This window comes from Lacerta agilis, chromosome 16 (genome assembly GCF_009819535.1).
Source record: "Lacerta agilis isolate rLacAgi1 chromosome 16, rLacAgi1.pri, whole genome shotgun sequence".
NCBI classification, from domain to species: Eukaryota; Metazoa; Chordata; class Lepidosauria; order Squamata; family Lacertidae; genus Lacerta; species Lacerta agilis.
The window spans coordinates 37,546,023-37,787,735 of record NC_046327.1 but is presented as its reverse complement, the minus strand read 5'-3'; the positions used below and the strand labels follow the sequence as shown (position 1 = coordinate 37,787,735).

Genomic DNA, 241,713 nt, shown 5'->3' with positions numbered 1-241,713 from the left:
AGAAGTGGGGGAGAAAATGGCTTTGTGATAACTAAAAAAAAACCCCAGCAACTTCTCAAAGGGCTTTTCTTTGATATTTTTTTTAAAAGGCACAAATATAATGGGGTGGGTGGGTGGGAAATGAACAAGTATTCACCAGGCTATGTGAAACCTGGGGTGGAGAAAATAGAGTTCCCTTTGGTCTCAAGTTGTTTGGGGAGGTTTTTTTCACCTGAGGCTGCATCTGACAGGTCCAGGATGAATTACTGTCCAGGCTCCAACCTCCAAGTATGCATGAGAAACCCTCCCTCATTTACTAATTCTTTTGAGTTATGAAGGGTTTTTAGTAAATAGAGAGCAGAACTTTGCACTTCATTCCACTCTGGGACTGCCACTGGTTGGACATGTTTCGAATCTGCAGTGCACTGCCCCTGGAAATGAATAATTGCAGCTAAGGTTTCCACAGAAGTATCATGGATGAAGCAGCTAGGCATTGCCGTCCTGAAAAAACAGGGCAACCTTGGGACTAAAGAATGGGAAGAATAAAATAGTGGTGGCAGCAACCCTTCCTTTCTCAGAATGGGCCTTCTCTGAAATTCCACTCAGTCCAGCTGATGACTGAGAGTAAGACTAGATGGCAGCAAATCTGTATTTGTTAAAATGATTGTGTAAGCAGGGGAGAGATAACATGTGGGCACATGTGTGCGCCTCTTGCTTTCTCCTTGCACACCCTGTCTCTGGCACATACACTTCTCTTCTTCTCAGCTAAGATCTGATTACATGTTGGATCATATGGGATGGGAGAACAGTGCCTGTGGAGAGGTGGCTAGGGGTTGGTAAGCAGGCCCAGGGTGGGTTCAGGTTCCTTCACCTGCTTCATGTGTGCTGTTTTTGCTCTGAAAATTAGACCCACACCTCCTTGTTCTATGCACTGCTGGGGACAGAAGTGTTTAAACAAGAAGGTCTGCCACTACCATGTCAGTTTAGCCCTGAGAGTGCCCTTGGTCTAAACTTCCTTCAGGTGCAGGGCATTGTTGCATTCCAGTACCTTTCTGGGATTCCTAACAGTCTCTCCTATGCTGCAAAAGTGAAGATCTAGCTTTGCAGGAAACACACCCAGCATTTGGAGCTATTGGGCGGTATGATTTGCTACCATACCTATGTCTCCTGTAGACAGCCACTGGGAATCAATGTTGTCAACTTTAGGCTTTGAGGTCTCCTCAGGCTTTCCTCACTATTTGGCAGAGACCATTTAGAAAATGTGGCTCTTTCTGTCACAGATAGATGTGACTTCACCTCTGTGTTCCAAAATTATCCCGGCTTCAAAAACATGTACAGGTGGCAGACCTCCCAGCTGCTTCTTAATGCCCAAAAGCAAATTGATTTGTTGAGGCAGGCAATTGCCCTCATGGGAGAAATATTTCTTTTCTTTTTAGTTGTTGTTTTTTCATGGAGAGATTGATGCACTTTAAAGTCAAGAGAGAAAAATAGTCTGTCTTCAATGAGGCACAAGCCCATTGCAGACCACATGGTACTGGCAGTGAGGGTTGAAGGGGTTTATGAGCCATATGTAGCCAGCTGGGGAGACTAAACAAAAGCTACAAATAGAGATCCATATATTTTTAAAAAGAAAGCCTCCATGTACAACTTAATTGAAGTTACCGTAGATGTTTTTGGATAGAAAATGTGTCTAGGAGCAAGTGTACATGTTGGAAGATACCAAGCTAGAACAGCAATACCCAGTTCCACACTAGAACCACCCCAATGCCTAATCACATACCACTATCTGGGTTTAAAGAGCTTGCAAAACCATGGAGTATCCTGATCCCATGTGTCTACATTCCAGACAAGTGAAAGGATGGCATCTTCATGCCATTATCCTCCTTCTTGGCGTGATGTAGTATTGGAAAAAGAAGAGGAATAGATTTTTGTCAGTGATGTCAGGCCAAACTTGATGTTGGTGGCAGACCTGGGTTTCTTCCAGACAACTACAAAGTGGCCAGAGCAGGGAGTTTCTTTGCACTGGAGAAACAACAACCAGGAAGAAGGCTTTAATCCTGCGTGCCTTTTTCCCTTCTCTCCCCCCCCCCCAACTGCTGCAATTGGCATCCTTTCTGCTGCTCCACTTTGCAGTTGTTTCCACATCTGGGTCTTCCACCAAAAATTTAGTTCAGCCCAAAGAAGAAAAGATCCTCAAAGTGCAATGAAAAGTTAATAGTGGGGTGTGAAGTAAGTCCTGGCCTCTCCCCATCCCCCACTAACCTAATGATGCTATTGCTGCTGGCTGCTTCTCTCAGAGTGAGTTACACCAGTTAAAGTCTGGCAATCTAGGTCCTCTTATTTACAGGGATAGAGAGTTGTGAGCTCCACCTCTGCTCCCTGCTCTGCCCACTTCCACCCAGCTCAGCCTCAAAGACGAATGTGGATAGTGCCTGGCGTTTGAGAGACTGCGCAAGAGGTTTCTACCTTGTTAGCATTGTGAACCACCCAATGTTTCTGTGTCAAGTGAAAATAAACTTTGCGTCGGTTTCAATTATTATCCAATAATGTGTAGAGTTTAACATTAGGCCTAACTCTTTTGTTTGGGGATTTACTTTCTGTTTGTTTGTTTGTTTGTTTGTGTGTGTGTGTGTGTGTTGTTTTTTTTAAGGCACCCAAGTAGACACAGAAAAAATGTCTAATTTTATATATCTGTATATTGCATTATAAATGAGGGGTTGCTTTTTCCGCTTATTGCACCACTATCAAACAAAAGGACAACAGACTAACAAGCAAGGAATGATACGGTCTGTTGAGAATTTATTATATGTTGCTTCTTGACCATTTTTCCTGGTATTTGATATCATAGGACAAGGGGAAATAAAACTGACCCATCAAACCTGCCTGCCAGTAATTTTTCTCCATTACAGAGTTGAACTGCCTTTTAACCCTGGCTGTTTTCCATTTCTGAAAGGGGGTTTCCTCTCTTGTCTCAAGAGGGAAAAACCAACAAGGTGGTTGAGTATAGCCAACATTTTAATTTTTTTGCACTCCGTCAACTTCTAGGGCAGGGCAGTCATTTAGGAAAGGAGGGGGGACATAAGGAGGGACTCCAATTGACCATACAAACCAATATCCAGTTGGACTTGAATCTTAACAAGCACCATTAGCATGATTCATCTGTGTCAGTTAATGGCCACTTCAGTAGCAAAATAATTTTGCATGATAGCATTGTTGTTTGAAAACTCCTTTTGGTTCTCAGCTGAACCTCCAAGTACTGTTCCTCTAGAGCAGGCATGTCCAACAGGTAGATCGTGATCTACCGGTAGATCACTGGACGTCTGCGGTAGATCACTGGTAGATCATTGGCTCCCCCCAAAGAAGCTGAATAACTGTGGCCCCCCTAAAAAAGCTCAACAACTTTGACCTGAACCCCCAAAAGGGGGGTAGATCACTGCCAGTTAACTCTGTGAGTAGATTGCAGTCTCTTGGGAGTTGGCCACCCCTGCTCTAGAGCATATCTCTTCCTCCTTACAGAAAACAAAATTCTTGTTAAATTCCACACACAGAGAGGGAGAGCACTCCTCTGGCATCAGGCATGAATTGGCAACACTCCACATACCTCTCCCCTCCCACCAACTGAAAACATGTCACACACTCCTTTCCCCCCTCAGTTTAGCAGAAGTCCAGATCTCATTTCCAAAGGCCTTTGGGCCTGCACAAGTGCTACGTAATTCTCATCTTGCTTGCATGCAGAGGCGGCTCCAGAAAAGGGAGCAAAGAAGGAATGTCTGGAGGTTGAGCTTTCTTTCTCATACTACAGTCTTTCCAAACAGAAACAAGTCATTTCACAATCTATGTTTTTTAATTCAGACAGCGTGGACAGGCAATTATTCGAGTAGGAATTTGCGCTTCCCGTCTTCCTGGCGCTGCCTATGCTTGCATGACTGATAATCTGGGGGCATTAGATTTGCTTTCTAATAAATAATTGTATATAAAGTCTAAAATGTCCAAGTGCTGGTAGCACCAATAATAACGGGACCCTACTGGCATATATCAGGTCAAAGGCTGAGTCATTTGAAAGCTTGCTAGCACTTCCCTACCCAGATCTCACCACATCCCACAAGGGACCCTTAGGAAGAGGGCTGGGTAGGACAGTTTGCTCTCTGCCAACTTCCACCCGCAAGTTGCCAAAATCAGCAATATTCTGAAGTAGTAGCTTAAATCTGCTGTTCTTCCAAAACAAATATAACTAGACAAGTGCAGATGACACTTATGGTGGGGTGGGGAATGAAGACTTCTTCTGAATTGAAGTAGGAAGAGGGGATTTCTCACTCCGTAGATCAACTTGCATAAGGCTTTCTTCCAATCAAGGGCCCAGAGTTCCTTTTCCAAGCTCTGCAGGTTGGCCGTGTTTGCTGCAGTTGTGTGTAGCTGCACGAGGAGTAGGTGAACAACTTGGAAATATGTCTCACTTGGGAGGGGGGGGTTCTTTGTGAGTGCAAAAAAACAAACCTGGCAAACTCCCTCCTCAATCGTACTGGGGCAGGGGGAAGGATGGGGGCATTCTCTTCTCCTGCTTCCGTCAATTGACATGCCGCTAACAACAAACCAACTTCCTTCTGCTTCACAACTCAGTAGTGATCACCATATGACCAAATAGTACAAGGACTGTTATTAAATGTATGCTGAGTGCTTGCTACCCTGTACAGCTCTTAATCCTCATGTAGCTGACTCTCTCTCTCTCTCACTAGCCAGTGGTGTTTCTTTCTCTTTCTGACTCCTTATTATTTTTTAATTCCGGAGACACAATTTTTTGTTGTGGGGGGCGGGAGGTTGTATTTCCCTCCTCCCCCACACCTTTTTTGTGGGGGGAGGTTACAAAAAAAAACCAACTGTGGTGTTTGGGACTCTAATTGTGTGTAGGGTTTTATCTCCCCACCCTCACTCCCCCCAACCTTGCAGGGGGGGAGTGTCAAAAAAGGAATGTCGGTGAAAATCTCTGTGTGTTTTTTTCCCCCTTTATGGTCCACGAGTGTGTATCGTGAACATTTCTGTAAAGTAATTGTTCCAGGCACAAACGCTTTTGAGTGTTTCAGACGTATGTATATAATATATATATATATATTTTAAGGGAGGAAGAGCGTATACTTTACTTTTGTCTTGTCTGTTGGCAGTAAAAAAGGGGGAGGTTAACTGGGAATGTGACAAGAAGAGCGTTTTTAAACAGGCATTCCCAGTGTATTTTGTACAGCTTCTTCTAACAGTCCACCACCACGTGGGCCATGTAGCAAGAGGTGGCTTGATTCCTTCACATGAATATTCATTTGGCTGGGGGTAAATAAACCAGAAGGACCTGGCACCTCGAGGGCAATAAAGGGGAATGCTATGAACCTTTCTGCTAGATGCAGAGGTGCATTTAACATCTTGTCAGAGGGGCTGTATCTAAAGGAGACCCATTGATTTGTTTTTAACACCAAATGTTACTAATTCCTATTTCTAGGACAGCAAATATCTAGCCTTAGGGGAATAAAAAATGTACAAAGAATCCTCCAGATAGAACTGGGTAGGTGTGGGGATTAACTATTTTAGAAATCAAGTTTAAAATGTTTCATTGTTCACTCCTGTGCTCCCACCCCCATACTTCTGGATCGCACCTTGCATTTGGTTGATGTGTTTTTGGGACAATTACTTTTAAGAACTATTGAGTAGATTGTTTAATAAATCTTTAAAACGGATTGCTCTTTTTGTAGGTTTTGTGTACAGCCAAAAAAAAAAAAAAAAGACTGAAAGCACTGACTATATTTAAAAAAGGAAAAAAAGAAATTTATTAAATGAAAATTTGTATTATTTCAGTAAGAAAATAACAAAATCCGTCTGAATGTACATGTATATGTTTAAAGAAATCCACCAACTCCCTCCCTACCCTTGTATCCTATTTATTATATAAAACGTTTGCCTTACAAGAAAGCAGTCCTTTCTTTGTGGGTGTTTCTATCTTATTTTGGTTGTTAAAACAAGCAACTTGATTTATCCCCCCTTCCAATAAAGATACAGTGACAACTGCATTTTTATATATGTAAGGTCATTTAAAAGAAACAAATTCTATTTTTTATGTTAAAAAGAAAGGTTCAGGCCCAGTCTTAGCACTCAGCATGCATTCTACACAGTAATCTAGTTGCATCTCATGTTGGTAAGTACTGTATTCTGTGCTAGAATTGGATTATAAACCTATGTAAATGTTACAGATTTGTTTGAGCCTTTCATTACCAAGGTAGAACTGTTCTGCCCTGCCATTAAAATATAATATTTTTTTCTCTGTTGTGGATGAGGATGTCTTTTAGTTGGTTGCAAAGTGGCCTCTTGTTTGTGCCAGTTTATACTGATGCAGGAGTACATTGTTTCAGGGATTTTTATTCTGCCTTTCAAAACATTGTTCCCAAGTTTGAGTTACATAGAACTTTGGACTGAGCAGAAAGGCAATCTTGACCAGAGAACACACCAGAATACGTATAAACACAGAATTTGTCATTTTCAGGAAGATCTCTTTCAAATGGCACAAAATGATGACTACTTCCACACACAAAACAATACACTGACACAAAGAGGGATTGTACTGTTAATTATATTATATTCCTTTGCAAAGGCATAGCAACCAGTGTCTATTTCTTGTCATAGGAAGTCTCTCTTACAGGGAAATGGTTCTCAGACTCAGGTTAGTCTCTAAGCTGTGATAGCAGATGGAGCCATAAAACAATTGCGGTGATTGTAGCCAAGTGTGTCAGTGGAGTCCTTGCTGCACTATCAAATGTTCATGGGTGGCTATATTTGAGGAACCATGCCCTAGGGTTTGTTAGTTCAGTTAGACTGCTTTACAGGACCACCCCAATGCATTTTGCTGCCTTAGGCAAAGGATGTTCCCCCTCCCCAAATCCCGCCCCCCAAGCCAACTGAACCGAAAGTTGAATCTTACTTCAACAGCCTTAACACCTGAGAACAGCAGACCATTTCCTGGAAAATTGCCAAATCCACCACCATCCATTTTGCTACTCACAAAGAGGGTGGCAAAATAAATTTAATTCAGTTCAGCTCTAGCATTGTCCTTCAGGGAAGCTTGTCTTGTACTCTTGATTAAAATACCTGGATAAGAAACCTTAGGAATCCATTGAACATAGTTTGGAAAACCACTACCTTAGACCAATGGCACAGCCCAATCAGAATACCAGGTATGAAAAACAATTTTCATTTTTTAAAATATGCAATGTTTTTCATATTTCCCACATCCATTAGGATTACCCACCAGCTGTTACATTCCAGAATTTATCTACCTTGGCCTACCATGGTGGGTGGCGGTGGGGCACCACAGAACAGCTGCTTACCCAACAAAATGTTAACTGTGAGTGTGTGTGAGAGGGAGAGAGAAATTGTAAACATGGAAGCACCCAGTAGTGGGAGCAAGAGGTGGTTTTGCACCACCATCCCAGCAATAGTGCCACTCCCACCCCCCATGTGCAGGCCTGTTTTATTTTTATTTTTTGCTAAATAATATATAGGTGAAATTAAAGGGGTCATCTCAGGTACTCCACCAGAGTGGTGACTAACATACCTCCCTTATGATGTCTCCCCCACTTTTTTAACCCCTCAACTGATTATCAGATTCAGAATTATCTGTGGGTTTAGTAAAATGGGAATACACTTGAATGCATGGATGGCCAACATGATGCCCTCTAGCTGTTGCTGGACTACAGCTCCAATAATCCCTGACAGAGGCCATGGTGGTTGGGGGCTGCTGGAGGTTGGAGTCCAACAGCATATGGAGAGCATCATGTTGGCATCCCTACTTTAGGAAATACTAGTATTCATAACCTGACTGAGGGTTAGAAGTCCCCATGGTCTATGGATGGATAACAGCTCTAAAATAAAATTATTACAATCAAACCTCGGTTGTGGAACATAATCCATTCCTGGAAACCTGTTTGGTTTCCAAAATGTTCAACAGCCAAGGCGCAGCTTCCAATTAGTTGCAGGAGCTTCCTGCACTCAAGCAGAAGCTACGTCAGACATTCAGCTTCTGAAAAATGTTCAAAAATGAGATGAGCATTTCTGGGTTTTTGGTGTGCAGGAGCCGAAACGTTCCAAAATGGAGGCATTCAGGAACCAAGGTTTGACTGTATACTAATACAGTGGTGCCCCGCTAGACGAATGCCTCGCTAGACGAACGGCATTCGTCTAGCGGAAGCTGCCCCGCAAGACGAAAAAGTCAATGGGGCTGCTTCGCAAGACGAAAAATTTTCGTCTTTTTTTTTTCGTTTAGCGGAGCGCGGCTATCATTGCCGCTTCGCTAGACGGAAAAAATCGTAGAACGAATTATTTTCGTCTAGCGGGGCACCACTGTACAGGGGTTGCCAACCTTTTTTGACTAGTGAACACATTTTGGATTTTGGGAGAGTGCTTGGGTGCCAGTCACAAAATGGCTCCCATGGAGAGCACAGCATAACACAAAAAGAGAGACCACACCAGACAACCTTATGTTTGTCATAGGAAGTCAGCTGTGTCCTGATTGTGGTGATCACACAACACTGATTACACACAGAGATGGCGTTGCTGCAACATTCCTCAGTTTCAGTAAAAATAAATGAAGTGGCCATATTATACTTACTCTTATTTCACATAAAATGTTTAGAAGGTACCTAAATACTTTGTCCCATAATTTCCTTTCTAGGAGGGATAGAGGCTGTCTTTTTAAAAATGAAAGATGATGATTATTTATACCCCTCCTTTTTCCTTGACTCAAGGCAACTTACAGAAAAATAATAATAATTAAAAAACAATTAAACATTGATAGAATTAAAGCTATATACATATATAAAATCTACTAACACCATACCAGTAATTACAACATAAACAAAAGCCTGTTGGTGAAAGGACAGCAAGGAGGGAGCTAGTCTGGCTTCTCTCGGGAGAGAGCTCCAAAGCTGTCTGGGAGCAGCCGCTGCCAAGAAGGCCCTCTCCCAAATCCCCACCAAGCTGCCTGTGAGGGTGGCAGGACCAAGGGAAGGGCCTTCCCCAAAGATCTCAAATCCTGGGCAGGTTTGCACGAGGGAATAGAGTATTTCCGATAGCTTGGACCTAAGCCATATAGGGCTGTGTAGGTCATAACCAGAACTTTGTTTTTTTTTTTATAAGAATTTATTGACCTTTTTCTTATAACAACATATACCCACACCCACACCTACAATTAAACAAATACAAAACGAATACACTAATAAAACAAATACAAACAGTGTCAAGTTTTCTTGTTGCATCTTTTCTTTAAAAAGAAAATTTCTATTTCCATATCTTGACCATTGACTTCCCCTGCCCTTTCTCCTTCGAGTTCATATCCTTAATCTATTTTATAACCATTTCTCCTGAAATTCAAATTCAATTATATAATTACACACAATTATATATTCAACATTTAACTAACAATGCATCCTCGTAGTAATATCTCATCATAATTCTTCTTCCATTGAAATCTTCACCAATCATTTATATCATATCTATCTCTTCTATCCTTTAAACTGCTGCTAATAACATAGTAACTCAAAATATCTCCTTTCATATTCAAACAAAAAATAAAACAGAAAGATTGTTGACAGTATTCACCCTCCGATTTCAAAATTCCATGACAGGCTACTTCAAATTTTACTTAGTATTTCACCCCACACCCCCTCTGTCCATTATTCTTCTCCTGGTGGCATCAACACTGAATTTCCCTGTGGCTTCCCTCTCCAAGCGTCCACAGATCCGGGCACAGTCCATAACTCTCCTTGCCACGAGCTCCAGGATGTCCATCTCGTCGTCTCTCAGCTTCTCCGGTTCTTTGTAGCATATCTTTTCTTCTTGTAAAAACCATAATTCTCTGTCCCTGGCCCCCGAGCTCACACCTCGGGGACTGGATATAACAAATCTTACCGTCGCCTTGGGACTGCCACCCCCAAAAGGCGAGTTTCTTCTCCGAAGTAGCTCACTCATTTCTCTCCATCTTCCCAGACATCCTCTCAGCTCTTTGGCAAGACTTTCTTCCAAAGTGTTAAAAGTTTTAAAAGCCTCCTCTGTGGGCAATTGGTTCTCTTTCAGACCCCCACACAAGACTTTGACTTTCCTGTACAGCAGTTCCACCTTCAAAGCAGTGAGCCTCTGTTCGTCCGTTAGTCCAGAGTTCAGTACCAGTTCAAGGACGAAGCCCAGCATACTGGTAGAGGGGGAGGAAGTGGGTATCAAATTTCTACTCCTGCCTCTCTGTTCATCGCCATTTTCCTAAACTGGAGCGCAGATACCGCAACTTTAAATGGAGATATTTTCCACTAATTTACTTCCCAAGAAAAAAGTTTGCCAGTCTCATGTATCAATTTTAAGCACATTGTAGCAATCCTGTAGCAGCAGTTGCTCAAATTGGTTAGCTTCTTTAACTCGAAGGGAAGAAGGCAGGCTGCCTTTCTCCTTCCCCCCGGATCGTTCCAAAAACTCGATTTCTGGTCAAATTAGTTACTCACGACCACCGGGTTCCTTTGGCTCCATTCTTCAAAGGTAGAACTAAGACGCTCACCGCGGGCTTTGTCGCCGCATTTGCATCCCGGTTGGGGCATTTCCCCGTAAGCCCGGCTCCGTTGTCCCTTCACCCCCACTCCCCCTTTACAGGGGGGGCAAGGGAAGGGTTCGGAGCCTCCGTGGGCGCAGCCGGGGAGCCCAGGGTGCGGGACGCTCTTCCCGCACCCCAACCGGAGCCCCGCTTTGCGGTTGCGGGGCTCCTAACCCCCGGGATGGATCGGGCGCCTCGCAGCCGAAGCAGCCCCGACCACCCGCTATGGCGTCGCCAGCCGGAACATAACCAGAACTTTGAATTGTGCCTGGAAACAGACCGGAAGACACTGGGGCTGTTGTGACAAGGGACTGGCAGTTGTCTGCTCCCTATAATCAACCCAGTCAGCAATCTGGCTGCAGCTGTCAGAGCCAGTTGAATTTTCTGAGCACTTTTCAAAGGCAGCTCTACATAGAGCATGTTATAGTAATCCAAATGGGATGTATCTAAGGCGTGTGTCACAGTGGCAAGGAACTGGCACAGGTGGCACACTAGCTTTGACTCTGCAAATGCAAATGGCTACCACAGAGACCTGGGCTTCCATGCTCGGGGCTGAGTCCAGAAGCACACTCAAACTACAAACCTGTGTTTTCAGGGGGAGTGTTGCCCCATCCAGCACAGGCAGAACCCCTATTCCCTGTGTTGCCTTCCAACTGCCTTGGAAGTCAAATGAAATCTGTTCCGTAAGTCCGTTCGACTTCCAAAACATTCGCAAACCAAATCGCAGCTCCTGCAGCCAATCAGAAGCCACGGAAGCCCCATCGGACGTTCGGGTGCCAAAAGAACATTCGCAATCCAGAACAATCACTTCCAAGTTTGCGGCGTTTGGGAGCCAAAACATCCAAGTTCCAGTGCATTCAAAAACCAAGGTACGACTGTACTGTGAAGTTCCTTCTACTGCCCTGCCCTTGTTGGCCAATTAGATTGCATGCCTTCTCGAGTCTTTTTTTGCCACCTGTCCTAGATACTTCAGTCCACTGTCAACCCTACACCCTTCTTGTCTCTGCCCTCCAAATCCCTTAGCCTTTATATTGCGTCCTCAGCTAAACTTGACACTTCTCTCTTCCCTCACAGAATTTGGACTTAAAACTATACAGTTCCTTGAGCAATTGAGCATTCTCTGCCATCGCATCAAGTAGTCTCAACAATCATACATGGCAACAAAAATGAAGACTTGATACTTGGAGAGTATAAGAGGATGGAATCTTTGATGAAGGCTAATTCTTTTGTATAGTTACTCTGAAGTAAGTCTCACTATGTTTGTTAGGGCTTTAAATACAAGTCTCGGCTGTATATTTCACCCAAATGGTTGATATCAGACTGAGGACTTAGCTATATAGCTGCACTAAAACGTTTTACAATGTATTGTAAAGTGCAATATGCAAATGTGACACTAGATGGCGACAGTGAGCTATGCCAAATTCAATGTATTTTTCAAAACTTAAAAAAAAAACATTTTCACAGTGTAGTGTGTAGATTTCACCTAAGTCATACTATGAGAGTTGAAATCTGTGGACTTAGGTTGTTGTGACTAACTTACTTCTCACAGTTTGACTTAGTCAGCTATCACCCAATGTGTTGAAGTACGTGTATGCATAACTCCATAGAGTCTAGACCAGCCTGTCAAAACCTTCAACCCCCAGATGTTGGACTACCACTCCCATCATCCCTAGCTGGTCAGGGATGATGGGAGTTGTAGTCCCACAACATCTGAAGACTCAAGGTTGGTAAAGGTTGGGAAGACTCATCTAGACAGAGGCTGGCTGTAAGTTCTGCGTGCTTATTTGCGCATCTGCCTGCTATTACACTCTGAGGTGTGAATCCTATGGAACTAAACAAACCCACATATTCTTACATAAGGTCCTTTTAATGCACAAGATAACAAAATATGTTAACTTGCTCCAGCAGTTTTATGTTGTAACATACTTAAAAGACTGTATAAGTATCATGCTACACAGCCTTTGCCAGCCCTGTGCCCTCCAGATGTTTTGGACTACCTTTCATGCTCCCATCAGTCTCAACATAATATACCCAAGATGGTAGCCGTCCTATATTTCATATTTACTCAGAAGCAACTACCGCTGTGTACAATTGAACTTACTCCCAAGCAAGTACATCTTTCGGTTTACATCCATAAGCTCAGGGCTGTGCCGTCCATGAGGCGACAGAAGCAGCTGCCTGCCTCCAAGGGGCGCCTCCGCACGTGTCCTTCTCTCTGCTGCCAGAGAAGCAGCTTTGGCGGCTCCTGGGTCCTCCTCCAGCCAGGAGATTTGGCAGGGCTCTCGCCCGCAGCTGCACGACCCCAGGAAGGGAGGCTTCGGCGCGGGTGGCGGGCGCGGGGAGCAGCAGCGCGTGGTGGCAGCACCTTCCCGTTTTGCCTCAGGCGCAGACTAGGACGGGGCTTCCCCTTTAAATGCCCGCCCGCCTCGTGGATGCCAGCAGCAGGCGCAGCGCACCCCGCCGCCCTCCCTCCGTGGGGGCTGCTGTGACATCGCCGGCGCCGCCTCCTAAGGCTGCGCAGCTCCTCCTTGGGCCGCTAGGCGGAGCCGGAGCAGCACACGGCGCCGCAACACAGAGCGCGGGGGGAGGCGGAAATGGCCGGGTCCGTTGCTATAGAGACGGCCGCTTTGGTCGCGCTCGACATGGCTGCGTCGCGCGCACGCACGTAGCCGCCTCCTCCTCCGAGAGTCCTGCGAAAGGAGCACTTTTCTCCGGGGCCTCTGGCGCACGCGCAGAGCGGCGTGGGAGGCGCGGCGGAGGGACCTTTCCCTCCCCCACCCGGAGCGGCATTTAAAGGGGAAGTGGCCCCTTTCCCGCGGCCAGCCCCCTCCTCCTCCTCCTCCTCCGTCCCTGCCTGGCCCCGGCTCTCCTATGGCCTGGCCCGGGGCGCAGAGGGCGAGAGTCGCAGTCGGGGCCGGGGGGCCATGGCTGCTCCCTGGGCGTCCCGCTTCCTCTACGAGGTGCCCGCCGCCGTCATGTGCAAGTTCCACGAAGTCATGGACGCGCTGGGGAGAGCCGAGTGGGCGCGCTTCGGTGAGCGGGCGCGGAGGGGAGGCTGGGCGGGCAGGGGAGGGAGCCCACCCCCGGCCTTCATGCGGACTAGCTGCCTGACGGCGGCGCTTCCCGGGGGCTTTCGCGCGAGGCGGCGGCCGCTCCTCCTACGAAGCGCGCTTCAGGAGTGGATCGGTGGGTGGAGGAGGAGGAGGAGGTGGCGGGTTGCTTCCGTCGCCACCGCGAGAGGGATCCTCCCTGGTCAGGGGCAGCGCTCCTTCCGCGGCCGCGGGCGGAGAAGGTGGGCTGCCCCTGGGGGCAACTGGCTCACCGCCTTGGGAACTGCTTGCCGGTCTAGATGCACTTGTCGTTGCTATTGCAATTGTTGTTGTTGTTTATTAAACTATCACACTTCTGTACTGCCCTTAGTCTGATCGAACACAGCACCGTTTTCATGGGTGTTTTTGTTGAGATTCCTGAATGGCAGTGGGTTGGACTAGATGACCCTCAGGGTCTCTACCAACTGCAGTCCTATAATTCTGTGAAACTCTGCCAGCTGGCAGGCATCGAAGAACATGCAGCTCAAAATGGGCACCTTGCTTTGCACAAACTGAAGATCAACATTTAAAGGTCCTGGGGGAAATCTGTCCTCCAGGTGGCAAATCCACCCCACCCCAAGGACAGCAAGGATGTGTGGAAGGAGCAGCAGCTGTGGCCATGGTACCTTCAGGCAACCCATTTTGAGATGTTGAAGGTGACCGGCCTATCATCCTCCAACCCCCTCTTCAAAGTGGCCCTCTCTCTAGGAAAATAATTTGCTGATGATCTGCACAAAACCTTCTCACTTCTCTACAGCTGGAAGGTCTCTGTTTCGCAGGACAGAAATTGCTCTGGATCAATTAATGCAGGAATCAAGTTTGCAGTCCATGCCAGCATTGATGGCGGTAGGAGGATGGAGGGAGCTGTGGAGGTGAAGGGAGGATCTTGTGTAAGGTTAGGAGTTCATCCCCACCTTCACCAGCGAGGAATACAAAAAGCAGCTGCTTGAGAAGCTACTGACTGGGAAGGCGGATCTGGTGTGGCATAGTAAGGGGTCGCAGGATGGAGGAGCCTTTGGCTAGAATGGCCACAAGCAAACACCAGAGTTTTTGCTTACATGAAGTTTGTACAGTGGTACCTCGGGTTACAGACGCTTCAGGTTACAGAGATCCAAGCAAGGCAGACATGCCTGCATCCTCGGTTAATGAAGTGCTCTTGTGCAGCTCCTCCTGTGTTTTTTAGTTAGGCTTACCCAGGAGACTCTCATGGGTCAGATTTGCCTGCTCCCCATGATGCCTTTAATAGCACTCCATGGATGTGCCATTTGAATCGGCTGCCTCAACTTGCCTTTTTGTATTAAGGCTCTGTTCACATATTGCCTGTAAAAAGCAACACCGTGGTGTGGGTGACCCCTTTATAGGCTACTGACTTACTGAGGCCCAAACTTGTGGGCAACAGCCTGCTTCACTGGCTGCGTGCGCTTCAAGTGGGTTGAAAAAATTGTAACAGGTCTGGTTTGGCATTATGTGGGAGAGCTGCTAATATTATTGATAATAATAATAATTGACAGCTTTCTAGATATCTTTTAATAAGAGAACCAAATGTGACTTTTCACAGGAAACTGCTTAAAAACAACCACCCTTTGAGGCCAGGCATATTTGCAGCCCTTTGGCGTGTGGGCTGAAGCACCCCTTGAATGAGCCAGGGTTTCCATGTGGTGACTGTCCAGGCCACCACCGTTATTTGCAGGATCTCAACTGCAGAAGCAGGAGTTAGAATCATAGAATTGTAACGTTGGGAGGTAATGAAGCGCCATCTAGTCCAACCCCCTGCAGTGCATCAACAGCTCACCCCACCCTCCCTGTGGAAGTGCTGGTTCACACAACTGGTGTTTCTCCACAGGTGGTCACATGGTTTTGGTGTTTTAATAGTGCAGACCAGGGCTCTGTCTGCATTTACATTGAATGGAGGCAGGGTGGATTTGATTTAAATCACTAGTCAGTAAGGCTTGATTTAAATCACAGTTTTCTACATAAAGACTAATTCTTGCTGGTATAACTTTAATATGCAAGTAGATGAAGATTTTTAGAATAACAACTTTTCATATTAGTTTTTTTATCCCCAGTTTAATAGGTTAATCATTCATATTTGGACAACTTTTCTGTTGTACTTAGGAAGGAGAAAAATAATCATTACCTTAATAATAGCAATTTAAATAGATTTATTAGATCCATTCCACTCCAAACAATCAGAAAAATATTGTTTCTATTCAATTCACTGAACCTCTTGAAACTTAACACGGAAGGGGTTGATTCTGTATTCATAGGTTTGTAGAACAATAGGATTAAGGTCTTTTTCTCAACTCTGTTCATGTTATAACATTTTTGCTCTGAAGAAGAGGCATGTGATCTCTGCTGAGTCAAATTCAGTTTTGAGAACTGCAAAAGTAAACCAAGCATCTGTGATAATATCTTGTAGGCAGAGAAACTGCCCAATAATTTTACAAAAACCTCTGGAAGAGCATAAATGACATTGTGAATGGATTAATGGAATTTATTTACCAAAAAAATAAACATATACAGCCTTATTTTTTCAGCTGGAACGCTCTGGAACTCAGTTCCGGCACCTCTCAGTTGAGTTCTGGCACCTCTCAGGCGGCGCCATTGCCATTCTAAGAGAACAAGGGAGATGTTGAAGGTGCGTTCTAGCACCTCTTTTTCCAGAAAAATAGCACTGAGTGCAGCTGAAATTGTGACCACACACACATGGGAGCTGAGATCAATGTGGCATAGCTTCCAGTTTCAGGCTGGACACTTCTTTACTGTTTGGACCCTGCCTGGGAATAAGAGTATTTTTTCTTACTGTTTGGAAACTCTGCTTGACAAAATGGTGGTGGCAACCAATATAAATGTAGAAAGTGGGTGTGGGAGAGCAGAACCACATGCGAAATTGATTTGGCTCTTCTACCTGGCCTACTGTGCTTGGGTTAGCCTTGGTCAAACATGATTACTCAGAGCCCTTGGTGAGTCTGCAATCTGCAAAACCAGCAGTATCAAGCACATCCCAGCTTTATAGCCAAAACCCCAAGAGGTAGAGTAAGCAGCCAAATCCAAGGTGTGGGTAAATTGGGAAGTGTTTTGTTAAACCTGGGTGAGCAGGCAGGGATTACCGGTAATTTCCCTGTTTCACAACGATTTGGACATTTGTTTAGTTCTTAAGGGCTGAAGACCAGCAATGTTGACTTTTTTTCCACTCGAGTAAAATTTAAGCAAAGGGCTACTTTACTCAGCTTTTACTTTTACAAATAGCAACAGAGGTTTTGGCAGAACCTCTTGGGCACCTCAGCTGTTCATTCTCAGTTGCCTGTGTTTCTTGGCTCCAGAAGAGTGCTACCAGCTAAAGTCCATGGAGGGAGAAGAGAAGACTGACCGAGCATATGCTTTTTGTAAGATGCCCTAGCTTAGTGGTACAACATAGGCTTTGCACGCAAAGAAGTTCTAGGATTAATCCCTGTCTCTTTTTCTTTTTTTTTAAGAACAGGCAAATAGGTTAAAAAATAAAAAATAAAAAAATCCTTCCAGTAGCAACATGAAAGCTCATACCAAGAGCAAACTTAGTTGGTCTCTAAGGTTCTACTGGAAGGATTTTTTTATTTTTTATTTTGTTTCGACTATGGCAGACCAACACGGCTACCTACCTGTAACAGGCAAATAGGTTGTGAGAGAGACCTCTGCATGAGCCCAATAGATTGCTGCTGAAAGTCAAATGATTCTGTGCCCCATAGTCTGACCCTTTGCATAAAGCAACTTCCTGTGCTGTTGATACCTGGGGTGGGGGTGGGGAAAGAAAAAACATTTCCCCTAAAGATAAACTGCTAAAGTTCATAAGGGAATTGGGGGTGGGCTTGAGGCTAAATTTTCAAAGCTCCTGAGATTGGATTTGGTCATGTTACCTATCCTTAGCTTGAATCAAAAGGCAGTATCCAGGTATAGATGTTTTAAGAGTATAGGTTTGAGGAGTTGCTTATGACAGGGAAAGAAGGTTAAGTGGATGCAAAATGCAGACAAATATTGCTGTGCCTTGTTGAAATCTGAGTAGAACAGAATTGTAATATAGCACATGGATAATAAGCTTGTTCTCCTGCCAGAAAATCTTGGTATTGCCTCCTGACAGCAGATGCTTCAACCATAACTGGCATTTCTTCCTTGCTCTCTTGTACCTCAGCTTCCAGGATTGTGCGAGATCAAGTGGAGCTGCGCCTGTATGAGAAGATGGATGGGCGGACGCAGCATCTTATGTGGGCCTGGATGAACCGCAATGCCTCTGTCGGTGACTTAGTGCAGATCCTTGAGGACTTGGAGCTTTATCTGCCACGTGATGTCATCACTTCATGTGAGCCCATCATGAGCCTTACCTGCCTTCCCTCTTCTAGTTCAGTTTATTGGTTGGTATATCTGGAGCAATTAAGCCATGAGAACAAGCAACACTTTTCCAGCCTGTTTACTATGAAGGAACGGGGTGGAACATCCCCTCTTCTTTCCCCCCGCCCCTGTCCACCCCTGCTGTAGTGCCTGCAGCCCCAGTCCCAGAATCCTGCTGTTTACATTCTCAGGTCATGGCCATTCTTGCCCATCAAACTCCTTTCCATCATGACACCTAGCAATTGCCCTACATGCTTAGAATTTTTAAAAAGGAATTGTTCTCACCCAGGTGCATTTGGATGGGCATTTAAAACTTTTTACGGCTCAAATACTTGTCTAAAAAGGCTCGAAATTATATATCTTGTTTCTCCTGCTGCATTTGTTGTGCAAGTGTGTGTTATGACTTTACTGTATCCTTTGTCTTGAAAAGTGGATTATAAAACTTTTTAAATTATTAGTTGCTTTTCTAAAGAGGAACTGTATACAACGCAACTTATAAAGTGCAACATAAACTAAGCTAAAAACTTGAAATATTGCTCTTTGAAGTGTAAAGAGTGAAATGTGAAAACTCACATTTAAAAAAAAAAACCCAAGAAAATCCCAACAGCCAATAGTTGGTACCTGTAAATCTTGTAAGAAATAATAGGGTTCCACCTACTGGTGAAAGGAGGTACATTGTATTTCCTACAGAACTTTTGGACCAGAAGGACATTTTGTTGCAGTAAAAGCCCCAACTGGAGGCTTTTATAGATCTTGGTTCATCATCATACAGCTTTTGAAGTGCTACATTTTAAAAAATACAAAAAGATACAGAAAAGTAATGTAATTTTTTTAAAAAAACCACTACCCAAAATACTAATACAGTGGTGCCCCGCTAGATGAAAAACTCGCTAGACGAAGGCATTTGTCTAGCGGAAGGCTGCCCCGCAAGACGAATTTGTCAATGGGGCTGCCTCGCAAGGCGAAAAAAAAATTTTTTGTCTAGCAAAAACCATGGTTTGCATTGGTGCTTCGCTAGACGAAAAAACCGCTAGACGAAAATACTCGCAGAACGAATTATTTTCGTCTAGCGGGGCACCACTGTAAATAAATAGAATATGGAGCCCTCTCTTAAAGGTGGTCCTTAGCCCTTACCACCCACAGAAGGTAGTAGCCCCTCCTGGCTCTCACCTGGGATCTTTCTCCTCCCAGCCTCTCGTCCTGGGAGACCAGCATTTCACTACCTCCCACCCAGAGTCCTCCATCAATCCTCTTCCACCACCATGAGTAAACAATCCCTGGAGCTTAATAAAGACTCTTGAGTAGAGGATGCGAAATAAAAAAGAGAAGAAAACAAAGAAGAGACAGCTTTTGAAGTGCTACATTTTGAAAACCTGTCCTGCAACATCTTTGGGATACAGGGCACCAGTTGCCATTTGAAGCTGAGGGAGTGTGATTTGCCAGGGGTCACCAGAATATCTGTACCTGGGCTGGGTTTAGTTTAGACTTCCAGGTCCAGTGTCCTAGCCAACAGTTAACAACTACATCTTTAAACATAGCTTTTGCCTTATCCTTCGTGTGGATAAGTCTGGGAGGCTTTCTAAGTAGTGACTGATGCTAAGCTGCAACTCCCATTACCCAAACCATTGACCAGGGGTGTGTTGTCAGTACTTGTCAAGATGTTCCTGCATGGATTGCTTGTGTGTTGATATTAATTCTGCGTGCTGCAGGACACTTTTTCTCTTCCCACTGTTGCACCGAGTGTTGGGACGTGAGGAGGCAGACAGGACACTCAGGCTGAGAAATCAAAGGAAGGCAATGCGAGGACACCTCCTGTTTTTGGAGGCTGTCTAACATCTTTTCTCACTTCTTCTTTTTCTAGGGCATCCACCACCACAACCTGCAATGCCCAGTGCACTGTCTCCTCATTTCCCCCATGCCTCCCCTGAGCCACCACCTTCCCTACCTGAGCCCCCACGTGCTGCACCTGCCCCAGATCCTGGTAGCCATGGCAGCAGCAGGGTCAGGGAATCGATTTGGGAGCCCCACAAACAAGCTTCCTTACCTGCACCAGGTAAAAATGCATGTCATGGCTAGGGGAAGCCTTTATTTATTGATGATAGTAAAGGTGTATAATCTCTGGTGCAGGCATCTTCAACCTTTTCAGACCCAGGGCCCACTTTTAACCCAAACATGCATTTCTTAATCTTTCACAATATATTTACATGGTGGCAGTACTCCTGTTGCGACCCACCTTGGATCAGGCCATGACCCACCCCTATTGTCTGAAATGCTAACTGTGTTCCAGACTGCAAGTAAGTGGTAGCCAATATGGTCTCCTCCAGGTGTTGTGCCACCACCCCTGACTTTGCACCATGCTGGCTGAGACTAATGGGACGTGGGCTGCAGCTCCCATCTGGAGGTTAGCACATTAGTTGCCTCTCATTTAAAGCTTCTTCTTTCCCAACATAGCTTCTCATTATGGGACTTCTGGGCAATGAAAGGGGGTGGGGCATATTGGAAATGGTTTGTGCTTTTTTAATTTCCTTGCCAGAAGTGTGTGCGTTCTACAGTTCTGTGATGATGCCTTTCAAGTACAGGAACTGTACTTGTGGGGTGGAGGGTCTATTTCTTGGCTCCTTCCTTGGCCACCAGAAGCAAGATTACGCAGAAAGAAAAGAATGTGCACACATGCTTAATATGCACAATTTACGTAGGCTGCAGAATTTGGCTTCCTTGGTGTGCATCCTCTTTTGCAAGAGAGCATATGTATCCCCACTGCTGGGGCTGGGCTATTCAGAACAGCATCAAGTTCAATTCCCTGCTCTCAGGTGGGAATCCCAGAGACATAAAGGGACTTCAGGTTCTAGCAGTGTATGAGAAGCGATGGAATTCCCTTTCCATGGTTCTTAATGTTACACTTTGCATTGTAGTAGAAGGGGGCTCCTGCTTTGTAGTTTACAGGGGTGGGGAAAATTGGGCCTTTAGCCTTTTATCCTGGGGGCTTTACAGTCCCCTGATTATTCTCGTTGCTCATTTTTGTAATTTTTCTCATTTAGTAAGATTTTCTTATTGAAATAGGCCAGCCAGAACTATGCAAAATATGAAAACTACCCTGTCCAGGAGTCATCTGTGGCACTACAGAGAAGTATCTTCAATTTTGTAGTGCCACAATTATGCCAGAGGGGAGGAAGGGTCAAAGTGGAAACTTAAAATTTTCCTCAGCCCTTCAGCTTGATCTCTCCATACATCACATCAAACAAAGGGGTGACTTGATGTCCTGAGTATTATTGTAAGCCACCTGTAGTGTTTTTACTGGAAGGGGAAGTAAAAACATGTTCAAAATGCTACTTTCCCTTCAAATCAAAATCATAGGTCCTGGCGGGAACAAAACTGGGGAGTTCAGATAGAAGAATAAGATTGGATAAAGCACAGCTCAAATCAATTAACTAACCCTGGAAAATAGTATATTGCTGGTGTACAACACCACAATTCGTTTCTTTTGCACACAGGGCAGCTTCCCCCTTATGTTGGAGGGGGTGCCAGGATACTGGAACCTACTGGGATATGTGGTGGGCCTTCCCCAAGGCAAAAGAGTTCTGGATAAAAGTATTTTCTGAGATCTCATTCATAAGCAGACCATTCTTTCCTCCCCTTTTTTGGCTCTTTTGAATTTGTTTGTAGGTTCGGATCAAGACCTAAATAATAAGAAACTGGTTTTGCTTAAGTGCCAAGTCTTAGAAGACTTTGATTTCAATAATCTAGATTATTGGTATTCCAAGCCTTGTTGAAAATGTCCCATTTATTTATTTATTTAATAAGTTAGAAGTGTCCAGGGCCCAAAGTGCTCAAGATTGAGTTAATTTTGGTTCAGCACTCAGGAGCAACAGCTACTACAGGTTTATGTGATGATCTTCTTTCTTGCACTTGGCCCTGTGATGATAATGCACTTCATTGCTTTCATTATTTTTATTTCTGACTCTGGCATTGGCAAGCAGAGCGCTAATGCCTAACAGCCAGTACCTTATTTTCCTACACAGCAACTTCAGTTTTCAGAGTAGGGAGGCAACCTGACTTTTATCGGTTGATTATTTTTTAAAAAATGCATGCTTATCTCTATTTGCTGCCTCTTTCCTTTTCCTTTCCCCTGCCTTCCCCATTTTTGTAATATGAAAGTACTGTATATTCTGGCGTATAAGACTACTTTTTAATCCAGGAAAATATTCTCAAAAGTCGGGGGTCGTCTTATACGCCGGGTGGAGAATCTGCGGTCGAGTATATCTCAAACTCTGTATTTTAACTGGAAAAGTTGGGGGTCGTCTTATACGCCGGAAAATACGGTAACCTACTGAAGTAGAGGCACACAGTTCTGTCTTTACCAAAAGAATGTGGACCAGTTCTGCCTGTGATGCATTTGCTCCTTAAGGTGGGGCATGCAGGTGTGTCTGAAGGCCAAGCCATTCATACAGAAATAACATCCTGAAGGTTCTGGGTGGATTATGAGTTGGAAATACTAAAATATGAGCTCCTCCTTGTAACCACCACCATCCATAACAAAACTGAAATTCTCCCCAACCAGCTCAAAGAAATAGGTAACAAAAGCTGTAAGAGAGTTAAATTTTGATTTGGACTAGTGTATATGTATTAGATGTACAGTATATATTACATATATTGCATGTATTTGACTTCTCCCTTTCTTTTTCAAGAGGAAAAGCATTCATGGATGGCTGGAATCATGGGGGGGATACTAGCCCAGTGCAGGAGAGCAGCAGGCAGAGGAGAAAGAGGCAGCTTAACCTATTCTTCTCTGGCTAGTGCTGTGTTCACATTTCCCAGTTTGCTCTTTTGTTCCCTGTGGAGAAAAGAGGTGGGGAGATTTCACTAAAAAAACAACACACGCACTTTTGCAAGGGACAGAATCATGCAACTGTGAATAACCACAGACCCCGTTTCCATTGAGAGGCTGAAATGAAATGCCTGGAAGACTTGGGGCAGTGTTAAGCCAGATCAGACCCATGGGGCATAATCCACTGAGAATTTTCCCTATGTAGCTGCAGAATAGAACAGGGACCATGGAAGAAACATCTTTTCAGAGGAGGCCATTTGGATTTGTTTAGGTTGAAGCACCAAAATGCTCCAGGCTGACCCTGTTGGGAGCCAGAAATCATGGAAAGGTTGTTTTTGCAAGCCGTGTATGAATGTGGTGCAGAGTTAGGGTAGTGAGTTGATCTTTTGTGACTGATAGAGGAGATAATTATTTCCGTGCCCTATTTTTAAAGGTATACAGGACCCACTTGGATACGTGTTCAGCATGAGCTGCTTCTTACACAAGTAAGATACCAGGGCTCTGTGAACCGTGTGCTAAAGGAAAATTCAAATTCTATGCCAAGACTGCCCAAAATTATGCACCAAGGAAAGCTGATTTCTGCATCTGGAATAAACTCTGAACATTTTGCCTCTCTCCCTCCAATTCTGCTTCTACCAGTCACAGGAAACACCAAGGACCATACACAAAGGGCATTGAAGGCACTGGAGATTCTGTGTGCACCCACACATAAACTAGCTTTTGAAATGTCATCAAGCATTGCCTGCACACTTTTCAAGTCTTCCTTTAATGTTGTGAAGGCTAGAAACGTAATTTTAAAGTGAAAGGAGAGGTTCTTGGGATGTTGAATTCTCTGCCCACCCAGTTGCCTGTCACTTCCTTCTGCAGGCTCTGTGCCATCTAGAGCAGACTAGATGTCTGTCGGAACCCGCAACTCTGTCACTAATTTCAATTTATTCAGGTGGTAGAATTTCCTTTCATGTAACTTCTTAAGCACCGCTGAAGAAAAGTGGTGATTCTCCCTGTCTTTCCTGTATCTCCTGCAGCTTTTCAAAACGTTCTGTTTTTCCAACTCTTGCTTCCACCACCTTGAGCAAACATCATTGAGGGGGCTGAAAATTGGAGGAGGGCCTATTTTTGTACCCTAGCTATAACGGCATTCATTCCCACTTCTTCCCCATGCAAACAGAGCCCTCCTGTCCTCCGCTATCTCTGCCAGGGCCCCCTCCCAGCAGCCACCTTAACAGTGTCGGCCAGAGAAACCCACCTTTGCCTCCCACCCGCCTTGATGAACAGGTATGGACCTAATTCTGCTGCCTGATGGAACAGTTGGGCTCTGACTGTGTATGTGATGGTGGGGGTGGAAATTAGATGTGCAGGAAAACATAAGGAAAGCTGCTTGGTGACCAGGGTGGTGTAGGCTGGGCTACTGAATGATGGAACTAAGTATCTAGTCCTTGAGAATCTCGGCCTTGAGCATTTGTCTACTGTTAATACTTCTAGTCCTCGTGGTTTGTAACACTCATATTCTTTTACTAGATATGTAAAAGCAGGTAGTGTCTGTCACAGTTATGGGGCTACCTTTGCTCCTTTGGTAAGTCAAGATACAAATTTAATAAATAAATACCTGTTTCTTCCTCAGTCATATTTTTTTACCGCTTAGTTCCCCATTGTGTACCTGCCGTCCTTCCTGCCATTTTTGGATGGTGGCTTTTTCTTTCTCCTTGTTGTTTAAGCCTGCTAGTGGCCCTCTTCTGATCCCCCTCGTGTTTCTACTCTGCACCCTTTCTTTCTCTTTCTGCATCCTTTCAGTATTATCACTTCTGGGCTGATGCTGGATAATTGCTTCTTTCCAGCAACTCCCTGCCAGCAACAAGAGCTCAAGGAGCTGAAATCTGAAACCCTCCTTCCATGCAGTTAGTGGGAGCTAGACTGTATTGAGGAGCACATGTTGAGGTGGGATGTTGCCCTTTTCAAGCTCATTCCTCTCTGTCTTCCCAATTCTAGAGCCTTGACTCTCTGTCCCCTACCTGCCCCTTTGAGTGGCAGCTGAAGGAGCTGCGCGAAGCCACAGGAGACTTCTCAGAGACCTTGAAAATTGGAGAAGGTGGCTTTGGCTGCGTGTACCAAGCCCGACTGCGCAACACTGTCTATGCTGTCAAACGGCTCAAAGAGGTATAGCCCAAGAGTACTGGGCTTTGCATTCCCTTCCACCATCCTGGTACCCTCCTGATGTTTTGAACTCCCATGACTCCTGCCCACATTGGATGGGGCGGGTGGAAGTTGTAGCCCAAGAGCATATGGAGGACACCAAGTTGGGAGGGCCTGCCTTCCACACCCTTCCTGCCTCTCTTCCATCTGGTCCATGGAAGGATGAATCCGTTAGCATTTGCTTTGCTCATATAAGGTCTCAGCTCAAATTCCCAGCATTTCTGACTGAAGCGCCTTCTAGCAGCTTGAGTCTTTGGAGTGCCCTGGCAGCAGGGCCAGTGGGACCCTTGGTGACTCATGATCTCCTTGTGTCCTCCAGTGTCCTTTGTGCTTGGTTGTGTGGGGCTGGAAGGGAACCAACTCAGTCCTTCTCTTTCATTCCCACCCCACATCCTTTGATTTCAGCCTCCCAGTGTGGCCTTGCCACTTCTTCTGAAGGAAGGTGGGCTCCTAGTGTGATACTGATCATCTTTATCTATTCTCTCTCCCCCCCCCCCCTCTAATCTGGCTGACAGGAAGCAGAATTGGATTGGACTGTAATCAAGAACAGCTTTGTCACAGAGGTGGAAAAACTTTCCCGGTGAGACCTGAAAACTATGAATTGGAAGGTTATTGGGTTGGTTTTTCAGGAACAGGGATTGTGCATGAGGCTTGCTGTTTGTTTTTTTAAAACTGTGGTGGGACATAGGGAGGAGCTTGAGCTGCTTCTCCTTAACGCTGCCCCTTGTGTATCCCAGGTTCCGCCATCCCAACATTGTAGAGTTTGCTGGTTACTGTGCTGAGCAGGGGCATTTCTGCCTTGTCTACGTCTTCCTACCTCAGGGCTCCTTGGAGGACCACTTGCGTAGACAGGTACTCACCTGAACTTCTGTTCTTCTTCTCAATACTTTTATCCAGGGGTTCTTCAGAAGGTGGCACCAAAGACTGTTTCTGTTTTGATTTTTGTTTTTCAGAGTGGTCCCTGCCTCTCCTGGGCCCAGCGGCTGCATATAGCAGTGGGCACTGCCAGAGCCATTCAGTTCCTGCACAGCGATTCTCCTAGCCTTATTCATGGTGATGTCAAGAGGTGAGAAAGGAGGAGAGCTTGTCTCCCAGGCTGGGAACGGAGGAAAATGGGGCATGATTTTAAACCAAACTGGAGGATTGTTGCTTTGTGCACGAGAAGGAAGAGTTCTGCTTTTCACGTCTTCTGCTTTGACTTGTGGAGGAGGGAATTGTCACAAGACGTGTGTTGGCACACATGCTGTGATTCCACAAGGAAATTCATTGCAGAACTTTGCTTTCTAAAAACCCCATATTTTTTATTTATTTTTTGAAAAGTGTGAGCCGAGTGCTGAAATGGAAGAAGCCAGAAGGGTTTATGTATGAGATTTCCCAGTGGTGGGGTTTGGGTGCTCTGCTTCGCTAGTTGTCCCTCTCCGTGATTAACAAAGCCAGAATAAATTACTCAGAGTTAAAGAAATTAGGCAACTTGCTAAATCTGCATAATTCAAGCAGGTTGCAGAATTTGGGTTGCCTGAGTGCAGAATTCCAGTTTTCTTGTTTTTAGTATATAAAAGTTTTTTAAAACTCTGGACACATCCTTGCAAAGGATAGGTCTGTTATTGAATGGGAAAGGCACTAAGTGGAAATTCTTCCATATAGGTAGTGCTGTTGTGTGCTATTGTGATGGGCCTTTAATAGTTAGCAGGGTGCAGACAGTAGAAGCAGGTCAGGGTCATTTCGATGGGTAGAATAGCCAAGCTTCTGAAATCTGTAGCTTTTGTAATCAAAAATGATCTGCTCATCATCCACAAATCTTCATGCATTTCCCGACACTGCAGTTTCCTGTCTTCAGCAAGCACAAGAGAGTTTGGAACTCTGCTGTTTTTTGGAACATACCTGCCTCAGTAAAAAAAAAAAACCAAAAAGCTGTATCTCTTGAAGTTCTATTTTTTGGGTGTGTGTGGAAATGTTACAAATCTCCATTAAAAGCAGAGTTGGAGCTATGATTCCAGAAAAAGCACAGAATGTGATATTGAGCATTCTCATCTTTTGTTTTTCATAAAGCAAGCTTCTAGTCCTTTTAGGATTGTAAATATATACTTAGAGGTGTGTGCAGTGCCTGGTGACAGCCAGAGGAGTTGCTGGATTAAAGTATAAGTGGTCAGAGAGCAGGACTTGGGTGCTTTTGTCTTTCCCCGGATGAGTAACTGGAGCAGAATGGGCAATGCAAAATAGACTGAACTGGGATTGATTTCTTTTTTTCTGGGCTCACAATGTGGATGACTGGAACAAAATGCATAGCAACAAAATGAAGAATGTATGCTGCTCAAAATGTGATTGGTACACACAGAAGATTTTGATGAAGCTTGTTTTGGAGAATGGAATGTGAGAGGCTGCTTGCAAACCCTTTATTTCTCCCTGCCACTTGCAGCTCTAACATCTTGTTGGATGCGGCACTTACCCCCCGACTGGCTGACTTTGGGTTGGCACGTTTTAGCCGCCGACCAAAGCAGGGAGGATTGAGCAGCTCTCTGGGCCGGACGCAGACTGTGCGGGGCACGCTGGCTTACCTGCCCCCTGAGTACATCCGGACGGGGATGCTGTCTACTGCTATTGATGTTTTCAGCTTTGGTGTGGTGAGTAACATGGGGAGAGGAGAGGAGGGGCTTGGCAAAGACTGCGCCATGAAGGCAGGACACTTTCCTTCCTGTCCATTCCGTCTACTTCTAAAATGAGATTTATATTATTTAAAAAACTGATATATCACTTTTCATTTATAAAGGGATTGCTCTCAAAGCGGTGTGTGTGTGTGTGTGTGTGTGTGTGAGAGAGAGAGAGAGAGAGAGAGAGAGAGAATATTGTACAGTTGGGACCCCAAGGGTCACCTAGTCCAACCCCCTGAAGTGCAAGAGTATCTCTCTCTCTCTCTCTCTCTCTCTCTCTCTCTCTCACACACACACACACACACACACACACACACGTATTTCATATGGGCCTGCAGCTTTGCCTTTTGAGCACCCATCCCAGGACTTCAGTAGTGTGGGGAGGTTGACGCAGGGAGAACAAGACAAGTTAGGAAAATTCCCTCTTTTGGGATCTTGGAAAGAATATGCTTTGTTTGGAAAGCTGTTCTTTCCAAGAATTCAGTGCTAGGTGAAAATTCTGGCACTTTGAAGGCTTGTTATCTTGCAGCAACACTTACTAGGACTAACTGTCATAGGATGTGTTGGAGCTATGCCCTTGTTCGCCTGTCTAGCTCATTCAGAGACAGAAAGTACAAACTAGGAATTGGCAACTTGGGGGTGGGGTTGCCCCTTGACCACTTGATTGTCTTAACACACTCCAGCCCAGCAAGAGCGCATCCTTTGGGGAAGACTCCTTCCCTGCTATGCACTTTGTCTGTCCTGTGTGAGAGACAAAGCAAAATGGAAGTGAGCTACTAAGGTGTGTTAAGGGGAGAACCCTGCCAGTGTCTCAGTGCCATAACTAAATCAGGCCATGAACGTTTTTCTTTAATTTTCAAATATCAGTTGGTATGTTTTAATAGTACCCCTTGACCTTTCTAAGGGTTACTATATTTACATATCGGACAAGGGAGTGTGTGTTGCTGATTATATTTTAGGCTCTTCTTCAAATGCAGCATATCCATTCAAGAGCCTTGACAGAGTCTGAAATGGCCGGCCACTCCCAGGCTGAGAGAAGGCTGCAATGGACCCATCAAATTGATTGTAATATCAGACAGATGATGACCACAGACAAACTTCAAAAGCTACATCAGCAAACTCTAGAAGGGACTTGGAATGTTTGTGCGCTACATCAGGATATAACCAGGAAATGTAGACCATTTCTGATTCCCACTTCCCACCCTAAAACATGGAGTTGGTTTGATAGGGACTGTAAGTCCAAGAAAAAAGAACTGTCCTAATCAGACAAGTTCAGTTCCCCCATTCAGGTGAGGCTATTTCTCTTCTACAACAGCAACGGTGAGAATATAAACATTGTTAAGGGAGGAAAAAAGTGTACATTATGAAAATCGTTGAAAATCTTTGGGTCTCGCTCCTATTGAGAGGAACAGTTTCCAAATTTTGGAACCTATTCAAGGAGGTTCTGTGGATAAACTTTTTGAGTCTTTACTCCCATAATACCTGAAATGTGAGTTGCCCATTCTAGTGCCATCTTTGGAAGTAAAATGAATATAAACCCTCCAAGACAGAGAACCCTTTAACTCTCCCTAACTGGCCACCTGTTTCCGCCACAGAGATTGGAGAGTTGGTTCTGACACTTTGGCTTGGAAAAGCACCAGGAGAATATATGATTCCTCTGGAGGTTTTCTCTTTGGACGTAAATTGCTGCTCTCCAATTTTGGCAAAACTATTTACATGCATAAACACGACTGGAAGCATCTCTTATGGGTGGCTGGCGTACCAGTATAGTCCTTCCCATTTTCAAGAAAGAAGACCTTTCATACCCCCACAACTATAGACCTATTAGACTGCTAGATGTGGCTTCCAAATTATAATCAGGTTATTTATTAAATAAATTCCAAGAATGGGACAGTAATCAAGCCATCATTCACGACGAACAAGCAGGATTTAGGAAGGATAGATCAAGTTTATGTATTGCATAAGCTAATTTGTAAATTTATCAGAAGTCCATATAAGACCCTCTATGCAGCTTTTAAGGGACGTGGGTGGTGCTGTGGGTTAAACCACAGAGCCTAGGGTTTGCCGCTCAGAAGGTTGGCAGTTCAAATCCCCATGATGGGGTGAGCTTCCGTTGCTCAGTCCCTGCTCCTGCCAACCTAGCAGTTTGAAAGCACAAAGTGCAAGTAGATAAATAGGTACCACTCCGGTGGGAAGGTACACGGCGTTTCCATGCGCTGCTCTGGTTCGCCAGAAGCGGCTTAGTCATGCTGGTCACATGACCCGGAAGCTGTACACTGGCTCCCTTGGCCAATAAAGCAAGATGAGCACCGCAACCCCAGAGTCGTCCGTGACTGGACCTAACGGTCAGGGTTCCCTTTACCTTTATGCAGCTTTTAAATCCTGCCCTCAATATCTGTGTGTCAAAGAATACTGCACCAATGCTTTATGAGGCTGAAATTTGAGGATGATGTCAAATCTGAATGAGAAGTCCAACAAAATAAATTTATGAGGCAGATATTGGGGCGTCCTCCTGGGACTCTGTTGGCTCATCTTAGAGCTGAGTTGGGTCTCCCCTCAATAGCGGCCAAAATTGGTCCAGCCTATCTTAGCTACTGGCATAGACTTGATGCCTTTGAGGACCATATTCTCACCAAGCTCAGCTGGTTGGAGCAGCTAAGGGCAGGAGGCTGGGTACAAAAGTGTCAAGACAAGCTCAGGGCTTGAAATCTCCAAGAGGGGAAATATTTATCCCTTAATTCACGTGAACTTAGAAATTGGATATTTGACCATGACGCCAAGCAAGCCAGAGCATCCACGATCACTTTGGGACCCTCAAATTAAGGACAACCATTCAAGGCCTCACTTCCTTGAGATGCTGACTTGCCCACAGTTGCACAGGGCCTTTGTTGAGCTTCGGTTTCAGCAGATGCCCTCAGCATCCTTAGGGGGGAGATACCTTGGAATACCTCCGATGGCATGGAAATGCATTTATGGATGCAAACAGGTTGAGGATGTCTTGCACCATTTGTTAATTGCCCATAATTTTTTAAATATTCTGTTCTTTATCGGTACTCTGATAGATTCCCCCCCCAGGAAGTGATAGTTGAACTCCTAGCTGATAAATATCTACAAATTATACATCTGGTAACCAAATTAGCTCTGGCAGCTAAGAAGCTTTATTCCAGTTATGTTAATGCATTGTAATTTTAAATTTTATGTTGCAGACTTTTATGCTGTAGAGTTTTATAGATTTGTGTTGTGTGGTTTTAGAGAAATGCCTTGCTTTTGCCCTCTGTCGTTCATTGTGAAGGCCTTAGGCTATACAGGCAGTGACCATTTTGTGTGGGGGTTCCGTTCCTGGCCCCCACATGCATCAGAGGAGTGCACACAAGCTTGTTCCACTTCCATTCTGCCCTCTTCGGGGTGCAAAAGGACCCACGCGTCAGTGGTCGCGCTTCCATTGGCCTTGCACAAAATTGTCGCCGACTGTATACAGTAATTTGAATTGATTGACCATGTCTCAGTTGCCTGCTCATAATACTGGGGAGGATGGGGGGGGGGGCTTGAGAGGGTCAAGTCAGTGTGCAGAGTTGATGCTACTGGCCCTGCAGCCCAACCCATGTTGACAACTAGCTGCTGGCTTTCAATTTTAATACACAAATTGAGCATTGGAAGTGAGCCCAAAGGGATGCGATCCTCAGATTGCCTGATCATGTCTGGCTGGCTAAACTAGATTGTGGAAAAAGAAGGGAAACCATCTCCACCCCCATTTCTCTTTCCCCTCCTTGCTATGCATTCCAGTTTATTTTAAGTGCAGCTCCTTTTCCTCCCACCAACCCACCCCTACCAGGTCCTGTTGGAAATCTTGACAGGTAGACGATCTATGGAGCTGGATTCACGTGGACACAGCAAGTACTTGGTGAGAAGTTATTCTGTCCGTCCCCGTCCCCCCCCTTCCCCCCGCTGCTCATTTATTAATGTGCAGCTTATTTTCTTTCTGACACCGAACGGTCAGTGTTGATGCTGCTCCATCCTTGCTGACTTTCCCACCTCCTCTTTTTCCAATGGATTATCCCTCTCTGCCTTCAGAAAGATCTTCTGAATGAGGAGGAAGAGGAGCAGGAAGCCCGGCTGTCCTCTGCCACAACTTCTTCCAGCCTCTCCCAAGTTGCTCAGCTTGGCACTCATCTATACCAGAAGCACGCAGACCCGCGGGCCGGGCCCTGTCCAGAGCAACTGGGCACAGCACTTGGCAGCCTGGCTTGCCGGTGCCTCCACCAAAGGGCCAAGCACCGCCCCCCAATGACGGAGGTAGGTGGCATGAAGGTGAGAGCTGGAGCATTTTGGCCAAGGATGGGGAACCTATGGCCCTCTGGTTGTTGCTGGACTAAAGATCCCAGGAATGATAGAAGTCGTCCACCAACAACTGGAGAGCCAAATGTTCCCCAGTCCTGATATAGGCCTCTTCTCTGTGAGCTCCAGTAACTAATGCTGGGTTTGGCTTGGATAAATCTCCGCCTTGGACCCATCTGTGAAATGGGACACCAGGGTAAATCTGTGATTTTGGTTTTGTGTGTGTCTGTGTTTAACTTCCAAGTTCATTCCCCATTCAGGTACATCTATTCACATTACTCTTGCATACTATTTGCTATTCTCTCTGTAGTGTTTGGTTTCACACAGATGCTGCAACATTTACATACTGTTGTTCCACTGCTTCCTTTTTTTCTAAACCCTTCCCTCCAACAGCACACAACTCCATCTTTCCGTACACCTTTTATGCTCGTTTTTTAAACCTTCTTAGCAGTTGGGATGTTTTTAACAGTCCACAACAGAGGAGCTTTCATTAGAAAGGACTTAAGTCAATCGGTTGCAGCCAGATCTCTTACAGCCAAGAGCTATATAAGCACCAAAGAGTGCAGCCTGCAGTTACATATGTTTTTCTGTCTCTTATGGTGAAGAATTTGCAAAACCATTCGGTGTCTGCAAGTTTTTAATGTGATACTTCATCTGCCTATTTTGGACCACAATAAATATCCTAAAAGATGGATATGCAAAGCTTCCTTTGACATTACAAATAGGTCCTCAATAATACTTAGCCATGTTTCATGTTTGCTGTGAGGAAAACTGACACCGGTGGTGGTCACCCTCTTACCAAAGCCATTTGGGCAAGCAAGGGTGTATTTGTATTATTAGTGCCCCCACAATTACAGAATCCCACTCTCAAAAATCAAAGCCTGGGTGTTGTTCATACTTGTTGCGAGTCCTCTCTGTGCCAACTACTGGTGAGCTTGGAGCCGAGCCAGTAAAGAGCTGTGGGTTTTAAGATACTTTCCAGTCCTGGCTGAATTTTAGTCTGTGAATTGGAATATATGTGTTTTTTCCTTACCTGTGCATTTCTGTGGGCAGAGCCATAACATTTTAAATAGGTGGGGAACCACAAGCATGAATGGTGGGGAGGAGACACATACTCATTCCACAGGGCAAGGCTAGGGAACCTGTCGCCTTCCAGAGGTTAGTGGATTCCCATTCCCTTCATCCCCAGCTTGCCTGTTGGAGGGGGGGTGCCACAGAGGAGCTTCAGCCCCAGGAAGCCGTTCTGGACAAGTCCTCCTGTCCATCAGTCCTGACTGGTCTACACATCCACTGTAATGGGGAGTGCAGGCGGCAGCCAGTGGCCTAGGAACAGCGAATAAGTGTGTGGGGCTCCTGCTTCACCTGCTGTCATATTTACCTTGCATTTTCTTTTATACCCACAGCTGTTGGTTCTATACTGGTACTGTGGTTTCTGCTGACTCTAGGCCAGTTATGTTGCATGCTTACATATAGGGTGGCTGTGTAAAGAACAGCACATTGACTGTTTCCCAGCTGGATGCTCTCCAGATATGGTTGCACTCCAGTTCCCAACATCTCTGATCATTGCTTATGCTGGCTGGGGCTGATGGGAGCTGGAGTCTAAAACCATTTGGAGGGTCCCGGCTGGGGAAGGCTGCACTGTATATGCTGCCTTCTGTCCTTTGGGCATTAGCAGTGCCCTGAGTGTTAAGGCCAACAATGGGGTAGGAACAAATAGATCCAAGGAAAGAATGTGACTTTATGTCTGCAAGGGGGTTGCCCCTAACTTTTTTTTTTTACCTTGCTGGGTATTCTGGGAAATTACTGTGCTTTCTTATTTGAGCCCCCCACCCTGCCAACGATAGCCAATCCTTACTCCTCCTCCTGTCTTTAAGGTGTACCAAGAGCTAGAGAGGCTCCAGCTACTGCTGTGCAAAGAGTCTTTCCCCACTTTGCAACCCCTAAGACAGCTGCACACTCCGCAAGAGGATTCGTACACCTCCAGGCCTCTCAACCAGCCTGAAGAGAGTGATGAAAGCCTGGAGGGCAGCCTGAGGCTGCTGAGCCACAGAAGTGTGCCCAGAGGGAATATCTCTGTAGGCCAACTAGGTAAGGCACTGCAGGCCGCTTCAGTCGTCCCCCCCCCCACCTCCCCTCTTCAGGGAGGTTTGGCCAACTGACTGGACACATAATGGGCAAATAATAAGCATTTTTCAAGCATTGTACTTAATTGAACCAAATATTAAGTAACTGTTATAGAACAGTGGCATTCCAATTCTAAATTTTCTATGTTTTTAGCAGTTCTTATTTTTATCTGTAAGCTGCCGTGATAAATGACATCAGTTCATAACCTTGTGCAAACTGAGCAGTTCTTCTTTACCATTTTATTTTGAGCCCTAGGGTGTGTCCCAAGAATTACAAATTTGCCTAAAAGGGAAATGGGATGAATAAAGCGCACACAGCAATGCTAAGACAAGAGTTTAAATGGGGTTGTGACCATAGTACAGGATAGGGGACACTTGATTCTAAAGCAGGTGTGCAGATAAGTGTATTAAACCCAGTTCTGCAAGACTGGAAGGCCCTTCCTCCTCTTTCTTTCTTTCTTTCTTTCTTTCTTTCTTTCTTTCTTTCTTTCTTTCATAAAATTAAACAGATGGGCCACTACCTAGAAAAGTGCATTTTTGACTTGATAGAATGTTTGAGGAAACCTGTTTTGCATGCAGGAGGTTGCAGGTGCAATCTCTGGCATCTCCAGGTAGGCCTGACAGGGGCTCCTATTTGAAACCCTGGAGCGCCGTTTCCCATCAATGAAGATGTGATAAAAAGCAGATTCTAATGTAGTCACGGGACAACTATCTGAACCCTGAAGAGTGTTCCTCTTAGTTGCATCTGAAGAACTATGACATGTTTGGCTACCCTTATGAAACCTGTTAACATGCTTCTTTTTTGACACCCTTCCACATTTCAGGCCAGATTGTTCTGTGGTATCACCACCAACTAGAATTTGACAATTCCTGCCCTGTTATTGATTTTAACTTCATTGGTCTATTTCTCTCCCTTTAAAAAAAATAACTTTGTCTTTCCATGCAAGATTCTTAAGACAGCTTCCACCACCAAGTTAAAAGCCCTCCTGTATGACTAACAAAATAACAGTAAAATAGCAGACACACCTAACAAAAAAGAATCATAGAGTTGCAGCATCATCTAGTCCAACCCTCTGCAATGTAGGAATCTCAACTGAAGCATCCATGACAGATGGCCATCCAACTTCTGCCTAAAAACTTACGAGGAAGGAGAGTCCACTACCTCCCGAGGGAGTCCGTTCCACTGTCAGAAAGGGAGTCCGTTGAACAGTGTCAGAAAGTTCTTCCTGATATTAAGCCAAAATCTTCTTTCTTGTAACTTGAAGCCATTGGATCAAGTCCTACCCTTCAGAGCAGGAGAAAACAAGCTTGCTCCATCTTCCATGTGACAGCCCTTGAGATATTTGAAGATGGCTATCATATCTCTTCCGCCCCCCCCCCCCCCAGGTTAAACCAACCCAGCATCTTCAACCATTCCTGGTTTCCAGACCCTTGATCATCTTGGTTGCCCTCCTCTGCACACATTCCAGCTTGTCAACATCCTTCTTGAATTGTGTCACCCAGAACTGGACACAGTATTCCAGGTGTGGTCTGACCAGGGCAGAATATAGTGGTACCATGACTTTACTTGATCTGGACATTATACTTCTGTTGATGCAGCCCAGCATAGCATTTGCTTTTTTGCTGCTGCATCACAGTGTTTACTCTTGTTAAGCTTGTGGTCCACTAAGACCCCTAGATCCTTTTCACATGTACTACTAGTAAGCCATGTGCCCCTCACCTTACATTTGTGCAGCTGGTTCTTTCTGCATAAGTGCAGAACATTATATTTATCCATATTGAAATTCATTTTGTTAGTTTTGGTCCTGTTACCCAATCCGTTAAGGTAATCTTGAACTCTTGATTCTGTCTTCTGCAGCATTAGCTACCCCTCCCAATTTGGTGTCATCTGCAAATTTGATGAACATCCCTTCAATTCCTTCATCCAAGTCATTTATAAAGATGTTGAATAACAATGGGCCCAGGATAGAACCCCACTTGTAACTTTTTTCCAGGATGACAAGGAATATCATGGGGGATTTTGTCAAAAGCCTTATTGAAATCAAGGTACACTATGTCTGTAGCATTCCCCTGATCCACCATGCTTGTAACTCTTATCAGTAAGAGAAAGAAGACTTGTCTGGCATGACTTGTTTTTGATAAACCCATGCTGGGTCTAATTAATCACAGCATACTTATCTAAATGCTCACAGACCAGCCATTTAGTTAATCTATTATAGGACCTTTCCTGGTATTGATGTCATGCTCACTGGTCAGTAGTTACTTGGATCTTTTTTCTCTTTTTTGAAGATGGCGTCAACATTTTCCCAGACTGCAGGGACCTCGCCTGCTCTCCAATAATTCTCAAAGATTATAGACAGAGGCTCGACATCCGCAAGCTCCTTTAGTATCCTTGCGTGCAGCTCATTCATTTAATGAAGCTAGGCGTTCTCTTACCACTTCTTTGTCTGCAATTCCCTCCTTACATCACTTACTATGTTATCACCAGGTTGGGCACTGCTTTCCTTTTGGGTGAAGACGGAGACAAAGTAGGTGTTGAGTAGGTCTGTCTTCTCTCTGTCACCCAATGGCACCCGATAGAGGACTCCATGCAGAGGACCTGTTACTTGCTTGCTCTTCCTCTTGCTTCAAGGACAGCCAAAGAAACATTTTTATTATTATTATTATTATTATTATTATTATTATTATTATTAGCCTCTCTTGCAAGCCTAAGCTCATTCTGAGCTTTAGCTCATCTGACCTTCTCCCTTCTGTTGGCTGCTTTTGTATACTTCTCCTTTGTGATTTCCCCTTTCTTCCATTTCTTATACATACCCTGCTTAACTCTCAGCTCATGTCCCTTATGCAGCCACACTGGTTTCTATAGATGCCTCCCACTTTTCTTTCTTGTTGGAACTGTCTGGATTTGGGCCTTCAATATTTCACCTTTAAGAAACTGCCATCCATCATGGACTCCCATCTCTTGACTTGAGTTTAAAAGCAGCAGTAAAACCCTAGGCATTAGTCAGCACCAGCTAAACAGATAAGTAAGGGAGTCCCATAAATGTGGTAACACTACTTAGAAGACCTTTGCCTTGGCAAGAACTGCCTCCCATCAGGAGGTAGAGGCACCCAGAGTTGGGCCTCTGATGACGGTCTTAACATCTGGGCCAGTTGTCACTCAGTGCTTGGCTCCTTTCTCTCTGCAGGCGACTCTGCCCCTCAGATCGTCATCAACCCAGCAAGGAGGCGTATGATGGAGCGGCTGGCACTCTACCATGACGGAGAGCTTAGCAGCCTGGATGTGCTTGCTTCTGCAGCGTCAGGGGAAGGTAACCTCCCCGCTGCTGCTTCTGTGGATGGAGGGTGGCACTAGTCAGTCCCCCAGGCGACCCTGTTGGGTTACGTAGAGGCTTGTTCAAAAAGGGCAGATCAATTCCTCATCACCCCTCAATCTCATCCCACCCACCAGTACTCTGTGTGCATATTTTTGCACCTCCCTAATGGAATGAAAAGCCTTAAGCAGGTGTTGAGCTCTCTTGGTTGAACATATGTGCGGTGCAAGGGCACTCTTGCCTGAGCCTTGTGCACTGGGTGTCATGTGTGCATAGAATCTGAAACACACAGGATCATAGCTGTCAACTTCTCCCTTTTCTTGCGAGGAATCCTATTCGGAATAAGGGAATTTCCCTTTTTTTAAAAAAAGGGAAAAGTTGACAGCTATGCCCAGGATTGAATCCAGACACAATCCTACATAGAAGAGACCCATTGAAATCTAGCGCTCATGAGAGTAGAAGTTACCAAACCCACCTTGTTCAAAGTCTGCTATTTGTATCCAGGATGGCTTGGTGCCCCTTTCTCAAGGCCTCCAGTCATACCTGCCCCCCCCCCTTAGCTGCCTCTGCTCTTCATTATCTCTTTTCTTCTCCCTCCCCCGTCCCCGCCTGCAGCTGAACTCTGCCTTGTCAAAAATGCCAACCTTCAAAATCTCAGATACTTCAAACCAATCTCTCAGATGCCAAGCAGTATTTTTTTTTACTATTGACATATTTTTTCTGTGTAGAATTTAGGTTCCCCACAGAAGCTAGGATAGGTGAGTAACAAGGCTAGGCGGCTAATATTAATATAGCCAACTGCACTTGAGAGTGGAGTGGAGCAAATCACAAGAGGGCTTCAGGGTGAAATTGCATTTTTCTGAGGGCGGAGGGGGCGTGTAGCCGAAATGGCGCCAAAAAAGAACATCTTCTGGGTCAAGTACCCTCAGGCTGTACGCATGACTTCTCTTTTCTCACAGAAACAGATCAAGAACTGCATCCTTCTTTGATAGAGGGGACACACACTCACTCACACACTTCTTCCCAGACCGTAGTTTTGGGTCACACAAAGCCTCAGCCACCCTAGACTTTGCCCTGCCTTCCTGTTGTGGACCAGGAAGTTTCTTTTTTATTTTAAAAGGGTTGGGGGTCTGCATCTCGACCTGCATTTCATATGAAGGTGGGAAGAGTTAATGTGGCCAAGGAGGGCAGGAAGGGGGTGTCTGCCACCCACCAAATCACCTCCTCCACTACCTGGTGCTGGGAAGCGTATTGCGTAGTGAGGTTCTATACAGTTTAGTCATTGTAACTAACGGTTACTAAAATAGTGTTCCTTCATAAATTTGTTTAATCCCCCTTTAAAAGCCATCGTCACATCTTGTGGCAGAGACTTCTATAAAACATGTATTATGTAGAAAAAGTACTTTTTGATCGTTGGTATCTCTAACCTAGCCTAGTGCTGTTTGCTATGCCTGGCAGTGTTCCTGCCCTTCTCCCTCAGGTCCTGTAATCCAGAGGTGCCGGGATGGCTCTTCAGGTGGGGCGGGACTATATAACTTTCATCATCCCTGGCTACTGGCACTGCTTGCTGGGACTGATGGGAGTTGTAGTCAACAACATACGATCTTATTTTATCTGGAAACTGCCCATAATAATAATAATGGGTGGTGAACTGGAGATACTGGAGATTGAATGTGAGAATTCATACATGCAAAGCAATATTACTCTACCACTGAATGGGGGGCTCCAATTTTTTTCTAAGGGTGTGGGCCCTTTTGCCTCCCATAGCATGAGGTCTGAGAAATCAGCCCAGAACTCGTTGGCACTTATAGCAAGAATCATACATGTAAGGCAATTCCATGGAGCATGGCCAAGGCCAGGCAAATTCCTCCCACCCCGTTATGATTTCTGTGTTCTAGTTTAGAGGGTAGGTGCCATATGCACTGTGCTAGCAGTGACCTGAGGGATCATGTACACTATAAAGGATCTCTAATGAATTCTATTCCCTCCTCCAGGTCACCTTGCAGAACCCCCTCGTGAGCCCGAAGAGAGTGATGAATTTGAGTGATGAACTTGAGTGACATGGAAGGATGAAAGTTCTCACAGCGCTGATGGCACTTTGCATTTTACAGGGTCCCACTATCCCGGGGGGGGGGGTCACGTTCCTTAGCTGGTACCACCAACCCTGTGGCACTCAGGGGTTCCTGGTGGAATCTGGCATCAGGTTAACAACACAGCTCAAGCGGGTGGCAGGGGAAATGGAGTCTATTTGAATCGGAGAAGTAGGAGGAGGGGATTGTGTAGATTACTACCCCTATGGCCCTCCCTGCAAACGTCTCCTCACTACATACTCCTTTTTCTTGAAGACAGTAAATAAAACATTTTATATATTTGTAACCTGTCTGTATCCGTTTGGCTTACAAATTGTACTTGCTACTGACTGAGATCTGTTTTTTGTTTTGCTAGATTAATGTGGTATTTGGCTGAACAGCCGGCCTCTTAGGATATGGCAGTTTGTGACAATGGTGAAGGAGAAGAACGGTTTTATTTTCAGTGTTTCCAGTATGCTGTGAATTCTGCCTTCCTTCCTCTTCCTACTTTTCCAGGATGAGAAGATGAGACAGTCACAAAGGAAGAAGATGGAAGCCAAAATCCCAAATAGGATGATGCAAACAGTTGCTACTTCTCTCTAAAACTAACCAGCGTTCCTTAAAACCATGGTTTAAAGTAGGCTCACACAGCATGGTTTTGAGCAGGGGTCGGCAACCTAAGGCCCATGGGCCACAAGCAGCCTACGGGGGTCGTTTAACCGACCCACGAGCTGCCCCCAAACCAAGCCGCCTGCTTAGTGAGTCCCCACACGCTGCATTAAACCGGCACAGCGTGGGGACTTGCTTCCGCAGCACCAGAAATCACATCTGGGCAGATGCCGGAAATTGCAGGCACGATCCGGCCCATGGAGGGATCTCCCCTGGAGTGAACTGGCCCAGGCGAGGTGAACCTTGCAGACCCCTGGTTTTGAGGGTGCCTGGTATATGTGCTTAATCTTAAAAGCGTTAAATGCTTAACTGTGGCTGGCACTAAGGAGGAAGTAGTTGTGCTGGAGGGGGGAATTAGAATAAAACTATTCAAAACTAAAATTCCATAGGAAAAAGGAAGATGTGAAATCTCTCAGTCCACACTGGCAGGAGTCTTTCCCAGCCAAGAATTGAACTTGGGAGTTTATGCATGCAGAGTATGTGCTGTACCACTAAGGTAAAGGACCCCTGGACAGTTAAGTCCAGTCAAAGGCGACTATGGGGTTACGGCGCTCCTCTCGCTTTCAGGCCGAGGGAGCTGGCGTTTGTCCACAGACCGCTTTCTGGGTCATGTGGCTGGTCTAAACCACTGGGCTTCTTGGGCTTGCCAATTGGAAGGTTGGTGGTTCGAATCCCTGCAACAGTGAGCTCCCGTTGCTCTGTCCCAGCTCCAGCCAACCTAGCAGTTCAAAAGCACACCAGTGCAAGTAGATAAATAGGTACCACTGTGGCAGGAAGGTAAACAGCGTTTCTGTGCGCTCAGGTTTCCGTCACGGTGTTCTGAAGTGGTTTAGTCCTGCTGGCCACATGATCCAGAAATCTGTCTGTGGACAAACGGCTGGCTCCCTCGGCCTGAAAGCGAGATGAGCGCCACAACCCCATAGTCACCTTTGACTGGACTTAACTGTCCAGGGGTCCTTTACCTTTTTTACCTACCACTAAGCTATGTTGTTTTTATTGGGTTAGCTGCAAAAATTGTAAGGGTAGATTAGACTGGAGGCCTTTGCTTCCCTCACTCGCTAGACAAATTTCTAATGATCTTATTTATCCCATTTGATTTTTCTGTATAGTCTGATTTATGAGGCATCAGTTGCAGGCCATAGTGGGAATTCACGGGGCGGCTCCAGTGCCATTCTGATTTGTTAGTGGCAGGGGAGCCCAGATACCGGTGAACTGCTTTATATGTGAGTTCCTGAATAGTTTGAATCTAATCACTTCACATAAAATCTAACTCTTGCAGTCATACGCTATCTGCTGCTTATACGTCGTGGGGGACGGTGCAAGTGACACGATTAGAGGATGAATCCAGACAAGTTTGAAGTAATTTATTTTGACTTTGGAGAGGACAAGGAGGACAGGAAAACCAGGATCTTGCTGGTGTCTCACAGCAATAAAACGTCTATGTGCCCTTTTTTGAAACTTTTCCAAATACTACTGCATGTGGCAGTAGTGAAAAGGGCAGGTGCTAAGGTTGGGATTATTGGAAACAGGATTGGAAATAAAATAATAAAGGGTAGCTGTAAAAGAGTATACAATAATAATTTAGGCCCAGAGTTACAGAGGTGTGAATGGCAATTGCTATATCTCAACCCAAGGGAGCCTTAGAGGTGAGAAGATGACTAGCAACCAATAAACTCCATTGCCCAGAGGTACCCATAGTTGTCTAGGCCAGGGATATGGGACAATCATTATAGCACTGGCTTGGTACTATTTTCAAAGCTCGAAAGTGCTGCTTTGGACTTACAGGGCCTGGACCCTCCTTTCTATGGAAATTGGGAGTACAAAGATGAAGACTGTTGGGGAGATAACAGATCCTAGCAGCACTTGGTAAGAAAGAAAAAGAAAAGCCTCTCATTAAATAAACTCCAGAGCAGGAATACTGACCTCTTTCCCATCTTATTTCCCAAAATTATTTATGATGGCTTTATTGGTGTCCAGCTTTCTATCTTCTACAGCACAGGAAAAGGAAAAATGCATCATCCGGGGGGGGGGGACTTATTCTGTTGAGGGGTGCATTTTCTGGGAGATTATCCCTTGAAAGCCATATGCCAACACTGAACTAAAGCCACACACACACACAGATTGCCACCAGTATTGTTCATGGAGAATATCAAGTGAGAGAAAAATAATGTGGAGCAGTGATCTTTTAATCCCCCCTCGTTCACCTGTGTGAAAGCAGGCTGAGGGCAGCACAAAATTAGGCCAAGGGTTAAATTCTGGTGCCTGGCAGCCCTTTGAGACCATCACCTCCCTGATACTACATCACAGCTTTTCAAATCAACAGCACACCTTCCCGATGGTATTCTGTGTGTGTGTGTGTGTGCGCGCACACACACACACCTCTCTCTGTGTATATATGTGTATAAATATATATAGAGAGGGGGGTGTTTTCTCCTGTGTTTTTTAGTAAGTGCCTCATTGCCTGCCCTGAGACTATGGGAGCAAATAGGGCTCTGGTCTAGCAACTTCAGTCTTGATTCCTCCAAGCCCACCTGCCTTTACTTGCAACCAGTCTAGAGGGTGTTTCTGGCTGCCACCTTCCTCCTTGGTTTCAGTGTTGCCCTTGTAGAACTAGCAGGCTGGCACTAGAATTAATGGGCTCTGACTCTACCTACTGCTTATCTCCCTGTCTTCTGCCCTGCCAGTCCCAGTGGACACCAGCCACCGCAGCTGAGACCTTTCTACTTGGGCAGGAAATAAACAGAACAAGCAACACTTTAGAAAGAGGTGTCCTTACCAACACCCCTGCGGACCATCTTGCACATGGAGAGAGGCTGGAGCAGTTTGTGTGTGCAGCTTTTTATTGCAGATCCAGCAATTAAAAACCCCTCTGCCATTGCAGCCATGGCTAATGTTATGTCCTTTGACTGTTAAGTTTATAAAAAAAAATTGGCATGTGAAGATTGTGGACTAATTCACCAAGACCAGAGCTTGCGCCTGCTCAGCTGGGTAAAAAAGAGGAAGGCAAAATGGAACTGCAGCACATCGCAGATCTTGGACCAAAAGTGGCCAGTAAGCCGGCGGAAAGGTGCCCATTGTGCCAGCTCCTGGTCCCACAGCTTGAGGCTTACAAAGCCCAGGCAAGAGACCAATCCGAGCACCAGGATCCAAGCCGACGTGGCATTACCCAAATGCCTCTGCACCTTCAGTGCTCTCCAAACAATTATAAATATATGTCCACTCAATGCCAGCTCAAAGCCTTGTGGGTGAAGCAATGCCAGAACATAGCTCGTCAGTGAAACTGCTTCCATGGCCAGGAAGGTGCCTGGTTGCCACCCGTGCTCCAGAAAGTGACACCAGACAACACCCCAAGCAAAAATTGGCAATGTCAACCACTGATCTAAGACAGCTGCCCAGTGGTGCTGTGTCCAGAGTCGCACCCACTGTACAGGCCCGTATGCAAGTGCCATAAGGGCAAAGACCTCCTGGAGGTAGCATGCCTCACCTCTCTCGTCACCTGGAGGCAGCCAGTGCCAGCCCAGAAATAGGTAGGCCAAATTGACTAAACAATTGGCAGGCATAGCCAGTGCAGCAGGCAATCCTGACACAGTTGGTTCAGCATAGTACTCGTACCCAACTTCCGTGTGAACACCATCAAAGACTCCTGAAGCCACAAGTCCAACACACAGCAGGAGACCTCCAGACACCAGCAAGAGTGGTTCTCTGCCTCCTGGTTTCCTCACAGTCCTTTTCGAAGTTCTGGAGGGTTCTTCTTGAACGACGGCCGAACTGCTACTGCAGCAACTGTTCCGCTGTGCCATGTTGCTTGCTTTGCCGAAAGCCCCCCAAATGCAATTCACAGGTGGTGAGAGGCAGGCTTCCGAGCTTGGTGTTTTCCTATCCCAGTGTGGACTTTGATTCTCCTTCCCCTACTAACAGCACAAAAAAGGTGGAGTGAATGGGCATTCATGACCAAGAGGGACAGCTGTGCTCTTATCTGGCAAGTTTAATGTATTATTGGCCTTTTCTCTTCTTCACTCTACCCCTCCCTTTCCCCCCCCCCAGAGCAAAGATTGGTGCCTGTGTAGAACTACTTACATGCATAGGCCCTGTCTGTTTCCTTGGCAGCCAGTCCAGTCACGCTGCTTCTAGTGAATGTGGTTATGAAACAGCTGCAGCGGCAGGATTGGCTGCTGGTGACATCACTGCGCAGCGGGGGTAAGGTTGCTTCCTTCCCAAGGTCTTGTGTTTTGTAACCATGGGGACAGCAGCTGCCAGCCTCTAGGTGGTCCCTTGGGTTAGGCCTGCAAGACACCCTGTAGCACAAACTACAGGATCTTTATTGCAGAGGCATTGCTCCCAGCGCCTTTAAAAGAAGCTCTACAGCACACGTGCCAGTTCTCCAAAAACGAAAACAACCCACCACACAAGTACTGAGTATAAAGATCATTCAGGAAGTGTTTGGGTATCAAGTTCCTTTGGATCTGTAGGCAGTATCAATGAGGGATGTTACCGTATTTATTATATTTATAGCTTACCTTTCCGCTAAGAAGCTAAAGGCAGTTTGCATTTTATCCTTGCAGCAGCCCCATGAAGCAGATTAGGCACAGGAAGAAGGTGGCTGGCCTAGAGTCGCCCAAGGAGTTTCATGGCTGAGAGCAGCAATTTGAACCAGGGCAAGTGGCTCCCTAACATTTTCTCCCCTGGGCCTCTCACAAACTGCTAAGGGTCTTAATGATTTTTCTGTAGCAGCTGTAATGCGCTTCGCTAGACGCTGCATGGTTTTTTATTCTCTTTTCATTGCTTCTTTTACTTCTTAAGTATAGAGTTCTATTTATTCTATTGTAGTGCAATAAAATAAGAAATAAAAGCAATAAAAATGCAATTTAAACTCATTATGAACATTTAACACAATGGATGTGCAGTCTTCCAATTCCACTCACAAATCTAGAGACATGCAGTGGACCACCTGAATGAAGCTTGTGGGCAACAGTTTGGAAACCTCTGAACTAGGGTCTTTCTAGGTCCAATGTGTGACACACTGGCTCTCTTAGTTTAGGACTTGTCCCTTAAAGGGTCCTTTAAATGAGAGAGGAGTGAATTTTTAAGGCTTTTAAACAAATACATTCATATTTTAATTCATCATTAACAAAAAGGGAAGGGAGAAGCAAGAAGCATCAGACTCTGGCTGAAATCCTGTACCCAGTTTCCTGGAAGTAAGCCCTATGCAGCTAAATGGGACATAGTTACATGTATAAGATGATGATCATATAAATATTATAACATATTCTTCAACATCTGTCATGACTCTTTTAACCAATGAAGATGTCCAAAATATCACCAAAATCTGTTTCTCACTAGCCCTAGTTTTAAGATAGCCAGCCTTTCCCCCCATTAAATCTACATCCCAACCAGCTCTGGATTATTGGAATAGTCACAACTTTCCCTATGCTTTTGTTAGACAGATCTTCGTTGCTAATTAGAAAATTATATTGTTCACAAGTTAAATATTTTGAAAGGCGTCCTTCGGCTGCAGAAGTAAAGCCCATGCACCACAAAACCATTGTCAATGCACTTTCGGGGGAGGGGCACCTTGAGTGAACAGGATGCAATAGAACTGGAAAGTATTGCATTGTGTGTAGGGCACACGACAAAAGTGTGTTCACACCATGACAAATATGAATAAAATACTACATGTGTATAAAGCCCCAAGGATGGTAACATACAGACACTTGTAACTTTCTGATTAATGTTCATTATTCAGCCCCGAACATCTTGAATGTTTACTTTAAAAATGAAAGACAGTGGGGGGACTTTAGTGTTGTGCTATTATGATTGTTTTGTCAGCGCAAGCATTTCTGTTTGTCAGATGGAATAACCACCCCTCTCCTCCCCTGCTCGCCCTTCTGGGGGTTCTCTTGACCCTCCAGAGCAGATCTGTGGGAGGCAGGGGAAAGTCCACTTGCATTAACCAATGCTCTTGCGCTGGCTTCCACTAGTGAACCGGGTATATATAAGCCCCAGGTTTTTTTCAACTTTGTTGAAAATGATTTCACTTTCCCTCTAAAATAGAATGGGGATCCTGTAGCCCTCCAGATCCTCTTGGACCCCAACTCCCATCACCCCAGATAGCATGGCCAGCGCTCAAGGTTGATGGGAGTTGTAGTCCAGCAATGCCTGGAAAGTTGCAGGCTCCCCATCCCTGCTACAAAAAATAATTCAAGGGACTGGCCCATGACATTTAAGAAAATTCCAATTAACACTTGCTCCCCTCCCTAGCAAGTGGAAAGATCAACATAGAAAGTGTCTTCTGCAATCCCCACTGAAATGAGTAGCATAGAACAGTGCACAACCTCTTGTGTGAGCCTGTTCCACTGTTGAACAGCTCTTACTGTCAGAAAGTTCTTCCTGATGTTTAGTTGGAATCTCCTTTCTTGTAACTTGAATCCATTGGTTCGCGTTGTACCCTCCAGAGTGGGTAAAAACAAGCTTGCTCCATCTTCCATGTGACAGCTCTTGAGATATTTGAAGATGGCTACCACATCTCCTCTTTGCCAGGTTAAACCTACTCAGCTCTTTCAAACATTCCTCATCAGGCTTGGTTTCCAGACCCTTGATCATCTTGGTCACCCTCTTCTGCACACATTCCAACTTGTCAATATCCTCCTTAAATTGTGGCACCCAGAACTCCAAATGTAGTCTGACCAAGGCAGAATAGAGGACTATTACTTCCCTTGATCAGGACACTAGACTTTTTTGCTGTTGCATCACACTGTTGACTCATGTTCAGCTTCTGGTCCACTAAGACCCCTAGATCCCTTTCACATGTACTACTGACAAGCCGGGTGTCCCCCATCTTGTATTGGTGCAGCAGCTTCTTCCTACCTAAGTGTAGAACCTTACATTTGTCCCTCTTGAAATTTAGTTAGTTAGTGGACTTCTGGGGAGGAATCATGGTGGATTAAATGTCTCCTGTTGAAATTCCATCAACAGAGATAGTTATGTATGTAGTGATTGATGAGAGCCAAGCCATAAATCTAGATTATTGAATTATCTCCGAAGAATAGACACAACAGGGATTAACTTCCAATGCTCTGAAAAGGCTGCTTTCTCGCGGAGGGACAAAGAAACTTTCAAGAAACTCAGATGGGTGAGTGACTGAGAATGGAAGAACCATAATCTTGCCCAACCACCACATAATAGCCCTAGGAGTCAATCCTTAGGGCAAAGATCGGCTAAACCTCTCTTTCTTCAATTACAATGTATTTCTGAGAAGCAAGGAATGTGCGGATCTTACAGAAAGCACTCAGTATGATGAAATACTGGGGGGGGGGGGCTCTACTTACTGTTGGTTTCATGCAGCAACTACTGAATGAGCAATTGAAAGAGCTCAGAGCGGAGATGCATAAAATGGTGAATAAAAATGGAATGTAACTGAAGAAGCTACAGAGTGTTTTTTTTTTGGGGGGGGGGAATACTGATGGAGGATTGCCAGAACAGAAGAATGGAATGGCAAAGCTGGAGGTAGTAGATGATGAAATGGAGAGGACCACCACACAGGTGCCTGGATGAGTGAAACAGCCAAATGATGAAGTTATGATGTTGGAGGAGTAGAATGAAACTATGGACAGAGAGATTAAGAAATACCCAGAGCTGGCAGAGACATTGATGAGAAAGAAAAGACTCTGCATACAATTTGGAGTGAAATGAAGAGGAAAACCTCCTAAGCCTCTGGCAGCACTTTTGGAAAAAGAATGGAAGAAGAGGAAATGGAGCCATTAAAAAAAAAAGATGCAAAACCAAAGCCAATGGAAAATGGGATTGGAAGATATGGATCTGGGTGTGAATTGGGGAACCTATATATTTAAAATCGTAAAAGGTGGGTGTTTGTGTTGTACCACCTTTCTCCACAACTGCTTGACCGATTCTGTTCAAATTTGGACACAATGTTCCATGGGCATATGGGAAGGATCTTACGTAGTTAGATTGCAAAAATAATATACCTAACCTGGGTAAATATTGGGTTTTGTGCGAAAAAACACAGCGCCCTCCAGTGGACGGAACGCAGCATAACACACTAAAAATTCTCAAACCCCTCCTCCTCCTGTTACTACGTCACTACCTCCAGCCAATAGAGGGGCACGCCGCTCCCAAACACCGCTGCTGTCTCCAGCGGCAGCTGTAAACCCACGCAGGCAGGAACAACCGTTTGTGCGGTTGGTGGCCATGGCTCCATTGGATGGGGAGGAAAAGCGAGACGAAACGTCGCTTCCGCCATCTGCGGTGTTACCTCGGCCACCTACAGAGCCAGGACAGGCGGAAACGGCACTCTCAAACCTGTCAAGTTTCCGACGCCACCTCCACTTACAAAACAGCCAGGGCGGGCGGAAATGAAACTTACCGTCATTTGTGGCAGCGGCAGTAGCAGCTGTAGAGCCAGCCAGATAAGCAGTTTCCGACGCTGCCTCCACTAACAAGACGGCCGTAGCGCCTGTGGAGTCAGCAGCAAAAAAAACTTTGGTCATTTCCAGGACTCCATCTCCACTGAGAGGAGAGTCTGGACACCTGGAAACAAAATGACCGCCATTTATGGCGGCGCCCAAAGCATCTGCAGAGCCAGTAAGGAAACCACGCATCCTCAACTTCAACAAGAAAAAGTGTCGGTAAGCATACACTTCCACTTTTGCACTGCACCTCCCTTTCCCATTTCACCAAATCAGCCACAGCAACGCATGGCCGGGCCAGCTAGTATACAATAAGTAAATAACTATGGATTACTGTCTCAATATATGACTGCAGAGAAGAGACTTCTGAGGGAATAAAAATCAAGGATTTACTGTTTCTCAATATTGGATGTAAAGTCGTTATGTTGGATTGGAGAAACAATATTGTTGACTTTTATCGATAATAGTACCGGTAATTGGAAAACCTCTTTTAAACTTTTCGTGTGGAAGGAAAAATGAATGAGCTTGAGATACCTGGACTACAGCTGAACAGTTTTTTTTTTAATGTTCTCTGATCCGGGTCAATGAGGGGACTGCACGCAGATGGAGGTGATGTGTGGTTGGTGAAGACCCTGTGTGAGAGGCAGGGAAAGGAAGATTTCCCAAGATGTGGGGCTGGGAGAAGAAACAGAAGCTCCCAGGTAACAGCTGGGAGGGTTCACCTCTTTCTGTGTGGGACAAGAGCTAAGATCTACCTGTGAGAGAGGATTTTGTATTCAAAAAAAGAAATGAGATTCATCTGGCCTGACTTGCTGTAGGATGCAGTGCCATGAGTAGAATTTCCCCAGATGAGCAAAGTGATCTTGCAGTCTTCCAGGCAACCTGGTCCCAAGTTGTACAGGGTTTTATTTGTTAACAAGACCCTGAATATATCCTGGTAGCTGATCGGCAACCAGTGCAGTTCCCTCAGTGCACATGTATGTGTGTGCAGGTATTCCACTCAACAGCCTGACTGCAGCATTGTGCACCAATCCCACGGAAAGACCGAAATAGAGCGCATTACAGTAGTCCAGTTGTGAGGACTACAACATGAATCACAGTGACTACGCTATCCCTGTTGAAGAAACGGTACAACTGGCATACCAGCCTAAGCTGATAATAGGCATTCCATGTCACAGAGGTCCCCTGAGCATGGCAGATCAATTTAGTAACACTATCATATTGTGGGCCTGTTCCTCCAGAGGGCTGCATGCAACTCCATCCAGAACAAGTGAACTCCTTGGCATGGGAAACGCTCACCCACAGTGTCTCTATCCCACCAGGATTCAGCCTCAGTTTGTTGGCCCTCACAGTGTCTCACTGCATCCAGGCACTGCTTTAAAACTGTCACAGCCTCTCCTGATTCAGATGTTATGGAGAAACAGAGGTGGGTGTCATCAGCATACACTGCACCCCAAATCTCCTAATGACTGCTTCCAACAGCTTCAAATAGATATTAAACGTATCAAGCATGTTCAGGTGGGGGAACAAGAGATAATCTCTTAATGCTACTGGGGTGCTTCTCCCTGTATCTGTTCTCATGCCCAATTGCCACCTGCTACCCAGGAAACTGCCACAGCTGCAGGGTTGGATGATATGCCTCAGCATCCACTCCCCACCCCACAAACTAGGGCAGGAAACCCGCAGCTGATGTTGCAGCTGCAGAGATGGGTTAGCAAAACTGGAGGTAGGTCAAGGAGGCCTCACCCCACCACTACCTGAGGCCCAGCTTAACCTTTTCTCTAGCTTTGCTCCTGTGTTTTTAACTGCAGTCTGACATTTAAAAGATGAGACTTTTTTTCCTAGCATGCATAGAGATAATTGGACAGGAAAGCTTTGCCTATTGAAGCACTTGTGTACCAGGTGCAGTAAAACAAAAATACAAAATTTAGCAACCTTTGAGGGCAATATCCAGAAATGCTGTGTGGGTATGCACTGGGCAGCTGGACATGGATTCCTAATCTCTCTATAAGACTCAGTGCCCAGCATTTTGTCACACCATGACTATGAACCTTGAACCTCCACATGGGCCTATGCAGACACAAGAACCCCAATGGTCCAGTGTGCCTTTAGTTTTCTCCTATATAAAGGAACAATTGCCAATTTCTGCTATGAGGAAAGAGTAAGATACCCAAGGATACGATTGTTGTGATAGCAAACACCTGCCCTCTAGCTCTGGCTCTTGGCGGCTTTGCTCTCATTTAGAGACCTGCAGGAGTTACTGTACCCTCTCATGATTTTGCAGCAAACAAGCTCTCCTATCATCCTCACATTTAATGCTCATACTGACATTTTGCTAGCCATCTAATAAAACTAAGTACTGTGGTTTTTTTAGTATCTGAAACTAGCAGGTGTTGAAAATGATTGAACTCCCCTTCTGCTTTTCTTGCTATTTCTTTTGTAATGGTTTTTAAACATATACATATCAGCAATTTTTTGTTGTTGTAGATTAGGAAGAACACTACAGAACCCATTGTGTATCACATTGGTCTTGCTTTATTTGTAGCAATGATTGGATTTGGACTGCATTCCTATGTCTGCTAAGAATAAGCGCAACTGCACTCAAAGGGACCTATTTCTGAGCAGACATATATCGAACTGTGCTATGAATCAGATGCAACTTCTTGCCATGCACTTTCATTCTTCAAAATGCTCTGATCCCCACTTGTTCAACGATGGATCCAAATCTACGTTTATTGGGGGGCCGGGACGAAAGCAAGTGCTGCTTATTTGCATGAAATGCTCCACACCGCTACCTTCCTAAAATAGCATACTACAGCCGCAAAACATATGCTCCCCCCCCCATATAATGAGCGTCGTGTTTGCTACAGAAACACATAAGCAAACCCGGCAGCTCCCTGCCTCAGCAAGCAAATGCAGGAGGGAAGGATAGTCACAAATGCTGCTAATTGTGGACACTACATTTCCCGCTCCACCTCCCCCCCCCCCGCCAAAAAAAACCCCCAAAACCTCCCGGCGACTTTACATATAGGAGACAGCATCGCTGGACCCTTTATCAGTAGTACTGTATTATTTAAACCGAAAAACAACGCTTGCAGTCCTGGCCACACCTACCTGGGATTAAGCTTCATTGAACGGGACTTACTTGTAAGGTTTTGGGGGGGGGGCGGTGTCGGGAACTGAACTTTTATTTAGGATAGATCTAAGAGGCTGCAGCGCACCCCCTCTGCCTATTTACACGGAAGCAAATCCGTTCAACGGGGCTTGTTCTCACATACGCACGCAGGCACCGAACCACCGCCCACAGGCCACGAGAGCAACGAAACAGTAAAAAGGGTAGACTATATTTGGGGATGGAAGTTCAATTCCTTGTACCAAATGGCGAGGCTGCCGATAAGAAGGAGGGGCTGCCGGGTGGGAAGTATCTTGAGCCTGCGCGCCGAGAGACGCGGTTGCTGGTAATAATTTTTTTAAAAAATACATCTTCGGCGCGCAGGCTCCGGAACACCTGCCTAAGAGCTCCTGTCAGCTGTTCGTGCGCCCAAACATTCGCCTCTCGTTGTGCGTCTTCCACAAACTGGGCCGCGTGTTACAAGCGCACGGATCTCGCGGTGCTCTGTATCCTAGCAACCGGAGGTGCCTCAGCGCCATCTTGAGTAGGCACATCCGGACGGCGGCCATCTTGAGGGACGGTCGCCCTCCCTCGAGAGGTTTAGGACGCCATCTTGAAAAGCCAGTGTTATAAGCCGCCAAAGGGAAGATTAGTAACACGCCATATTTGTTCCCGCCTTCAGCATCCGAGCAATTTAGTACGTCAGCGCCATCTTGTTTGGCTTCTGATTCGAATGGTTCTCGCCATCTTGGATCCATTTTGAGAAGTGCCAGAGCTATCGCCATTTTGGGAGGAAACTCCCCCCCCCTCGCGCGTCATTGTTCAGAGCAACTCCCAAGGAGCGGGAGCTCAGCACTTCCGAACATCATGTAATTCAGCGCTGTGCCATGTTTATTGTTAACTCGACTACATCCGGAAACGTAGTACGGAGGCTTATTGGAATTAGGGTGAAGCCATTTTTGGACAGTGTTCCGCCCATCCGGGTATCCAAAAAGCAGCCATCTTGGATGCGTATATGTCTGCAGAAGGCACATACGGGTATACTGCAGCGCCATATTGAATCACAGAACGCGGGGAGAGCTGTATACGGGCATTTGAAAAAGACGCCATTTTGGTCTTGTGTTTGAAAGGCGGAGGCACATCCGGGCAATTTGTGGCGCCATATGTGTTTTCTGTTTTGTGACAGAATAGCAAAGGGGTGGAACCAAGATGGCAGCTTCCAGGAAAGCATGAAACCTAAAGTTTTGATAATGTTTACTCAGTACATAAGCACCGCCGGATCGGGGGTCGAATAATTAAACCCAGAATGGGGTTTTAGAAACGGGGAAGATGCAGCGAAAGCAAGAGAAGCATGTTTAAAGCAAAAGGCAGTGTGCCGGGACGCGACTAATGGTGGGTGGGTGGGTGCAGCAGGTGGTTGAGGGGACTGACATGGACCATTAGGCCTCAAAAGGGCAGAGCCACACCGTGTATTTAAAGCACGCGACCTCCCCCCAAAGGACTCCTGGGAGCTGTAGTTTTCCCGTCACAGGGCGGATATCCTCGGCCCCCTTAAACTATGAAGTACTTGGGAGTTGGGAGTGCCATGCGCTTTATTTGTGCACTGGACGTGCTTTAAACGTCTGGCGCGGATCCGCTGCATCCGCCATTGGCACTGCGAGCAGAAATTTCTTTTTCCATGGAGCGTTCACGTGCTCATGCAAGATAAGCCCTTCATCTTTATCGAAGATGGCGGCGCCCACAGGGTTGCTATAGGAGAGGGAAGCGTATGGAGCCTCCCTGCAGCATTCGTGGCCGGCGTTAGCAAGGAGGCCAATTGCAGGCAGGAGGAGGGGCAGTTGTTGTTTTCGCCCCAAAAAAGCAAAGAGGGCGGGGGTTCCTGTTCAAAATGGCGACGCCCACACAAACGTTTTATCTAGTTACACAATTTATTGTTAGAAGTGGCTCCGGCGACTCGCGCTAAATTCACAAATTAACATTTTTTTTTAAGTGAGTAAGCGCGGTGAAAATGCGGAGCCGCACAAACGAAGCCCGCAAAAGAAAAGAGGCGGAGCCCGAATGCCCACAAACATGGCGGTGTCCAGGCTGCCCCGCCCACTCAAAATGGCGGCGCCCTGGTGGGAGGGGTTCCGTACGGAGTCCTCGCCGTGGCCCCGCCCATCGCCGCTGCCGAGGAAGAGAGACTCCTCACAGGCGCAAGATGGCGGCTCCCAGGGCGGCGTGAAGGCGCCTGGAGCCCGCAGCTTGCCCATCGGTGCCGTACAGCGGGGGTGGATCGAGCGGCCCGTTGCGCCTGGAAGCCGGAGGGAGGGAGGCCTGGCTTAGGGCTCCGGGTCGCGGGGGCAGGCAGGGTCGGAGGGGGAGACGCGGCGGGTGGGGGGGACGAGGGGGAGGCGGCTTCTCCCTCCCTGCGGCCGCCATTTTCCGTCCGGGCAACACAAGATGGCGGCTCCCAGGGCCGGGCTCTGAGCGGGGGCCGGAGGGGGGCGGCAGAGGGGCCCTGCTGCGGGCGGGGTGGAGTAACTGCCCCGCGCGGGGTAGTTCCCTCGGAAGGGAAATTGGTAATAGTTTTTCGAAAGTGGGAAGGCAACTAGGAGGCAGTTTTTGTTTCGGCCCCCACCCCTCTTCCTGCCACACGGGGAGGGCGTTTGCCCCATAGGGAGGCTGCATTCCGGGGGGGCTGCACAAGGCGATCCGAACTCGAGGAGCGGAGGGTTAGCAACTCCTTCGCAAAGGGGCGCCTTCGCTCGCTCTCTGGGCAGCAACCTCCCTCCTTCCCCCACATAAGAAAGAAAAGAATAGGCAGGTATTTGCTTTTCCAATAGTTTCTTTTTTTGTGGGGGTATACATTTCTCAGCATCTCATTTTCACAACTACTCCGAAGTAGTTTGTTGCAGCAAGGAAGTGACTCCGGCTTAGTTCCCGCGGTGAGGGTTGTTGTAGCAGTAGTAGTAGGAGTCAAGAGAGGACTTGGGGGGTGTTGTGCCCCATTTAAGGCGGGTGTTTTGACCAATCACCCTGGGAAAAAAGTGAAGCAGCTGTGTCTCCTACTCCCACTCTTACCTCGAAAGAGGTAGAGTGCATGTGGGTTGGAAGAGTGCCCCCCCCCGCTTCTTTTTTTAAACCACCTCTAGATAAAAACTGATAGGATTGCCCCTTTGTTGCGCGCTTTTAGAGGACTGATCGCTAGGAAGGAGACTTACTTGGGAAGTGCTTTCCATGGCTGCCGCCTCTGCTATTGTCCCTAGTGGGGGCTCCCCAACAGGTGGCGGGACCACCCCAGGGCTGCTCCAGCCCCGCTGGAAGCGGGTGGTTGGGTGGTCAGGCCCCGTGCCTCGGCCCCGACATGGGCACAGAGCTGTGGCCATCAAAGAGCTGATTGTGGTCTTCGGAGGGGGCAACGAGGGCATCGTGGATGAGTTGCATGTCTATAACACAGGTAAGGGGGGTGAATGGGCAACGGTGTCTAGGGTGTTCATAGGGTGAGGGCATTACCCCCATTTGTAGCCAGATCATGAAAAAGCTTGCCTATAATAGATCCCAGAAAGACTTGTTATTCTCCATGAAAGCACGAAGTAAAAACTGATATCTTGTGTAAATGTATATATGTATGTATAACTCCCACTTTTGTTTTAGGTTTAGGCTGCTAAGATGTGCTATATTGTTTAACTCTTGCTCCCCCAAAGCTGCAAGTTGATATAGTAGGATGTGTGGTAATAGAGGGGGGAGAGCTAGAAGGGTGAAGTAGTTGTAAAGTCCCTCTTGTTCCTTCGTGGTTAAATTTCTTCCGGCCCTTTGGCTGTGATAATTGGCATGTGCTTGAGTCTTCTCGTTGTAGCAGTCTTCCGTTAGGTGGATATCAAGGGACTTTACATTAGGAACTTTTCTTCCTCTGTGTTGGTGTCCGGAGAGGAGCAATTGAACATGCCAGTCTTTGGGGGTGCAGGAGGGCGTATCAGGGTATGTTGGCAGGGGAGCTCATCTCCCACTGGCAACATATCTTAAATGGATTATCTTGTTGCAGCCACATGAGCCCCAGTCATCAGTCTCAGTGGCACTGGGGAGACTGTGCGTGGTCTGGCAAAAACAGAGATGTGCCCCAGCTTGATTGAAAAAGACAAATTCCCGAGAATTGTCTATCCATGAAGCCAGTGCACCCAGCTTAGAATGCAGCACAGGGTACCCTGAGGACTCAAGTGCTTTCTTACTTTCAAGTTAACCCTAGTGTGTTGGAGGTAGCTGTGAGATGTTTTCTGCCTCCTCCCAATGTCAACACCCTGGTTCCCACATGCATTCATGGGGGGGGGGCACTGGCAGAGAAGCTTTTCTTCCCCCAAGGGCTTGGCGGGAAAAATTCAACTTTCAAATGCTGCAGCTTTTAACTCCTTGTTGTCTGGTATCTTTGCTCAAATATAGAGCACGCAGCAGTACAGTGCCTCTGAAAGTTGTGGGTTCAGAGCAAATGCTGGAACATTCCACCCTGTAGCCATTTGGGAGGGGTCAAAGACCCTTATCTCCAGTGTCAAGAGTTGGAAACATTTATGCCTCATAGTGTCAGTTGTAGATTGAAGTTTGCTGAAACCCTTGCTGGCTTTAATTCCCGCCCGCCCCCCAGTGAGTGCTAACAGAAAAAGTCACTTTTTGCAAGCAGATTCCCACCCATGATCTACTGTTCCCTTTCTTTATTGGGAGTCTGGGCTCAGGGTGGAGTCTGTTGGCTTCTTCAAACTAAGCTGCATATGAGCGCATTGTGATGTGGGTTCTGTTTTCCTGCCAAAATGTAGGGATGGGGCAGGTGGGCCTCTGTTGTTCAGAAGCTCCTACTACTCAGCTAGGGCATTATGTACGCATTCTCAGAAGACACAATTGGTGTTCACTCTTTTTTCCTTTTTGCGTGGCAGCAAGGTGGGGGGGTGTTGTGAAGTCATTTTCCCAGACCCATTGTTCCAGCAGGCTTTCAGCCCAGGTGATATGCCAGGATTAGTTTAGGGGCTTCTAGCCTGCCAGTGTAAGCTTGCAGCGTGATCTGAGTTCATTAAATTACAAAAATAACAGTAGATTAAGAGGTTAGCTCTAAAGATTACTAAATTGAGCATTAATTGGAAGGGTTTTCTAGAAGTAGTCTTCACCAATGTTTTGATTCTGAACAGTATTAAAGGCTATTTCCTTTTCTGGATCGGAAGGTCCCTATTTAGTCTGAAATGGTTACCATACCATCATTGCGTCTTCAGCCTAGTTGTTTCCTGCACTGTATGGCGATTCTTCTGTCCCTTTTCTATGGGTTACGTGGACTTCCTAGCTTAGAATGCACAATTTGGGATTAGTGTGAACAGTGAAGCAGATTTTGACACTTCATTTTTGTTACTCATATGAAATAGAGAAGAGTCCTCATTTTAAACAAAAAGCAACTTTGGATATTTTGAAACACAGAGATCTGAGTGGAATCTATAATAAGTCTTAAGACAATTTTTTCCTCCTGAAGGAATAATTCTACAAGAAGCTAAGGAAATACAAAGTGTTAAATTTAATTTCAAACTTGTTTCAATCCTAGTCATCCCATGCTACTGCTTCTTGTACTGCAAAATCAGTCTTTGCAGTCAAACAAAATGAAAGTGATGTTCGGACACCTTCCTGGAAGCATTGGCTAGTTGTAAAAGCGAGGTGTTGGGAGTGGCGAAGGTGCTGGGTTGGTGTTACCTTCTTTGGGTGGTTCTGGCAGGCCTTCCAGCATAATAAGGTTCTGGTTATTGAGACTAGTTAAGTAGGGTTGCAGCTTAAATTCACTGCAGGAATAAATGTGTGGCCTGAAACCGCATTGGGTTTGCAAGTGCATGTGGAAGGGACTATGTCTCTTCCTCCGTGTCTTCTAGAGCTGCTGTGACTGGAGTCTTGCAGTGTAAGGAGAGCTGGGCAGGAGGGGTGGGGGCAGCTTCCTGATTGGCAGTTGCCTCTTCTCTCTGATTTCCCTGATAGGCTGCTTCCTCCCGCTCTGCTCATTGTAAACAGTTCCTCTGGCTGGCAGAAGCCTTGTGCTGCTGAGTGCTGCATCCACCAGGAGCACTTGGAAGGAATGCCTCTTCCCTCATTTTGACTTCTTTGCTCTTGTGGCCAAGATGTTTAGCTAGTAGAATACTTCCTTTATTTCATTCTCTCCAGACAGAGGTGTAGCCTCTTCGTTGAGAGGTTTTCCTGTTTCTGGGGTGTTTAGTGTAGGGCTAAATGCCAGTTGAGAGGGCAAGGAAAAGGGTTCTGTTACAGATCATGGCATCCTCAGTCTGGGGACAAGGGAAGCCACTGCTGCAGTGAGTGCATGAAGGCAGCTTAGGTCTTCAAACCAAGTGGTAATAGATACCTCATTGCATGGTGGATTGGCAGCCAAGAGAGCGGAGAGATGAACCAGATTTGCACATCTGTGCCTCAGCGGCTCAAGATCTGAGCCCTGCTTGCATTTGAGCAGAGTTTAAGGCAGCCCTTCTGACTCCCCTCTGCTTCTCTTATAGCTACAAACCAGTGGTTCATCCCAGCTGTGCGGGGAGACATCCCTCCTGGTTGTGCGGCCTATGGCTTCGTTTGTGACGGAACCCGTCTGCTGGTATTTGGGGGGATGGTGGAGTATGGCAAGTACAGCAACGATCTCTATGAACTGCAGGTGAGTGGCTGCAGGACACAAGACTGTTCTCAGTTCAGGAAGGGGTGGTGGTTTGAAAGTTAAGCAAGGGGCATTCACAGTACTACTGACACAGTGCTAAGGTGTGGAAGTCAGACCCAGGTCTATCTTGTTGATTCACCTACATTATTTCCTGTAGCTACTGTATTGGGCCACTAGTCTCAGAAGCAGCAGAGGACTGCCAATTTTTAACTTCTAGAAGTCTCTGTCTGTGCTCCTTTCCTTCCCAGCAACTCTCCCTGCTGCTTAGATGTTCTGCTGCACTTTTAAAATAAATCCTGCACTGCTCACTTATTTTAACTACATGGCGCTTTGTTTTAGGCCAGCCGTTGGGAGTGGAAGAGGTTGAAAGCCAAGACTCCTAAGAATGGGCCCCCACCCTGCCCACGACTTGGCCATAGCTTCTCATTGGTGGGCAACAAATGCTACCTGTTTGGGGGCTTGGCCAATGACAGCGAAGACCCTAAGAATAACATTCCCAGGTATAGTGTTTGTGTCTTGCCCTGTGTCATGTAGTGCTCCAGGTGCAATGCCTTTTTTTGCCAATTTGGACCGGAGCTTCTCACTTGTATTTCCATAACTGGGACCTATGGAAGGGAACCACTGGTCTTGGGGGTGTTATTGAATTTGAACGAACTATTCATTCCCACCTCACTTTTCTTTAATCCTTGAGAAAATATTGCTTGTGCTGTCTACAAGGAGGGGGTTGTAAAGGCCTGGGTAGTGTCTGTGGGTACACAGCTGCGAAGCAAAGAAGAGCCTGGCCTGGCTTTTGATTTCTGTTTTTCTATCTCCACCCCCACCCCAATTACAGGTACCTGAATGACCTCTATATCTTGGAGCTACGACCAGGCTCTGGTGTGGTAGCCTGGGACATCCCCATCACCTATGGTGTACTGCCTCCGCCACGGGAGTCCCACACTGCTGTGGTGTACACAGAAAAGGACAACAAGAAGTCCAAACTAGTTATATACGGTGGCATGAGTGGTTGTCGTCTTGGTGACCTCTGGACCCTTGACATTGGTAACAGCATCAGGAATGATTTATTTGTTTTGTTTTAGATTGAGGTGGTGTTTGTGGTACAGACTTATAAGAGAGTGGGTCTTTTGAGCCCTGACAGGGATGCTAGTTCCAGCCTCAGCATCTTGAAAGGCTGGGAGGCAGGATCAAGCACTGCAGGTGGAGTGATCTCTTTACTGTGTTTTTCTCCCCTCAGAATCTCTAACGTGGAACAAGCCCACCCTGAGTGGGGTGGCCCCCCTCCCACGCAGTCTGCATTCAGCCACAACTATTGGGAACAAGTAAGACCTGTGTCTGACGTTCTTTAGCCTGATTTCCCCCTGCTTTTGAAAGCCCAATTCCTAGTCCTGTTGCAACTTGTGTTCACCATTCCTTCTCTTTTGGACAGGATGTATGTATTTGGAGGCTGGGTACCCCTTGTCATGGATGATGTCAAAGTGGCAACACATGAGAAGGAATGGAAATGCACAAATACCCTGGCCTGCCTCAACCTCGGTATGTGGGAGGGTGTCCTACACATTCTTTCATTTCCCTCCACCCCCGCCTGTCTCCAATCCTTTCCTGTCTGATTGGCTCTGTGTGTATTTCTGTCTTTGCACAGACTCTATGGCTTGGGAGCCCATTCTGATGGACACACTAGAGGACAATATTCCACGGGCCAGAGCTGGGCACTGTGCTGTGGCTATCAATACCCGCTTGTACATCTGGAGTGGCCGTGATGGGTACCGCAAAGCTTGGAATAACCAGGTTTGCTGCAAGGATCTATGGTACCTTGAGACAGGTAAGAGGGTTCAACATAGGGGCAGGGGCATTATAGAACAGATGGAGATTTTGAGACTGAAGATCTATTCAAATTGGCAGAAGTAGACACTGTTGGGGGAATTGCATGTTTGAGTGCTCTCTCCCTCTGCATATTTACTGTGGGGAGTAGGATTTAATCTTGCCTTGTCCCCAAGAAGCTAACTTTCAATATGCAAGGTTAATAAACAAACAGTAATTCATCTGCTTGAATTCCCTCCACATGAGAGGTTCTTTGCCTGTGAACAGCTAGCTTTTTAGGGGAAGGTGACTAAATTTTGACAAGCTAGTTTTCTGGCTGGGGGGTGGGAATCATTCAAGCATGCTCTTCCTCCATTTGCAGCTGGGCGTGATCTACAATGTTTTCTGAACATGTAGGTGTTGCCTTACTATCAGCATCTCTCTTGATGGTTTACCCTGGTTCCTTCTTGTACTGCTTTGCAGGGAGTTGTTTAGTCTGCAATATATTTAGTTTGTAGTCGACTGAAAAGACAATCTGAATTTGACTTCTTGCTCCAGCAAACTACATTTAATTTGTACCTAGCACCCAAACAGTGGGCATAGTGACTCCACTCTGTCACTCTATTTTCCAGACCCACTGGTAGGTGGGATGAAGGAAGCTTCTGGCAACCCCCCCCCCCCGGGCAAAAGTAGGAATGGAACTCCTTCACTTCCTCTTCCTCCGCTGTATGGCATTCTGTTCAATATGCACATGTCAGGGTTCAGATGTTCTCTTACACTGATGCCACACCTTCCCATGCCATATCCTTTCCCCTGTAATCACTTTCCAAAGCGCCCCTCTAGCTTTCCCTCCTCTGTCCCTCAAAATCCCTACAGCAATTAAGAAGGCAACAGCCCCTACACACCCACGCCCTGCACTTTCCAGAGTTTTTGCATGTCCCCTCCACCAGTGGATGCTCTGCGACTCGAGAGAGAAGAGAGAATGTGCCATTCCCTTCAGGCATTACTCCTGCTATGGGGAAAGATTCAAATTACCACATCCCAGCCACTTCTGTCTAGGGGAGAGAGCGTTTTTTCCTCTGCTCTTAAACTAAATCCAGGATTTGCCTGGCACTATGTCAGATGTTGTCAACAAATTGCCACCAATTGCTGCAGAAATGGGAAGGAGAGCTCCATTTCACTCAAAGGAACATTTTCCTGTATCCATAACTATCAACACAATAGGAGAGATACCGCTGGCTGGCATTGTTTTCTTCCAGCCTCCTGGTATATGCACTGTTCTTCTCCCCCAGCCTCCAATTATGTTCACCTGAAAAGGGTCTTGGAATGGGAAAAGGTGAACAAGGTTTAGACCATTGAGAGAAACAAGCTGAGGTGATAATGCTGCTTACATGCTGATGGCTTTTTTTCACCAGCACCTATGCTGCTGCAAAATGGTCTGGGAAGCTAAAAAGAACATGTAGAGGGGGCAGGACTGGTTTGCCCTTGCTTTTAGAGTAGTGTCCAGGAATAAGTGTGTGAAATGGTATGGAATAGCTTTAGAGGAAAGGTTCTCTAAGGAATGTGATGGGATCGAGTTTCCTTTGCAGGGTACCTGCAGTGTCCTCTTCCTAATGCCATCTGTTCTTCTGTTCCAGAGAAACCTCCCTCGCCTTCACGGGTGCAGCTGGTTCGTGCCAACACCAATTCCCTGGAAGTGAGCTGGGGCTCTGTCCCAACAGCTGACACTTATCTGTTGCAGCTCCAGAAGTATGACATCCCAGCTGCCACCTCGCCAGCTGCCAATCCTGTGCCCTCAGTGCCTGTCAACCCCCCCAAGAGCCCCGCTCCAGCTGCAGCTGCCCCTGTCCCTACAGTGCAGCCCCTGGCGCAAATGGGCATTACCCTGCTGCCCCAGACCACAGCTGTTGCAGCTGCTGCTGGTGCCGTGGCTGCTGCTGCTGCCGCCCCACCTACCACAACCACCATCCAGGTGCTGCCTACTGTGCCTAGCAGCCCAATGCCTGTGCCTGCTGCTGCTGCTGCTGCCGCCACTGCCACTCCTCGCCCTCAAGGTAAACGGGGAAATCCTAGAGGGCAGTAGGGAGTACAGGACTCCTTATATTTTCAACTAAAACCCTTGCCAGGAATTGACATTTTTTATGATGAAAGCAGGCATCTTTGTGAGCACACACTTTCTTCCCACTAACATCTGGTGAAAGAGCCATGCAGCTCCACCCGCAGGGCTCTCTTTACAGTAGCCCCAGGTTTTAGAAAGACCTCCCAAAGGAGGAACAGCAGAACACCTTCAACAAAATTAAAATAACATTTACAGTGGTACCTCGGGTTAAGTACTTAATTCGTTTTGGAGGTCCGTTCTTAACCTGAAGCATACTTAACCTGAAGCACCACTTTAGCTAATGGGACCTCCTGCTGCCGCTGCGCCACCAGAGCACAATTTCTGTTCTTAAGCAGAGTTCTTAACCTTAAGCGTACTTAACCCGAGGTACCACTGTATTTCTTAAGATTATTTGCACGTACATCTTTGAGCGTAGGGTGTTTTGGTCTAAATATTTTAAATGAAATACATAAGAGCCAAATCCTAGTCTGTATTTGGAGTTTCTAAGTCAGTGTCTACCCCCCACCCCCCAATGGGAGCCCTCAGAAAAATATCTGAGTCTGTTTGCCTAACAATGAATCACATAAGGGGACATAAGTTGGAAACAGGAAGGAGCGGAGCTGTGTTGAACAGTGTGCTTTTAAGGCCCTCATTTTTGTTTGTTTTTAAAATAAGCTTCCAGTCTGACATTCTCCATTGACACGTATATATTTGCTCATCAGTTCAAGGGGGAGGATGCTGTTTTTGGGATTTTACTTACTGCACTTGGGGCAAGTGATCAAGGGAAAATGTACACTTTCCATGCCAACTGTCTGCCTTTTGCAAGGGCAGCCAGCTTGAGAACCATCATAGTAACTAGGAATCTAGGACACAAACATGTGTCTTACTTGGTTATTGTCCTCTTCCTTGGCAGCTGTCCCAGCTGTGCTGAAGGTCACAGGCCCACAAGCTACTACGGGGACTCCATTGGTGACGGTGCGTTCAGCCGGGCAGGCTGGGAAGGGCCCTGTGACAGTTACTTCACTGCCGGCCGGGGTTCGTATGGTGGTACCCACGCAGAACACTCAAGGGACAGTGAGTATCGCTTAAAAGAATGGGGGTCTGTGCTGGAAGGAACTAATCCTCTGTCCTAAGACAAGAACTTGAGTACATTAACTCCCTGACACTCTTCTCTATCCTTCCAGGTGATTGGCAGTAGCCCCCAGATGAGTGGCATGGCTGCTCTGGCAGCTGCTGCTGCTGCCACTCAAAAAATTCCACCATCTTCAGCCCCTACAATGCTGAGTGTGCCTGCTGGCACAACCCTAGTTAAGACTGTTGCTGTTTCGCCAGGCACCACCACGCTACCCACCACAGTTAAAGTTGCCTCTTCTCCCGTCATGGTGAGTATCTGCACCATACTCTGTTAATAGGCTGTTTGGCTCATTAGCCTGCAACCAGTTTTGCACACAGCAGGTGGCAAGAGGGCAACACCTGCTTGTGCTTTGTGAATGAAACCCTAGATTTCTGCCTCCTGGTTGCCTTTGGTTCCTCCTGCTGTTACCAGATCATCCCTGTCCATTGACCATGCTGACTGGAGCTGATGGGAGTTGTAGTCCAACAGCATTGGGAGGGCCACAAGTTTCCCACCCCTGCTCTTAGGGATCTTTGCTTTTCTCATGTTGGCCATGTTGATGCAGGTGAGCAACCCAGCAACCCGCATGCTGAAGACAGCCGCCGCTCAAGTTGGCACCTCAGTATCTTCATCCACCACCAATACGCCTACTCGGCCCATCATCACCGTGCACAAGTCTGGCACTGTCACTGTAGCACAGCAGGCCCAGGTGATGACCACTGTGGTGGGAGGGGTGACCAAGACCATCACATTGGTGAAAAGTCCCATCTCAGTGCCTGGAGGCAGTGCATTGGTAAGTATCCAAGTAGCATGATGGGGGGGGGGTCAAAAAAGGAGCTGAGAGCAGATATATCTTTCAGCCTACTAAACACCCCACTGTAGATGAAGTAGGCCAGGGGTGGCCAGCTCCCAAGAGACTGCGGTCTACTTACAGAGTTAAAAGCTGGCAGTGATCTACCCCCTTTTTGGGGGTTCAGGTCAAAGTTGTTGAGCTTTTTGGGGGAGGAGGAAGGCCCGTTCTTTAGGCATTCAGATCAAAGTTGTTGTTGAGCTTTTTGTAGGGAGAAGGAAAGCCCCATTTTTGGGGGTGCAGGGCAACAAGAGATGAGGTTTTTTTTTTAGGGGAGCCAAAGTTGTTGAGCTGCTTGGGGGGGGGGGAGCCAGTGATCTACCTGTTGGATGTGCCTGAAGTAGGCAATTGTGCAGGAGGTTTGGGCTCAGGATAGTTCCTTTTAGCATTTGTGAGCTGCTACTCTCCCTCAGTATTCTCTACTGATGAAGGATTACTAGCTACTTTATTAGCCCAGTTTCTCCCCAATAAGGATGAGAAGAGTGGTAAGAGAAAGTCTCTTCATTTTTGGACATGTCAGGGGCAAACCAATCTTGTTTTCTCCTGACAGATTTCCAATTTGGGTAAAATGATGTCAGTTGTTCAGACTAAACCTGTTCAGACATCAGCTGTGACAGGCCAGGCATCAAGTGGCCCTGTGACCCAGATAATACAGGTAAGAACTTAAAACATGGGATTGGTTGCCATATACCGTATATCCCCAGCCCAAGAGCACTTTGCAGTACTGTTGATGCTACTTCCAACCACACTTTTAGATGTGTAAACTGAGGTTCACTCATTAATTATCAAAACACTTCTAGGCATATACTTGTAGGGACCGAAAGCAATATTAAGTTTTTCTGATCATCACAATTTGTTCCATGGTGGCCTGTGTTACTTGCTTCTTGTGAACAATTTAGGTTCCTGCTCTTCTAAAGCTTCAGTTTTTTTGTATGGCCTCCCTATTTGTTGAGTGTAAGAATACTGAGACGCTTGTTCTGTGCATCGTTTATTCTCTGTGTTTTCTCTGTTTCTCCAGACCAAAGGGCCCCTGCCTGCTGGCACTATCCTCAAGCTGGTGACCTCAGCAGATGGCAAGCCCACCACAATCATCACCAGCTCCCAGGCAGGCGGTACAGGCACCAAGCCCACCATTCTGGGCATCAGCAGTGTCTCTCCAAATACAACGAAGCCTGGCACCACAACCATCATCAAGACCATCCCCATGTCTGCTATTATTACCCAGTCAGGTGCCACAGGTAGGGAGTTGAGTGTGATTATAAGCAGTACTACCATGGCACTGGCTGGGTGGTGGATAGCAGAACTAGAAGATGCTGGGAAGTGCAGCAGCCATTGGGATCACTCTTAGGATGGCTTCAAAAGCACTTCAGTGTGTCTGTATGCCAAGGGGTTAAAGCTCCCTTCCTGTTACAGCTCTGCCTCTTTTTTTCCAGGTGTCACCAGTAGCCCTGGGATCAAGTCTCCCATCACCATCATCACCACAAAAGTGATGACTTCTGGCACTGGGACACCTGCCAAGATCATCACGGCTGTACCCAAGCTGACCACAAGCCACGGGCAGCAGGGTGTAACACAGGTGAATCGGCTGGTAGATGAGAGGGCACAAAGTGCTGCGTTGTCCTAAGCTGCAACACGAGTTCTTAACATGTCAAACGTGTGCCTTTCCAGGTGGTACTTAAAGGAGCCCCAGGTCAACCTGGCACTATCCTGCGAACAGTCCCTATGGGTGGAGTGCGGCTTGTCACCCCTGTCACGGTGTCTGCTGTCAAGCCTACTGTCACCACTTTGGTGGTGAAAGGAACTACAGGTGAGTGTGCTGGCCTGGGGGCAGGAGTAATAGGCTGGACACTTAGGCTAATGCATTTGCTTTTCATTATGAAGCCCCAGCATCTGTGAGGGTAAGTTGCCTGTTAGGTAGAATGCTGGCTTGTGCTTGCTGTAAATTTGATTGCCAGCTGTGTTTTCTTGCTGCTATGCTTTCTATGTGTCCCTAGACAAGCAGCCTCATGGGACACTGACCAGAACCCTTGAAACCCATGTTTACTGTTAGGGGTACAGAATGGGTTTCTGACCCATTGAAGCCAGCACACTGTGGAGGATACCAATCACAACCTTTCCATCTTCTTCTAGGTGTCACAACCTTGGGCACTGTAACTGGCACAGTCTCAACCAGCCTAGCTGGGACTGGGGGACACAATACCAATGCCTCCTTGGCGACACCCATTACCACCTTGGGCACCATCGCCACACTTTCTAGCCAGGTCATCAACCCAGCTGCCATCACAGTCTCAGCAGCACAGACTACCCTGACAGCAGCAGGAGGGCTGAGCACTCCCACCATCACCATGCAGGTATGGAGGGTCAGGGGGAGTTGTTTCCTGATAAATGTGAAGTCCTTATGGCCTCCCAGTAAAATTGATGAGCCAAGGATCCAGGATGGGCAAAGTACTTCACATAACACATAATTAACTTGTGGAGCTTACTATTGTAACAAGATGGTTGCTGGCTAAGGTGGCTTCAAAAGGGGAATAGACGGATTCATAGATTCTTTTGTTGGTTATTAGCTGTGATAGCCAAATAGAACCTTTGGGTGTCACTCAGCTGGTGTTAAGGCTTCTGTCCGCAAAATGCAGAGGGAAGCAATTATCAGTCCCTCAACTCTCTGGAGCATATTTATGGAGGTTGGAGAGGCGGGAGGGGGAGTTACTGGAAATTATTTTCTTCCCCATTGTGCTGACAGAAGACTTCCCTTCAGCTGAACAACACAGTAAGATACAGCCCACTGTGTTCAGTGCAGTGTAGTTCTGTAAACCAGTTCCTGGGAACTAAGCAGGGGGGAAATGGTTCTCTTCATGCCCTGATTATAAACTTCCTAGAGGAATTGGGCTGGTGGATGTTGAAAACAGGATGCTGGACAAGATGCATCCATGGCCTGATCCAGCAGTCTTATGCCTTAGCAGATGGTTGGAACAAAGGAGCCAAAAATCTAGGATTGTCTAGAGGGTACACACTGCAACATAGGCTTAGGTGGCAGAGAGAAAGAGTGCTTCTAGGGCAGGGATAGTCAACAGGAAGCCCTCCAGATGTTGGACTCCAGCAAGCATGGCCAGCCGTCAGGAGTGATGGAAATTCTGGTCCAGGTTATTTCTGTTCTAGAGTTTAGATCTTCCCTTTCTAGATTTGGCATTATCCCTTGATTCTGGGGCTTGTCCAGTCATTCCAACTATTGCATTATGCATCAAATAGCAATTCCTCTAGCAACCCTTAGGGGTTCTGAGAATTGTAGGTTTGGAGACAATTTTATGCTAGACAATGCCTTATAGGTACAGCAAAAATACCAGCCACAAAATAACTTGTTTGTCCACCTGCATGTATTGATTTGTTAGAGAGGCAACTTGCATGTTGTGTATAGGAAAATACTTGCCCTTAAGCATTTCTTCACGTTGGGTGAGAGTAGCTGATGGCTCAGGAAACAGAAGATAATTGGTTTAGTGGCCCTGGGATGAAAGTTTCCTCTGTCCTCATGGCCCCAGTATTTTAATTTACAGCAGCTGTGGTCTAGCAAATACATGTTGTCCAAGACCTGAAACCCCAAGGTGAGCTTTGTGTCAAGTGAGTGTGTGTGTGTGTGTGTGTGTGTGAGAGAGAGAGAGAGAGAGAGAGAGAGAGAGAGAGAGAGAGAGACATTATTCTTGTTTATAAAACCCGGGGGGGGGGGGGAGAAATCTGTTATCTCTAGCCCTGTTGCAGAATTCATTGTCCTTGGGTTATTATAGCCTCCCTGAACACTAGCCTGCTATTATATCTGTAAGGCCAAGCAAGAAGGAAGGCAGACCTTAAGCTCTGCAGCACCTTAACTTGCTTATTTGTGCTGCTGCAGGAAAGATTTGCAGTCTGTCTTCTCCTGGTGGAGGCTTGCAGACCATTGGTCACCTTAACATGTCTCATGTCCACTTTCCCTATGAGCAAGATCAAGGCTGTTATACAGGTCACACAAAATGAGGTGATAGAACTATGGACTGTAGTGCTTCAGATTCAAAGTGAGTTGGGGAGGTTACATTTTTGACAACTCCCCACAAACTAATTATTTCCGTCTGTAGAGAAGAGTACTATGTTAAATAGTTCTCCATTATATACTGAGAAGCATTCAAAAACATAATTGTCAGCTGTATCCTGAGCTGATGTGGTTCCACCATCTCATTCTGAGTAATTTGTAAAATTGTTCTAAGACTTATTTTTTAATGGTGCAGAAAAAGTCCCTGGCAGAGGTGTTTATGCTAATGTGTGTGTATTGGTCTCTGCTTATTGTCTCTAGCCTGTGTCCCAGCCTACTCAAGTCACCCTGATTACGACACCCAGCGGCGTAGAGGCCCAGCCAGTGCATGACTTGCCCGTCTCTATCTTGGCCTCACCTACCACAGAGCAGCCCACAGCTACTGTTGCAATTGCTGAATCAGGGCAGGGAGACGCACAGCCAGGCACCGTCACTTTGGTGTGCTCCAATCCACCATGCGAGACACACGAAACGGGCACCACCAACACAGCCACGACGACTGTAGTGGGCACTTTGGGTGGGCCGACCCAGGTGCAGTTTGTGTGTGAGGGGCAAGAGGGTGGTGGGCTTCAGCCCAACGGGAGAGTGGTGCGGGTATGTTCAAATCCTCCTTGTGAGACCCACGAAACAGGCACCACCAACACAGCCACCACTGTGCGGAGTGCTGGGCAAAAGGTGTGCTCCAACCCACCCTGCGAAACGCACGAGACTGGAACTACCAATACAGCCACCACCTCCAGGATTGAGAAAGCTACTGCAGATCCACCATGCCAAACTTTCCAGACTAGTGCCACTAGCACTACCATGACAGTGAAGCCCATTGTGGGCACAGGTCAGCTAGTGTGCTCCAACCCACCCTGTGAAACCCATGAGACGGGAACCACCAACACAGCCACCACTGCCACCTCTAACATGGGCCGGGGGCAACCTGATGGTGAGCAGAAAGAACCAACCAATCCGCCATGCCAGACAAAGCAGACTAATACAACCAACACCACCATGTCTGCAAAAGCAGATGTGCCCACTGAGCAACCATGTGCAGTCCGGATGGTGAGCTTTACTTCAGCTTCTGGAGTGCCCAGCGCTGCCTCTGGCACCACCACCACAGCACAGGCCAGCGAAAGACTACCAGCCCCCAAAAGCCTACAGTGTGAATCCCATCACACCCACACCACCAATACTGCCACTACGGCTCGGTCTCTGATGGGCCGAGGGCAGCCTGACGGTGAGTGGGTGGGATCCGCCAACCCTCCGTGCCAAACGCAGCAGACCTGTTCCACCAGCACCACCATGTCTGCCAAAGCAGATGTGCCTACAAAGCAGCCGTGCACAGTGCAGATGGCATTGCCCGATTCAGGTTCAGTGCTGCCCCCCTCAAGCACACCTTGCGAGACCAGCAAAACAGGCGCCAAGGATTCAGGCCCCCAGGTGTGCTCCAATCCACCTTGTGAGACTCACGAAACGGGCACCACTAACACAGCTACTGTATCCACGTCAAACCAGGGTACATCCCAGCCACTTTGCTCCAATCCACCTTGTGAGACTCATGAAACGGGCACCACCAACACATCTACAACAGCCACTTCCAGCATGGGCATAGGGCAGCAAGTGTGCTCCAACCCACCTTGTGAAACTCATGAGACTGGCACCACCAACACAGCAACCACCACAACATCAAACATGGGCACAGGACAGGGCGAAGGTGCTGGGCAAACTCCTGCTGCTCCACCCTGTGAAACACAGCAGACAAGTGCCACCAGTACTACTATGACGTCCAGCACCGGAGGTGATGGCACCCACATTTCCAGCTCAACCTCTTTGCCGGTTGGGGGCTCTGAATCAGGAAAAGCCCCTGAGGGAGAAAGTCCAGGTACTGAAGGATTACCACTTCAGAACCCAACCGCCAGAGTGTGCTCAAATCCTCCTTGTGAGACCCACGAGACTGGAACGACCCACACAGCCACCACTGTCACCTCCTCCATGGGGTCCAATCAAGGTAAGATCAGGCAGGAGAGGGACTCTGGAGAGGCATCGGCTTCCATCTTGCATTTGGATGCCTTGGGCCAGTGGCTTTCAGGTGGGGGGGACCCTGAGGATCTCTGGAAGCTTTGGATCCCTGTGTCATTTGTCCTAACTTTATACATTCAGTTTTCCTCAATCGAGTACCTCTTCCTGCTTGAGCAGGACTGGGCTTCTTGCATCTTCTTTGGCATCCTTGTTTTCTTGCAGTCAGTGAAATAAGTCCTGCATCTCTAAAGAGCAGCTGTTTTGAAAACCTTTGTCAGGGACTCTGGGGAAATAGTAATGGCGGGCTTCTCTTCTTCAGAAGAGTGTTGGGCTTACTCCAGGTCACATTCTCTGCTCACAGAATAATGCTGAGGGTCCACAGACCTGCTCAGTGCCTTGGAGAAACAGCATATGTATTTTACTAACTGCCCTGAAATCCATTGCAACACACATAGAAATCATCGGCAGGCAAGTTCATGGAAACTGTGTTTTCAGAATTCAGAGGTCTGCGAAAAATGCTCTGGGGGACACCAGCTTTGATGCAAGTTTGGCTGCCTTATAGATTGTTCTTCTATAGGACCCTAGGTCTGGGTTTACTGCTGTCTGGAGAACATGAACAGGCAAATGGAATCTAAAGTTGTGGCTTTGTTCTCATTGCATAACCATTTCCTCTTTGCAGACCAGCCACCTGCCACCAATGGCCAGCAGGGGGAACCTGAGTCAACTGTGACTGAGAGCCCAGCTGCCAGTAGCCCCAGTACTGTTACAACCACCGTTGCCTCCACACTGCCCAGGGCTGTCACCACCGTGACACAGTCAACCCCCCCGCCAGGACCCTCTGTGCCGGTAAGAACCACGGAACGAGAACTGGGCTTGAAATAAAACTTGTTCTTCCACCCTCGACTATTCCGTGGGATATGCCAGAAGTTGAGGGTCTAAGGGCCACAGTGGGCTTTGAGGGATGGAGGAACTTCCAACGCTGACCAAAGAGCCATCCTTGTTCTGGCTCTAAACTAGCTGGGCTCACAAGAGAGTAGTCACTAGGGCAGGGCATGAAGGAGAGAATCGCCTTTTTATTCGTGCTTCTTTCCCCATGCCCCATTGTTCATATGCTCCCCTGCTAATACTTTATACACAGCAATACAAATGGAGTTTAGAGAAACGTTTGTTTATTCGGCCTGTTGGCGATGGCCGTTGAGAAGCGCAGCAGCAGCACAGTTCTTCCTGCATCCCCAGCACCCAGGCTACTAATACCATCTCCTACTTGTTGCAGAACATTTCTTCTTTGGCTGATACTCCTGCGGAGGAGGCCAGTCCCCCTGCTGAGACACCAGCTGCCACCAGTGCAGATTCCCTTACAGGAGCCTCTGAACCACTGCAAACTCCTGCGGAGATACAGGCAGCAGCATCTGAGCCTCAGGAGCAAATCCACGCTGCACCGACAGCAGGCACCCCACCAGCGGAAGCTGCTCCCCAGCCAGAGCTCCCAGCTCCTGTGGTGGAGGCCCCACCAGCACCAGCAGCTCCTGCCCGGGAGCCTGTCACCATGGTGGTGGTGCCCCAGGTAACCCCTGCTGCTGCTGCTCCACCTCCACCTCCAGCACCAGCACCACCTTCAGAAGTAGAACAGTTGGCACTGCCCCAGGAGTTGATGGCCGAGAGCCAGGCAGGCACCACCACACTCATGGTGACAGGGTTGACGCCAGAGGAGCTGGCAGTGACTGCAGCTGCAGAGGCGGCTGCCCAAGCTGCTGCTACCGAAGAGGCCCAAGCCCTGGCCATACAAGCAGTTTTGCAAGCTGCCCAGCAGGCTGTAATGGGTGAGTGATCTCATCTCTCTTCAGATTGGCCCTGGGGCTATTGGGCAGGGAGTGTCCTGCTTGCAGTCATCCCTGCATATTTATTCACCCAGCTGCATATTTATTCGCACAGCCCCCTCCCACCCCCGCTTTGCGTTAGTGGAGCATATATGTTTCCTGCAACCTTGTTCTGCCTCCAATTCCATCCTTTGGCATTTTTGTAGGTTCTGGAGAGGCCATGGATACATCTGAAGCTGCATCAACACAAGCGGAGCTCGGTCACTTGGCCTCGGAAAGCCCTGAGGGCCAGGCCACGGCCATCCCCATTGTGCTCACCCAGCAAGAACTGGCTGCCCTCGTGCAGCAGCAGCACCAGCTTCAGGAAGCTCAGGCGGCGGCCGTAGCGGCAGCCGCGGCGGCGGCAGCTCAGCAACAGCCACCTCAGCACCCGCTGCCTTCCCACTTGCCCACGGAAGCCCTGGCCCCTGCTGACAGCCTCAACGACCCTGCCAGTGAGAGTAACGGCCTCAACGAGTTGGCTAGTGCAGTTACAAGTACAGTTGGGCTACTACCCCCTACGCCTACAGAGAGTAAGTAGTGCCATATGTGTCCTGTAGAGTTGGGGCTATCCGCCTTCTGGTGGCAGGAGGCTATGGACTGCTGCTTGGTGTGGGGGGTGGTCTCACACCCAACCTTTCCCTAACCTGATGGCCTCCAGATGTTGTCAAAGTACAACTCCCATCATGCCTCACCCTTGGCTGCAGTGGCTGGGGCTGGTGGGAATCCAGCTTCCTCTGGAGGGCACCAGGTGGGCGGAGACGAGTGCTTAGGATATCTTCTGCCCTGTTTAAATCTCTGTGCTTGGGCTTTACTCTCTAGCTCTAATGGTGGAGAGATGCTTTGGAGGACAAATGATCAAGGTCTGAAATTTTCATGATTGTCTTCTTTGAACATAATTTTCCTCTTCCAGGCCTTGCTCCATCTAATACTTTTGTGGCCCCACAGCCAGTGGTGGCGGCGGCCAGCCCAGCAAAGCTGCAGGCGGCAGCTGCTCTGACTGAGGTTGCCAATGGGATTGAAGCAGCACCAGTGGTAAGCTCAGGAGGGTCTCGAGGGGGAGAGATTGGGGGGGGGGTAGAGAGATATTGGTTTCTCCATCTCAGAGTGACCAAGGCATCCAGTAGGATAGGATGGTTTATGTCCCCCATTGCCTGGGAAGGCTGGGAAGATGTGTGAAAGGCTTTGGGCTCAGCTGGTCCTGCAGTCACTACATCAGTTCTTTTCCTGCCTTTGGCCAGCGCAGTAGGGTTTCTGAGCATCTCCTTCTCTGTTGTTGCTTTTTTCTCTCCTCCTGCTTTCACAAAATACAATGCTGTATGCTCCTAGTGGCATTTTGCAGCCTCAGCTTGCATTCAGCATTTATTAACAGGTGGTGGCCCAACAACCTGTCGGATGTGGCCTGCAAATAATTGGCAACTTTTTCATCTGGCCCACTGGACAAAAGTGGTTCCCTACCCATGCATTTTATTTTATTTTATTTTTTTATTAAAGATTTTCTTGGTTTACAAAAGTGTGTGCAATGTCTCTCGTATTTTTCTATGTAACATTTTGAATATTGAGACATTAGGGAGAAAAGGGGGAAAGGGATGGGGGGAGGGTGGGGTGGGGAGACGATGTTTCTATTTTCCTTAATATATGTAGGATTTGGTGTCAGCGTCGTTTGTGTTGGTTCTCTGTTGTTCGCTTGTGTTTCTTTGGCGGTGAGACGTCGGGATTGGCGTAGGGTGTGATTGTTCATTTGTGGTTGGCTGTGGTGATCTTTGGTTTTCTGTGTGAGTGGGGTGGGTGGGTGTTTTGGATCAGGTTAGCCATATTGATTTGCATGCTGTCGGTAGATTTTTGTCATTATCTTGTTGGGCTGTGTGTGTGATGAAGGGGGACCATACGTGGGTGAAGGTGTCTTCTGTTTGTCCCCGTGTCCTACCCATGCATTTGCAAGATGGACTCCTTTGCCTTCACAGATGCATGTTTTGGCACAAGCATGTTATAAGTTCTACTGCAGTAGATGCCATCCACAGCTCAAATTTCTCCCTGATTCCCTCCTAGAACAGGATAGCTTAGACCAGACATCGGCAACCTGCGGCCCATGAAGGTCGTTTTACTAGCCCATGAGCCGCCCACTTGCCGAGCGGTGCCGGAAATCACGTCTGCGCATGTCCGTGGTGCCGGACATGCACAGCCAGATGCTGGAAATAACGTCTGTGTGTGTCCAGACACCGAAAATCGCATCTGCGCAGGCACGATTTTTGGTGTCTGGGCATGCGCAGGCGCGATTTCCAGCATCGCGCTGTGCATGTCCGGCCCAAGGACACTCTCTGTGGGCTTGATCCGGCCCATGGCCGGATAACCTTGCCGACGCCTGGCTTAGACAATCCCATTTTATTGGATGCCTTTGTCATCCCAGGAAGAAAAGGGAACTTTTGAGTGCTCACTGTGAAGTTTCTAGTCAGATTAATAAGGCATCCAAGCCATAGTCTATATGAAATGCACTATACGTTTTCAAACTCACAAGTCAATGTACCTTAGTCCTTCAGCTAGAGCCAGGGCCTTCCAGAATTCCCTTTGCCCTTTTTTTGCTTTTTCTCTGTGGTTTTTGCCTCAAAAGGGAGAGTTTCAGCATTCTGCCTGTCTAAAGCTTGTCAGCAGATGGGAGGAGGAGCCTTCAGGATTGGTACTAAATTGTGCAGCTTCGCTGCTTTCCAAGGCAATTGGGAGATACAACCCAGTCCTTACCTCAGTCACCCCAGACAAGAAAGAAGCCTCACAGAGAGTATTGAAAGTTCTTTTTCAGCTTCCCAGAACTCACCCTCTGTTCTCCCACCCTGTTTAGAAACCAGAACCTCCCACTCAGCCTCCAAAGGTAGTTGTGAAGAAGGAGAATCAGTGGTTTGATGTGGGTGTTGTTAAAGCAACAAACATGATGGTGACACACTACTTCCTGCCTCCTGATGATGCGCCTGCCACAGAAGTGAGTGAGCTTCACCTATCTTTTGCTTTCTTCTAATGGTGCATATACTTTGAAGATCCAAATCTTTGCTGCCATCATGTCTCTCATCCTTTGTTCCTACAACCATCAAGATGGTCCTCAAGTCCCCTTCTCGCTGTTCTCTGCTCCCTGCAGGATGACTCGGGCACCATACCCGATTATTCTCAACTCAAGAAGCAGGAACTGCAGCCTGGTACTGCTTATAAATTCCGTGTGGCAGGAATCAACGCCTGCGGCCGGGGTCCTTTTAGTGAAATTTCAGCATTCAAGACGTGTCTGCCTGGCTTCCCTGGAGCTCCATGCGCCATTAAAATCAGCAAGGTCAGTGCTCTTTCATTCTGCCAGTCACCGGTTTCAACTTCTTGTTCTGGGGTAGCTGGGGCAACCTTTGTTGCTTCTCCTGTTTAGCTAATGCCTCTGCCCCAACGTGGCTGCTGGGAGCCAACTGTCCCAATGCTCAATCTTATCTGTTGTGTGTGTGTGTCTTTCTCAGAGTCCAGATGGAGCCCATTTGACTTGGGAGCCCCCTTCTGTCACCTCTGGGAAGATCACAGAGTACTCTGTGTACCTGGCCATTCAGAGTGCCCAGGCAGGCGAACCGAAGAGTGCAGCCCCTGCTCAACTGGCCTTCATGCGAGTTTATTGTGGGCCCAGCCCCTCATGCCTGGTGCAATCAGCTAGTCTCTCCAATGCCCACATAGACTACACAACCAAGCCTGCCATCATCTTCCGCATTGCTGCCCGCAACGAGAAGGGCTACGGCCCTGCCACACAAGTCCGGTGGCTGCAAGGTGAGTGGTTGCTGTGATAGGAATTTGGGGAAGGGCTTCAGAAAGCATCTAGCCTGTTATCTTGTTTCTTCATGGAGAGGTGGTAAGGCAGTTTCTCTTAAGTGTATCCCCATCTACAGAAGAAGGGACAATGAATTACCAGGACCCATTGGTCTCTTTAAGTGCTGTATACAGTTGTACCTTGGAAGTCAAACAGAATCCGTTCTGGAAGACGGTTCGACTTGAAACGTTCGACTTCCAAAGCACGGCTTCTGATTGGCTGCAGGAAGCTCCTGCAGCCAACCGGAAGCTGCGGAAGCCCCGCCAGATGTTCAGCTTCCAAAAGAACATTCAAAAATTGGAACACTTGCTTCCAGTTTTCAATCATTTGGGAGTTGAAACGTTTGACTCCCAAGGCATTTGGGAGCCAAGGTATGACTATATATGTACCATTGCATTTAAAATATTGAGCCCATTATGCAAATGAAATATATCTGCATAATTTAATCTCAGGTTGAGTATTTTTGTTGAGATGTTAGGGGACATGAGAGTTGAGTGGTTAGTTTAAAAGGGACAGGGTGGTTCTGCAAAATTCCCCCCCACCACCACGCTGTATTGGCTTCAATTGATTACTACCAGTGTGGCTGAGAGATATTCCTAAGGCTGGGTGGGTGGGTGTTAAAAAAAGATCCCAAATTTCTCAGGAATATAGTTCTCAGGTATACGGCCTATGTTCCACATTCGGTTGTAAATGCATGACATATATAACCCAACAGCTAGTGGGCAGTTTGCTCCTAGCTTGGGAGTCTTAAGGGCAGCTCAAGAAGTGCCACTTCAGACAGGGAAATCTAGATTGTAAACTGCTTGAGGCAGGGCCTGTTGTTTTGCCACTTACTGTGTGAAAGAGCTAGGTTCAGTGCTTGGCATCACCAGTTAAAAACAGGGTTTTGGGTAGCAGGTGGCATGAAAGGCCTCTGCCTGAGACACTGGAAAGCCACTGCCAGCCAAAATAGACAATACAGTGGAACCCTGGGTTACGCACACCCCGGGTTGTGGACATTCGAGTTAAGAACGCCCACAACCCGGAAGCATTTCCGGAATATATGCGACCCCCAGATGCGCAGAACGTTTCTGTGCACTTTGCGCATGTGCAGAAGCACTCAAATCACGCTACTTCTGGTTTTTCAGGGTTTTTTCGTGCATTTGGGATACACACGCCTGTGTTACACACGGCGACCCGGAATGGATTGCGTGCGTAACCCGGGGTTCCACTGTACTGGCCTGGGTGGGCAAACAGTCTGACATGTGGGATATGTACAAAGTTAGACCCTATATAAAACATTACCTTGTGGAACACGTTCCACTACATTTGTTGAACTGAGGTCAAGAATACTCATCAGTTGAGAGGATGAGGGAAAAAAATCAGTTGGTGCCCGTAATGAAAAGGATTACTCACCATTGCATATTTCTGCCTATTGGGCTGTCAAATTGGAGCTTTCTCAGGCTAGGTGATTCTTGGGGTTGGCCAACTAAAGGGTTGCAGACCAACTCCAGCCTGCAGTCTAACCTTATTGGACCGTACTCCCCCCCCCCCAAAAAAAATAGATTGCCAACCCATGAATTGAGGTTTGGGCAGACATTTTTATCCCCCATTTATCTTGTAATTCATCACATATTTTGAGAATGGTTAAGCACATTGGTTGGCATGTCACACTGGGTGGTGTTCATAGTACTGGCCAGGACAGCTCACGCTTTATAACTGTATCAAGTCCTTTCTTCTTTGGTATGCTGCAACATGGCTATGGATCATGGTCAGTTGTGAGGAGGTCTACTGATGGCATAGCTAACCTCTGGCTTGTCTCAGGAGAATAGGGCTGCCCTCTGGACTATTAATCTCTGGCTATTTCATGTGTGCAAGTACCTGAGCTGGAATCTGGTACCAAGTTTGCTGTGTGCTCTGGCTCACTTGCACCTCCAGTATATGCAGCACATTCTTTTCTTCACAGAATCCAGTAAGGATGGCTCCATGATAAAACCAGCCAACAAGCGACCGCTTTCCTCTCCCGACCTGTGAGTATTTCCTAGTGGAAAGCTGGAGCACAAAGTCATGCAGTGTTTGTGTTTCAGGTCAGAGTGGGAGAGGGGAAGGAATGCGTACATTTGGAGTCTGTGGGCCAAATCAAGTTCCTATTTTTGTGTCCAAGTTCCTTTTCTGTGTGCTGTGAATGGGCAGAGCCTGGGTGTATGGGGTGCTGGGGAGGGGTCGTACCTCTGATAGTTGCCACATCATGCTCCTTCCAGGGTAGTTTGTTCACCTTAGGTCCCCACTCTGCACTCGGCTCTCACCTGTGGCTCCTAGAAGCTGTCAGCATGAGACAGTGGCCACACCCCAGGAAATGCTTCGACTGGCCAACTAAATCAGGTGAGGGTAGCCGATGGGTCTCAAACCCTCAGTGAGTCAGGGACTTTGCCTGCTTGCGAAGACAGGCTCTGGTGGATTGAGCAGACAAGCAATAGTGGGTCCAACAGTCAAGAAGGCGGTTTCTGCACGTGGTGTAGAGGGATGTGAGAGGTAGATGTGGCTTGTCCACCCGGGAAGGGAGCCCATCTAGGAGAAAGAAAACTGGTCCTAAACCTCTGCTGCTTTGTGGAATATATTTGGGAGAAGAAAAGGCTAAGGAGCAAACCCTATACAAATCTGGAGTAGAGTCCCTAAGACGGCTGGGTGGTGCTTGTACACTTCCTTCTGGCAATTCCTGCAGCCAAACTGGTGCTCTGCTTTCCTTTGGACCATATCAGTGAGGCCAAGAGGGTAGTCTTGTCCTCTGGGCAGCCAGGCTTGCACCCTGAGGAGGTCACGTTAGTGCTGCTAGTGCAGCGGCGTGGCTTCACCCCTGGAGGCACACTCCATTGTCTCTCAAGACAGATGGACACCAACTGCAACAAATGGACAGAGCCTGTCATGAAGGATATTTTTAGGTGGGAGGGCACCACAAGATGGGATCCCTGCCAAGTGGAAATGCTTCTTCCTGGAACGGTTCTGCATAGGCACTCAAAGGTGAGAGAGATTCACTTTTGAGTGAGAGCGAGCACACATACCTATGCAGATGTGGATTTAGGAATTGATCTCTGAATCTGTGCATCAGGCCTAGCCTAGTATTTGGCTCATGAGCACAACACGTTTCTTTTCCTCTTTCAGGAAAACCGCTCCAAAGAAGCCCAAAGCAGATGGGCAGTGAAGGGCATCCCCTGCTGTCCCCTCTTCCTGCCTGCTCCACAGCCTCCACCTGAACCCCCAGCCAGTCAGCCGCCCCTTTGTGTGGAGGAAGATGGAACCGCTGAAAGCACATTTCATACACCACGGGGCTGGACTCTTGGGGCGGAGGACACAGAGGCTCAAGTGAGGGAGCCCCAAGCAGGGGCCATCGCTGTGCCATGCCATGCCATGCCATGCCATGCCCCAGCCTAGGAAGGGGGAAGAAGGACTGGAGTTCCTCCCCTGCCCCCTGCTGCTGCCCCGTTTAACATGGACGCTGATGTTAGGGGTGGGTTTGGAGGGGGGAATTGTTATGGGGGGAGGGGGGCTGTTGGGTTTTTTACAAGTTGCAGTTACAGGAATGAAGTTCTTTTTGTATACCCCAGCATCCTGTGTCTTGGGGGTGGGAGGCTTATTCTCCCTGCCTCCATTTCTTGCCTCTGTACAGACCCTCTCCCTCAGTTTAGTTTTTAGTGTCTGCGTTGGTAATAGAGAGAGAGGAGTCTCTGCTGTTTGGGGAGGGAGGGAGGGGAGGTGGTTGGACCACCGATGCAGCTACTTTTGGGGGTGGGTGGGGGGATGCAGCTGTTCAAATGCTCAGCCCATGGTGCTTGTGGCTTCAACGCACCCCCTCTTCTCTACACATGCAGCAATCCCTCTAACAGCACAAGCTGATTTTTTCCTCTGCTCTTCCCTCTCCAGACCACAAGGTGGCATGTCTAGGCAAAAGAGCCTTGCCATTCCTCTCCATTGTTTTATATAAAACCTTTTTTAGGGGGGGAGGCATTTTGGAGGGATGAAGCCTGACCCCACAAGGTCAGGGTGATAAGCTAGGAACAAGACTGCAGGACAATACTTTTGCCTGTTGAAGTACAGCTTTCCATCTGGCTGGGGCAGGGATCTCGGTTCCCTCCCACTCCAGAGGAATATGTACACCCCCCTCCATTCGTTGCCTCTCTGGACATTCCACAGAGGGGAAGGGAGAAGAGCAGTCGGGGCTTATTCTTCAGAGATGGTGGGGAATAGGCTATAAAATGAAATGAAAAGCAAACAACTGCACTGGCTGCTATGTCCTACCTCTCCATTGTCAAAGAGATTTGGCAGGTGAAGCCGGCCCCCTCCAAAAAAAGCAAACAAACCCAGGAGCAGACCCCCTTCCCCACCAACTTGCTCTGTGCCCTGGTCTTTTGTATTATAATGTATTTCGCTGTGTCCCCTTCCTGTTCAGACCCTAAGATCCTTCCTACCATGCTCTCCTTCCCCATTTATTTTCCTTTGAGACAGGAACAGTCCTCCGCGGAGTTTCCCATGGCTGTCCACCCCTCCGCTCCCCCTCACCCCTAGTGCTGCGTATCTGTCGTTTTTGTGCTATTTTGAACAATTAAAGACCTCCTTTTTTGGAAACCAGGTTCTGTCTGTGAAACTAGATCTTTCCCTCATCCTCTTCTAGTACTAAGGAGTTTGTGGCTACCTTTTGGGAGAAGAGCCCCTTTACCCTCATGGGAGGGCTAGGACGTAAGTGTTTTCACCATTGAAAAGCACAATATTGGCATTCAGCTTTATTTCCATGTGCTTGGGGGAAGAGTAGCCTGGGGTATGATCCAGCTCTCCCAAGTGCTAGACTGTGTCATCCAGAGAACAAAGGTCTACCTTGGGATCCAGCTCCAGAAGCTGTATGCTGCAGCCTTGCCAAATGTCTTTGGGGCTGTTCTGTGGGGTTGCACTTTCACCCTTTGGGATTGCAAAGCATGAAGAGCCCACCCCCTTAGGCATATTCAGACAGACGGAACCTTCCCATCTGTATTTGGTCTGATCAGCAGCTACACTTCTCTCTGGCTGCCCCTTCTGGTGGCCTGGTCTCCAGGTGAACGGAGTCCCCTTGTGGTTCTTCAGGTACCCTCTGCTGAGGTGAAACAAAAAGAAAAGTGGTGAGGGGGCAAAGTTGTTGATGCAGATGGGCAAAGGGCATAAGATGCAGGCTCTTGGGAAGGACTTCATCTTGTAAGAAAGTTGAAAGCAGGGGGAGAGGCGTTTTTGTTTTTAGGGATAAAAGCAATCTCAAATGTATGTGGTCTGTCTGGGGCCTTATAAGGGCAGGGCTGAAAATGAGGTTTCTTACATTCTTTAGTACGGCCCGAATGGCCCACTCAAACACCTCCTGCACGTTGGTGGCTTCCTTGGCGCTGGTTTCAAAGTATTTGGCTTCATGAAGCTTGCTCCACATTTCTGCTTCCTCAGAAGACACCTGGACAAAAACAGGGCTGCAGCTCTTAAGAATCAAAAAGCTTGTGGTCTTTTTAGTGTACATAATGAGAGCAAATCTTTAAGATAATATAATTCTTCCCCAGATACCAAATTCTACATCTCTGCTCGACAATTATGCCCAAGTCTTCTGGTGAAGCTGGTCATTAGGATGCAATATTCCCTGAACTTTCTGTCCACTCCCCGCCTCTTTGAGTTGTTGCAAAGAGTTCTTACAGCCCCCTAACAGAACCCCTAAAGAGTATTGACCCACTAACTACTCCAACCCAGTACGTCTGAGAGCCATACAGGATGTGGCCTTGTGCCCTGCACCTGACTTCATATGTAGCCCTACCCAGTGGCAGACTTTGGGCTTTAAAATTTCAGCAGTGCACTGTGCAATGCCAAAATTCAGGGGTGGTGGTGGCGCCTCTCGCCTTCCGCTGTTTGCCATTGTTGCAGCGCCCCCTTAGCTTGGCAGCCAGTGTGGACGAACCGGTCGCACTCCCCTAAATCCACCTCTGCCCCACCTCACGGTTCTCCAGGTCCATCTTGTTCCCAATGACAGCAGTGGGGAAAGTGGGCTCATCCTTTGGCTCAATCTGCAACAGAAGCTGCTTGTGCCACTTCTCCAGGGCTTGGAAAGAGCTGACAGATGTGACATCGAAGACGAGAAGGCAGCAGTCTGACCCCCGGTAGAGGGCAGTCCCCAGTGCTTGGAACCTTTCTGTACCAGCTGTGTCCCAAATCTAGGTGCAAGAAGAAGGGATCAAGAAGAAGGCTGAGACCTTGATTCCAAGACATCACTGGGTCCTTAGTGACTTGCCTCCATTAATGTTGGTTCTCACAAAGGTTAGCAAGTGTGGGTTTTGTTGTCCCCTTTTGGTGGGGGCATCAGGGGATACCATCCCAAATGATGGTGTGAACTAGTCTCCAGTTTCTTTATTCAATTGATGATGTGGGTTCTTCCACCAGGGTTGAGTGGCTGTCACAACTCTGCCAACAGCAAACTAATTACACATCAGAATCGAAACAAAATAGGAAATTCTTTCCAGTAGCACCTTAGAGACCAACTGAGTTTGTTCTTGGTATGAGCTCTTGGTATGCATGCACACGAAAGCTCATACCAAGAACAAACTCAGTTAGTCTCTAAGGCGCTACTGGAAAGAATTTCCTATTTTGTTTCGACTATGGCAGACCAACACGGCTACCCACCTGTAACTACACATCAGAATGTATATCATGCCAAATGGCTATAAGGGATGGAGAGCTGAAATGGAGCAGCTTTCTTGAACCCCCATCTCCCCAGCTGCATTGCTGGGAGTGCGGTAGAATGATCCATACTTCTACATTTCAGGTGCCAGCTGTCCATTGTGACTGGCACCCAGAAAACGAGTGCTGTGATGTGCTGTTTTGCCATAAAAGTTGGCAATCTTGGATTAAACCAGCAGCCAGAAAAAGTACTGAACAAGATGGGGGCTGCAGCCCTGTAATGTTGAATGTTGCTTCCTGTGATTAGTGGAAACTGGCAATTGTGCAAAATGAGAAATGACAGGAATATGCTTACCACAAGCTGCTGAATTCAGCTTTCTCACAGAACTTGGGTCTGCGTGGTGCAGAACAAAGTACATGGACACAACTAGTTTGCTATATGGGTTGGAAGCCTTTCCTCAAAACAAATTGGCTGCTAGCATTGTAAAGCAGTGTTTTTCAACCACTGTTCCGTGGCACACTAGTGTGCCGCGAGATGTTGCCTGGTGTGCCGTGGGAAAATTACTTTATATATAGTCAATATAGGCACAGAGTTAATTTTTTTAACATTTTCTAATGGTGGTGTGCCTCGTGATTTTTTTCATGAAACAAGTGTGCCTTTGCCCAAAAAAGGTTGAAAAACACTGTTGTAAAGGATCTTGGGTGGGGGTGGCGGCTACCTTGGTTCATGCACTTGGATCAGGAGTGTTTGCTGTGCTTTTTCTGCCATGCTCTTGATTTTTTTTTTCCTTTTGGTTTTTTGGATGGATGGTGTTTACTTGTAATTTTGGCCATCATAATTGTCTATGAATGATCTGAACACATGTGATGTAAATTCTGCTCTGCTTTAGGCCAACCTGGTCTGGCTTTGTAAGCTTTTGCATAGATAGGAGGTCACTTTGAAAGCCATATGGTAAGCTCCTTCCAGGAATGACCAAGTGTAGGTGTGTTACGTAAACCTTGCAGCTCAAGGGAGAATTGTGTTGTTCGTAAGAGACCTGGAGTAGGGAGCCTGTGGCCTCCAAATGGTGTTAAGGATCCCTCCAGTCTCAGCCAGCATGGCCAATGGTTTAGGGATTATGGGAGCCGGAAATGGAGCATGTTACTAAAATTGCCCTAGGCTGGAGCACAGGTTTTTTAAAATGGGTAACATGGAATGAGCTTAGGGGGCGATCTTTGCCCAACAATGAGCCTCTGCTGAGCCTACCTGCACAGTCAGTTTGCGTCCATCAATGTTTACTTCCTTGCTGAGGAAATCTGCTCCAATGGTGGCTCTGTAGCGACTGCTGAAGCGATTGTTAACATACTGGTTCATCAGGGCAGATTTGCCCGCCCTGCGGGGAACGGAGAAGGGTTGACATTTTAAAATATGGAGGTCTAGTCAGTAACCTTCCCCCCTCCCCCGCCTCATCAACCAGCACATGGCTGCAGAGGTGGAGCTGGTTCTCTGCTCCTGAATGCCTCTTGCGCACATGCACACAGTCTTTTTGGAGGCATCAGTGGGGAATCCCATGGTAAGATGGCGAAGGCCTTTTGAGTAGCAGTCACTGGGGCACTGCAGCAGGGAAGGTCTGATGATTTGCTTGTGGCCTTCTGAGGAATATCTAGTTGGCTACTGTAGGAAACATGCTACATGAGGCTCAATTGGCCTTTTGAGTACAAAGGTTTGAAAAAGGCATAAGGAATGCCTGATACAACTCCAAAGGCAGAATAAGTCATCTTGGTAAAGTATTCTTAAAATCAAACAATGGCAAAAGCATATCTTGCATCAAAATGCTTTGGCATTGCATGTACAAAGTCTCCAGAAGCCTTGTACAAAGCTTTGTGTTTGAAATGATATAAGACAAAAATCAGTCAAACCCAACTGACACGGTTTCAACATCATATTCAGTGCTTTGCATGCACTGTGTCTAGCAGTGTTTGAGCCCTACTCTTGTATGTTTTTCTTCACATTTGGTAGATAAAGGTTAACCTAACTATCTTACTTTTTGGCATAAAAGGTAAATGAGAAATCTTAAATCCTCATTGCATTGGACGGTTGTATGCATTTACAATATCTTAAACACATACTAAGGCCCCTTTTGAGTTTAGAAACATATAATGGAAATAACCACATTATTTTACTCAATACATAAAAACTACACTATAATGGCTATAAAAAGTTGAAGGTGGTTGTTGATTATAATTATACAGTAAAGGATTATTACTACACTGCCATAAAGATGTGGTTACTTAATAAATTAGTTGCAACAACAGCTGCTACCAGGCTCGTCAGAGTCAGGTTGATGGGGGAAGGTGGGAGTTAAACAAGCACATTTTACTGAGTATTGTGATGTAGAGGTGTTTTTGTTAACACTTGTGAAGTTACACTAATTTTTCAAGCATGCTTGACTAGTCTAGAGGAGAAGCTGAATAAAAATGCAATATGTTCTCATGTCCATTTAGCTCCCCATGACTAGCAAATGCAGACTTTTCTACTCAGAGGTAAATCCCACTGAGTTCAATAGGGTTTTACTCCTGCAGTCTAAATTATGCAACATATTTAAAATGGAAGCATAATGTGAAAAGAACAAAACAGCTGTGCATAATACATACAGGTTGCAGGTTTTTCTTTTCTTAAAAGCACCCTTTTATTGCATTGATGCTCTCCTGGTTCAGGCAATGGTAATACCATTGCATCCATAGGATAATAGTTCCAGATACAGGTGGGTAGCCGTGTTGGTCTGCCATAGTCGAAACAAAATAGAAAATTATTTCCAGTAGCACCTTAGAGACCAACTGAAAGCTCATACCAAGAACAAACTCAGTTGGTCTCTAAGGTGCTACTGGAAATAATTTTCTATTTTGTTTCGACATAGGACAATAGTCATTTGACTTGGCCTTTAGTTATTTAGTGTTGCCTCTTCCATCTGCTTTAATTCTGGGAACAAACAGCTGGTCTAGTTCAGCTGCACCCCACAAAATTGTCCTATTATCAGCTGCCTGTGGTATACACACACCTGTCAGCTGCAACGTAGTCCCACTTGTTGCATGGACTTTAAAGGACTTTGAAGGAGGTAGAAGAGCAGCGTAGGAGGATCTCGCTGCCCGTGTGAAGCGAAGACACACCAGGCAGCCAAGTTCCTTGCTAAGGCGCTCGGGGAGCGAATAAAGAATACTATTGTACTTCAAGTGGGTGGCTCACTGCAGGTCGTGGGGGCCGAATGCTCCCCAGCCTAGGCTGCAGATAATACGGGGAGAATGGCTGTGGAGGCTCGGAGCTGAACTTCAGCAGGAGAGCCTCGCTGAAGTTTCTCCCCCCGCCGCGCGGGGCTGCCGCTCCCTGCCTCCGCTCCCAGCGCGCGTTTACCGGGCTGCACCGGACGGGCTGCACCTGCCTCTGCGCGGCGCCGCCCCCTCCGCCAATGCCACCTGCCGCCTTAACCCCTTGGCTGCCAAACGGGGACAGGATCCCGGGAATCCTTCCCCTCTCGCCAGTGGCTCTCCTCTTCCCACCCCGACACCAGGCGGGGGATTCCCGCCAGACTGGAGCCCCCGACACCCGCTTAGCCATCGGAGCCCGGCTGGGGGGCGAGGAGGCGGGCCAGCTCTCTCGGCGCTCCTGCTTCCCCCATCCAGGCGCCCCTTTTGCTTACCCGGAATTGCCGATCAGCAGGATCTTGAGGTGGGAACGTCTGAACATGGGGCGTCTGCGCCAGAACCTGCGGAGAGACGGGCGGGTCAGGGCGGCGGCGGCGGCGGAGCAGCCCTACTGGCAGCCTGGGGAACTGGAGCCTCCGTCGAGACCCTTACGGAGCCCTCGCCCGCCCCACCCGCGGCCAGGCGTGGATTCCTGCACCATGCGACTGGCCGGCCCCGCGACGTTTGTGTGGGTCCCCCTCCTCAGTCTGCGAGGCGGGCGCCCGGACCTCTGCCCCAAAGTCCGTCCCCGGCCGTGCGCTCCCCCGAGCCACCTCGGGGCGGCACAGCCTTCCTTCGTTGGCTGCCTCGGGGTTGCTCAAACTCCCTCTGAAGAAGAGAGGGCGCTGCTTGGAGCTCCTCGTCGCCCGCCTCCCCGTCGGCCTCGCCGACGCGCATTCCTGCCGGGCTTATCGGCACAGCCGCCCTTGCTTTGCCGGGTGAAGGGGCAGGCGAGGGAGGAGGAAGGGCGGGGGGCTGCGCCTTCCGGACACGTTTTCAGATGAGGCTGGTGCGATCCGGCTTGTGCAAGGATCATGATGGAGAATCTCATGTCATATTTAAGTCAATCTTAATGCTTATTAAGATCTACAGAGATAAAGCATAGAAGTGGTGGGAGAAATAAAAGGCACGCTGCACATGCTCAGATACAAGCACACGCGTGTTTTAACAAATCATTCCGAAAGTGCCACAATCAGCCTCTGGTGCTGTGAGCGGGTTCAGGGTCTGAGCCCTGGCACAAACTAAGTCTTCTCTGAAAGCCCTTGGCGGGTGCGTGCTAGCTCTCTTGTTGGGGCAGTCCTTTCCCTTCCTGTCCGATTCTGAAACTGCATTCGTATATTCTGTCATTTTCATTTCATATAATAAACCAAACTTTCTTTGTTAATGTGTCTCTCAAGACTCTTAATGTACATCTATTTGTTCACCTGGCATTTAAGAGGTCTTTACGATCACCAGCTCAGGATAAAATTAAATATTAGGTGTCAGGAGTTTTATTTAAGCAGGGATAGAGGCAAACACATATTCTACATATTCCAAGAGGTCAATTATTATCCTTGTATTATATTTTATGTGTCTGCCCAGCAAAAATCCGGCCTGATCACTATTAATTATTCTATTCAGAAAAAGTTTTAACCTATTTGCTAGTACTCCAGTAAATATCTTATAATCTGTATTCAATAGTGATATTGGCCTATAATTTTTGATATTTTCTAAATCTGATCCCTGCTTAGGTATGAGTCTCTCTACATAAACTCTCTCTACATAAGTGTATTTTCTTTTTCTTTTTTGTTTAAGTTTGTGCATTTTGATTTATGTATATGTGCAATACAATCAATTAAAAATATAATGATGATGATGATGATTAAGAGGCAAACACATATTCGTAAATGGGTACACATTATAACTCTAGCAAAAGATTCCAAACCTCGTGGTGTGTGTGTGTGAGAGAGAGAGAGAGAGAGAGAATACAGGTGAGTGCTGGACATGCATGTGAGTTCAGACATATACTGCAACACAGTCTAGAATGTCGTATTAATACCTGTTTTAGATGTGTGAGAAATGTCTTGAGAAGCACTGACCCTTGGCTCAGTTCTGGAACAATCCGAGGTTGTACCGCCCCCCACCCCACCCACTTCTGCCAATGCTGTGTATGCTTCTCACTACTAGGTAGCTAAATGTGCTTCTGTACATCTGGAATATGGGGGAAAGGTTGAATCTTACAAGAACAATATGTGCATTGTTACATAATTAAAGTTAGGTGTAGAAAGGCAATGGAGCTTTAGAAAGCATTACATATGGGAAAACCCAGGGACCAGGTAGGCCCTGCCTCACAGAATTTGCAAACTATATTTTGATAGTAGGGGAGACCACAGAGGAACAGTCAAGGATGCTCTCACTACTTTCAATGTGTCCTACACACAAGAACTTCCCGGATAATTTTGCACCATATCAGTTAGTATGTGATGGTTATTTGGTGCTGTTTAAGGCACACAAGTGTGTCTTGTGTGCACCTTCATGTGTGAAAAGTGTGCATGGATCTATTTTGCCACATGTGCACATTCACCCAGTGAATGGGGCAGAAGATAGTGAGTGACCTCCCTTGCACCATAGCATATGTGCAAGCCTGCATGGGAATATAGACAGGGAGGGGATCTCTTGGTAGACCACCTGCCTTTCCTTGGATGTCCAGATGCAAAGGAAGTAGGGTGAACAGAACAGAAAGAAGAGGAGGATGGCTATTCCTGCACCTTTAAGCGTTGTGTAGGTAATTTCAGCCAGAGTAGCTTGTTGTGTAAGCTACATCTGCTGCATTTCCCTTTTCTGCACTGCTGTTAAAAGAAGCAGGAGCCACAAGCGCCAGGTTCCACCCACGTTTGGGGGTGCCCAGAGCAAGCAGGATATCATGTGCACATGTGATGTCACATGGCGGGCGGAGGCCACAAGGTCCAGCGCAGCTGCAGATAGGCTGGGTGAGGCCCTTTGCAGGCCACAGAATATTGAGGGAGTCTGGCCCCTCTTTGGAAATGGGGGGGCCTTCAGCCCCCCCCCATGGTGCCCCTGGCAGGAGCCCAGTCCTCTTTTTCACCTGGCCTCCTCGTGGGAAGACAAGCCTCTTGCATCTTTAACAGTTGCATAAAAGAAGATGGGTGGGGGTGGGGCAGCAGTTTGCCATGCTGTGGGGCTGAGAAAAACTCAATCTGCATTCTTTTTAGTTGCATAATTGCCTTACCTGACACATGTCCAGTAGACAACTTTGATTTGCAGAACTGGCACTGTGGCAGGTGCTGCATAATACTCATTCCACAGTGGAAAGAAAAATCAGTATTTTAGTGTGGCACCAACTACACTTTGGAACTCCCTGCCTGTTGCCTATTGATAACAGGCGGGTGCCTTCACTGTACTTTTTTTCAGTACCTGCTTAAAACATTTTTGCTTTGGGAAAGCCTATCTAGACATGTAGAAGTTACATGTTTTGATATTTTATTGCTGTTAATTTTAATCCACTACTTATCCTTGTTTGTTTTTATTGATACTTTTAATGTTTTTAAAACTGCTTAGAGAGGTTTGACTGCAACCAAGTGGTATATAAATGCTGTTAAGTAAAATAACAACAACTAAATTCCTGCTTTCATCCAATTGTTAGACACGCGAGGCCTCCTGGATGCCCTGGGCACCTTGCGATGGTATATATTTGAAACGAACCATGTGATCCTAGAGGGAAAACACACGCACCGCCCTCTCCCTCTCCAGAGTTCGCCTGGGATGGGGGCAGCAGGTGCTGCGCTTTTGCTGCCAAGGGGGATTCCTCCCCTGACGTACGAGCGGGGCATCCCAATAGCGGTGACGTCATGCAGCCGCGTTTGGGGTCGTCCCTGCTCCCAATCGCCCCTCGCGCCTTCAGCTCAATAGTCCCTCAGGATGCAGGGGGGAGGGGAAGTACCCGAGTTAGGAAGCATTACTCGGGCGCTTTTAAATGCTTTGTGCCTTATTGTTGCCCTTTTGTTCACTGTTCTGGGATTCCTGCTGCCGATCTCTGGACCGGATCACGGCAGTTGTAGGGTTAATAAATGGAAACGGAGGAAAACGAATAAATCAGGGTCTTCGCTCCCCCACGTGGGAGAAAGGGTGGGGCTAGTGTCAGGTGACTTGGGCAAATCATATGACCAGCAGTTCCCTACTTAGATCTAAAACTTCTGTAATTTTTTAAGTTTTTGGGGGGTTGGGCTGGGGGCGGTGGCGTTGAACGTGGTTTTATGCTAGTTTCCCGTGGGTCCCGGCAGTGCATCTCGGGGCTCTTTCCCCCCCCCCCCCACTCTGGGTCATATCCTGGGATGTGCTGACTCTGCTGATACAGAAACACCTTTACGCCCCTACAGGGATCACCGCTGGAAAAAGCATCGAGGATGGATTTGCCGTCGCTGTTGAGCTGGCATGGACGCATCTCCCGAGAGCTGGACGCCGTGGTGGATTTCTGGCTTCACCATTCGCATGACGAAGAATACGGGTGATGGATCGATGCCTGTCTATTCATCTATGGGTCGCCCCTGTTGCCCCTGGGCCAGCCAGTGAGGGACGGGTTGTGGTTGAGGGGGGATTTGAACACGGGTCTCCCGCAGTCCAGTCCTGTACGCTACCACACTGACTCCCTCTCGTGACATGTGGGGGAGGTTATGTTTATAGTGATGCTGCTATACACGCCATTAATGGGGGGGGGGGGAAGAGGGTATGTGAAACAGGGGAGCCCTTCCCAGAAAGGGGGTGGGGGTGGAACATACCACTGAGATGCGAGGAGATACTTCCCCCTCCCTCCCCTAACATGGCCTTGCTCGATCCTGAGGCAGACAAATCTACCTCTGGCTTGGCAGCCCTTTTCATTTAGCCCGCCAGGCTATTTCTGGGAGGCTGTGCCCACCTGACTCACGCTTGATGTCATGCATGACTTGAAAGGAACCACCCAGAGCTTAGGGCTCCCTGTTGCTCCTTGGACCCACCACAGATGACATTCCACTGGGAAATGCTCCTCTGCAAGCTTCATGGAAGCAAATGTGGGCTGTGGGCAAGATGCTGCTGCCCCTAGATATGCTCGCCTTCCATTTCCGTGGGGCTTGCGTGAGTCAGGTGGGCACTGCCCCTACCTTGGCTCTAACTCCTGGCACTGCCAGAGGCAGCCTCCTGTCTTACTTCTCCCAGGCCAGGGCTGGGGGAAACTCCAAAACTCCTTGTACTCCAGCTCCCATCCTCCCTGGCTGAGGGGCTATGGGGAGTGGGGAGCCCCACGGCTTTCTGGAGGGCCACAGGCTCCCCCACTCAGCCACACCCTACGACAAGTTCCTCTTTAGTCAGTAGTTCTCTGCCCTGCCTGCTCTCATCCTTTCCTCTAAGGAAATTGTGGGCCCCACCCCTCCTGGTTCTCACCCCTGCCTCTCCTTTCTCTCCAGGGGGTTCTTTACATGTCTGGGCCAGGATGGGAAAGTTTATGATGACTTGAAATATGTTTGGCTGCAAGGCCGGCAGGTAGGTGTCCTCAGGGGCCGTGGATTTTGGAAAAAGCTTTTTAGATTTTCTGTTGAGATCCCCTTTGTGTGGTTGGGGCTGGGGTGGGAAATGAGGCTGGGGAGGGCCAGCAGACATCAGAGGGGCTTCTCCGAAGCCGGTCAAGGCTTAATTGGAACCTGGCTTGCCTGGAATTGGCCTCAATCTGGTTTCAGGGCTAGGTCTTAAAGCTTGGAATGAACAGGTAAAGCAAATTTAATAAATAAACGGCACAAGTCTCTCCGAGCATGTGCAGAATGCCTCAACACTGCAGATCCCGTCAGTCCCCCATATTGGGAAGGTTTTTGTATGAGGAATTTCCAAGCAAATCTGAGGTCCAGCACCTGTTAAGCTTAGGCCAGGATTGTGCATCACTATGGAGAGCCATGCTCACAGCTCATACCCTGAATGGCAGACATCAGTGCCGGGGCTTAAGCCAGGGAAAGGAAAGCTGTGGCCCTCCAGGAACGGATGGAGTCCAGTTCCCATCATCCCTGACCTTGCTGGCTGGAGCCGATGAGTGCTGGAGTTGAGCAAGTGTCCTCATCCCTGGCTTAAGCCAAGGCAGATGTCTGCCATGAGACTAGAGGGCCCAGTTTACCCCTCCATCCCTTCTCAAACAGGTGTGGATGTACAGTCGGCTGTATCGAAAAGTACCGAGATTCCGGCGCCCTGAAATCCTGCAGGCAGCCCGAGCAGGTAATTTCTTCCATTTGTGTACAGAAGGGATGGGATTTGGGAATGAAGGCAAAGAAAGGGCAATATTAGGTGGGCAGACAGAGGTCTGTGGTGTGTAGACTGGGACAGGGAGTTGAGATGCGGGCTGAGAGGCTCTTGAAAGTTCTGATACTTTGCAATGTTGGTGGAATTGTAGGGGTTGTCCCCCCCACAATTAATCATCATCATAATCTAACCAGTTAGCCTTTCCTGTTAACTGAGTACTCCTTGTAACAGCCTTGTATGGTAAGCCTGAGGCAGAGAGACCTACTGTGTCTGTGGGAGAGGGGCAATCTGTACTGGGGCCTCCCAATTTGTAGCTCAATCCCTGGTGTCATCAGTTGGAGAAAGTGTAAAAAGTTGGTGGGGGGAGGTCTTGGCCCAAGTGCTCTGAGCATTTGGTTGCCAGTAGTAGAGGGGGTGGAACTGCCTTCCTCCAAATCTACTTCTTTCCCTGAGGTGGGGAGTTCCTGTTAGAGCATGCGCGAGTGGCCCCACCTTCACAGAAGTGTGCCTTTGTCCTGACTCGTGATGGGCGCCCTGTGAAAATCCAGCGCACCATTTTCAGCGAGTGTTTCTATGTCCTTGGGCTGGACGAACTTGGACGAGCAACTGGGGAACCTCGTTACCAGGTGAGGTCAGGAGAGCTGGATACAGATGTCCTGATCGCCTGCCTGCCTCCTTATATGAAACAGTGAGAATCTAAACCTGTTTATCCTCCCTCTCTGCTCCCTCCGATTATTACCTCAGCAAAAATACCCTTTCCCCAAAGCTATGGTACAGCTCCTAGCACTTGGCTGATAAAACCACAGCCGTAGGGTTGGGCCCAGAGTGGAGAGACCAGCTCATTTTACCTCATGGTGCTGTGGTTCAGGGACGCCTTCCTGTCTCTATGGATACTGGCGTTCCGTTGATAGAACTAGAAGAAGAACAGCCACCATCTACATAGGGGAAGAGGCTGGGTCTGCTCTTGTGTAGGGTTGACCCTTGCCTGAAGTCCATGGGAGGTGCTATGGGGCCTGCTGTGAAGCTCTGCTCCCCCAGGAGGCAGTGATGGCCACCAACATAGATGGCTTGACAAATTTGTGGAGGAGGAGTGGGCTATCAATACCCACTAACCCTGATGGCTCTGCTCTGCCTCCGTAGTTGGAGGCTGTAATGCTTCTGAACACCAGTTGCTGGAAACCACAGGAAGGGAGAGCACTCAGGTTGGCCACGGGGAGAACAGGATCCTGGACTAGATGTGCCACTGCCCTGATCTGCCAGGGCTCCTTCTTACATTCATATGTTATTGGCCAGTAGACTGCAGAATCCTATCACGGGAGGCAAAAGAGTGCTTAAGTACGGAAGAGGAGCCCTTCTGGATCAGACCAACGGCCTACTTCGTCCCATACCCTCTTTCCCACACTAGCCAACCAGATGCCTTCAAGCAGCACATGAGAGCGACAGCTCTTTCTCCCCCTTTTCTCTTGGGTAGTGGAACTGTACTACAACACATATCTCTGTTGGTTGGAGGAGTGCTGAGTGGTTGGTTCTGGGGCAGCCGCCTGGCTTATTCACTTGCTCTCTCTCACCCTCCATGCCGATCAGCCCTGATGAAGCCTGAGCAGTGAGCAAATAAGTTTGGCCAAGGCTTGCTGAGTCCTTCAGCCAGAACCCTTGGAGAAGTGGGAAACCTGACTCCAGGCATGGATGTTGTGGGAGTGGGACCAGCCCTAACCTCAGGTCTCCACTTGGCTAATGGGTATTTTCGTAGGTTGTAACGATGTTCCTGTTGGCAGAGGGAAGCCCTGGCAATGATGGAGGCCATTGTACACTGGGTGAGGGAGGATCCCTCTGAGCTGGGACGCCCACTGCTGGCGGGGGCAATCCCACACGACTCCATGGCTGTTCCCATGATGCTCCTCAACCTGGTGGACCAGTTGTCAGAAGGAGATGCAGACGCTGCGAGCCAGTTCAGTGAGCTGGGAGACTGGTCTGCTCAGCGAATCCTCATGCATGTGCAGGTAAATGGCCAGCCTCCCCACTGCCCCTTAGTCTTGCTTTTGTCTATGTTTGATATGTTTTGGAATAGAATTCTTATTTTGCTACAGAGGGATGGTGCTGCTGTGTTGGAGAACGTTTCTGAAGAGGGCAAGGAGTTGCCAGGGTGTTTGGGAAGACAACAGAATCCTGGTAAGAAGGGACCAAGAGCCAGGATGCTTTGGGAGTCAAGTGCAGCCACGTATATTTTGCTGAGGAATTTCATGTTGGCCAGAACCCCAGGAATCTAAATTTTTAGCAAACAAATTTCTAGCCTGTTTAGCAGTAGAACAAAGTTTCAAAATATATCTGTCAGACCCACAGGTTAGGGTCCTGAATGAAGAGTTGGGCTGGTGTATGCATTGCACTCAATTGCTGGGAGATTTGTAGCCCTCCAGATGTTGGATATCAACTCCCATCAGCCCCAGGCAGCAGGGCCAACAGTCAGGAACAATGGGAACTGTACTCCCAGCAACACCTCAAGGTCCACACATTCTCCAGCCCTGTATTGCATAGGATCAGGTGGTGGAACTGCAGTTGCACCGCTGTAGATTGCAGGGGCCATATTTTTAATGTAACTAGTCATGGGCTTAGCCAAGAGGGGACAGGGAGGGGCAGCTGCCCCCAAAATCAATAAAAAATAAAAATACATCGCTAACTGAGGTTCTGCCCCTCCTAACAAAAGGCATGCCCCTCCCAACAAAAATCCTGGCTACGCCCAACTAGTTCAGACTTTGCCAGCCTGGTATGTCCTGCCCCCCACCATAAGATAGGTGGCGACTCCTAGGGGCCGAGGCAATTTTGACATCCCCCCAAAGTCAGCCCCCTCAATTTTCAGAGGGTGTTTGGCTCTGCTCCCTGGCTTCTTGCAATGTTGCACAAAGTTGCATCCGGTCCCGTCAATCCTCTGGGGAAGCTGGCGCCTCTGCACCAGAGTGTTTTGGACTACAATTCCCATCAGCCCCAACCAGTATAGTTGTGCTGGCTGGGGCTGGGGGCTGTTGGATATTCCAAAGTATTTGGAGGTTGCCAGGTCGGTGAGGGTTGGCATGTCAGGGCTACCGTTAGTTGTGCTCGCTTGCTACCTGCGGGGAGTCTTTACGTGGAGCCTTCAAAAGTACTACACCGTCCTCTCACCCCTGCAGTCTGAAGTGGTGCAGCCTAGATAGCTACCATCTCATACTGCAGAGATTGGCGCCTAGACCTTGGCACAGCTCCTTACTAGCATCCCTGCCTCCACAGCCCCCTGGCCCCTTGTGACAGTTTTCTTTCTCCCATCCCCAATTTATGCAAGAGAGAGAGAGAGAGGCTGCTGAGCTGGGAAGCGGGAACAGTTTCACAGAGTCCCCATCCTGTCACCAGCTGGCGCAAGGCTCCTTAAAACTGCTTGGCTGAAGCAATGGCAGACGTATGCTTCTCAGCCAAGCAGCTTAAAGAAGCGGAGGGAGGAACAAGCTGTACTGGCGCCTCTCCGATGCAGCTTGTTTCTCCCTGGGTGTGCTGGGCACTGGTGGCGAAGGAACTCGGGAGGAGGCTGTTTCACCTGCAATATACCACTGGGTGGAGCTGCCATTGCTGTCTGCCCCTCATACCGGTCCTCCTGGGCGATGAAATGATACATTACGGTACCCAGGCCCTACTGGAGACGGAGAGGAAGGGTGTATCAAACGGAAAATGAATTGATACTGATTTATATATATTAGTAACTTTGTATTACTGTAACATTTCTGTGTGTTTTTGTAATGTTTTGTGTAAGTTGTCTGTTGTTATGTCAGTTTTCTGTACCTTACTAGAGATGTTTTTAATATATTAAGTGATATAGAAGTAAAATAATGAATCTGCCGTGGGATGGGGCGGGAGCCATTTTTTCCTGTCAAGAGCTGCATTTCCTCAGCATTCTCTGTCGGGAGCTGCATGCCAGTGCTGAGCGGATGGGTCACCCCTCCCTCCTTCCCTTCCTCCGCCACCTGCATGGAACTAGGCTGAGGGCAGCAGGTTGCCTTCCCCAGAACTACAAGCTGGCACTGGGGGGTTTCTTCTCCATTTTTTTGTTTTGTTTCTAAGGCCATGCAATTGAAGCGGGCTGGTTCCTGCTCCGCTATGCGCAGCGCCAGCAGGACTCGGGCCTCGTGGCCCAGGCTGTGGAGAAGTTCATGAAGGAGCCATTCCGTTTGGGCTGGGACCCTGAACATGGTGGACTCTTTGCCTTCCAGGATGTGGACGGCCTCTGCCCAACACAGGTACAGAAGCTAAAGCCTACATTCACCATGTATTTGACAACCCCCCTCCTCCTGGGATCTCTTGGGTTGTTTCCCCCACCACCACCAACTTTCCCTCTCTCTCTCCTTCAGTTAGAGTGGAAAATGAAGCTTTGGTGGCCACACACAGAAGCCATAATTGCATTCCTGATGGGCTTTGCTGAGACTCGAGACCAAGAGCTCCTGGAACACTTTGTCCAAGTGGCTAAATATGCCTTTGCCAAGGTAAGGTTGAAGGCTGGCCATGGAGTCTGTTTGAATTTGGGAGGGGCAGGGGGTGCCATTAAGTTAGAACAGAGGTGGTGAGATGAGGTTTGAAGAAAGTACATTGCTCAGGCAGATGGTCCCAAGCTCAGTCTTTGGCATCTCCTGGTCAAAGGCTCTGGGGGCTGGGAAAGAAGCGGTGCCCGAGACCTTGCAGAGATGGCTACTGCTTGGATGCAGCATAAGGCAGCTTCCACTGGTCAATATGGTGACCGTCAGCTTCCTAACCTATGGGAGTAGCACCAGGAACCTAAAAACTCCATACCTCACATCTCACACTTATATCATCTTATAATCTGATATGCATATTTTTTTCACCACCTTTGCTTGTTCTTTTCTTAGTTCAGTGACCCACAGGCAGGTGAATGGTTTGGCTACCTGACCCAGGAGGGCAAGGTGGCTCTCACAATCAAAGGAGGGCCATTCAAAGGTAAAGAGGCTGTGTTGGCTTAATTGTGATGGTTGGGGACGGGGGGCAGTAATAAGATTTAATCTGAGCAAGAATGTCAGCTAGGCAAACCTGCAAGGCCTTTTTCCAGTATTGAAGCTCAGTGGCAGAATGCAGACTGCAGTGTAACAAGAGTGGCTCTAGACCAGCAAACTTTTTCAGTCCACTGTCCCTCAGACCTTGTGGGGGACCGGACTATATTTTTTGGGGGAAATGAACGGATTCCTATGCCCCACAAATAACCCAGAGATGCATTTTAAACAAAAACACACATTCTACTCATGTAAAAACACCAGGCAGGTCCCACAAATAACCCAGAGATGCATTTTAAATAAAAGGGCACATTCTACTCATGTAAAAACACGCTGATTCCCGGACCGTCTGTGGGCCAGATTTAGAAGGCGATTGGGCTGCATCCGGCCCACAGGCCTTAGGTTGCCTACCCCTGGTCTACTAGACCATATGCAGAACGTGTGTTCACCCTGCTATTGATAACCATCACCCACTCACAGCTACCTAGAATTAGCAGTGTGGGGTAGAAAGAGACAGCAGCATATACCTACCTCAAGTAAATGCTCTCTTGGGATCACCTGCTGCTTTTGGAGTAAAATGACCAGTCTGCCCCTATGCATCCGTAGGGCTTTGAGGGGGAAACCACTACTGCCCTGTTTGAAGTGATAATGCTTCTATAGCACTATCAGCATGCAAAACTTGTCAAAGACATTGAGGGAGAATAGCAATATCCCCATTAGGACTGCAACTTTTTCAGGTTTTACAACTATTACTCTGTTTTCATAGGCAACCAACGTGCTCTTGATTTAATTGCTATTTGTTTATAACACATATAGATTATTTATAAAAGCTGAAGATAGCAGGCCCCATGTAAGGCGCCAGGGCTCAACCCCTTGCACAGGAAGGAAGGAATGCCTCTTTTTTAAATTAACTTCATCATCATCATCATCATCATCATTCTTTATTCGACCATCAGAAAAGATACATTTATCCATACAGAATTAAAACATCTAAAACATCTAAAGGAACTTTAGAATAAAACATAGCCAGCACTAACATGAAGCTATACAGATAAACCCATGTTAATTAACTTATTTATTGATATTTATTCATAGATATACAAAAATACATACCCATTACAAAGCACTTTTTATAATATAAAAATAGAGAGCCAGTGTGGTGTAGTGGTTAAGAGCGGTAGACTCGTTATCTGGGGAACCGGGTTTGCGTCTCCGCTCCTCCACATGCAGCTGCTGGGTGACCTTGGGCTAGTCACACTTCTTTGAAATCTCTCAGCCCCACTCACCTCACAGAGTGTTTGTTGTGGGGGAGGAAGGGAAAGGAGAATGTTAGCCGCTTTGAGACTCCTTCGGGTAGTGAAAAGCGGGATATCAAATCCAAACTCTCCTTCTTCTTCTCTTCTACTAAGATAAGACAGCTACTTAGTCTAAAAAAGAACAAAGTCAGAAAGGAGAGACCTGTAAAACGAAAAAGGGAGAGAAAAGGGGAAGAAAGGAAAAACTACAGAACTATGGAAAAGAGTAAGAGGACTTCTGACTCTCTGTCCTGCAGCTACATATATTTATTCTTTAAAATCCAACCATCCTATCTTCTATAAACCAGTATTTTTTCAGTCTTCAGATTCTGATAAGTTCATTTTCTCTTTCATGCAAAAAGTCCATAAGAAATTTCCAGTCCTTAACAAATGTCAGTAATGATTTTTCTCTAATTAAAACATGTTAACTTTGCCATAGGGAAGCGGGTAGTGCTGTGGTGTAAACCACTGAGCCTCTGGGCTTGCTGATCGGAAGGTCAGCGGTTCAAATCCCCGTAACGGGGTGAGCTCGGTCCCTGCTCCTGCCAACCTAGCAGTTCGAAAGAACGTCAAAGTGTGAGTAGATCAATAGGTACCGCTCCGGCGGGAAGGTAAACGGTGTTTCCGTGCACTGCTCTGGTTCGCCAGAAGCGGCTTTGTCATGCTGGCCACATGAACCAGAAGCTGTCTGCGGACAAACACCGGCTCCCTCAGCCAGTAAAGTTGAGGGAAGAATATATTTCTGCAGGAACAAAGAAAAGAAATGGAGTTTTATTGTATATATGCATTCCCAGTTTTGTCCAAAATTGATTCTTTTGGATGAACAAGGTAGATATATTGGGATGGAAATTAACATTTGTGGAAAAATGACTTTGGATGTAGGTATATATGCTCCGAATGACAACAAATCAGCTTTTTATAAAGGAGTTATGGATAGACTGAGGGATTATCGATATGAGAACTGGTGCCTTATGGCAGATTGGAATGCTCTCCCCTAGACAAGACAGGAGTCCAGAGAACTGTATTTTGCAGCCTGTCATGTCTAATGTGGATGAAGGAGTGGTTGACATGGAGAAGGGAGAGGACTTTAGAAATAGGACATGACCTAAGGTTTGGATGGCATGGATATCTGTGGTATAATAAAGTTAATGTAGATTTTAAAAATCACTGTATTAGAAGTGCCATATTAAGAATTTGGAATAAATACAAACCTAGGTTGCACCAAAAGACACCAGTATGGATTTCACCACAAGAAGTTTTTCACAGAAAAGAGATGACAGGCAAAGGGAAATGGATAACATACCACAAAATAATAGAAACACATCAATGAGATTACAAAATCAAATCAAGGGAACATGTAAAAACAGACGGTTACAATCCTCATTGGTTCCCATATATGCAGTTAGTAGACAGGTTTAAGTTGGACAAAAAGAACTTTGGTATATAACAAGACAAGACAGACTTTGCAATCCAATTGTGTACCTGAACATGCTATTGCAAAAATGTATAAACTGAAATTTGAAACTGAAGAACAGGTTAAAAAATGCATGATTAAATGAGCAAATAATAGTAATAATAATTGTTATAATATACAGATAAAACAGTGGGAACATATGTGGATAAGGGGTTAAAATTTACATTATGTTATGATCTTAAAGAGATTTTTTTATAAAATGGAGTATCATAGGTATTATAACTCCTGAGAAACTAATCAGAATGTATAAAGATGTTTCAAAACTTTGCTGGAAATGCTAAAAACATGAAGGGACTTTTCATCAGGACATGTAAAAGGGCTACAAAAGTTAGATACCAAGACTGTACATACATTGATACAGCAGATTTTAAAGGTTACTATTAAATTGCAGCCAAAACTTATTCTCTTAGGGCTAAAGGGCACACTCTAATGGGGGAGCCTCTTGAAGCAAAGCAAATATGCTTCCCCCCAAAAAATATTTATGTTGTTCATGCACAAATTACGCAGTCCTAACCATGTCTACACAGAAATAGCTTATATTTAGTTCAGTGAGGCTTACTCCCAGGTCAATAGGGTTAGGCTTGCATTTTAAGATTTGCCACACTGGAATCCTCTTAGCCTTGGTGGTACTTTTTCTGATCTGTAATTTACATTCTGCTAGCTAAACTTCAATTGTTGTGATTTTTTAGTAAGCTGCAGGCATTTTGGAGAGATTAGACCAGGCTTCCTCAACCTCGGCCCTCCAGATGTTTTTGGCCTACAACTCCCATGATCCCTAGCTAGCAGGACCAGTGGTCAGGGATGCTGGGAATTGTAGTCTCAAAACATCTGAGGGCTGAGGTTGAGGAAGCCTGGATTAGACAAATGACTGCTTGACTTCCCTTTCAACCTTCTTTTTACCATTTCCCTCATTTTTATGAAGTTTCTCCACAGCTGTTCAAATGAGCCAAGAGCTGCCCTTGATGGTTCCAAATCTACTTCCACCAGCTCACCTGTTTAAGATACACGACTTGCAATACTTCAAAGCCCCCAGACCAAGCTGTGGTTAGGGAAATGCAGTAAAAAAGGGTGTTTGGGAGACAGGATCCCTGTCTTGTTTCATTTATTTAAAGCATTTTTATCCTGCCACCTTTTATTCCTCCCCATGTCTATTTTTGCAGGCTGTTTCCATGTCCCCCGCGCACTCTATATCTGTGAAGAAATTCTGGAATCGCTCATAAGGGAGACTGAATTGACCAGCCAGGGATGAAACACTCCACTAACTCTTGTATTAAGTGAAGGGATGGGTGCGCTCTGTTTTCTGCCTGGGACAAATCTTAATTCCAGCCACATTCTTCTCCACCCATGGTAGAAACGGAAGAACCCCTTTTCAGCCACTTCTCACTCCCAGTTCCAATGGCTATTTTACACTCCTGGGCGACCTTGATTTTGCAGAACACCATCGTGAACAAACTTGCTACGGATCCCAGGCTGTGCTCTCTTACAGGAGGAGATAGACTGTTAACCGCTGGTCACATCCAGACCATACCTTTAAAACATTTTAAAGGACTCATACCACTTTTAACAGTCAGTTTCCCCCAAACAATCCTAGGAACTGTAGTTTCTGTGCGATGAACCCAACAAACCTATAATTCCCAGCACTGTTGACAAACCATAGTTCCCTGGATTCTCCATGACTGTTAAAGTAGCATAAGAGTGCTTTAATGTATACTGTGAAGGTGACCAATATTTTGGCTCTTAACCATTTTCATGGTGGGAGAATTTTGGGTTTTTTTTTTTTTTTTTAATGCTTTCCTTCTCTCCCTGGTTAGGGAGCCTTTGCAATTTCCTTGCCAGATGTTCACCACTTGCCTTTTTTTCTTTGAGGGTCCAAATGAATCTGTGCAATTGAGAATCAATAAAAAAGATACGCACTGAATGGAAAACGGGAGTGTGTTAGGCCTACCCTGTTGTGCTTTTTTCCTATTCATGGGGAGAGAAACTACTGGGGGATGGAGCGTGAGGGTTTGCCAGAAACCTAGTTTCACTGAAGTGACTGGGCTATACAGGTATACCGTATCTGACTGAGTGGTGGTGGAGGCCTCACAAAAATTGCCTCGACATATAAGCATGTTGGAGTGACAGGTTCTAGCCTAGCCTTCTCCCTGACATGCCTGTTTTCTGTGTGGATTGATTTATTTGTTTTTAATGGAGCATTCTGTCATGTGAAGCCCAACCAACAGCCTAGACTCAGAAGAAATTCTAGAGAGACAGAGAGAGCAATCCTTGTCAGGGAGTCACAGGGGCTACTTGGATGGTGCAGTGGCGGGGGAGCATGCCACATTCTATATTCTAGGATCATGTCCTCCCACTTAGATATGTCTGGGAGGACTCTGTCCCAGCTTCTGCCAACCTAGCAGTTCGAAAGCATACCAGTGCAAGTAGATAAATAGGTACCGCTGCGGCGGGAAGGTAAATGGTGTTTCCGTGCGCTGGTCACATGACACAGAATGCTATCTGTGAACAAGCACCAGCTCCCTCGGCCTAAAGCAAGATGAGTGCCGCACTCCATAGTCACCTTTGATTGGACTTAACCATCCAGGGGTCCTTTACTTTTATGTCTGGGATGGCCCACAGGCCCACCTGCGAGAGTGCTGCTGAGGAGTACAGCCGCCGCCAATAGGCTCTGGTGTGTACCAAACATCCCTTGGGGGCCATGATGCAATGGCACCCCCTTACTACTTTGCCTGATAGACCAACCTAGTGAAGATGGCCCATTCTCCACCCTGCTAACACAGCAGCAGCAGCAGTGATCCCTGGTAGGCCTAAGTGCCTTAGTGGGCAGAGTGTGACTATCCTGGAGCCCTAGGAGCAGCTAGATCAGGGAGGTCCAAAGCATGGCCCAAGGACCGCACGTGGCTGTTGGCAGTCCTCAGCTACATTTGCCACCTCCCTCAGCCCTCACACTGCCTTTCCAAAGCCTGGTAAGCGAGGCGCTGGGCTTTGGGAAGGAGGTGTGAGGGCTTTGACAGGGTCCTTGAGTCCTCCTGCGTCCTTCCTGAAGCCTAGTTAGCACTTTGCCAGCTTTAGGAAGGAGTTGGGAGGGCTCTCGGACACCGGCAGAGGCTTGCAACTCCTCCCCAAAGCCTGGCTCCTCGCTGAGCCAGCTTTGGGAAGGCTGGGCGGGGTCTCAAATTTTGGCCTCGCTTCCCCCCACATGACAGGTTGGTGTGCAGCCCACAGGTTCTGTGTCAAAAGTACTATTGTGGCCCACTTGGTATGAAAAGTTAGACCGGCCTGAGCTAGATCCTTGTCCACCACTGTAGAGTCTCATGCTGAGGCCAGCTGGAAATAGGGTGAAGCCCAGGATGTGGAAAGAATCCTTCCCAGCTAACCCTGGCAACACATGAGGCACAGTTATACCTGTCTCTTTTTAAAGAGTATTCAGAATGGAGTGAGTTTTGAGAGTAAAAGATGGTGTTCATGGGGTGGCCCCTGCTCAGCCCAGCGAGGCTCATGTGGCGAGTCCCAGTTGTTCTGTCCGTTGTAGCTTCATCCCCACACTAGGGAAGCCATTACCTGTTGCATAACACTTTGTCACAAAGCTTGCAGAGGTTTAAGGACCCTTTCTTGAACAAGTAGGTTGGCAGCTCCCCAAGGGATCAGGGAGCATTGCTGTCAGACAGACAATGGTGACCTCTCTGGTGTAGGGCTGGGTGTCAGGTGGGTGTTGTCTGCATTGTTGTTGTGGGGAGCAAAGGGGGAGGCGGGGAGAGAGAAACATTCAATGGGCAGCAACTGGCAGGTACAACATCTGAACCTGGTTGCACAATGGATGCTTGGAAAGAAAGGAGAGTGGTACCATGTGACAGCTCTGCCAGTAAATTCCCCTCAGCTGCCCCCTTTCTCCCCAGCCCACCCTGGCATGATTGTGAGGGGCAGTCTGCAGTGACTGAGGCTTTCCCTGTAGTGAGTTTGTTCTGCTCCATACATTTAGGCTGTGATCCTGCAAGGCTTGCTGTAATCTTGTGCTTTGGGGGGCTCTGTGGGGCAGGAAGAACTGGCGGCTTTCTCAAAGTAAAGCTCATGCTGCTAAGTGGCCTGAGAGGAGCTAGACTGTAGCCCATCTCAGATCAGAGGGCTGAAGCTTAAAAGCAAAGTGAAGCTTGTTTGCACCACTTTGGGAATCGACAAGACTCATTTGGGACCTGCAGCATGTGATACAGTCAGCAGTCCTATTGAGCAACTTCCGATCTTAGTCCCAGGAGTATGACATGCAGATTTATCATCATGGCCCTGCTTGAGTCTTCCAGCCCACTTCCTCTTTTTTTGGAAAGAAGAAATCTGCAGACAACACATTTTTTTAAAAAAAGCAGGCACTTTAATCATGTATGTAGTTGTTCACTCCGCCATGATCAATTTGACTGTGTGTACATTTTTAGTTATTTTGTCTAAATCTATACTGTATATTATCTCATTTACTATATGAGTCTAAAAGCCATTGTCAGGATTGATGTATTGTGATGGTCAATACATCAAGTTTTGTTATGGGCGCTGCTTTTTTTCTGGGGGGAAGCAGGGATACGCATACCGCTAAACATTTTGTGAATCTAAATTTGGCCTCACTGAGGGGCAGTATCTCAATATGAGTAGGAAAATGAGATTACCCCTAAACATTTTTTTGAGAAAAAAAACCACTGGTTATGGGTAACAGACTGCACTGTACTCAGGCCAGCTCCAGCCAAGTCCCATGCATGTTTATTTGGAAGAAAGTCTTCGTGTGCATAGGATTCTAGCCTGATTCTGCATATATAAAGGCTAGCTGGTGCTGAGTTTGCTCCTATTTGGCAAAACAATGCTTTCCAAGTACAGCGGTACCTCCGGTTGCGGATGGGATCCGTTCCGGAGGTCCAGCCAGATTCGAGGTTTTCGCAACCAGAAAGACCGCTTCTGTGCACACACATACAGCGGTTGAGCACTTCTGCACATGCGCAGAAGTGGCCTACTGCTTCTGCGCGTGCGGCAAAAGCCCGGAAATACACTTCTGGGTTTGCCGCTTACGTATCCTGAAGTTTACATAACCGAAGGGATACATAAGCAGAGGTTTTCCGTGCATGCAGAGCAGGTCAGATGAGCACTGCAATGATCCCCGGTGGAGACCACCCACTTTGATTCCCAGATAAACAATCATTTGCTATCCAGCAAATAATGGGTAAATTCAGGTAGTCCCATCAGGACAAAGGCAAACCTAATCTACAGCCACCGCACTCTCACTGAGCTCAGTTCATGGTACAAAACAATGTGTGCCTGTATTTCTGCATAGCCTAGCAGAGCCTAAGTTCTAAGGCTGCCATCTGCTGCACTGGACAAGGACTTCATCCCCTCCAAAATCATCCTCAGAGAACCTCTGCACCTCTCTCCTTGGGTGGGTTCACCTGGCGCCTTTCTTGCTAACTTTTATACAGCAAAGCCCATCCCATTCTCACATACCTTCTGGTGGCACTTAAGGTTGTTTTGCTGGCTTAAGCGCCTGCTTTGAACTTGGTACTTTGAAATGTAGGATCCTCTCAGGAAAGCTATCCTCAGACCATTTCAGGCTTCAAGGGCCAAAACCAGCATTTTAAACTGGGCCCAGAAGCAATCCAGACAGGGGCGTAGGAAGGGGGCGGTCCACCCCGGGAGTCATCCCTAAGGGGTGTGTGACAACCCCCCCCACCCGAGCGCCAATCGCCCCCCTGGGCTCCAATCGCCACAGTGATCTCCCCCAATGGGTGCCAATCACCGCGCCAATCGCCCCTTGGGTGCGAATTGCCCCCCTTAACACCAATCTCACCCTTGGGTGCCAATCGCCGCACCAATTCCCCCAATGGGCACCAATCACCCTGCCCCCCTGGGCGGCTCACCCTGCTCCCCGGGTGCACGGCTTGTGCACTGCTCTGGGTGCCCGAGCGGCTACCTCCGCCACTGAATCCAGATATGCATCTTCCACACAGCTTGCTCTGTAAAACCTGATTTCATCAGATCCCTTCCTATATTGACAGAGATTTTGGTGCAAATCACATCCTAAGTAAAGCTTTTTCATTTACTTCTCCCAGCTGCCCAAAGAACAAAATTCTACAACATTTGGATAGCATCCATAACCTATACTCTTAAGAATTATAAATCATTATTATTATAACAATACCTGGCTTTTGACACTTGAGGTGCATATTTTTAGGACCAGCCTTATTTCTGTGTTTGTAAATCGTTTAAAACTGTTTTTAACATTGTGTTTAATTACTGTAACCTGCTCTGGGACCTTTAGGGTGAAGGGCAAGTAACAACAAGAGTAATAGCCCTCCTTGTTCCATTTTTTCCCCTAGAACTGTTGCTATCAGTATTTTAAATGTATGTTTATTCCAAATGCAGCTCCATTGTACTGCTCTGCATGCAACTTTTCCCCTGACTGCTGTATAGGCTTTCATTACTCTCAAAATCCCAGTGCTAGCTTAAAAAATAAAAGTACTGAAAGGTCATCAGAATGTGTTGGTTTTCTTGGAACAGTCATATTGGAAGCCATTAAAAAAAGTCCTGACCACATACTCAAAATTTATTTTAATTTGTTTTACACTATACTATTTTCCAACCACAATACACATACAAGACAATACAGTAATAATATACTGTAGTATGATATTGCTATAAAAAAAAATCAGGGTGCACACACATAGCGGAAACACTCCACAGAATACCAATCCTTCACCCTTCAAAATTTAGGAGATATTCCCTGTGAAATTTACACTTAATTTTAGTACACAGAGCAATCCCAAAGCTGCTTGGGCTCATCTTGGGAAATGTTTCCCAATAGTTATTTCACTTGCAAATCCTTCAAATCCCGTGAATAGATAAACTTCTGGAAATAACGGGCCACCCCCTCTAAAAAAAGGTCTGGTAAATATTTGTTAAGGGCAAAGCAGACCTGTCAAAAGAGCATCTTCTGTGTATCAATAGGTATTTACCATTTCAAACGAATGGCCCAGACTAGCCAGGAGATAATCAGCAAAAATTATTAGGTATCTTGACAGACAGGACACAAGCTACTCTCTCATATTTCTGTTATAGACCACCTCTTTCTGTGACACTTGTGTGATGCTTTTGGAGAGCCAGTGTGGTGTAGTGGTTAAGAGTGGCAGACTGGTAATCTGGTGAACCGGGTTCGCGTCTCGGCTCCTCCAGATGCAGCTGATGGCTGACCTTGGGCTGGTCACACTTCTCTGAAGTCTCTCAGCCCCACTCACCTCACAGAGTGTTTGTTGTGGGGGAGGAAGGGAAAGGAGAATGTGAGCCGCTTTGAGACTCCTTCGAGTAGTGATAAAGCGGGATATCAAATCCAAACTCCTCTTCTTCTCTTCTTTGGCTATGGGGTTGTGCAATTTCTAAAGTCTTTAAAAGTTCTTAAACACTTTTTTCTGGGTCCTCACCTGCTTGCAAAGTGGGGATGGGTGCGGACTCTCTTCTGATAGAAAACATAAAGCTTTCCTTTGCTTTCCTTCCACCAGTTCCTGCCTCCACTCATTTTTCCCCTCACAATTAACTGACTTAGGAGACGCTGAATCCTTTGATGTGGAGTTTGGCTGTAAATTATTTCCTACAATAAACACCCACACACATACAAAATATATGCATAACATGATCTCCTACTGCCTCAGATCTACCTGGGGAGTGGCTGGGTACAAAGAAATTATTATTATTATTATTATTATTATTATTATTATTATTATTATTATTATTGCCACATCTGCATCCTCTTTGCCAAATCTCATTTGAATAAACACCCCACCCTTGTGATGCCAAAGCATAAAAACAGCCTAGAATAGCTCACAACAGACACCTGGTAGGTGAAGATGCTCATGGTATGTGCAGGTCAGGATAATATCCTAGTTACTGGAGCCTGAACTGTTCTTAAAAAGGCACAGGCTGAAGGACCAGCACAAAACATACCCCGGCTATTTGGGCAGGCTCCTCTGAGCTCCACCATCTCCAAGCAACCATGGGCCTTCCTATGCAAAAGTGTTTCCTGCACCCCTTTAGGAGGGGGCTGCTGCTGCTGCTGTTTTTAGCTGTTCCTATTTTATCTGCAATCCGCCTTGAGTCCCCGTCAGTGAGAGCTGTACCATAAAGAAGGCTGATCGCCAAAGAATTGATGCTTTTGAATTATGGTGCTGGAGGAGACTCCTGAGTGTCTCATGGACTGCAAGAAGATCAAACCTCTCCATTCTGAAGGAAATCAGCCCTGCAAGGACAGATCCTGAAGCCGAGGCTCCAGTACTTTGGCCACCTCATGAGAAGAGAAGACTCCCTGGAAAAGACCTTGATGTTGGGAAAGATGGAGGGCACAAGGAGAAGGGGAAGACAGAGGATGAGATGGTTGGACAGTGTTCTCGACATGAGTCTGGCCAAACTGCGGGAGGCAGTGGAAGACAGGAGTGCCTGGCATGCTCTGGTCCACGGGGTCACGAAGAGTCCCCGTCAGGGATCAAGGCGGGGCACCCCCCACCCCCCCAATTACAGGGGAGGCTGAGGGGGGTTTGCCAAAGGGCGCCTTCTTCTTCGTTCAAGGCTGAGGCGTCACTGGAACCGAGAATTCCTGGCTAGGCAGGTGAAACGCTGAATACAAAACCAGCGCGTTCCCCCCCAGGGAATTAATCTCATTCCACTACTATCTCCTCCCGCTACGAAACACTACCATCGTTTTTTTAAAGATATATTTTTACCGGGTTATAAAGTTTAGAGCGAATCCTTTGAAGCCCGAGTTTGTCTAAACTTCAACAGTCGTTCCTCCCTGCTCTTAGTTGCTTATTGGTCCCTCAACATGTCCCTCAACACCATGGTGATAAACGATTGACTTACCGGGTCATCAATTAGGGTTCTTCCGAGCGGGAAGGCGTCGCCCCGACAGATCGTAAGCCCTCGAGGGGCGGGGACTAACGTCACTTTCTCCCTTAACTGGTCGCGGGCGGAAGAACCGAAACAAGCAGGATTCCGCGCATGACCAAAACATGATGGAGGAAGCGGCATCGTAATTGGTCGGAATGACTACTTTCTAGGCGCAGTCTGATTGGGTGCCGAGGAGGGCTTGGGTGGTTGCCTGGTAGGGGCGGGACCACGGTGCAAAGCTGTGTGCTGCGATTGGCCAAGCAGATTCCCCCTCTTCTCTTCCCAGGCATTGGCTGCGGGGCGGAGATGGACGCGTGCTTTCCGGCGCCGCTCCGGGACCAGCCTGTGTTCCGGCTCTAGAGAGGGCTCTGGGGGTTCCGGCCGCATCGTGGGCTGAAGGAAGAGCGTCGCCGCCGCCGCCGCCGCCATGAACATCCGGAATGCGAGGGTTCGAGCCCCGGGGTCGCCCGACGGGGGGGGGGGAGAAGCGTGGGCGGCGCAGCGGTTGGGCTTTGAGGCCTGAGGCTGCGGCTAAAGGCCTTTCCTTGAATGAGTTAGAAGGGATCCCCAGAGGTCATCTAGGCCAGCCCACTGCTTTGAACTGCTTTGTCCAAACAAAACCGACCTTGCTGCCAGGATTGGGTGGAGCCTCCAAGGACAGGAGCAGCGCCCTGCTCGGCACCTGGGGAACAAGATGGGGTAGCCGCCACCCCCTTACAGCCCTTTGCTCTGTGAGCTTCAGGAGGCACCCGGGTGGTTGCTGCTGGAAACAAGATGAGATCAGCTTAGCACAGCCTTTGGCATTGGGAAGTATAGACTGCTCCAGACAGCTCTGTTTGAAATGGCTACTGGTAGTCGGGTTTGCGGGTCAGATTGATTCGGCAAGACAGCCCTTATTAAATCAGGGAGACTTGTTTCCAGTAGGTGAACAGCCAGGTGCTGCTGAGCATGAGGTACTGGAGAGAATAGCTGTCATGTCCTCTTTTTGTTAGTTTTCCAGATTTGTATCTCTTATTTCAAGATACAGTGCCTCTGAATGAGGAGGTTCAATTTTGCTATTATGCACAGCAAATGTCAGTCCTACTGGGGAGGGGAGGAGCGCATCTCTCTCTGCTCTTTTTCAGTTTTTATTCCTTTTCTCTCCACCAGCCTGAGGACCTGATGAACATGCAACACTGCAACCTCCTTTGCTTGCCAGAGAACTATCAAATGAAATATTACTTCTATCATGGACTCTCCTGGCCCCAGGTAACTCTGTCTACATACTAGTGACTTGAAAGTTGTGTAGGATAATGGGCAACCTCAATCCTTCAAAGAGACCTTGACTGCAAATCTGCTACTCCCTTTACCACCACCCTTTACAGGATGTAAAACTTTTTCATTATGCCACTGCCGCGGCCAGAACTTTAATAGCTCAATATTGGAAAAAGAAAGAACTGCCGGGGATTAAAGAATGGCAAGAAAAGTTATTTAATTATATTGATTTGGCTAAATTAACAGATAAAATCAGAGGATATAATGATCAAAAATTCCAACAAGACTGGGGAAAATTTGGAGAATATATCAAAAAGCAATGCCCCACCGTGAAATGCTGGCTCCATTTTTAGACATTCTGTATCGGGAACAAAAGGAAAAAGTGTCAATGGAATGGCAAGGAAATGAAAGATTACAATGAACATTAGTGTAGTATAAAGAAGTGACAAATGGAATCTGGGAGGAGGACAAGTGGAAGTCGCAAGGGAGAAGGATAGAATAGTAATTGAATGGATGAATGGACAGAAGGAATAAAGGAAGATATGCGTAAAAGGCTAGATAAAAAGTGATCGATATGATTAATGTATTCTGAACAGGATGTCATCAGTTTGAGAGGTATCTTAGTACTTTTTTTGTAATGATGTAAGGATTAGGTCATGGCATGTATAATGAGGTTTTTATTTAAGCAAAGAGCCATACGCTGGCTTTTTAACTCAAATTTTCTTTTCTTTGTATATGTCTTGTTTATTTTGAGACGATGTTATCATTTGAATTCATTCTTTCTGTATTAAATAATAAAGTCAAAAAAAAATTTTTAAATATATTTTTCAGCCAAGCGCATAAAGCTGAATTCATGCAAATTAAATGTGCATAAGTTGCGAGTCAACTGTATTTCCGTCCTGCCACTTTCCTTCTCCAGCACATGCCTGTTACAGGTGGCAGGTGGCAGGTGGCAAGGAGGAGGACAACATGGAGGTAGTGATGAAATGACTAAGCCCAGTGCCTGCCGCTTTGGGGACTGACATACATATTCTCAACGTTTCAGCCTGTTAAAGTGGCAACTTTCTGTCTCAACATCCACACTCACTCCCATATGGGGATTATGAAAATGCTGACTTGTCTGACAGGGTTGTTGTAAAGAATAACATAAAATTCTATGCCCTCCCCAACCAATTAAATAATATATTTGAAGTGCTTTGATTACCCAAAGCACTGATCTATAAATGCTAAGTAGTATTTAGGGATGGGCTCAAACTTTGTGGTGGCTAGATGGATGGGATAATCTGTCTTTCATTGGCTTTGCCTGTGGAACAGGCTGCTCTCTAATCCTGCTTGGACAAGGGCCACGTTTCCTCTCAGGGCACTGCTGCCTTCTGCCATGCCTGTGGGTGGCTGTGCTGCTTCTTCCCCGTGAGAGCCCACTATGTCGCTCTAACTGCCTCCTTGCTCTCCCCCAGCTCTCCTACATTGCTGAGGATGAGAACGGTAAGATTGTGGGCTACGTGCTGGCTAAAATGTGAGTAGAATCGTTTATTTGCATGGCTTTGGTATGCCTCTGTCTGTATATTTGCACTGTAACTCTTGCACTGCAGCTTCACAGGAGGCTCCAGCATATGTTAGCAATACACATATTTTAAGGGGTATATGCCTAAATGCTGTTGGTGCAGACTCTCACTTCTTCCCCTTTGCTGACTAGTCCTGGCAGTTAGGGGAAGAGGGAATTCAGTGGCATAAAGGTGGGCAGTGAAGCACTCTAAATTCCTCTCTTGTGGATATCTTGAAGATCCTCCAGGTGAAGATGCTTCAGCTCCAGGATGGCGACTGACCATCTGGCTGGGTGTTCCACAGCAGCATATTTTTGTTGCTGCCACATAATGGTGTGAGTCACCTGGCTTGCATTGTAGCTCTTCAGCAAAAGAGCAAAGTCTTCTGCTGCCACGAGCCAGATGACTTGTTCAGTAGCGCAGCAGCAGAAGACTCCGCATCTTTTGTAGAGTGTTATATACCACTGTACATCTTTTGTCTCTCTGAGGCTGGGCTGGGGTCCTGTGGCAAGCAGCTGTGCTGAGGTCAGATTGGATAGATATCAATGCAATGAATGAATGAATTGGACGTGTGGCTGCTATTGCAGCTATTAGGGAAACAAAAAAGTTATTTTAAGTTTATATTAGGAAATAGTGTCCAGCTACACAGTATTGTAAAATATCATGTTAGCTAAAGCAGAGTTGAATGGATTTTACAATATTTTTAAAAAAATTAAGACTGGTGTAGGATATTTGATAGGACCAGCAAGCAGGTAGCTCAGCTTTTTGCATATTTCTGCTCTTGGTGTTTGGACAGGAGTAGCTACTTTTGCTAAAGTTTCCCTGAAGTGTGTGGTATAATTTTATTTTGAAACTGGTATAGCTGAGACCTAAACCTAATGCTGAACTAAACTTTTAGAAGTATTTCTTCTCATTCTGTTTAGTTCTGATTCAGACACTAATTTAAAATGATTTAATAACTGGCTCAGTTACTTTGAACTTATGCAGATACATATTGTGCAGATTGATATTATCATCTATTATTCCTGCAAAGCAAGCCTGATTGAATACAGTGATGAATCAAGTACTTAACTAGAAAAGTACGCTGTAAGAAATAAGCTGTTGGGGAAGAACCTTTAAGTCGCATGGGGCAGAGGTGGCGTGGTGGGCATCCCAAGGGAAAGCCCCTCATGCTCCCTAATTCCATTCGGCTGGCTCCTTCCTTCCTTCCCAGTGGGCTTCTGAGTGTGCTGGAAGTGGGCAGGCTAGTCCAAGCTCCAGGCTCCCTCCCAGCTCTGGGCAAGATGGCTGGTCTTGGCACTGCCAGGTAGCTGCTGCAGAACGTCTTCTGTCTGGTGCCTGCCTGGAACAACTGGTTTGGTGAGCTGCAAGCAGGCCAAGTGGTTTGTCATGTTCACACTGCAACCTTGTGCCTCCCTTGGCTAACTAGTTGGTGTACAGGGATGAGACAGCATGGCCACGGCAATGACTTCAGGCTTTGCTTCTGTCCTCTGCCTCCCTTATTCTAAGCTTCCTGTAGCCATGTGCACCTTTGGAGCGTGTTTACATGGCTCCACCGAGGGGGCAGTCTGGTGGGGGCTGTCTGGGCACCAGTTATCAGTGGTAGCTTGTGGGCCTTGGTAGGTGCCCAACCAAGCTGGGCCACTGTGTAATAAGGCAGTCTGAGCTAGGCTGACTGGTGAAGGCTTGGCATTCTAAATTTTCAGATTTGTCAAATAGCCATAAAAATTACGGAAATACTTGTACGTTGATTTACAGTGCCACCACACTAAAAAATGTTTTGTATCAGGTCTGGAAGAAGCTGCAAGAAAACACTTAATTGTCTGATAGCAGGACACAAAACTATATTCTTTGTGCAGTAAGTAGACCAAAGGAAGCTGCTTTTAGCTGTATTGGTAGTCGAAGGTGACACACAATTGATTTGCTGAGGAAATGGCTGAAATGGTGGAAGTGCTCTTGTGAAAACTCTGGCAAGAAATCTTGGGAAAAACAAAAGCTCCGACGTGAGATTCTGCATTCCACTTTAGCTATATTTCTGCTTCCGCCATTTATTTTCCAAGAGAGCAGGAGTTCTTCTGCATATTTCTGCCAGGTTCCTTTTCTGTATTCTGAGGTGCGTGTTGTTATTGTTTTAGTAAAAATTGAAAAAGGAAAGAAGGAAGGGTACTATATTCCAGGTGTTTGGTTTGTGTGATAAAGAGACTGGCATGGTGGAGAAAGTAGTGTTGCAGTCATGTTGGTCTTGATGCTTAGCTTGTTACGTTTGGGGGTGTGCAAGATTGGAGCTGAACTGACACACCCAGTTTCTTTTTTCTCCAGGGAAGAAGACCCTGATGATGTTCCCCATGGTCATATCACATCTTTGGTAATATTTTCAGTTTCTATTGTTACAACCCCCTGGGCATGTTTGACAGTTGAGATGTGGCAAGTAGAAAGCAGTGGCTTGGAAGGCTGGCCGTGTCTCCTCTCAACAGGACTCAATCTTTTGTTAGGACCCCCCTAGGCACTCAAGCTGTACGGATGATGAAATACAAGGGGCAGGGGGGGGTTGTGAGAACTGCTGAGTGCCTAGGGATCGTTCTGTGAGCAGTAATTCTGGAAGCAGAAGATGGAGGGCAGAATTACTTGGTTCCTGCCATTCAGGTCAATGCTCAGAAGAGCCAGTTGTGCCCCCCTTGCCAGACAAAATAGTGGCCATGTGAGGAAGCGGGTTGCCACTTTGTTAAAACTTCCTTTACTGTCAATTCACTGTGATCTACAGACACTTGTGTCCATCACTGGAATTTGTACCACTGCACCAAACAGATGTTTGGCATAACGTTAGTGTGGGGCATCCCAGAACTTGTAAGTTCAGAAAGTGGCTCTGTTTGTGTGAGGGGAGGGGTGTCTTAAGGTAGAAAGGTTTATGGAATGCCTCTTCCTTCTGATGGCTTTTTGTCCTTCCCTAGGCAGTCAAGCGTTCCCACCGACGCCTTGGCCTGGCCCAAAAGCTGATGGACCAGGCTTCACGGGCCATGATTGAGAACTTCAACGCCAAGTATGTCTCCCTGCACGTACGCAAGAGGTGTGTCTCTCCCGCTCCCTGTCCATCTCCACTTATTTCAGCTTCCAAAGAATGTGCTGTTCTTGTTACACAATGGTTACTGTGGACATGCTGCTAAGGGCGGGGTTGCCACATGCTTACCACCACCACTGTTCCAAACACTTCATGGTTATGCGCAGAGGAAGCACCTGCCCTCCTGTGCAACTCGTCACGGATGTGTGGTTGTCAAGCCCGTGCTGCTTCCTCTTGCCGCCTGTGTCAGAAGCAGGCACCCAGTGGTTTTTGTCCTTCCTTGCCTTGGATTCCTTATTCCTAGAGAGGAAGCACTGGCTTCCTGCCCAAGCCCCCACACCTGCCTTCTCTTGAGCCCAAGTGAAATCGCCCTCCGCACAATCCCTTCCCAGGCTCTACCCCAGAGGTAGATGCAGTTTGCAGTAACCCTGTCCTGCTTGAGGGTGAGGGAGGGAGGGATTGATTGACCTTCTTGCAGCCCCAAGTCTAGCCCCATGTTCTCTGCTGTCTTGGTTTACCAAAACCACTTTTCTTCTCTTGCTTTGCAGTAACCGAGCAGCGCTGCACCTCTACTCCAACACTCTCAATTTCCAGTGAGTACCAAGAGGGCAAGGTGGTCAGATTGGATGTTTGGTCAGAGTGAGAAGGAGGTTTGGACCCCTGCATGGTTGGCGGAGGTGACTGGGCAGCTTTGAGCAAGTCATTCTGTCCCAGCAGAGCTCGCCTCACCAACTTGTGTGGCTAAGGCTCTCTTCTGAGCTCTGTGAAGCTCTTCCGCTGGCAGGAGTGTGAAGGTTGGACCCAACAAGTAACCTGAAGGCTCCAGTGACAACCAGAGATGACTTGTGTTCCCCAAAGGTTCAGCTTGCTGTTAACTAGAGGAGGGAAACGCAAGGTTTGCTCCTCTCGGCTTCAGCTGCGTTCGTGGAAGGAGCAAAGGAAATGGCCATGCAGAGTCAGACCATAATTCATCTAGCTCCGGACTGTCCACGTCAACCTCTTTCAGCCAATAGCCTGCATTTTCTTCTGGACATCTATCCAGGGGCCACATGCCTATGATAAGAGGGGCCAGAGGCAAAGTGGGCGGAGCAACACATGTAAACGTTGCCTTTGCACCACAGGCTAGTTTCTGCACACATTCACCTCCCTCCCCCCCCCTGCTCCAAGCAGGCAGCCAAGGGGTGTTGTCAGAGTTCAAGGGTGCACCCCAGCCAGGCCAAAATGCTTGTGGCAAGTGTGAAGCAGAGCCGGAGAGGGAGTACAGCCTGGGGACAGTGGGTGTGACTAGGGAAGAGGTATAGCCTGGAGAGAGACCCCAGCTAGAGAAGGGCCTTTGGGGTGCGCTTGGCACTCAGCCCTAAGTTGCACCGGCTTGGTTTCCACCGTGTGGCCGTGGCTTTCCAGGCTTCCAGCCAGGAGGCTTCCCAGCCCTTCCTGGAGATGCAAGTTGTATGCAAAACATGTGCTCTGCCTCCGAGATGCAACTCCTCCGTGTAAACCTGAATGCACAGCTTCGGTTGCTGGAAATGGGGTTAAACGATGTTTAAAAACACATCTGGTTGAAATAGTTGAATCTCCTTTAGGGAAATTGAACAAATTTCTAAGGCACCGGGGAAATCTCAGTGCTAGATATGAAAAGCAGGTTAGAAAAAACATGGATCTTTGAAAGGTGTTTTTATGATCCCATGAAGGCTTTTCATCACCATTCTAACCTGCAAATCTTCTCAAAGTCTTATTACCTAAGCATTTATTCTGAGGAAGGGAATGCATTCATCTCCAGCCAGTGGCCAGCCGTGGGATGGTGGGAGCCCAATCTATATAGTACTTTTTATTTTTTTAAGTGTTCAGAGCACTTCATGTGCAACTCTCTTGGTAATATTTACAACAACCCTGTGAGGTAGGCCAGTATTGTTATCCTTATATTACAGGTCGGGGGTCTGAGGCTGAGAGAATAGTGCCCTGCCTACAGCTGCCTAGTGAATTCATGGCTGAGGAGATTTGAACTGGGACTTCCCAGCTTGCACACCTGCCTCTTCTGCATTAAGACCAACTGTGAGCGTGCTTGGGGCAGGCTTCTGGGACTTGACTGTGGTGGTTTTTCCAGTGAGGCCAGCATGCTTGCTCTTCCCACTAGGATCAGTGAAGTGGAGCCCAAATACTACGCCGATGGGGAAGATGCGTACGCTATGAAGCGCGACTTGACACAGATGGCGGAGGAGGTGAGCACGACCCTTCTGGTGTCCTCAGTGCTGGAGTGTGTGAGTCTTTGATACCCCATCTCCGAGGCGGCTGCGCCACTGACTGCCCTTAAAAGGCAGTACAGATTCTTCCACTGGTGTGGACGTTGGGACCCAGCCTGCCTCCTATTGTCTATTGGCCCCTTAATGCTATCAAGCACTTCTCTCTAGAGTTTAATTTTCCCCTGCTCTTTATTTTTAAGATTGGTAGGGAGCAAAGGAAAATCGCCCTATACACATACAACAAGATAACATCAGAGGGGTCTGAATGCAGGTATCCTGTGAATCAACCGTGTTTGGCTGATCCAAGATGCTCATATTTTGACATTTGGATGAAGGGACGTACCTGCCATGTCTTTTCCCCTTCCTCCATTGAGGCCATTTTTGTGCACATCTTTTACTAATTAATTTTATACAGTTCACTGGTCTTCCTTTTTCATTTCTGTTGCACAGATGTATTTTTTTAGACTGTGCGCCATATTTAGCATCTAGGAAAATGAAGCAGTTGCTCTGAATCTTTTGGCATATTCCATTGCTGTGGGGCCTGCTGTCAGTTATTAGTAAGATGATGCTTGTATATTTTTGTGTTGAGCAACACAGCTCTTGGTCCCACGCACTGGCCAGGTTTGTTTAATTCCTTTTTTTAAAAAAAAAAAGTGTGCCCACACCTATTTTTGGAGGCTGTGTTCCTCCTCTGCTGTTCTACACCTACGCAAGAGTTCTCAACCAGATACACCGAGACAGACAAGTGGAAAACTGCAGCAAAGCTAACCCCTGCTTGCAGTTCCTCTCCATTTTGCCAGATTATTCTTTGTATGTTTCAAGTTCTTTGGAGGCTGTGTGCCTCCGTTTCCCCTGTGCTCATGTAGCTAAACGGAAAGGGTGGAGGAGTTCAGTATCAATAACCGTATACATACATACTCTCAGGTTGAGCTGATGGGGTTTCATGCTACTTGGGTTGACGAGGGTCTCACGGGAGTTTTCTGGATGTGCTTGGCAGATTGTTTAGAGTGGATGTTAGAAACGTGGACAGCAGCAAACAACATCGAAAACATTTCCCCCCATAGCTGCTTTGCAGATTTTGAGGCTCATTTTTTTTTGGAAGGTGGGGCGGTGTCTGATGTGACTGGGCTGTCTGCTGGAAGGAATGCATAAGACCTTTGTAATTCAGCCAAGGGTTTTGTGGATGGAAACTGCTTATCATCCCAACACACACATTCCAGCTAAAACGAGCACCTGTTCCCTCGCAGCTGCGGAGGCAGGTGGACCTGAAAGAGAAGAGCAAGCACTCTGTCCTGGGCTCCATTGAGAACAAGAGTGGCGACCACAAGGCCAACCACGTTGGCGAATGCTGCCGGGATGAGAAATGCCCTGGGGCCGTGGTGGGCACCGGGCCTGGGGCCGAAGACAGTGGCGACAGCAAAGATGTCAGCGAGGTTAGTGAGGCCACAGAGAGCACAGATGTCAAGGACAGCTCAGAGGCCTCTGACTCTGCCTCCTAGCGAGGGCTTTCGCCAGGTCACTCACGGTCCAGCCCTTGAAGGATCGGTGTCTTTGCTTGCAGGTGTAAGGTCCCTACAGGTGGTTTGGAAATAAAAGTTTATGGAACCAGAGGGGTGCGTGTGCTGGTATGTCTTGTGTGTCCTTTCAGTGAAGCTTGCATAGAGAGGGAGCATGGAGGAGGCCCACAGCTCCTCCTTGTGTAGCCTAGTTATCCAGCCCATCTCCTTTCCCTCTCTGTTTCAGTTACTTACGTTCTGCATCTCTTAGTCTAGGTTTGCCCCCCCCCCCTTTTCTGAGAGACACCACGCTTTCAGTTTCCAGTGGAAGTGGGAGAAAGGTGGTGAATCACATTTTAGGGTAACACTTTTTATCTGTTGGTTATTGCCATGACATTTCTGGGTTAGCAATGTCAGTGTCTGACATCTTCCCTCATTTGGCATAGTGCAGTGACGGTACACTTTGGGGGGCGGGGTGGGGAGGAGAAGCGATGCAACACCAACCCCACACAGCCCCTTTGGCAGAAGGCCTGCAGAGAGTGCACAGAGAGCCCTTCTGGGTTCAAGGACCCATAGAGGAAAAGACTGGACAAAGCACCCCAACTGGCCAGAACATGCAGCAAAGCAAGTCAACCTCTAGTGGCTTACTCTAAAGGGGATAGGATTGGGAAGCAGGGGGAAGGAAAGCGAAATGGATGATAGGCAGATTCCTACGTCCCCAGGAAGTTGTCCTGTGTGAGCCTCACAGGAGGTTTGTAGAAACACACATCCAAATGCAGGTCTTGCTCAGCACACCACTTTATTTTACTTGCACCCCACTCTTCCTCCAAGTTATGCTCAAAACAACCCTGCAGGGTAGGTCAGGCCAAGAAGCAGACTCATTCCAAAGGGTTCAGCTCCAAGGGCCTTCTGGCGGTTCCCTCCTGTGAGAAATGAGGTTACAGAGAATCAGGCAGAGGGCCTCCTCAGTGGTGGCACCCGCCCTGTGGAACGTCCTCCCATCAGATGTCAAGGAAATAAATAACTATACAACTTTTAGAAGATATCTAAAATCAGCCCTGTATAGGGAAGTTTTAAATGTTTTATATTTTTATATCTATTGGAAGCTGCCCAGAGTGGCTGAGGCAACCTGGTCAGATGGGCGGGGAACAAATAATAAAATTGTTGTTTAAACCCTGGTTCAAGTCCAACATTACGGTGCCACCTTGTCTCTTGTGCAGGAGACCTTCCAGCAGGCTGCAGCCAGGACTCAGAGCCCACCATCTCCCCCGACTGCCGCCACACCTTGCCTCTTGTAGAAGGGGGTGCCAGAACAATACTCACACATGCAAGATGTCCTCCGTCACGCCCAGTTCCTTGCTGATCCCTTCTTTGCGGGGCTCAGGGTCAGGGGCCAGGGAGCCCAGCGCAATCTCAGCCAATGATGATGATGGGAAAGGGATCCTCAGCTCACAGGTGTTGGGGGTAGCGATAAGGAGCATAAAATGTACAAGAATGTTTGTATATTGGTTACTGCCTAAACAAACAATGCAAAATTAAGAGGCAGTCCTGTATATATAAAAGAAGTAAGTTTTTTGTTCCCTGTGGCAAGGAGTGCTAGGATGGGAAGCATCCATGTAATCCACCTTGTCTTAGAGACACACCAGTGACCTTGCTTCATTTAGCTCTTAAGGGAGAGAGAGAGAGAAGTTGCATTGGAAGTAAGCAGGGACACCGCAGGGGCTTGAACCCCGTCCTGGAAACCAGGAGCGCCGACCACCAGCGTCTTTTGCTTTTTTTTGGCCAATGCAACAAGGTGAAAAGCAAAACCTGAGAGAACACTCTGAATACAGAATGTTCTCTCAGGAAAAAAGAAAACCCTTAAGAGTTATGAAGTTGCAGACAGAACACAATCGAGGTTGTATCCCTTGCCAAGCAAGGGATATTCACCTAGATGTGTTCAAGTCACAGAGTGCCATGTTGACTGCCATTAATTTGCAGGGCAGAACAGAGAGACTGGTCCCAGTCTTCAAACTCTGTCTTTATGCTCACCTTTTTGTTTGTCCCTCTGAAGTGTGAATCCATGGGCCTGGAAGTTCCTTCTGCTGGTCTGTGAAAAGCAATCTGGACTCATTAGTTTGTCCCCGGCCCTTTCCCGACAATTCCAGAGAAATGTTTTTTTGAACACAGCTGTTCTTACTGACCTGACTTCTGCAGGAAGAGCTGGCTTCACCTGAGGGTGGTGGGCTCTTGGGCACAACTGTGAAGAGATCAAGCGGGGGGAAATGGAGAGGCCAGCACAAAAGGATTGTACTGAAAAAGATGTCTGAATTGTGGAGTGTGAAGTTCACTTGCCGTCAAGTTTCCTGAAGGCTTACAAAATTCTATTTCTCGTGTCCCTGAGATGCACCTGGAAGAGACTAGGGTCTTCAGCAGCCCTCCCCTCCAGACACAGGAGCAAAAACAGCCGGTTACCTAAAGTGGCGCAGTGAAGATGCAGGTGTCTCTCAATCCTACACTGTGGATGTTCACTTGATGTATCAAGAGCTCTGACACTGCCTCTTACTTGGCAATGGAGCAGATCTGCTTCCGGCACAGATAGCTCTGTGAGGTCTGTAAAAAAAAAAAAAAAAAAAAGAGCTGCAACAAAACAAGGATGGCTGTCCCACCAAAAGATGTACCTTATTGTGTGGTGATGGCGGCACAGGATAGGGCCTCCCCTGCAGTGGTGTCCCGACAAGAGAAGTCCCTCCAGGTAGAAGCACGGAGAGCGACTGCATTAGGCTTTCGAGTTTGCAGCTCTTCTGAAAAAATTGATTGAAGAACCAACATGGCTCAATACATGCTCTTGGGAATATTTAGTTTGCATATTTGATGTATTATTCCATTTAGAGCCTACCTTTTCTCCAACAGGTGCTTGAATGGTCCCCCTCACTGTGACCTGAAAGAATCTTTGTACAAAGAGTTGCAGCCAGAACACAACAGAGATTTTCTCCTCAGCCAAGCACAAGATACTCACCTAGTGGACCTTCAGCCAGAATACACACAACTGTATTGCTGCTATAATTATGATAGAGTATTTAGAGATTACTTGTTCGTTATTAGTGCCTATCGCCACCTCTGATAATACATTGCAGTTGAAGGTATGTAAATATATTGCCTTAGGAACAGAAGCACTGGCGAGGATCCACATTTTAGTATTTGTTGGAAACCCAGCGACTATCAACCCTATCATGAAAGTTTTCACCAAAAAGCCAATTTGGGTCAAATGAAATTTCTAATAAAGTCTCAGCATTTATGGACCATGTTCCCTGCATTAAACAGACATAACTGTACCCCAGGCAAAGAAAATTGGGAGCTACATGCCTCCTTTATCTACAGGATTTAAGGGTACAGACCTCTATTCCAAAATGTTTCACAAATGTGGGTTGTTATCATTATTTTGTGTGCCCCGCTCTGGTCATTAGTGGAACAATAAGCCACCCCCTTATGTATGAGTAAAAATGGCCAGAGAGTTGGGATTCATTAGATTTCAAATATTTTCTCAGTCATTTCAGCCTTACCATTAGCAGACAAAATCTTCTGCCCTTTATGTACAGGAAAAAATGGTCAAGGCTCATCTTTCCTAATTCTGAATATGTTTGTGCTTAAACGTTTGCTGGACTTTTTCCCCTTAAAAATGGCCGGCAAAATGGTGAAAACCTCTACTCACTCCAATGCCATCAGTATACGGACCTTCCAAATGCCCTATTTGCTTTTTCACACGGAAATCAGCAAGGCAGCTGTTGCAGACAAAGGAAGCAGTCTGATGCATCAGCTTTTAAAATGGGTATTCTAAATACCAAAATACCCTTAGGAACAGAATTACTTCTGAGGATCCAAAATGCTGGCATGTTTGGAACCTTCTGGATTTATACATATCGGAAGGAACAAAAACTCAACAATATTTTGGTGACCCTCTTCTAGTGAAGGAGCTTATCTCTAGTCCCCAAGAAGCTATCACAAAATGGCTGCAAAGCATTTTTGTTAACAAGGCAACCGGAGCTAACATGGAATTAAATGGAACTCTGTTGTCTTCTGCCCCTCTGCTCTGCTCTTTATCACATGCACAGCTTTTCCCCACCTGGATCCCGCTACCCTTCTCGCTTCTAAGACTTACCTGTGTTAAAATCTTACCAGTCTTGGTTTTACCAGCTTCTGGAGTGAGGTTCTGGAGCGAGTGGTTGCAGACCAGATCCAGGTGCTCTTTTCTGGATCCATTTCAATCAGGGTTGAGGCCTGCTTTTGGCACAGAAACTGCCTTGGTCGCCCTGTACAATGACCTCTGTCGTGAGACAAGGGAAGCTGCTCAGTGACCCGGAGTGCCTTCCATCAGCTTCGGCTGGTGCCCCTATCTGGATACGCCTATCTCTGGACAGGGATTGCCTGACTACCATTGCCTATGCTCTGGTAACCCGTTATTGGGTTGTTCTTTTTGTTTTGATTTTGTGTATTGGATATTTTATGTGAACCACCCTTAGACCTTTGGGTATAAGGCGGTATAGAAATTAAATAAATAAATATTAACTTTGGCAACAGAAATGCCAGCCTTCTTTTTATGAAACGGCTTCTCTAGTTGCCTTTTAAAATAAAAACCTTCTATTTTCTGAAATTATTCTTCACTCTGCTTGAAGCAGACTTCATATCCACCTACCCTTTCCTCTGCTCCTTCGTACCTCCAAAAACTTGTTGGTTGAAAGGTAAATAAACTTGCTTTCTCCCCTCACGTTCCTTCATTTGTCTTAGTTTTCCCTTGGCTTTTCTAGTCATCAGGTGTATCTGCTTTTCTTGATTCTCTTTAAAATCTTCATCTTGGTATTTTCATGAGATTTCAGTTTAAATTTGGCTAAGCTTTCTTTTGGGGGCTTTCTCAAAGTCCATCATCTGTCCACAATCTACTGTCCCTGTTTTATTATGATTAATTCTTTGTTGGACTTCTATTTTCTTTCCGTTTCCTTTTAATTTAAAATGTATTGCCTCTCCTAACAGTTTTTAGGGAGTTACTGAATTAAGCTATCTATCTATCTCTTTATCTATCTATCTATCTCTCTATCTATCTATCTATCTATATCTACAAGCAACATTTACAATTGCCAACTGTGGAGATGACAAGTGAACATTTGTTGTATCTCTTTTTAAAGTTGTAAATAACAACTTCAGCTCTGACCAGTGAGAGGCTAAAACCAATATTACAGCCAGGGACAGTCTCACTCACTAGACTCTGGCTCGCTCCTTCCACCACCTGTCAGTCATAATGACACATAAAAAAGTCCCTTGGCGCATTGATACAGTGGATACAAATGTGTTTGTTTTCAACATAGGATCATTGCGCATGGGTGAGAAATTAGTACCGGCACCACTCCCTAATAACAGGGTAGGTTTGCTGCGGTGCCAACTTTAGTGAAATATGGGCAGGGGGGGCAGTAAGCCCTGTCCTACATAGTCACATGACACGGCACACACCATTAAATGGCAATGCCCATCAACTTGGGGGGGTGTGCTCCCTGGCCCCCTCATATGTATTGGGGGGGGGGCTTAAGAGGAGTTCGCTCCTAAGCTGGGCTATATGTCATTCCTGGATCCATGTCTTTGCTTGCTTGGCTATGTGTAGCACCTGCCGTGCCTTTTAATGGCATTTTGCCCATGTATCGCACTGATCGGAGCATTAAAGATTTTGGTAGACACTGCAGCCTGAGTTTGAATTCTTTGAGAGGGAGCCAGGAAACTCTCCTCCACAGTGTGCTTTTTTGGAGGTTCTCCTTGTAGGAGGGGCCCCAGGGCCCCAAAATGGATAGCCTATCGCTTTAAGAAAATGCTAAGAAACTGTTAAAGCTATCTATCTATTTATCTATCTATCTATCTACATACAAGCAACATTTGTCTACTATGGATCAGGCCCTTGCAGAGCCAGGCAGAGGCCCGGGTCAGGTAGATAATGTGCCCCCCCCACTTTTTTTACCCTGGGGATCTCCGAAGTCTTATAAATAAGTAAGTATATAAATAATAGTGCTTTTTAAAAATACATAGGGAAAAGGATTATTTTAAGTATTTACATTTAAATAATGGTGAGCGATTGTGAATATGCTGACCGAGGCCCCCTTTGGAATCGGAGGCCCAGGACAAGTGGCCCATATGACACCCCCCCTCTGTTTGGGCCTGCATAGGGCATTTGTACCCTGCAATTTGAAAACCCACTCAAAGATGCTTGGAGCATAGGGGCTTCAAGAGAAGTCTTTCCCTGAAGGGTGGAATAGCCTGTGTCTGGAGTTTGAAATCAGGTACAGCCTCATATTAGAGAAGAGGGAGAGGACGCCCCCTCCCCATGTCCACCTAAACTAATTGGGAGGACTTCTGTATAGACCCAGTTACAGGTAGGTAGCCGTGTTGGTCTGCCATAGTCAAAACAAAATAAAAAATAAAAATTCCTTCCAGTAGCACCTTAGAGACCAACTAAGTTTGTTCTTGGTATGAGCTTTCGTGTGCATGAGGGGTTGTTCCTAGGAAGCAGGTGAGGAAAGGCAACGGGCACCTGCATCGCATCGCAAGGTTTCGCAGGAGCAATGCAAGAAAGCGCCCTCGCGCGGCCACCGCCGCTGAGCTGCATGAATGGGGAGACCCCGCGCGCCTGCACGTTGTACGCTTTCCTCCTCCAGAGCCTCTGATTGGCCGCAAAGAAAGTTCGGTGCGCGCTGATTGGAGGCGCGGTGCCTCTGATCTATATTTGTCTGTTTTCCTCTGCGGGAGCGGCGGCCGCACAGCTGGTGGAAATCGGAAGCTGAGGGGTTCTAAGTTAGGGGTCGTCGGTAACAGGCTCGGCCGATGGGCGAGTACCGGGCTCTGAGCAGGGCCGAAGCGCTGCAGCTCGCGCCGCCCGACTGGCAGCACGCTTGCCATGCCCTCCTGTACGCACCTTGCCCCGGACGCCTCTTCGGGAAGTTCCCGCTGCGGTTCGCAGCGCTGGTGAGAAATGAGCGGGGGGGGGGAAGAGGTGGAGATCTGCCGGTTAGCAGGAAGAGTAACCCCCCCCCCCACGCATTAAGAAATGGGCGTTTGCATACCACGGTTGGCTTGCTCAAAGCTCAGCAGTCCCGCGACCCGTTTTTAACGTCAGGGCTGCTTGCCTTGAACGAAAACCCAGGTGTCCCTGGATGTGGCCTTTCGTTCACGCCACGGGCTGCTTTGGAAGGGAGGGCGGGATAGAAATTAAATCGTGAATGGTTCCTGCGCTTGTTAGGCCTATTTGTCAGAGGAGCAGCGTTGTGAATCTGTTGCCGCAGGAAGCGACGAAGAGGCTTGAAGAGTAACGCATTTATTGTGCCACGACAAATTTGTTAGATTTTAGCGTGCCCATTGTTCTGGCTTACAATGGCTTATGGCTGCAACCAATATTTATTGAGGCTGCAGTTTGAGGCAGGTGTGATTGAATCACTGGTGCTGCACTTAGGTAATTTTAGATTCCGGACTTCCGTCCTTGCTTCTTAGATGGCAACGTGTATTATTTACCGGTAACTTAAACCTGTGGTAAGGCAGTCGTGTTGCTTTTGAGGGCCCTCCTGTTCCTGGAGCTGAGCTGGGGTCCTGGACCTTTGCTCCCAGGCCACAGGACTGAATGCTCATCTGCTAAAAAAAACCCCACTTAGAATAGTGACCTGGCAGGGGAGGTGACTAGCCTAGCCTTCTTTTTGATAGCCCCCTCCCCCCAAGTTTAACAACAGTGATAATTAAGCTTTAGGGGGCAAAAGTTATGTGCCAGAAGATGTGATTTTGAGGCATGTATTTTAGAAATTAAACAGTGCTGTCTCAGAACTCCTGGTATAAACAGTGGGATTGATTTTGATGAGTTTGAAGTGGGTGGGGAGGTGGGCTGTTATCTCATTAAGACAGATGAGCCATCAATAAAATGACGGTTATTGTCTGTTGAGAAGAAACCAGTTTGCACTTGACCTCTGTCAACCTGTGGGCTGCATTAGGGATCCAAGTGAGATTGGCAAGAAAAACTAACAGTTGCCAATACAGTAATTTCCTTTCTCAGCCTTTTCTAGCAAGTCTAACTATAAAGCAGGACATGAGGGCAACCCCTCGAGAGCACTTCTGTGTCAAAGGGAAGGGCAAGCAACCTTGCCAAAGGGGGGGGGCAATACATAGAATCATAGGGACCCTGAGGATCATCTAGTCCAACCCCCTGCAATGCAGGAATATGCACCTGTCCCATGTACTGGGAATGGAGGAGAAAAGTAAAGAGTGTGGAGTTAGTTACCTTTGTAACAAATGACCTTTGCTGGAGCACACCAGTAAATACAGTTCCAACAATTTCAGTGAGTAGGGATGTTGAAAGCCTTCTGCAAAAGGCGGAACTGTACTAGAGAAATTTGCAGGTGATGATGAAGAACAGGAGACCCAGAAATTGAAAAAGGTGAAGGTTAAGTGTTACTGAATGGCAGATGGAACTGGGTATGTTTTAGAGCTATCTTAGGGCACGTCCAGACAACCTACCTCACAGCATTGTTGTAAGGATAAAATGAGGGTTTGGAGGATGATGTATGCAAACTTGAGCTCCTTGGAGGAAAGATGAGCTATAAATGCAGTAATTAAATAATAAGGGCAGGACCCCAAATCCAGCCCACCATTTCATAAATCCAAAGTCCTATCCAGCTGCTTTAAGAGACCCAAAGCACTGCTTTGTCTGTTCCCTTTGCAGATGCAGATGCGGTTCGATGGGCGCCTGGGATTTCCCGGTGGATTTGTGGACCCGCAGGATGTGTCTCTGGAGGAGGGTCTGAATAGGGAGCTGCATGAAGAGTTGGGCCCTGGCGCTGCCTCGCTGCGCATGGCCGAGGACCACTACTTGAGCTCCCATGCGCCCCAGGGGCCACGGCAAGTAGTGACGCACTTTTACGCCAAGCAGCTTAGCCTGGAGGAGCTCCGGACCCTAGAAGACGGGGCCACTCAGGCAAAGGAACACGGCTTAGAGGTGTGGAAAATACAGGGTAGGGCGGGGTCAGCAACCTTTTTCAGCTGTCTGGCTGGTCCACCATCCCTCAGACCATGTGGTGGGCCAGACTATATTTTTTTGGTGGGGGGGGGGGAATGAAGGAATTCCTATGCCCCACAAATAACCCAGAGATGCATTTTAAATAAAAGCACACATTCTACTCATGTAAAAACATGCTGATTCCCAGACTGTCCGTGGGCCGGATTGAGAAGGCGATTGGGCCGCATCCAGCCCATGGGCCTTAGGTTGCCTACCCAATAGGGTAGGGTGTGGCTGGTCTTGTCTGGTTTGGGGACTGCCACACACTGGGCTGGTGTATGTATCCTGCATTAAGTATTTATGAATTTCTGGGCCAAGATAATGCCAGTTTCCCCCCAGAATCGTTCAAATTCTGCAGCTTGCCTGAATTACGTGAATTAAGAAGAATTATGCTGATTTTCTTAATTTGAACAATTTTCTCATCTATTTTCCCCCTTCCCAGTTTTGCATAATTTATTCTGGCCTTAATAGTCATGGAGTGGAAGAAAGAGCTATGCAGGGAGCTGAAGCCCCATCTCTGATCACTCAGCACCTTCTTTGGTTCCTGAGATTTGACCAGGTTTTGCCCCAAAATATTTGGAAACCACGGGGATTAGAAACTGATGTTGTTATTTAAAGGAAGTTGAAATCTTCAGGCAGCTGAATTGTGTGGCCAAATATGATATTCTGTACTCTTGCTGAACTCACATACTCCTGGTTCCTCCTGGGGGAGGAGAGGAGGGAAGGGTTCAGAAGGACATTTTTGACCTGATTTCCCTTCCTCTGTGGCTTCAGGTGATGGGGCTCATCCGTGTCCCCCTCTATACCCTGCACAATGGCGTTGGGGGGCTCCCAGCTTTCCTTAGCAACACTTTCATTGGCAATTCCCGGGAGCAGCTGATTCACGCCCTGGATACTCTTCAGCTCGTGCCAGGAGAGCAACTTCAGAAGGCTGTTACCATGATTCAGAAGAGACCCTGAGTGTCATTGGTTGTGGCTGCCACATTCCAGCCTCTGACGGTTCTGTAACCGAATTCCCCCATGAACTTTGGACTCTTGAATGGAGCAGACGTAGCGGAGAAATCCAAGAATGTGGGAAGAGAGTGGAAATGGACCTTTCCCTCCCCCTACCTGAGGAGAATGACTCAGTTCTGGTGAATCTAGCCCTGAAAAGGATTTAAGCATCCAGATAGTTGTGCGTTTAAAATACTGAAGATGGCTGCCTCACTTGGATCAAGGGTTAAGAGAGTGAAGCATCTGATCTTCTCTGTGTGTGTAGATATATAAGACACACACACACGGATTCTTGCATTTGGAGAATGGCACTACAAATAACACACTGATTCATCTGTGGTTTCTATTTTTCCATCTGTAATTTCAAACCTTCTGCCTCTGAGTTCTAGTATTTGTATATCATGGAAGTCGGGGTTTCCCTCCCCACAAAAGCCCATTGCACTTCCCTATTGGTGTATTATTACTTTATCATTTCACAGCCGGAGTTTGCCTTTCTAATCTTTTACTAGTGCTTGAAGAATGGCTTAAGACATTTTGTGGCTCTTGACTCCTATAATATTTTTTATTAGCTCATATGGAAGTGGTAAATGGCCACTAGAGACAGTCATTATGTGTCTCCCTCCCACTGGTTTCTCTTTTTCCAATTTTGATGTTGAGGATTGGAGTGGAGTGGAAAAGGAATGGAAGAGCACATAGAGATAAGTGCTGTATGTATCCCATAATAATATCCATGCAAGTGTAGAATATGGCAGTGGGACAGAACTCAGCCTCTGGAAGGTCTCTGCTATCACTAGTTTTCAAAAACAAGTTTGTAACTTGTACTGATGAGAAGGGGCTTACAAGTTTTCTTTTTAAAAAATTATTTTTATTAAAGATTTTCTTGGTTTACAAAAGTGCCTTGTCTCTTTTTTTCAGGCTCTACAGTCTTTTCTACAGATCAGCTACATTCGTTATGAGACATTACAGTATAAGGCCAGGAAGAAGCTTGGGGGAAAGGAGGGGTGGTGGTGAAATTTATATTTTTTTACAGTGTACATGTGGGGTTTTGTGTTAGCGTCAACTGGGTAGGTTCTCTTTCTATTTGCTTATTACATTTCCTTGGTAGTGAGAGGGATTGGGGGAGCCCAGGGTGTGGATGGTTGTCTGTGGTTGACTGCAGTGAGATTCATTTGCATTTGTGAAGTGTGGGGAGGGCTTGTTGGGTCAGATTAGACAAATTGATATGTATGCTGTTGGTGGATTCTTGTTGTCGTCTTGTTGTGCTGTGTATGTGATAAAGGGAAGCCATACTGGGGTGAAAGAGTCCTCTTCTATTTGTCCCCGTATCAGTTTCAGTCTGTTGGTTAGCTTTTCCAGTAAGGCTGTTTCCCATTTGGGACCAGTGGTCCATGTTTACTTCTGACAGGTCTCTCCAGTGAGGCTTCAGGCTGCTGAGAGCAGGTGGGTTATAAACTCTGTATAATGTGAGCTGTCATTATGGTCTTGGAAGATGTTCAGTAGGGCCGGTTCTAATACCTGTTTAGTTATTTTCCATATCTTTTGTAGTCAATAAGGGTTGGATTTTGAGGCATTCCCACCACATGTAGAGGTATGTGCCTGTGGAGGTCCAGCCTCTCCAACATTTTGGTGAGGTTCTTGAGCATATCAGCAGCAGTTTCCGTGGTGTTAGGTACCATCTGTAGGTGAGTTTCAGAGTGAGTTCCCGTCTTTTGGCTAGATGGATTTAAAGGGAGGTTTAGATCACATTCTAGTAGGCTTGAGAGTTTTCTGAGTAGTTTTTGATGAAATCTCACAGTTCAGAAAGGATTAGGAGCAGGTGAAGAGGCAAGAAAAATTCCCGGTGGTCAGATTGCTTGGCCTTTTCCAATCTTAAAATTAACAATTAATCTTAAACACAATCTTAAAATTGCATAAATGGTGGGACCTCTCTAAATTAAATTGTGCAGAATTGTATTGGTATAGTGTCATTTTAAAAAAATGGCACAGGATTTTCTGTAAACTCTGTCTCATTTTCAACTTCTCTGCAGCTCGAAAAGAGTTGTGCAATTGTACTCTAACCCAAATTCTAAATTAGCATCTTATTTCAATCTGTTCTCCACTGAAATCCCCATTAGTCAGGAGTCAGGACTATAATGGGCCTTAAGTAGAAAGGAGGTTCTGACCACATCGTGTGTGTCTGCTTCTTTTCAATTAGCAACCCAGAATCTTTGTAGCAAATTATTGACTGCATGCAGGTAGGGTCACTAAGCACCCTTAAGCCCAAATACTGTTGAAAGGGTCTGGCTAGTCAGCTACTTCATGCGGCAATAATGTTTCACCTGGCTGCACGCGTTGTCCCACTGGTGTTCACTGTGTCCCCAAACATGCAGTGGGCATGCTGTGTCAATGGTGGCTTATGGCTGGCCCAAAACATTTTGGCCCTTGATGCGAACCATGAAATGGTGCCTCCCTCCCACCAGGGAAGCGGGGGAGTGAAGATGTACATCAGGAACTAGAGAGGAATAAAGATCTACCACAGGATCTGCAGCCCCTGTGGATCCTGCCATCTGAGGCAGTTGCCTCACTTTGCCTCATGGGTGGGCCGGCCCTGGCTGTGGCTCACCAGCACATGTTTCAGTGTGCCTGGTGACTAATGACTCCCTGTCACAGCTTTCCAGGTGTACTGCAACCAAACCAGTTAAGTGTAGTTGCTGTGTGTTGATGGCACTCCCTTTCAGAAGCACCCAAAAGCTGCAACCGCTTAGTAGCTGTGTTTGCTATTAATTGATCGTATGTCTCCCCACTTGCGTGTGACCACATATATGTGCGGCACTAGGAAATAAATAAATAAATTGATTTGATCTGCAAAAAGACATAAAAAGGACAAAAATGGCCCGAAAAGAGGGGGAATACAGCAAGGTATCCCAGGAGCCTTTGCAACAGCAATCCCATGAATTTTTGGAGGTTTTTTTTTTTGTTTTTTTTTTTTTGAGAAGGCACCTAAATGGAAGGCATCAACATCTTCCTCTGGTGCTGAGAAACCCAAGAAGCAGTGTGTGGCTTAGAGGATGTTTGCAGGCCTTTTAGATGGTGTTCCCTCCCCACAATGCATGATTTCATGTATATGAGCGATACCTGGGAACGTAAGCCCTGTGTAAGGAGGGAGATGTCCGTAGTGTTGCTTTTCTAGAGCTCAGATCAGTGCTCATAAATAGATTTTTAAATGTATAAAACTTTTTAAAGAAGCCTACTGCCTCACGGTAGAAACAGCAGCTTGAATAGAAAGAGGAAGACCTATTTCCCCTCCACAATTTCCCCTTCTGCTGAACCCCAGCTGCCCTATACATGTAGGTCTCTTTCTGCCTAATTATGCATGTAAGGGAGGGGCTGGACTGGTCCTTAATGTGAATGCAGCATCTAAAATTTGATATAATAAGCACATCTTTGCTTGGTGAAAGCTCTGCAAGGAGGTTGTCAGACACAGGACCTTGGTGATGCGGCAGAGAGCCCTGCTCCCCAGCCCCCACTTCATCAAGCCTCCACAGCTCCTAACTACCTTTTGATTTGCTGCTGCTGAGAGCTCCAAACACCACTTTGTTATGAAAAGCATCTGTTAAGTGTGAACCCTGTGTTTACATAGTCATTCCCCAGTGGCTCTCCATGTGCCCCCATTGACTGGATTATACAAAGTGCTAGCAGGGGTGCTTTAAGTGTGTGTGATGGGCAAGAGAGGATGGGGTGGATGACCAGGGACAGGAAAGCCTGTGGTTTGGGGGAGGTTGTCACCATCCCCCCTGTCCCTGGCTCCTGAGCTGCAGACATTTTGCTGTTGCAGCTCTTGCCAGTGCAGCCCCCTCGCCACTGCCACTGCCCCGCCACCCTGCTGCATCCCTCCAATCCCTTTTGCCTGTGAGAGGAGTGTGAAAATACTCTCTGAATAGATCTTCTTTGTGTATGTGTTTACCTCATATATATAATTTGAGATGTGTGGTTTTGCAGGCAGAGGGTAGATAATCTTAACTCTGAGAGTGCCTGTTCAGCTGCTCTGGGGTGGGTGTGGATGCAAGAAGACATATTCTGAACTCTGCTGAGACAGCGCAGGGTGTGGAATTGTAAGCAAATCAGCTTCCTGTGCTGGGAAGTCCCACTTGCAGTGGACAGCAGAGTGTGGAAGCTCCAGTTGCAGCTTGTGGGCGTTAACTATGGAGAGCTACAGTTATTTTGGATCACACAGCTATGGGTCATAGAGGGCACAAAATCAGGGACATTAAACTTTTAGTTGAACTGTCTTCCGTTTGTCTTTTCCAAAGAGCAGTGCAAAGTTGTGCATTCTACAATTTAAAGACTTACATAATGTATTGGAAACAAAATAGAAAATTATTTTCAGTAGCACCTTAGAGACCAACTGTGTTTGTTCTTGGTATGAGCTTTCGTGTGCATGCACACTTCTTCAGATACTTCAGAAGTGTGCATGCACACGAAAGCTCATACCAAGAACAAACACAGTTGGTCTCTAAGGTGCTACTGAAAATAATTTTCTATTTTGTTTCGACTATGGCAGATCAACACGGCTACCCACCTGTAACTGGAATAATGTATTGGTTTATTTATTGCATTCTGCCTTTCTGCTATAACCAATCCTCAGGGTGACAATTTTATGTTCAATCATAACGGTTCAAGTAATTAATATAATAGCTGATTAGTATCTGTACATTTGCATGTTGCTGAAATACTAGATAGAAATATTGAAGGGTAGTGCCAAACACTTAGCTATATATATTGCTGTTAGCGATGTCCTGTGAACCCAGGTCTAAAGATGATGGATGCAACACCACTGGCAAATAACCAAGCATTTGATGGATAAATGAAATGCTGTGCAAGGGGCCCAAAGCAAAGAATTCATCCCAGGATAAAGGACCATATAAACAAGAGCATCCTAGTTCCGGATGTAAATTCACAGCTCTGTGGAGGTGTAATCTGCCTCTCCAGAGAGCTTCTGGGTTCTGCTGTAACACGCTAGGACCCAATGGAAGGAACAAAAAGCCTCATCCAGCCTCCCCCAACCTAGTGCCCTCCAGATGGATGCCCAACTCCTATCAGCCATTGGCCAAACATGATGGGAGTTGTAGTTGAACAACATCTGGACGGCGCCAGGTTGGAGAAGGCTGATCTAATCCAATGTTTGTGGAATGCTCTCCCAAGGGAGGCTCCTCTGGCACCTTCAGTACCTACCGGTATATTTAGATGCCAGACAAAAATATTCCTCTTTCGCCAGCCCTTTTAACTTGGGGGGGGGGGATTACTGATTTATTTATTATGTATGTTTGTGTTTTTATACTGAAAACTGCCCATGATCCTTGGATGAAGGGCAGAATATAAATTTAATAAATGAACAAATAAACATATGGCACTCAATATACACAATAGTCTGACTTGAGAGCAGGCAAGTTCCTGTGTTGCTGATTCAAACCGTCAGTCGCCCTGGAGTTTGTTCGCAGATCCCCACAGGATCGCTGCATGTAACAAGGTGGCTGCGTCTTTCCCTGACACCTCTACCTACCCAGTGTCCACGCGCATGCTTACTTTGGGGTCCCGATGCCTGCTTAAATGAGCCCAGGCTAACTGATCTGGCTCATGTCTTCTGCCTATGCCTGAACATTTGGGGCAGCCCACACATTGCTGCGGTTTGTGTGTTTGGGGGGGGGGGCGCTCGTGTTTCCGAAGAAGAGCCCTGCTGGATTACAGGCCAACCATCTCGCCCAGCACCCTGCTCGCAGCAGCCAGCCAGACGCCGACGCCGCTAACGAGTGCAGTTGCCCCAGTTGTGGAAGAGACCCGTGTGAGCTGCGTTTTAGCTCCTCGCTACGCTAGTAATTGCCAGGAAACGGGGCGGCGGCGGCGCTTTTCAGTTACTCCAGCTCAATTGATGCACAGGCGGCGGCGGCGGAGGGTGTGATCTGGTGGTGCAACAGTCGTTCCTGTCTCTCTGGGGCTTGTTGCTGGCAGTGCCTGCGTTGCCACAGTGCTGGACAGGGCGACACAAAGCCTTTGGCTGCAGCCCTAGGAGAGGGAGAGCGAGCGAGCGAGCGAGTGCGCGCCTGGCACGGGCTGCCGATTGTGGCTGGCACCGCGAGGAGGGGAACCGGAGCGCAGCGGGTTAACGCCGCCGCTCCAGCCCCAGCTTCTGCCTCTGGGGAAGGGAAGCAGAAGAAGGGAAGGGGGCGGCGCCTCGCCCGGGAGCGCGGCACACCGCGCCGCATCTGCCGTGCGCATCTTGCGGACAAGCTGGCCCTGCTGCGCCCCGGCCCACACCGCCGGCATGAGCGCGCCGGGGAAAGCGCGCCGCGAGCGGGGCAGCCTGGCCGAATACGAGACGCAGGTGAAAGGTAAGATTGGCGGCGGCGGCGGCGGCGGAGGGGGGCAGCAGGCGGGTCTGGGGGGGGGATCCTAGGGAGGCGGTGGCCGAGCGAGTCGCGCAGGGAGGTGCGCGGGGTTGCAGTGGGGGAGCCGCTGGCGCGGGCGAGGCTGCGCGGGGAGAAGGAGGGCAGCCAGCGACGCCTGCGGGCAGGACAAGGGGCATCGTTGCACGGGGAGGGCTGGGCTGGGGGGGTGGGGCTGTGGACGCAAGGGCAGGCCAGGGGTGGGGAGGGCATTGTGTGCGAGGGGAGGTCGGTGGCGTTTGCGGGTAAGCATTTGCTGGCCTGGGGTGGGCAGCTGTCGGGTGGCCGCTGCGCTAACGCAGCATCGAGGGGCGGGCGTCGGGAGCAGCCACCCGGACATCTGCCTGCAGGTGCAAGTGGCGGCGGCAGCACGCTCTCCTGGCTCCCCTGTGCCTCTGCTCGGGGGCGCGGGTGACCAGGGGGCCGTTGCTTCATCCGTCCTCAGTTGCTTGACCGACCTCCAGTCGGTCAGTGGCCTCCCTATCGCCCACACGCCGCCCCTTTCGGGGTGCTCCCGCGTCAAATACCAGCCGCGCTGGATTTCACTGCAGCTGCATTTATATGGCTGCGAGAGGAACGCTCTCTGTCTCTGTCTCCCCCCACCCAAACCTAGAGAAATGTGACCCAGATTTTGTAGACGAGAGAATATTGTTGCTGCTGGTGGTGGCGAGGAGTGACTGCAAACTCGGGTTCTTAGCGGGAGAGACGTGGTCGAGGGGTTGTAGGCAAGAGGTTGTAGGTTCTTAAGGTACAGAAAAAAGAAAAACGTATACCATGCCCGCGTGCCGAACTGACAGGAAAAGGACCCAGGCGTCCTCTACCTCCCTGTAACCTCCCTCGGCTGTAAAACACTAATTTCCACTTCCCCTGTTAAGACACCCTTGCACAGCGAAGCTGTTGATTGTAACGCAACATCCCTTCTTGAGTTCCGGTCGTTCAACTTCCTCTAGGCTGGGTGAGTTGATCAGCCATCAACAATTCTATCTCTGCTGCCCCAGCCAGCACTCCTCTGCTCCTCACCTCCTTCTCGGGATCACAGCACCATTCTGGACCTGCCTAGGCTTACTGCTATCTTACAACAAACCTCGACTGCCAACTCAAAGCCCTTCTGGGGCTCAAAATGTTACAAGCACAGCAGCACCAGCAATCCTGGCACCACCGCAGTGGCCCTTGTCCCACCAGCAGGGCTGGTTCAAGGCGTTTTGGGTATCGGAGCCAGGAAGGCCAAGTTGTCCCAGCACCACACGCAGCAGTTGGCGTGGGGCACAATTTCCTTGAGCTGCTCTTGTTCTCCTGCATGTGCCCTGTGAAACGACAGTTTGTCTTAATGGATATTTGCACAGAAACTAACCAGTTCATTGGACCCCAGCTGGTCACATCTGCACATGCACACCATATATTCCCAGAGTGGCTTAAAAACTAGTCCCTCTTCCCGGGGAGTTCTGGGAACTTCAGCTCTGTGAGGGGAAGAGGGGTCTCCTAACAACCCTCAGCAGCACTCTTAACAAACTGCAGTTCCCAGGACGTTTTGCAGGGGGAAGAGAAGCCGTGACGGTAAAAGTGGGTTTAATAGGGCTTTAAATGCATGGTGCAGAAGTGGCCTTATCTCCCTTTCTGCCACTGAAAAATATACAAGGCTGAAGGCAGTGGTGGACCTACGTTTCTGGGGTCCTGAAGCTTGAAGTGTCATCGGGGTCCCTTTCCAACCAGCAACAAGGTCTGGGTAACTGCTGTTCTCTTCTTCAATGGGGTTGTTCCACGACAGACCACCACATTTTTACAATATCTGTGCTACTGACTCTCAAATTTTGGGATTGTTACAATATATACAACAACAAAAATTGATCAATTTTATTCAAATCAGTGTGCCTCAAATTAGATCTAAAGGTAAAGGGACCCCTGACCGTTAGGTCCAGTCGCAGATGACTGCCCTGCCATGAAGCAAAATGTGGCACAGCTGTGCAGGGCTGGCCCAAGATGGTTGCTGCCTGAGGCAGAGCAAGAAATGGATTAGCCCCCACAACCCACAAGTCAAGCTGCATTGGACCCAGCTCCAGTTAAGTTATTTTGGCACCTGAGGCAGAAAATCCCCCTCCCAGGCAGCAAAAACCAACGCTCAATAAATGAAAGAACCAACAACTGCAAACCTTCCTTTCTGCCAGGCAAAGAAATAGTTCTGCTGCTGCCTCAGATATTATGCCAGGTTTTGACTATTTTGATTTGACAAACTCACAGGTTTTTTACTAAGATGGTCACTTCAGGGGGCTGTCATCATGGAGAAGATAGCATGCTCCCAGGTCAAGTCTGCAGGAAAGGTGTAGGCCGGGCACCACCTTGGCATATCTCCCTCCACTGTGAGACAGACACCAAGCAGGTTGTGTGTGTGTGTGTGTGTGTGTGACAGACAGAGAGAGACAGACTGCCCTTTAGCTTCAGGAAGAGAAAAGGCTGGGTCAGCCTGTTTTTAAACACTGTGATCTAAATATCAGCTGAGGTGGAAGCTGGAAGGTGAACTTTGGTGGAGTTTATGCCAGACAGACATTATTATTATTATTATTTCAATACCCTGCCTGTCTGGGTGGGTTGCCCCAACTACTCTGGGTGGCTTCCATAATAAAACCAAACATTAAAACAAAATTGTTGTTTATTGTGTATTTATTAAGATGAGTTATTCCTCATCCTTCTATTGCAATCACAATATTCAAGGTGGCTTACAACTTTATTTTATTCTTTTTAAAAATAAGACCACCAGTTTCAAGCAAGGCAATCAGTGAAACCTCTCCCTCTCTTAATAAGCCTTGTTTTTATGAATGAGAGAGCAAATATGTTTTTCCTGCGCTGATGCTGTGGGATACGGTGGGCTATAAATCTGACTGCAGGCCCTTGAACTTCTGACCTCTGCACTTGTCAGTGCAATCACACACCCCCTTTCCCCCTCCCGATCTTGTCTTTGGTACCAAGCCTCCAGCACCTCCACCTCTACACCATATTCTCATGCAAGTATTAAGCCCATACACAGTGGGGGTTGGACCTAGATCCCCCTAATTTCTCTCTCTCTCTCTCTCTCTCTCTCTCTCTCTCCAGCCAACTCATTCCCCTTTCCCCATTTTCCCAACTGAGCTTCCTCTCTTCCTTCTTGCTTATTGGGTTGAGTTCAGCTTCCAAGTTGTCAGTTCTGATTTTCAGAGGCTTTTGTGAAGAGGGTTGGGGGAAGGGCTGCGGACCATTTCTGCATCCCTTCGCTGCTTTGCCTTGGCTTCTGTTGATAAGACTGGCAAACGAAGGGGTCTCTTGGTGCTGCCCTTGCTTCCTTCTGCTAACCCAGTGGACTCCTAGCTGTCTTGGCCTCTGCAGGGCTATGAGCTTGAACTCTTGTATTCTGAAGAGAGGATTGGGGGGGGGGGGGAGAAGGTTCAGCCAACCCTCTTCCTTTTGTTCACTTTTGCTGTTTTATTCTTGTTTTGCTGCTTCCTCTACTTCATTTTGGCCCCTTTTCTCTGTCCAGGCTATGAAATACACCATGGGAAAAACATACATGGGAATTAAGTAAAATCAAAATTCTGCACATGGCAACCTAAAGCCTTCATCAACAAAAGCTGAATTATGTATATATAGCTGCTGGGATGGCTCAGTCAGTAGAGCATGAGACTCTTAATCTCAGGGTCATGGGTTTGAGCCCCACATTGGGCAGAAGATTCCTGCATTGCAGGGGGTTGGATGAGGTGACCCTTCCAACTCTACAATTCTGTTATTCCATGTCACCCAGATAGATTGTGCAAATTGAGAAATCATGCAGTATTACTCTTGTACTGCTGAATCCTGCAGTGTGTATATATATATATATAGAGAGAGAGAGAGAGAGAGAATGATGCATCTCACTTACTTCCTGACCCCTAGAAATATTATTCAGCCCACACTTTCAGGCACAACTTCACAGTTGTGAGGATTAGAAACTTGCTTTAAAAAAGCAGCAGGTCAGATTCCCAGGAAGCTTAATTTTCCCGATACCACAATCTGCATTGTTCCTGCTCTCATGCAGAAGTGCATCACTTACCCAGTCCCGTTTACAGCACAAACTCTACTCTGTCCAGGGTGGTTCATGATTTCACAGGTGTGGGCACAGGTGTATGAATATGGCTGTCCAGAACCAAGGGGAGCCATGTTTTGTAAAGGAACAACTTTCTATGCAGATGAAGCCTTACGCTGCTATCTTATGCTGGAAACAAGTCCCAGTGTAGTAACTGGGACTTACTTCTGAGCAACTTACTGAGATGATGTCAGCAAAAGTTACTTGGCCACAAATAGTTTTTACTAGCCTGTTTGATCTCATATACCTGGTTAGCCATCTGCCTGCTGCCTCTGAGTAAATCAGTCTATTTCTTAGACCAGCCTTCTCCCGCCCCCCTCCAGATATTTTGGACTACAACTCCCATCAGCCCCAGTCAGCAAAGCCAACAATCTGGGCTGATGGGATTTGTGGTCAAAAACACGTAGAGGGCACCAGGGTGGGGAAGCTGCCTTAGGCACAATTACCAAGGCCTGTACTGCACCCAGCTTGGATGATCAGCAATTTGCCCATTATCCAGCATGGCTGGAGCACCTGCAGACCCTTTGTGTGAGATGCCTGCTGTCTAACACTTGATGAATCAAACCAGTCATAGCTGTACTGTTTGTCTCAGAGCATCACTTCTTAGGCCCTGCAGTCTTTCAATACAATCTTCCTGCAAGCATGGTGGTTCTTGAGTCTGTGTGCAGCCGGTGATCAATGCCAAAGTACAAACCACATGCATGCTGTGACATTTTTTGAGTGGTGCACACTTGCCTGTATATATATTGAACCATTTCTGTTCCCAATGAATACAAATGGCCATGGAGAAATGATCGGATTCCCTTTTGCATACGTTTTAATGCCATGATTTATATGCATGTGTGACTTTCCTATTTGTGTTATAATGTCTGGATAATTGGGAGTTGCTCTCAGCTGAGCCAGTACAAGTACCATTATGCATGTTCATATACCTTGGTGGACATATGTATATGCTCAGAGCTATGATTTTTGCTTGGCTTTGCATTCCTGGATACACCAGTGCTGCTACAGCTGTTTTACATGTGTTTATCATGCATTTTTGTCTATCTGTGTGAGGCATCATTTGCTGTCATTAGGTTGGCGTTTATGGTTCCCCCTTTGTATGTGTCAAGTTTGAGTGTGTGGATCAGCATTTAATGTCCTACAGGTATTCTAGAATGCAGTGACTGATCTGTTGGTAGATGGTTATTTTTTAAAAAAATACTTGTTATGTAGAAAGTGCAAATACAATGATTGGGGTTCCCTATCTACTTTTGTAGGTACTGTATACTTTAATTGCTCTTTTAAAACTTCCAGCCCCCCAAATTAGCTTTCCATATGATGCTTTTACGAAGGTGGTTCTGCCATGAGGTTAGTGAGTTTTTTTGTGAGACAATTTGCCTGAAACAAAGCAGCAAATATCTCTCACACACAGAGACACGTCATGATGCATAGTTGATATATTTTGGTAGGTAGAAGCATATTTTTTAGACCAATGAAAAGTAAGCATGAGGTGTTCACAAGCTGTCCATATGCTCAGATAAACAATCAGAGCCTTGGAAAGGATCAGGCACAATGAAATTGTGTATGGGAGGGTTACAACATCATCTATAAAACCGAGGAGTATACCATATTTTTCGCTCCATAGGGCGCACCGGATCATAGGGTGCACCTCGTTATTAGAGTAGGAAACAAGAATTTCCCCCCCTGTTTTTCCTCCTCTAAAAGCCCTGTTTTTTTGAGGATCAGCTAAACGTTTTGCAGCTTTTTTGCAAAGGGAAAAGCCCTGGGTTTTTTTTGAGGATCAACTAAAAGTTTTGCAGCTTTTTTTACAAAGGGAAAAGCCCTGCTTTTTGAGGATCAGCTAAACGTTTTGCAGCTTTTTGCAAAGGGAAAAGCCCTGGTTTTTCTGAGGATCAGCTAAAAGTTTTGCAGCTTTTTTGCAAAGGGAAAAGCCCTGGTTTTTTGAGGATCAGCTGAAAGTTTTGCAGCTTTTTTGCAAAGGGGGAAAAGCAACGCTCCTGTCGCAAAGGGGGAAAAGCAAAGAGGAAAAGCTCCGTTTTTATGGGGTTCAGCTCACATTTCTGCAGCTTCTAAAGGAAAGGGAGCCTTTTCTACAGTTTCCAGACAGATAATCTAATCAGCCAGTCACATGTCGCTGGGGAAACAAACAACCTCCCTCTGCAGCACATTCAACAATGGAGGCCTGGGCAAGAGGGCGGGGCTGAAAGGGAGCCGGTACTCTTATCTCTCTCCCGATCTCTTGCTGATCAGCTGCTGAGTGGGGTCCTTTCAACACCCCCTTTTCTCTTTGTAAAATAAAAAGCATGATCCTCTTTTGGCCCCTGGGCAATTCAGCTCCAGGGACCACCAGTCGCTCCATAAGACACACAGATATTTCCCCTTACTTTTTAGGAGAAAAAAAGTGCATCTTATGGAGCGAAAAATACGGTATATACAGAAGTCAGAAAGCTTGAATAAGCATACAGGTTTTAAAGAGCTGTTTAAATGCCATTACTGTCTCTGCTTCTTGAATTACCTGAAGGAGGGCATTCCAGAGGGTGGTAGCTACCACTTTTATCATAACAAAGGCCCATTTTTTTTTTGTAAAAACTTGAGTGGGTTTTTCTGTCAGTTTAATGAAATTTATTAGAGATATATCAAATATACCAATACAGAGCAGTTCTATACAATACATCATTACACCTGGGGTGTCCACCATTACACCTGGGGTGGACAAGAGATTTGCTCCTGTGGCTACACTGGTGGAATAACTGTCATATCCTATCTTCCCTCTGCCCAGGGGGGGAAATGGCACAATCAGAAAACATGAAAGCTGTGTAAAAATGGCAGATCTGGTTCTCAGCATCCTTGGAAACATGACCATAGCCCACCAATCAGGGAATGTGCTGGAGATGGTGCCCATGTGTCACCCATATGTGGAGGGAGTCAATTCCTTCAATACCGGGACAGTGTGAGTTTCTTCCCTTTGTAAATAGCAGACATAGTGTTGGGGTGGGCAGTTCCAGTCAGGACTGTGGCAAGGACCCCTCCCCATGCTTTGGAACAGATTCTGCTCCCCCAGAGTGTAGTTAGGTAATTTTAGATTCTAGACATAATGCTGCATGGTAATGTGTATTACTTCACTGACTTAAAATGCGTAAGCCAGCCCTGATGTGTTTTGGGGGCCCTTCTGCTCAGTGGGGCCCTGGACTTCTGTCCTCAATCCTGTCCTGATGGCACCAAACTGCCCCCCACAATCTGATATTAGTTAAAGTATTATGAACTACATAATGCCCAACTGCCCCATTTTATGCACGACATCCCAGATTGACAGAAGCCTCCCCAGCCTCTGATCCCAATCCCAGATGTCCCATTTTGGCCAGAGCACGGGACCAAAAGAGGGGCTTTTTTTTGGTCCCACCCTGTAGCATGAGTCAGTTGGCCCACACCAGAGTGTGGTGGGAAAAAAGGGAAGCAATACCTACCTTGGCCCTGGGCATTACTGCTCTTCCTCCTCCTTCCATCATGGCACTTCTGGAAGTATGTCTGTGGCGCTGGTGGAGGAGGCGGAGACCATGGGCAAAGGTACAATGGAGGAGGGTGGGTGGGCGGGCGGTGGCAGCAAGCAAGGGAGGCAACAAGTGGGTGAGTGACGGGGGTATTGAGAGGGTGGCGAAGTGACCCGATTTGCCCTCAATGGCAAACTATAGTCATGACTAATGTCATGCTTAGTTTGACCCTTAGTTTAACACAGTGGTGTCTAATTTCTTGCCTGCAAGGAACCCATTCCTTGCCTGCCAAGGAATCTCATTGTGTTGAAAAGATTTTTCAGACAAGTTCAATGGTGCATTTTCAGATCACGAAGGGAGCCACTGAAGTTTTGTGGCCTCACATGGGCACAGAATGCTCAGTGCTCTTCTTCCCTGTGTCCATGTGCTACAGAGAAATTACGAGTGCAAATGGAATTAAGATTGCCGGAAGAAATATCAACAACCTCAGATATGCTGATGACACAACCTTGATGGCAGAAAGTGAGGAGGAATTAAAGAACCTTTTAATGAGGGTGAAAGAGGAGAGCACAAAATATGGTCTGAAGCTCAACATAAAAAAACTAAGATCATGGCCACTAGTCCCATCACCTCCTGGCAAATAGAAGGGGAAGAAATGGAGGCAGTGAGAGATTTTACTTGTTTGCCATGATCACTGCAGATGGTGACAGCAGTCACGAAATTAGAAGACGCCTGCTTCTTGGGAGGAAAGCAATGACAAACCTAGACAGCATCTTACAAAGCAGAGACATCACCTTGCCGACAAAGGTCCGTATAGTTAAAGCTATGGTTTTCCCAGTAGTGATGTATAGAAGTGAGAGCTGGACCATAAAGTAGACTGATCACCAACCAGTAAGCTGAAACTGACACGGGGACAAACGGAAGAAGACACCTTCGTCACACACACAGCCCAACAAGATAATGACAAAAATCTACCAACAGCATACAAATCAATATGGCTAACCTGACCAAAAACACCCACCCACCCCACTCACACAGGAGACCAAAGAACACCACAGCCAACCACAAAAGAACAATCACGCCCCACGCCAACCCCGACCTCTCACCACCAAAGGAGCACAAGCGAACAACAGAGAACCTGCACAGACAACGCTGACACCAAACCCTACACATATTAAGTGAAACAGAAACATGGTCACCCTACCCCAGCCATCTCCCCATCCCACCCACCTCTCTCCTCCTTCTCTCCCTAATGTCTCAACAACAACAACAACCAATTTGTAAAAATGTTATATGGAAAAATACGAGAGAGACATTGCATTACCTTTGTAAATCAAGAAAATCTTTAATAAAAATATTTTTTTTAAAAGAAGAAAAAAAGAAGACTGATCACTGAAAAATTGTTGTTTTTGAATTATGGTGCTGGAGGAGACTCTTAAGAGTCCCATGGACTGCAAGAAGATCAAACTTATCCATCCTTAAAGAAATCAACCCTGAGTGCTCACTGGAAAGACAGATCCTGAAGTTGAGGCTCCAGTACTTTGGCCACGTCATGAGAAGAGAAGACTCCCTAGAAAAGACCCTGATGTTGGGAAAGATGGAGGGCACAAGGAGAAGAGGACGACAGAGGACGAGATGGTTGGACAGTGTTCTCGAAGCTACCAACATGAGTCTGACCAAACTGCAGGAGGCAGTGGTAGACAGGAGTACCTGGCGTGCTCTGATCCATGGGGTCACGAAGAGTCGGACACGACTGAATGACTGAACAACAACAACAACAACATAAAATAAAAAAGGGATAGAGCCATTAACTATACCATAAACTATGCTAAAGAGTCGGACACGACTAAACAACAACAACAAAATGGCATGCAAGGTTGTCCATCATTACTGGTCCATCGTTACTGGTCCATCATTACTGCACCTTCCCCTGCTCTCCTGGGATTAATATGAACCAGGGATCAGCCCCTGAACTTGTATGAAATAAGAGTAGAGTATGTATATGTTCAGAATGCAATTTCCTGGTCACTAAGTAACACAAAATCCCTGCATATGAACTTGGAATTATGAGAATAGGACTCTTAATTGGTGACATCAACCTGGTAATTAATTGTTGCCTCGTTTTCTATTCTCTCCCCTCCCCCACGAAAAAAATGTGTATCTGAAGCATGCACACGAAAGCTCATACCAAGAACAAACTTAGTTGGTCTCTAAGGTGCTACTGGAAGGAATTTTTTTATTTTTTATTTTGTCCCCACAAAAAGTTCGCCTTCTCTTTCATCCTTCTGCTGGCAGAAGTTTTAAAACTAGTAGTAACATTTCATTTTTTATATTGATGCTATCTCTTAAAATGTAGGTGCAGTCAAGAGAGATAACATTGTTTTGAAGATGCAGATCATTAGAGGTTTGCCAGGAGCTGAACGTGTTTGCAGCTGACTTTCTTTGCACAACATCGTTGGGTGTAGTAGCGGAAAGGTTTTGGTGTATGTTTAGCTTAAATTTGCCAACATACACTGAGGTGTTAGAGAATTTTCCTATCTGGTCTATTTCATTATTTAACTTTCCAACCAAGCTGGCACTTTGGGTAGAGTTAGGAAAGTGAGGGTATGAATATGTGCCTCTGTTTGTGAGCGTGGGCGAGAGAGGGAGAATATGAGTGTGAAAGCAAGCACACATGTCCTCAAGCCAAATAAAACTGGCAGGGTTCCTCACCTGCACATCTAGTGATATATGCTCGCTCGTGGGAGTTGTGAGCTCTCTTGCCTGGACCTTTTCCCAACGCCAGAGGTGTAGGAAGGTCAGGTGGTACCCGGTGCGGAAAATTTCTTGTCACCCTCCCCATTGATTCCCCCCCCTGCAAAAATGGTTTTACGTTATTTCAGATTTTCTTACAAAGGAATAATAACAAGTATTATTAATAAAAAACTTTTATTTATATCCTGCCCTCCCTAGCCGAAGTCGGGCGCAGGGTGGCTAACATCAGGTACATAACATTGGTATAAAATCAAACAATAATTAACTTACCTCCTAAAAACATCTCAAAATCAAATTAAAGTCTAATTTAGATGGCTTTCCACAGGGTTAGGGTTGGGAACAGTAAGTGCTCCATTGAACTGAAATTTCAGCCTTCACGACATAGGAAAACAGCCAAGTAAACAGCTATTTTGGTGGAGGAGGGTCAAGATATTAACCGATATGCATGAAATTTCATATATAGCTATATAATCCCTAGTATAAGACCTTTGGAGCAGGCATTTTAAAACAAGTTTTTAATGAACCGCCCTAGTAAGGCAGTAATTGTTCCTTGATAATTTGTCACCCCCTTCATTATGGAACATGGGGCGGACCTCCCCCTACGCCCCCCTTGCTACGCCCCTGTCCCAACCTTGGCTTTTGTACGTGTTCATTTGAACAAGGAGGTGAACTTCTGATCTGTTCCATTAGGAGTCACTCATACCAGATATTACAGTGGTACCCTGGGTTATGTACTTAAACCGTTCCAGGTTACAGTACGTAACCTGAAAAGGACGTAACCCGAACAATTCGTTCTGCGCATGCGCATACCGGAAAAACAGCGAAAACCGCTCTGCGCACGCGTCGGGTTGCGCTTCCGGATTAGCGGAGTTCGTAACCCGAAAAGTACACAACCCGGAGCGTACGTAACCCGAGGTGCGACTGTATGCAGATGAGAAGCAAATCTGGTTTGCTTTGCCACTGCGTTACACTCGGCAGGGAGGTGCAGCAAACCATGGTGTTTCTGTCTTAATCTGAGAAGTGATTTTCTAAAAATATGTTAGGTTCATTGATACATGTTCATAGCAACCTAAACAAAACTTGGTGCTAAAATTATAATGATAGTAATAATATATAGGGTTGCCATATTTTGAAGAGCAAAAAAGAGGCCACATTTGCCAGCTTCTACTTAATCCATAATTCAGTTAAGCATATACACCTTAGAACTGCTTATATTCATATTCTAAACACATTGGTCACAATTCAGCATCTCAGAATCAGAACAAGGCTCCGGAATGAGCTATTACTTATTATTATTATTATTATTATTATTATTATTATTATTATTATTATTATTATTATTATTATTATTATCCTTCCTTTATCCTAGTCCAGGACTCCAAGCAGTTTACACAGATAAAGCAGTGCAAGCTAAAAGGAAGCTCATGCCATAATTAAAGCATTAGTCTTCAAGATGCTGTAAAATCATAATCACCCACATGTCATTAATATAACTGTTACAAACAGTGAATAATTGTTTTATTAATCCCATGTGGGTAATTTTGATTTTTGAGAGTGAAATAAATATGAAAAATCATCTTTAAATTTATGAAATTTGTTAAATTATAATGATTTTCAGCTCAAAGTTACTGTTAACAAATTACAATAATGTGATTTTGTGAAATTACGGTGTTTATTGGAGCCTCCATTTAATTAGATTGAAATCACCATCATAAAACAAGTTATTTGTAACTTTTCTTATTTAATTCTAATACTAAATCTGTGGTTCTAATTTAAATAGCTATCAATAGCAATAGACAACAATATGGGGGAGGCTTACAAAATGTGGTTCACACTGGGCACAATTATGTTTACTTACAGCATGGTTTCCTATTCACTTTCCAAACTGCAACAATTCTGATTCTTTTGGAAAATTACGCTAGAGTAGCAGAGTGCTTTGACCCATTTTAACTGTGAAAGCGTAGAGTTCCAGGAGGCTTGAATCCTTTCCACAAACCAGCGGCAATCTGGATGTGCCCAAAGAGCGTTTTAGGACCCTGTATCCTAGACCAGTTCAGATGCTGATCCCTTTGCTCCTCTCTTTCAGAAATGCGCTGGCAGATGGGGGAGCAAGTCCGAGGTCTTGACTCCCAGGCTGAGAGTCGGCAGCAGTTACTCCAAGATGTGGCTGACTTCTTGCGCCGGAAGGCTGAGGTGGAGCAAGAGTATTCCCGGGGACTGGAGAAGCTGTCAGATCGCTTCTCGGCTAAGATTCGTGGTTCCAAGGAACACCAGAACTTCAGGTGGAGACGGGTATATGCTGGCAGAGGAGGCCCCAGGACAATGATGATGGGGGAATTGCGGAGGTGGTTGGGGGGCAGGAGCTGAGGACAGGACTACTGGAATACTAAGTTCTAAGAACTGTAGTTATTATAACCTTCCTTTGAGAAGACATGAGGCATTCTTCACTGACAACACATCAAGGAATGCCTGAATTAGCCTTTGTCTGAGTGATTGCTTTATCATTTTAAAATGTGTTCTTAAAACTATTGCTGGTGGGGGTGAGCAGTGGAGGAAGATACTGGCAAATGCACAGCTTATTTTCACTTCAGTTTCTTAAGCTAATTGTATAGGTGTTACAGCCTGGGTCTTAATATTTGGGTTCTTAAACAAGGTGGTACTTTTTGTCAATTTCTCAATAAATCTCACCCCTCACGCTCCTCTAGCAGTGCAACAGGCCCAGGGGGTCATCACACCCCTTCCAACTGCTTTGGGGTTCTCCTCTTTCTAGAAGACCTCTTCGCCTTCTTACTGAATGGAGACCCAAGTAGAGTGCTCCCTCACACCTTTTCTTCTCCTGCCCCCAATTCAGCTTCCTAGTTTTTCTCTTGTCTGTATACTCTACTCATTGTCTTTCGATCTTCGTTCTCTGGCTACAGATGTTTTCCTCAGAGTGGATCTTACACGCACAGCTCAGGAGCTAAACTCCTAACCAGCTGAATGCCAAGAATGGCATCCCTCCATTTTCCGCTGGGACTCCAAACCCCCCCCCCCCCGGCTAGCTGTACTTGCAGCCAATCAGAGAGAGGCTCCAGCCAGCACTTTGGTGGAATTCTGAGGCATTGAATCACCAAACTCTGGTCTAGCTGAGCTTCCCGTCACATCATCATATGAAACACCGTTTCTGTTCCACTGCAGTTCAGTTTCTGCAAAAACCTACAATATTCCTCTCGCTGTCCGCTGTGGCAGAATTAACTGACATAATTAATTACACAAATTATGCAAATTACATTGTTGTTATGTTATTCTACCCCGTTTGTTACAATGCAAAAGAAATGCAGTGCAAATGGGGGGGATTAATGTAATCAATTACAAATCATTTGCAGACTGAAGGCAACAACAGCATTTCTGTTTTTGTTACCCCAGTTACTGTGTTGATGCATAATTGGTACCATGCCATCACAGCAACATCATCGCTACCCTTTGAGAGAGAACTCTGATCATACATACTGTAGTTAACAAGCAGCTCCTGCAGAGCAGACGGCCAAATCTTTTCACTCTGATGAGGCAACAGAAAGTGGAACAGGAACTCAGCGTTTGTTATTCTGTGAAAAGTTATACTTGTTAACTTCACATGGTATATGGTGGGAATGAGACGAATTACACTATAAACTTATATTAGTTCTACACTTGTTACACCACTGTGGCTGCTACCCGTGAATCCTGGAAATTGTAGTTTACGAAGGGTGCTGATAACTCTGTTACTGATTTGCAAGTGCCCTGGATTTTGGGACTGACAGCCAAACCAGTTTTTAGCCTGTGGTGTAGATATGTCTGAGGAGCGGCTGTCACCAGTGACTTGTGTGACATTGTGTGTGCCTCTCCTTATCAGACTTGGAACTTGAACTACAAGTTCATAAGGCACAGCAAAGCTGTAGGATACATGGCCGGGCATAAACTGCAGTTCCAACAATTGATCCATGGCCTGTGCTTTCTTTTTGAAGAGCAGGGAAGGCTTGACTTGAGACTAGGCAAGCAAAGGGGCATTCCTTTGAGTAGGCTGAGCACAGTGTGTCTGTTCACACTGGCACAGTCACCTCTGCATCCTCAGAGACAGCTCACTGTCAGACCGATCCCCAGGTGCCTCCCCTAAGGAGGAAGGCTCTAGTCTTTATTGACAGTGAGTGGTGCCAGAGACAGGGCCAAAGCCTTGCAGGGCAAAGCTTGGGGTATCTGATGGCACTGGGGAGGGCTGTTGTTCTGGCAATACACTCGGTTCTTCCCTCAGGTCTACACCACTGGGATCCTCTCCAGGGTCGAAGTCCTCCTGTGAGTTTTGACCATGGCCTCTTAGCCTGCTGGGCTCCTTCCAGGATCAGAGACCTCCAGCTTCCCAAGCTCCTCCTCAGGGGTGTAGGAAGCCTTTTGGCCGCCCGGGGCAGCACGCAGAGGCACCCCCTGGGGGCAGGGCATCGTGACGTCGCGACACACGTCAGACAGACTGTGCATGTGCAGAAATGCCACACATGCGCAGTCCGTGGTGACCAGGCGAGTCGCCAAGCGGGCGGCGCGTCATGGGGCTGCCCCGCCCGTGCTGCTTTACAGACGGGGCAGCCCCATGGGCCGCCGCTCACTCGGCGGCTCACTCGGTTGCCACGGGAGCAGCGGCACCAACTCGGATGCACTGTGCCCCATCAGCGGCTCGTGGGGCTGCCCCGTCCATCCGTGGAGCAGCACGGATGGGGTGCCGGGCGGCGGGGCTCGGCTTGGGGAGTGGCGGGAGGGGCTGCCGAGTGTCACCCCCCCTCCCCTGGAACACGGGGCGCCCCGCCCCCATCGCCCCTCCATTGCTACGCCACTGCTCCTCCTCCACTTCCTCCTCATTTGACCAGTCCCATCAGGATGTTTGCATGAAGCTCAAGAGTGAAATGTGTGCTTGGGGGTGAATCAACTAGTGATCAATGGTGACAAAATGAATAGTGATAATCCATTAAAAATATTATTGGAAATACCCTTCTCGGGCAACAGGAGACCATTATGTAACTTACAATTTACAGAGTGCCATCACTGCACATGAAAGCAGCTATTTATTTAAAACATTTGTATCCCTATTTCAAAAGTCCAATAAGGCTTTCATAAATATTTTTAAAGCAAAAGACCATGCAAAGACAACCAAAGGGTGGATGGGGCCCGTCAATCTGGGATGGTAGCCCATCTAGGAGAAGGAAAATGCTGATCCTAAACTTCCGCTGCCTTGCAGGATATCTTTGGGAGAAGAAAAGGCTAAGGCGTAAGCCCTACACAAATCTGGAGTAGAGGCCCTATGATGGTTGGGTGGTGCCTTGTACACCTCCTTCCGGCAACTCCTGCAGCCAAGCTTCTGCCAACTGTATTGCTCTGCTTTCCTTTGGATGATGTCAGCAATTCCGAGAGGGGAGTCTTGACATCTGGGCAGTTCAGGACCTCCATGCACACTGCCCAGGCTTGGGCCCTGGGAGGCCACTTTGGTGCTGCTAACACAGTGGTTTGATTTCACCCCTGGTGGCACACTCCATTGTCTCTTGAGGCAGACGGATGCCAACAAGTTAAAAAGGAGGCATAAGTAAAAGAGAGGTCACTGCCCTGGAGAGTTTACAACAGGGATGGGAGAGCCCATGGCCCTCCAGTTGTTGCTGGACTCCATCCTCCATCATCTCTGACCATCATCTACATCCCTGAAGGGTCACACAAGTTCCCCGTCCCTTGCTTACAGTTGAAATTTAGATAGTGGTGGAACAAAACAAAATAAAAAGAACCAGAGGCTTAGGAGAGACAAGGAGAAGGCACAATAGAGGTGGGCAGTTCATCTAGTCAAAGATTAAAAAGCATCCCTGCTTTTTCCCTGCAGGAAGGACCAAAATCTCCCGTCCCCTCTGAATTGTTGGTATACGATTCTCAACCAGACGCGGCAGGCAAGCCGGGATCACGGAGCGCTGAGTGAAATCTACACAGGCCACTTGGCACTGCGGTTGGTGCACATCAGTGAAGATGTCGGGAGGCTGGCTCGGAAGGTGGGTAGTTTGGATGATAGAAGGGTGGGTTCCTGATGAGGAAAGAAAAAACGAGCTGTTTCCCAGGGTGCCAGGCCTAAAATAATGTGCCATGTGGTGGCAGCTGCTGGGAATTTAGCCTCACTTTGTCCTCAGCCAGCCATTTTGTTTGCTTTAAAATGGAAATGTCTTAGAAGAAAGCCTCTTGGTGGCTCTTCAGCATCTATGCCACTATATGCTCCCCAATTGCTTCCAGGTTAATTTCAGAAGGGGTTGGGAAGCATTTTTGTGTTTGCTAGGCAACTGTGGCAAACATCTCCTTTATTCAGCCCCTAAGCTGGGAAAACAGCTGCTGGTGATCTCAAACATGGATGTAGAAGCAAAGAGGCAATAAAAATGGGGGGGGGGCAAGGGTGTACTTATAGAGGAAGGGGTGTGTGTGTGTAAACTCTGACTACTGGACAATCACTTGAGTTTGGATATCACTTTCACATAGTGGAAACTTTGGTTTACCATTTGATCTGATCTGGACCTGCACTTAAAAAATATGCACCAAGGTAACCTATATGTTCAGCAATGAAAAGCTGAATTCTGTAATTTTGGTCAGTTATGGAAATGTATACATTTGCTTGCATTCTGCTTCTGCTAGTCACATGGGGGGGGCAAGAAACTACGTAGAGCACTGAAGTCCTGCCTTTTGACTATGGGATTGCCTGCTTTGAAACACTCACACAGCTGATATTTATTAAGCCTTAGTCACACAATTGCAAACTTATTTCACAGCTATAAGGATTAGAAACTTGTTTTATTAAACATAAAATCTGAGATTCTCAGCATGCTAGTCCCAAATTCCATGTTTTTTTCCTGCACTTGTCTAGAATCTCAAGATACACATAGCCAGGGAATACATTGTGTTGACATGCTCACCTTTATATTCCCTGACCAGAGCAAAGAGATGGAGCAGCAGATGCAGGACGAGCTACTGAAGGCAATTTCAGAGTTGCAGATGGTAAGTGTCAAGCAAGATCTCCCACCGGTGACCCACCACCCTTCTGGGCTCTTGCAGTACAGGACCAGGAATGCGCTTGAAGCAATGGGCCTAGACAGACTTTTGTTTGTGGTTGTCTTTGTGTTTGCTAGAAGTGCATTTGTCTTTGTAGTGCAAAATCCCCATCTCTTTTCTAGGTATATTTGGTGGATATTGCAGTTTTTTTAAAGCAGTGAAATGAAATCTGCCCTGTGTTGATGTTGTTGAGGCCATGCTCTGGCCACGGATAGCTGTATCCAAATCTAGAAGGGGAATGTGCATGCTCAGACCCAGGGTTCCCAATATCAGGACTGTTCCTAATAGAATATTTATTAGTTTGAGGAGTTTTGATTGGCCTACTAGTATTGTTTGGATGACAGTTTACTTCCATTCCGTTGATATGTTTTGCCTTTAAAATTTTCTGTTTTCTGTCCTGACGTTTTGAGTTTGGTTTGCTATGGAAAATCAGCGTACAAATAAGTTAATGATGCTGATGCTCCATTGACCAGGCTTCAATGGACCACACTGTCTCAGGTAGCTCAACTGGGGGGAATCCTAGTCTGCAGACTATAACGGGGTTCCTGATACAAACCACGTCACGTGGCTTTGAAAACAGTTAAGCTAATGCTCTTTTGTACTTGGGTGAGAATGCGGTACCTCATTGATTACCATTGCAGCAATATAGTGTGGTTACATGAGTGTTGCAGGCAACTAGTGTATTATTTATGACTATTTATATAATAGTCATTAGGGACAAGTGTATGAAGCTGCCTCACTGTCCGGCAGAGAGGTCTTTCCTAGTCCTGCTCCCAAGATCCTTTCACCCGGGGCTGTTGGGGATTTATCCTTGAGCCCTGAGAGTGCAAGGCCTAGGCTCTGCCACGGAGTTCAGGCCCCTTCACATGAACAGTCCGGCTCCTCCATACAGGCTGCCACCTCAGGCCACAGATTCTTCATTGCTGCCAACGTTGCACAAGAAGGCAGTGTGGCAGGCAGGTGACAGTGAATGCTGCTAAACAAGGCTACTTGGGGGAATATATACTGTAGTGAGGACCCTCTCTCTGCCCCTGGTCTGCGTCTGCTCCAAAGAATCTTGGCCCTGGGTCTGTGACTGCACAGAGGGCCAGAATGCAGTTTGGGGCCTGCTTTGTGTGGCTGTGTAGAAAGAGCGTAAGATCTGGGGCTCCTGGCTGGACATTCCTGCTGAGCCTGAGCCAGCTGTGAGTCAGTCTGCTTTTGATGTTCACTGTTTCCATGCAGGCCATGAAGTCTTACCAGACGTACCGCATTGACTGCCTGAATGCAGAGGCGAAGCTGCGCGAGGCTGAGCGGCAAGAGGAGAAGCGTGGTGGCGGGAGGCATTCTGACCCTGGGGGGTCCCCCAGTGGGGCAGGGCTTGATAAGGCCACCCGCCGCACCTCACTCAAGAAAGTTGAGCGGCTGCTGGAAAAGGTAGGGGAGGGGGCATAATGGAGTTGGGGGCCTGGGTGTGAGGTAACACATTAATAATGAGGGCTACAGATCCATGCGCACTTACTTTGGAGTAAGCCCATTGAATGTTACGGAAGTTAATAAATGTGCATAGGATTGCTCATGTAGGCCAGTCTGTTTATTAAATAGTTTAATTTCATTGTCTGCCTTTTATTTATTTTTTAATATCTCTCTTTATTATTTAAAAAAGTACACATACAAACACAGATACACATATACACAAACACAAACACACAAAATAAACATATACATACTGCTATCCTTTTCTTTTCTTATTTACAAATAAATTCTTGTACCTCCAATTATCCTTATTGCATTTTAAACTATTATATTTATGTCGTGTACAGTTATAGATTTCATTTACAAATCATATTTTTCCATCCTTAAGTCTCTATTAATTACTTTAAAGGTTCAGTCAGCATCTGCCATTAGGATTCCACTTATACCGCTATTCCTTAAGTATTCTTTAAATATCCTCCACTCCTTCCATACTTCCTGGGTCATTGTCTGCCTTTTAAACAGATTTAAAATAAATCTAATGTGTCCTTTTGAGATATTGAGGGACTGTTAGGGTTATCCATTCCCTCAGCTTCCCTTTGTAAACAGGTTTACATCCCTGTGCTTCTCCTATCTTTCGCTGTCACCAATCCACTCTGAAACTTCCTGGTAGCTCGTGGTGGAGAAGACTTTGGCATCAGATGATGCCAGAGACAGGATGAGCTTTAAATTAAGACTGTTGGCCCATTAAAAGGGGGGTTTTATGTACATGTTTTTATTTGAAAACCACCTTGAGTCCTGCCAGGGGAAAAGGCAGGGCATAAAATTAATTAATTAATTAATTAATAATAATAATAATAAAGAGCTATAACACCACCACCACAAGTAACTTACGTCTCATGCAATGGTTGGTCCTAGGCGTCCACGTGTAAAAGTAAAAGTGCGTAAAGCCAGGAACCCCCTGGATCCGGCCCCATGCGTCCTCTCTGGCTCCATGGCTTATCTTGGCTCTGCTGTTTCAAGGTGCCTCAAAAGAGCAGGGGGTGGATAGTGGCCGATCTTCATTCTCTGTTTCACAGGCACAGCAGAAAGTGTGAAGCAAGTCTTCGCCCCTTGCGGACTCCTGCTAATCAGTCATCATGTCAGTCAGTGAGCTCCAGGCCACAGGCCACTTCTCTGCGGTGGCTGCCTGATTTAGCTGCTCAGGGCAGGCCCCACGCTTGCCCTGCGACCTCATGCTCCTTGGCACAGACTGGCTGGGGCCATCTCCCAAGGCTGTTTTTATACAAAAGTTAACCCATATCTTAAAAGGATGGTAACATGGGTTGCATACTCTGCAACTAAACAGAGTTCCTGTAATATGCTTAGATTACCAATGAATCATTCTCCGGTGTCAGTGCAACTCTGAACCTTTGTAGATGCAGTGATGGCCACCCTGTTGAATGGCTTTAGAAGAAGATGAGATAAATCCATCGATGAGTGGCTCTTTACTATGAATCTGTATCTCCTTGTCCTTCCCCTGCATGGTTAGCAGACTTATAGCACAAGTCCTACTGCGTTCAGTGAGGGTTACTGTTAGGTAACATGAATCAGCCATTGGGGAAGATTATGGGATAATAGGATGTTGGAAGGAGAGGATCTTAAAGGGGTTACTTTGAAGCAGGAGATTGTTAACTGTCTCTTGCATCCTCTCTACCTTGTCCACCTAAACAAATAAAGATAGTGCAAAGCTACTTTTTCTCTAGCTCAACAGTTTGTCAAGCTATTGCTATAGAAATGATGCTAGCAAGCGGGTAGACTTATGAGGGAAATTGCTGCCATTGTCAGAAAAGAACATAGCCCGTACAGGAACTAGGTTTCTAACTGGGGAAGGTGGGAGATGATGGGAGGGAGGGCTGGCTGCAGTCTGAGCCTAACTGAGTCTCCTACAAATTCCTGCATCACAGGAGATGGGACTAGATGGCTCTGGGGGTCCATTCCAACTCTACAATTCTATGATTCTAACCCCTGCAGAGACAGTCCAAGTTCATGGAGAGCAAGCTGAAATGTGCCAAGGCCCGGAACGACTACTTGTTGAGTCTGCACGCTGCTAATGCTGCCATCAGCAACTATTATGTGCGCGATGTTGCCGACTTGCTAGACGTGAGTCCGTCCTCAATCCCAGCTGGTGCAAGAACCATAAAATTTGGCAGTACAAAAATCAGTGCCACGCATTGAGTTGGGCTATTTCTGTGCTGTGACAAATTTTCACTCTTCTTGTCACTAAGGCGATGCCCACATAACAACTGCATATTGGTTTTATACCAACTATCATGGTCAAATCATGGGAATTGTAGTTCGGTGAGAACATTGAGAGTTCTGTTAGCACTGCCCAACTACTGTCATGGAACTACAGTTCCCAGGATTCCTGCGAGGGTGGAGGGAGAAAGGAGTATGGCCGTCAAGCTACTTCAAGAGGCGCCAGTGTCTTCGCCATGCCTTCCCTTTGAGTACTTGGCAGGTGTGCTTGAAAAGGCCGTGTCTTTAGCAGGTGATATGCTACCTTAGCAAGTAATTTTCATTCATTTGAAAAGACCAAGTTTCTAGCTCTCAGTTTATAATTCTAGTCCAAGTTTCTAGTTCTACAGAGAGGAGGGACCTCTGAAAATATACGGGCAGTTTTTGCTGTCAGGTTAGAAACATAAGCTGGGGGTGGAAGCTTGTAAAAGGGTACGACTTCTCTGTTCATCTCAGCTTCCCCTACTGTTATGGGATTCCTAGCCTTCAGAACTTGAGAAAGAAAAAAAAACTAGACCAAAAAGATTTCAGACCCTGTCCTGCAAATCAGGCGTAATGCATAATTTGCACTGTGTTATCGATAGAAAATAAAAAATAAAAAATTCCTTCCAGTAGCACCTTAGAGACCAACTACGTTTGTTCTTGGTATGAGCTTTTGTGTGCATGCACACTTCTTCAGATACACGAAAGCTCATACCAAGAACAAACTTAGTTGGTCTCTAAGGTGCTACTGGAAGGAATTTGTTTATTTTTTATTTTGTTTTGACTATGGCAGACCGACACGGCTACCTACCTGTAACTGTGTTATCAATGTCCATTGTGTGTGTTATGTTACATATATTACAGTGGTGCCCTACTAGACGAATGCCTCGCTAGACGAAAAACTCGCTAGATGAAGGCATTTGTCTAGCGGAAGGCAGCCCCGCAAGACGAAAAAGTCTATGGGGCTGCCTCGCAAGACGAAAATTTTTCGTCTTTTTTTTTTCGTCTAGCGAAAGCGCGGCTTGCATTGCCGCTTCGCTAGACGAAAAATCCGCTAGACGAAAATTTTCGCAGGACGAATTATTTTCATCTAGCGGGGCACCACTGTATCAGTTTTCTGATGAGACATTTTGGTTGTAAACAGCTGCTGCATAGCATAGAGAAATTCAACAGGCGCAGCTTTCCTTCATCATGGAGCTATCAGGACAGGTAAAGCTGTGCCTGTTGTAGGTTGCAGCCCTTCCTGCATGAGGCAGCTATTTAAGGCACAGGAGCATCTTTCAGAAACAGAGTTGACCAACCGTTTCAAAAGTTCACTTTAGGGTTGAGTGCCGATGTGGTTTTAAGGGTGTATCTTTTGTCCCATGCTTCCCAGTGTTTTGACCTTGGCTTCCACCTTTCCCTGGGCAAAGTGCTGAGGACTTACCTAGCAGCAGAGTCCCGGGCCCAAGCGGCTTGGCAGCAGGGCCTGTGCGCCATTGAAGGAGCCATTGATACCCTGGACCCACTGGGGGACAAGTCCAGGTTGATGGAGGCCAACCCTGCAGCTTACTGTCCTCCCCTGTGCTTCGACTACCAGCCTCATGAGGGCGACGAGGTAAGGGGCTGCTCATTCCTGGCTCCCTATAGAACATATCCTTTTGTCTGGTACCGGTACTTATTCTCTCCTTGCCATCTTCAGGTGTCTGAGGTCCGGGCCGAGGGTCCCCTGAGGAATGAACTAGTTTCCCGCTTCCAGCATCTCCAGTCCCGCCTCAATGCCATCACCCTGGAGACAGACGAGGTGAGTGTCAGCAGAGAACAAAGTCAAGCCCCCTCCCCCCCTCCTCCGACTTGCTTGAGCCCAGAAATTTCCAAATGGTAGCCATGGATTCTGGTGGCAACTTGAACTGGGATTAGTATTGTGCAAGACATAGGCCTAGTATCTTCAGACTGCAGGCGGGGGTTCAGCTGTCTGAATGCTCCTCCACACAAAGACAAAACATTAAATCATGGCTTCACATGTAGGCTGAATTCCTTGCTGGGGAGTAGCAGTCTCCAGAGCCGTCTCATCCATTGGGGCTGGTGGCGCGGTGCACCAGGGCGCAATGGCCTGGAGGGCGCCTCCGCCCTCCAGCCCCGCTGGCAGCGCCTGCCGGCAGCGCCCTCTGACTGCCCAGCAGAGCAGGGGAGCTGGCCGGCCACGCCACGCCCTCCGGGTGCTCGCGGAGCGCGAGCTGCCCGGCTGCGCGCGGGAGTGCGAGCTGGGCGCCATCCGGCTGCGCGCGGGAACGTGAGCCGGCCGCCAGCCGGCCGGCAGAGCACAAGAGCGCGAACCGGCCGCCCGCCCGGCGGAGCGCGAGCTGGCCAGCCGTGCCGCGCCCTCTGGGTGCTTGCGGAGCGCGAGCTGCCCGGCTGCGCGCGGGAGCGCGAGCCAGCTGCCCTCGCTTCCCGTCCCAGAAGCGCTGGAAGGGCGTGCAGAGCCCCGCGCTGCTCCAGCGCCACGCCCCTCATCCCCCGCTCGCCCACCCCCCTCCCAAGGGGCGGCAAGTGCGGGAGGGAGGCGGCGGAGAGGCGGCATGGCGGGGGCGCCGGAGGGATAGCCGCGCCAGGGTGGCAGATCCCCTTAAGACGGCTCTGGCAGTCTCAGACAGAGTGGCAGAGCCACCACCACAACCCTGCTGCTCACTCAGGCTGCTGTAGTGATCTGGAAACACTCTGTGTGTCTTCAGAAGCATTAAGGGCTGAGTACTGGCTCAAACTAAGCACAAATGAGCACATAACCATATACAGAGGGCCTGCAACTTACACCCACTTTACATACCCTACCGCAACCTTTTGCAAGTGGTGGAGAAATAAATGAATGAATGGGGTGTGGGCTTGATATTCCTCTGTCTCCATTTATTTATTTCCTCACCACCTACGCACCCAGTGGGTTTTCCTTGTTTACCAGGCTCTGGGAAAGTCACGTCAAGTCATTTTATTACGGTCAATGACCCGTATCAAGACAAAAACACCAATTACAAAATGTTAAAGCTCAAAACTAGATAAAACGATATAAAATCACATATACATTTTTAAAAAAGCAGTTCTGCATGGTCATTTACCTGTCAGAAAGGAAACTCTGGGATACTCCCAAAGCCCTTGCTCATATTTGGGAAGACATTGCAAAGGCTCTGGGAGTATCCCAGGGTTTCCTTTCTGACAGGTACGGTAAGTTTCCTCTTCTGTGTGGGGGGCGGAGGCGGTTTTTGGAGTTCCTGATTCTGCATGATTTTGCTTTTGTGTGTGGACCCCTAGAACACACCCTGGTGGGCCAAGTGCATTTTTTTTAAAAAATGCAATAGTGAAATGTAACCTTTTGTATTGCACAGCTTTTCTTACCTTTGATGTTGCTTTCTAGTGCTTTTCTAGTCCTGGGGCTATTTCCTTTCTTTTTGGTGAGGTGAAGGAAGTGGCTTCAGGTCAACAGCTAGAAGTTTCACGGTTGGTTTCCTTTTGGTTAAATGGATGAGAGCCAGGGATACGTCATGATTTCGCCCTCACCAACCATGCAATGCTTTGCTTCCCCCAAGGATGCTCCTCTCGGAGTGAATGGCAGTCACTCATTGGTGCGGGAGAAAGCGAGGGGATGTCTGTACAGGCACCAGTGGATGTCAAGGGGTGGGGAGTCTTCTCCCTTGGTGACCTCACTTTCTGTTTTGCTTCCCTCGACTCTTGATTGCTATATGGCAGCAGAGATCAGTGGGTGTTCCTGGTCAAGGAAGAAGCGCTAGGGGGAGGTTGTCACTCATCCATCTAGGCAAATACTGTGTACAAACAGCGTGCAAGCTACACTCAGAATCACTGCTGTCGGGTAACAGGGTGTTTTGGAGGGCTTTGTGGATATTTAGGAAAAACCCCAAGCCCTTTGGTTCTTATTTTAGGAACACAGGAAGCTGCCTTATATTAAGTCAGACCTCATCAACCTCCAGTAGGGAGGCAGTGGCTCTCCAGTGGTTTCAGGCAGGGTCTTGCAGAGCCCAGCCTGGAGACGCCATTGGGGATTGAACCTGGGCCTTTCTGCATGCAAGGCAGATGCTGTGCCACTAAGCCATGCCCCCCCCCCCAATATTTGAGATGAATCCTATTCAGATAGAGCAAGATTATAGAGGCATATCAATGAACCATGCCCCACATTCCATAGTAGTCAGTGGGATTTTGCTGAGAACTAAGCCCGCTGCTACCTGCCTTCTATCTGCTATAGCCCTGCTCCTTTTTAGCAGGAAGCGATGTACCTATTAATACGCCTAGAGCTTAACCTGCCCTGCACCACCCAAGATCCAGGGAATGTGTGTGGTGTGTGTCACTTAAGACCTTACTAGGTGGGTATTATGGTGGCAAATGTTTGGTCCCAACTCCACATTTGCTGTGATAAACAGGGCAGCGGGGAGGCCACATACAGTAGTTAGCTAGTTTATAGTTTGCCAAATTTATGAATATATTATCACACTAAAAGTCTCAAAGCAATTTAAAACAAGAAAGGAGAGGATTAGCAAATGGGAGCCCTCCCATCAGATGTCAAAGAGATAAACAACTATCTGACATTTAGAAGACATCTGAAGGCAGCCCTGTTTAGGGAAGTTTTAATGACTGATGTTTAATGTATTTTTAATCTTTTGTTGGAAGCCGGCCAGAGTGGCTGGGGAAACCCAGCCAGATGAGCGGAGTAGTAATAAATTATTATTATCATCATATTATTATTATTATTGGAGTATAACCCTTCCTGATCCCACTGCATAGCTGTCAACCTTCCCTTTTTTTGCGGGAAATTCCCCTTATCAGTGCTAGTAGTGTATAGTATAATATGATAGGGGAATTTCCCGCAGAAAAGGGTGAAGGTTGACAGTTGTGTCCCCACGATTTGCCACTGTCACCTGCTCCATGACTTACTTTGGTTTTGGTTCCTGGTTGCTTTTTTCCCTTTAAGAAAAAGAATAGCTGGGGGTCATTGCGGGGGAACAATTATTGGGCGGGGGAAAGATCTTCATTCACTTTCCATCCGCCCTCCAAGCTCATTCATTAGTATTATAAGGGAAACATTGGATTCCCTTTGTTAAGCGCCAGCAGTCCATTAGATACCTTCCACTGTAGGAGTTCTCTGCTTCCTTCCACAGGTAAACAAGACTCTGAAGGCCACCCTGCAAAAGCCTGGTGGACCTGTTGGCAGCGGAGGAGCCAGAAGCACTGGATGCCTTTCAGAGCTGTCAGTCGACCGGAGTCGCTCAAGTCTACCGGCTCTGACGCTGGTGGGAAGCAGGCATGGCAAAGCGCCGGGCCAAGCCAGCAGGAGACGGAGAGCTTCTACATCATGGTACCTAGCCAAAGATTCTTAGAACCATTAACATTCAAAGCTGTTTTGATAATGGTGTCCTGAAGGTGAATCCCCATGACCCAAAAATGTGGGCCTGGCTGCTCATCAGCCTCTTGCAAGTCCCCACCTATGCAGTCTAGACCACAATGTTCTGTGATGGAAAGTGGTGCCTAAATGAAAGAGCAAGTTACAAGCAGGTGGGCCGTGTTGGTCTGCCGTAGTCGAAACAAAATAAAAATAAATAAATTCCTTCAAGTAGCACTTAGAGACCAACTAAGTTTGTTACTGGTATGAGCTTTTGTGTGCATGGTATCTGAAGAAGTGTGCATGCACACGAAAGCTCATATCAATAACAAACTTAGTGGTCTCTAAGGTGCTATGGGAAGGAATTGTTTTATTTTTATTTATTTTTTAAAAGAGCAATAGAGTCAAGCACAGGACCCTTGCATTTGACATGGGAGCAGATACCTTTCCAAGCTGTGGCCATGCAGTTCAGTCCAGTGGATCCTGCTCTGGAGATCTCTCTCCCGCCCCCACTTTTGAGTAGGCCACCAGAACTTATGCCCCTGTTGGCCATGGCAAGGCTGTCCCCGAATGAGGTCCCTTTCTCTTCCGCTTGCCTCCGGAAGTCTTCTCTAGGTCTTCCAGGCACAGAGCTGCAACCCCCAGCCCCTCTTTCTGTCTTGGAGCCTGAGGTCTCCATGCTATCTTCTCTGATAAAAGACTTCTTGGTGTCTCTTGTGCAGAAATTCAAAGAATATCTCTCCGGACGAAGCATTCAAACCAAAACTACAAGCAAAGGCATGACCAGATGAAGGAGGCGATAGAGAAGGGTGAGAACGTGAGGATTGGATTGCCAGTCTGGGCACTGTAGCCTTGGGCTAGATGCCGCATGGGAATTCGGGATGGCTTGGAGAACAAAAATTTTCTGTAGTTTTATACCTGTTTAATTGCCAGCCTTTCTTGCAAATAAACCCAAGAGTTTGTGAAGTACTGAGGATCTCTGCTAAGAATCCTCCAGGCTCCCCACACAACTGCTGTCTCCAGGGTTTCTTATAGGAAAAGTGATTGCAGGTATTCCAGCATCAAGGTGAAGACAGATGTCCCTTTTTAGAGGAGCTTTGTTCCCTCACCTCCACTCATTTCAAAGACACACACAGCGTGTGCATCAAATTCTGAATGTCTTTAGCAAGGCTGCCGGTTTCTCTTCCCCTTCTCAAACTCCTAGCAGCTGGCACATTTACCAGATCAAATGTAAATTCAGCATTTTAAACTTATTTAGGATTTTACATTGTTTTAGAACACTATAATAACTATTCCTAGAGGTGAAGAATTTGGCTTTTGTGGTTGAAACAAGTGCTGGCCAACCAGCACTGTGCACAGCCTTGCTTAAAAAAGCAGGAGAGGAAGAAGCCTCGTTTCATTGGCTAGCCCTTGTGTCAATCTGTGCAATTCCACTTTCTGATGATGAGCAGGCTGTAAATGGCCAATGGAGATGCTTCCATCACATGCTTGCTGATGAAGCTGTGTAACATTTGTCTTCATTCATAAATTTGAAGTGTAGATATGGCCACAGAGGAGCCGGGACTTCCAGATGTCTAACTTCCCTGTCTTCTATCTCCTTGCTCTCCCAGGTGCTGCTGTGGACCGAGAACTGGCAGGTAAAAAGGAAAGCTAAGGGGTCTTGAAAATGGTGGATGTTGGGGTGGAGAGATGGGCACTCGCGTATTGCCCCTTCCCCTGTGCCCAGCGAGGCAGTGAAGGCTTCCAACTGTGTATTCTGTGGTGAGGGAGACCAAGCAGAACTATGGGAAGGAGTCCAGTTCCAGCTCTGGGGGAGTCTCTGACATCTTCCTTCCTCCCCACCCCTCCACAAACCTTGGTTCAGGCCACAGTCCCAGCGCATCCGGCGTTCCCGCCCTCCCTCGTGCTGCCACCACAAGCTCTTCGAGGGTGACCTGCAGGCCTTTTTGGAGGTACTGGCTGCTGCCCTGAGCTATGCCCTCCTGCCCAGCTCCTTCTAGCCCCGCTTTCTTGCCCTCTGCCTAGTACAAGAACTCTCTGCCTCCTGGCCCTGCTTTTGCCTCTGGCTCTTCCCAGGCGCACCCGCTGCTCCCTCTGCTTGTAATGTGCTTGCTGACTCTGTCTCTCCTGTCCGTGCTGCCCCAAGGAGGAGGAGGCTGCAGACACGGAAGCAGGTACATGACTGGGGTGGGCAGGCAGGGCAGGGCAGGGCAGGGCGGGAAGAGCAGGTGGGACCAGCAATGCGACAGGCACGGAGAGGATGCTTCGCTAGCTTTTGGGAAGAGAGTTTGCACATCTTTGTTGTGTGTAACATGTGCACAAGTGTTTGTGGGAACATGAAGTGCTGCGTTTGCATGTGTGCATGCTTTGCACACCGAGGTGTGCGAAGCTGCATCCCGGTGGGTGCATGTCTGTGACACTCCTCCCTGCCTGTGTGTTTTTGCACATGCTGCTTCCAATCTTCCTTTTGTTGTTGTTCTTTGCTTGCTTGTAACAGGGAGCTCTCGGCCTGCGCTTGTGATGAATAGCGACTGCATGTTGCAACCACATGTTACCCTGAGTGTGATGGCTCCTTCCAATCCACTGACTGAAATGGAGGAGGAGAGTGTCCTTCAGATTGCGGCAGTGGGGAGAAGCTTTTGTCGGGTGGGAAAGGCTGGCCAGGACGGCCAGGGACATTTTCCCGAGCCCTCAGAATGGCTTGGGGAAATTACCTAAACTCCACCTTGATTTTTGGTAGCTAAAGCCAATTCATTCCCACGGAGGTGAGCTTGAGAGAGAGCGTGGTACAATGTGGCAAACGTGGGTGACATCACTGCAGGGATAGAAGTGCCACAACATGAGGGCATCTCTTCACACAGACATTAGCAGGAAGAGGGGAACAAGACGCACAGCGGGGCCAGCCCTGTGGCTCTTTGAATGCGTAGCCCCCACCCATGTACACCTGCAAACAATATTTAATCTCACGTGCAAAGAGCAGGCAATAGTGTGTCAGGCCCCATGACCTATTCTTGTGAAAAAATAAAAAGGCCACCAGCTTCCTATCCCTACATGGTGGTCCAGTAACTTGTTTTGGAAACCCCTAAGCAGCCTGACAGGACTGAGGGAAGTTAATGTTTGACATCCTGTCCTACAGAGGAAGCCATGGTTGTGCTTTCCAGATCACCCCCCCCCCCTTTAGAGGCAGAACTTGCATTCACTTTGGCACCATCTGGTGGAATTTCTAGGCATAACACTGTGCTTTGCTTTACCAGTGCCAATAAGCTTGAGTTGACATGACTGTAAAGGCTCTTCCTCATTATCAGAGTCTCTCTACTCTGCAACTAGAAGAGTCATTTTGCAGCGCAGGGGAAATGACATGTAAACTGGGAGATTCCCACTTAGCCTGCTTAGCATTTTATTTTTTGCCACGTCTGCAAGAGTCGCTTTCTTCATTGTTGTAGGCTGCATAATACACAATACAATAACCAATAAATAGGAGTGGGATGTATTATAACCTGGAGCTATGTAATAATATTTTGGACAGGGCGGAAGCCATTTTCCTAGGTGGGACATGGTCAAGAGCTGTGTCTGTACTGCTCTGAAATAATAATAATTCTGCTATAAGTAGAAACCAATTTATTTGGCCTGCAGAAAGTCATGAGGTGAAGGAAATTGTGCACAATTCATTCTGGTCTTGCTAACCTTGGGAGGTGAGGAGCTGCATAAGGCACTGAAGACCAGCCCTAGCCACTAGGAACCTGATGGACTGATTTGCATTTAAATCCCGCCCTTTCGTTAGGAAACTTAGGGCAGTGCACATGGTGGCTTTCCTCTCTTTCCTCCGCTTTCCATTTTGCTGTCACAGCAACACTGTAAGGCAGCTTAGATTGAGAGACAGCACTGGCCCATGGTGACCACCAACATCATGGCAGGGCCGGGGAGGGATTTGACACCAGGTCTCCCAGCAGTCTGATTGTACACTGCACTAGCTGGTAGTCTCTCTTTCTCTCTCTCTCTCTCATATATAAGACACAGAGAGAGATCCATTGCTTTTATAGAGCTGAAGGTGAGAGATCAACTGCTTGTGCATCTTCATGTCTGGGAAACAGGTTTAGGGCTTGAACACTATGGAAATAAAGAATAACAATAACAATACTCACAATAGTTATAATCATATATATAGCATTTTCATTATTTCATTTCTTATCTCTTATCCTAGTAATCCTAACAACAGCCCTGTAAAGTAGGTCAGTATTACTCTTCCATATTGAGGATGGAGGGCTGAGACTGGAGAGTGGTTGGCCTAAGGCCAATGTAAATGAATCCAAGGCTAAGATAAACTCTGAACTGGCAATGTCCCTTCCACACTGTACTAACCAAGGGAGAAAATAAATGTCATTACTGTATTAATACGGTAAATAAGTATATTCACAATCAAGAGAGCTGGAAACTTTTTTTTTAAAAAAAATGAAAATGGGATTATCATGGAAGCTGAATTCTGCGCCCAAAATTACGCTCTATGCTTTTGATGGGCTCCTGTGGAAAGGGAGTATCCACACAGTCCTGGTTGTTCTGTGATGAAGCTGCTCTGTGACACTTCCTTTCCTTTCTGTAACTCCAGAGCTCAGGCCAGGCTGTCCCCCTTGTCGTGGAGAGCTGCATCCGCTTCATCAATCTCCATGGTAAGCTGAACCCCTCTCCCCTCCTAGCAAATGCTTTCTTTGGGGATTTGGACCAGACTCCCAGTTTTCAAAAGGATCTCCAGCTTGTGTATAGCAGTGAGTGGATTCCAGCAGTAAGGGGAAATTTCCTTGCTGAAAAATGTGACTGGATTCCTCTCCCCCGACCTGTCTTCTTCTTCTCCCCAGGGCTCCAGCATGAAGGTATTTTTTCGAGTGCCAGGGTCCAAGCACAGGTATCAGAGATCCGGAATGCCTTTGAGAAAGGGAGTGAGGCTTCTTCTTTTTGTTCATCATCTAGTTTTGAATACTGCCCTTCACCTGAAGATCCAGGGTGGTTCACAACAACAACAAAAAAAAAATACAAGATGAGAATACAAATGAGAATACAAAATGCATAATAAACCAATAACCCCACTTCCCCAAGCACATCAAAAAAGCCGTAGAATGCTAATCAGCCAAACACCTGGCGGAAGAAAAATGTTTTGGCCTGATGCCTAAAGATATGTAATGAAGGCGCCAGGCGAGCTTCCCTGGGGAGAGCCTTCTGCAAGTGGGGAGCCACTGTGAAAGGTGATGAGGTGTGCAGCAGAGAGAGAGGAGTAGAGGGCAAATTGGATGAGCCTTAGAGTTTTGCCAGAAGGTGCGAAAGGGTGCAGTGGTGGGGGGGGGGTCACAGTTTCCCATGGGGCACAAAATATTGAGCAGAGGATGTATAGCAGCCAGGAGTCAGGGGAGAAAGGACTTGGAAGGATGTTGCACCAAGGGAGGGAAGTGTAGCTGATGTGCAGGGAAAGAGCGAGGCAGTGAAGTCAGTGTGCTGGCTCTGGAAGGTAGCTTGGGCATTTAACCTGAGCTATGGAGCATGTGCAAGGAGGCCTTTCCTTCATTGCCTAGATATCAATTAATTTTGTTTACAGTATTTATATGCTGCCCAATAGCGAAGGTTCTCTGGGTGGCTAACAGTAAGTTTACACCATAGCTTTCTTGCAGATACATGGGATTATTAGTGGGAGGTGATTCTAGGCTAAAGGGAATGCAAGACGTTATCTCATAGCAAGTCCGACTGTTGGTCCGTCTAGCCCCCTATTCTCAACATTGACTGGCAGGGGCTCTCCAGGGATTCAAACAGCCTGGGATCTTTCCCATTTCTGCTTGAAAATTCCAGCATTTGAACTTGCATGTATGTGCCTATGAATCCTGGGTTCCACCCACTGATCTATCGCCCTTCCCCTAGGATTACTTCCTCTGCAGGCGCTTCCTCTGAAAGACACCCACCTTTCTCTCCAAATCAGTCACTCTGCTTTGACACAATTATGTATTTATTGCTTTTTATTTATTTATTTATTCATTTATTGCACAATTATGTATTTATTATTTATTTATTTATGTATTTATATGTATTTATTTATTGCTTCTATAGCATTCTCTTTTTAAATATCATACCCAAAAGGAATCTCAATACAATTTGCATGCACAATTCTTTCCTCCTCACAACAGCCCTTTGAGGTAGGTTAGTGGGAGAGGCTTGAGTGAGCTTGAGTGCTCACTAGAAGGACAGATCCTGAAGTTGAGGCTCCAGTACTTTGGCCACCTCATGAGAAGAGAAGACTCCCTGGAAAAGACCCTGATGTTGGGAAAGATGGAGGGCACAAGGAGAAGGGGACGACAGAGGATGAGATGGTTGGACAGTGTTCTCAAAGCTACTAACATGAGTTTGGCCCAACTGTGAGAGGCAGTGGAGGATAGGGGTGCCTGGCGTGCTCTGGTCCATGGGGACACGAAGAGTCAGACACGACTGAAGGACTAAACAACAACAGTGGGAGAGGCTAGTTTGTCCAAGTTCATCCAGGTGGTTTCATGGCTGAGGAGGAGGGATTGTAAAGACACTCTTCCTGTGTCCAAATGCTTTTGCTCCTGCAACACAGCGGTTCAAAGATGATCAGTAAACAGATTTATATCCCGCTCTTCAAGAGAAAAAAATTGTCCTCACAAAATTAAGTCACAACGTAATAAAATATAAATTAGAGTCATTTAAAACTTCAAAATATTACTTTAAAAAGTGCAAATGTAACAATAATTCAGAACAGCCTAAACATACAAAACTAGACCATAGCAATGTTTCTGGAACTCACTGTACCATCAGCCACAGAAGGCCACAGTAAAAAGATGGGAGAAAGATCTTTGGGTTCATGAGAGACCATATGATAAGGTTAAGAAAGGGATTGCTGTAATGACTGCTCCCTCTTCACCAGGCGAGGACCCACTGGCAGATGGCTACATGCAGCATGACTTGGATTCAGTAGCTGGAGTGCTGAAACTGTATTTTCGGGGATTGGAGAAGCCACTCTTTCCTAGTGACATTGTCCCTGAGCTGCTGGCAACAGCCCGTAAGTTTGTGCGCAGATGCGCAGACCCCTGTTTCATGATTCTTGCTTGTTTGTTGATATACAGTGCCTATAGTAACTAGCGTGCGTAGGATTGACATTATGGCACACACATACTTGATCCTAGTACAGCTTATAGTCCCAAATGTTGACAGTGCCGTACAGAAGTGACAAACGGAAGTGAGGGGAAAGAGGAGCAGCTTTTGAGCTGCTGAGACTCTCAGTTGGGCAGAATGGAAAAACCTCCAGGTCTCAGCTGCTGGAACAATGGCATGACTTAATCATGGAAACATTTCATATACTTCTGAAGGTTAAAGCACAAATAATACACCAAGAAGCAAGAGGAGGCAGACCAAGAATAACTGTAGACTCCAGCTGTGTGTTTGTTTGCTCAGCAAGCTTACAAATCCCGACTCAAATGCGGGACCTCATGGCCTCTTTCTTTGTGCATGTGTTTATGTGAATCCAAGTCCAATACATGCTCCCACCTCTGATGGTCTCTTCTCAGAACTCGAATCTTCGGCCGAGCGCATCTCCCACCTCCGGGCTCTCCTTTCCCAGCTCCCACCTGCTGTGTTGGTGGTCCTGCGGTACCTCTTTGCTTTCCTCAACCAGTGAGTATCCAGGTGCTGGGTGGCCAGATGGAGACAGTGAAAGAGAGCGCTTCCTGGGGCTAGGAGGGCCCCTCCCCTGTAACACACACCTTCTTCCTCCCCCAGCTTGTCTCACTATAGCGATGAGAACATGATGGATCCCCACAACCTAGCTGTGTGCTTTGGCCCTACCTTGGTGACCGTCCCTGCAGGCCAGGATGCTGTGTCGGTGCAGCCCCACATCAACGAGGTGGTTAAGTGCCTGATCGTGCATCACGAGGCCATCTTCCCTGGGACCAGCCAACTGCCCGGCCCCCAGTATGAGAAGGTCATGACCCTGGCTGAGGAGGAGTACTGGTATGAAGGGGTGATGGGGAGAGGGTGGGTACTGTGAGCAAAGGAGCAGTGAGGGGTTGTTGCGTGTGTGTGTGTGAAATTTGCATGTGGTTCAGCGCAGTTGGTAATGCTCATTCCTCCACCCAACTGGAAAGACCCCTGCAAGGAAGTGGTAACTGTCACACTCTCTTATTTCCCTCCTTCTTGCTGACAGTGATGTGTTGCCACTGGAGGCCACAGCAGAGGAGCCTGAGACGGAGGGGACCCCCGAAACACCAGCTAGCGAAGATGGTGAGTGGTGGGGAATTATGTGCAGCTGGGGTTACCTTATGCCCCAGATTGCAGCCCATGTGGTAGGACCAAATCTGCCCATCATCCCAGTTACTGAAGGGAGCACTACTGGAAGGACTTGGCTTGGGTCACAAATACACCCACAGATATACATATAGTGACCAGCCCATTTCCAGGTTGTAACAATAATATTAGGTGAGCATCCCTACAGTATACCGTATTTTTTGCTCCATAAGACACACTTTTTTCCTCCTTAAAAGTAAGGGGAAATACCTGTGCGTCTTATGGAGCGAATGGTGGTCCCTGGAGCTGAATTGCCCAGGGGCCAAAAGCAGATTGTGCTTTTTCTTTTACAAAGAGAAAAGGGAGTGTTGAAAGGACCCGCTCAGCAGCTGATCAGCAAGAGATCGGGAGAGAGATAAGAGTCCCCGCCTCCCTTTCAGCCCCGCCCTCCTTTGTTGAATGTGCTGCAGAGGGAGGTTGTTTGTTTCCCCAGGACATGTGACTGGCTGATTAGATTATCTGTCTGGAAACAGTAGAAATGGCTCCCTTTCCTTAAGATTTTTCAGAAATGTGAGTTAAACCCCATAAAAATGGGGCTTTTCCTCTTTGCTTTTCCCCCTTTGCAAAAGGAGCTTTGCTTTTCCCCCTTTGCAAAAAAAGCTGCAAAACCTTTAGCTGATCCTTAAAAAAAAAAAAAAAAAAAACCCAAACCCCAGGGCTTTTCCCTTTGCAAAAAAGCTGCAAAACTTTTAGCTGATCCTCAAAAACAAGACAAAAAACAAAACAAAACGGGGCTTTTAGAGGAGGAAAACCAGAAAAATATTTTTTTTTCTTGTTTCCTCCTCTAAAAATGAGGTGCGCCCTATGGTCCGGAGCGTCCTATGGAGCGAAAAATACGGTACATTATTCCAACCCATAAAATAACAATGGCCATTTCAGAAGCCACTTGAAATAATATTTCACCTCCTGTTTAATAATGTGTTATGGATGCCCTCTCTTTTTTTATGGACACACAAGTACCAAAACTGGCTAGATCTGCTTTGTCACCAGGAATTCTCTGGGGTCATAGTCTAGCTCAAGTAATTGACAACTATCCCGAGGTGGGAAAGATCCTTGGGAAGAGTCCTCAGTCCTACGTTTAAGCCACCATGTTTCCTTTTGGGATCTGCAGAAACATCTTGCCCAGATCCAAATTGAGAATATGTCCAACTTCTGGTCTTGTGCCTTCTTCCTTCTTGCCCTCCCAGAGTGTGACTCCCAGTCCGAGACTGTTCCTCGCTCTGTTTCTGCGGTTCAGCATGAGGAGCGCTTTATGCCACAGCGAGTGGGCCCAGTTGGCTGGCGGCGAGGTGAGCGTGGCAGCAACCGGGGACTAGTGCCTCCCATTGTCCTGCCTGACAGGTGAGTGGCACACCTTGAAGGGAAGACCTGGGGAAGAGAGTGGCAATTGGCCCGTGTGAAGAGAGTTACTTACTCCTGTAAAGCTATGTTTAATGAAATAAGCTGTAGAAGTGCAAGTATCAAGGTAGCTGGGGGTGAAGTCTTCCCGAAGTCCTCTCTCCTAACCACCCAAAGCACTGGATGAGTGCACTCCCTGGGTTGAGTGCTAGTGGGTCCCTAACTCTTCATTTCCCACTGTAGCCCCAGTTCATATCACTATATAGATATGGTAGCTCGGTGACAGAACTTTGCATGCAGAAAGAACCTGGTTTGATCCCTGGCCTCTCCAGGTCCCAACCAGAAGAGAACCCTGTCTGTAATCTAGACAGCGGCTGTCAGTCCATGTAGACAAAGCTGACTGAGGTGGACCATTGGTCTGATTCATTAAAAGGCAGCTCCCCTATGTTCCTATGCTGTTGACACTGGGAATGCAAGGGAGGAGCTCTTTCTCAAAGGCCAATAGCAGCCATGTGGGGCCTGGTTGAGGTTAGGGATGTGGCTGGGGGGAAAAGAGCTAAAGCTACATCCCTGCCCCCCACCGCCTAATATGCCACATTCTTGATCTGGATTCTTCTCCCCTTTGACTGCAATTTACTTTATAAAAAGCTACTTGCTAATTGCATGAATGGCATCCTGTCTGAATGTTGGAATGACTCCACTCTTGGGCTGTTGTTGATGCCCCCCAGCAGCTGCAATTCACTTGTCTTATTTGGAAGAAGGTTTCATTCCCTCCCTCTTGGGGGCGGGTTTGCCAAAAGAAGTTTATGGGAACCTCTGGCACCATCAACTGTCCCGTCTTTATCGTATCTTTGGGGCTTTCCTCCTATATACAGCACCTCAATGTTCCAGGCAGCTAGTTGTTGGAGCCTTATTTGCCCCTACGGGTTCCCATTGTTGCGCCCGGTGAGAGAACATGGAAGTAAAAAAACCTGAGGCTTCTGGCTTCAGAGAGAGAAAGATTTAATTTCTGCATGCAGAGGTACTTCGGTGTTTAGATAGCCAAGCAAGTACAAAAGTTAGTCAGTTTACCAGCAGTTCTTATACAGTTTTCCAACTCATTCCCCCCCACCTTCGGAAAACTTCCTCTTGTCCATATAAGGAACATTTCCTGTTGTACATATAAGGCAAATGACATTTAGCCAGAGTTGGTTCATGCGCACTCCAGCAAGGCCATCCTATCTCTTGACCTAGACAACAGTTCCTCTCAATGAAGGACAGCTACAGTACTCTCTGCGTAAGGTCTACTGTTCTTATCTCCAGACACTTAGTAAGGCAAAGCTTGCCAGAGAGAAGTACAATTCAGATCAAAGTTCACAGCTTTACAGAGCAGTTTCATACAGAAAAGCTTAACAGGGGCACTTTTATACTTAATACATTCACTGGACTAACAATACATTCAGGTAAATATATAGGTTAGCTAATTAACCCCTTCCATTCCCTCCTCTTCTTCGGACCGCTGGAATTCTTTCTCCAGCGCGTCCCTGGGAAATGACTGATATTCTCTAGCAAGGGCAATGAGCTAAAGAATCCATGACACAACTTTATATGCATGCATTAAACAGAAAATACAAAGGCAAAATAACAATGGGTGACACAATATCAACAGATACAACAAATACAACTAAGGATCTTTTACTTCAAATATTCCAAACACTAATTACAGAAACTGTTCAACTGGTCACATTATCTGGTAACTGGTCAACACAAATTAAGGCAATATGATCACTCAGTCCTCCCATTCAGTGTTCTTTTCCTTCCCTTTCTTCTGTTGGCATGCGCTTTGGCAGCAGGTTTGTTGCTTCTTGGCCTTTGTTGCTTCCCTGGATCTCCAGCTTCAAGGGATGTTTCAGCACACTGCGGCAGGTTCTATCTCTACATAAGGAGGCGGACACCAGCCACTTCACCACTGGCAGTGTTGTCAAAAAGACTGTGTAGGATCTTTGCCACTTAGGTTTCAGAGTCTCTGCATAGGGATAAAACTAGCATAGCAAAGCTACATGGCATTAGGGCACCTGCTAAAAGAATAGGAGATAGTTACAGAGATTATATCTGCCCTTGGAGGGTGGTGTCTTGGGCCCCTCCAGCCTTTCTTTTGCCTCACAGATTAACCTCACAGGTATCGATATTGATCACACCTCAGTCCTCCTCCCTGTTGGAGGTAAGCTAGAATAACCCAATCAAATAAGGACAGCCTCCCATACACTCACAAGATATTACTGACCATGCCGGATCACTATCTCCTCGAAATACAATATTCTTCCGCAATGATTATCCCATAGCTTGGTCTACTTCTTTGGCCCAGAATAATAATTTAGTTCATTTTTCCAATCCATGCAAACACTCTAAACTTAGAATACACACAAATATAAACAAATACACAATACAATCATACACAATATAAGCATTAGCATCCCCACAATTTCAGACCAATTTAACATAAAACTCTGCTAATGTCAGGGATCAGAAAGATACAATTTTTCCCCAAATAAGATCCATTTCTTCAACATCACCTTCCAGACACACTACTAGAGCCATTGCAATTCTCACTATCTTGACATTCTTCAGAACATTCTCCTTTTAAAAAAAACCTTTACATAGCAACTAATCCTCTCCAATATAACATTGTACAAATGATCTAGGGTATTTGGGTATAGCTATTTTCTCCTTACTGTCTTCTCTTTCCTAATGTTCCATTTCTCCATCCCAATTATATTACCAGTTCCAACAGCCATATCAGAAACTAACTTTCCCTCCTCTTCTTTTTCCTGCATCCAAGCACCAGCCATTGATCCTTAGTACCTAATTTTCTACTTACCACCTCACCAAGCCTATCAGGACCTTGTGTCCAAGAATTAACTCACCACCACCCTATTTTTTTTTTTTTGACCCTCAGGAGGACTTAAGGTGGGAACAGGGCAGTAGGGAACAAATTCTGACAAAGTTGGGTTGTCAGACAGAATAGAACTTGGCCTATTTATCTCTCCTCAGAGCCATCGGTTGGTCACTCTCATCATCTCACACATGGCGGCCAGCTTAGCAAAATTGCTAACTCCTCACAACGGTGTTTCATTAGGACAATGGAGTTGAACCCTTGATGTGCTCATTCAAATAGTGACAATTTTCAGGTTTCTTTTAGGTAACAACAAATTATGGACAGGCAATAGGAAAAACTCCTGTCTTTTTAAAACAATCTTTGAAGGGCTTACTATATATCTACCACCTCTGAAGCAGAGCCATCTTCAGGCCTCTCTCATTGTCTCACGCTTCCATGGCAACAACCTGGCGGTCCTCTCCATGGTTTGGACAATGGATTCACCCCCCTAGATGTGCTCTGCAACCTTGGCATGGAGGGTGGTGTATTGCCTTCAATATTGTTTCCTGCTGGGCAGGGGGTTTGACTAGATGACCCTTGGGGTCCCTTCCAACTCTATGATTCTATGATTCTGTGATATGTATACCTTCACTTTATCATCAATTTTTCTTCCAATCATTCCAAAAATTTCTGCCCCCTTTTCCTCCTGAGGTTCAAACTTACTCCAAATCCTAACTTACACTGTCAGGGCTACACTGTCAGTTGCTAACCATGAGCCCCTTCCCATTCTACTTCAACATTCTCTTCTCCTTCATTACACATCCCACAAACCTACATCTACATTCCCAAATAACTTTCTGCCAAGAAGCCATTTCTTCTGTTTCAAAACCTTCCCTGAAAAACTTAAAACCTGGGATATAAAATAAAACTTTTTCTCTCTAATCAACTTCTGCTGGAAACAATCAAACTGCTCAGAAGACATAATCTTCTCCTTCTCCCCCTTGTGGGTGGCAAATTCCCTTCCTTTGCAAGATTCACTGCTGCAAAGAGAAAAATCCTTGCTGTTTAAACTAAGGCTTCTCTCCATTTCTGTCCATCTCCCCACTCTCATTGCTTTACCAAAGGTCAATTAAGAAACAAAATAAGACTGTACCAGCTTTAAAAACAAACTAACAAACATTCCTTATTGCAAGAGCAGCCCTCCTTTCAATGCTTCAGACACACTTTTACATTCACCTTAACATTGCAGAGAAATACTTTTACAGCCCATTCTATTAAAGACACATACCTTGGCACACAAACAATTTCCAAAACACACTCACCTAACCCTGGGGTTCAAACAGATTCCTTGAAGGGACAACAAAACAAAACAACAAATACAAGAGGATTGTCGTTGTGCAACCACATATCAACAGACTTCCCAGACTTCATTGGCAATGCAGCAAGAAATGAAACAATTTTAGGAACACAGAGTTTGGGAACCCACAGATTAGGGCTGCTTTCTGCCCCACCTTTCCAGAATGAATGCAAGCCTCAAACAGGGACCAACACACACACACAGGCACTGCAGATACAGACAAACTCACAAAAATCACACTGCACAATCACTGCAAACACAGAAGTCATACAACACACACATAGTGAAGGAAAAATCATAAAATTATTACAAGTCATAAATTTTTACACAACAACAAAAATTCCAATTCCCCATCTCAGCAAGCTCAGGTTCGACCTGGGACAGTGGGACACTCCTTCCACCTAACCAGACTTTTTTCCATGCACACACTCTCCGCTTCGCTAGGGACACTGAGTTCCTGCGTCTCATTCACTCAATACATCCACTGGAGCGTCCCCACACACCATTCCCATACACAGAGTAAAATCACAGAAAAATTCTTAACCCCCTTCTCTCTCTGAAAAATTCTTAACCCCCTTCTCTCTCCTCCGAGAGGGCACCCCCCTTCTTTTCCCCACAGCCAACGGCACTCTTTTGCTCTCTGCTGGCTCCTTCCTGGCGGCCCTCTATGGCTCACGGCCAGGCTTCTGGCGGCCCTCTATGGCTCACGGCCAGGCTCCGGTGGCAAATCCACTTGCACACTACCGGATTTTAGCGGCGGCCCTCTACGGCACACGGCCGCTGCAGGATCGATCGCATCCTGCGCTTCCCCTTCCCTGGGAAGCTGCTCCCCCTGTGGAGCTTACCTGTCCTCTGCAGATCTTACTTCCCTTCCCCCCTGCGGCCGCTTTCTCTTTCTCCCGTCGCCACGGTGCAGTTTGGCTCTCCCCCTGGGGTGAGCAGGTCCCTTCCCACAAACAGGCAGGAAGCGCGCTTGGGGCCAGCAAACGCCAGACCAGGAGAGCCTTTTCACTGTGCAGCGACGCCTCGGACTCCCTGTTTTCTCAATCCCGGGGAACAGCGAAGGGTTCCCGGCCAACGCACCACGTTATGGAGCCTTATTTGCCCCTACGGGTTCCCATTGTTGCGCCCGGTGAGAGAACATGGAAGTAAAAAAACCTGAGGCTTCTGGCTTCAGAGAGAGAAAGATTTAATTTCTGCATGCAGAGGTACTTCGGTGTTTAGATAGCCAAGCAAGTACAAAAGTTAGTCAGTTTACCAGCAGTTCTTATACAGTTTTCCAACTCATTCCCCCCCACCTTCGGAAAACTTCCTCTTGTCCATATAAGGAACATTTCCTGTTGTACATATAAGGCAAATGACATTTAGCCAGAGTTGGTTCATGCGCACTCCAGCAAGGCCATCCTATCTCTTGACCTAGACAACAGTTCCTCTCAATGAAGGACAGCTACAGTACTCTCTGCGTAAGGTCTACTGTTCTTATCTCCAGACACTTAGTAAGGCAAAGCTTGCCAGAGAGAAGTACAATTCAGATCAAAGTTCACAGCTTTACAGAGCAGTTTCATACAGAAAAGCTTAACAGGGGCACTTTTATACTTAATACATTCACTGGACTAACAATACATTCAGGTAAATATATAGGTTAGCTAATTAACCCCTTCCATTGTGACACCTTGTAAATGCTTTCCTGTATTTGAAGGGGGACACTTTCCTTTGCTGAGGTGGCTCTTTTTACTGCTTTTGACAAGGAATGGCTGAAGCCACACAAGCAGGCTGCCAGTCACTAGCTAATATGCTGGACCACAGCCTGCAGGTTCCTGTGGGTCACTTGTGGGATGAGAAGTGGTGCAAAGCGTCTGAGTCATTTTAGCGGGACAACGCAGGGCCTCCCCTGCAGCACTGAAGCCATGCCTGGACTCAACTGCAGAATAAAAAGGAGCTGTTTACAAGACAGGCCACGTTTACCACTGACCAATAACCGCAGCCTGTGGGGGAGGAAGAGGGTCTGTGGCTTCCCTCAGCCTGATTAAGGCTCATATGGGTTTCCTGGGCCAGATTACTTTGCGGGTGAGTGGGAGCTGGGTTGCATTCTCCTCTCTGTATTATCAGAGTTCTGCATTTTGCCCAGAACCCACAAGTGCAGTTGTGAGTTAAAATGTGCCTGTCTCTTTAAGGAACCTTTTGGCCTTGTTCCAAGAAGCAGCTTTTTACAGAGCTAAAGAGCTGTGATGTTCTGTGATGGTGCTGTGCCAGGCCTGGTCTAGGCATGCAGTAGCATGAGGTCATAGAGTCCTTAGGTGGCAGATTGGGCTACATTGCTACAGGCTGTGGGTGGGAAATGACATGGAGAAGAAGAAGAAGAAGAAGAAGAAGAAGAAGAAGAAGAAGAAGAAGAGAAATTGCAAGTAGAAAACTAACACAGAAGGCTGAGCTAGAACTTTTCCCCCCGCTGTCCTATATTTTCACATGCATGGAGTTCTTTTATGTGAGAGAATGTTTTTAAAAAAGCAAGTTCCTCCATTCGCAGCCTGAAGTAGCACAATCCAGTCTACCACATTGGGACTCTAGGGCCCTTATTCTGCTGCCTCTATTTATTTAAAAAGTATACTGCCCTTAAATCATAAACTTCCTGTGTAGATCAACTAATAGAAACACTGAAAAGCAGTGCTTGATATGTTCGTGGCCCAGGGAGCGAGGAGGAGAAATACATTGGAGGTTAAAAGCCTGGTAAAAGCATAAAGGGGTTTGATACAGAAATATATTAGTGTAGGCACCAGGCGAGCCTCCCTGGGGAGAGAATTCCACCAGTGAGATGCCGCTACGAAAAAGATGCTCTCCTCAGTAGCCCTTGGTGGGTTTACCTGATACATAACCTCTGAGGCTGCTTGATGTGAGAGAAGGCAATCCCTCAAGTTTCCAGGTCCCAAGCCATGTGGGGCTTTGAAGGTAAGCGCCAGCACTCAGTTGCATGTGTAGACCAAGATTCAGGAGGAAAGTTCACGGATATTTAGAACTAATGGGCAGCAGAGGGTCATAAAGGTACTGGAAACAGGTGCCCCCATGATGCTCCTATATAGTGACTTCTTATTTCCAAGATTTATGTGTCATAATGAGGACTAGAGACTTAGGGTGCATACACAACATACATGGAAAGTGCACAATTTCCTCCAAATAATCGTGGGAACTGTAGTTTGTTAAGGCTATTGGGAATTGTGGCTGCTGGCTGTTCCCAGGATTCTCTGCAGGAAGCAATGGGCTTTAAATATATGGTGTGTATGCCGTGTCAGAAGTTTGTTTTAAGAAAAAGAAAAGGGAAAAGAGGCGGGGTCCTTACAGCAGTGGGAGTGCTGGGTAGATGCCCCTCTGTGTTGAACAGCTAATTCAGGACACCCTGTTCCTCATGGGTGGGCTAAGCGAAGTTAGTGTTTGCAGCTCCCCACTGTGGCCATGCTCTGAGGACCTCTAGAAAGGTGACTGTGGGGAAGCACCTTAGGCTAGCTCGGGAGGAAAATTCCTCCCACCAGCTTTTTTTTTAACAAGTTTCTATTTCCCCCTGTCGCTTACCCTGGCAGCGAGAAACAATCTAGCCCCCGGAGTTCCAGGTTAGAGATTGACACGGGACCCTCTCTGGATGAGCCGCTCCCTGAACCCGCCAGCAGGTAGGAGAAGGTGTGGCAGACAGACCTCTTCCCAGGAAGTGGCAGCATCTCAGCGCTGCATGGTGGAGGATGACGGCACCTGTAGGAACGGTTGCATTCCACCCCAGGGATGGCTGTGCCTGGGCACCTTGGGGCTGGATCCGTGTTATAAGCAGGTGCTCTTTCTCTCTCTCTCCCAGGCTGCGGATGAATTCGGATGCGGGTGGTGGGAGTCGCCAGCGTGGTGGAGGGAGCAGCCCCATCCGCAAGCTGGCATCGCCCTTCATGGATGGGGGCCGCCTGTCCTTCCCCCTCCTGCAGCCTGCCCACTCCAGGACCTTTCACCCGACTGAAAGGTGAGAGCAATGAAGAAGAAAGCATGGGGAGGTGGGTGAAATTCCCCGCGGTTGCAAATGTACATTAGATGGGTGGCAGGGGCGGGGTGGCAATCTCTCCATGTATGATCTAGTTGAGATTCCTGCATTGCGGGGGACTGGACCTTCCAACTCTACAATTCTGTGACTCCTGTATTATCAGATGTCAGAGACTAGCAGGGCTCTGAGGAGTGTGTAGCAGAGGCAGGGGAAGGGCTCAGCCACTTGTGGGGTTTTGTGCTTCCCACAAGGCAGGAGCCAGGGCTGGAGGAAGGGGAAGAGGCTGAGCAGTCAGAGACAGGGGAAGAGGTGCAGAACACGCCAGGAAGAGAGGAAGAGACAGTTCCTGAGAGAGGTGGGTGGTGGAATCCCCAGTTCCCTCCGTCCTCTTCTCTGCTTTCTCCAAGGACCAGGAGGGGCTCAAAGAGGCAGGCACAGTGGCAACATCCATGTACGAGAAGCCACAGGCTGTTTGCACACATTCCGTCAGGGAAGAATACCTAAGTTTGGGTGGAGATGTGGTCACCATTCTGCTCAACAGCTTGGAGCACTAGCCTGGGGAGGGGATGCCAGCTCCTTAGCCACCAGAAGCGTATGTGAGTGTTCGTTGCACCTTAGGAGCTACCACAAGTTCATGCTTTGTAACAAAGAATTAAACTGCTGTCTGTCTGTCCTCCTTCAGCTGGGTGTGCATCAGAGCAATGTGTGAGGCTACTCTAGTAAGGTCCATGGGAAGCCCTTGCACAGGGCAGAAGAGAAGGAGGTGGCTTGCTTCTCGTTAGAATCATAGAATTGTAGAGCTGGATGGGACCCGAGGCTCATCTAGTCTAGCTTCCTGCAATGCCGGAATTGCAACTAAAGAATCCCTGACAGTCGGCCATCCAAACTCTCTTTTGAACCTCTGTTCAAACTCCATTGATGATACCAGAGTGGCATGGGATCTGGCCATGCAGAAGTGACTCCCACTCTACCACTCTGGCAATGTAATAGTTGGGCCTTTGGTTAGATCTACAACCTATGCAGCAGATGAGGTGGCAGAGTCTTGGAGTGGTAAAGTGACCGTAGACATGAGATTCTCATTTTAGAATCAAGCATAGGAAGAAGGCTTATAACAAGGAGCACCATTGTTCCATCTAGTTCAGTATTGGCTACACTGATCTGCAGAAGCGTTGCAGGATTTCAGAAAGGAGTCTGTCCCTGGCGATGCTGAGGATTGAACCGGGGATTGCATGCAAAGCAGATGCTCTGCCGTTGAGCCGTGTCGCTGCCCCATGAATGCCTCCTTACGTTAAAAAACAACAAAGCTCACTGCATGTCGAAATCTAATATAAATATATATGGGAGAGCATTAAAAAATGGTTTTCCTCTGTGGGCAGATTGAAATGGAACATTCCATTCTGCCATCTCATTCTGCCACTGCTTGAGTGGATCCAGCCATAGGGATCCATTAGTAGGGAAAGAAGAATCAGACGAGCAACATAGGTACAGGTAAGATGATGCTGGAAAGATCAGGGAGAGTTTGGCAAAGTGAGTTTTGTGCTGAAGGGAAACAGCTTGCTTGAAACATAAGGAATGCTGTTACTGACATCATAGGCTTGTCAGAGCAATATCAGAAAAAAGCAAAGGAGGCAGGCAGTACTTGAGTTTGTATGGAACAGAGATCCAGAATAGATGTAAAGGCATCTTACCTCTGTTAGTCTGTTCCTGTGTTGCACAAAGGGAAGGAATGAGCCAGTGTGGTGTAGTGGTTAAGAGCGGTAGACTCGTAATCTGGTGAACTGGGTTCGTGTCTCCACTCCTCCACATGCAGCTGCTGGGTGACCTTGGGCTAGTCACACTTCTCTGAAGTCTCTCAGCCCCACTCACATCACAGAGTGTTTGTTGTGGGGGAGGAAGGGAAAGGAGAATGTTAGCCGCTTTGAGACTCCTTCGGGTAGTGATAAAGCGGGATATCAAATCCAAACTTCTTCTTCTTCTTCTTCTTCTTCTTCTTCTTCTTCTTCTTCTTCTTCTTCTTCTTCTTCTTCTTCTTCTTCTTCTTCTCCATAGATTTATAGTGTAGCCTGATAGCGCTCTCTCTCTCTCTCTCTCTCTCTCTCTCTCTCTCACAAACACACACACACACACACACACGTCATTGTGGTTAGAGAAGTAATTTGCAAAATGCAAAGGGATACTTTTCCCCCAACGAAATGTGTCCTGTGACCCTGCCCATAACTTCCCATCACTCTGGGAAACGGAAGCGCAAAACAATGTAGCTGAGAGGCAAGCAGAGAAGTGCAGAGATTTAACTATGTGGACTAGAATCCTGATGATGCAGTTGGGGACAATAGGAGATCTTAAATTTGATACTCTCTTCTGTGCTGTTTGCTCTGTCCCAGGCCAGAAGTTTGCCCACGGCCCTGGGGAGTCAACAGCTCAGAGAGGCAGGGGCCGCTGGAGAAACGGGTGGAAGTAGATAAGGTAAAGTGCCAATCATTTTCTCTTTTGCTCCTAATATAATATTTCTGCTGCCTCTGCAGTTTATCTCCCCCCCCCACCTGCCCCGCTCCCTCACCTCTCTCTTTTTCTATTTCACCATTTTTAGGAGGTTGCCAGAAATATGGATTCCGTGTTCAAGGAACTTCTTGGGAAAACTTCTGGCTTGAAGCACATGGGGGCTGACGACCCCCTCAACCACCCTGAGCAGCCAGACCCCCCAAAGGGCACCCCCGCTGGCAAGAAGGGAGCCATCCCGGCCAAAATGGCCTCTTCAAACAGGGTGCTCCTGCGGGGCAGAGGGGTCTTCAAATCCTCTGGGAACGGAGAGTGAGCCAGACTTGGGGTGGGGGAAAGTGTCCCCAACATGTCTTGCCCAATACTGTGATAATCTCCCCCTTCCCCCTTCATCTTCTGAATACCAACTCAGGGCAGATGTGTGAGTGTCTCTCTCTCTCTCTCTCTCTCTCCTGTTACAAAACGATTTGGGAGGGTGGTGATCTGATTTTTATGGGAGTTTAATTTCAAGCCAAATGCGTTAAGGGGAATTTGCTATCCAGTGTCCTTGTGCGCACTGGAGGCGAGTCTGGAAGTTTTAATGTTGTGGATTCGGGGTGTGTGTGTGTCGGGGGTGGGGGTGGGGAGCTGCTTTAAACATATGGCAACTTTTAGGATTGTCTGCCCCCACCCGTTCAGCCTCTCCTCTGCTACCCATGGTTTGCACTTGGATTTGCATGTGAAAGTGGCGAGGTGGGGGACCAGGATTCCTTTGGATCTGTTCTTGGCTAAGGGCGGGTGGGTGGGTGGCTAATAGTGACTAGTGTGGGTTACAATGCAAGGTGTTGAAAAGGAGGATTCTCTCTCTTGTATGTGTGTTCTGTTCCTGACATGATTCACACAAGCCCTCGCCAGCTGTGTTCCCTTCTTCCCTCTCCCCCCTCCCCCTTCCCAAACCCTGCAATGTATACCTTGGTGCTTCTCACATTTGTCTGGTTTTGTAAAACTCTTTCCCCCACACGCTGTCCCCGGTGCAGCCTCATCCCTGTGCACATCACCCTTTTACATTGGGGCAATAAGTAAGGGGACATACTTGGGGGAGGGCATCCATGTGCCAATATTTCCCTTGCATTCAAGGAAGGTCTACTCTGTTCCTCTCTCTCCTTTCTTTTTTTAAAAAAAGTCTGAGCTGCTCAGTATTAATCAGGGCTGTGTGTAACTCTATGCTTTAAAATTCTGTGCCAAGAAAAGCTGAATTCTTCAACCTGTATAAATTATGCAAATTAAGCAAACTTGCGTGGAGTCTCTTTCATAATTTATTCTGCTTGGGCTAGTCAAAAAGAGGGGGAACCATCTGTACAGTGCTCTGAGATTCCACCCCCTGGAAAACTTACTAAGCCACTCCTGTGGCTTCTAAAATATCAACAGGCTTTGGACCACACACTTTCAAGCATACATTTTTGCAGCCATTAAGGCTAGAAACTTGCTTTAATTTTTTAATTTTAAAAATATAGCTGAGATTCTCAGGAAGTGGAATTTGGTGCCCAATACCACATCCTGTGCCTTTTTGGTTCTCCCACAGAATCACAGCATACACACAGCCCTGGTATTGATCCTTTTCTCCATTACCAGAAACAATTCTGTACTGTGATCTCCCCCTGCTGTCTCTTGCAATAAACTGGATTTGTAAACTCTCCACAGAGAGCACCCCCCAGCCGGAATTTTTTTATGGAATAAACAAGGCACTGAAGGATCTCTTGGACTTTATTTTCATACAATGCAGATTTGTTTTTGTTTCTTTTAACAAAAGGAAAATAGTCGCCTTTCTTTTCAAAGCAGGAATTGAGACTAGTGGCTGAACTTGGATTGTTGTAACTCTGTTACAGTGCTGCTGTTTCCCCTGCTTGGGAAAAGAAGTGTCGAAAGGCTGTCCCTGACGGCACACCGTAGCTTTAAAGGGTCAAGAGAATAGATGGATGAAACCTTATGTCTTGTGACTGTCGGTCCTAGGAGAGGATGGAGCTGGTCGCAACATGAGACATGGTGCTTTAATTCTGTACACAAAGGAATCCATACTGTGGCACACTGTGAGACAGAGGGCTGCTTCATGGGGGCAGGAATAGAAGGCAGGCAGACGCATGACCCATATACGTCTGCCATGCCAGGCTAAATGATGAGGTTTCTGCAAAGTACTTCCCACTAGATTCTGCCATGTGTGTGTGTTTAGGGGCTATTATTTGGATATCCCATTCCAGACCACCACTTTGGCTTGGCATGTGAAGGACAGGGAATTAGAGGAATAGCTCCACCAGCCAGAAGCTCCCACCTAGATCAGGCCTCTAGCTGGAGGAAGGCAAACCCCGGAGCCCTGCCCTGGTCCCAAACAGAGCCTCAGTCCTTGGCACGTTCCTTGCGCAGGGCCACTCGGACATCGCCGCAGACCTTTCCCACAGCTTCGAAGAGCGGGTCGCAGAAGGTGCGTATGCAGAGGGCGTAGCAACGCCCACAGCACTGTACCTCTATGAAGTAGCTCTTGATGCAAGGCATGGCTCCCCAGATGTGGCAGAAGGAAACGCAGGCAAAGAGGAAGCCCCAGAGCAAGGCAAGGGGCACGCCCAGTGCCCCCGACAGAATCCGGTAACACCAGTACTTGCTGACAGTAAAAGTGGTGTTGCTCGCTTTCCACACCCCGTCAAAACTGTGCGTTCCCTCTGGCTCAGCAATCACATCTTCAAAGTCCACCTGACAAGGTAGGGGAAAAAGCCATGAGTCAGGCAGGGCTTAATTTTAACCAGGATATGAATTTTAGAATAGACAGTGTTGTTGAGCATCTCTGCCTCTGGGGGAGCTGCAACCAGACTTGCACATCCAGGTTCTAGCGTGCTCATTGCCCTTAGCTAGACATTTCACACAGCTGCATGTCACAAAATGGCCAGGCCAAAGCAGCTTCTGGTATGGAATGGCTATGAGCTGAGAGACAGCAAGAGATGATGCCGGCTTAAAATCCCCTCCCCAAAGCTGTTTTTCCTCTTGGCGAAGCCCTAAGCGTGTGCTCACCCTCACAGACATTTGTCTTCTACCCTATGTGGGGAGTTGCAGTCGTCGGGATAGGGTTACGCAACCTCCCATCCCAGCTGCTTCAGTACTCCAAACTGTTCCACACAGGAAGCTGCCTTTTCCCATGAGAAGTCGCCAACTATGTTTGGTCACACACATTTGCATCATGAACACCTGAAGAGTCAAAAGGAAGCTCTTCACACAGCACATAGTTAAACTATGGAATCCGCTCCCATGAGAAGTTGTGATGATGTAAGAATTTTAAGGTTTTTCACATATATATAATAATTGTTATTAATTTACCAAACAAATAAGGCCACATGTCTGAAAACAGCACAGAAAGACAGGCCTCACTCCATTTTGACTCCTAGCTGGCCAAGTGTTTTCACCTGCAGGGAGGGGGTGAGAAGTCTCTGCCCAAGGATGGGCCATTTCCCTCACAAAGGAACAGCCATTAGCCCTACCTGCCAGGGAGGAAACCTTTTGTTTTGCAGAAATGTGTGTCTGGGAGGGGTCAAGGAGAGATGGCACAGGTGTGGGGAATTCCCAAGTTACCTCCTCTGACCATCCCAATTTGTGATGTAATTCTGATGTATGTATGATGTATGGAGGGTTGGTCTTGAGCTGGAGGGGGGCGATTTCAAACGTCTATATAGGAGCTTGTGCGCCTTTGTTCAAGGTCTTTTGCTTGCAAAACACCCTGCTGTAGCAGTCTAATAAACAAGGCCTTGCTTTGGGAGATTCAGTATCGTCTCTATTTCTTGCATTGTGCATCTGACAGGGAGGGAGCCCTGCTAAGGCTCTCTCCCTCGGGTTCGTGGACTCCCTTCTGGGGCCGAACCTAATTTTTATTACAATGACTACCAACTTGGATGACTTTAAAAGAGAATTAGACAAATTCATGACGGACATGGCTAGCAGGAGCTACTTGCTATGATAGTGCCTCTGAAGACCACGAGGAGAGGGCTCTTCTGCTCAGGTTCTGCTCGCAGACACCTTTTGGGCCCCTGTGAGAACTCAATGGGATCTTTTGTTCTTAGGTGGTCTGTCATTCTGCCCTGGTTCTCCACCCACTTCTAGAAGAGCCAGGAGGTCCACAGTCAATGAGCAGAAATGTACATGAGGATGAAACACCTTTGGGGAAGATTCTGTCCCAAACAGGATATGTGCCAGCCAACTGGCCTTTCTTGTATGTTATTCTGGCTATGTTCTCATGTTTCATTCTTTCATTTTCCACAGTCATTTCCTCAGATTACACGGGCAAATTTTAACATACTCAAATGTAGTGATTTTTAAGACTCTCTGTGGCCTTGGGTCCAGCTTACCTCAAGGAGCGCTCCTAACCATATGAATCCTTTGGGCTGTTCAGGTAACAGGAGAAAAACTTTTTCTTTGGATAGCAAATTCCTGTGTAGAAACCTCAGTGGGCTCCTTTGGCTGGTTCTGTGAAACTTCCTCCCTTGGGAAACTTGCCTTTACTGGCTCTACAGAGCCTTTACAGAGCTGTGGCTGTTGTTTAAGCAGACCTCTTATGTGCCAAGAAGAAGCACCTGCCTCAGTCAAAAGAGTTGAAATCTACCATTAGAGGCAGCAGACTGATGAGACCAAACCCAGAGGAACTTCTGGTAGAACCTCCTGGTGCATTACACCTCCTCCCCCCCCCCATGTTTATTTGTGGGAGAAGGATTGTCATGTAGGTTTTCTGCCCCCAGCACTAAAATAGTCCCTGGACTTCTGTGGAAGTTGATCATAATCCATCCTAGATTAGAGAAAGTGTGAATTTACACACCGTTTTTAATGGTTGGGAGCTGTCCAGGTTCTGCCAAGAAGGGCAGGGTTGGTGTACAGTCGTACCTTGGAAGTTGAACGGAATCCGTTCCAGAAATCCGTTTGACTTTCAAAACATTCGGAAACCAAAGTGCGGCTTCTGATTGGCTGCAGGAAGCTCCTGCAGCCAATCGGAAGTCCCGTCGGACATTTGGGTCCCAAAGAACATTTGCTAACCGGAACACTCACTTCCAGGTTTGCAGCGTTTGGGAGTCAAAACGTCCGAGTACCAAGGCGTTCAGGATCGAAGGTTCGACTGTATTTTAAATCATGAGCAAAAGTCAGATTAAAATTTAAAGGAAATGAGAGCAGACCTCCCAAAGGTAGAGCAATGTGATCAGCATTGTGGATTAAACATTAGCATTATCCTTCCAGAGTGCCCTTTTCTTTCTTCTTCTTTTCAATCTGTCCTTTTTATAGCCTTGTTAGCTTCCTTGCATGGTGGGAGAACCAACCGTTGACAGAGTCATAAAGCTAAAAAGAGAACTGCATCCAGTTCTACCTCTGAGGGCCAAACATGGAACACAGAGAGAGGAGGCTTTGCTTCCCCACTGCAGTTGGAATGAACCGACACACACAAAAACACACACACAGCTTGGAGCCTTGGGGAGTACAATTAAAAAAACAACACACCACTTGCCTGGTCACCTATGGGGAGGAAGAATTACAGTGAGGTGACCTGTAAGACTGGAAGCACTTGTACATGGAAAGAGATTGCTTCCTTCTCTTTTTCAGGCTATACATGGGCTAGTAAAATTCATGAGCCTGCAGCATTACGGACCATTTCCTTGTCAATGCACACCATACATTAAAGCACATGGCTTTTCCTGCAAAGCAATGCCTTTTTTTCTGGAGGTACTCAAAGGTATGCAGTACTGGAACCTCTTTTTTCTAGAAGAAAAGCACTGCCCAGAACAATCCTGAGAACTCTAGTTTATTAAGGGTGCTGGGAACTAGCTCTGAGGTGGGGAAACTACAGTTCCCAGGAATATTTTGGGGGAGTTGTATGCTTTAAATGTATGGTGTGGATGCAGGAAAAAGGAGCCACTGGGAATCAAACTCACTTGAGGTGTATGGCATACCGTATTGGCCTGAATATAAGCCTCACTTTTTTCCAAATTCCGACTGGGAAAAGTTAAAGTGCTGCTTAAATTCGCGACCTTACAAAAACTGGCTTTTACGATATCGCTGCTGAAACAGACATACTGTAAAACGGAAAAGGTGTGAGTGTCTGCGGAATTTTAAGGGAGCAGCTTATATTCGGGTATTGTCTCTTTTTCCTTCCCCCCCCCTTGAATTGGCTCAGTGAGAGGTCCGGTACATTGGCTATTCTCTCTCACTGCCCTTAGGCCACAAACTGCCTCCTACCTCTTTCTCCCTCCCTCTTCAAATCCTCTTCACAACCCAGCCTTTTCTGTGAAGACCTAGCTGACTCTTCCTCCCCTGTAGTGCCATCTTCACCCCAGCTGCCCCAAAGCCACCCCTTGGCAACTACAGTAAGGGCTCACCCACACTTGGGCTTGTCCTGTGCCGAGAAAGCAATGGGTCTGGGTGGTTGCCCTGCTTCTTTCCCAGGGAAAGCCACTCTAGCTCTAAATCGGAGCAAATTGCAATCCTAAGAAAACCCAAGCTGCCTTTTGCTCCAGTTGAGTGCTAAAGAGCAGTTTTCCCCAGGGGAAAGCAGTGGCACAAGAGGAAGTATGGATCAGCCCTAACTGTCCACAAGGACATTGTTCTGAAACAAATACAGTTTGTAACCTTGGGTTACAGACGCTTCAGGTTACAGATTCCGCTAACCCAGAAATAGTACCTCGGGTTAAGAACTTTGCTTCAGGATGAGAACTGAAATTGCACGGTGGCAGCGGGAGGCCCCATTAGCTAAAGTGTTACCTCAGGCTAAGAACAGTTTCAGGTTAAGAACGGACCTCCAGAATGAATTGAGTTCTTAACCCAAGGTACCACTGTATTAGCACTGAATGGACAGCAGCATTCACTTTTAACCTGTGATATTTTAATGTACCGTATTTTAATATCTGTTGGAGGTCGCCCAGAGTGGCTAGGGGGACCCAGCCAGATGGGCAGGGTACAAATAATAAATTGTTGTTGTTGTTGTTGTTGTTATGGCCACATCCACCCAGACACAGGGCTCAGCCATACTTCTGTGGTCCTAAACCTGATTGACGTTTGTTCCAATTCAGCGATAAAGAGCGGGCTTTCCTGGGAAAAGCAGCAGGACAAAAGAAAAACCTCTCAGATCATGGGAAATGTGGGTGAGCCCACGGACGAAAGGATCCTTGGAGAATCTGCTCTCTCCCCCCCTAGCAAATAGCAACAGATGTTGGGCTTTTGTTTGTATCTCAGTTGGTGAAGTGCTTCATGGATCAAGTGCAGAAGAGCTTCTGCTGTTTATGCTGGAACAGTGCTGTCAAGTATCCCGTTTTCCCCGGGAATCTCCCTTATTTCAAACAGTTTCCCGCTGCTATCCCTTATTTTTTATATCCCTTTAATTTCCCGGTTTTTTCATGGAAGCAGCTCCTCTCCCTCCCCCTGCTGGCCAGGGACTGGGAAGACCTCGCCTCCTTGCAGCCTCAAAGCAAGCGGGAGCCATTTCCCACGCTTACAGGCGTCGTAGCCCACGGGCAGCGTTTCCAAAATACAGTAAGCCTAATGCGTGCATTCACACCAGTGCCGCCCACTTTTGCTTCTGGCTCCGCCCACCACTGCCATGTGACTGTCCCCGGGATAGGTGAGGCTGCTGATCCCTTATTTTCAAATCCGAAACTTGGCAGCTATGTGCTGGAAGGAGAAAGGGCTTTAAGGAGACCTTTGCCTGGGTCTCTCCTCAAGAGAAGGAGGGAAAGGGTGGGTTTAGGTGGGTGGGCCAGTGCTGGGGCCCAAATGGGAAGCAACTGAGGGCCACATTTGGCCGCTAAACAGCCACTGACCTATTCTTCATCTAAGTAATTGCATTTGCTGCTCATCACTATCCATCCCTATTCTTATGTTCTCCCCTTGCTATATATATTATGAACAACAACATTAATGTCCTGCCTTTCTGCCACAATATGAGATGCTCAAGGCGCTTTTAGATTGTTTGTTCCATGGGGCATATATGCCACTCTCCATTTTTTTAGGGGAGCTTTGTGCCATAGCAGAGGTTGATCAGGATCCCAATTGTTTTCACAACAGCAGCAACCCAGCCACCCCAGAGAGGCTGGTGAAATGAAGAAAGCTTGCCAAGGAAAGGAGGGGTGGGTCTTCTGCCTGAAAGGGCTGTGAGCTCAATTCTGGCGCTGAAAACAAGTTCCTGGGCTGATACACTCAGAGGAGCACTGTCCCTTAACCCCCCCCCCTTCACAACTTTTGCACCCGGCTCCCGCTTGTGGTTCTGGGGAGGCGTATGCGGGACAAAGCAGATCCCTCAAGTTTTAAGTCTCACTTGGTGCAAAAATGACTATCGTAAGGGGGAGGGGGGTAGAGAGCACACACTGCTTTCTTCAAGTTACTGCAAAGGAGCATTGGCGCTATCTGCAGAAGGAATTTTCTCTTTTGTTCCTGGGCTATTTTTGAAAGCTTTGCCCACCCGCCACCCCCACCTCCTCGCTCCCTCTGCTCTTGGTCTAAAGGGAACTTCATCATTTTGCATCCTAAGGAGTGTGCTTCTTTCTGCCATTAAAATAGGAGTGCTCTCACCTTTATCACTTCTTGGTTGATCTGCTTGGGGTCTCTTTCCACCAGATCAATCTCTTTGGTGAGGGGGTCCCGGGAGTCTATCTTCCCCAGGGTCACTTCTTCTTCTTCCTCTTCTTCTTCTCTTCCTCCTCCTTGCTGGGCCATGGCTCCAGGCCGTTCCCTGCTTAGCTCCTTTCACTCTGAAGAGCGCCAGCCAGTTGTCACCGGCTGTCAGGACAGAGCTGCCTCTCCCCACCTGCTGACTCCGTCTGGACAGCAGTCCACAGATAGGGGAGTCTGTTCTGAAAATAGTCTGCTTCAAAGCCAGAATGCATCTGCCTCTAGGGTAGGGCAGAGGTTTTTTTGGGGTAAGGCTTAGCATAGTTTATGGTATAGTTAATGGCTCTATCCCTTTTTTATTTCATGTTGTTGTTGTTGTTGTTCAGTCATTCAGTCGTGTCCGACTCTTCGTGACCCCATGGACCAGAGCACGCCAGGCACCCCTATCCTCCACTGCCTCCCGCAGTTTGGCCAAACTCATGCTAGTCGCTTCGAGAACACTGTCCAACCATCTCATCCTCTGTCGCCCCCTTTTCCTTGTGCCCTCCATCTTTCCCAACACCAGGGTTTTTTCCAGGGAATCTTCCCTTTTCACAAGGTGGCCAAAGTATTGGAGTCTCAGCTTCAGGATCTGTCCTTCCAGTGAGCACTCAGGGATGATTTCCTTCAGAATGGATAGGTTTGATCTTCTTGCAGTCCATGGGACTCTCAAGAGTCTTCTCCAGCACCATAATTCAGAAGCATCAATTCTTCGGTGATCAGTCTTCTTTATGGTCCAGCTCTCACTTCCATACATTACTACTGGGAAAACCATAGCTTTAACTATACGGACTTTTGTTGGCAAGGTGATGTCTCTGCTTTTTATTTCATAGCATAAAATAATTGCAATATAATGTTGCTATGAAGGGTCTATGTATTTGTGCTTCCAGCTGAATCCAGGTGGCAGCCAGGATTTCAGATAAAATTAAAGGGTATCTGTCATATCTGGGTCATCTATATCTTGTTAAAATGGAAAATATCTCTCCTCCCTTTTTCTTTTGCTCCCGATTACAGCATAGGGAAAGTAATCACCTTAAATGTTAAAGGACAGAGGGCCTCGAGATTAGATTACTGCAACACATTATACATGGGGCTGCCTCTGAAGACAGTTCAGAAACTTCAGCTGGTGTGGAATTCAGCTACAGCAAAGGCGGCATTTTTCCACCTCTGCCGTGCTAAGCAGTTGGTCCCTTGCCTCTCTCGCCCTGATCTTGCCACTGTGATCCATGTGACGGTCACCTCCAGGCTCAATTAATGTAATTCACTCTATGTGGGGCTGCCCGTGAAGCTGACCCAGAAAATCCAGCGGGTGCAGAATGCCACGGCAAGGCTACTTATGGGGTTTTGGCTGCGGGATCCCATTCATCCAGTGCTACACCAGCTGCACTGGCTTCCGGTGGAGTACAGGGTCAGGTTTAAGGTGCTGGTTTTAACCTTTAAAGCCCTATACGGCCTAGGACCCTCGTACCTATGGGACCGCCTCTCCTTGTATGTCCCGTGGAGGACGTTATGGTCCACAAATAATAACACCTTGGAGGTTAGGCTGGCCTCCACCAGGCCTGGTGGAACGCTCTGCCACAAGAGACCAGGCACTGGCGTAGGAAGGGTGGGGCGTAGGGGGCAGGGCGCCCCGGGCAGCGCGATCCCGGTAGGGTTCCATCTCGGCTGCCCCCCACCCACACTGCACGCCCAGCCCCCAGAACGCACGCCCCGCCCCCAGAACATGTGACAGCCCTGTCCTGCCTGCTTCCTGCCCCCGGTGCCGGAGCATGAAGCTTCGCCACTGAGACCAGGGCCCTGCGGGACTTGACATCTCTCTGCAGGGCCTGCAAGACGGAGCTGTTCCGCCGGGCATTTGGTTGGGGCCCAGTCTGACCCCCCTCTTTCTACAAGACCCTGCATGTAAGTGGCCCCTCTAGCTCTTCCCATGTAAGACCAGCACAAATAGCTGGGCCTGGTGAGCACTTAATGTTCCCAACCCCTATATGGTAGTTATAATTTGTGGGTTGCCATCTGAATTTATTCTGATTTTAATTTGATTTTAAGCTGTATTTCAATTGATAGTTTGAGTTTGTGTTTTAATGTATTATATACTTTGATGTTAGCCGCCCTGAGCCAGGTCTTGGCTGGGGAGGGCGGGATATAAATAAAATTTATTTATTTATTTATTTTGTCAAGATGGCTTTTCAAGTGTGATGCCAGCCTGAAAAAAACTGTGAATGTGGATGCACATGTACATGTGAGTTGTAGGGTTGGAAGGGACCATGAGGGACAGCTAGTCCAACTCTCTGCAGTGCAGGAATCTTTCACCCCCGGGTGCAAGACGCACGCACCGCACCGGGTACCCGAGTGGCTAGCTATGTATGTCGCTGGTGAGAGGCTGCCAGCTCTGCAGGCAAGGGGTGGCATAACTGGGCTCCTGCCGCAGAAAGAATGTAGTTGGTTAAGGGAGCTGTGGACTCAAAAAGGTTGAAAACCTCTGCTCTGTGTTATGAAAACTATTTCTTATCCTTTCCTTAGCTCAGTCTAAGCTATGAGAAAGTTGATAGAGATACGTTTTTCTCCCTCTCACAATGAATCTGAATGTTGGAAGATTCAGGCACAGAAAAGAAAGCACTTTTTCATACACCACATAGTTAAAATATGGAACTCACACCCACAGGAAGTAGTGATGGCCACCAATTTGGAAGGGTTTAAAAGAGGATTAGACAAATACATGGATAAGGCTATTGTCTACCTCCACTGTCAGTTAAGCCTTTGATTTCCAGTTGCTGGGAATCGCAATTTAGGAGTGTGCTGTGGCATTTGGTCCTTCCACTGTGAAAGCAGGACACTGGACTAGGTGGGCCATTGGCCTGATCCAGCAGCCTCTTTTTATAACAGGAACAAAACCACAGTGGCGGGCAGCTGCTGCTGGCATTGAGTGCAACTGTACAGAGCTATCGAAGGGCTCCCAGCCAAGTCAGAGACATGGCTGGGAAAGAGAGGTATGTGCTCGTAATGTTACCCTTGGTCCATAATTGCACGCAACAGGCCTGCTGCCAGCCAGCGTTTTAAGGGGTACCACGATGATGGGCACCAGCAGCTGAAGCATGCAGTGTTCCTGGCAGCAGTGCGCAAAGGAAATGTGGCATTTTAAGGTGTGGTTCCTGGCACTGTCTCTGTCATCTGCCTATGGGTATTAGAATAGTGAGGGGCTGCCGGAGAAGACAAACAGACTCCTACGGCAGTTTTGTGCACACTGGAATCCAGTGGGTCAAACTCAAGATTGAATTGGTTGGGCTCCGTCTCACACAAGATGGAGAGGGGTGTGAATTGCAACCTGCACATTCTTGTTAACTTCCACCCGCCCACCAGCCATTCCTCCAATACCCTCCAACTGCCCTGTTTTAAGCGGGACACTCCCGGATTCACAGAGGCATTCCCTGCTTCTGTTTGGATCCGGGAATGCCCTGCTTTCCCCCTCCAGCACCAGCGCCACTCAGCTCAGGGAGGAGAATGAACCAGCCGGCTGAGCCTCTCCATGGCCGCCACTGCCAGCCTCCTCCCTCCGCTGATCCTAGGGGCTGCTGTAGAGCGGCTGCCACCGCTGAAGCCCAGCTCCAAGTGATGCGCCAGCGGATGAGAGGTGCGCTGCCGCCACCACTTTTTCAGTCTGCTACTTCTGTCTCCAGGTCAGGGCTGACCCGGGAGTGGAGCTGCAGGATTGTTGCGGCCCTTACAGCTTCCTGGCATGCTGGAGTCCATTAGAGGAGGGGCATGGCGCTGCCACCGCTCCTTTCCCCTGTCACTCCTGCCCCCAGCATTTTGATGTCCCAAATCCAAAGTTAGGGATGTTGGGGGATATGTCCTCTGCAACCCCTCTGTGGCGCACAGAGCTTTTTCCTCCTTCATTCCATCCCTTGAACTCCCATTTGTGCCTGGCTTGCCAGAACAGAACCAAAAGAATTCAGACACAAGGGGAAGCAAATCAACTTTTTTGTTTTATTAAATAAGGGGGGAGACGACGACGGAGCTTTACATCTCAGCTACTGCTGTGGGAGGAGGAGCTGGAGGAGGTGGAGGCTGCCTCCCACAGAAACGACCATATCTTCTCCCAGAGCCCAGCACTGGGTCTGGAGTTGTCCTAGTCCCCCTCCTGCCCTCCCCCCATGTGCAAAATGTCAGAAGGCTAATCCCAGCATTACTTTTCCTCGAGGAGATTCTTATGTGGGCTGTCAGAGTCAGGATTAGGCCAGAGGCGGCTGGACTTCAGCTTCCATCAGCCCCAGACAGCATGGCCAGTAGCCAGAGACCGTCTTGTGTGCAAAACCAGGTGAATCCAGGGGCGTAGCAAGGGGGGGCGTAGGGGGCGGAGTGCCCCATGTTCCATAATGGAGGGGGTGACAAATTATCAAGGAACAATTACTGCCCTACTAGGGCGGTTCATAAAAAACTGTTTTTTTTTTTTTTTAAAAAATGCCTGCTTCGAAGGTCTTATCTTACTATACTAGGGATTATATAGCTATATATGAAATTTCATGCATATCAGTTAATATCTTGACCCTCCTCCACCAAAATAGCTGTTTACTTGGCTGTTTTCCTATGTCGTGAAGGCTGAAATTTCAGTTCAATGGAGCACTTACTGTTCCCAACCCTAACCCTGTAGAAAGCCATCTAATTAGACTTAAATTTGATTTTGAGATGTTTTTAGGAGGTAATTTAATTATTGTTTGATTTTATACCAATGTTATGTATCTGATGTTAGCCACCCTGAGCCTGACTTTGGCCGGGGAGGGCGGGATATAAATAAAAGTTTATTATTATTAATAATACTTATTATTCCTTTGTAAGAAAATATGAAATAACGTAAAACCATTTTTGGGGAATCAATGGGGGGTGGTGACAATAAATTTTCCGCACCGGGTACCACCTGACCTTCCTACGCCTCTGGGTGAATCCCCTTCCCTGTCTCTGAGATACTAACTGACAGATGAGCCAGCTAGAATCTCAGGGATGGAGGTGGGTATTTTTTGAAAGTTCCTCACCTCCTATGATGATGATGATGATGATGATGATGATGATGATGATTATATTTAAAAAATTATACCACCCTTGAACCAAGGATCACAGGGAGGACTATGGAGAGCCCACACGTAGAATAATGTGGAATTCTTTCTGCAGGTCTGGACAAAGCGGGGGCATGACAATAAGAGTACAGAACACGGATGTTTCATTTTGAGACTTCTCTCTGAAGCACCATTTCTCTCATCCTCCGGCCTCCTGGTTTTCCTTCCCTCTGGCCTGCTCCTTCGCCCACAATTCCCCTTTTCTGACCCAAGGCTAAAAGCTCCCTGTGAGTTCTACTCTCTGCTGTTTAGTGGATCTGAATGAAATGGGAAGGAAAGTCTTTGGCCCGTGGGTCTTGGGGGAGGAGGCGTCTCTGTGTCACTTCTGAGTCACGGTGAGGTAGATGGCGCTGCAGCAGCGGCCCAGGCTGGTGAAAAGTGGGGCCACCACAACATCCAGGATGCTGGCCCAGAGGGTGCGAACCGGAGGCATTGCCATTGTGCAGAGCTGGATACAGGGCATCACACACCTGAGGGAGGAAGAGGGGGAGAGATGTGGCTGGCAGCCTCCAGAAAACAACAAAGCACCCCAACATTTAGACTCCAATTAGGCAACCTAAAGGCCAATATCTCCTTCATGGAGATATTGGCCTTTAGGATATTGGCCTTCGCCTTGTCGTGGCGAAGGGCAGTGTTTTTCAACCTTTTTTGGGCAAAGGCACACTTGTTTCATGAAAAAAATCACGAGGCACACCACCATTAGAAAATGTTAAAAAAATTAACTGTGCCTATATTGACTATATATAAAGTAATTTTCCCACGGCACACCAGGCAACATCTCGCGGCACACTAGTGTGCCACGGAACAGTGGTTGAAAAACACTGGCGAAGGGGCTTGAATAACTCAGGGAAGCTATGAGCTATGCCATGCAGGGCCACCCAAGATGGACAGGTCATAGCAGAGAGTTTAGACTAAATGTGATCCACCTGGAGAAGGAACTGGCAAGCCACTCCAGTATCCCTGCCAAGAAAACTCCATGGACAAAGAGAAATCAGCCCTGAGTGCTCACTGGAAGGACAGATCCTGAAGTTGAGGCTCCAATACTTTGGCCACCTCATGAGAAGAGAAGACTCCCTGGAAAAGACCCTGATGTTGATGCCTGGCGTGCTCTGGTCCATGGGGTCATGAAGAGTCGGACACAACTGAATGACTGAACAACAACAAAGGCCAATATATACTCACCTGCAGTACCTCACCTTCGGTTGCCTAAGGTTAATAAGAATGTCTTCGATTGCAGGCAGGCATCCTGCGACCCAGAGACCATGGGTTGTAGCCAACACTAATCCTACTCAGAGTAGAAATGTTTTATATTTGTTTTATGGTTCTCTTTTGTAAGTGATATTGATAATCTTGATCTAGATTTAAAATACACATTTTCAAATAAATAAATAAATAAAATTTAAAAGTATAATAAAAAAGAGTAGAAATGCATGGACATGCCTAACTTAGTTAAAGGTAGGTACCTTTATGCCTAACTTAGGTTCATAACTTTCAATGAGTCTACTTTGTGTAGGCCTAGCACTGGATACAACCCCGTGTGCAGCCCCAGATACATCCAGAAGATGCCTCCCATTCTTCCAACGTTTTTGAAAGAAGGAAAGCTCCTTTCTGGTTCATGTTTTCCTGGGTCCCACCAAGTGACCAATTTATTTAGCATTCTTTCTAAAAAAAAATATCCTGGAGGTTTCTGTCTTCAGATTCTTCCATTCCTCATACCAGTGTTAGGCAGACAGTAATTATCTGCTCCCCCAATTAGCAGAACAAGGACATCACAGAAACAGTAGGTGCTTCCAGATCTAGTGCATTGCTATTTTGCAGATCAGATTCAGTCACATCCTGGCAAGTTCGGGTTGTGCAATTAAAAGTGGATTTGGCAGTCTTGTGCAACAAACTCACTTCGCACACACACAAATGAAGACCCCAAACCTCTCACTGGTGTGTGTATGAATACATGTGAGTGCTGGACATGCATGTGGGTTGCGACACATGCTTTAACACCAACTCCCTCTGGGATAAGTGTTTGGCAGAGTGTCTTTTAAGAGATTTGTTTGCCATTATCAGTCTACTCCCTGAAGCACCCACAAAACTATGGGACAAGTCAAAAGTCAAAGTGCTAGAAGAACCTCTGCCCACCTGGTGCCCTCCAGACATTTTGGACTACAACCCCTGTCAGCCCAAGCCAGCAATGAGACTGATGGGAGTTGTAGTCCAAAGGGCCTAGAGGTTGGCAAAGTCTGTGTTAGAGTAACACAGCCTTCTCCTGTTGGCAGTTCCCCCAGGTAACCACTAGAATTGGCCTTGCTAATGGTCAATGAATGTGCAACCAACCGGAAGCCAAGGGCCTTGGCAGAACCAAGGGGCAAGAGGAGGCAGAGCAAAGGGGGCAGACCCTCACCAGATGTGCAGGCAGCCCAGGCAGGCAAAGAGAAAGCCCGAGAACAGGGAGACGGGCACAGCACACAGCAGCGAGATGACGCGGTAGCACCAGAGGCGTGAACTCTCAAAGACGATGTCACTCCAGGTCCAAACCCGGTCAAAGCTGCGAAACGAGGAAGGTTCAGCGAGGATGTCGGAGAATTCCAGCTGCCGGGAAGAACAGGGGGATCTGGTCACTGGAGATTCCCCAGCGAAGAGAGAGAATTTTGTGAGGCAGAGCAAAGCATCTTGGGATCAGGAGGACCCATGCTGTCTCCTTCTGTGTAGTTCTGGGGCATGTAAGGAGCAGCAATCAGCAAATGGGGTGGAGAAGAATCAGTTGTGCTGCAGGTGAAGGGCTGGGAGGAGTTTGGGGTTGAACAAGGATACAACTCCCACCTTGAGTGGGTAGGAGAGAGCTGCGCCCTTAAATTTTAGGAAGTCAGAATTTAGGCATCCCCACCCCCGCCACAAGTCAGGCAGGTTAGCTCCCTTTGTTACCTTAAGGTGCTGGTTGATCCCACGCGGGTCCCGAGGGTCCGCTTTGGGTGGTGTGTTGATAGTGGACTGCAGGAATATGGGGGATCCCGGCTCCTGCAAATGAGGGTCTTCTGGATCCAACTTGCACTCAATCAGATAATCGTTATTGATCATCCTGCTAGGAGGCACTGCTGCTCTCTCAGAAGGGGGAATCCAGTAACTCTGCCAAGCCCCTCTTTATAATTCTGCCTCTAACTCTTCCTTTTGTTGCATAGGCTTCGTGTTTTACTGAAACTGCCTTGTCTGTTCTTATTTAACCTGCCTGTCCACTCTTCACTTGCACAGTATTTCTCTCCATCTGTGTGCAGGAACTTGACTCCAGTTCTATTCTCAGCCTTGGCCAACATAGATTGGAGGGCGAGGGGAGTCGAGGAGGGAGGATCTCAGCAGTTGCACGCCCCCGCCTGGTATTTGCAGCCATGGGGCAAGCAAGCTAGATGCATTGGGACAAGGGGTATAAATATGCCACCGTCCCAGAGTTCCTTTGCTGAGGAACGGAAATGGGGAAAGGCGGCCCAGCTAAATATATGCAGGCACAGGGTATTCTTGGAACTGGGAGAAGAATGGGGTGCAGTGGGTCGCAGCAGCAGGGCTCAGAGCCAGGTGAATTAAATAGGGTGTAGGCCAATGGCAGCTAAATGGGACTTATAGAAGCAGGGCACCATCTAGTGGCTCTGAGCTACCATTCAACAGGTCAAGAGACCACACAGTGCACAATCTTGCCAACTTTCAGCAACACTTGTGGGACCAAAACTGCAGGAAATCAGAGGCATTTTGTGGCATCTGAAACTTTCCTTGGGTTGTATAGGACTGGGGTAAAATGTTGGCATTTTAAAGGCTTCTGCTGGGTTCTGAGAGACCCAAATAAAGCTGACGATGAACTGCATTACTTTCCCCAAACCCATAGGCTGTATTGGACTCACAGGGGGCTTCCCGATTCAAGGTCCACACAGCCAGAGAATTCTCATTCTCATAGGATAGTTCAGTCAGTAGAGCACGAGACTTTTAATCTCAAGGTCATGGGTTCAGGCCCCACGCTGGGCAAAAGATTCGTGCAATGCAGGGGTTGGACTAGATGACCCTTGTGATCTCTTCCAACTCTACAGTTCTATGATTTTATGATTCTATGAATCGTAGAGTTGGAAGGGATCCCGAGGGTCATCTAGTCCAACCCCCTGCAGTGTGGGAATCTCAACTCAGGCATCTATGACTGGACTAACCTCTGCATAAACACTTCCAAGGTAGGAGAGTCCACGACCTTATGAGGGAGTCCATTCCACTGCTTTTACCATCAGAAAGTTCTTCCTGGCGTTTAGTTGGAATCTCCTTTCTTGTAATTTGAAACCTTTGGTTCCTTCCAGAGCAGGAGAAAACAAGCTTACACCACCTTCCATGTGATGGCCATTTAGATATTGAAAAAGGGCTCTCATATCTCCTCTCAGTCTCCTCTTATCCAGGCCAGTGTTTTTTTTCTGGGGGTACTCAAGGGTACTGGCACCCTTTTTTTCTAGAAGAAAAGCGCTGATCCAGACTAAACATACCAAACTCTCTCAACCATTCCTCATAAGGCTTGATTTCCAGACCCTTGGCCATCTTGGCCACCCTCCTCTGCACATTTTCCAGCTTGCCAATATCCTTCTTAACTTGTGGCGCCCAGAGCTGGCACCTGCATTCCAAGGCAGAATAGAGTGAGACTATTGGCAGGGCCCTTCATTGGCATCCGGACTGCATGTGGGGGGATACAGGCATTAAAGTGAGCAGGGAAACCTTTCCTTACGCGGGTGTTCCTCGTGCACAACAGAGTCCCCCAGAGTTTTGGGTAGACCAGTTGTGGCTTTAACTCACTGCGTATTCTTCCTGGGAACCTGAAGAATGTGAGAAGCTGGAGCCCTCACCCAGGCTCCCTCCAGACATCCTTTTGATTCTGCATTTGTGATGATTTCTGCTCTTGATGGTATCAGGCCAGGGATGCCAACTTGAATGAAGAATTGGGGGGGGGGCAGGTAAGCCGTGCCCTGCATAATCGATCACATAATGCGGTGCACTCACACCATTTGAATGGCAACACCCATCAACATGGGGGGAGGGCTGCCCCCCTCAAGTATTTTATTGGGAATGCAAAGGGACCTTAGCCTCTAGGAGTTGGCTCCAATGTATCGGGTGGCTATTTGTGACCCTGCTTTTAATACTATTTGTGCCTGCCAAAGCTTTGGGGAGGGCATACAGCTTCATTTCCTGCAACTTCCAGCTAAAATTCTGCTTTTTGTTGTGCTGTGTTGTGCTTTTGTTGTACCCTCTGGATAATAATGTGGTAGCACCAGGGAAACATCACAGAACAGAGAGTGAAGCAGAATAAATCCACCCCCATTATTGGGTCAATAGCATGTTGCAGAATGCACCTGCAATAAAGCACCCGTCTGGAGGGGACATGTCTTTGGGCAAGGCTACCCAACACTGTGTAATTCATTCAACTAGCAACTTGTTTTTGTTGCTGTTCTTTTAAAATGATTTTTATTGAAAACGTTTAACAGAAATAAAGAACAGTTATTTGGGTCAAGTCTGCAGCAGCACATATAGTCGCCATCTGCAACTGTGTAATGCAGCCACCTCAATAAAACTAGAAATTATTATTATGGGAGGGAGGGAGGGAGGGAGGGAGGGAGGGAGGGAGGAAGGAAGGAAGGAAGGAAGGAAGGAAGGAAGGAAGGAAGGAAGGAAGGGCTGTGGGAAGTAGGGATGAGGAAGAAATTTGATTCAGTTTGCATTTAAAGGTGGATTTACCTATTTCACACTTCCTGAAACAATACATGACCCGAAATGCAGCCATTCTTCAAAGCCCACACTTCTCCAAATTTTGCAGGGCTGTTCTCCAAGTTGACTTCTGGTCTTCCCTTCATATGCCCTCTAGGCTTTGTCATTATTGACTTGCTATCTCTGTGGTTGCTCGTTTGCCTTTAAGATAGTTTGTTCTCTGAAGAGGAAGGAAATCCCACTCTTCACCAGTTTAACATGGGGCACCATCCAGTGGTAGGTTTTTCTGCAGAAGCCACATTGGACTGGCAACCAGTGCTGGAAATGTAGCTCGAAAAGCTCAACAACTTTGTGTCTGGATTTTCAGGTTTTGAAATATGGCAATCCTAGAATAAAGGGCAAGCATCTGTCGGGCCCTTGGATCAAATCAATGGCTGATACCTAATGCTAGTCCTACTCAGAGTAGACCCACTGAAGCTGATAAACATGACCAAGGGCTCGTCCACACATCCACCTGTCCTGCCGCTTTCCCCGAGAAACCTGCTGTTTATCGTTGAATCAGAACAAACGTCCATCGGTTTTTCTGTGGATTGACCATTTGTTCGGATTCTGTGGTAAACAGCAGGTTTACTGAGCAGAGCTGTGGGATAAATGTAAAACTATTTGGACCTGTGCCTCCAAAGCACAAGAGCAATGGAAAACCACTCAGACCTGTGCTTTCTCAGCATGAAACAAGCAGAAATGTGGATGAGCCCTAAGACAGGTTCCTTAATTTCAGCAGGTAGGAACTGCCTCTGGATACCAGCTGCCTCCTCACCTTCATGGTGTCCAGGAGGCAGCTGCCTTCTTTTGCTCTATGGTAGGGCTGCCTCTCATCTGCCCCTTCTAAGCATGAGAAAGAGCAAACCCTACAAAGATTAGGATGTTTCACTTTAAAAAGCTGCAATGTTTAATAAGGTGGCTTGGTCCAACCCAGCCTTCCCCAACCTGGTGCCTTCCAGATGTTTTGGGCCGCAACTCCTACCTGCCCCATCCAGCACAGCTGGGGTTGTAGCCTAAAACATCTGGATGACACCAGGGTTGGGAAAGGCATTGCTTTACAGGTTCCGGGAGGCACTGAAAACAATGGTCTTCCAGCTGTCCTATAAGTGCCCCTGCGTCCTTGGACTTTGCTCTGGCGAAGCCGGCTTCTCTGTTAAGCTGGGCATCCTTCCGCCCTATAGAACTGGCTGGTGAGAGAGTGGCTCTCCTCTTCGGGAGTTTCTTTTGCATCCACCTTTCTGGCCAAGCCCCAATGCCTTTGAAGGCACCATTCAGCAGAAGGAACATATTCCTTGCTAGGTGCACCATTGATGTCAGTGGCGCTCTGGCTCAGGAAAGGGCATCCCGTCCCAGGGAGAAGCTGGCAGTGAAGGTGGAGTCCTCATGCAGGGAACTAATCCGCTGGCGGGCCAGTCTGGGGCAAAAGATTTGACGCAGCTCACCCGAAATACTGCTGCTAAAGGTGGCGTAGACCCAGGGGTTGGTGCAGCTGTTGAGACTGGCGAGGAGCATCAGCAGGGTGAAAGCTGGACCTGGAGAGGAGGAAAGGAGCATGGATCAGTTCTGGGCTGTTGGCACAGCCTGGGAATTGCAAAAGCTCGGCCATGGGACATGCTCTGGAAGACAAAGAATAAAGGCAAGGGCACCTCTGAGAATAGATAGAGTGCAGTTTTCCCAACACTGGGTAACCACAGCCTGCTCACATGTTTTGGGGCTTCCAGCGGAGGCGATGTGGTTCCCAAAGAGACCTCATATATCCCTAGCTGAAAACCATTGTTCTCCTATAGGGAAGAAATGTGATCCTGTGTGGGATTATCTCCACCCATCTCTCCACTGGCAGGAAGTAAAATCTTTAAGAGAATACACCTTGGGGGCTGTGACACTTCTATTCCCTGCCAGCTCCACTGCAGGTTGTATTGCACCTGCACCATTGTTTTGCTGGTGGCTTTAACTGGCTTGTGAACCACCTTGCTATTTCTTTTCAAAATGAAAAGCAGTATATAAATTCCTTTTAATCCTCCTCCTCCTCCTCCTCCTTATCCTTGCTTGTTCCCAACTCCCAATGGAGAGTTCAGTAGGACTGTCTGTATTAGGCATAGAATTTAAGTAATACGAGTCCATATGCTGTGCTTAAATTTCATTCACAGATAATGGAATTCAATACAGTGCATGCAAAGTGCCCACCCAGCCACCCGCCTTTTGCCATGTCATGATTCACACTGAGCCCACGGAAATATTATTGCAGGAATCTTTGGTCACGGAGCAGTGAGATAAGAGAATAGGAGGCAGCAGGTAGATTCATAGACCACAAATGGGATCCAGCTGGCCAGGCTGAAACTCTGGAGCTTGTTGCAGGCCCCAGCTGCACACTGACAGTTGTCTCCACAGCTAGTGGTTAGCCCCCTACCATTTCCCCAATCATTTCCCAAAGCTGGAGGAAAGTGCCAGGGGAAGCACTGAAGCCCCTCCCTGCTGTGCTGTGGTCTGGATTGGCAGAGTGTGTAGCTGTCTGTGTTTATTTCTTTTAAAGAGTCAACAATTTTTTCTTAAGCATGCTTTTATATGTGTGAAACATAGCCTGTAGTTTGGATCCACAGTTGTAAACAGAAGGAAGTAAAGAAGTGGCAGACTTTTTTTTTTTTAAAAAAAGCAAGAGGAATAGTGTCCTAGCTGTAACCTTGAACTTTTTCATGTGCCCTTGTTCTGCTGCTCAGCATACAATAAGAAGGAAGAAGGGAGGTGCTTTTGAGGGCTCATCCACACTTACCATTCGCCCCGTGCTTTCTAGGCACAGCTCTGCACTTTCCTGCTCCTGGTCCAAGTGCTTTTTTTTGCCCTGCCATTTCCCCCAGGAAAACCCACTGTTTAATGCTGAATTGAAAGAAACAGCAATTCAGGTTGGGGGGGGGATTGCAGTTTGTTCCAATACAATGGTAAAGAGGGGTTTTTTTTGGAGAAGGGGGAGCACTTGGATCATACCTGAATAGCCCAGATCTGTGCCCAGAAATGCGGGGCAAATGTATGTGTGGATCGAAATGCTGCGTAGTCTGGAACCTGACACCCTAGGCTGCTGCATGACTCACCGTCTAGGGGGGCCTGAGGATCCCACACAGACCACAGCTGGACTAGGAAAAAGGGGGCCCAGCAGAACACGTAAATAAGCACAATGGCTAGGGTCATCTTTGCGGTCTTGGACACGGCCCCGGAAATGGGGGAGGGCCCCTGCCGCCTGTCCTGGCCCCGCAATGCTCCTTCTGGCCCCAGGCGCAGGCTGCGGTGGACCTCACGGAAAATCATGGCCTGGCAGGTAGCAATGAAGAAAGTGGGGAAGACAAAGACCATCAGAGTCACCCACGTGACATAAGCCCGAACTCCCCAGGGCTCTGCAAAGTGAGCCCAGCACTCGTGGGCTCCGCTGGGCAGCTCGGTTTTGGAGAAGATGAAGAGCTGTGGGAGGCTGAGGAGGAAGGATGCAGTCCATGCCGCCACCACCAGGCGATGCCAGCTGGCTGGGCCCTTCCGGAAAGCCAGCATGGGCCTGCAGATGGCTCGGTGGCGGTCGTAAGTCATGGCCACAATGACGTAGGAAGAGGCAAACATGCCAACCACCTGCAAGTACTTGATGGCGCGGCACAAGACATCCGGGCCCTGGAAGCGGTCAGTGATGTCCCAGATGAGCTGCGGCAGCACCTGGAAGAGAGCCACGGTCAGGTCGGCCAGGCAGAGGTGGCAGATGAAGCGGTGCATGGGGCTGGCCCGGTGAGTGCGGCGGAAGAGGGCGCCCAGCACCAGCCCGTTGCTCAGAGTGGCTAGCAGGAAGATGGAGGCCAAGATGGCGATTTCCACTTGGGCTAGAGCATCGTCACGGTCGTCAGATAGAGGGAGGGAGGTGTTGGAGGTGGGGACAGGCAGCGTGGAAGAGGCGTTGAGCATTTGCTTCTGCAGAAGGTAAGAGAGCGAATGGGAGGGAAGAACATCCAAACAACGTTATGGTATACACCCATTCATCCAACTGCCATGCCACTCAGCACTTCAAAGACAAACACAGCCATGAAACACAGATTAAATGATGCACTGCTGCAACTCAAGGGTACACTGGGTTGGAATCAAGGGGAGGATATTAATCTGGATTCAGATAGATCTGGATTATTGTGATATAAGGTTTTTTGGAGACAGCACTTACTTCCCCAACATAGTGCCCTCTAGAAGTTTTGGACTACAAGTCCCATCATCCTTTGCTATTGATGATGGGTGTTGTAGTGCATGCAGAATCTGAACTCATTAACTCAGAAGCATAAACAGAGAGCAATTAAAACAATCCCTAAATAGGTAAAGGTAAAGGTAAAGGGACCCCTGACCATTAGGTCCAGTCGTGTCCGACTCTGGGGTTGCGGCGCTCATCTCGCTCTATAGGCCAAGGGAACCGGCGTTTGTCTGCAGGCAGCTTCCGGGTCATGTGGCCAGCATGACAAAGCCACTTCTGGAGAACCAGAGCAGCGCACGGAAACGCTGTTTACCTTCCCGCCGGAGCGGTCCCTATTTATCTACTTGCACTTTGACGTGCTTTTGAACTGCTAGGTGGGCAGGAGCAGGGACCAAGCAACGGGAGCTCACCCCGTCGCAGGGATTTGAACCACCAACCTTCTGATCAGCAAGCCCTAGACTCTGTGGTTTAACCCACAGCGCCACCTGGGTCCCAATCCCTAAATAGGAATGGGCAAATCTGCCAACTTTACGTTCCCTCTACTTTTCATTTTCTCAGTTGCAGCAGTCTGTTATATTTCCACATCAGTTTGTGGTTGTTTTTTTTAAAGGTCCTTGTGAAAATTCATTGGCATTTTAGTGTGAATTTCTCTTAAGATATAGAGTCTTCTATGCAACTTACCTAGTATACACATTTCAACAAAGCAATTTCCCCTAATGCAACAGATTTTTGCATGTTATTTTAATATTTGCACTTGTCTGCACACTTTGCCCTAGCACGTGCATTTTTGTACCCAGGACATGGCCAGAGAAGAGCACTGCAACATTTGAGGAAGTGTGAATTTTGAAGGATGGCTGTGTTTTGGTTCAGAAAGTGTGAAGTAGGCAAGTCCGCCTTAAATGGGAACTGCATCAAATGCCTCCCCCATTGCTACCCCAAAATCACTGCTGCCCCATAGCAGCTGAGCAAGCCTGTCTCCATGCCCAGTATGCCTTATCGGCTCTCCTGCAGGCCGGGGACAGAATGTTTGGACACTCATGGTGGTCCAGCAACCAATCTCTTCTTTCACTTCATGCTTCCGACACCAACAGACTTGACCTCCTCAACTGGGAATGGCAAGCGTTTCATATTTGACAGATTAAAAAACAAACAAACCCAGCTCAGGTGTTTTACTGAAAGTGCATTTGTTGGTATTGTAACGGCTGCCTTGTTTTGTTTGCATGGGTTGTTTGCTAACTATCAGGGATGGTTGACTGACGGTTTCCTCAGCGGGAGCTAATGGCTGGGGATGTTTCCTGAATGCGCAATTGATCAGCAGGGTGGGAAGTGAGCCCAATGTACTCTCTCTGTGTGTGTGTGTTTGACTGTGACCAGAGAAAATCAGAACTGGCCCAAACTGGAATTCAACTGTTGCTCTTGGGAAATCTGACACAGGATTAGCCTGCTGTTTAACACTGTGTGAACACTAAGAGTCTGAAGTGCATGGGGCTTGTTCTCCACCCCAGAATTCCTCTGTTCTTCACATCGCTTTGTGATACTGGCACGCTACCCCAAGAGTGCAAAGGGAAGCTGTATGCCTGCTCTCCATACACCGCGCGTGGGGGGGGGGGGTTACAGAGAGTGAACTTTACAAGTAGTCAATACAAAATATAAAATCAAAAAATCAAAAATTCCTTCCAGTAGCACCTTAAAGACCAACTAAGTTTGTTCTTGGTATGAGCTTTTGTGTGCATGCACACTTCTTCAGATACGAAAGCTCATACCAAGAACAAACTTAGTTAGTCTCTAAGGTGCTACTGGAAGGATTTTTTTTATTTTTTTATTTTATATTTTGTTTTGACCATGGCAGACCAACACGGCTACCTACCTGTTTACAAGTAGTGGGGGTCTTGACTGCCTCCCCTCCTCAATGTCTCCATGCCCCATTGTGGGGCATTTGTTTTTGTTTACCTGTGTGTGCACTATTTTTTTAATCAATATTTGGGATGAAATTTTTCTGAGATACAAAACTTCCAGGATTTTTAAAAAGTGTGTGGCCCTAAGCCCTACCAGTTGCCCGTTGGTAAACCAGAAAGGGACAAAAATCTGTATTTTTAAATAATACGCCCCCCCCCCCAGCTCAGCATTTTGACACAAATGTCTCCCAATTTTTCCATGCAATTTTGCCTAAGAAACACATTTTTTTGCAAACCAGCTGCATTTTATATGTAATTTTAATTAATAAATGGTTTTTTGATGAGCACATTATGCTAAAATATGCATGGCTGTAGACATTACTTGCCTGGAGAACAGCACTGCAAAATTCACAGAAGTGTGCATTTCAAAGGATGGTTGCGTTATGGAACACACAAATTTGGTAGGTTTAACTTTGAAAGATAACATAAATTGAATTTCCCCTGCCCGTCACTAGTTTCAAGCCACCTTAGAGGCCACTGGGCCAGGGGTGCCAACTTGAATATAATACCCGGGGGGGGCAGCTAATTAAGCCCTTTCTTGCATAATTGATCACTTGATGTGGTGCACACACAACTTCTGAATGGCAATACCCATCAAATATTTCATTGGTCCCTAGGGGTTGGCTCCTATGCACTGGGCAATGTGAACAGCAGCACAGTGGTTTTTCCCTGGCAAGTGTTCATAATTTCACAGGGAAATGCAGCGGCGTATGAATGGACACGGCTAAGTTGGAGACACCAAGTGATGGCATTTCTCCCCCAGCCCTTCACCTTGCAGGTACATAGATTAACTTCTTCCTTCAAGTCTGATGGTACCACCATGTCATGTAGCTGCTGCCTTGTGAGGAGTCAGACACTGTCAGTCCATCCAGCCCAGTCCTGCCTATCCAACTGGTAGCTCTCCAACGTCACAGGCAGCATGGATATCCATCAACCAGAGAAGCCAGGGGTCGAACCTGGGACACGCCGCATGCAACACAATTGCGTTATCCCCCTCTTTTCCCCACAAGCAACTGGCTCCTCCACAACTTTCCCCAGATGTAGTTATAATTCATTTGCACTTGGGGGCCGAGTGTTCACCGAACACCTAATTCTACAGATGCTGATGAAGAGATCCTGTTCCCAAGGCAGTCAGCGTCAGGCCAGCCAGACATGTGACAAAGTCCTGGTTTACCATGCCCCACAGTTCAGGTCTCTCCATTGCCTGCTATACTGTCAACTTGCCTCATAGTAAGGTTGTTTCTGTAGCGGAGTAAAAGAGGTTTTCTCGACAAGCAATATAGAAATTTTATTAAATTAATAATCAATAAATAAAAGCAGAGGACGGGGTGTCAGGAGCTGGGGGCATTGCAGGAGTGCCCCTGTATAATAAAATGAGGGTGCGTGGGCAGACATTGGGGCTGGACTCTCACCGAGAACAAGAATGCCAGAGCAAACTTGGGCCACCTTGGTGCGTTACCTGTTCAAGCAGTTACCTTGTCATCCATGGTCAGAGCATCAGCTGGCAAGTAGCTTCAGAGGTGAAACCTCAACATGTTCGCTGCTCACAGCTTGTTTGTAGAACCCACCAGGGAAAGAGAAGCTGTGGCCCATTCAAAGAGATGCTGGATACATCCCTCTTAGAGGCATCTCCTGAAGCCCTCCAAGTTCTCTCTCCTGAATCTTGGCAGTGAGGATGCTGTAATGCTCCTCTCAGGGAGAAAGTTGGTGAGAAAGTCTGTGCATGAGTCTTGGGTAACTAGGAAGGAGGGAGGGAGGGACAGAGGAAGGGAGGGGGCCAGTGAAGGGGAGAGGGCCAGTTGAGCCGCCTTTTTCCCACCCCCTGGGCAACACAGCTGACAGAACCTGACCTGGTGCCAAACACACTGACTCTGCAATGGGTGGATTCTCTCTAGAGGAAACAGGAAGAGCAGCAGAACAAGTGCTGGTGGATGATCACGCCACCAAATGTGTGAATGGGTGGATCACCGTTGGATCACCTCAGTGCCAGGTAAAGGTAAAGGGACCCCTGACCATTAGGTCCAGTCATGTCCAACTCTGGGGTTGCGGCGCTCATCTTGCGTTACTGGCCAAGGGAGCCAGTGTACAGCTTCCGGTTCATGTGGCCAGCATGACTAAGCTGCTTCTGGTGAACCAGAGCAGCGCACGGAAACGCCGTTTACCTTCCCGCTGGAGCGGTACCTATTTATCTATTTGCACTTTGACATGCTTTCGAACTGCTAGGTGGGCAGGAGCTCACCCCGTCGCCGGGATTTGAACCACCGACCTTCTGATCAGCAAGCCCTAGGCTCTCAACATCCAGAATGGTTTTGACTTTCATGTGAATGTATTGGGCCTCCTAGGACCCAAGCATTCTACCTCCAAGCCCCTCATGCTCTAACCAGCAAGACTCCACTTTCCTTCCAGGGCAGGCCTGTGCATTTTATGACCCACATATAAACTAAGGCCATCGCCTTCTTTTCTGGCAAACCTTGGTGTGTGCACGCTTTGGCTTTTAGCAGCTCCATGACAGCCAGGGAATCAGAGGGGCCGGGGAAAAGCCACACCTGCTGAATGCTCTGCCTGCTCCATGCAGCTATTAAAGGCAAAGGAGTCCAAAGTAGGAACCGAATGCTAACTTGGACAGAAGCAAGAAGCCTGAATTACCAATCCAACCTGTGCACATGTGCTGCTCCCCAAGCCTTACTTTAAAGGAATGAAGTTCCTTCCTTTCTTTTCCACATCAGTTGGCACCTTATCAGACAAGGGGTTATGGGGCAGAGAGATTGTATCACCACTCCAGACCTGAAAATCTCACTTTGAGTAACATGGGAGAGAAATATAAGTGCCCACCTCCCTACCCTACTTCCCACCCTCCTCTCCAGGCCCAGGGATTCCAGAGAACAGTTGCACCTTCTAAGCCAGAGCTTGGTTCACAGTGTTATTTATGTGTATGGGGGGGGGGGAGAGAAGCTCCCTAAACCCAAGAAATAAATGAATGACAGAATCTAGATAATATCTGGCATACCTCCAACATTCCTCGGATGAAAATAGGGACATTTCCTCCACCACCACACCAACGGGACATCGCACACAAGCCCTCCGACATCCTGAGATTTTTATTTTATTTTATTCTTTGGTAGATTTACAAAACGAAAAACAAACACACACCAATAAATACATTTTAGAAAGGAGCAAGATTGTATGCAGATGCACAAAGCATTTTCACGGGGCCCCTCAGAGCCAGCGCGTCATGTGAGGCTGGGCCTCAGGGGTGGCAGCCTCAGTCTCCTCTTTCCTCCTCGCCTGCTCTCCCACGGGACAAGAGGAAGTACAGATAAGCCCTTTGTCTCCTGAGGTTGCCACTTTTTTTCTCGGCGTTTTGGACTACAACTCCCAAGACATCTGGAGAGCCCCAAGTTGAAGACTGTCCTAAGTCAACGATGAGGAACCAGCTGCTGTTGGACTGCAGTACCCAATCCATCGCCCTATGACCATTGGCCATGCTAGCGTGGACTGATGGTAGTTGGGGTCCAGCAACATCCAGAGGGTCCCCTGCTCCAAGCGCCTCCTGAAATCCTGCCATTCCCTTGCTCCCCCAACCCTCTTCTCAATCCCATCCCTTTTATGGCCTTGTTGAGAGCCGGGAGGGGCAGGGTCGAGTGGAGTGGGCAGCCGGCCAGTGTCTTGTGTGTATGTTCCCACTTTATCTGCAGAACATAATTTATGCAACTCAGGGTAGGTCCTGGCCAACTGGCGGAGGAGAAGCAATTCAGAAAATTGGACAGCACACTAGCCTCAGCACTTGACCCTTGATGTACCAGAGTCCTCTTGCCCTGATCTGCTTCATTCTAGAGGCCTGAAACACAGCGCCGCCATCCACATCCCCATGTGGCAGAATACACCTGCAGAGAAACAAAACAAACCCCCCAGCAGTCTGGAAGGGCCTGAAGAGACAGTTCTGGTATTAAGTGGTATATAAATATATGAAATAGATAAATAAATGCTGGTTAATGAGGTTTCACTGCCTCAGTCCCCCAATACTCATTTCCCTCCTAAACTAGCTGGGGGTGTGTGTGGGGTAGGGCTTTTGGGGAGAGCTGGAAGGCAAAAGGAAGGCTGAACAGTTCTCTCTTCTGCTCAGAAGTTCTTCTCCCTTGGAGTTGCACCACCATTGCCAATAGGACAGAGCGTGACAATTGGAGGGTGGGGAGGAAACCAGCAAGTGCCGTGTTGCTCTGCCTTTAGTTGCAATGCGGAAACTCAAGCAGTAGATTTCCAAAATGTTAAGGAGGCTTTTAAAGTTTGAGAGCCCTGTAGGAGATCTGTATATTTCAGGCTGCCCTCTCCCAGGGACCCTGGCTGCTGGCTGGCGCCGGCTTCACTGAACACCTGGAATCCCCATTAAAACAATTTCCTCCTCTTTCACCTGTTTAATCTCTAATTCACCTCACTCAGTAGATACAGATCACCCTGAGGAGTTATCCATTTTCCCACAGCCTGGGACAGCCTTGAAGGTTCCTAGCAAGGCGGAGCCTCCTGTAGCATGGCTCAGTCCTCAATTTAAGTTAAAACAAAAAAACAAAAAATAGACAGATTCACAGAGAAGAGCTATCAGCTGTCTCAGTTATGAAAACCAAGGGGAGCCTCCAGGTTCAGGCGCAGTATACCTTGGAACAGGGCTGGTTCCAGCAAAGTTTTTGCTCTATGTCAGTGGGTCCTGCCAGAGACAGTGGGAGGCAGCACCATTGCAATCCAAGCTGCGCAGCTTAAAGCAGTTGCCATTTAAATTTCCCACAAGGTCCCTGACACGCGTTAGTAGACCAAGGGTTGCCCGCTACTGCAAAAGAGGAATGTCCTCTGTAAAGCAGGGCACACGGCCACTGTAGCCCAAGGACCAGAATGGTTTATTTCAAGGTTTGGCAACAAGATGTCTTGGGTCTACTCTCATCCACACACACACACACACACACACACACACACACCCTCCAGACTGCCAGTATTTTGCCAAAGGGATTCAAGCACATCCCAGAGAACTTTAGGTTTGCACCCTTAAATTGGATTAAAGGCTGTGTCGCTCTAGCATAAGAAATCTACTTTTCCCAAAACAAACAAACACCCACAGATAGGCTTTTCGCAGTTTAGATCGAAAGGGGCATGAAAATGCATTGAAAAGTGTTGAGTGAACAAATGACTAACAGGAGGAGATGTAAACACCCTGCAAGCAAATCAAGATAAATGCAGAACAAATATTCATTGTCATATAATCAGCCTGCCAACATTCTTTGCCTGCTTCATTCTCCAGCTTGTAACCAGTGAGGCTCTTACTGTTGTCTGGGAGGAGCCTCACCCTGCAATAGCCCATTCCCTGGAGCGCTTGCCCAGCCGGCAGCAAATCATGCCTGCCTCCTGCTGATTCCTTACTGAACTTTGCATCCTGCTTTGGTGGGGACACTTTGCCAAAGTCCCCCTAAGAAATGGAGCCAGCCTTGTTCCAAAGAATACCTGGAGGATCCATTCAGTCTTCATATCCAATGCCATTAATTGACTCTCTTTTCAATGAATCTGTCTCTTTAAAAAATGCATGGCGGGGGGGGGGGCATCACCACACCTGGGCACTTATGGGCTGCTTGAAATAACACTCAGCATCTCCTCATTCTTCCAACCCCAATTTTCCTTTTCCATTCACTGTTCACTGTGGAAAATGGTGCAGCAATAAAACTGCTAGCACATTTGCAAAGCTAAGCAGCGTCCGGTATGGTTTCAGATTGGATGGGGGAGTGTGTGTTAAGATCCCTGCATTGCAAATTGCAAATTCTAACTCTGCAATTCCAGGATTCTAAGTGGTGCCCCTGGAAAACTACACTTGGCTCAAGCACCACAATGGTCCAAGCAAAGACTGCAAATGGTTTGGTTCCCTGGTGGGCCAGTAAACAGGGAGCAATAATCATTCCCTGATGTCTGATGATAGGAAGAGGCACGAAATTTCCTGGCATAAAGCTATTATCTCACCACCAAAGTTTCCCCACCCCCATCATGGGGGATGGAAGCCGCCCAGAGTGGCTGGGGAGACCCAGCCAGATGGGCGGGGTACAAATAATAAATTATTATTATTATTATTATCATTCAGCCCGGACACTGAGATCCAGTGCCGAGGGCCTTCTGGCGGTTCCCTCACTGAGAGAAGCAAAGCTACAGGGAACCAGGCAGAGGGCCTTCTCGGTAGGTCAAGCAGATAAACAACTACCTGACATTCAGAAAATACCTGAAGGCAGCCCTTTTCTGGGAAGTTTTTAATGTGTGATATTTTTGTATCTGATTTTTGTTGGAAGCCGCCCAGAGTGGCTGGGGAAATCCAGCCAGATGGGCCGGGTACAAATAATAATAATAATAATAATAATAATAATAATAATAATAATAATAATAATAATAATAATTCTGAACTTCAGAAAGATTGGAGGAAAGCTCTAGAGCAGCAACCAACAGTTGCAGCTATGGCAAAGTCATATATCTGTGCCTTGTGGGTGGCCACTGTCAGAAACTGTGTAGGATCATAAAATTTTAGGGTTGGGAGGCACCTTAGAGGTCAACCCTTCTACTTAATGCTGGATCTGCAATGCAGGATGCAACTACAGTATCCTTGGCAGCTTCCCCCAAAGAATCCTGGGAGCTGTAGTTTCTTAAGAGTGCTGAGAGTTGTTAGGAGCTCTCCATACTTGTCAGAGAGCTACAATTCCCAGAGTTTCCTGGGAAGAGAAGTTGACTGTTAAACCACTCTGGGCATTGTAGCCCTGTGAAGGAAATAGGTGTCTACTAACAACTCTCAGCATCCTTAACAAACTACAGCTCCCAGGTTTTTTTTTGTTTTTTTTGAGGGAAGCCATAACTGCTTAAAGTAATGCAATAATTCTTTAAATGTATAGTGCTGATGTAGGGTTGCCATACGTCCATAATTTCTTGGACATATCTAGAATACCACAATGAGCAGCAGAAATCAATTTAATGTTCGGGGGGGGGCATATCAAAGAAATGTAGATTAATGTTTTAAAAGGCAGACAACTATCCAACTAAGAAATCTCCAAGGATATGATAACTAACAAAAATGGCAACATCGTTAAATAATATCACCATGCTTGCTTGTTTGCTGTAGACCTGCTACCTGGTGTGCCCACCCCACCCCCTCAAAAATGAATATCTAACTTCCTCACACAAAGGGCACCCTTACCTGACCTGTTCTCTGCTTTCCCAAAGTTCTAGGAAACTTGAAAGGTTTTGCAGATGCAGATGTACTTTTGCTCTTGTTTGCTAGATTTTCAGAGGACATGGTGGCTGGTTTCTTTTCTTTTCTTTTCATTTAATGCTTTGTCCCTGGAGGGAGTTTTTGTTCACTGAATATTACCAACATGGCCTTTTGGTTACCTAATTAGCAGTATCTGCATTCAGCTAACTTCCTGATTCATTGTTTTCAAAAGCAGCAGATATGGCGAGGTGAACATCTGCCTAACAATGCACCATCGATTTCTCTTCTTTTCTTTCCCCTCCCCATCTTCCTTCTGAACATCAATACAGGATGAAGAGTTCTTTAAGATCTGAAAGATCACACCCAGCATTTTAAATTCTGTAGGGGACCGTCACACAGTATCCAGTATTTCAGGGATGAAAATGAGACACCCTTTTGTTGTTGCAATAAACCAGCCCCCCCCCCAACACTTCACTGTCTGAGCACCCCATTGCCAAAGGCTTTTCTTTGCCTGTTGTATATTAAAATGATATGCAGACAGACAGTTATGGCGGTGGGGTGTAAAGGAAGCTCTACACTGGCCTTTTGCACCAATGTGTGTGCCTTCACACAGTTCACACTTTATCAAAAATATCCCTGAACCAATCTCTTTTCAGCTGCTTCTGCTGTTCTCAAGGCTGAACTCCTTGTGTTGACTTATGACCGCCATCTTTTATTTTCACTCCACCAGTTCAAGGCCTCCTTCCACCTGCCTTGCTCCACCCTCTAGTCTCTGCTTCTCAAATTGTATTGTATGATTTTATGTACTGTGGCTTGCTGTTGTTTTATTGATTGGTTTAGAAATTATTTATTGTAACTGTTGAGTGGATTTCTGTTTAACTTTTATATGTTGATAATATTTTATACTCTCCTTCATGGATCACTGCCTTGATAATATTTTATACTGTCCATGGGGTCACGAAGAATTGGACACGACTGAACGACTGAACAACAACAAAATATTTTATACGACTCTAATAATTGTTGAATGTTACTTTTTGATGTAGGTTGCTTATTTTAAAGTTTTGTTTTATTATCACATTTTTGCACTGCATTAGATTGTTATAAGATGTACATTTTTTTGTTTCTTCTGCTTGTAATCCGCCTTGAGTATTGTAAGATAGAAAGACGGTATACAAATAAAAAATTATTATTATTATTATTATTATTATTATTTATTGCATACCGTCCAACATTCATCAGAAACAAATAGGGATGTTCTCATTCCCCCCAAACTGACCCTCCTCAACCCCCTATTTTTGCCCCCGTCCCCCCACAGGGCATTTCCACCAACATTACACCAACAAGACACAACACACACAACCCTCAACCACCCTGAGAAAACCCCTTAACCCAGGTTTTATTTTATTCCTTGGTAAGTTTACAAAAAGAAAAGCACACCAATAAATACATTTTAGAAAGGAGCAAGATCCCTCCCCTTTTCTTCCCGCCTAGGGCAGCCCTGTCCTCTGCCTGCCCCTCAGAGATGGCTTGTCCTGTGGGGCTGGGCTTTGGTGGTGCTCTCCAGCAGCCACTACAAACTGCCCAAGGGAAGAGGCCAGCAAGGGTGGCCATGGGATGCTCCTTCACAGCTGCTGCCGCTGCCAGCACAGCCACTGCTTGGGAAAAGTGCCGGCTCTGCCACCTCCTTGAGCTCAGCAGACAACACTGGTGGGGGAAACAGAGACATTCTGGGATCAGATTGGAAGCCAGGGTGGCTTTTGCAATTTCGGGACTGTCCCTGGAGAATAGGGACACTTGGAGGGAAGGCTACCTCATTGGGCTATTGCTTGCTCTAGGCCAGCCCCTAGATGGGGGTTGCTTCACACACAGGTGGTTTCAGTTACAGGTGGGTAGCCGTGTTGGTCTGCCATTGTTGTTGTTGTTCAGTCGTTCAGTCGTGTCCGACTCTTCGTGACCCCATGGACCAGAGCACGCCAGGCACGCCTATCCTTCACTGCCTCTCGCAGTTTGGCCAGACTCATGTTAGTAGCTTCGAGAACACTGTCCAACCATCTCATCCTCTGTCGTCCCCTTCTCCTTGTGCCCTCCATCTTTCCCAACATCAGGGTCTTTTCTAGGGAGTCTTCTCTTCTCATGAGGTGGCCAAAGTACTGGAGCCTCAACTTCAGGATCTGTCCTTCTAGTGAGCACTCAGGCCTGATTTCTTTGAGAATGGATAGGTTTGATCTTCTTGCAGTCCATGGGACTCTCAAGAGTCTCCTCCAGCACCATAATTCAAAAGCATCAATTCTTCGGCGATCAGCCTTCTTTATGGTCCAGCTCTCACTTCCGTACATTACTACTGGGAAAACCATAGCTTTAACTATACGGACCTTTGTCGGCAAGGTGATGTCTCTGCTTTTTAAGATGCTGTCTAGGTTTGTCATTGCTTTTCTCCCAAGAAGCAGGCGTCTTCTAATTTCGTGACTGCTGTCACCATCTGCAGTGATCATGGAACCCAAGAAAGTGAAATCTCTCACTGCCTCCATTTCTTCCCCTTCTATTTGCCAGGAGGTGATGGGACCAGTGGCCATGATCTTAGTTTTTTTGATGTTGAGCTTCAGACCATATTTTGCGCTCTCCTCTTTCACCCTCATTAAAAGGTTCTTTAATTCCTCCTCACTTTCTGCCATCAAGGTAGTATCATCAGCATATCTGAGGTTGTTGATATTTTTTCCAGCAATCTTAATTCCGGTTTGGGATTCATCCAGTCCAGCCTTTCGCATGATGAATTCTGCATATAAGTTAAATAAGCAGGGAGACAATATACAGCCTTGTCGTACTCCTTTCCCAATTTTGAACCAATCAGTTGTTCCATATCCAGTTCTAACTGTAGCTTCTTGTCCCACATAGAGATTTCTCAGGAGACAAATGAGGTGATCCGGCACTCCCATTTCTTTAAGAACTTGCCATAGTTTGTTGTGGTCGACACAGTCAAATGCTTTTGCGTAGTCAATGAAGCAGAAGTAGATGTTTTTCTGGAACTCTCTAGCTTTCTCCATAATCCAGCGCATGTTTGCAATTTGGTCTCTGGTTCCTCTGCCCCTTCGAAATCCAGCTTGCACTTCTGGGAGTTCTCGGTCCACATACTGCTTAAGCCTGCCTTGTAGAATTTTAAGCATAACCTTGCTAGCGTGTGAAATGAGTGCGATTGTGCGGTAGTTGGAGCATTCTTTGGCACTGCCCTTCTTTGGGATTGGGATGTAGACTGATCTTCTCCAATCCTCTGGCCACTGCTGAGTTTTCCAAATTTGCTGGCATATTGAGTGTAGCACCTTAACAGCATCATCTTTTAAAATTTTTAATAGTTCAGCTGGAATATCATCACTTCCACTGGCCTTGTTGTTAGCGAGGCTTTCTAAGGCCCATTTGACTTCACTCTCCAGGATGTCTGGCTCAAGGTAAGCATCCACACTACCTGGGGTGTATGAGACCTCCGTATCTGCCATAGTCAAAACAAAATCGAAAATTCTTTCTAGTTGGTCTGCCATAGTCAAAACAAAATCGAAAATTCTTTCTAGTAGCACCTTAGAGACCAACTGAGTTTGTTCCTGGTATGAGCTTTCGTGTGCATGCACACTTCTTCAGATACACTGAAACACAGGTGGTTTGTTCTTCTTCAGTTGTTGCCTGCCTGCCTGGAGCAAGTGGTGTTTGAGAACTTGTTTATAGGGCGACAAAGAAATAAATGCTTCTAATGAATGAATGGATGGATGGATGACTGCCCTGCATGCACAAGCAAGCATGGCACTTGGCACAGATGCCTTGCCACAGATAAAACGATAGCACCACCACTCGGCGCCAACCCAACCTGATGCGTGTGTTTCCCCCTCCACAAGATGTGGAGCCTCATCTTGCCTTCAGCGGCGCTAATCCGCCTGAATGAATGGAGCTGTGGTCACTGCCTGCTTCTGGCACGGAGACACTCCGTCTCGGCTGTTTGGGGGGCCCGGGGGGGGGGGGGTAAAGGGTTATCACCCATGTGAAGGACCACCGTGCGGAAAATACGTTTTGGTGGCCTTCTTCTGAGAGCTCGAACCTATGAAACACTCCTTGACCTGAGCACTAAGAAGAATATAGTCTGCGTGTTGCACGAGGGAGGGAGGGAGGGAACTGACTCACCAGGATCGCTACCCGCCCCACCCCGCCCGCTTTTCTTAAAGTGCAACAATCCGGATTCCCACTAGATGGCAGCAGACGGCAGCACAAAAGGACCGAGGAAGGGCGTGGTGATGCTGAATTCCCAGCAAGGGTGGTGATGGGCGATGGAAAAGGGGGGGGGGGGGTTCCAGCTTTCCTCCCTACCCGCCTCTTTCATTTCAGCAGCGCCCTCCTATGCGTCTCTCGTCCACCCTGCCGCTTCCTGAAGCTCGTTTACAAAGAATGAAATAATTCAATCTGCGAGCAGCTAAGAGAGAGAGAGAAGGAGAGGGCGAGCAGGAGCGGAGGGAGACCTGCAAATCTAGGGGACAAGCAAGGGGGGGGGGAGGAAGAAGGCACCGGTGTAGTGTGGGCGGAAGAGGGCGCGGAGGATCGCGGGGGTGTTACGAGGTGCTGCAGCAGCCAGCGCCGGGGCGGCGTGGCGGGAGGCCAACAGTAGGTGGCGCCAGAGACAATGGCAGGCAGAGCCAACTCGTTCTAGCTTTGCCCCTACTGTCCTGCCTACTGAGTACCGCAAGGGAAATACTGAGATGGAGGAGGAAAGTGGTCCACTGGGGTGGGATGACCCCACGCATACAAAATGCAAAAACACAGGCGCAGATGCCGGGATGACTCGAGGACCACGGACTGCTCCCCCCTCCTTCCTCCCTCCTCCCTCCTCCAGCATCTTTCCTTGTTTGCTGCCGCCTTGACTAGCACTGGGGCGGGCTGAGAAAACGTGCACGTGGTTTCCCCAACCCAAGTCCCAGGATATTACCCTCCATAGGGTTTGGGGTAATAGGGGGCCACTGAAGAAGTGTGCATGCACACGAAAGCTCATACCAAGAACAAACTCAGTTGGTCTCTAAGGTGCTACTGGAAAGAATTTTTGATTTTGTTTTGAGGGGGCCACTGTGTGCTCCCGGCTCTGCCCCAGTCACGAGGCCTTCCCTTCCCTACAATTTCTGGTACTTCTGGAAGGGCAGCAACGAGGAACACGTGTGTGTTGTTGAGTGAGGGACCAGTCCCTTCTGCCTGCCATCCCATGTGGTTGGGAGAAGCAGAATTAATTTTCACCTGAGGCAGCAGTACAGCTCGAGGTGACCCAGCACTGGGATGGACTCTGTGGCCACGTGCAAGGGATGGATTGAGGACTCGCTCCACCAGGCAAGTGGTCCAATTTCAGTTTCCCCACAATCTGCGTATAGCACTCACTCTGCCCCACCCCAATGCAAGAGCTTGGAGAAATCTATACACTACTTCTGGGTGGAAGGCGTTAGGTTGTTTTCATTTTTACCAGTGTTCAAATTTATAATCTGCCGTTCTACATAATTTTCACAAGGCAGCTCACAGCTCAGATATGAACAGCCGTGCATTTAATTTACAAACATAATACAATTTAAATATTTCCTTTTCAATGAGGGGGAGAGAGAGAATAACTACATTGAGCCCGGTATCACCATATATTCCATTGTTTAGATGGGGGTAAGTGGGAATGGTTCCTTCGTGAAAAGGAGGAGGGTTTGCTACTCACCTCCCAAATCCAGTATCTCTGGCCACCAAATATTTTGATGTGCTGATGCTCAGGGTATGCAGGCCAGATTTGTACTCCTTCTGCAACTGCTTTGAGGGTTGCCTGCTTCTCTCCTCTTGAGTCAGTGCAGCTGCAGCCAGAGCCGGGAGGCACTGGAAATCTCTGGGACTTTTCTAAGCAATTGGACCTGTCAGGTTGGATTAGTTGCTGACACTGGCCAGGCTGACGCACCCACAAGGCAGACAGAGAGAGACCCAGCTGGGCAGAGTCACTCCCCATCAGCAGAAGACAGCTTGTCCCAGGATTAGAGCTGGCATGCTGTAAAATACCATGCCAAGGCGGAGTTGGAAGACGGCAATCGCCCTCCTAGGCGATGGGGGCACGGCTGAGGTTTCCTGGGGTGGGCTAGAGTCACTCAGCAACAGACATGCGTTGTGTCATGTGTCATGTAGCAGAACCTGTGTGGACTGAATGGTGATAGTCCTCATGAGAACAGGTGAGTTTGCAGGGGGACGGAGCCCACACAGCAGAAAGAGGCACAAAGCTCTGCCGTATGGTGGCACTTTTCCCTCTCTGGACTACGATAATTCTGCCATCCCTAGTTATATTTCTAAGGATTGGGCTGCACCTGATGAGGAAATGTGGGTGTAAATCAGATATGCATCCCAGCACAGATTTCTGGTTTACAAAAGTGCAAAGTGCTTCCTTTTGTGTGTGTGTGTGGGGGGGGGGACATGCCTCAAACCATTAGAAAACAATACAAAAACAACAACACACAGTAAAACATGCAGCCTGTTGTGTGTGTCTGAATAAGCCTGCCCAAACAAATGATTTCAGCTGATTATTAAAGGAGATACCCGTCTGGTGCCAGTGCTTCCCTTGAGGTCATGGTGTTACCACCAGGCAATTGGATAAGACTTCTTTGAAACACATGTTTTTTACAAGGTTCTATGCTTACTAAGTTTTGGGAGAAAGTATTGGATTGGATAAACATGACTGTGCAGAAAAAGGTAAAAATTTTCAGAGGAATGTATTCTTTTTGAATTACATACCTACTACTGTATTTTCCGGCATATAAGACGACTGGGCGTATAAGACGACCCCCAACTTTTCCAGTTAAAATATAGAGTTTGAGATATACTCGACCGCAGATTCTCCAACCGGCGTATAAGATGACCCCCGACTTTTGAGAAGATTTTCCTGGATTAAAAAGTAGTCTTATACGCCAGAATATACAGTATATGGAATTTGACAGCTGGACAATGTAAATGGAATCTTTGTGCCCTTACTGCGGCCAAAGGACTGATATGGTTGCACTGGAAAGATAAATCTAGGGCCCCCTTCAGCCAATGAATTGACATTGTGACAACACTTGCAAGTTATGAATGGATTGCTTATGTGTATGGACAATATTTGGAATAAATATAGTATTTATAAAAATATAATATTTATAAAAAATATAGTAGGTTATAAATATCAATATATGTATTTGGATAATACTTACTTATCAAACCTTTATTAGGCATTTTAGTATTTGGATAATAACAACATTTATTCTAGAAAAGCACTGCCTATATGCTAGACAAGCATATATGGAATTGTAGTTGTTTGCATTTACTGTATAGTGATATAATATACATTTCCCCCTCCCCCCCTTTATGCACTTTTTATTTTTACTTAATTTTGTTCAATTGAAATAAAAAACAAATTTTAAAAAATCAGCCAATTGACAGGTGAGCAACTCCACCCATTTGTCAAAGTGGTCCATGTGGTGGAGGGCATCAGGATCTGGCCCACTGGCCAGATCAGCCCCTCTCTGACTCACAGCAGGATATTCAGTGGCCACTTATCTCTGCTTTTCATTCTGCTTTTATGATAGTGAATAGTGCCCACTTACTCCGTCTCTGAGATAATGTGGCATGACCCATCAGCCTGTGTAGGCTATGAACATGCTGCTGTATATCAACGGAGCAATCTCTAGCCGTTTTCCACTGAAACCACTTCACACAGGCTTTCCAGTGTGGTTGTCATGCTATGTTCACCACCTGAAAAGGTTGGCTGGCTGCGCATGATTATTTTTATCAGCACATGCGCACTTAAAGGCCTTCGCTTCAGATGTCTCTTCAGGCACATTTTCACTCAGTACTTCCATGCAACACACTGTTTGCTCAAAAGAACACTACTGGTACCTGGCAAGGTTGCTGTGTGGAATATGGTGGTGGCATACCTGCAGCGGTAGAAGAAGCCGCTTGGGCAGCATGCCCAGGGGTGGGGCGAGCCGCCCATAGGGGTGGGGCGAGGGCGGGACCTCTGGAGGCTGCCTGCCTCCTCCCACTCAGTTGCCCTACAGTTGGGGGGGAGGCAGCGGGCAGACCGTGTGGGCAGTGTGGAGCCTGTGCGCGCCCAAGCCACCAAGTCTCTCCCAAGAGAGACACGTGGCTTGGGCACGCTGCAGGCCCCGTGGTGAGTGCTGGCCGGAATTTTGTCACACACACCCCCCAGTGGTGACACCTGGGGCGGCCCACACCCACCGCATCCCCTTCCTCCGCCCCTGCATACCTGAACACACAGGAAGAGCACTTTAGACATGCTATAAAGTACCTACATGCAGCGGTGTTGCGTCCTTTATTGGTGCCTAGGGTACGCACGTGTGTGTGTGCACCAGACAGGCAGGGAGTGAATGAAACCTGCCACGCCAGCCAAACCCTCAGCGCTGCCAGGTTCACAGGGCTGTGCTGTTCCGCCTGGCCAGCTGCTGTTGCCCTTGGTGAGGGGGCTGGGGGCATGGTGGCAAGGCCAGGCTCCAGGGCCCAGGGACCCCCAGTGGCAGGCAGGGCAGGGCAGGGGTTCCTGCATGGGGGCGCCTGGCTCACACCCCCTCAAAACCAGGTACCCAGGGCTATGGCTGACCTGGCCCTCCCCACGCTACACCTCTGCTTACATTGTGACAGAAGGATGGAGGGTGTTTAAGCTTCTGAGTCTTGGGAATCTTAGTGTGTGTGTGTGTGTGTGTGTGTGTGTGTGTGTGTGTGTGTGTTAATTTTAATTTAGAGATCTAGACCACATGCAGCAAATTTATGGTAACAATGAAGGCTGCTGCACAAGCAGTGTAGACGTGACGGTTGCAGCAACAGGCAAAGTAGAAGTAGTCATTTTATCAGTACCAATCGGATCCAGCCCGCCTTGGTCACTGAAGAAATGCTGCCGAGTTGCTCTTGTGGGATGCTTCAGAGATTTGGTGCACCTGCCGTACAACAACAGCTTCCTCAATCTTAGAATGGAGGGATTCAGGTGACTCCAGCATCAGCAGCAACTCAGAGTTATCTATCTCCAGCAGCATACCTGTGATCTTCCCAGCCATGGAGGGGTGTAATGAGTGACTCAGAGGGTAGAGACGTTCACCAAGCATTTGCTTCTGCTCCTGAGGAGGGGCTGCAGCCAACATGGATGTTGTCAGGGGCTCCTGTCCATGGACATGGGACAGCTGGTTCTACAACCTGATGCATTGGCAGAGGTGCCATGGTGCCCAGGGGCTGGACATTCCTCACAGCCGAACTGGGAAACACCATGTGAAAGGGCTGTTGACGAGGATGCCCGAATGCTGATAGTCTGGGTTCCTGTGTTGGCCACTCTCTGGGCATTGGGAGATACCCTGGGAGCTTGAGTGGAAGCTTGTCTCATGGTGCTGATGTTGGACAGTGGGCGCCTGAGAGGTGCTCTAATCCTACGGATCAGGCTGGCTGCGTGATAGGATGAGGGAGGCCTGGAGGGCTGCATATTCCAGCGGGGGACAGCGCAGACTTGGGCAGCAGGGCTAGGACTGTAGAAAGTAGTTCTGGTTTGAGGCTGTGGAAGGGAGGGCAGGAAATAACCTGCCGGCAGGAAGGAGCAGAGGATCGGACCCGGCAAGGCCTTTCGAGCATCTTCATGCTTCTCAGAGTTGACAAACCCAAACCCTTTTGAATGGCCTGCATTATCCATCATCACCTTGACACTCAGTGTCTTTCCAAATTTTGAGAGTATTTCCTGTAGCTGCTCATCATGCGCGTCATCTCCAAAGTTCTTGATGTAGACATTGGTGAATTCCATTGCCTTGGCACCATAGATTTATTTATTTTTATAAAGAATTTATTGGTATTTTCCATAACAAAGAATACCGTCACCCACCCACATTTATACAAAACAAAAACAAACATAACCACGATTCTTCTTCTTTTTTACACACATAAAGAAAAAAATTTCTAGTTTCGAATCTTTACAGTTCACTTCCCTTGCCTTCTCTCCTTCGGTTCCAAATCCAGATTCTACTTTAATAACTTCATCTCTCAAAAAATTGAATTCATTTAAAAAGAAATTCAAATCTAAACAATCCTCTTAATCCATAATAATTGATAACATAACTTTATATCTTATCAAATTATTCTTATATCAGATCTAAGCTATTCTTCTTTCCCTTAAACTGCTGCTAATAACAAAAAAATTCAAAATATCTATGGCACCATAGATTTAAAGTGGCAAACACCTTGCGGTCCCTGCGGAGCATTCCATTCATTGTGTTAATTGCTCTGTTTGCTGCCTCGTGGGTCTCAAAACGGACAAAGCCATAACCCCGGGATCCATTCCCATCACAAACAACCTTGCAAGAAAGGATATTTCCAAAGGCTGAGAATGTATCATACAAAGCTTGGTTATCAATGGAATTCTTCAGTTTCTTGATGAAGATGTTCCCAACGCCTGGTTTCCTGAGTCCTGGGTCCCGTTGGGACCACATGATGTGAATGGGTCGGCCTTTTATCACTTCATAATTCATGGTATCCAAGCCCCACTCAGCATTGCCAGGCTGTTGAAAATTTATGTATGCCTAACCTAGTGATCGGCGTGTGGAGACATCTCAGCAAACTCTGATGGACAGAATTGGTTCAGAAGGCAAGAACTCGTACAACGTGGCTTCCGTTACATCCGGGTGCAAGTTGCCCACATAGAGTGAGGCTAGAGGATACCCTGGGCCACTAGCATTCATGGTCAGTCGTGCAGTTTAAATGTGACTCTATGCAAGGCCGCCAGCAAACATTCTTGGGGATCTTATTGTATTCATCTATAGTGGGGCTCCTTGTGTCTGCGCCCCAATTTGTTCTATTGCATTTCAGGTGGGCTCTGCAATTAAACTTATTTCGTTTTATTTATCACTACATTTATATCCCTTTCCACAAAGGAGCTTAAGGTGGCCCAAATGGTTCTTCTCCTTCTCAGTCCCCACAACATCCCTGTGAGGTAGGTTAGGTTCAGAGACAGTGACTGCCCCAAGGTCACCCAGTGAGCTTCATGGCTGGCTGGGATTTGAACCCTGGTCTCCATGTCGAGCACTCTAACCACTACACCACACCGACTTTAACTAAGTCTCACTTTCCCCATTCAACCCTCTGCATTTCAATATTCATTTGGGAGGACATGGGCTTGCTTTTTTTTTTTTACATTCTCTCATTCAGAGGCTTGCAAGTCAAGGTGCAGATTCACAACTCGCTGGAATGTGTTTGCTTGGAAGGACAAGTGTTTGCATAGCTTTATCCTGTGATATACAAAGCAGCATCTAGGAAGAAGAGAACTTCGGCCAATGCATTCCCCTAATGACCATTTAGAAACGGTGCTGTTTTTTTTTTTATGGGTGTGAAGATGGAAGTGCCTGGGCTGAGGTGGGCAGTTCAGCAGGATGCCGCCTCTGCCAATACATTTCAGTGGGATTTATTGGGCATTGGGAAGGGCAATTCTTTTCTGTAGGGCCATTTGGAGATGGTCCTTGAAAACCACTTTGAAAGCAACAAACCACCTTTGGTTTAATCATCATTCCCTCTAATAGCAAATGTAGCTGCTTGAGTGCCAGTAGCATTGCAGCCAAAATTGAACCACTGGGGAACAAGAGGAAGGCATTGCCATGCTTAGATGAACCCCGGGGCATGCAGAACAGCAAAGCATTAAAAAAACACCCCCTGCATGGGGCCCTTTCAACATCCCCAAGGAGGGCTGGCTGGACCGTGAACAGGTGTAAGGATACACTGCAACATTTTGTAGTTCATAGAATCATTGGCACTCCATTGTATTCCCACTGGCCTTTGGAAGGTACCAATGTGTGAGGCTATCAAATGCCTGCAGCAGGGATGGGGAACCTCTGGCCCCCCAAACATTCTCGGGAGTCTCAACAACCATCAGCCTCATCCAGCATGGCCAGTGGTCAGGGATGGTGAGGGCTGGAAGCCAACAACATTTTGAGGGTCACAGATTCCCAATCCCTGGTTTATTAGTGCAGTTAGAAGTCATACAATAAATGGAAAACAACAACAATATTAATGATAATCATAATCATAATAGAATGGATTTGGTCACACAGAGCATATAAGGTGAAGCTCGAAAAATTAGAATATGGTGGAAAGGTTCGGTTCTTCCAGTAATTCAACTTAAAAGGTGAAACTAATATATGAGATAGACTCATGACATGCAAAGCGAGATACGTCAAGCCTTTGTTTGTTATAATTGTGATGATTATGGCGTACAGCTGATGAGAACCCCAAATTAGCAATTTCAACTTTGGGGTTCTCATCAGCTGTACGCCATAATCATCACAATTATAACAAGCAAAGGCTTGACGTATCTCGCTTTGCATGTCATGAGTCTATCTCATATATTAAACTCCAGTAGCTAATGAAGACAATTGCTTACATAAATGGACTTTTCCACGATATTCTAATTTTTGGAGTTTCACCTGTAGCTGTCTATTGTTTTACATAGCTGCAAAGAGATCTCATTAGACAATTTTTCAGCATCCTGGTGCCTTCCAGACAGTCTGTGAGCTCTAACTGGGACTGGTGGAAGCTGTAATTGAAAATGTCTGGAAGTGGAAGGCAGCAGGGCTGCTGAAGGAGAAGCATGGATGGCTGCTGCTGGGAATTGTTTTAGAATGCCAGAGTTGTTCATTGCTCCATGCAGATTTAAAGTGTAGAGGTAATTAATAAATATGGTGAAGGCCACACACACACACACACACTATCTTTAAAGCTATTCTTTCCCTGAAAGAATTAAGCCTGGTTCCTCTCGACCCACGTCTCAGCTCAGTACACTAGAGGCAAAACCACCCCAAGGAACAGCGGGCAGCATCTGTATTGTCATGCGCCTCAGAATTGCCTTCTTTTATGCTTTTTACCTGCCTTTTTTAGTAGGTCAGACTGTTTGGACGTGTACACACTAATCCTTTAAATCATACTTATTCCCTCAAAGACTTGCGGGCTCTCTAGTTTGCCCACTCATACAGTTCCCAGCAACTCTTAATAAACTGCAGTGCCCAGAAGTCTTTGAGGGGAAGAATATGCTCCGAATGTGCTCTCCAGGTATAGTGTGTGCTCAGCTAAAGAAATAAGGGTAGTGGGGAGGAATTGGGCCCACAGATTTGCTTATCCCTCCTTCAACAAAGGAAAAAAAAGTGGTGGGGGAGGGAAGGCCTTCCTTATATTGCTCAGATTTTGTGGGGGATCCAGTCCTGAGGGGGGCTCATCTATCCCTGAAGTAAACCTCTCTGCCTCAAGGGCTGCTGGTAAAGCCCAGAGAGGGGTGAGAGGAATACCGCTTGGACCTGTGCTTTCTAGGCACAGCACAAGTGTGGACAAGCCCTCGGGCTTCAAAGAGATGTGTACATCTGAAACCCAGAGGCTGGAACAAATGCTTGCTTCCTGCTCTGCTGCCTCCTTGCTGTTGGAAGAGGTGGACGCCAGCAAGACATTGTGATGCCTGAGGCAAAGGAAAAGGAGAACACTTTGGAAAGGGCTTCTGCAGACTGACAGCAAGTGAATTGCCAGGTGCTTTCCTGCCCAGCATTTTGCGGAAGGCTTTGCAGGCACCGTGGATCAGGTGGCTGGCAGGGCCTGCAAATCCCTTTTTTGGCTGAGCCAAGGTTTTTGCCCCACATCTGATGACATGGGCGTAGCGTGGGGGTGGGGGGTGGGGAGCTGCCCACCCATAATCGATAAAAATAAATAAAAATCCTACTAATGCCTGCACTGTTTACCTGCAATTCACAACTTATTTCCTGGCCCTGATTCTGTGAGCAACCCGCTTCCTGGTCTTTTTCTTAAGGCTGTCCTCTGAGCACGTATGATGGCAGAGACTCCAGATCCCACCCACCCCCCATTACAGCAGCCACTTTCCAAATGCTGCCCCTGTGCCTTCCATGCAAGTGTTTAGCAAGTGAATCCTTTGCTCACATTTTGCTTCCTTGTCTGGGAAAGCTGCACTGGCTAAATGCCTGTGGGCTAGCAGAATCCCTCCCCTTTGGGCTGCTGTTGGGCACAGACACAAGGGCAGAGGGCAAAAAGTGGGCAAATGTGCCTCTGTGCAGTTGGCCAAAGTGAAGCCATTGACCTGCTGGGAACGGAAGTCCCCCATCCCAGCACCCCTCCCTCATCCCCAGAGCTATCAAGCTGGCCAAACAGATTGTGAGTGCATTAGCCTGCGGCTGGCTGGCTGAGTGGCTCTGAGCAGTGGGCTTGCCATTGCTTAGACACACTTTGCCAGGCAGTGCCTGGGGAGGACGGATGAATTATTCAGACTGCATCCTTCCCTCTCCCCCACCCCCCAGCATCACTTCTCTTCTGGGTCTGAGATACTCCCCATATTTTGAGATCCTCTAACCTCCCTCAGGGCATCCCTGGGCACATGTCCAGCCTCTTAGGGAAGGAGAAGTGGTTGGGTGTGTCGGAGTGTGCATATGGGTGGGGTGAATGGGGGGGACGCATTGGGGTGGGCAGAGGGGGGTGAGGTGGCTCCTTCTCTGTCCCCTTGCCTTTCACAAGCCAGTGATTCTAGAGCGGTGAAATCAGTCGTGAATGTGCAAAATCACACCCACTCTCAGCGTGTGGTGGGGACAGAAGAGAATTAATTTTTGTAGCTGTCAAGGATGCAGGTCCAAGAAGGTGGCGGGTGGTGAAGACAAGGGTGTGTGGTCTGGAGGAAAAGATGGCAACAGATGGCAACAGAGAAAAGGCTACCAGAAGAGGTAGGCAAAGGTGTCTCCGAAGAAGGGGGCACCTTTTTATACAGCTCCTATTTCTTTACCTTGAATGGCTGCTTCTCACAGGGAAATGTAACGTACTCTGCAACATTTCTTCGATGAAAATAGGGACATTCTATTCAATAATAATAATAATAATAATAATAATAATAATAATAATAATAATACCCCACCCATCTGTCTGGGTGGCCTCAGCTACTCTGGGTGGCTTCCAACATATATGAAAACATAATAAAACATTAAACATTTAAAAACTTCCCTAAGGAGGACTGCCTTCAGATGGCTCAGGGGGTCGCATAACTTCATACTCTCCAACATTTCTCTGATAAAAATAGGGACGTCCTAAGGAGAAGTGGGACATTCCAGGATCAAATCAGAAACCAGGACGGCTTCTGTAAATCCAGGGTTGTCCCTGGAAAATAGGGACACTTGGAGGGTCTGATGTAACAGGTGGAGAGTGTTCGCCCAAATCTGCATCATGCCAAAGGGGGGGGGCAACCTTCCCCAGCATGACTGGCTTGAAGCTGGAGGCACAGGAGCAAGCACTGTATAAAAACAAGGCAACCCCAGGATGGTAGACAAAACCTAAAAGATGGGTGGAATGGTCTTATGTCTCCCCCTTTACCCACAAGAAATAGATTACACTGTTTCTCAAGGAGATCTTTGTTCATCGCATCCAGTCACATTCTCAGCATATTCTTTCTCCATATTTATTCAAACTATCTTCTGCTGGGCCCTGCCCAGGACAGGCTTCTGAAGCGCAGGCTTATAATCAACAAAATATAACAAATGGGGAGCTGCAGCAGATGGTAGGCAGGGGTGTGGGTGGGTGGCTGTGTCTCTGTGGAACTTCCTTCCCCGCTCAGTGCAAGTGGTTAAGGACATCCTGTGTGTGTCCTCCTTCGCCATTTGGTCAGTTATTCCAGGTAAGATGGAGAAGTTCTAATGGAGGCGGAGGGGACTGGCGGAGAGGCTCTGGGGATGGAAGGATTCTTCACATCAGTGAGAGCAGCCGAGGGAAGTGGCAGATCTCTCTACCTTGGAGGTGGCTTGGAACAACTCCCAGAGCCATGCTTATAAAGGTACAGGCAACAGCAGCAGGTCTCTAGAGAAATCCTTGGACTGGAGGCAATTCAAGGCCATCTCCTGGAGGACACTTTTCCTGGAGGGTGTGTGGGTGTTACCATTGGTGTTGGCCCAGAGCGTCACACCCTCCCAGTCCCTTATTTGTAATTGTTGTCTGTGGTCGGCAAACATGAGGGTTGTGCAAAACCAAGAGCCTTAGTTGGAGAAAATGATTGTCGTTCTCAAAGGAGACAGTCCTCCCATCACATAATAATGTGATACGTGGGGAAAAGGAACAGGTGGGATGCCACAGGTTCTGTCCTGGGCCCGTTGTTGTTCATCATCTTTATAAATGACTTGGGTGAAGAATCTATTGAGGGGTGCTCATCTAATTTGCAGATGACACCAAACTGGGAGGGGTAGCTAAGGCTGCAGAAGACAGAATCGGGTTTCAAGAGGACCTTAACAGATTGGAGAAATAGGCCCAAACTAACAAAATGCATTTCAGCAGAGAGTAATGTAAAGTTCTACACATAGGTGGCAAGAACCAGCTGCACAAATATAAGATAGGAATCAATGCAAATATCTGGAAAGTACACTGGCCTTTTAAAAATGCACCAGTCATGCAGGCAGTTTTATTTTCAGTTCCTTTCCTAATGATCCCTAGCATGGATTTTGCCTCTTTCAAAGCTACTTCACTTTGGGTCAATATCTGGATCAAGCAACCTACTACGATTCCAAGGTGTCGTTCCTGGTCAGTCACTGCTCTATGAGCATGTATGTAAATTAAGATTTTTTTTTGCCCCCTCATGCATCATTCCATTTCTGGAGTGTCTCATCTTCAGCACAGGTGTGACTGAGGATACTCAATGTCTGGGTGTCTTCACCAGATGTTGCTCATAAATTCTGGCACAAAAACTTCTGGTCACAGTTGCAACTCTCCCACCACACTCAAGGCACACTGCATCATCTTATAGTGAACACACAAACAAGAATGACAGAATGGACAGGTAACGCATGGCTAAATATAGCTCTGAATGGGACAGATACAGCCCATTATGGTCTCTGACTTGTTACTGTCCTCTTTCTTTCAACCAAAGGCAGAAGACAATGTCAGCCTGTTTCAGAGATTTATGCTCAGTAGGATATTTTTACAAAAATATTTCATGATTTTTCTTCTTTAGAAATAAATGTGTCCCAAAACGAAGATTTAAAAAATCCCTTTCTCATTATTTTTTAAGTGCTCTTTTGAGTTCCTTCCCCACCAGTGAAAACCCCCCTTTTTATATAAAAAAAGTTCTGCTTCTAGCCTCAGGGATCTGGGATCAGCACAGGGCTGGGAGTGAAGGAGGAAGGCGGTTGGGTCTCTCTGTCTTTCCTTTTCTACCTACAGCTGAGATCTGTTCTTCACCTGCCCTTCACCACTCCGGCAGCAGAGGGGGGTGGGGAAGCACTATGCAGGCTGCTCATGGAGCTGTCAGCTGCTCCCATTCACTGATGAAGATGCTCGGAGACGAGCAAGTGGCACCAGCTGCATCATGTGTCCTCGTCTCCCAGTGTGAAGCACCCCCTGTTCCCCTCTAGCTACTACCAGCCATCTCTCTCCTGGCACATGCTATCACTTCAGTGCCTCATCCTTGTGCCACTATAACTGGGCAGCTATGATTACCCCCTACTGAGTACCCAGGAGCAGGGGCAGACTTTGGTGATATGGTGCCCTGAGCGGGGACAAAATTTAGCACATGCCTAAATACATGGGAGTAGCCAAGGTAGGGCAGGGGGGTTCTGGCCCCCTAACAAAAATCCTGACTGTGCCCACAATAATTCTTTTTGGCACAAGTGTTTTTCTTACGGATCTCAATATGATGATGATGATGATGATGTTTGTTAGTTTCTAGTGGGGAGGGTGGCCAGCGTTTTATACTGCCTTTCTTTCCTTTAACTGCTTTTAGCTCAGTATAAGGTAAGCTGCTTAGAAGCCTGTTTTGGCACAAAAGTATACAGGCAGCCCCTGCTTTGTGTTCCGGGCCATCGTGCATGTTGGCGGAGCACGCCTAAGCCTGTTCAACCCTGTTCTGCCCCCCCCTTCTGCCCCCATTTTCCAGCCACTTTGCTGCGATCCACACGGTCGCATGTCAATTGGATGCATGCAAATCAGTTGTTGCCTGTATATCTGTTCATAAATAACAATGACAACATGATCAGCAGGAATTGCTGAGACTTGTCTCCATACCTGGTGGAGATGAGGGAAGGGCCAGAGCTCATTGGGAACACCATCTGCATGCCAAAAGCCACAGATTCAGACAGTCTCTGGCATCTCAAGGTAGGGCTGGAGATGCCACCCCCCATCTGAAACTTTGGAAGTTTCTCCCAGAAAGTGTACCTGACGCTGAGCTAGATGAGCCGAGGCTGTGACTCGGTACAAGGCTGTTTTCTGTGTTCCTGTGGTTTTCATAGCTCAGGATCAGGACTGGGCCAAGACACTTTGGCACCGGAGGTGAACCACAAAATGGCACCTCCACACCAGGAAGAAATGGGGAGTGAAGATCTACATCAGGAACAAGGGGTGTGTGGCAGGAATCAAATCAACCTTGCCCAGCGGTTGAAGTGGGAATCAAAGGCTGTCGCAAGGGGCAAAGAGACCCAGTCTGAATCATGTCCAACAAGTGCAGAGCCTGGAGACCCCAAAGGGCATTTCCTCCCTGGGGTGTGAGGAGATCAGCAGGGCCTCCTATTGTCAGGAGCCCAGGCTGCTGTCTTGATAATACAACACGCAAGTTGTAACCAAGAGGTGGCTATAGAAGCAGCAGATCCAGCCTCCAAGGAGCACACCTCAGCCATCTGTCACTGTGGCAGCGGCAGTGGCAGTGGCCGATCCATTCCTTGGAGGCCAGATCTGCTGTCCGTGCAGATTCTGCCACCCGAGGCAGTTGCCTCACCATGCCTTATGGGTGGGCCAGCCCTGCTTAATATGCTTTTGATAACACAAGAGCAGGCCAGGCTCTTGTGTGCTCTGAATTAGTTGGCCATGCTACTGCTAGAGCAGGGGTGGCCCTCCAGATCTTGTTGGACTACAAACTCCCTTCGTCGCTGACCTGTTTGGCCATGCTTACTGACCCCCTGATGGGAGTACTTCCATGTAGACCCATTGAAATGAATGAACATGAGCAAGTTAGGTCCATTAATTTCAATTGGTCTGCTCTGAGTAAAGCTCAGTTGAATACTACCCGATGCCAGTCAGTGTATTAGTATGCTGCCTTTCCACAGGCCAAGACAGATCGCAAAGCAGAATAAGAACCACTTCAGCAATAGCTGCCCTTCACGCATAGCCAAATACAACATCAATCTGTCAAAAGAGTTTGTTGGCAAGTCAGTACGTAGAGTGGAAATATAACAATGGAATTTTGCAACAAATCAACAAATAAGTTCAAAGTATTAAACAACATTTCAATAACCGTAACAGCATGTCACAGTAACACAGAGCTTTCCAAACTGTGTGTTGTGATGTGTTAGTGTGTTGGCTGCAGTGTGTAAATGTGTTGCGCAAACGCTCCCTGTGCTCCTCCCAAGGCTGGAAAGGGGTTAGTTTAACTTCTGGTTTGCTAGTAAAACTGAATTACTATGTTGTGAAATGATGCATGTGCAAAATGTGTGTCATCAACATGAAAAGTTTGGAAAGCGTGGCAATAACATCTCATAAAAGACAAGGAGGTTGTTTTTAAAGTGAGTTGCGCATCTGGGGGAGGCAGGGGACATTGGCTGAAATGTGATCTGCACTCACTCTGGACAACTTTGGTGGCAGATGTGGGTTTGGGTACCCAGATGATTACAGTGTGGCAGCGGAGAAGCAACAGGTCCCAGAGCAGTGCTTAACCCGCACCCCTCCCACTCTTCCTCCCTGAAGCGTCCTCTCAGCTGCTTTTACCCAGACGGTTTCAAACACATGCTAACCTCACAAACATAGGCCTGGAACCCAATCATCATCATCATCATCATCATCATCATCATCACCATCTTATAAAGTGCCAAAGTTCAGCTTTTTCTTGTATCAGAAACCAGGTTTTTAGTAGAAAGAATATTTTACAGGACCGAGCGGGATGGGGAGTTCTAGCTCTTAGGACATTCTAGGAATAAGAAGGAGCTGGTTAAAAAACATGTCCAGGAGAACAAGAAGATATAGAAAATGGATTGTCTCATATTGCCCCACACTAGGTGCCTTTGGGACCCAGGTGGCGCTGTGGGTTAAACCACAGAGCCTGGGGCTTGCTGATCAGAAGGTTGGCGGTTCGAATCCCCGCGATGGGGTGAGCTCCCATTGCTCGGTCCCAGCTCCTGCCCACCTAGCAGTTCGAAAGCACATCAGAGTGCAAGTAGATAAATAGGTACCACTCCAGCGGGAAGGTAAACGGCGTTTCCGTGCGCTGCTCTGGTTCACCAGAAGCAGCTTAGTCATGCTGGCAACATGACCCGGAAGCTGTCTGCGGACAAATGCCGGCTCCCTCAGCCTATAGAGCGAGATGAGCACCGCAACCCCAGAGTCGGACACGACTGGACCTGATGGTCAGGGGTCCCTTTGCCTTTACCTAGGTGCCTTTAGTGCCATTATTGCTTTACCAAAACTGGCTGCAATGCTGGCTCCCCATAACATCCAGCAATGCCTGTCCCCGTGGACAATATACTTTATAAGAATAAACGTTGTTTGGTTTCCTCCTGCACCTGGCTGTATTTTTGCCTCTTCCTCTAAAAGCAACCTTACACCTTTAATCAAGTGTTTCCTGTTCACATATAGAATTTCTGAATTGTCCCTTAAGCTGCAGTGCTGTACACACTTACCTGGGAGTGCTATTTTTCTATAAAAAAAAGAGGTGCCAGAACTCACCATGAACACCCCCCTTGTTCTCTTATATTGGCAATGGCACCCACCTGAGAGGTGCCGGAACTGAGTTCCTATGATTTCCCCCTGAAAAAAAAGGCCTGCCTGAGAGTAAGACCAATGGAAGTCAGGGGAGGATAGTTCTAGGTGGAAATGCATAGGGGTGTCAGGGGTTTTCATTTCCTGCCTTTTCCATAGAATAAATGAAGTTATACATTAGAGAGCCAGTTCAGAGGCAACCTTCTTGGGCTGAAATGATAAGTCATGATTTGCTGGTCTGGGAGTGCTCTGAGTGTGTTTGCACACCCCCTTCCCAAACCTCCCCTCACATGCTTAGTTTCAGTACCAATATTGTGACTTTTAATTTTCTTCTTCTTCTTCTTCTTCTTCTTCTTCTTCTTCTTCTTCTTCTTCTTCTTCTTCTTCTTCTTCTTCTTCTCTTGGTTCTTGTTCTTGGTTCCAGTAAGTCAAGATTAAACACAAATTCCCTTTTCTTTATGCAAAAGGAAGCTTTGGTTTAAAGGAGCCTTGAAATCAGCACAGAAGCTGGGCATGCATTGGAACAAGGGGGGAAATAAGTAAAAAAAAAAAAAATTCTTGTTACAGGTAGGTAGCCATTGGCGTAGGAAGGGAGGGGCGTGGGGGCGGGGCACCTCGGGTTCCAGGGGAGGGGGGTGACGGCCACGCCCGTCCCCCATCCGTGCTGCTTTATGGACGGTCGGGGCAGCCCCACAAGCCGCCGCTCGTTCGGCAACTTGCCTGGTGGCTGCGGGAACAGGAGCGCCGGGCCGGATGCACTGCACATGCCCGGAAATTCCGGGCATGCGCAGTGCATCTGATGTGCGTTGTGATGTCACGACGCCCCAGCCCCCAGTCAGGTGCCTCTGCACTGCTGCCGCGGGCAGCCAAGAGGCTTCCTCCATGCCTGTAGGTAGCCGTGTTGGCTTGCCATAGTAAAAAATAAATAAATAAAAATCCTTCCAGTAGCACCTTTGACACCAACTAAGTTTATTCTTGGTATGAGCTTTCATGTGCATGCACACTTCTTCAGTAATGGCAATGTGATCTAGTAGAAGGATTTTTGGATTTGGGTCTAGAAGGCCAGGGGTCAACTTCCATCACAGCCATAGACACCTGGATGGTTGCGGTAAAGTTGCTATCTTAGGCCTACATTTCTGTCCAAATCATGGAATTCTATGTACAGCCCATCTCAACAGGGAGGTTGTGAACCTGGCAGAAGGAAGCGCTGTGATGTTGTCTGCACACTGAAAGCACTATAGAAATTAGAAGATATATTTAATGACTCACAAAATATATTTAAAGACTCGCAAAATGTAAAATATGTACAGAAATGTGGTCATAAAGGCAAGGTGTAGGTGAGTGCCAGAATCAACAGCTGGGTATAGCCCCACCTTTCTTTTCATTGCCCCATGCTTCCTTCCTCTTTCTTGTCTCCATTTCCGCAAGCTCTGCACATCCACACCTTAAGTGATGCACATCTCTATAGACTTGATAACATAGGGAGCTGCCTTGTGCCTAGGGGCTTTCTTGGGGGGGGGGTGACTCTCATTGACAGATTTCAATTTCAATGGAGGGGGGGTGACAAAAAAATTTATTCACTGGGTACCACCTGACCTTGCTATGCCTCTGGGTCTGAACAAAGACATTGGATTCTTATCTCATTATACATGACAAAGCTATCTTTAGTCATCTCTCCCCTTGCTTTTCCCTGTAAGACCAACTGAAGTTGTTAACAGTCGTCAACAGGTTTTCACCCCTTTCAGCCAATCACCCATTCCCACCACCCTTCTGAGTAATACCCCTCCCCACCCTCTCACTATATATAAGGGTCTGGTGACTTCTGTTTCAGTGTATCTTAAAGAAATGGGAGTGCCGGATCACCTCATTTGCCTCCTGAGAAATCTCTATGTGGGACAAGAAGCTACAGTTAGAACTGGATATGGAACAACTGATTGGTTCAAAATTGGGAAAGGAGTACGACAAGGCTGTATATTGTCTCCCTGCTTATTTAACTTATATGCAGAATACATCATGCGAAAGGCTGGACTGGATGAATCCCCAACCGGAATTAAGATTGCCGGAAAAAATATCAACAACCTCAGATATGCTGATGATACAACCTTGATGGCAGAAAGTGAGGAAGAATTAAAGAGCCTTTTAATGAGGGTGGAAGAGGAGAGCGCAAAATATGGTCTGAAGCTCAACATCAAAAAAACTAAGATCATGGCCACTGGTCCCATCACCTCCTGGCAAATAGAAGGGGAAGAAATGGAGGCAGTGAGAGATTTCACTTTCTTGGGTTCCATGATCACTGCAGATGGTGACAGCAGTCACGAAATCAGAAGACGCCTGCTTCTTGGGAGAAAAGCAATGACAAACCTAGACAGCATCTTAAAAAGCAAAGACATCACCTTGCCGACAAAGGTCCGTATAGTTAAAGCTATGGTTTTCCCAGTAGTAATGTACGGAAGTGAGAGCTGGACCATAAAGAAGGCTGATCGCCGTAGAATTGATGCTTTTGAATTATGGTGCTGGAGGAGACTCTTGAGAGTCCCGTGGACTGCAAGAAGATCAAACCTATCCATTCTCAAAGAAATCAGCCCTGAGTACTCACTAGAAGGACAGATCCTGAAGTTGAGGCTCCAGTACTTTGGCCACCTCATGAGAAGAGAAGACTCCCTAGAAAAGACCCTGATGTTGGGAAAGATGGAGGGCACAAGGAGAAGGGGACGACAGAGGATGAGATGGTTGGACAGTGTTCTTGAAGCTACTAACATGAGTTTGGCCAAACTGCGAGAGGCAGTGAAGGATAGGCATGCCTGGCGTACTCTGGTCCATGGGGTCACGAAGAGTCGGACACGACTGAACGACTGAACAACAACAGAAGAAGTGTGCATGCACAGGAAAGCTCATACCAAGAACAAACTTAGTTGGTCTCTAAGGTGCTACTGGAAGGATTTTTTGTTTGTTTGTTTTGATAATTCTTGATTGGCTATGACATCAATGACTCACATTGAATGTACTGACATGTAGAAAAGACTCTATGAACTGAAAACAGGGATGTTATATGCATCTTTGTTATCCATGAAAATCTTTCAATAAAAACAAATTTGTAAAAAATAAATCTTGATTGGCTAGAGATCATAATCTGTGTCATGTGTGATGTGTGCATGGATCTTACTCTGAGCAGAGATGAGGAACCTGTGACACTCCACATACTGTTGGATTTCTTCTCCCATCATGTCTCCTCCTCCATGTTGCCCCTTGTAGAACTCAACAGGGAGGAGAATGGGGACATCTTTGCCTGTCATTGGCTCTGTCTTTGCCTACTGTCTGAGCTGCTTCGCTTCTGCCCTACCTGTCCTAATGGGCATCAGCCACCACTGGCCACAGCTTCACCATCCTTTCTCTCCTGGAGATGATGCCTGCACCCAGAAAATATGTGGCTGTTGCACCAGCCTGCTGTATGGCAAACACAGAGCCCTGAGTACTACTGTGAGTGGGTGAAGGGGCCAAGGGAGTAGCTTGGTTGCGGGTGGAACAGCTGGAAGCTTCCTTGGTCCAGCACAGCATTGGAATGATGCAGGCATATTTTGCAATCCCAACAAAAATGTCAAATTGGGCCAACAATCTTAGTTTACAACTTGGCTAAGTTTGCAGGAATGGATATGGTTGCCATATTCCAAAAAGGATAGAGTTGTTGAGCTTTTCTCGGAAATTCCACCCAGATGCTATGTCCAGGAAATCCAGGACGTATAGCAGCCCTAATACTAGAGGACGGTTTGTTTACCCTGAATTAGACTTGTCAGGCCCAAATCAAGCCCCATCCATTTTAGAATTCCTGTGGAGAAATTGTACAGTAGTTTATATGAGCTTTCCCCCCTTTAGTTTCAGTAAAGGAAGGTTTCCTGTTCAAATCCTGATTTGCATGTATTTCACTGGCTGCACCCACATGCAGGCACACCTAGACAACTGGCTGCTGTTTTTCAGCAAAATATTTTACTCCTCTTTGTCAGAAGGGTAAGGATGTCACTTCCAATGCAGAGGCTATGCCTGCCTCAGGCCAGGACTTTCAGTTGCAACCCAGAGCTTCACACTGCTTTCTTTAAAACTAGTAAGTAAGAGGCTGTTACAAGGTCATCTTCAACGTGGCTGGCTTCTCCCATTCACTTCTTCCTTGATCCTCTTGTCTGTCCCCTTCCCACATTTGCCAGCTGGCAACTACAGGTCTGTTTACTACAGAAGATCATAGAATTATAGAGTTGGAAGGGATCCCGAGAGTCATCTAGTCCAACCCCCTGTAATGCAGGAATCTCAACTGAAACATCCATGAGAGATGGTACAAATGTGGGAGGGGTTGGTTTTCCCCTCACAGAGACACAGTTCCCAGCACACTTCACAAACTTCAGGATTCTTTGGGAGAGAACCATGTATGTTGACTCTGCTTAAATGTATAGTCTATGTGGATCATCTGCCCCCAAAGGACCAGGGAGGGGAGGAAACTGAGGCAGAGGCCCAGATCCCACATCTCCCACTTAATGGTTTGTTTCCTTTGAGTCAGAAAACCAAAATTGCATTTCCAATTCCCCATGTCAGTATGTCTCAGTCCACTAGCGAGTGCTTGTTAGTTTCAGTGGGACTTAGGCAGAAAAAACTGCCCTGGGGTTTGTGCCCCTTGGATCTCTGCCTTCCACCCCTCTGTCACACTTAATAGCACCCAATATCCGAAAGCTGTCTCTGCTTGCTTCTTTGAGCATTCTGACTCACTTGGAACTTTCTTATGATGCTAAAGCCAGGGGCGTAGCAAGGGGGGGCGGAGGGGGCGGGGGGCCCCGGGCAGCGCCCCTGCTGGGGGTGACACATCGGGGGCGGCCCCACCCCCTGGGCTTTTATATATATATATATATATATATATATATATATATATATATATATATATATATATATATATATATATATTCTTTTTAGGCTATTTTCAGCACTGCCAGGGTGGAGCCGCAGGGGCGGCCAGCGAGGAGGGGTGTCACCCCTCTTGCTGGCCGCCCCTGCGGCTCCGCACCGGCATCGCCGAAAATAGTCCCCCCCCTTCCAGCGGCGGAGCTCGGCATGGAGGCACGGGGCGGGCCAGCGAGGTGGGGTGCCACCCCCTCCTCGCTGGCCCGCCCCTTGCCTCTATGCCGAGCTCCGCTGCTGGCTGGCTTGCGGATCCGGGGCATGGAGAGGGGCGGGCCAGCGAGGAGGGACACCCCTCCTCACTGGCCCATCCCTCTCCCTGCCCCGACTTGCGCTCTGCCAAGGGAGCCCGGGCGGCGGATTCGGGAGTCTTTGCAGCCTGCAGAGACTCCCGAATCCGCCTCCCAGCACCCCTGCGTGCAGCGGCTGCTCACGCAGGCACAAGCAGCCGCGGCACGAAGGGGTGCCGCCGCCGAGTAGCAGCTTCGGGAGTCGCTCAAAGCCACCGCCTGGCACCCCCGGGGGCGGGGCGTTGCGTGCGTCATGATGTCATGACGCACGCACCGCAATGCCCCGCCCCCAGGGGTGCCCCTTGGCTTCCCGCCCCCAGCAGCCAAGGGGCTAAGAACGCCCCTGGCTAAAGCTCAGGAAGTGACAAACCAAAACCAGCCAGTTTCTGGAGAGAAAGTCAGTGGTCCATCAGGGCCTCTTCCTTTTCTTCTACTTGGTAATCTTGATTTCTTTATTGATTATGCACTATGAAATACAGTTTAAATAAAGATTAGAGTGGGATGGAAATAATCACTATATGAAGATGTATGTTTTGCCTTTTAGGGATGTCAAACTCACTCTGATGCCTTTAATGATGTGTTCTGATATGCAGGGAAAGCTTCCCCTATGACTTTAGCTTCATAATTTCATCTCCAAAAGCTTAACTAGCTGTATTTTTGTGTGCCTGGTGGCTGCTGTTAAAAGCCCAGGAGCAGGAACAGAGGGAGAGAAGAGAAAGCAGTGGTCATGCTGTTCAACAGGGCTGGTGAAAGGAAGGTGCCCCAGTGAATCCCCCCCCCCTTAGCCTTGTAGATCACATCCACACAGTACACTTAAAGCACATTTATATCACTTCAACAGTCAGGGCTTCCTGCAAAAGGCTCCTGGGAATTGTAGTTTACCCTCACAGAGCTACAGTTCCCAGCACCCTTAACAAAGAAGAAGAAGAAGAAGAAGAGTTTGGATTTGATATCCCGCTTTTCACTACCCGAAGGAGTCTCAAAGCGGCTAACATTCTCCTTTCCCTTCCTCCCCCACAACAAACACTCTGTGAGGTGAGTGGGGCTGAGAGACTTCAGAGAAGTGTGACTAGCCCAAGGTCACCCAGCAGCTGCATGTGGAGGAGCGTAGACACGAACCCGGTTCCCCAGATTACGAGTCTACCACTCTTAACCACTACACCACACTGGCTCAAGT

General features: G+C 47.3%; 11 protein-coding genes, 1 long non-coding RNA gene and 1 pseudogene across 20 annotated transcripts; 6 read left to right on the top strand and 7 right to left on the bottom strand.

The window, feature by feature from the left end:
* The first annotated feature begins 13,458 nt into the window (after positions 1-13,458).
* On the top strand, positions 13,459-39,844 carry IRAK1 (interleukin 1 receptor associated kinase 1). 3 transcript variants are annotated; one of them, XM_033172934.1, is made up of 14 exons: positions 13,459-13,615; positions 17,837-18,004; positions 19,895-20,086; positions 24,027-24,133; positions 24,845-25,012; positions 25,564-25,628; positions 25,786-25,900; positions 26,002-26,114; positions 27,465-27,669; positions 31,529-31,597; positions 31,768-31,989; positions 33,906-34,119; positions 37,343-37,465; positions 39,463-39,844. In XM_033172934.1, exons 1-14 carry the CDS (start codon positions 13,507-13,509, stop codon positions 39,513-39,515), a joined length of 1,923 nt encoding a protein of 640 aa, XP_033028825.1. In that variant the 5' UTR covers positions 13,459-13,506; the 3' UTR covers positions 39,516-39,844. The 3 variants fall into 3 exon arrangements, with proteins under 3 accessions (XP_033028825.1, XP_033028826.1, XP_033028827.1); XM_033172935.1 differs by lacking the exon at positions 37,343-37,465; XM_033172936.1 differs by lacking the exons at positions 13,459-13,615; positions 24,027-24,133 and having other exon boundaries at positions 17,857-18,004; positions 39,463-39,593.
* A 3,188-nt stretch (positions 39,845-43,032) lies between these two features.
* TMEM187 (transmembrane protein 187) lies at positions 43,033-44,523 on the bottom strand. 2 transcript variants are annotated; one of them, XM_033173710.1, is made up of 2 exons: positions 44,284-44,523; positions 43,033-44,114 (listed from the first exon to the last, which is right to left on the bottom strand). In XM_033173710.1, exons 1-2 carry the CDS (start codon positions 44,287-44,289, stop codon positions 43,161-43,163), a joined length of 960 nt encoding a protein of 319 aa, XP_033029601.1. In that variant the 5' UTR covers positions 44,290-44,523; the 3' UTR covers positions 43,033-43,160. The 2 variants fall into 2 exon arrangements, with proteins under 2 accessions (XP_033029601.1, XP_033029602.1); XM_033173711.1 differs by having other exon boundaries at positions 43,033-44,117; positions 44,284-44,522.
* Positions 44,524-54,549: 10,026 nt separating this feature from the next.
* On the top strand, positions 54,550-79,566 carry HCFC1 (host cell factor C1). Of its 2 annotated transcripts, none has more exons than XM_033173999.1 (26): positions 54,550-55,180; positions 58,242-58,390; positions 58,730-58,890; positions 59,223-59,431; positions 59,625-59,709; positions 59,817-59,923; positions 60,030-60,209; positions 61,825-62,241; positions 63,199-63,359; positions 63,470-63,667; positions 63,965-64,192; positions 64,800-64,904; positions 65,268-65,487; positions 65,683-65,825; positions 65,918-66,056; positions 66,380-66,600; positions 68,565-70,299; positions 70,990-71,156; positions 71,584-72,130; positions 72,334-72,699; positions 73,080-73,201; positions 75,000-75,137; positions 75,291-75,476; positions 75,649-75,946; positions 77,932-77,995; positions 79,125-79,566. In XM_033173999.1, the coding sequence occupies exons 1-26, from the start codon at positions 54,961-54,963 to the stop codon at positions 79,162-79,164; spliced, it is 6,606 nt and encodes a 2,201-aa protein (XP_033029890.1). In that variant the 5' UTR covers positions 54,550-54,960; the 3' UTR covers positions 79,165-79,566. The 2 variants fall into 2 exon arrangements, with proteins under 2 accessions (XP_033029890.1, XP_033029889.1); XM_033173998.1 differs by having other exon boundaries at positions 63,950-64,192.
* Positions 79,567-80,725: 1,159 nt separating this feature from the next.
* LOC117061276 (ras-related protein Rab-7a-like) lies at positions 80,726-92,992 on the bottom strand. 3 transcript variants are annotated; one of them, XM_033174001.1, is made up of 6 exons: positions 92,957-92,992; positions 86,309-86,374; positions 83,881-84,007; positions 81,953-82,171; positions 81,301-81,426; positions 80,726-81,084 (listed from the first exon to the last, which is right to left on the bottom strand). In XM_033174001.1, the coding sequence occupies exons 1-6, from the start codon at positions 92,959-92,961 to the stop codon at positions 80,995-80,997; spliced, it is 633 nt and encodes a 210-aa protein (XP_033029892.1). In that variant the 5' UTR covers positions 92,962-92,992; the 3' UTR covers positions 80,726-80,994. The 3 variants fall into 3 exon arrangements, with proteins under 3 accessions (XP_033029892.1, XP_033029893.1, XP_033029894.1); XM_033174002.1 differs by having other exon boundaries at positions 80,726-81,081; XM_033174003.1 differs by lacking the exon at positions 92,957-92,992 and adding an exon at positions 92,848-92,931.
* RENBP (renin binding protein) lies at positions 90,016-101,461 on the top strand. Its single transcript, XM_033174000.1, has 11 exons — positions 90,016-90,048; positions 90,230-90,357; positions 91,292-91,367; positions 92,009-92,084; positions 92,562-92,734; positions 93,884-94,108; positions 94,196-94,277; positions 96,189-96,364; positions 96,476-96,607; positions 96,989-97,076; positions 101,056-101,461. Exons 2-11 carry the CDS (start codon positions 90,257-90,259, stop codon positions 101,142-101,144), a joined length of 1,218 nt encoding a protein of 405 aa, XP_033029891.1. The 5' UTR covers positions 90,016-90,048; positions 90,230-90,256; the 3' UTR covers positions 101,145-101,461.
* Positions 101,462-109,217: 7,756 nt separating this feature from the next.
* NAA10 (N-alpha-acetyltransferase 10, NatA catalytic subunit) lies at positions 109,218-118,493 on the top strand. Its single transcript, XM_033172993.1, has 8 exons — positions 109,218-109,238; positions 109,940-110,038; positions 111,502-111,560; positions 113,908-113,953; positions 114,537-114,652; positions 115,192-115,236; positions 116,778-116,862; positions 118,131-118,493. The coding sequence occupies exons 1-8, from the start codon at positions 109,218-109,220 to the stop codon at positions 118,380-118,382; spliced, it is 723 nt and encodes a 240-aa protein (XP_033028884.1). The 3' UTR covers positions 118,383-118,493.
* Positions 118,494-120,165: 1,672 nt separating this feature from the next.
* On the bottom strand, positions 120,166-120,638 carry LOC117060609. 2 transcript variants are annotated; one of them, XR_004428010.1, is made up of 3 exons: positions 120,563-120,638; positions 120,411-120,468; positions 120,166-120,308 (listed from the first exon to the last, which is right to left on the bottom strand). It is a non-coding gene; the product is annotated as an uncharacterized LOC117060609 (long non-coding RNA). The 2 variants fall into 2 exon arrangements; XR_004428011.1 differs by lacking the exon at positions 120,166-120,308 and having other exon boundaries at positions 120,410-120,468.
* Positions 120,639-125,140: 4,502 nt separating this feature from the next.
* NUDT16 (nudix hydrolase 16) lies at positions 125,141-129,314 on the top strand. Its single transcript, XM_033172994.1, has 3 exons — positions 125,141-125,357; positions 127,096-127,368; positions 128,203-129,314. Exons 1-3 carry the CDS (start codon positions 125,217-125,219, stop codon positions 128,386-128,388), a joined length of 600 nt encoding a protein of 199 aa, XP_033028885.1. The 5' UTR covers positions 125,141-125,216; the 3' UTR covers positions 128,389-129,314.
* A 5,138-nt stretch (positions 129,315-134,452) lies between these two features.
* On the top strand, positions 134,453-183,317 carry ARHGAP4 (Rho GTPase activating protein 4). Its single transcript, XM_033172802.1, is given in 26 exon segments — positions 134,453-134,786; positions 147,259-147,454; positions 151,039-151,201; positions 152,127-152,189; positions 153,468-153,659; positions 155,709-155,837; positions 157,330-157,551; positions 157,636-157,737; positions 161,090-161,119; positions 161,121-161,189; positions 161,191-161,286; positions 162,033-162,086; positions 162,089-162,119; positions 162,921-162,945; positions 163,172-163,262; positions 165,914-165,974; positions 166,161-166,238; positions 168,227-168,361; positions 168,867-168,972; positions 169,078-169,308; positions 169,502-169,578; positions 170,829-170,982; positions 178,763-178,849; positions 179,029-179,184; positions 181,584-181,665; positions 181,790-183,317. Coding segments are annotated over 26 exon segments (2,922 nt in total). The 5' UTR covers positions 134,453-134,719; the 3' UTR covers positions 182,015-183,317.
* Positions 183,318-183,423: 106 nt separating this feature from the next.
* On the bottom strand, positions 183,424-190,500 carry LOC117060520 (caveolin-3-like). Its single transcript, XM_033172803.1, has 2 exons — positions 190,255-190,500; positions 183,424-184,419 (listed from the first exon to the last, which is right to left on the bottom strand). Exons 1-2 carry the CDS (start codon positions 190,396-190,398, stop codon positions 184,069-184,071), a joined length of 495 nt encoding a protein of 164 aa, XP_033028694.1. The 5' UTR covers positions 190,399-190,500; the 3' UTR covers positions 183,424-184,068.
* Positions 190,501-195,219: 4,719 nt separating this feature from the next.
* LOC117061157 (caveolin-2-like) lies at positions 195,220-198,752 on the bottom strand. Its single transcript, XM_033173842.1, has 3 exons — positions 198,357-198,752; positions 197,836-198,023; positions 195,220-195,910 (listed from the first exon to the last, which is right to left on the bottom strand). Exons 1-3 carry the CDS (start codon positions 198,507-198,509, stop codon positions 195,760-195,762), a joined length of 492 nt encoding a protein of 163 aa, XP_033029733.1. The 5' UTR covers positions 198,510-198,752; the 3' UTR covers positions 195,220-195,759.
* Positions 198,753-202,323: 3,571 nt separating this feature from the next.
* AVPR2 (arginine vasopressin receptor 2) lies at positions 202,324-209,044 on the bottom strand. 2 transcript variants are annotated; one of them, XM_033173841.1, is made up of 3 exons: positions 208,807-209,044; positions 204,272-205,127; positions 202,324-202,720 (listed from the first exon to the last, which is right to left on the bottom strand). In XM_033173841.1, exons 2-3 carry the CDS (start codon positions 205,119-205,121, stop codon positions 202,518-202,520), a joined length of 1,053 nt encoding a protein of 350 aa, XP_033029732.1. In that variant the 5' UTR covers positions 205,122-205,127; positions 208,807-209,044; the 3' UTR covers positions 202,324-202,517. The 2 variants fall into 2 exon arrangements, with proteins under 2 accessions (XP_033029732.1, XP_033029731.1); XM_033173840.1 differs by having other exon boundaries at positions 208,823-209,044.
* A 14,425-nt stretch (positions 209,045-223,469) lies between these two features.
* On the bottom strand, positions 223,470-225,302 carry LOC117060831 (annotated as a pseudogene).
* Positions 225,303-241,713: the final 16,411 nt, after the last annotated feature.

Excerpts from the sequence above, each read along its gene's own strand:
- IRAK1 (XM_033172934.1), top strand. The coding sequence starts at position 13,507 with ATGGCTGCTCCCTGGGCGTCCCGCTTCCTCTACGAGGTGCCCGCCGCC. Across the intron at positions 31,598-31,767 it reads GTGGACACAGCAAGTACTTG|AAAGATCTTCTGAATGAGGA; the intron begins GTGAGAAGTTAT and ends CTCTGCCTTCAG. Across the intron at positions 34,120-37,342 it reads TATCTCTGTAGGCCAACTAG|GCGACTCTGCCCCTCAGATC; the intron begins GTAAGGCACTGC and ends TTCTCTCTGCAG.
- HCFC1 (XM_033173998.1), top strand. The coding sequence starts at position 54,961 with ATGGCTGCCGCCTCTGCTATTGTCCCTAGTGGGGGCTCCCCAACAGGT. Across the intron at positions 59,924-60,029 it reads CCTGGCCTGCCTCAACCTCG|ACTCTATGGCTTGGGAGCCC; the intron begins GTATGTGGGAGG and ends GTCTTTGCACAG. Across the intron at positions 77,996-79,124 it reads CCGCTTTCCTCTCCCGACCT|GAAAACCGCTCCAAAGAAGC; the intron begins GTGAGTATTTCC and ends TTCCTCTTTCAG.
- RENBP (XM_033174000.1), top strand. The coding sequence starts at position 90,257 with ATGGATTTGCCGTCGCTGTTGAGCTGGCATGGACGCATCTCCCGAGAG. Across the intron at positions 92,085-92,561 it reads CCTGCAGGCAGCCCGAGCAG|GTGGGGAGTTCCTGTTAGAG; the intron begins GTAATTTCTTCC and ends TCTTTCCCTGAG. Across the intron at positions 96,365-96,475 it reads ACGGCCTCTGCCCAACACAG|TTAGAGTGGAAAATGAAGCT; the intron begins GTACAGAAGCTA and ends TCTCTCCTTCAG.
- LOC117061276 (XM_033174001.1), bottom strand. Across the intron at positions 84,008-86,308 it reads CTGCTGATCGGCAATTCCGG|GGCGGGCAAATCTGCCCTGA; the intron begins GTAAGCAAAAGG and ends CGTTCCCCGCAG. Across the intron at positions 81,427-81,952 it reads TGGACCTGGAGAACCGTGAG|GTGTCTTCTGAGGAAGCAGA; the intron begins GTGGGGCAGAGG and ends GTTTTTGTCCAG.
- NAA10 (XM_033172993.1), top strand. The coding sequence starts at position 109,218 with ATGAACATCCGGAATGCGAGG. Across the intron at positions 109,239-109,939 it reads TGAACATCCGGAATGCGAGG|CCTGAGGACCTGATGAACAT; the intron begins GTTCGAGCCCCG and ends TCTCTCCACCAG. Across the intron at positions 114,653-115,191 it reads TCCCTGCACGTACGCAAGAG|TAACCGAGCAGCGCTGCACC; the intron begins GTGTGTCTCTCC and ends CTTGCTTTGCAG.
- NUDT16 (XM_033172994.1), top strand. The coding sequence starts at position 125,217 with ATGGGCGAGTACCGGGCTCTGAGCAGGGCCGAAGCGCTGCAGCTCGCG. Across the intron at positions 125,358-127,095 it reads CGCTGCGGTTCGCAGCGCTG|ATGCAGATGCGGTTCGATGG; the intron begins GTGAGAAATGAG and ends TTCCCTTTGCAG. Across the intron at positions 127,369-128,202 it reads CAAAGGAACACGGCTTAGAG|GTGATGGGGCTCATCCGTGT; the intron begins GTGTGGAAAATA and ends CTGTGGCTTCAG.
- LOC117060520 (XM_033172803.1), bottom strand. The coding sequence starts at position 190,398 with ATGGCCCAGCAAGGAGGAGGAAGAGAAGAAGAAGAGGAAGAAGAAGAA. Across the intron at positions 184,420-190,254 it reads TCAACCAAGAAGTGATAAAG|GTGGACTTTGAAGATGTGAT; the intron begins GTGAGAGCACTC and ends CTACCTTGTCAG.
- LOC117061157 (XM_033173842.1), bottom strand. The coding sequence starts at position 198,509 with ATGATCAATAACGATTATCTGATTGAGTGCAAGTTGGATCCAGAAGAC. Across the intron at positions 198,024-198,356 it reads GGATCAACCAGCACCTTAAG|CTGGAATTCTCCGACATCCT; the intron begins GTAACAAAGGGA and ends TCTTCCCGGCAG. Across the intron at positions 195,911-197,835 it reads CTGGGCTGCCTGCACATCTG|GTGTGTGATGCCCTGTATCC; the intron begins GTGAGGGTCTGC and ends TTCCTCCCTCAG.
- AVPR2 (XM_033173840.1), bottom strand. Across the intron at positions 202,721-204,271 it reads TCCTCAGGCCCCCCTAGACG|GTCCAGCTTTCACCCTGCTG; the intron begins GTGAGTCATGCA and ends CCTCCTCTCCAG.